Source organism: Gavia stellata, chromosome 23 (assembly GCF_030936135.1).
Source record: "Gavia stellata isolate bGavSte3 chromosome 23, bGavSte3.hap2, whole genome shotgun sequence".
Classification (NCBI taxonomy): Eukaryota; Metazoa; Chordata; class Aves; order Gaviiformes; family Gaviidae; genus Gavia; species Gavia stellata.
In genome coordinates this window covers 11,815,662-12,057,679 of record NC_082616.1, presented here as the reverse complement: position 1 = coordinate 12,057,679, position 242,018 = coordinate 11,815,662, and the positions used below count along the sequence as shown (strand labels likewise).

Below are 242,018 nucleotides of genomic sequence, written 5' to 3'. Positions count from 1 at the left end.
ATCTCCTCTGTAAGTATAGGTACTCTGTAAGTATAAATTGCTCTGGTCCGACTCATCCGCGACATACTCACTACTGCACTGTTTACATATTTTTTTTTTCTTTTCTAATCTTTGTTCTGCAATTAGTCAGTGGCTGCTGAGAAAACACCTGCCTCCACTACGTTACGTTATGTCTGGGCAAGAACTGAAACTACTTACAGGCAATTTAAATAATTGGGCATTCGTTTGTGTTTCCTTCATCTCTGCTACAATGCCTTATGTCTTTCCCCAGAGCACTGTACTTGGAGCGTGGCTGGTTCCCTATTTGTTCTGGGCAGGCCAGGCACTTAATTTTTCATAAAACAGGTGGAGTTACTCCAATAAAAGCAGCCAGAGGTTGAATGCTTACTACTAGAAAAGCAGCCAGAGCCAAGCTGTTGGACTCTGCTTATTCTGAAGTTTCAAATTTGATCTTACTCTGTGGGACTTGTGCTGATCTTGGTCCCCTTTTTTTCCAAACGCTCAAGCAGGGGAGCCAAAGGATTTTAGGGAGGGGACAAATGGACAAAGGAAGAGAAGAGTGATTACGAAGAAAGCAGAAAATTTACAAACCTTCTAAATGTTTTTAAAATGAATGTGTTTAATGTGTATTAACCAAAGTTTTCAGTCACCTAAGATGTGCTGAAGCAAGGACCTGAGCTCCAGCCATGTGGGGCCCATGACAAATCCCAACATAGGAAAGTCAGGGTCCTGTTTCAGGGGAGGTTAAGTCTTTAACCAACATGATGGACAAAGAGCTCAAAGACAGCTGCTTTGGAGCTGTAGCTCGGATACCAGCCCCCCGAGCTATCGTGTTTGTGGGTTGCTCGGCTCCCTGCATTGGCCAGGGGAAGTGATCGGATGGGTTTTCTCTGCAGATGAGAGCCGCACGGAGTGACCTGGGGGTGACGGTCTCACGTGTCCTGCTGCTGGCTCTGGGTCAGGACAAGGGTTGCAAGAAAGGATGAGCACAACACCCTCGTGGGTGGAGCAGCGAGGGCAAGAGGAAATCAGATGTGTCCTGAGGGAAGTTCCTGCCCAGAGTGCACAGGAGCTGTCTCCGTCCCAGCGGGAAGGGTTTGCATTCGAGATTTTTTGGAAAGGAGAGGGAGGGAGCACCTTGCAGGGCCCCTCTGACAGCTGGAGCTCCAGAGGTATTGGGCTTTAGTCTTTAAAAAACCAAAACAAAAATCACCTACTCCCAAGGTGCCTTCTTTGTTATGTGAGTTAAATAAATCCATTAGCAAAGGTGTTAAATAAATCCATTAGCTCCTTCTGCCAGCGGGAACCATGAGGTCTAACCGTGGGGTCCTGGCCCGCCCTTCCCCTGGGATAGCGGTTCGTGCCGGGCTTGGGCTCGGGCTGTGCGCACCTCCTCCCTTGGTGCAGCTTGGGGAAGTTGTTTTCTTCCTTCTAAATTGGGGAAACATGAAGCATTAAACACTCACTTCCCAAAACAGATGAAACTGTGCCTTCCCTAGCTCTCCACCCCCACTTCTCGAGGATGAATATTTTTTAGCTTCCGAAAGCCCCTGCCACAAACAGCGAACGAATGGCACAGGTTTCTCTCTGTTACTTTTTTGCCCCGTGCAGAGCAGACAGCGCAAATGCTGGATGTTGAGTGAACAGCTGAGAAACCTGAACTGAGGGTGTGCTAACGCTTGTCACTCTCCTGCTGGAGAAAAGAGCTTTTCTCCACGTTCAGAGGAGTTTTGGACAACAGTCCGGCGCCTGAGGTCCGTGGTCCAGGCTCCAGCGTGAGCCTGACGCTGCCGGGTGGCTTGGCAAGCTGGGAGGTGAAGATGCATTTGACCACAAACAAAATGAAAAAGCAAAGCTGGCTTTAAGCAAGCCCCTGTGAAGAGGTGCAAAGTGCAGCTTCCCTGGGGCTGGAGGAAGCGTCTCCCTGTGCAGCCGGGGTTAGGATGCTCGCAGGTCCAGCCTGATGCCGGGAGCACAACGTGCCTGGGGCACCCCTCTATACCGCCTCGGCAGCACCCTGCCTGCCGTTGCTTCAGCCTCGGGGGTAGGAAGGAGAGCGTGTGGGTGTGCATGTGGGTGTGCGAGCCTCTCGAGCTGCATGAAGTCAAGAGCCGAGAGGCTTCCTGTTTCCTTTTTAAGGTTTAACAGAATTTGAAAGCAGCCGCCGCCGCGACCTGGACCAATGATCTGGGCAGAGCGGCGGGGGAGTTTCAGCTCGGGGTGCCTGGCGCCCGTTACGAATGCCAACCTCGCTCTCCGGGCCCCACGTGGAGCCCCCGCGCTCCCTCCGGCCCTGGGGGGCTGCCTCGGCCCGGGGTCCCCCGGCCTGCCAGGGTAAGGTGCTATTTACTGCTGCGGGCGAGGCTTTGCGAGCGGTTTAAAACGCTGGTTACTTTAGCTGCTGGCTGTGACTTCAAATCGCAAAAAAAATATATATATATATGCAATAGATCTTGCAATCCCTTACACTCCTCGCGCTGCTGTGTGTTGCTTGGGCCGGGCTCTCTGCCTTCAGCACAGGGTGAATATTTTAAATTTTGCGTGTTTAAACTGTGGGCGCTGGGTGCTGGTTGGGTTTTGGGCTTTGCCTCGTCCTGCCGCGGGTCCCCGAGCACCCGCGGAGCATGTGCTGCCCCTGGGTGGGGGGGGCCTCTGCTCGGGGAGCGCTGGCTGCGGTGGGGTGGTGGGAGGACTTCGGGGCGGTGCCCTGGGAGGTGCGGGGGGGTGAGGCAGGGCAGTCTCAGCACACAGGGCCCCCCGCTCTGCCTGGCTAAGATGGGTCCCCCCGCAGCACCCCCTCTCTAACTCTCCCGGCGGGATGCCCGGTGCTCAGCATCCCGCTGCTTCAAAGCCTCCCCAGCTCCCTTCCAGGCTCTTGCTTGCCCCCCACCGCGGGTGGGCGAGCACCCCGCGGGCAAGGGGACCCATCCAGCCCCCCAGCAAGCCCCAGCCTGGGGTGTCCTTGGGGCAGCTCCAGGATCTGCTCCATGCTCCGGTCTCTGCTCCCGAGCAGTGGCAGGTGGGAGCCAGGCTGCTCGGCCCTCGGGGGGCTTTGCAGAGGGCAGCAGCTCTGCTCAGGCACGGCACGGAGACGGGGGGAGATGGGACGTGGAGGTTCTCTGCCACCCATCAGCAGCACCCCTGGGCCTCTTCCTCCCATGCCGGGGTCCTGTGCCTGGATAACTATGGGTGGCAGCTCCCGGCGGGAGCCTGGCGCAGCCGGGGCGGAGGCCGGGCTCCACTGGCGTCATGCTTCGGTACCCAGAGTGCTTAGTCACCTTTCTGGGGTTGTATTTTTATGCCGCGCTCGCAAGCTGTTTGCATGCTCTCCCTTGGGCTTTGGGCGAGGAGAGGCAGCGGCGCGGTGTCCTCCTGCCCCCCCGGGGTCCCGTCACCCGGGACCTGCCCTTTTCCGCCGTGGGAAGCGAATACATCCATCCAAATCATCCCAACCCATGCTCGCTTGGGCCCTGCTCGTGTTGTCCTCTGGCTGCCCTGGAACCAAGTGGCCTCGCGAGGGGTTTAGCAGCCCGAGGGACGCCTGCGGAAGCCCCGGGTCCCCCCTCCTGCCCCTTCCCTCGCTCAGCTTTCGGCCTCGGGGACATCCCGTGGCAGTGCGTTCCCCCTCCAGCTCCAGGCAGAGACTGTTTACTTCCCTTGTCCTTATTTTTTTGCTTTTACTCTGGGTTGGTCGGTGCGGCCATGGGGCAGAGTGTGCCTTCTCCAAGCCCATCCCATGGACCACAACGCCGGATCAGCCACCCCGTGCATCGCCCCGGGGCTTTGCCACCGGCATTGGGAAGGAAGGTCCCCGGCGCGGCGGCCTCGTGGCTGCTGGAGCACGGTGCCTGTTCAAAACCGGGCCTGCCCCATCGCCGCCTTCCCCACCGAGTTCCCTTTTTCGGCTGGGGCGCGCAGTTTTTCGGCAACAGTGACCTCTGTCGGCGCCGCCGCCGGGGCCCGGTGCCACCAGCTTGGCCCCCGCCGTTCACCCGGCTGCGTCCCGCGCATCCACCGCCCGCCCAGTGCCTGCCGCCTCGCTCCCTCTTCCCATCTTCGGCACAAATCGGGAAATGACTTGGGTAGAGGGGGCAAATCCTGCCTTCCACCCATCACCCCCAGCCCCGGCTGCTGCGTAATCGCATGGCAAAGCCCTTGCAGCTACTGCCGGTGTTTCGGTAAGCACGCGTGCTGGGAGACAGCTGCCAGCTCTGCTCAGAACTGGAGAAAAGTTACCAAAAGGTCTCCCGAGGACAGCCCAAAAACCGAAAACCCGGCGGGGATTTAATTTAAGAGCCGCGCGGCCAACCTCCGTGACTCATGTAAATAGAGAGATTGCAACCGGTGACTAATCCCGGTAGCACTTTCTGCGAATGTTTCATCTCCATTCACGTTTCAAATGAGCATTTTTCACAATTTAAAATAATAATAATAAAAAATACGAGTGATTTTACAGGAAAAAGGGGAAGGAAGTGTTTTGGCTGCAAAGCGGTGCTGGCGAGCAGGGGCTGCCGGGGCGGTTTTGGCGTGGCGGAGGATGCTGAGCTGGTGTGACCGGTCACCGCTGCTCTGCTCTGCCCTCTGCTCCTCCGGCCGTGAGACGGCGGTTGCTGCCCGTGCCCCTGCCCGCTCAGGCAGAGGGGCTTTGCCTCCTGGAAGGTGCTGCCAGCACCCGCGTGGCAGCCTGATGTGTGCCGCGCCGTGCCGTGCCGCGCCCGTGCCGGCGGGCCAAGGGTGGCTCAGCAGTTTGGGGCCGGCTGCAGGTGGCGGCGAGTTTTGGAGGGCTGTGGGGCCGCGGCGGCGGCCGGGGGAGTGACTCAGAGGTGCTTTGGGGCTCTGTGGTTTTGCTTTCATGGTTTTGCTGTGACTTAGCGACTTGTTTTTTTGCTCTGCGGGAAGGCAGGTGCCAGCATGCCCAGCAAATGGGCCGTCCCACGGGATCCCCGCTGTCCCGCTGGATCCCGGCTGGCTGCTGGGAAGTTTTGGGGTCGTCGCTTTGGCCCGTACTGATTTCTGCAGCTGAGCCCCACGGGCGATGCAGGTGGTGGCATCGTGCAGCACTGGTCCCTTGGGACCCGCATCTCGCCGGGGCGCGGCGGCAGCAGGGACCGAGCATCCCCTGGGGCACTGCCAGGCGCTCGGTCCCGCCGGGAAAACCCGACTCAAAAGGGTTTCTCTGCAAGGCTTTGTGCTCCGAAACACACACCACCAGCGCCCCAAAAAAAGAGAGACACTCTCGCTGCTGCTTCCTCAAAGGTGCCTTCACCCCACGCTCCCCCAGCTCCCTGCTCCCTCCCAGTGGGGTTTGGCAAGAAAAACGAAGCCGGAGCGGCATTTCCACGTTTGTTTTCCTTTTTTTTTTTCCCCCCCCAAATATTCTTCTCTAGCTATTATGTTTTCACCCTGACCCATGGCGCTGCGAGGGCTGAAGCTCTGTGAATCCAGTGGTTTCTGTGAGCAGCTGGCGCTGGCTGATGCTCCCCCCCTCCCCGGCACCCCGGCTGGAACGGTTCCCACCCCTTCGGGGCTTCTTATTTTCTTTTTAAAAGGAAAATCGGATTTTTGACAGCGACAAAAATTTACCAAAAAACCCCCACAACCCCCTTTCTGCAGCAAACTCTGGCTTTCCATAAAGCTCACAGCCGCCCGCGGGAGAAGTCCGGGGCTTTCTGGTGAAGTGGATTTTGAAGCTGGGCCAGCAACCCGGCTTTTTCCAGGGAGCTGCTAATGACTGCCAGCACATTTTCCGTTTTTGTTGCAATATTTGGGGGGGAAGGAGGTGGGAGGGGAACAGGACGAGTGTTTTCCGACCGCATGCGCATGTGCCAGCCCTCCTCCTCCTCCTCCTCCTGCCCCTGGGGTGATTTCTGCCGCTGTCCCTCCAGGTAGGACCTTTCCCACCGGCTCACACTCTGCTGGGACGAGCTCCAGGGATGTCCCCAGGGAGCGCTGGATAAAGAGGACCACCCATCCCCTTGCTTTTTGGGGCAATATCCAAGCGTTCGGGGCCACGGCGCAGCGAGCGGCGTACGCTGCTGCCAGGTAGCCGGTGTCGGGCTCCGACGCCTCCAGACCGCCGCAGCTCCTGGGTTCATGTGGGGGCTTGCGATCCTCGAGGCCCCGTCAAGTTGGCCACGAAACAACACGCCGCTTCCCGGGCCGGGCTCTCGTGGCCGCATACTGAAATAATTAGGGAGGAGGGATCATGTGCCGATCCCTCGCCCCGCTTCCCTCTCTGCTCCCGCAGCGCCCGCCCCAACCCTTTGGGGCAGGGGAAAGCCAAAAGCTCCCGGTGGGAGCGGGAGCCGGCAGCATCGGTGCTTTAACGTGGATAAATTGTCCTATAAACAGCGCGAGGCTCGGTGCTGGGATGTGAAACAGCCCAAGGGGTCCGCAGGGATGGAGCGGTTCGAAACACCATGGGGCAATGCACAGAAATATATCATTAACTCTCGTGTTCTCTCTACGTATTGCAATAAGCAGCATCGCCGCAGCCGGCCTCTTCTAGGGGCTGTAGCGGCAAGGGAGCGGCTGCCAACATCTCGGTGCCGGTGACTTTTGCTTCTCGAATGAGAAATTGGTGAAAGCCGCAGGTGAGAACACGAAGGGGCTGCTGTTTTGGTGTTTTTCCCTGGCTCGCAGGTGCTCGCGCTCATCAGATAAGCCAGAGCACCGGCCACCGGCCATCCCTGCCGCAGCTCCCGCGGGCACGGCCGGCGGCGAGCGAACGGCGGGTTCGCCCCGGCGCTGCAGCTGCAGGGGTTGCCCCGAAGCTGAGGTTGGGTGATGGTGCTGGAAGGATTAAAGCGGTGGGGACGCTGGGGGCACACACTGGTGGTGTCAAGGGACCGACGTTGTAGGGATGCTCGCCGGAGGCTGCCGTGCCGGCGGGGAGGCGCGGCCACGGGGCGTTGCCAAACCCCAAAGCTGCTGCAGCCGCTCTAGCGTCACAAACGCGTTTTTGTAAATAGCGTGAATTTGCGAAAGGCTGATTAAAGCAGCCCCCGTGTCGCTCCCTCCGGGGCTGTTCGCCACCGCCTGACTCATCTGTGAACTCCAGCTGAATCAGGGAGTGCTAACCTGCCGGTAAACCATTCTCGGGTCGGTTCATTTTCTTGAAACACATAAGAACCGTACTCCTGACCATGCCAAAATCAAGCAAAACAGAAATTGAGTGTGAAGAACCAGGGGCTGGGACACAAGCAGGGCAACAGGCACTGCCCTGCAGCGGGAGAGAGGGAAAGGGTCCCTTGGCTGGAGCGGGAAAGGGCTCGGAGGGGGCCAGCATCTCAGATGGGCTCTTGCCGGAGCTGTTCCCTGGGGAGCTGGGGAACGGGGATGGTTTCCATCACCCACGTGGCAGCCAGCTGCCTTTCCCATGAGCTTTGCAGGGAGGTCACGGCTTTTTTTAGCCCATCTGATGGGGATGGGGGGGAAAAACAGAGCGCTTCCCAGCGGACAGGCTGGAGGAGCATCCAGGTGCCCGAGAGCTTGGGGATGCATCGCCTGGCTGAAAGACTGGGGGGTTGGGGGGCCACTTGGCAGAGCCTCCCGCCGCCCCCCGGGACAGTGGGTTTTGGTGTCTACATCTCACCCCCCCCCCCCCAGCCCCCCGCTGCGGCCACGGTCCCCATGGGTTTGGCTGCAAGCCCTGGGAAACGGGACCTTTCCCAGCAAAGGCCCTTTCCGATGAGAAAAAACCCCGAGCCTTTCCCGATGGGTGTAGCCGGCCGCTTCGGGGGAAGCGGGAGTGCCCGTTGGCCGTGGGAAAATATCCCGTCCCCGCATCTCGGCGGGGGGTGACGGGGCCGTATAAACCCTCCGGCACGTCCCGGGCCGGGAGCTGCGGCGAGGAGAGGCCAGGTAGGATGCCGGATGGATTTGTTATGGCCCGAGAGGCGCAGGGGATCCACGCGCGTCTTTCCGTGCTGGCGTCGGAAACTGGTGTGCGCGGGGTTTGGTGCGGGAGGATCCACGCCTGCGCCTGGGAAGCGGGGGGCTCTGTGCCGAGAGGGGATGCCGGTGCCCGGGGCCGGCAGGGTAAAGCGGAGACCCTGCTCTTGATGGGCTACAATTTGCCCTGGCCGATGGGCTTTTACCTGCCCTACGGACACGCGCTGTCCTTTACCTGGTGTGGACGGCTCTCGCAGCCCTGGGAAGGATGCTAAAGCCTGGCTGTCCTCGGTTTCTCCAACATTCCCCCCGTTATTTCCATTAATGCTTAATATTTAGGCATTAATGCCATTTAAGCAGAACCTGCGCAGATTTGGGCTGTGAGCTTTCCCAGAGGGGAAGCACAGGGATGAATCCCCGGGGCAAAGCCCCCCTGGTTGAGCATCCTGCCCCAGGTGCGTGCCGCCGGCAACCGAGGCGGCACGAAGCGGCGGCCGATTTCCAGCCTGCGGCACAAAACCGCGCCGGTGTAAACCTGGAGGCAAGGGGGCGAAACGTCCACGCGCGGGGTCCTGCGTCGGGCGTTCCCGTTGCCGCTAATGAAGGTCTCGTTCCTCCGCAGGTATTTCCCTGGCCCTTCGCTGAAACGGAAGAAGCAGAAGAGGTTTTTTTCAACCAGCATAAATGAAAAAAAAAGGCTATTTTCCCCGGGGATGTCGCTAAGCCGGGCTGGCCGGTGGTGCTCAGGCAGATGTGGCGCGGGCGCTGGAGGAGGCAGGGGCTGGTGAGTCGGCAGGAGCACGGCTGTCCCGCGGGGAGCAGAGACCGAGGGGGGCTTTGGGGTGGGTTTTTTCCCCCTCCCAGTTATTTTGATCATCGCCACTTAATGGTGGGAGATAAGTAACCTTTGTGCCCGCGCAGCCAGCACTTCTGGGGTTTTTTTTAACCCGTTCCCATGAAAACATACCCGGCTCTGACGTTTTCTCTCTCCATCGCAGGCGCTGGCTCCGGAGGATGCGGGGAAGGAGCCGCGGCTCGGGTGAGTGTCTCCGTGGGATGGGTGGCACGGCTTTGGGACGGGCGGCTTGGGGTGCCCGGCGTGCCCCCCAGGCACCGAGCTGGGGGGAAGCACGCGCCCAGGAGCTCCTTACCTTCGAAGCCCCGGGGCCGGGGAGGGCCCTCTGAGAGCATCAGCGGCTCAGCTCGTCTGCTGGAAACTTGTGTTTTTTCGAGGCTGTGCAGTTCCAGTAAATGAAAGCGGGGCTGCCGTGTCGCGGGCCACGTGACGAGGGTTTTTGGTAACTTGGCGCCTGTTTGACGAAGAAGAAGAAAGGAAAAACCCCACGGAGCGGCGGGGCGGCGGGAGGTGCTGCGCCTCGCGTGGGCTCGACGGCCAAAAATGAGTCAGCAGCAAACGCGGCTGCTGCAGGAGAGGGGAGAGCGGCGCCCCGGGATGCTCTTCCCCTTCTGCCGCCGTCCCCCCTCCTGCTGCCGGTGCCGGTGCCGGTGCTGCCGGTGCTGCATGGGGCCGTGCAGCGACGCAGCATCTCGCCTGGGCGTCAGCTTTCGCCACTGCCCCGCTCTCCTCTGGTCCTCCTGCGGAGAAGCAGCCCGGGGCTGGAGGCACCCATCAGGGGTGCCCATCCCCGTGGCCTTTGGGCAGCCCCGGTTTTCTCTCGCCGGGAAGCGCCCGGGTGTCCCCGTGCCTGCGTGGCAGAGGAAGAAAAATTATTTTTGAACCCAGGTGCGTTAATCACGGCATCCTTAAACCAACCACAAAACCCACTTTCAAACCGGAGCGCGCGGTTGTGTTGTGCTGACAAAAAGGGTTAATGGCACCCGTGGCACTATGGCGCCGTGTCCGGCTTTGGCTTCCCCGTCCCTCGGCTCCGGCGTGGCCGGGGGTGGCATGGGGGTACGGCTCCGGCCGGGCCTCCATCACCTGAGTCACGCTGAGCCCCGGGGCTGGGCGCGGGTTGGGGATGCTGGGTTTCCAAACCCAACATTTCTGGGAATTTCCGCTCCCAGGGAAGTGACAAACAAAAGAAAAGCTCTGAATTAGAGCAGAGCCTGAGTATTTTCTAAATCCCCGGCTTTCTCGTGGGGCTGTAGCGGAGGCGCCCGGCGATGAGCTGCAGAAAAAAGCGTGGTCATGGCTGAGGCGGAGAAACAGGAACTGTTCCTTCGTGAGAACTTACAGGGAAAATGGTTTAAGGAACTGAGACGAACCGGAGGATTAAACCCAGGCAGGATATCGAGTCTTGAGACGAAGACACAGGCAGCCCCGGCTGTGGCTGCCTCCCTGCCTGCTCCAAGCAGAGCCGGGGCTCGGGGCCGTAGCCAGCCCCGGCTGGGATACCTCCAGGGATGCCAAGCCCACATCCTGTACGGCTGGGTTGATACCGCCTCTCCCAGCGCCGGGCGATGGCTCACCCCGCTCCCCTCTCGCCTGGCTTTGTAACCGCGAGTAAAGGCATGGCTTTGGCTCGCCGTGCCGGAGAGCGTCGCCGGGAGCCGGGCAGGGATGCGGGGAGCTGACTCCGGCTGGAAACTGCCTGCCCGCGCTGCCGTGCATCCCCGGGACGTGCCGCCGTCCATCCCCGGTGTGTGCCACCATCCATCCCCGGCGTGTGCCGCCGTGCACCCCCGGGCTGGCAGCCGCCTGCCCGTCCCCTCCCCTGCCGCCCCGCGGCACGGCGGCGGAGGGAAGAGCTCGCACCACGCCGTTTGCCTCGCCTCGAAACCGAAACCGACGCTCGCCGTAGGTGGGGATTTCTCTCCGAGCGTCAAAGCGGCGCTCCAGCCGGGCCCCCACCAACGCGCTGCCTGCGCCCCTGCCCACAAGCCAGCCGGCGGGCAGGAGGTGGCTGGGTGGGAAGGAGGGTGGCTGCGGCGCTGGCGCCCACCCAGCCGCTCGCCCCCGCCGGGCCGGGAAGGGCTGCGGTGTGCACCTTTCCAGCAGTTTGGGCCTTCCAGATTTTAGGGGGTTATTTTTTTTAAAAAAAATATTTGCCGCTTGGGATCAGATCCCGGCATGAAGGCGCCCGTCCCCGTGCTTGCTGGGCTCTTCCGCCGCGCACCCAGCATTGAAATAAGGCAAGTCTGGTCCCTGGCTGTCGCACTGCTTTGAGCAATTGCTAAATATATTTTTTTCTACCCATGTAGAAAATCTGCCATATTTTCATAAGGTTATTTCATGCCGTATTTTCAAAACTCACGTTGATTAACCAGGTATGCAGCAGTTTGGTGGTCTGGTACGTAGGGTCATCAGTAATTTCATTCCTACTGAGAGGATTAGGTTTTACATATAATAAAATCCACTTTTGCAGCAACGACAGCCGCTGTGGCCGGCGGCGGGCAGCTGACATCCCCTCTTGCGTGCACCAGAAATGTAGTTGCTGGAAAAACCGGGACATGCGAGTCGCACCGGCTCGTTTGAGACGCGTGTGGGTCCCAGCGAAGCTGATCCGCTTAAACACACCTCGTCTTCGGCAACGGGTGGAATTGCTGTTCGCGAGCAGGGCTGCGGGGTTCGGCGATTCCTGGTAAAGCCAAGCACCAAATACGCGGGTTTTTTGCGCCGGGTGCTGCTCGCAGGTTTAGGCAGGGGCACGACGTGCGCTTTCCCATGCCGGCTGTGCCGCACCGCTCCCCCTCCGCTCCCCCGCCTGGGAAGGAATTCCCAAAGCATCGCAGCGGGGCAGTGGCAGAGCTCTGCAAAACCTCCAAAGCACTTTTCTTACTTTCATTATCACTCATAAAATCAACTCAGGCGCACCATGTGCATGATTCAGCAAAGCCCGTCCAGCTCCGGCTGCTCGTCCTCCCGCCAGCCGGAGACGGGTCCTGCGCCCTCCGCGCTCCATAATCCCCAAAGGGGGAAAGATGGAGGGACTGAGAGCGTCAAATCCGGCTTTTCCTGCGGGAGTTTTCTTGCTCTTTTATGGATTTACGCAGGCTGCGAAACCTGTTTGAAACGGTGCACTGGGCTGGATTATTCCCTTCATTTTCTGATATATATATATGTATATATATATATATATAAAAAAATAAAAGAAATATATCTCATATGTATCATATATATCATACATACATATATGTTCCGATGCACGTATTTTCTGCTGCACCTATTTTCCAACATCGGTATTTTTGAACGGTGGGGGAATGCGGCGCACCTCCTTCAGACGCATTTTCCCGGCTCCCCCCGCACCAGACCGTCAGATTTTCATTTTTCCTCTTTTCCCCATTAATTTTGACCGCACACGGTTACCCCAACTGTGTTCTCCCGACGGCAGCCTTGCAGCGGGGGGCTTTGGGCGGCGTGTTGGGGTGCTCGGGAAAACCGTGCCGCGGCAGCTTAGCCGTGCGGAGGTTTCAATTATTCCTGGTCAAGGCCGGGCTTCATTAGTCCCGGCTCCGTTAGTCCCGGCTCGTGTCGCGCCCGCTGCGCCAGATGCCGGCATTAGTTGTTAATTGTGGCAGGTGAAGCAGTGCGGAGTGTTCCCGATACGCCCGCGGCCCCAGCGTCGGAGGTGTTCTCAGGGTTGGCGCTGTTTTCAGCATTTAAAATAGCTTTTAGTATTGTCAGGATTCCCAACATTTGAAATAGTTTTAATATTGACAATATTTCTGACATTTAAAATATTTTTTTAGTATTGTCAGTATTTCCAACATTTGAAATGTTTTTAATATGGTCAATAGTTCCAACATTTAAAATATTTTTTAGTATTTTCAATATTTCCACCATTTGACATATTTTTTAGCATTTTCAATATTTCCAACATTTAAAATGTTTTTAACATTGTCAATATTTCCAACATTTAAAATATTTTTTAGTATTTATTTTCAATATTCCCAACGTCTAAAATGCTTTTAATATTGTCAATATTTTCAACATTTAAACTATTTTTTAGTATTTTCAGTATTTCCAACATTTTAAATGTTTTTAGTATTGCCAATGTTTTCCACCTTTAAAATATTCTTTAGTATTTTCAATATTTCCAACATTTAATATGTTTTTAATATTGTCAATATTTCCAATGATCAAAATATTTTTTAGTATTTTCAATATTTCCAACAGTTAAAATGTTTGAAATATTGTCAATATTTCTGACATTTAAAATATTTTTTAGTATTTTCAATATTTCCAACAGTTAACATGTTTTAAATATTGTCAATATTTTCAACATCTAAAATATTTTTTAGTATCTATCTTCAGTATTTTCGACATTTAAAGTGTTTTTAATATTGTCAATATTTCCAACATTTAAAATGTTTTAAATATTGTCACTATTTCCAACACTTTTTTTTAAATTTAATATTGTCGATATTTCCAACATTTAAAAGATTTGTTAGTATTGTCAATATTTCCACCGTTTAAAATATTCTTTCGTTTTTCCAACATTTTCAACGTATCCCTAATAGCGTCCGTGTTTTCCCTATTTGTCTCCCCTCTCCTCCGGCTGCAGCAGCGGGAAGGAGCCGCCCGCTCCCCGGCGCTGCCGCTGCGATGCCGCCGCGCCGCCAGGCCCAGCGGGCAGCCGGGACGGGGCGGCAGACCTCGCCCGGGCCGGCACGACGCCCCGGCTGGCGCCAGGCCGCCCTGCCCCGCCCCGTCACCCAAAAGAGGAGTAAAACGGGGAAAGGGAGGGCCGGCCGTGCCCGGGAGAGCATGCGGCAGCCGTCGTGCGTCGCCCGCCCCGCCGCGGTCCCGCTCCTCCCCTCGGGAGCTCTTCACCGACTTCGCCGCGCGCCCACGGTGCCGACAGCAGCGCTCCTCCGGGGTTGGGTGGCCGCGGGGCGCGGGCGGCGCGGCGGGGCGAGGCTGTGAGAGGGAGGGAGGCGGACGGGGTGGCACCGTCCTGCCTGGCACCCGGTGCGGCGCAGCGGGCGCTGCCGAGGCGGCTGTTCTTACGACGTGTCAGTATCTCCCACGCTCCAGCTTTTTTACTCGCGGGGTCGAGCGGATGGCTCAGGACTCCTCGTGTCCAAAATTCCCAGCTGGTATCCCAAAATCTCTGCCTCTCTCTTGCCCCCGCATCCTTCCGGGGCTGCCTGGGCGGTCGCTCTCCCTCGGCGCCCCGATAAAAGCCCGTTATTAGACGTGGGTGCCGGAGGACCGCCGGCACCGCTGGGTTTGGCAGAGATGGGAGCTGTGGAAATGGAAACGTGGGCTGTTGGCTCGGCTGCCCCAGGGTGCCGAAGCGATGCTCCGCTGGGAAAGGCGGTGTTGGCCGGCTCCTGGGTGAGAGCAGGAGGCTGAAGGCTCGAGGCTCGGGCCGGGCTGCCAGGGCTCTCCGCTGGCAGCGACGTCCCCCTGCCATAGTAGCACGTGGCGGGGGAAGCGGCCGGTGAGCCCCGTTCCCGGCGGACAGCCGTGATTCGTAGCGTCCAGCAGCCAAGCTGGCGCAGCAGAAGTGCTGAGCAAGCGCTTTTTCGCAGGAGGGCTCCAGAGCGGCACCGGGGGCTTTGGGGAGGGTGACCTTGCCGGCCCCCCGCCGGCTCTCCCCGGGGGGAAGGCAGCCCCCCGCCCTGGCTACCGCCCCGCTCCCCCTCGGGCTGCCGGGCGGGGAAGGCGGTGGTTTTTGGGGAGCGGGGCGGAGTGGGGCGCAGGGCCTCCCGGTGATGCTCTGTCTCGGGCTGTGGTTTGACCCCAGGTGGGAGGGTTCAGCCTGATACCGCCGGGTATTTGCATAGCCGTGTCTGAAATGAGTGTTTCAGGCCAGTTTCCCCGGGCTCAGCATCCCGAACGCCCACCCGCGCCCGCTCACCGCCGGGGCGCTTCAGACGGAGCCGCAGGGAGGCGGCTGCTGCGCCCCTTATCGCCCCCCACATCGCCACGGCAGAGGCGTCGGCGGGGCTGGGGGCACCGGGGTACCCCCGCCCCAAAGCTCCCCCGAAGGGCCTGAGCCCGGTGGCTCCTGGGCACATCCTCACCCGCTTCCCAAAAGCTCCCGCTGAGGCAGGCTGCGAGCCCGTTGGGATGGGGGGCACATCCTGGTGCTGGGGTGGGTGGGTGTGGGAGGGGTGCTGGGGGTGCAGGAGGGATGCTGGGGGTGCGGGAGGGATGCTGGGGGTACAGGAGCGTTGCCAGGGGTGTGGGAGCGATGCTGGGGGTACAGGAGGGATGCTGAGGGTACAGGAGTGATGCTGAGTGTACAGGAGGGATGTCAGGGGTACAGGAGGAATGCCGGGGGTACAGGAGGGATGGCATGGGTGCAGGAGGGATGCTGGTGGTGCAGGAGGGATGTCAGGGGTACAGGAGGGATGCTGAGGGTACAGGAGCGATGCCAGTGGTGCAGGAGGGATGCTGAGGGTGCAGGAGGGATGCTGAGGGTACAGGAGTGATGCTGGGTGTACAGGAGGGATGTCAGGGGTGCAGGAGGGATGCTGAGGATACAGGAGCAATGCCAGGGGTGCAGGAGGGATGCTGGGGGTGCAGAGGGATGCTGCTGAGCACAAAGCTGTGGCTGCACATCTCCAGGGTTTGGGCACTTCAGGACCTGGGAGGTGCCGCTCGACGAGAGGGTTTCAAAGCCAATTTTTGTATTTCCTTGAGCTCGGTGCTGTTCGTGAGGGCTCGCCGGCGCTGCCGCCGTACAGCAGACGTTTGCCGGGACATGGGGAGACCCGAGCGCCTGCTTGGCGGGGACCCCGTGCCGGCGGACGGCAAGGGGAGCCCGGCGCGTGCCACTCCGCGGACCAACTCTGCCGGCGTCGATTTGTGCTCTAAAAGCGTATTTTCGCCGCCTGTGTGCTAGAGATGTCGAGTGATCTCAGAATGACTCAGAAAAGAGGGAATAGGCTTGCCGACAGAAACCGCCGGGCTGTACAGCCCGGGCAGGGAGCTCGCCCACGGCTCCCCACACTTGGAGGGCCAGCTGGCAGCGGGCACGGCACGGGCAGCGGGCACGGCACGGGCAGCGGCCCCGGCCGGCGGCTCCCTCCGCTTGCCTCGCCGGGATCCGGCAACACCTTCTCACCCTCTTTGGTTTTTTGGAAAGCAAAGAATTTGGTGCTTGCAAGCAAATACATGCATTGCAAACAAATAGAAGCCTTGGAAATAAACGCAAGGTTTGCAACAAATACCAGCCTTGCAAACAAATACAAGCATTGCAAACAAATACCAGCATTGCAAATAAATACAAGTATTGCAAACAAATACCAGCATTGCAAATAAATACAAGTATTGCAAACAAATGCAAGCATTGCAAACAAATACCAGCATTGCAAATAAATACAAGTATCGCAAACGAATACCAGCATTGCAAATAAATACAAGTATCGCAAACAAATACCAGCATTGCAAACAAATAAAATATTGCAAATAAATACAAACCTTGCAGACAAAGGCAAGCCTTGGAAATAAATAGAAGCAGGCTTGTATTTGATGTGTACCGCTGCGGTGCCATCGCGGTGCCGAGCAAACAGGCGAAGCACCATGGCCGGCAGCGGGGGAGCAGCCAAAACCGCAGCTTTGGGTTGGTTTTGGGGGGTTAATTTTTCTTCGGCTGTGCCTGGCTTTTTGGGCTGGAACGGAGGGAAATGGATGCGGCTCCCTTGTCCCTTACCCCTTTTGCGTGCCCGGGAGTTAATTCCGCGCCGCTCCTGCTGGCCCCTGTTTGTCCCGCCCGGTGAGGGGGCCATGGGGAGATAGCCGGAATCCTTTCTCCGTTGAAGCCAGGCCTGAGGAGCGGCTGTGGCAGTGGCTCCGTGCGGGGCTCGGCGTGGGTAACACGTGAGGCCGCCACGCTCGGCGAGCCTCGCTTAAATGTCAGGGACCTCACAAACACCGCGAGCGCCTTCTCTCACCGTCCCCAAAGGTTTTTTAAAATATATATTTTCATGTAAATACATTCTTGTCAAACCACAAGCTGTTTCTCAGTTTTGTTTTCAGCGAGCTTTGATGAAAAGATTGGCATCTCCCGGCTCGGGCGGCGGCGAGAGGCTGAGCCGGGCGCTGTGCCGGGGATGCCGGGAGCGCCCAGGCGGGATGCAGCCCCAAAGGGAGCCGATGCTCCCGGTCATCCTGCCGGAGCAGGGCCGGGATGGCCCTCGGGAGCCCTCCTTGCTGGGGGCCAGGGCACAGAAAACCCCCATTTGCTGCTCTCCAGGCGTGGGTTTCACCCAGCACGCGGCAGCGACCAGCCCCAAAAATTCCTCCTGGTGCTTGTTCATCAATTTTTTGTTTTTCAGATTAATTCTTAGAGAGGCAAATTGCCAATCCTGCCCGAAAAGTCCCCATGTGATTTTCCAGGTGGGTTTCCGTCTCAAGCCAGCTGTTACAATTTCACCGGCTTCGGGTAAACCCCATCGCTCGCCAAGGCAGGAGGCGATCCCCCGCCCCGAACAGACCGAGCATCACTCGAAAAATTACGGTGGAGCAAAATCAGATCAACCACGAATTCATTTTCCCCCCATCTTCTTTCGTCCGGCTGCCCCGAAGGTGCTCAAACGGTGGCAAAACCGCCCGTGTTTGCCGAGGGGAAGCCTGCAGCCCACGGCTGCCCAGAAACGCTGTCGAATTAGTGGCTGACATTGTCCAATATTCCGTTGCCTTCACGTGCGGCAGACGGTGTAGCACAAGCCCGGTGCGTAGCCCAATTTCAGGGCACTCTCTGTGTTTCACTCTTTCCACATGAGTCAAACTAAAATGATTTTTGTCTCAATATCACAAGTGGGGTTAATGCTCCCCTTCGCCGAGCGGCAAATATTACTGCGACTGATGGGGTGGTTAATCACGCCGCAGAGAAATGGATGAGTCAAAATATGCATTTATCGAACCCTGCCTATTTTAGCTGCTTTTTGACTCCAATTTTAAAATGACGACGTTGGGGGGGGGGAGCGACTGACTTGAGCGGCAGCGGGACGAAAATAGCGAAGTGGAAATTCACCTTCAGCCTGACATCCAGCCCTCCCCGGGCGCGCTGTTACATCAAACCTCTTGAGAAGTGATTCTTTGCCCGGCTGATGCGATTTCAGCCGAGCGTGCCCGGCTCCGTCCCCTGCCCGGGGGCGAAGGCGTGGGGTGGGAAGGGGGCCGCGGGGGATGAGTGGGGTGCAGGGTGGGTTTTTTTGGGGTGCTTTTGGTCATCGTTTCTCAGCGCTAAATAGAGGAAGAATAAGTTTCAAACGAAGCGTGTTTTGTTTTGTCACAGGAAGTGGAGAGAGCATTGGGAGAGCCCTGAGAGATTGACTTTAAAAAAATATAGATATATTCTGGCCGAAACAATACGATGTGTTTGTGTCCGGCGCAAAGAGGGGGTGAATCTGGGTGTGGGGAGCGGGGTGGCGGGACCCCCCTCCCCAAGCCCCCGGCGGGGAGAGGCTCGGGGCCGCGGGGGTCCGGCGGAGGAAGGCAGCCCTTCCCGGGGGGGCAGCCGGCAGCCGTGCCCCGCGCCGGGGAGGCCGAAATTGTGGCCGGCTCCTGGCGAGGGGCGAGTGCCCCTTCGGCGCCTCCGCTTTGGGAAACCGTTTGAGCTTTTTTTCGGGCAGGGCTTGGGCTCCGGCGCTGACGGCAGCGGCAGCCTCAGGAAAAGGAGCTGGGTTTCACAATGTCTCATTCCTCCCCCAGCCGGGCTGCCCTGCCGGGTCTGCTAATTCTGTGAAAAACCCCAAAATTGGTTATTTCAAAGCCGGGGGTTCGCCGGGGATGCAGCGCATCACTTCCCTCTCCGGCAGCCCGGAGAGCATCGCGCTGCCCCGGCCGTACGCCCTGTGAGCTGGGGCGGGGGACGGCTGCGAGCCTTTCCTTTCAGTTTAGCATCCCCCCAAAAATGCCCAATGTCAGCCCCCCCCGCCCCACGAGCGCTGGCAGCGGCCAAAACCAGCTCCCGCCCTTGGGCTTTGCTCTCTGCCACTTGGATGGCTTTCGTTTTATTTTTTGAAAAAATGCCTTCATCCTGCGGTATTAATTTGCTTTTTTGGTTTCGCTATTAATATCGAATAGGTGCTAGATCGGCAGCGTTTGTTTTCGGTGGTAAATAACAGCTCAACTGATTTAATCCACGCCGTGCCTAGAAAAGGAGGGCTTGGCCGGGATGGCTGGGATGGCTTCGCGCCGATGGCTGGGAAAATACGGCGGAAGACGCTGTTGGGGACTGGGAAAAATCCAGCGGGTTACCTCGGGATGGCTTTGGCTTCCCCTGGGCTGGGGAAATACAAATAATTGGAATTAAAGCGAGGATGCTCGGGCAGGGCAGGGTGCTGGGCTGGGGCTGGCTCGGCGCTGCCCACCGCTGCCCTGGGGCTCGTCCCTGCCTTTGGGACAAAAATTTAGCCAAACGATCATTTTGGGGTTAAATCTGCCCTTTTTCTCGTTGTGCTGTGGCTTTTCTCTGCCTGTATTTGAGGCTGTACCGTCACTGAAAGGTTGCAAACAGTTTTGGGAACAAGATGTCTGCCTAAAGCATGACAGAATTGGCCACAAATTGCAGATGAGACTGATAACAAAAGCCAACAACATAAAATATGTAGAAAAACAACACGTTAAAGGCTACAAGACCACTGAAGGGCTTTTTTGTGTGTTTTTTTAACCAGTTCTCTCGCGATGGAAGTGAAAACACATGAAAAGAGAAATGCCTCTTTTTTTCCCCTCTCTATCACTTAAATCAGACGCTCCCTCACCAAACGGTGGCCGAAGCCGGTGGCCGAAGCCGGTGGCACCTCCCGGGTGCCGGCTGCCCCGGCCCCCCCCAGCCCGGTGACTTTTCAACCTTCGTTTTTGCAGCCAACGGGGGCAGTTGAATGGGGTTTTTGGTTTGTTTTATTTAAGCTTCAATATAGCTCACATGCAGCACGGCGGTAACTCAGGTCGGTTCTCAGAGCAAAGGGGAAAACAGCCTGCAGCTACCTGCTGGGGGGGAATTCTTGGTTTGAATAAATCGGGCTTAGCTCAGAAATTAGGATGAGGTTTTTGTTTTTGTTCTACTTATTTAATCTTTGTTTTTATAAATAAATACAAATAACTCAAACTGAAACTCGATGGCTTTGGTGATAATAAAAGAGCAGCCCTGGGGAAATTTTCTTCATTAACATGTTCTTTCACAGCCCACACTCGGGGTTTCGGTAGGAAAACTGCTTAACCTTTTCAGCAGCAGAAGCAAACGCTTTTTGAAGTCCAGGCACGCTACAACACGGGGTTCACAGCGCGAAGCTGGCCGCACATTACCAGCCTTTGCCTTTATTTTAGGGCCAGGAGTAGGGAAGAAGTGTTCTCATCCCCAGCAGCACAGGGTCCTCCTGCCCTTTCGCCCCTCGAGTCTCCTCTTTTCCCCATGCCAGGAGGGAAAACATAAAAAACCCCACGAAAATATTAAAAAAAAAAAGACTGCTGCTTTTTTTTTGTTGTTTTTTTGGTTTTGCGGGGCAGCTCTGTGCTCTACCAGCTCTCTTACAACATACTAGTTTTTAGTATTTGCAGCTCACTTCCTGTATGAGGTTAGTTTGTTTATCATAAAAATCCTATTTTTAAACCCATTTCTGCCAATAAGTAATTTGAATGTTAATGTCAGGCACTCGTGCCTCTTCCCCCCCGTCCCAGCTGACGGGAGGGCTCTGCCGCTGCTGCCGGCCCCGGGAGGGATGGGCGCTGGGATGCTCTGCCACCAGCACACCGCGGGGTCTGGGGGCCCCAGCACCCCCGTGTCCCCTGCCCCAGCCCTCCTCCTCCGATGCTCAGGGGGTTTATTTGTGTGTTTCAGAAAAAAACCCAAAAAACAGGATTTCAGAAAAATCCTATCTCTTTTTTTAACACGGGGCCATGCGCAGCCATCCCACGGTGTCAGCGATGGCGCGGGGACAAGCCGGGATGCGGTGAGGTGGAGATGCAGCTCTCATTGCCTTTTCCCTTTGCTCTTGCTCCTATGCTCTTCACATCCTTCCTCGCGTGCCATCCTCCAGCCTGCGCCATTACAGACGCCAATTAGAGCCAACTAGCGCCGGAGCTGCGTGCCGGCACGGGCAGCGGAGGGGATGCTCAGGGAAGCCGTGGTTTGCTGCCATGTGCATTCCCCCTTAGGGAATGGCTATCGTGCCGTCTTCCAACTTTATTTCCCCTAATTAATATCCAGGATAGTTATGTCTTTGTCAAAAAATCTTTCGCTTGGTGCATGACGTCCACAATCGCACCAAGACAAAGCATGTTTTAATTAGCGGCAGCCCACCAGGCTGGGAAGCAAAGGCTCCCCGCGTGCCCTCTCGGGAAAGTTAACATATGAGCCCGTCAAAAGGCCAGCGAGGAGAAATTCATCACATCGGGGAAGAAAAGGCCCCGCATCCCCATGAGGGTCCCTGCCCTCGCCCAGCCCCAACAAGCAATGCGGCACCGAGCAAGCCATTGCTGCAACTACTTGACACAGGACCAGGCTTTGTAGGTACAGCGGTGTCGCCAGCAGAAATAACCCCGCAATCTCGCTTTTATAGGGTAGCTTAAGCATTGCAGGTCTTAATTTTAAGACTCGCCAGAAAAGACCCAGAATAGGTTTGGGATGCTGGGGAAGGGCAGCAGAGGGTGGGTAAGTGGCTTGCAGGCACCTTGCAGAGCCCTTGCTGTGGGCAGCGGGAAGGTCCCCTCGGTCCCACCATCCTTGGGCTTGTCTTGCACCATATAAATATATGCCCAGCCCCATTATAGCGTATATAATGCCCCCTTATTGCTTCTAGGGACCTCCCTGGCCGTGTGCCGGGGCAGCCTGAGCAACCCTGCCTGCAGCCAGCAGTCTCCCATCCCTGTCTATGTTGAGTTTGACCAGAGGAGAGGTCGACCGTCCGAAAACCTGCCAGAAAGACGAGAAAAACCACTGGAAACAGTGAGCTTTGTTGCAATATGAAAATCAAATGCAAAGCTTGGTGGGTATTTTTAGCTGTTTTAGGCTGAACAGGTGTTTGAAAGGTCAAATGCGAGTCATTGGAAAAAAAATAAAAAATATACATATATTGAAAGCCTGGCAGCATGGCGTTGTCGCTCCAGTGGCACTGGATGGCCGCGGCATGGCAGCCGTCGGCTGTTCGGCTCTGCCGAAGCTGCGGTGTTCAGCCCACGTCTGATGGGTGCTTTGGCTTGTGTGCCCCCCAAGGCCCCCGGCGAGTGTCACATGCAATGTTAGCACCCAACCGGGACTCCCATCATCATTGGCTTGGGTTGCTCGTCATTCCCGAGGCCGGCAGGGGTTGAGGGATGTGGGAATGTCCTGGGTTGGTTTGGAGCTGGTGTGGCCAGGCTGAGGTCTTGTGTGTCCTCAACAGTGTGTGCCCAAGGCAGTCATGAGCGTCTGGGGAGGGGGTGAGTGTAGAAAGGCTTCCTTCCAATGGACGCAGGGCTCTGTGGTGGTGAGGCTTTCCGATGGCTTCTTCCATGAGCAAATTTTTTTTTTTTCCCTTTTCAAGAAATAAAGGAAGTTTGTCATCCTTAAAACAAAATTGCACATGGTTTTAATTAGTTACTAAAGCAAAAATTTAAGACCACAGAAAGAAAGGGCCTGTCTCTTGGAGAGGACCCAGATGATGTGTCTTTGGTGGACCTGGGCCATGACCACCTTGGACTTGGCTATGGCCAACCTGGACCATGACCAACCTGGGCCATGACCACCTTCAACTTGGCCATGACCAACCTGGGCCATGACCACCTTGGATCTTGGCCATGGCCAACCTAGACCTGGCGTGGCCAAACTCGTGCCCGAAGGTGAGATTCCACAGGTGCTCTGCACCGCTGCATGTTTCCGGCGGGGCAGCATTTCTCTTCCCTGTTGACTCGCCAAGGTCACCGGGTTCAGGCAGGCAATGAGCTCCTTCCAACATGAGTCACAGCAAAGATAAATGGAGAGCACGAGGTGTGACAACTTGCCTGCATGGGCTAGTGGGCTCCCAAATGCCAACGAGACCAAAGGGCCATGGGCAGAGGGGGGCCGGCAGCTGCCAGAGCCTTGGCTGGGCAATAAAGCCTTTTTTTTTTTTGAGTTAAAGAAGCCCCCAAAATAGCACCTGAAACCAATAAACTTCCCTTTCAGGAACTTCTGTAATTTGAAACACACACAAGAACAAAAAAAAAAAAAAAAAAAAAATCCAGAATTTTTTTTTAAGTTGTTTGTCAAGTAGGACTTTTGGGTTTGTTTTTAAATACATTTCAGCTGGTGGGTGCTGGGGTGCAGGATTGCTCGGCCCAGCGGCACCCAACACGGGCTGCGGCTTCCTGGGGACTTCTCAAGCTGCTTTTCCCCCAATTTCTTCCTGCCTTTCAGCCTTCCCAGCTGACGCACGGTCCCACCGTGTTGCGTCACGCAACCCAAACCCCAACTGCCCAGCTGATATTTCGGAAGAAAGCGGCTAAAAATACCCCTTCCCCTGCACCCGGCGCAGGCCAGCAGCTTGTCGCCTTTGAGCAAAAGAAAAAAAATCAAGCACTGAGCCCACAACCACGCTTAACGGTGTGGTTTGTGCCTGTGGCATTGCCGTAGGCCTTTAAAATGGGAATGAAAGGGGATGCCAGGCAAGAAGGGGGAAAAGCAGCATCGGCCCAGGGATGCGGGCGCGCAGGCGTGATCTCGTAAAGCATCGGACGTTTCTGCAGGTCCCACCTTCCCCTGCCACCCCGTTTTTGGTGTACAATGCTCTCCCTCCCTCTGTGGCAACCATATCGATCGTCTTACTTTACTTATTAGCCTTTAAAACGGTTTATTAGCGTCTTCCAAAAGAAGCAGGCACACCCTGGCCCGAGGGGAGCAACCCAAGGGAGCCCCGCACGCCTCGGCTGGCCCGTCCCCGTCCCACGCTCGTTCCTGCCACCCCTCCGCTTAATGTAGGGACCTCTGCCACCACCTCTTATCTGCTCCTTCTATGCCAAAAGCCGTATTGGAGCGATCTCACCAGAACATTGTTCCAAACCGCGGCTGATGTTATCAGTTATCTGCCATCTGTTGTCTGCAGTGCAATAAACGCAAGAGGGTAAGTGGGGGACAGGCAGGGCTGGGAGCACCCCTCCCTCCTCCCCAGGGCACCCGGCCGTCAGGCAGGGGTGCAGAAAGGGGACGGAGGGCCAAGGCAGGAGGAAAGTGGGATGGTAATTTTTAGGAGCAGATTTAGGTTCAACTTTGAAATAATAATATGAAATAACGAAGTAAAAATAATAAAAAAATAATAAAAATTAATAAACCAATACACATAATAAAATAAAGCCTCATGCTTCCCCAAACTTCTTCCATACCTATGAAAACCAACTGGGGACAGGGAGTGCCCCAAGGGCACAGGAAGGTGCCCAGCGGTTGGGTTTGAGCCCATCGATGCAGCCCAGGTCTGCAGAGCCCCATAAATGTGGGGAAAAGAAAAAAAAACCCTCCAAAAGGCAAAGCCCTCCCAGCTGGGGCAGCAGGGGTGCTGCTTGTGGGTTTGGGAACGCTCCAGGCAACATCTTACAAACCAGCTACATTGAACAGGCGCATTTTAGTGTCCCGGGAACTTCAGGGCACCCCGGAGCAGAAGGAAAGGCCAGGTACGCGCCTGCATCCTGGATCTGGGGGAGAAGGGGTGATAAACAGGGAGAACCGGTGACAAAGCAGCAAATATCCCCTCCCCAGCCCTCCCTCAGGTGATCCCCGAGCCCCCAAAGAAAACAGCACTCATGACAAATAGTTGAAAGTTTTTATTCATATAAAACTCATATTAAGAACATAAAAGATTGCATCTTAAAAAAAAAAAGATCTGCAATTATTTACAGCAGTATTGCACAAGTAAAGTGGCAATTACCCTGTCCAAAATTCATCAGTGCAAAACACAAGTAAGCCAGGGAAATTGCAGTAAAAATGCTACATATGCTGGGTGCTGTGAAATGAGTTAGTGATTCATCAGCACATCCCTGTATCTGATCTTAAAGCTGGTCCAGGGAAAGTGGCAGAGATGGAGGAAAACATGGCTTTAAAAGGAGGGTGCCAAAAATCACGGGGACGTAGAAGCCAAATTCCCACTGAATTTCACTAATGCTGAAGTCTTTGACGTGCCTAAATCACTACTGGAAAGTGGGACTTAGGCACTTTGAGAAAAAGATAGTAATAAGCCTCATTATCCCAACCATGTTGGCTGCACTGCCAGGAGAAGACAGCGCTTTGGAAGGTGATCCGTCGCTTATTGAAGGGGCAGGGAGGAGACAGGGGAAACAAAATCTTTACAGGAACTTAAATAAGCAGAAAATAAATATACAACCTTTCTACAAGTTACAGCATTATGGAACAGTAGAGTGCATTAATTACACAGGGGAGAAAAAAAAAAAGAATCTACAGTATTTACCAGTTCAACTCTAAAGTTTAGGAAAAGAAGTCTTTTTTTCTTTTTTTTTTTTTTACTTATTTAAAAGCTGTACAAAACTTACATGAGAGAAAGGAAAGGAAATACATTGCACACAGATATTTGGCTCAGATGATGAAAATAATATGGTGCCCTACTCTAATAAATATTCAGGTATTTACAGTTACAGAAGAGAAGAGAAGCATTAACGCATCATATCAGATCACCCAGGAATAAATCCGGTTTCCCCGCAACCAAGGAAAACTCCACATCATTTTGGCAGAATGGAGACTACAGGTTACCCTTAAAATGACCCAGAGCAGGCAGCCAAAGTGGCTAAAATGAGCATAATCACTATTTAAAAAAATCATTCTTCTGTTTAGAGGCTTTTTTTGGGTTCCACCCCCCCCCCTTAAACCTCACAACTCTACAGAAGTGAAACCTGCTTTTTGGGGGCTCATTTTCCTATGCCTACGTTTTGGCTGGGAACACCTCCTGCGGAGAAGTCCCAGGCAGGGAGTGCCAATACCTTGGTTTTTTTCCCTTAAAATTAACAGAATTTCTGTCTCCATCGTTGGCTGGGGCAGCCCGGCGGGGAGGACGGGGTAAAGTGCTCGGCGTTTCTTTGGTGTACTCCAAGGGACACATTCTGGGTGGTGCGGTGCCGGGATGCTCTAAGGCTGCGAGACCTGAAAGCACCATTTCATCCACCGACGACGGATGAAACTTAACTGGGAAAAAAAGCTCGTTTGGTTTCCCCCTCCGCTGCCAACTTTTTTTTGTTTTTTAACAACAGCCATGCAATTCCACGTAGGTTCCCATGGGAAACCTGCGGCGGCAGCCTCCCTGTTGGGGTTTTCTATATAAACCCTACAGAAAAAAAGTGATGGCTCGAGCACAGCTGGGGCAGCACAGCTACGGTGAGCCGAGCCAAGCCCAAGGGGACGAGGAGCAGGAACCTGCCCTGGCCAAGCTCACCAGATATTTTAACCGCTCGCTCTCCACCAGTGCAAAGGTTCCCCCCACACCCTCTCCAAAATACCTTTTCCTAAACATCCCCTGCTCCTGCAGCTGAGGCCAACTCCTGCAACCGATGCTCATCTTGCAGGTCCAAAAAAAGATAGTAAGACATTAAAATAAAAATTAAAAATCGCTCCGTAATCCTCCAGAGGAGTGCAATTGGAGGCACGCAGCCCCGCACCGACACCAGGCACAGGCAGCCAGTGCATAGAGGTCAGATTGTACAGTTTGTCCATCATTAAAAACACGAATAATCATACATGGCACACGGAACAGCTTCTCCCTGCACACATACTGCAGGAAAAACCGCTATGGTGGGGTTGGGCTTGCTTTTTTCCTTTTTTTTTTTCCTATGGTGCTGGTGAAACCAGAAATAAAATTGCGGCGTTTGGAAGTGGGTTTGAGGACCACCTGCAGAGGAAAGGGGCAGCTCCGGAGGCAGAGAGGGGTACGTTTGTGCATAGATACGGGGGTGGCCGGAGCAGCCACCCCCCCAAAAAGCGCCCGGCGTGCAGCAGCCGCTTGCCCGCAAGATGAAGCGGAGACAACGGGGGGCCTGAGGAGACAGACCTGCTTCTTCTGACGAGCCCTCGGGGCTCCTCCAGCAAGGCTGCGGGGTCTCCAGGTGGAAGGAGAGATGCCCTGGGACGGCATCAAGCGCCTGGTCAGGTCTTCCCGGGGCAAGGAAGGCAGTTTGGGAGGAGACGTGGCAGTCAGAGGGGAGCAGACCCCACACCGCAAGTCCCTGGGTGGATCCGTACCAGGTCAGCATCCTTCGGCGCCTCTTCCAACTGCATCCCTGCACACCAGCGTCCGGGGCCTTCATGGTGCCGGTCCTCTCCCGTTCATCGCCCTGCTCCGGGCTGACCCGTCCAAGCACAGAGAGGGTCCCAGGGAAAAAAAAAAAAAAAATCCAGCGCCTTAAAAACCCTCCTGGGTTCAACAGCAAAGTACAAGCCACAACTTAAAACAGTTCCTGAAGTTATGCAGCAGGAGCTGCCATCTCCGGGTGCAAAGCTGCGGTGTGCTGGGAACTGTTCTACCTGCCTCCGAGAACATTTTATTGCTGAGTTATTCAGTCACCAACACTATATATTATATAATACCTAAGCATTTTCACACATTTTATAGAAAGAATTTTTTAAGAAAGGCAATCTGGTGGATTGTTTTTTGTTTGTTTGTTTGTGGTATTTTGGACCCTGGGAGTCTGCCAGCTAAGTCTTGAAATTCAAAGTGAAAAAAAATAGAAAAAAAAAATCAGTCAGCAGGAAATAGGCTATTTGCATGATGCAAACGAATGGGATTTGGGGTAGCATTAGGTATTTACAGGTACAAGATGTGCCGATTTAAATCCCTCTGCCCTTCTTCCATCATTGCCACCCTTTTTTGTGGGCAAACGCCCAGGAGGCAAAGGGAGAGGCGAGGGCTCCGTGAGTCTCTGCGATAAGGTCTGCAAGGCAAACTACAGTGGCTCTGCCCATCAGCTGGCTCAGGTTTTCCTTTTCCCCGCTGCAGGGTTCATCCCAGGCGAGCCCACAGGTTTTCAGAAACAGTGACAAAAAAATTATTCCATCGCTGCTGAATACCTTCTCTGAGACCCTTTTGGAAAAATAAAAAATAATAAAAAAATATAAAAAGAGTTGAGAGAAACGCAGTAAACACCACTCCCGGACAAAATCCTGCACCAGAGAGTCCCAGCAGGTCGGTGTGGGATCTCCACCCTCATCCAACGGCCCCCGACGCATGTCCTGGGGGAGAGGCAGGGTGGGAGTCGGGCGGCGCGGGGAGCCCTGTGTCCGTCTGTCTGTCCTCCTTGGGCTTTCCCAACAAGTAAACAAGTCCTGGTGCCTCAGGATGCGCCCGGTGCTCACTGCATCCTCCAGATGAGGCGGATGATGTAACGCAGGAGGCGCAAAATGACAATCTGGGGGTTTCCCGCCTGATTATCCAAGAAACCCTAAAACAAATGAGGAGGAAAAAAAAAAGAAAACCAAACAAGACAGTGACTTTAATTTCCAGCACAAAGCCCCTGTGCTACAAACACCTCGTGCAGTGCCACGCAGATACTTCAGAGGTGCAAAATCAAGCATTTCACGAAGAATGAAAGTAAACCCCGAGACCTTTCATGTTTTCCCTCAATATAAAGCTTTATAATACTCAAAGGGTCAAAGCTGCCCCCTCCCAGCCACGTTTGCCTTAAAGGCAGCCGCCACGGCACCGCTCAACGGGGATGTCACATTGGTCACAATGTCAACATTGCACAGGCAGGTCCCCCGCCTGTGGCGACGATGCACGGATTTCAGTTCGGATCGCTCCAGGCGTAACCACCACCTCATTCACAAAACACGGCGAGCCGGACATGGCAGCAAAATGCTCCTCCCTGGAGCGAGGGATCTTTGTATCACAACCACATACAACGAAAAGAAAAAGGAGCAATCACCAATCGAGCGTTTAGTTTTAAGCCTTTCTTTTAGGGCAAAAGAACAGCCCAAACATCCCCTTCTCCCTCTCTAAACCGTCCCAAAGCAATCCGATTCGGGCTATATTTAGTGGAGTAAAATCATGCCTGTGCATGCCCCGGAGAGAGAAATTGCGCTGTTTGCACCAATATGCAAACTGCCCTCCCCGCTCCGAGGGCGTTACGGCAGGCGGTCCTGCAGCAGGGTGCTGGTGCCACGGAGAGATGATGCTCGAGCATCCCCTGGCCGGGTACCCGGGCCGAGCACGCCTCCCACCCCGGGGCATCCCTGCACCCCAGGGCATCGGGTCCCCACAGGAGCGAGATTTACCCACCGGGGGGGCTGTCCCCCCACCAAGAAGAGGCGAAGCCCACCGTACTACCTGACACGGCGGAGAGCGGGGGAAAAAAAAACAAACAAGAAAAACTCCAACAGGCTTAGAGAAGGATGCAAGAGAAATGCCAACATTAGGTTTTCTGTGACGAAGACGTTTAAAAAAAATTAGGGAGTTGAAACAAGACATTTTCCACCTCCACAGGCAGCTCGGGTGCGGGCAGCAAAGCTTGGGGCACGCAACGGCGGCCAAGCGATGCACCCTCTGCCAGCAAAAGCCGCAGCATGGAGCTGTTCTCTGTGGCCAGAGGGTCGCATGGCCATCTCTGCTCACTGGACCCGCAAGCTTTGTCAGGGCAAAGAAGGGCTGGATGGTGAGTTGTCTGACTCCCCGCTGTCCTGCCCAAGAAACGGTCCCCGGGGGGTGACGCACGGGCACACCGATGGGGAACGTGATGGAGAACACACGGCTCCGACCCGTCCGACAGCTCCGACCTGCCCGACAAGTGGCATGTTGGCAGGGCTCTTAGTTCCCCATTTCTAACCTCACACTTAAAGGGCAAACCCCAGCGCGTGGCAGAGCCCGGCATGCCGGTAAGGCGCCCTGCCTACCCCTCCTGCCGAAGGGCTCCAGCTCTGCAGAGACCACCCTTTCTCCAGAGCAGCTGGACCGTGTGCGGAAGAGACCTTTCCACGAAGCAACAACCAAGCGCGTCGGGGATGGTAATTCTACAGCAAGTGCTTAAATGCTCTGAAACCTCCTTGTTTCTGGGTGCAACAACCGAGAATTTGTCAGATGCTAATTAAGCCAGGTACAAAGTGTTTTTAGGGCCACGCATGACAGCCTCTGCTCTTGTCATCTAGCAAGCAGGACGTGGTCCTCTGTGTTTCAGTTCTCTCCCCGGGGCAGCAGGTTGGAAGCTTGGCCGCAGTGCTGGGAACTTTGCAAACCTGCACGATGCTCTGCGACCGGGAACCCGCGCCCCATCCTGCTGCCGGCTTCACACCCGCCCTCTCGGACCTGCGGCGAAAGCCTTTTCCCATCCCTCCTCAGCCCCCCATTAAATTCACACCCTCTTATACACCAGGTAGCATGGATCCTGGTTTTGTACAGGGCGTCGCGACGTGCCTGGTGCAGATTTCCGGCGGGCCAGGTCCCACGCAGGGCAGTGCTGAGGAAGCCGGTCCCCGTAAGATAATGCGGGGAGGACATTCCTGCTCATCCCAAACCTGTTCCCAGAAGGCACTCAAAGGGCTTGCCTGCACTTCAAATTTAAGGCACCGCTCCAGGACCCAGCGAGGAGAAGGGACGGCACGGCACTCCGCATTGCTGCCAGCCCTTCTGGGACAGCTTGCCACTACCAGGTGCCTTCAGCTTTCTGAATGCCGGTAGGATTGGCTTAGTCCCTACCTTTCATCGAAAAGATGTCCTTTAAACAAAAAGAGCAGGTATTTTGCATCATGAGGGATCAGCCTGGATGGGGGAGGTTGGAAGGACGCGTGTTCTGGATTTGGGATAAAACGCAGCTTAATTCCAGTTTGTTGCAGGTCAGGAAAGCCAGAGCATTCCGGAAGAAAACAGAGCCGATGGAAAAGTCTCCAGCAAGGCAATGCAGAGAGGCCGTGGGGAAGGAGCCGGACGATGGCAGCCTGGCACCCGTTTTGGGGGAGAGCCCCTGCCTACAGGCATCCGCCGAACAGACCCTGGGAGCGGTGAGGAAACATGCTGCAGGAGTGACTCACGAGCCAGGAAGGACGGATAAAGATCCGGGCAGTCAGCATTTCGTCACCGATGCTGCTTCTGACTCCTCTTCCCACAGACGAGCACAAGGGCGAGTTGATGGATCAGAAACCACATGCATGAACATGCAGCCGTCAATAACGTTCGGCAGGCAAGTTACTGGCTAACATCGCTCTTCTGAAAACTACTGTTACTTCATCTTTCTGGGTTGGTTTGTTTGGGGGTTTGCTGGGGTTTTTTTTGCATTAGTGCCACCTATTTTTGTTGCAACACTCAAAGGTGAGAGAGTTTACAGTCTTATAAATACACATGTTTCAAAACAGCTCTGGCATGATCCTTTGTAAGAAAAATAAGTTATCAGACCAAGTCTATTCCTGTTCCTTATTTGCAACTACACTTCCATGCACGCGATCTTCGGCAGCAGGAATTTGGGAGCCTGGCACAGAAACCTGCTACACTCACTCCCTACCCGTTTCCCTAAAAAAGCCGGAGTGGACCCAACCGCTCCCCAGCTCCCCCCCAGGCACCGCTTCCAGAGGGGCTCTTCCCAACGCCACCCCAAAAATACCCCAACACACCCAAACTTTCTCTGCCTCTTAACTTTTAGAAGTTTCTTCCTCATTATCGTCAGGTCCAGTCCCAACCCAGCAGCGTGCTTCATGAGCCCCGGGTGCTGCGGAAGATACTGCGAACGTCGTACCCGAAAGCCTCAAGTCCCAGTTTAAAGGTTATTTTTAATTGATTTAATGACGCTGCAGCAGCAGACGACTCGCCGGCGCAGGCAGCACACCCCTGCATCCAGGCGAACACAACCACCCGCGCATCCTTCTCTACATTTGAGTGAACGAAACATTCACCGCAGAACTAGTTTCCAGAGATGATTAAGCTTTTCCCTTTTAGAGACCGTGCGTAAAGAAATGGAAAGTAAAAAGACGAAAGTTACCCTTCTCGGACAGTAAGAGGCATTGAACTCGTCTCCGATGCGCCTCAGCTCCTGTGCAATCCAAATTTCGGGCTGTATGTCTTCTGCTAGCGAGGGAGACTGCCGCCAGGAAGCTGCACGGAACAAAACCGGAGCAGTTGAAACAGAAGAACAACAACAAAAAATAAATACTCTGTTAAACTTGGCAAGAGTCAATGGACTACTACTATTTTGTTGTTATTATTACTACTTTTTAAATACAGTTCCTAGGTGTTGTGCAGGTGCCAAGCTGCTAGGGCCTGTACATGGTATGCAGCGCAAATGGGACTCGTTGCATAAGATGTGCACCCCAGGAGAGGCTTTTATCCCTTATTATTTTTATGATATTATTATTAGGCTTTCATTCATTCATTTTTTTATTATAGGCTTCCCTTAGGAGCATCTCCTCTGGCACATCCAAGCGTTGGTCCCCTCTTAAACAGGGAGGAAAGCCGAGATGCCACTCTCCAATTTCTTTCCCTCGCAAAACCTTCTCTTCCCCCTCTTTCTAAATCATTTTCTTTTCTCACAGGCACAGCAGCAACTTCTTCTCTAACCTTAAAAACCCTCTGTCCCGACAGTTTAATCGAATTCTCACATTTCTTCCCCAAACAGCTCCAAAGTGCCCAAGGAGAAAAGGAAAACGATTGGTTTTGTCGCACTGAGAAGAAAGCCACAATTGGATTTGTACGCTGAGAAACCGCGCGTCCAGCAAACCGAAGGAGTTTCCATCTGCAGGAGGGAACTGGGGCACTCCCTCTCCAACAGCATTTTAGCAGAAAACAAACCCGACGCAAGAAAGCAGTGCTGGCTTATAAAAGAAAGAAAGAGAGCTAATGCCTCAATTATACTGTACTATGCATAGCTATTTTAGTCTGCATTTTAAGACATGTTAGACATGTGATAAAGCCACTGCATAATCCCCCAAATAGCTGGGGGAGAAAGGAGCAGCCTGTGACCCAGGTACCCTGTACGGTACCTGCGCTGCCTCTTTCCCCTCCCGCAAACCCAAGGGCGGGATCCGAGCAAGAATCACAGCCTTAAGGAAAAAAAAACCACCAACCAAAAAAACCCCAACCCCACTCAACCCAGAAAAAAACACCGCACAAAACAAAATAGAGCGTTTTGGCACGACAGCTTAGAGGGAATCACAAGGGAACAGAAATAGCTTCCAATCTCAAAATATTCAAAGGATTAGTGGGGCAGTAAAAAAAAAAAAAAGATTTCAATAAAAGCCTGGCTCCAACCTGACTGGAAAATGTATTTCCGAGCCAAACTAGCACTGCTTGGCTCAAGGATCTGTTTTGTTTTCACGCTGTAGTAGCGCAGGAGTAGTACCCGCCGCCTGCCCGGGGACGGCCCTGGCGTATTTATTTTCCTCGCTGGTGAATGAAACGCGGCACAGCCCTCGCGATACTCCACCCCAGCGCTCCGGGAATGCAAACAGGATTTCAGCTGGGGCGGGGCGACCATCCAAAATCCCACCGTCATCACCAGAGCTGGCCATGGGCTGCCTTTCCCAGCAAGGGCTAAGCGGGGGGGGGGGGGCATGGAGTTGGGGCAAAAAGATGCAAAGAGACCCAGGGATGCAGAGAACACTGCGAGGGGGAGAGGTACCGCTCCCTCTCCGTCCTTTCCCCCTTCTCCATCCTTTCCCCCCACCCCAGCATCGCACCCAAGAGCTCATCCGCTCAAGAGGTGAAGGCTGGGGGTTGGTGGCTGAGAGCGAAATCGGGCTGAGGTTTTCAGAAAGGACTTTCTGTGGCGCTGCCGAACAGCAGCGTCAAAAGGGTCCAGTCATAACTGGTCCCAAAACCCGTCAGAGGCACTTTCGGGGGGCCCCCAGTCATACCGCGAGCTGGCACCCGCCACCGCTGGCGAGACGGCTGCCGTGGGGACGGGGACAAACCAAGAGGCCACCAGCACCCCCGGGACGCCTACATCTGGCTCTAGCCCATGGGATGCTCCAGCTGGGGACCAGCACAGCAGTGCTGTCGTACCAGCTTAGAAGCAAAGAAAAAAAAAGAAAAAACCACCAAACGCAATCCCAAATTGCACCTCCACCTCCCAGGCTTGGTCAGCCAAACCCTCCCCAAGAAAACGTCCTTGGAGAACGGCTTCAGATGAACTGCACACAAAACTCAGGGAGAAAACAGCAGCGGCTCCCGAAATGAGAGCAAAAGGAATGACACCACCAGCGTCTCGGCTCGAGGTTTTCCCCTTAAATTCACCTATTACACCCGGCAGATCTCCTTCACAGGCAAGGAGAAGTTCACAGTGCTTCTCTCCCCTCTTCCACAGCGCAGGAGAACACACCGGGATCAAAACAGCACCGGGAAAACCCATTTACAGAGCACTTGCATGCGCCTACTCCAAATACATCCCAAAAACCTGCAGGCAAACCCTTCGCTCCTGTGCCTTTAGACAGAGCTGCTCTTTGAACAAAAAACCCAACCAAACGAAACACTCGGCTCCCGTTAAGAGCCAAAGACTTGAAATATTAGCCTAAGACTCACACAGCCCCACCAAAGGGTGGGATTCTCATCTCGGGTGACTTTACGGCGAGCGTTCCCACAGGCACGCCATCCCCACGCACGACGCACACATCCCTGCTCCTCTCCTACTCATCCCCAAAAGCATCTTCCCAGATACACTGAGCCAGCTCTTCCCACCTCCCATCCCACAACATCTCCTCGCTGCTTTTGTCTCATTTCCCAAAAAAAAAAAAAAGAAATGGCTTTGGAGGCTGCCGCAGAGAAGCGAGACACCCCGAAGCATCGCTGCCCACCACCTCCCATGCCAGGAACAGCTCCTCCTCCAGCAATCAGCGCTCGCTCACGCACCCGCACACAACCGCAGGCATCCCGTAATTCCCCAGGGCTGCCTCCACCTTTTTTGTCCGGCATGGGCACCTTCAGCGCTTAATTATTATTTGGGTCGTCATCACTGAAAACTTCGGGGAAGGTTCTGCGATATTTAGAAGCGGCAGCTTCAGGGCTGAGCACGAGCTCGCTTTGCTCGACCAGCCTTGGGAACAGCCCACGGGAGGGGCTGAGAGCACCTATCGCACACAAACTGCTCTTGCTTACAGGAAACGCCTGTTTATTGTTGTTATTATTATTAAAGGCCACTTGCTTACGCTTCCTAGAGAAACTCTCCATCTCTCAGCCCACACTCAGTGCCTTACAACAGATAAAAATCAGCACGTAAAAACACAACGAAAAAAAATTATACCCTTCGCTTCCTTGCAGAGGGACTGACCCGTTTCCGTGCGGAAAACTTAACGGCACGCATCCGGCGGGACACCACCAAGGCAAGGGGACCAAGAAGAGGTGCCCAGGGCAAACCCACGGCCCTTTCTTGAGCCGAGCTGCACGGTAAGTCACAGCCTGGGAGTTGCAGTCCCTGAGCAGGGATAAAACGGCTCCGCAGATCCACACTCCCAGCTTAATGGTGTCTGAGAGCAGCCAAGGGTCCCATTTAAATAGCTCGAGTATTCTCCGTTTGCTTATAGTTGTTTAGGATGATGCCCCTAGCAACACTAACAGAACAAAGGCTCCAGTAAAACCAGCATTTCAACAGCTTTGCTACAGCGATGAAAAAGCAGGAGCTCAGAAAAATCAGGGAAAACTTTCATTTCGTCCTGGAGCACCAAAAATAAAGAAAAGTCACTCGCTGCTACAACGTCGGCTGTGGCTCTCCCTGCCGAGGAACTCCAGCATCCTTGCCTGGCTGTGCCACGTGTGTTTGCGCTACACGAGGTTGTGAAACTTGCATTAAGCTGTAATTACTGCAATAATGTCAGAAAATCTTTCCTAAGGGCATATTACAGTAAGCCCTCTGCAGCTGTAACCACAGCCATTAACCGGGGAGGGAAAAAAAACACAACAACAACAAAAAAGAAGATGTTTTGATCATGTAAAGCTTGGAGTTGGCCTTTGTTATCCCCCGAGGAGCGCTACCGAAGCGGTACCTGCCTCTCTCCCACCTTCCCCCGGCGGAAGTGAAGAGGTTTCCTCCAATTAAAGGGAATTAATCACGAGAGGGGAAAGGCATTGCTGGATGGCTGGAGCGGCTCCGGCAGGCACGCTTCCTCCGCCACTAGAGGCTTCAAGCCCAGCCTTACCTGGTGAGCCACGCGTAAACACCCACCCGCCTGCCCGCCACCGCACCGCTTTCGAGCGCCAATTTCGGGTTTCGCCAAAAGAAGCGGGAGTTCTCTGACCCTAGCGCCTCTGACGCCACGCGGCTCGCCGAGAGAGAAACGGGCGCAAAAAAACCCGGCGAGAAGTCGCTCACCTTGCGGCAGCGCAGAGACCCTGGCGAAGAGCAGCGCGTAAAGCCTTGCGAGGAGCCAGCCCTGGCTGGGAAGCTGGATTGAACAACTCTGTCCCCTCCTCCTCCCCAGGCCGGGACTGACCCATCCCGGAAAAGAATAAAAATGATAATAACGGTTGAAAAAACGCGCTGGATGAGCGGGTGTTCCCCGGCAGCGCATTTGCTCGGCGGGCCCGGCCAGCTTGCCGAAATCCCACACCCCCAGCTGCCCGGGCGAGCGTCCAGCCCGCCGCCGGCCCCGAATCGGCCGGCGTGCCCCCCGCCTCGCCCTGGCACCGGCTCAGGGCCCCGGCGGGGCCTTTCGCAACCGTCCCGCCGGTACGGCGGGCGCTCGGGCAGGGCAGGGCGCCGCTGCGGCACGGCAGCGGGGTGCTCGACCACCGCCAGCATCCCGAAAAGGAGACGGTGGGATGCGGGAGGCGTCGCCGCAGGTGCGCGGCATGGCCACCGACGGCTGCGCTTGGCACCTTCTGAGGGGAAAACGGAGCGGGCGAGGAGCGGCGGGCGCTGCTGCCGGGCAGGGGAGGGAGCGGCCGGTGACGGGAGCCGGCGGGCCGGCCTGGCACCCCGCGCTGGGCGCAGCCCCCCGTCCCGCGCCCCACGGCTTACCCATGGCGCTGAGGCAGTGGCTGAGGGCCTGGGAGGGCGGGCTGGGGGTCTGCGTGGCCTTGTCGCAGCTGAGGGGCGCGGGGCTGCGCTCGGCGTCGAAGGAGAAGTACCCGCTGGAGGAGCGCGACAGCAGCGGCGACCTCCGCACGAAGATGAAGAAGGGCGAGCGGGTGGCGAAGGGGCCGGGGCTGGCGGGCGGGCCCCGCGGCGGAGGCCCCGCCGTGGCGGCGGCGGCGGCGGAGCCGGGCAGGGCGGCGGGAGCGCCGGGGCGCAGCTGCGCGGCCGGGCCCGGCCCCTCCGCCGCCGGCAGCCGCCCGCCCTCGCCGTCGCGTTGCGCCTTCACCTCGGGGGGCTGCTTGGCCATCGGGGCTGCCTGCGGGCGGAGCGGGACGGCGTCAGGCGAGCGGCGGCGTGCGGCGAGGAGGAGCGGAGCCGCCGCCGCCGCCGGCCCCGTCCCGGCCCCTCCCGCCCCCCCGCCCGGCCCCATTGTTCTGCCGAAAGTGCTGAGGCGGCAGCTCCGCGCCGCGCCGCCCCCCGCCGCCGTCCCGCCGCCCCCCCCCTCGCCTCGCCCGCCCCTCCTCGCCCCCGGCCCCCGCTCACGGTGCTCCCCGCTGGCGGCGGAGCGGGCGCCCGGCCGCGGGCTGGCGGCGGTGTGCGCGGCGGCCCTGCCCCTGCGCCTGCCCCGGGCCCTGCGCCGCCTCCGCCGCCGCCGCCCCGCCCCGTGTTTACAGCGCCGCCGCGCCCCGCCCCGGCCCGGCCCGGACCGCCGACGGCCGCCCGCCCGCGCCGCGCTGCCCTCCGCCGGCGCCGCGCCGCCACCGCCCCACCCCGCGCGGCCCCGCCTGCGGCCCGGCCGTGCCCGCACGCACCCCCCGCACGGCCCGGCCGTACCTCCCTGTACCGCCCCGCACTGCCGTCCGTACCTCCACATACCGCCCCGCACTGCCGGCCGTACCTCCCTGTACCGCCCCGCACTGCCCGTCCATACCTCCGTGTACCGCCCCGCACTGCCGTCCGTACCTCCACATACCGCCCCGCACTGCCCATCCATACCTCCCCATACCACCCCACACTGCCCATCCATACCTCCCCGTACCGCCCCACACTGCCTGTCCATACCTCCCCATACCACCCCACACTGCCCATCCATACCTCCCCATACCACCCCACACTGCCCATCCATACCTCCCCGTACCACCCCGCACTGCCCATACGTACCTCCACACACCCCTGCGCTGCGCACTCACACCCTTACACTCACCGCGCACCACGTGCACACCCCTTACACGCGCACACACCTTACACACCCCTCCGCACACCTTGTTGCACACCCACCGCGCTGTGCACACCGGTACGCATGCCACGCACTGTGCGCGCACCCCTTATGTCTGTGTGCTCGCTCTGCACACGCATCACACGCACCTGCACGCAGCCCCTCGCACCTCCCATGCGCCCTGCACACCCCCCGTCCACCCTTTAAGGAGCACCTCCCTGCACCCCGCAAGCACCCCACCCCTGCACCGCCTTGGGCGCAGCCCAGCACCACAGACCCCCTCCCACTGCGCCTCTTGCACCCCCCGCCACCCCCTGCTCCCCACCTCCGCGAGGCTGTGGGTGCACGGGGCAGGAGGGAGGCCAGTGGCCCCGGCAATCAGTGTTGCCCGGCAGCGTCCAATTTTGCTGTGGAAGGAAAAAAAATAATAGCAGGAAAAAAAACCACCCCCCCAAGCCCCGCCAGCCGCTTTACGATATGTTTTGCATGAACAATCACAATATTATTTTGTGGTGACTAACTCAAACCTGCGCCCTGGCAGCCGGGAGATGCCGACCACAGCTTCCTCCGGCCCCGTCGCCCGCGCCGGGGAGCGTGGCTGGGCGTCCCGCCGGCAGCCGGGGAGACCCACGGCCCCACCGCCCTCCGTGCCGGCCTGGGGGCTGCAGCCTCCTGCCCCCAACCCACAGCCACGGCGGGAAGCCTGGGCGAAGCTGGGAGCCGCTTGTGGCTCCGCGGCCGGGGCTGGAGCATGGGGGACACGGCCGGGGCTGGGTTTATGGCTGGGGTGGTGCTGGGAGGTGACCAGGGCTGCACGGCTCCACCGCTTGCCTCTCCTCCCGCGGGTCCATCACGCTGGCGGATGGCACGGCACCGGGGATGGAGAGGGGGACGGTGCGGGGGGAGCACCCCGGGACACCCCAGCATGGTGCGGGGACGGGAGCTGGTGCATCCTTCGAGCAGCGGCAGCATCGCCAGCCGGAGGATAAACACCCACTGTGGCGCAGAGGGGAAGGACCCGGCACAGCCGCCGTGGGGGCTGAGCTTCGCTGGTGGAGCGGGCGCTGGGGCGGCACACGGGCCCCCCGTCCCACCCAGCGGCCCCCCACCCCAGCCACAGGCAGGCCCGCCAGCAGGCAGCGGCACCCACCAGCCCAAAACCAGGGGGGCTCGCTCTTCTCTCCGGCCAACACCTCGCCTTTCAACACCTCGCCCCAGCTACTGTGCAAATGTTGACTCGTGCGTGAAGCCCGAGCACGGCGCTGGCGTCTGCTTCCACGTCCAGCCGGTGCCTGAGTCAATAAACACCCTTACAAAAACACAGATGTCCGACGCTTTTGCTCGCTCCAGGGGTGGCTGGTGCCGTTCGCCTTCCGCCACTGCAAGGGAGGGAATTTTGTCGGGGAAATGAAAATAAGCCCCGGCAAAACCCCGAGGAGCCCTGGCGAAGCAGCCCGGCTTGCGGCGGGCGAGCTGTGCCGGCCGAGATCTCGTCGAGCAGCCCGCGGCGCTTGGGGACATCTTGTCCCCCAGCTGCCACCGCGAGGGTGTGCCTTTATCAGCCGAGGCCGGGGCTCCCCTGCCCTGCCGCCGCCACCGAGGCCACGGGCGCCGAGACGGGCTGCAGGGGATGGCCCCGCTGCAAACCTTCGGGGAACCGGCTCCGGTCCCCAGCGGCCTCGGTGGGGCTCGTTAGCCCAAGCGTCTCCCCCTCGCCGCTGATGGGGTCGCGCGCCGCCCAGGCGCCTGGATGATAGATGTGCTGCCGGCTGCCGGGGTGACCCTGCCCTCCGTGATGAATGCCGCTCCGTCCGCTGGCGCTGGCACCTCTCTGCCACGGGTGAGAGCTGGGGAGAGCGCTGTAATTTCTCTAGACGGATCACGAAAGTGGTTCGGAGAGAGGCGGGAAGTGGCCCTGGCTCCCAAAAGCTTGCACTGGGCTCGTAAACCATCCCTCGCAGGAGGTCCCGGGGCTGAAATCCCCTTCTCCAGCCCCAAAAGCAGCCCCGCACGTGCCTGATGTGCAAGGGCCAGGGTGGTCCCGCACCCTGATCTTGGCGGATGCCAGCGCATCCCTGGCCGCCCTCCCAGCAGCCGCCCCAGCTCCGGTGGCTCTGTTCCCATCCCCTTCACACCGCTCCAACGGGATGGGAAGGAAAAGGACCTGCGGGTGTTTGCGTGGGAAAAAATAATTTGGAAAATTCATTAGGGAAAAATTCGAAGGCAGGAACCAGCAGCGGAAGGGAAAGGCTCGAGGGTCGCTCCTGCCGGCTTGGCAGCACCGTCACCTTTCCAGAGCGGGGTCCCGCCGGCGAGGCAGAAGCAGGGCTGAAAATCAGGCTTGTGCCTCCTTTCCCGGCCCTCCGGCAGCGGTACCCGCGGCACAGAGCCGGCGCGGCTCTGCGAGGGACCACCCGCCTCCCGAGCGCTCCCTCTCGGGTCCCGGAGCCACCCGAGGCTCTGCCCCTCCGTCGGGGAGCGCGGAGCGTCCCGGGGGGCCCACGGTGCTGTGGCAGAGCGAGGGGGGACGCTTGCAGAGGCACGAGGGCTGCCGGGGACCACGGGGCCGGCAGGCAGATGCTGCGTCTATTTTCTCCTCCTCGCTCATTTTGGTTTCTGTGTGGGTGGCTCATGTGAACAGAAAGGTGATGGGGAAAGCGTCGTGCGAGAACAGCCTGTCCTTACAAACACCTCAATTTAAGCTGGCGATCTCGGCGCGTTTGCAGGGCTCACGCGTACCCACGATTTTTCGGAGAGCCGTGAGAGCTGCCGGCTTCACCCCCTCTTTCTCCGAGCGCGTTTTTCCCCCGTGAATCACAGCACCAGCCTCCTGGAACAAATCTGTTTCGACTTTGTCCTCGTTCCTATTGTTGTGAACCATCTAAGAGGTATTTGCGCCGAAGCCGCATCCCAAAGGTCATCTAATTTTCGGCAGTCCGGCACAGCACCCGTCAGCGGACATGGATGGGGAGAGATGGAGTTTGCAAACCCTCCTCTCGCCGCCGCCTCAGTCCCCGCAGCATCCATCCCTCGGCGCCTCGGGGACGCTGGGTCAGGGATGCCACATCTCAGCCCTCGTCCTGTGGCACCGGCACGCGCTAACGGCCAATTAGCAAAGCTCCCCTCGGACCCCCCGGCACCCGTGTCGCAGAGATGCCGCCAGCCGTAGGGCACTTTCTTGTCTCCCAGAGGGAAATTAGAAGGGAGAAATTAGAGGGGAGGTGGAGAGGGATGAATAACGAGGGTGGCGGGGATCCCGTGCCGCTGCGGCGTCCAGGCCCCCCAGCAACGGCCGGCGCTGGCCGGCTGCGTCTCCCACCCAGCCCTCCCTCTGCGCTACCCCAGCAGACCCTCACTGCCACCGGGAAGCGTGCGGGGAGGAGGGATGGAGGAAAGGAGACGGTGCCCGGCTGGGGAGGAAGGACCCCTGACACTGCCGGCACAGCCCCAGCGAGCTGAAAAACCCTCGGTATTGCCAAGAAAAACAACCCCCAAAACACACCCCCGACGAGCAGCTGCTCACCAAACCCATTTTTAATTACACAACACACCAACGGAAAAAAATGACGACTTCTTCTTCTTCTCCAACCCATTGTGATAAATGTTATTTCACTCGGCGCTGGCAGATAAAATCAAGTTTAAGCCACATGCCTTAAATACGAGGCTTTATCTGAGCCGGCTTTGGAGCCTGACCTTTACCGCAGCGCAGTGCCGCGCTCGCTGCCGAGCGTCGCTGGCTTTCAGCGCCGGGAGCGCGGGAGCAGACGCAGCACCCGAGACGCCTCCAAGGTGGCACGGGGGCCAGGGAGGGAGAGAGAGGAGGAAGAGGAGGAGGTTTTCCTGGCCGGGGACCGGAGGGAGGGCTGGAGGGGCTCGGGGACGGGTGGGCTGCCCGGCGGCGCGGGACGAGCAGGCAGCACACGTGGGTTACGGCAGCCTGCGCCGGGGCAGGCAGCTGGGCACAGATGTGGTGAGAGCAGCCGTGGGACGTGCACCGAGCTGCCACCGGGCTCAGGCACCTGTGGGTGACGTCACCAGCGCCGCAAAGCCCCAAACCCTGCCCACCCCGACCCCTCTCCCGCCCAAAGGGTGACTGTTGGAGCGGTCAGGCATCGCCTTCCCCGTGCCTTGGGTTGGGTCCGCATCCCCCGTGCCGGGCAGGGACCAAACCGGCTCCTCCACGCCCCAGGTGAGCAATGACCCACCGAGTTTAAAACAAAGCAAACCAAAACAGAGCCATCATTCCTCTGTCAGCTTGCTCCGTGTCCCTAATGGCTACTTTGAACACACAAAGGTTATATATATATATATGAATAGGTGGGTTTTTATATATGTGTGTACATACACGTTAGTTAAAGAAACATCCAAACCATCTCTGCGCAGGATGTCATTATTCCTCAGCCATCCACAGTGGTGATGGACGGCCGAGGGACGGTCCCTCAGCAGCAGCCGCCTCTCCTGGAGGCAGCAGTGGCTGAGAACAGTCCTGTCGTGACACGAGTGGTCCCTGGGCCGGAGCTGGGGCATCCCTCGGGGGCTGTCGCTTTGATTCACTGCTGGCCCCAGTCAATTCGTTACCTGGTTAATGGGTATTTCCAGCTGGGTGAAGCAATTTGTTGTCCCTAATGGGGCTGAGTGACATCGCCTTGGGTGACATTAATGCCTCACCTGTACGGGAACCAGGACCGCTGCTTCGTTAGCATGCGTCTAACTAATTAGTGAGGTGCCTGCAGCTTTTAACAGCCTCAACCTTTTTTTAAAATGCCTTAAAACCTGCAATTAAGAAATCGGGCCTCTGCTGAGCAATGGTCGGGAGGTGTTGCCCGCAGCGAGGGCTCGGCCGGGGTCCTGGGCGATGGGCTCCCACCCGCCAGCGATGGAGGAGCTGGGAGGGAGCAAGCCCCAGACCCCGGCCGGGGGCCCTGGCTCACCACCGAGGTGCGGCACGATGGCAACGGGTGAAAAGTGAGTAAACTTGGGTTTTCTGCAGAAGAAAAAGCGAGCCACCCACGCTCCAGGAAATCTCTCCTCTCCGTGTGGGTGGTGGAGGCCCCAAGATGAGTTATCTCTAAAGGGCGACTCTGGGGATACCTAGAGATCTTCATCAGCGTGGATTCAGCGCGCGCCAAGGAGGAAATATCAGCGTCGCCAGCTGGGGCTTTGGGTTTTTGTGTTGTTGTTTTTTTCAAAGCTCTTCTTTAGCAGCTCATTTTAAAATCGGTTAGAAAATAGGAGCCTCCACCCCCCCCCAGGTCGTCTCTCCGTAGACCCGTTCCCACGGCCGTCGTGCCGCTCGGCCCCTCCTGGGACGGCTTTACCCTTTATCCCTCCTGCTTCTCCATGGGACGCTCATGCGAGGGGGTGGCAGGAGCAGGTGCCCGGCGCGGGGGCTTCTCTTTAAGGTTATTTAATGGAAAATAACAGGGCACGGGCCGCCTGAACCCAACCCTGCCCCGGCGTGGGCAGGCAGCGTCCCTTTAGCCATCCCCACCAGCTACCCCATCTCAGACCTCCGCTCCTCGCCAGGGCTCAGCTATAATCATTCATAGCCAAACTAAGAGCCCAGAGTGATAAAAATCAAGGCGATTGCAAGCAAAAATCCCACCCCGTGCATCCCTGCAGGCATCCTCGGAGCTCACACCCATGCCTGGCTTCCCCGGGATGCTCTTAGCCGCCGGGCAGGAGCCGCGCTTGCAGGCAGAGGGGATGCTTGCCAAGGGAGGAGGGATGCGCGGCGAGTTATAGCTAACACCTATCTACCATATATAACGATGTGAAACTCCTACACCCACACGAGCTCCTTCTCCACTTGGGGGGGGGGGGGGCTGACATTTAAGCTGTAGAAGCTCCCGCCCGGCTGGTGGCACAGCTGGCGGGGACACATCTGTACCGCAGCCGCTGCCAAAAAAAAAATCGCTACCCCGAGGTGGGGCAGGAAGAAATTAGCCTTAATTAGGGGCAAATACAGGGGTAAAAAACTCCATCGTGCTCATAACGCAGCGGCATACGCCGCTCCGAAAAGTGCTCCGCACTTTTCGGAGCGGCGTATGCCGCTGCGTTATGAGATGAGAAACTAAATATATATATTATTTACTGTATACATAAAAACTTGAGGCCAGCAGAGGTTTTTGCTGGACAGAGAACAGCTGTCTCCAGCTCAGCTCTTAAGAAAATTAAACAAAGGAGAAAGGGGGATAAAAAAGCAACCCCAGCATTGAACATTTGTATTTCCACCAGCTACAGGGAGGTTTCTCCAGCTGATCTGCCTCACGGTGCAACCTGCTACAGCTGTCTTGTTAACCAGCTGCTTCGTATCAAACCCAAAAGCTTTTCCACATGCCACAGAAAGCCTAATGCACGTCAAAGCAGGCTGCGTGAAAGGCTAATCCACGAGTTATTTGCCATAAAGGCAGGCAGAGGAGCCCCAGGGGAGGGAGATGCTCCCTGTTGCTGGAAGGAAACGTCCAGCGTTGCGGTGGGACATGGAAAAGGTTTTCCCAAAGCAAGGAAGGAGCAGTGCTGCCCGTCTCCCGAAACCGCAGGCGGGTGGACGGGCGGCTGCGGAGCCCCGGCACGCAGCACCGCATCCTATGGGGAGGCATCGGTGCGGGGCCGGTTCGCTGCAGGGAGAAGAGCAAGAGCCGGATGCGAGGTGCGGGAGGAGCAGATAAAAACCGGTGCAACAGTGAATTACCCAAAATGACACAGTCGCTGGGGTCAACACCCCTCGTGCCGATACGGGCTTTTCCACCGCGCAGTTGGATTTATGAAAACAGCGGAACAAGCGTTTCCACTACCTCTGCAGGCAGAGCAGCCTGCGATCCCAGCTCCTGCGCCGCTGCCTTCCCCAGGAAAAGCAAACCCCAGGAAAAGCAACCCAGCCACCCCTGCCCTCCCTCGGCACCCAGGGCCGAACCGGCCTGGGCTGAGCTGGCTGCCCAGCCGCCGGACGGTTTGCAAGCTGAACAGCTTAAGCAGAGGAAAAATACCCCTGAAACACAGTGAGAGGCAGAGAGATTTATGAAAGTCTGTTGTTTGTCTCCCTCCTGTGGATAGATGCACAAATAAAATTAATGCCCTCACCTCCCCCCAGGGCTCTGCTGATAAAACATCCTTTTTGCTATCCCTTTCCCAGGATGATAAACTAGGGCACTGCACGAACGCGACCGAGAGCAGCATCAGGACAACCGCATCCCGCAGGCTGCGGTGACCTCCTCCGGAGCCCCGCTGAAGCGTGCGGCTGCCGGAGTGCTCCCCAGCTTCTCAGCAGGTTAAGCCCAGGCATCACGCGCATGCAGTTTGAGCGAGGAGGATTTGAGGGCAGCAAAGCCAGGCTGACAAAGTCCAAATGCCGAATTTTTGCGTGCCGCACACACGTCGAGCGCTCATTTCCCCGTGCAGCACTACTGGCTCTCCTCTCCCAAATAGGTTATCTTCTTCCCAAATCACCGCAGGTCCCCTAACTCCTGGTTACGGCTCCCCATTTTATCCACAGGCAGGAAGAAGGTCCTCAGTGAGAGAAGCATCTCAGTGCTGGGATCATCCCGCAATCCCAGCTTCTTGGCAGCGCAGCGCGCTGCCGGCCATCCGTGATTCACCCTTTGTAAGGCATCAACGCAGAGCGCCGCCAGCCCGCGAGGAGCAAATCCCCGTACGTATTTATTCCCCGAGATCGATCGGCAGCCACGGAGGCTCAAAGGCAGCAATAAGCTGCGGTGCAACTTCTGCATGGCCGGTGCAGCCCTTCCCCATGGGCAGCCGGGGTTTTGCCACCACACGGGAATCCTGGAAGAGGAGAGGGACGGCAGGCCAGGTCCAGCTAGGAAGCCCTCTGAAGTGATGGCAGTTGTGGCTCCAGAGAAAGGTCACGGAGACTAGTTTTAGCAGCAAGTCTCAGCTTTGCAATGCTGAAGGATGTGGAGAAACAAGGCGAGGGGAGCTCGAGAGCTGCCATCCGTCCTTTGCAGTGCCTGTCAGCCACGTCCAGCTATTCCTGACATCCTTTTAAATGTTCGGCTGCAAGAATGAATACCAGGAACACGTTTTGCTTTGAAGCAAGGCAAGCAAAGAAAACCTCCACCTGGGACGTTTGCTTGGTGCGAGTCAACGCAGATGTTGCTCCGAAGCAGCAATGTCCGTTCTCACCCGAGAGAGCACAGCCTTTGCTCCCAAGCCAAGGAAGACAGCCCAGCGTGGATGCCGCTGTGGCGCTGGTGTGTCCAAGGTGCCCGCTAGGTTTCTTCGGAGTTTGTGTAATTCAGGTAATTCAAGTTATTTTGACATTTAACATTTGACAAAATAGCTACAAAGTCAAGCCAACTTCACGCGAACTCGAGTGAGCAACTTGCGTAGGCAGCAACGATTCAGCGCGTTGGTGTATGGCCACTGTAATTAAGAAACACATAAAGACAGATAAAAAGGAGTAGGGGTCACTTTTAAAGGAATGCTTTCCTGGCATTTTCCCAGAGTATTTCCACAACATTCTGCCACAGTAAGGGAAAACAAAACCTCATAACGAACAGAAAACAACCCTTTCAATTCCAGTAAGGAGAGATATTTGCCTCTTGATTTTCCCCATCTCTAATAACTGTGTTGTGGCTGGTCAGAAGTGAATTTAACAAATGGGGCAAGTGTGATTTCAGTCCTATCTAACCTACATCTAATCTGCAAACCTCAGTTTCTTTCAACCTAAGAGCTCCTGAGAGAAAGGGTAGAGCAGGAGGGCCGTGAATGTAGGAGCCCCAAACCCCAAAGAACTGCAGTACCAGTACTCGAAGCGCTGTTGCTCATCTGCGCGTTTGTCTCATCACCAACTCAAAACAGCATTTCCTCCTATTCGTTATCTGCAGTGGCTTCTTTGGGAGAAGAGACCTACAGAAAACCTGTCCTCCTTACACCTACCGAGCATGGGTGTTTTCCTGATCAGGTGTAGAAAGCTACACGAGTTCAGGCTCCCATAGCCCTGGTTACATACTAGTTCACTTCCAAGTGCTTGTTGTCTTCTCTTAGAAGAGATGCTGGAGTCTTCCACGATGGCAGGGTCTCAGTCTGGAATTACATTCCCGTTTCCAACGACTCACTCCTCCCCAAAGGCTCTGTTCAACATTTTACATGTTGGGAAAATGAATCCTCAACACCTCACGTACACTTTACGTTTCAAAGATCAGCCTGTCCTTCACCTGGCTGGACTGCGTTTATCACCCGTACGCTTCCTAGCTGCTATACGAGAGCTAAGGGTCGCCAGCTCTGAACTCAGCATTGACCGTACCTTCCTGTCAGAGCAGCCGACTTCCCAAGGTCCCTTCAACACAAATGACTCGAAGGGCTTTTTAAAAAATCCCAGGGGAGGTTAAAAGCAATTACTTCATCTGTACAATACTTTTTACCAGCTTTTTTTCCCCTTAGAAATACACAATATTATGACAACTATCTACAGTCTCCAGCATGCCCATGCCTCCCAAACTGGATGAGTTAAATTAACAAGTAATTTTACTGTAATTTTTTTTCCACAAAAGCATAGAAAAATGCAAGTTATCATTCCTGAAGTTAACCCCAAGAGCTTTTATTTTCCAAACAAGTTGTTACAAAAAGATTTCACATCAATAAAATGCCAGTCCTCAGTAACTGTGCAAACGAAATGCTTATTTTCGTGACCGTTTGTGTTCTATGAGCAACACAACAAGTCTGTTCCGAAGGAACTTTATTTCCTTTGCGTACGACTTGCAAAATAAGTCCTTCAGCCTTTTGCGCAAAACTCCTAGAGAAGGCAGGCTGTGGCAATTGGGGATGTTTAGCATGCTCTCGAAGAACTCTTTCCACAGGTCAGCATTAGCAAGCCTGCAAAGGAATAAAAACGCATCAAAAAAATTCTAAATTCAAGCTGTTAAAATACTATTTCCCATATTTACCCGCTCCCTCCCCAGTTACAGGCTGGAGCAACTGCAGACATCGCTGTAACATAACACAGTTTCCGTTGCGGCAGCTGCTTAATGAACCAGTGGGATTTTTCCTCGTCAGTTGTTGTTTCCTCCCGCCAGGCAGCAAGTAGCCCAGGACGCCCTGCAATTCGCCACATCCACTGCTGAAACACTTCCTGCGCTTCAGTCAGTGGATTTTACGAAGCAGTTCCCATGCACCGAACACCCACGGTTTTTAGGGCATCGAGAAGCGCACACAAGCAACACTGAAAGCTGTGACAGAAACTAACCTCAAGCAAACCTGGTACTAATGACGCATCTTTCTAGACAAGGGAAGGCTTTGAAAAGACTTTTGACACCAACCTTCTGAAGGCTCCCTCAGGCTTCCAGGTGCCGTTTTCATTTTTCACTTGCATGTAGGTACCAAAGAGCATGCAGTAGACCGTTGCTGCAATGCCAAAGTAATCCGTCTAAACAAAGTACACACAAGTTTCATATTAAAAACGTGTCAAGACCACTAAAAATTAGCTGAAAAAACACTCTGTGGAGCCAACAGGGCAAGCTCTGTAAGACGAGAGTTCAGGATTGCATTTTTAAAGCAACAAGCTGAATCTAATATTTCTATACTCCATTTATTCATGCCAGATGCATGCAGGAAGCTCCAAACATTCAGGCTGTCTATGCAATTTCATACCTGGTAGTTCCACGGTTTCTGTGTCAGCATTTCAATACACTGAAATCCAGATGTTTCACACTTTGCAGTAAATGCTGTTCCTTCAGGAAAGAGTTTCATGTCTATACTCTGGCCCAAGTCAATGAGCGTCAAGCCGTGAGAGAGACCATCTATGTCACATGTATCATTGTCCAGAAACCTTCAACCATGACGACAAGAAGGGATCATGTAAGTATCAAGGCTACGATACCATGCTATGCTGGCATCTCAGGTAGCAAAGGGAAATACTTGCCTTTCTCCAAGTATGAAATTGTCAGGTTTAATGTCACCATGAATGATTTTGCAGCTGTGGAGCTCCTCCACCATATAAAGAATTTTTACAGCAAAATAGATTACAAGTGCTTGAGGCATCACCTTTTCAGGAAGCTTTTTGTAAATGTTTATGGCATTCTGTAAACAAAAAGATAGCAAAGAACCATCAGCTACACAGAAACAACTCGATATGGATTACAGGTCCGTGCTGATAAACACAGAATATGTCCACAATGAAGGTCCGTAAAGTGGAGAGTGGAGGAGACATCTGAATACTGTAACATAATAGCGCTCCAAAAAGAATATAGATGTTCAGAGCGCAAGCTGATCACACTTACCAGCAATGTTCCATAGTTGTAGAGCTCACCAACCAAAATGCTTCCATTTTGAAAGAAATGAGCAGAATAAAAGTGGATGTAGAGATGGCGTATACTTGGATTGAGCCTTTCTACCAGTTGTGTTGCTATATAGAACTCCCAAGGGTTGGCTGGCTTTTGGACCTGCAACCAAAAAGTTGATTTACTAGGGAAATCTATTAGCATTAAAGCAGTTCTCCTCAGGTTGGGTTTTTGTTCTTGTTTTTTAATGGCAGACTAGGCGTTTTTCCTCTTCACCAAATAAAATACTTCTATCTACAGTAATTAACCTCAGGTCAATATACTCAATGATTAATCCTCTTGAATCAAGACTTCAGTCCTCTTGAATCAAGACTTCAATTACACACCACAATTCCATTCTGGCTTATACGCCCTTTTGTGTTATTTAAAATGTCAGTCTTTCTGCAACATTGACGTTTCTGCTGGCAACAGGCATTTTGTGTAAGAGAGAAGGCTTATAAGTTCAAAATGGGAAAACCCTTCTGATTCCTTCCCCTATATTAAATACCTGATGCTCAAAAAAACCCCCTTAAGTCACCTTTACATAGTAAAAAGCTCTCAGTTAAGGTGTTGCACTAAAAAGATCTTTGCTGAAAGATTAAACGTTGCAGAAGAGATACACAAAAAGTTTCCAAAGGTAGATGTGATGCGAAGAGGCTAAGGGGGTCTGTGGTGTGTCAGCTCAATCACATAACCACGTTTCAGCCAGACTAGTAACCGAACACGTGCCCTCTCAGCCGGCAGCAGATGCAGGGTTGCATGACCTAGTCCAACCCTCTTGGGCTACGCTGACCTCGCAGTTGCACAGACTTTCCTTCTGGCAGCGGTTCTGATGTAAACACATGCTATCATCTGTTGCTCATTCCTGCACTGAAGCAGCCTGGAAGAAGACAGGGCAGAGCACAGAGGGAACTGCTCAATCTGCAATCGCCTTCAAGACAAGCGTGTTGATTAATAAAACCGTACCAGAGAGGTATCACCCAGCAAAGTCTATGTAACAGCCAGTTGCCACCAAACAGCCTGGCCACACAAAGTGCAAAAATGCTTGTGGAAAGCTAGCGGGCATGTACCTGGAACAAAGAGTGGCCCCAATTTTATCATCAATCCACGTACATTTTCGTTTGCTGTGGACTAAGAGCACTTGCACAAGTAGCTGCCTTTGTTCAGCTGAGAAAGATAGCCTAGCTGTAATTCTGTAATTCTTACTCCTTAGGATACTTATGACTACTTGATAAAGAAAAGTTGAAGAGGCAAGCCGACTCAAGAGGATAAATAACTTCCCACGTAGAATGAATCAGACATCATAGCACTCAATCTGAACAGGGCTTTGAGGATAGACCAATATGCTTTACTTCATACTTATAAATAAGAAAAAACTCAGCAGAATCCACCTAAGGTAGGTGCCATTACTATAAGACTCTAGAATTTTCCAGCAGAGCTATTCCGGATCAACACTACTTACCTTGAATATTACTTTCTGATTGTTTCTAGGATTACTTGCATCCAGAATGGAAGCCTGATAGACTTGAGCAAAAGCTCCCTCTCCAACCAAGCAGTCCACATGGAATGAGCTGGAACCTTTCAGAGATTAACAACATTAAGTCCTGCTTGCAAACTTCACAGACGAGACATTGCTACTCAGGAAAAAAAGTGAAAAAAGAAAAAGCACCAGCCTATATAAGTTATTGCCTTAACCCTAGTGCTAGTCTTTCTCTACAAGTCTCTTCTTGCCAGCCAGCCTTTCCATAGAAGAGAGCCTGTACTCACTCTTGAGAACAAGAGTGCTGTGAAGTGCCGCACACTAAAAATCAGTGTTTCTATTTTAGTCTGACTCCCTGGAAGTAATCAAATTCCAAAGTGCATTCCTTAACAAGTAAACACTAATGTTGAAGTCATACAAGTATGTTGCAATTGCTGTCATACAGATTTTGTTGACACAGGACTGCTGCTGTTCTATACTAAGTTTGGGAGTTGTGTCACAGATTACTAGGAAAGGAAAACCAGGAAAATTTCCTACTCGGAATGCCTAATCAAAAATGCTTATGCTACAAAAGAGAAAGAAAAAAACAGGTCTAATTTCAAATCTGAGGTTTAGATAACCTGGAAGCTATCTGGATATACGCACAAGTAAGCTGAATTAGAAAAATACTTCAGAGGTTCCCGGAGAAACTTCAAGAAATGCTTTAAAGTGAAATGTTTGAAGTAGCTCTTACCCAGTGGGAGTTCAGCCTTCAGTCTGATGGATGGAACAGTAGATTTCCATTCAAAATAGTTGGCATAGGTGTGGAGTGGTTTAGGAAGCTCTGATAAGAATTTGCAAATCAATTCCTTATCCCAAGGGTTCTCAACAAGGACTTCGCAGAAAGAAGAAAAAGATGACACCGCTCCGGTCTCAGACTTGACAGAAGAAAACGGTAGGCACTGCTCTGTACCTGCAGCTCTAACACTCCAGGCTGTCCTGTCCTGCCCAGCTCCAGACAGCTTTTCATGGGAAATTTTGTCCACCCCAACAGAGAAGGAATATTCAGTTCTGCTCGTGGCAGTCTGCTCATGTAATCTTTGAGAAGCAGCTGTAGCAGTTCCTTGAATTCCATTTCCTTGTTTCAAGACATTTCCTTGAATCTGTCCTTGTTCTGCAATGTGTTCAAGAGCAGGGCTACATATTTAAAACAAAATATTATTATTTGACAGTACTGACATGGTATTTTTGCATCTTCAGTAAGCAAAAATGTGTTAATTGTCTGCTCTTGCAACTTTGGCCATAAAATGGATATTTCTTAAGAAAATAAGATCTGGTCATATGATGCTACCTGTAGTCTAATAGCTTTCAAGTTCATCGGCTAAGAAGTTCAGCCAATACCGAAAAGAAAGCAGTAGTTTTACATTCACAGCCATTAAAACTTTCTGGATGGTTAACTTTTAATGTAAACATGTCAGAAACCTCAAGTCACAGGAGCATTTTCAGGGGCATTATCACCATACCCAGGTTCATTTAACTCCACAAAGTGCTGAGATGTATGCTAAGCAGAGTCAGTCTGACACAAATACGTCAGCTCTAGATTCCTTGGAAAACTTGCGTGGAGAGCAGCACAGCAGACCTGCCTGCTCTGGCATAGATCTGCCCAGCACTCTCAAGCCTTGAAAATCTCAGCAAGTCATGACATACCTTAGCTTCTTAGTTTTTGTCTGCTTGTGCAGTTCTTCAGAAAACTCCAAATCCATTTGTGGCAAGTCATCCCCACAGGCTGAACGAAGGGAGTAACAACGACAGCAAATGTTTATTTTCCCCAAAGGCAAGCGCATTTACAGTATTCTTACCAAGACAAGAAGGTTAGGTCACAGTGCAGCTGTGAAAGCTGCTAAGGTATCACAAAAGCTAGAACTGAATAAGCCTATTTTAAAATATATGAGGAAAGCCAAGAGCTTGATTTCTTTAGGGAGTGTATTCCAGGACTAAAGAGGGGCAGACCAGCATAAAGGTGCCCCCATAAGAAGGTGGTGCTGGGTCTTCAGTCAGTTTTTTGACTATTTACAACCCCTTGGAACAGTTCAGAACAGCAGTTTGACAGCACAGTCAAAGCCTCTCTTGCTCCTCACCACCTTCTCTTATTCCCCCAATTAAAAATTCTTGGGAAGCTTATGTGCTGGGTCAGCCCGTGCTCCCAGCAGCTGTTCCGCAAGGAGTTTGTATTCAGAAGTGGCAGCAGTGGGAGCCATACCTATGCGGTATTTGGCAAGGCCTGCACAGCAACCGGGGCACAGAAATGGAGTTCTGCGGTACTGAATTAGATGCTCTCAACCTGAAGTATTCATTATTTTACCTTTGTCCTCCAAAGCTTGTCGCGAATGTGCCGACAGGTAATTAAATGGTGTTGATACAAGCTGGGCAGCTCGTGCAAAGTCTCTTGTGTTGTTTGGACTGGGAGCTAACGTTTTATTGCTGCTCGGTACATTCCACACCGTATAATCATCCCTCAAGAACTCCGGTGTCCCTGTTTCTTCCTAGACAGGAAAAAAATACATGAGGATTTAAAACTAAGCCATCAAAACTATCCTGCCAGAGCTGCACTGTGACCTACCAGCAGCCTCTGCAGTCAGTTTCAATAATGTTGAGCCTGCCTGTGTCAACTTACAGTATTAGAAAAATAAAGGAATGGCAATATAACCTAAATCACAGGTTTACATAGTTTTGTATCAGACCTGAATGTTGGCAATAATCAGTATCATAGCAAAATGCTAGACAACAAAAATTTGCCTATCTCGTTACTTAGTGATCGCTTGCATCCAAGCAGATGGAAGTTTTATGCATCTCCTTGGCTATGAAAACTGTTAGGTGGTTATTAGAACATGAAGTGCCTTTTGCTCCCTCTCCTTCCTCCCCCAAACAGATGCCAAATCTACACATCAACTGCAGTCGGATTTCTTCTAGAGATAGAAGTCTCCACTCTTAAGGTCTTAGAAGTTTTGCTAAAATTAACAACTGAAAAAGTGCATCCCATTGGCAGGAAATGGGAAAGGGTATCTAGACTTCAGCTAGGTATCATTCATAAGAATGTTGCAGGACTGGGATACAACAGAAGGTAAATACAACCACCTCCAATATCCCCTATAACTACGTAGCCCATTTTCAAGGCTAATTCTTGCAACAGGACCAAACACTCACTTCTGTACCCGCTGTACACTCAGTCAAGGGTCGTTCTCCAACAGTTCTGGGCTCTTCTGGCTTGTTTTTATGCTGGGGGATCCTGACAAAACAGGTAGTTTAGAACAGCTTTTCCCCAGAAACTTTCCCAGGCAGACTGATCATAACAAAGACTTGTTGTTTTTAATAGTTTTTTTTTTTTTTTTTTTTTTTAAAGAACCCCATTTGCAGATACTTAGGGAAGTTGCTCAAAGAAACAAGCTATCCGGTTATCCAGAAAATTAAGCATCTCAAGCACATCGTCCAAACAGGAAAGTTGCGCAATTCCACAGAGAAGCAACTACAGCTTTCTCATGCCACTTCCACACAGCTGCTAGCGACTGTATCCAAGCCAATCCTGATACTGCAAATACAGTCACAGCAAAATTATATGGAATAGAATCAATCCTATATGTAATTTCTTAATGAACTCAACTCAGCCGTTAGTTTTTTCCTCCTTACCCGCTATTCTCTTTTTCATTCTCATCTTCAAAGATAGAAAATGCAGGCATGACAGGGGCAACAACATTAGCTTTCAGACTTCCATCAGGCTCTTAAAAATAAAAGATAACCAGTATTATCTTCACCCAGCGAAGATTATATAAACAGTCACATTTTCACCCCTAACCAGGCAGCTGATGGTCATTGGCTGCATCCAGCTGGACCAGGAGCATCCTCGGAATCGCCACTCAATTTAACTCCCCTATAAGCTCTTGGAAATGGGGAAGATTTTTCCATCCCAAGATCAAGACTGGCCAGGAGTACAGAAGCCTTCTTGGCTGCATCTGACCAGTTGTGAAACATCTCTGTGCTCACTCTTGTAAGCCACCACTACTGCCTGGTTTTCAGACAATTTTAACTGTTACGATAAGATGGCAATTCAGATACTAACACCCAGCCTGCAAAATGTTTTAGAAAAAGCTTTACTCATATGAATTAGCAGCTGTGCCCTTTTCAAAGTTAGGGGTTAAATACCAGAGAAGTCTCTACAGAGAAGCAACGTGTTTAATACACACATTAATAGGCTTGCTAACAGTAAAGTGCTTCCGCTGTTCTCAGACTGTGCATCAAAATTTAGAACCTGTCAGTAAATTAAATTATCAGCAAAGAAGTGGCTTCTTCACTCCACACCTAATCAAACAACTACTTATCTCAAAATTATGAGGACTGGTTGGAGGGGTAAACACAAAAAAAGGATTGAAATATCAGGGACTGAAAAAATAAGTAGTACATACGGCTTTTTCTGCAAAAGACTTCAAATTGCTCCTCACTTTCTTCAAGAGGAGACGGTTCAGGCAAGATGGGTGTTTGGAACATATCCATTAGAAAACCTAAAATAAAAAAAAAAAAAAAGAAGTAGTAAAAGCCACAAGAATATCACCCCCAGTAAAAGTAAAGACATTTTCAGAGGTTCTTCCACGGTGTAGTAGTCAAATCAAATGCCAATTAATTATAATATTCTTATCATTTATCAAATGCCAATAACCAATTTTTCCTTCATATTGCATTTAAACACTCCAGACAACTGAACAAACACAGGAAGATCCGACTGGGCCAACACATACTTGTTGGCACCGTTGCCTTTTCTTTTTTTTTTTCCCCCCCTCTCCAAGATGAGATTTCAAGTTCTCCTGAAGGAGAAAAATTCTCGTTTATCTTCTTAGATATTTGGAAAAACTAATGAATACCACAAGCTTTTTGTTTTTTTCTTTTTACAGTTATATATTCAGCTGCAGCAGTTTGCTACATGTTAGTGGTTAACAGGCTTACTACCAAAACAGAAGAACATGGCAGAAGAGTACAAAAGGGATAAAACAGCATCAGGATATATTATTACTCCACATCTGACATCAGAAATACAATTGCAATTTCCCTTTTAGCATTTTGAAAAAGCCATGTTTAGAATTGACAATGTTGTTAAACAATCAAAGCCCTTTGGCGTAAGTCCCCCTTATTTCAGCTCCAGGGGAAGCTCAACACCAACCAGAGTTGACTTATTAACTTCCTATCGTTCTTCCACATTAGTCTGTTGTAGGTCTTCATCTCAGAAACAGGAGTCCCTGGCAGCACCGACAAAAGCAGCTCAGAGAACATGCTGCCCAAAGAAGCCTGGCAGGTGTATCGCCAGTGACTTATCCAGGAGTTGGCAGGATGTGGCTGCTGGGATGTTATTAAAGCATCTATTTCTGGTCAGAAGCTTTGGGTCATCCAGACAATCGCAAAAGAAGAGTATCAATTTAATTTTATTTTCCTCTTTGACTGAATGGTGCACATGCCCATCGCTAGATAGCCTCCTTGTATATTTGGCTCCACTAAAATTACCAGGCAAGATCCCATTAACTCCAGTGAAACTAGCATGTTATTCCAGATGCTTACCCAACGCTTCCTTCGTATGAACTGTAGGTGAAGGTTGCACTTTGAATGGTGTTGCCTGCATTGCTCCTCCCAGCGAAGTGTTTGGGGTAGCTTGAGAAGCATTGCCAGAAGCAAAGGAAGAATTTCCAACTCTAGATGCTAGAAACGAGAACAGTGAGATAATTTCTGAAGTAGCCTGGGACTGTTTATTAACATTTCAGTAGCTAGCAAAATGTTAGTAGGAGAAGTAAACAAGATGAGGAGCAGAATGACAACCCAGAATTTTGGAAGAGCAGATTTTGGCTTGTTCAGAGATCTGCGTGGCAGGTTCCCAAGGCAGACTGCCCTGAAGGGCAAGAGGGACCTTGGAGAGCTGGGTGGCCTCTGAGGACTGCTTCTTCAATTCAGAGGAACAATCCATTCTGACACAGAAAGTCAAGCAGGCAGGAAGCCAGCAAAGACAAACAGGGACTGGCTCCATGGAAGGGATATCGAGACATTGCCCAAACATGCAGGGATGGAGTTAGGAAAGCCCAAAAGCTTAGCTAGTAGCTAAGTAGTAGCCACAGGCTATTGATCCCCAGCCAGTAACAGTCATACCAATAGCATCAGTCTTCATCAAAACTTGGCTTATTACCTTCTTTCATGTCCGCAGAAGTAGTTAGTCCGCTGGATCTCTTGTCAGGGTGCCTTCAAGGGAAAGATTAAGAACATGAGGTTGAAATAAAAGCTATTGTTTAAATTCCAGCTTCAGTTCAGGACTTAGCAGTACTGCACTCCGAGCAGTTAAAGAGGCCTTTCCCAGTCTAGAACAAAGGAAACATCCCAGACAGACAGCAACTAGCGATCCTATTTTTTCCCCCATGAACGTCTCTTTTAGAGTTACACAAATGAAGCAAGTGAGAGATCCTTTAGAATATTATTAGAGACTACCCCCAAAAAGTTTCCCATACAGTTGCCAATAGGTACAAAACCTGAAAGGGAGCAGAGTCCTTTAGAATGGTTAAAATGCTGGCATTAAATACTCTTCTTGGATACAGTTTGCCTCCAAGTAACTCCATAATATGAGTGAACGACAACTAGTTCCATTTCCTCTTGTTGGCCAAGCCTATGCAGCCATGCTTGCTTTGCGAACCTAGGTTTCTTCCTCTGCCCCACAATTTTGTTTCTTGTATTAGCCAAGTCACACAAGCAAGAGTGCAGAAAATAAATACAAGTACTTTTTTTTGTTCTCTGGAGACCTTTGTCGCCAAGATGTAATGTATGGGATCTGCGTGAACTAAGCACATCCTGTTGTTTATTTCAGGCATGCCAGGGACAGCAATGCTGAATAACGACTTCAGTTACACACTCAATTTCCTCTTAAGTCATTACAATTAAAACACAGGGTTAAAGGAATTAAAAACTGAAATGAAGACTGTAAGTTACATAAGTTTGATCCATGTCTAAATATTGGTTTCCACAGGCTACTTCAGAATTTTTTTCAGAAGAGAAAGAAAGAGACTTTTTTTTTTTTTTTAGTTAATTCTCAGCTGAAGCGTAGATGCTGGAGACTGTGCACTTTGCAAAGCAAGAATTAGCCTGTTTATACGTACTGTTCTTCAGTGCTCCGATTAAGAGCTGAGTCAAGATGTGCCTGTTCCCGAGCCAAAACATTACTGAATGGAGGGTATAACAAATTGTTCTGGAGCTCTCCATGCTCTAGCTGAGTTTTGACTGCATCCTTCTTGTATGTTGCGTCCCGCAGGGAGGTTGATGTCATCCAGTGGCCAGAGGGTTTCACTGACTGCAGTGTAAGAGCAGTGGATGATACAGTACTTGATCGAGGCTGGTCTGGCACCAGCCCTCGGGCGTTTTGCAGATCTGAACTTTGACAAGATGCCATCCAGTTCTGCTGTAGAGCTTCACTGGCTGTCACATGTGGATGCACCTTTAGAGACGAGAAATGTTCTTTTACGCTCAAAAACCCCCACACAACTATAGCCATTGCCATTTTCCCTTTTATTTCTGCATAACTAGAACAGTTTTTCATGCATAACAGAACTTTCATGTGCAACTAAAACTAAATCCTCGAGAAGCAAAAATGAACTTTTGGGTTTAACAATTAAAATATATATTATTAAGTATTTAAAGTTATGCCAGGTATCTGTACTAGTCAGGTATTACAGCCTGCACTTCCAGATTTAGTTAACAATCTCCTGTCTAAAGCATGGTTAAATTTTGTGAGATAGAATCTTAGAATCATGGAATCGTTTAGGTTGGAAAAAGACCTGTAAGATCGAGTCCAACCGTTAACCCAACACTGCCAAGTCCACCACTAAACCATGTCTCTAAGCACCACATCTACAAGTCTTTTAAACACCTCCAGGGATGGTGACTCAACCACTTCCCTGGGCAGCCTATTCCAGTGTCTGACAACCCTTTCTGTGAAGAAATTTTTCCTAATATCCAGTCTAACCCTCCCCTGGTGCAACCTGAGGCCATTTCCTCTTGTCCTGTCACTAGTCACTTGGGAGAAGAGAGCGACACCCACCTCACCACAACCCCCTTTCAGGGAGTTATAGAGAGCGATGAGGTCTCCCCTCAGCCTCCTCTTCTCCAGACTGAACAACCCCAGTTCTCCCAGCCTCTCCTCATCAGACTTGTGTTCCAGACCCCTCACCAGCTTCGTCACCCTTCTGTGGACACGCTCCAGCACCTCAATGTCCTTCTTGGAGTGAGGGGCCCAAAACTGAACACAGCATTCGAGGTGCGGCCTCACCAGTGCCAAGTACAGGGGCACGATCACCTCCCTACTCCCGCTGGCCGCACCATTTCTGATACAGGCCAGGATGCCGTTGGCCTTCTTGGCCACCTGGGCACACTGCTGGCTCATCTTCAGGCGGCTGTCAACCAACACCCCCAGGTCCTTTTCTGCGGGGGAGCTTTCCAGCCACTCGTCCCCAAGCCTGTAGTGTTGCATGGGGTTGTTGTGACCCAAGCGCAGGACCCAGCACTTCGCCTTGTTGAACCTCATACAACCACTATTGATCATAGTCCATACTTACCACCGTCTTATTTGGTTCAGCTGATGTTGTAGATGCTGGTTCCAGCCTAGTTTCCTCCAAGCTTTTGGTGAGCTGGGTGAGCTGTTCCAGCTTCTGCTGCAGGGCTTGGAGTTCAAGGACTGCTGACTCTTTTTTCCTTATGGAATCTCTCTCTTCTTCTTCTAGGGATTAAACAATGATATTAAGTGAAACAATTAATCAGTATCCAAATGAGTTTCTCAACACAGACATTACAAGCTGCTTGAATTTAAAATTTAGATATATATAGTCTATATACAAAGTTTGGGAGAAGCAGGTATTTCCCACAGGACTCGGTGTCTAACCTCTCAGTCCTGATCCCTCAAGGGAGGGCTACACAACACTATCGCAGCACCGCCCTGGCAACCAGCGGCAGCCCTAATGCTTTTTAGCAGAGTTCACGGGCTAGCCTAACTCTCACCTGGTGTGTACTTGTGGTGCCAGACTCAACCACTTGTTTTAAAAATGCATTAGCATCTTCACTCCCACTGAATCTCTCCCTTTTCCGCTGACCACAATTTATCCATTTCTTCCTTTACCAAATGAGATAACTACTTCTTTTGTCCAGCAACATCCGCCAGCATTTTTCCCCCCTCCTATAAATGCTCAGATACACAACTAACTCACTTCTGAGCAGCTGCTCTTTATTTGCGTTCAGTTTTGGTTTTGCTTCTCTAAGACTTAATTTGTCTATTTGAAAGCCCACCTACTTTTTCTCCAAAATGTCATCATTCAGCAAACAAAGGTATTACCTCTAATTACAAACTTTGCCTTGAGACCACCCCAGCTACAAGCATGCCATTGCTGACTACACAAGGGGCATCCCACAGATACATTTGCCAAGAAGTGAAGACAGAGTGCTGCTCTCTTTGCTGCAGCGTGCCTTTAATTGACTCTGGGAAATTGTGGCATCATATGTAACCGTACAACAGTTTAAAGCATACTCTGAGCTCTTTCTGATTACAGTCTACTGATAGGAACCAAGACACCCTTGAATTACAGGTGGCAGAGAGCCGCAGCTAGAGCTCACATCAGGGTAACTAATACAGCTAGGAGCTCCTCACACTCTCCTCTCGTTTCCTCAGAAGGAGCACCACTCTTTATGACAACCTAGGTTTCAAAAGACAAACCCAAGGATGAGCTTAAACAGTAAATATCGATGTCAGTCGTCTGGCACGTTAGCTGCTGCTTCCAAGCTCACTCCACCCCATTTCCGTACGGGGATGCTAACTTGGGCTTTGAGAAAGTTTTCAGGCTTCAATGGAGAGGTTGAAAAGAAACAAATGCAGCCAAGTACCAGTTTTCCAAGAATATGAGAATGTTTCTGAAACAGCTAGATGGAAAGAGAAGAATACCCCATTCTTGCTGTCTTCTGAGGCGCTCGTATTTCTTGAAGTATCTCTTGGCTCTTAGCTCCTCAAATGAAAGCTCAGAGCCTTCACATATGAGCAGGTTTTTATGATACATTGCAACCTGCTCACATTCAACAACAGTAGATGACGACTTAGGAAGAACTTCAGATTTGGAGATGTACGTAACATACTTTCTGTGAGGAAAAATAAGAAAAAGCTCTATTCAAGTTCACTGGATTTATTCTGGGAGTGTGTTAATTTTCCCACAGTGTGACTTTAAAAAAAAAAACCAAACACTTACACTTCTTCTCTTCCACCAGAAGAACAGGACTGAGTACCAGCAGAATCAGGACCCTAAAGCAGGGCAGGGGAAATTAAAAAAAAAAAAAAAAAAAAAGAGAAAGAATTCCAATATTATAGTTAACCATCCATTTTGACAAGACCAGCAACAATGAAGCCCCTAATATTAAATTCTGATTGAAGAGATGACAATTCAGACCGTGGGTATGGCAAGAACAGATCAGAAAGAGAGCTCTACCAGTCATCAGAGCCTGAGGAAGTCCATCCTGAAGAATCAGCCACATAACAGTTTGCTGTAATCTCTGAGAGCTTTTGGAAGACAAACAAGATCCCAGAGAACTAAGAGAGACAGATGCAGTTCTGGAAACTGCAGTCCAGAAGGACACCAAACCAGTTGAACAGGTTGTTTCTACTCCAAAAACCAGGACAGTTATAGATCACTTGGGTTTGTTAAGAACAGGCTGGGTAGCCTCATCCAATTTCTTTCTTTGACAAACTATCCAACCTCAGGGCTAAGGAAAAGGCAGCAGACATAGTAAGTTTTAAGCTCTATTCCATCATCCAAGATATCTTGCAGTATTTGCAGGCAATACCAAACTGAAAGAGCCACGAGCACTTTAGAAAACAGGACCAAATTGAGAAAGTTTACACCAGCTTCCTACCTGCAGTCTTTCAGTCTTAAATTTCACCACCGTTCACCTTTCATCTGACTGTCCCAGAAAAACTGTGAAGAATTGTAACTGGCTGTGCCAAACCTCAGCAGAACAAGCATGCTGCTTTCTGGTACGTAGCTGAGTTACAAGTTCCTTTTTTTGTTGTGTTACTGTGGGGAAGGGTGTGAAAGAAGATGACCACAGGGTGACAGGATTTAGACTGTAAAGTTAACTCAAGATCTCCACAAAGTATGAATAGATCCTCAGCTGGAACTTGTTAGAGGCTGACCTGGCAAGCTACAGAGGGGCTCGTGAGCTGTGATAAAGTCATCTCCTAGTCATTTCCCAGCTCAGCAGACTGACTTCTACAAGAAGCCACTATCTCACTGAGGACCAGCCCAGAATCTTCTCTTCCTCTAACATGACATTTAAATACTCTTTTTAAGAATAAATAAAAGAAGTAACTTGGATTTCATGAAAATTCAGTGTAGGCCATTTCCGAGAAGCACAACTGGGACAGAATCTATCGATAATATTATTCCTCCAAAGAATGCCAACCAGCTGGATGGATCACTCTTTGTCTGTGGTTCTGGAAATGTGTCAAGTGACTAAAAAGTGTCCCAATGCTTCCCAATTGAAATATTTCTATGAAGATGTGATGCTTACAGCATAAAAACATCAGTAACATTTTTGAGATACACCAGACATAGTACATTTTATCTTTCTTACTCAGTCAAGCTCATCAATCCAAACTCCAAGCAAGGGCTCCACATTTTTCCCACAATGTCTAAGTCACTTATTAATAGCCATTTACCTGATTTTTGCAAGTGTACACTGGGTCATTAAGACTTGAAACACCTTTCTGAGGAGCCATTTGATTTGCAGCATGCGAAGTTTGAAGTGGTTTTATAACAGCAGCACCTGGGACAGATAATACAAGTTTGCATTAATGAGTAGAAATAATTTCCTCGTTTATGAATTTCTATTAGCTTTAAGCATTGGAAAACTAATACCTCATTTTGAATACATTCCTCTTAAGAATCTTAAATATGGCCAGGAAAACAGGAATGATAAATTCAGTTTCTACCAGAAACTTATTTTCTTCAGTGACATAACTCACTGATTGAGGTAAAAACTTTATCTAATGGAGCTACAGCTCACGGGCAGATATCTTTAGCCTCACCTTGCAAAGGGGGATTCCGAGGATCATAATTCTGCAGCCAGCTAAATTGCAAGAAATGTCAGTTATTATCATTAAGTCACCTGTCCCTCATTCCTCCCCACCTCCCAGGAACCTTTGACTTTCTTATACGGTCATCATGCCTTGAAATGTAACACTAAAATACTCAGGTTAGTTACAGGACACTTATTACTGCATATGAACATATCCCGTTAGCTTCTCATTCTCAAAAATAAAAAAGCCTGCAAGAGGCAGCAGTATGTGGAAATCGGGTTCTTGTTTTATCACCAGAGGGAACACGTATCATCACCATCATCATGCGAAGCACCAACCCTAGCGCTTCCAACAGGCACCCACTCTCAGCTAAGTACTGTGCGATAAGGACAAGAAACTGGATATATGTATTATTGTCAATATATCCCCAAGGTGGACTGAAAAATCCAGCTCAGATCAGGAATTTGACATCTGGTCTCACTGCAGTTCCAGCTATGGCCACAAACCGAAATCAAAGAGGGTCCCAGTCAAGCAGCAGCTGAAGTATACATCCACCTGGCAGTGTCAAGAGAAGCACAGGCAGCTACAGGGTGAGACAGCCAATTCGTACACTCTGGAAAGCATACAGACGTTCCTAACTTGAAGAGCCGGGTGTCGTTAGCATGGCCAACTTGCTTGAGCTTCCAAGTAATGAAGCTCACACACAGTGTTTCCAAGGTAGGCTGCCTGAAGCAGGCCAGGCTACGGATCTTTATAGTTTGGATCTACTTAACAGAGACTACACAGGAAATAAATCAACTAATTAAGGGATTTTCTTTCTGGGCCCCACTTCACTGAAGACACTCTGGTACAGTTTTTCTCAATACACCCTCCAAAATATCCAACAAATATTGAACAGCAAAGAAGTATTGTTAAGCTTGTATCTACCTTTCACAAAAATAATCATTGGTCTACCTCTGCTACAGCACAGGGCCCATGCACACAAGAAAGAGAAGAAAGTTAACTGTGCGCTATCTGAATAGCTTGACAAGTAAAAGACACGTCAGAGTTACCAATACAGCTGTTGCAAGTTCTCTCGTGGCTGTGCCTGGTTGTGAAGCCCTTTTTGAAGGACAGCTCCTGCACACTGCACATTGCCTTCATTTACAAGCTGCTGAGCCCAAGCAACATAGAAGTTAGATGCCTTTGCACCAATTCCCTGTCCATACAGGTAGTCAAAGTACTGGCAAGGAGAAGTGATGAACTCTGCCTGTGTAAGATAAAGACGCATACGCCATCAGCACTTTCAAAAACATCCAAGGAAGTTGCAGGCAAAAAACCCAATTACAATGCTTAGTTGCCATCACAGGAAAGCATTATTTTCTAAAGATAAAACCCGTCAGTAGATAAGATACCTCTCACAAGCTAAACAGCTTAATAACACAGTGTTAAAAACATATGCAAGACTGAAAAGTTCTCAGAGCTGCTGCAGAGCACCACACTTGAATTCCATGCCACATCCCCGAGGGCTCCTTTTCCTCCCACAGCTCTTTGCAGTCACAGAACTACAGAATAGTGGGGCAACTTTAACTTTTAAGGACAGCTTAATTCTCCCAAAAGCATATACCTACCAGCTTAATGCAGTAGTTAACAAATCTTGGGTCTTGGTGGTACCTCTTGTCACTTGAGAACATCTTCACAAGCTGCTCCAGGAGACCGGGCAAGCGGTTTTCTTTTTCTTGAAGGGGAAGACATCCTTCCACCCACTGCGCGTACCTGAATCACGCCCAAGCAAGTTATAAGCCCGCCGCGCACCGGCAGCGGTGCCAACACCCGAGCCACGGCCGCACTGACCTGTCCCACGGGTCCAGCGGGTCAGTCCCCCGGTAGTCCCGGATCCGAGCCTCGAAGCTCCTGCAAGGCAAAGGGCCGGTCAGGCCGGGCGCCGCGGCCCTGCCCGGGGGGGGGGGGGGGGAGCGCCCCGGCAGCGCTCAGACTAACCGCTGCCCCGCCACCGCCCCCCGCGGCGTCAGCCCCCCCCAGCCCCGGCGGGCAAACGCCCCGGGGCGAAGGCCGCGGCCTGCACCCCCCCTCTCCCCCGCATCCCCGGCCCCGCGACAGCGCCTGCCGCTCTGCCCTAACGCGCTCCCCGCACAGGGCCGGGCGGCCCCGGCCCCCCCCGCACGCAGCGGCCCCCGGAGCTCCCCCGTCCCGGGGCGGGGGGTCCCCCTCACCGCACGGCCGCCTCCATCCCCAACCGCCGCCGGTTCAAACCCGCCGCGCAGGCGCACTGCGACGCTGCGCCGCCTTCCCATTGGCCGCCCCGCTCCGCCAATCCCACCCGCTGGCCACGCCTCTTTTCTCGTCCCATTGGGTGGGCGCCGCCCCGCCCCTGTGGCCGGCGCGAGCTGCTGCCGGCGCCATGGCGGCCGCCCTCAGAGGCCGGGCCCGGCTTGGGGCAGGGGGAGGCGGGGGTCGCGGAGCGCCCGGGGGGGCCTTGCCAGGCCAGGGGAAAAAACAATCCGTATAAGAGAATAAATTCCGATTTAGCAAAGCTAAAGGTTGCCCGGGGCAGGTCTGGACAGTACTACTGACTGCAGCTTGCTCTCGGGGAGCAGTAGGCCTCGGCTTTGCTCAGGTTAGTGCCTCTGCGCGTACAAATAACCGTGGAGTTTAGGAGGAGGCCCCAAAACGTGCCTGTTAACAGCCCACGAGGGTGAGAATAGGGTGCAGCACACCCACCCCCCTCCCAGCACTGACTCTGGGATCACCGGTCATTTTTTCAGACTGCTGAGTTTAATGTACGAAAGAGCTGTTTAGTTCAGCTTACACTGCTCCATATATGCATATAAAAGTGCTGCGATACAAGATTCCAGTTATAAAAAGTAGGTATTTTGTAACATACTGAGTACGGCACCGTTACTTGACTGGCACAGTCAGCCACACCCCCTCTCCCTCAGCTTTCCCGTGAGAGTATTTCCAGTTTCAACATTTATACGAGACTTTACATGAGATAAAGCTCTTTTACGTGACAAAGCCATCTCCGGCATCAGCTGCCCCTTCTGCTGTGTAGTCTGGCCCTCCCGTGCGTGAGCGCGGTGGCTGAAGGCAGCCAGCCAGGGAACACGCTGGAGACCCGGGCAGCTGAGAATTGGCTCCTCCTCGTCGACCGCCGTGGATGGCCCCCATTACGCGGCACTCTGCGAAGGCAGATTACTGGGTACAGCAGGGGTAGGGGACAAGTTTAAGATCTCTTCAAATGAAGGGCCTTCGTCCTCAAGGGGGATCTCTGCCTCAAACATACGCTGGAGCAGAGCGTCAACTGTCCTGTACCCTGCAGGTGGCCAAAAAAAAAAGTCAAAGTAAGCATACATTCCCGTTCCTCAGCAGAAGTTAGGCAGTGGCTGCCTTATGGCAGCTCTTACCCAAAGGCTGCTCCTCATGTTTTACACTAAACAGGCAAGGAAACAAATGCCCCAAATGATGTTCCCTGGCATTTTACCCCATATACTTTTAAGCACTGTGAGCACTTGTAAAGGATAAACCCACTATTTTAAGATTTTAAGCACTTCTATTCCCATGTGTCCTTCAATAGATTTGTGATCCCAATCAGCTGTCATGCTGAGAAGCACAAGACTGGGGAACTGCTAAGGTACAGCAAGAAAGCCAGAAGAAAAAGTAAGCATTAAGCTAGAGGAAAGGAGCATATAGTCACCCGTGACCCAAGCCAGGAGGAAAACAGAGCACATACAGGAAGGAGAAAAAGCAGAAAACAGGTTTCTTGTCAACAGGAGGACCTCAGCCACCAAGGCAGTGTCTTTGCAGACTGGCTACTGAAGACAAGCGTGCACAGGAGGGTCTGGGTAGGAAAGAGGAAAAGGCGTTGCTACAAAAATAGAAAGACAGCAAACAGTTCTCAAAATCTCCAGCTGGTTTTTAGCTGCTTTTACAGCCCAAAGGAAGCAGAAGTGCATGGGAGCTTCCCCAGAGACAGGGCTACGATCAGGGACGGTTCAGAGCCTTGGCCTCTTAAACCAAAGACTGGGCACACCGTAGGGCTGCACTTACTTTTGGAGGCAATTTTAAACAACAGCCCTTTGGACTGTGGCTTTGTTCCACCTTCCCCCTCGAGGTCGTGCTCAGCACCCTCCATGTTATCAAGGAGCTGTTCATCCTGGAGCTCATCCCTAGGCAAGAAGGACCAGAAGTTACCCTGGAGGGGGGCACATCTTACCCCAAGGGCCCACATGTACCCAGCAGCAATGGATTCTCTGCGGCAGGGCAAGAACCAGTCATGCTGATAGTCTCCAGCATCTCCCCTGTCCTCTGGGCAACAGCCCTGGGCTGGAAGAGCTCAGCGAGGCAGACAAGGCCAACGCGAGTAGCCTTCTGCTAACATCTAGACCAAGCCTACATAGTCACGAGAGATTAGCGGGAACTTTGCGACAAGGAAGAAGAGTCTCAGCTCACACCTCGGGACAGAGGGAGGCATTTTCCTGCAGCCCCACAGCCCTCATCAGATATGCCAAGCCAGCCACACCCAGCACGACCCTTTTCGGTGGCTTACTCTTGAACTCCCATTCCCAGCTCCTGGATTTTCTGTTCAATGGCTGTTTCTACTTCACTCTTCTCTAGGGAGTACTCCACAAAGAAAGCTTCCAGAATGAACGACACAAAGATACTGAAAGAAATGATGAGCAGAATTACATAGCAGCGTTTCCTTGCTGGCATCCCCCCTGCTTTTGGGCATCAACCACTGTCTCAGTATTCCCAGGCTCATTCCCCAGCCCTCCACCCCCTCCCCTGCTGCAGATGGGGAGCTCCAAGTCAGAGCAGCACTCAGTGGACATAAGAACAGATGCAGCAGGTTCCTCTGTAACTCATCCTGCATGTCACCATATGTGACCCTGGGACCATCAGCGGTGTCTTGGGAGGGGGCAGAGCCCCTCTTCCCTCCAAAATGGAGGGGAGCAATCTAAAACTTACTTGACAATAATTATCACCATCACAATGTGGAAGGCAATGAAATACAGCTTCGCAGGCTGATCCGTCACCTTGGCAAATCCATTGGCAAAGAGTATAATGGGAGTTAAGGGCAAGAGTGCTAAAGGAGGAGAACATCTTGTTTAGATTAGTGCTAGGGGAGGAACCAGATAATACTGCCCAGCAATGACCACCTGAATGAAGCCCTCTGCAGGGACCCTTTCCCTGTTGTCTGGTACTACGTGCATGGGTGCGTGCAATACAAGGGGAAGAGCAGAGTCAGGGAAGAGCATGGATCACCATACTCTAGTCTGGACCTTCCTCCACAAAGGATATCATGCCACTGGTTGACTACAGTGAGCTCCATCAGGACAATAAAGGACGATGCGAAGTTGTTGAAGTTGTTCTTGCAGTATTTCCCACGGGCAAACAGAGAATCCTTGAGAGCTGGGTTTCCGCATTCCAGGGCATAAGGAGCATTTGAATTTGCAGGGAAGAACTGGATTTTCCCATGGAATAACTCCATGCCAATGATAGCAAATACACAGTACACAACCTGGGAAGAAAAACCCCATTGCCTGCTTCTCCAGTGAGCAGCAAGCTCCATGGCAAGTTTAGAGGTCCAGCAGGTTTCCCAGTTTTCACAGGCATGGCAAGCTGCTGAGGGGCAGCATAGAGTCTAAGAGACTCAACCCACTCAAGGACAACTACCAGGCAGGAATAAAAAGCCAAGAACTACAGCTCAAATACATGGAAATGAAATATTCTCAAATCATAAGAGGAGAACTTATTTTTAGGAAATTATTTGAGAAGGAGGTTTCTCATTCAGCTTCTTGCCCAAATCATTGAGTTCTTACAGTGTGAAGCCCAGACTGCACAGAACATCCTCACTTCCCCGTAGAGCAAAGAAGAATGTCCTGACCTGGGAACTAGCAGGAATCCAACCCCCTTGCACACATTTACATGTGCAATGACTAAGAATCAAATGAACACTTACAGTTCCAAATGCCAGCCATCCAGAGATTTGCATTTATCCTCTTGAAAACAGCATGAGCGTGAGACTTAAGACACACTTCTGTAAAACTGGAGTGCTTTGAGCTAAGATACCAGGATTTCTTACCAGAGTCAGCCCACCAAATGTCAACATTGTCGGTACGATGTTTATCAGTGTGTTCATGATGACCCGGAACCTACAGCAAATGATTCATGACAACACCTGCTGTGGGAAGGCTGTTTTAAAGCCCACGCTTGCTTATTGTCATGGGCCATCCAGCACACGCTCCCCACATGCCCTTATTTATAAGTGAGTCTCCAGAGAGGCTGCAGCAACTGGGCTCATCCCAGGCACGCTGGGACAAGGCCTTGGAATGCTCTGTTGGGTGGCCACGCTCAGTCCAAAGCGCCATGCAGAGCAACTCAAGGCACTGTCTCAGCCAGCCTCTGACACAGCCTGCCCCAAAACCCACACCTCTCTCCCATTCTTTTCATTACCTTTGAATGCTGTCAACAATCCTTATTAGCCTGAGGACCCTTAAGATGAAGACAATGTCCAGGATCTGTTGGCTGTTGTACTTCGTGGCTGAGAAAGAAAAAAGTAGTATTTTTTGTTATGAAAAATAAGCAGGGATGTGTAAAGATAAAGCATGTTCTTACATTTGTTAAGATTATGTCCTTGTTAAACACTGTTTATAACAGGTACTTATTAAAAGAAAAAAGGACTGGGTTAGTTCTTAGAAACCCTATAGGAAATTCCTTGTCCTGTCAAAAAGCCTCCCAAGCCCAAGGTGATGGCAAAAGACGACTCAAGACCACCGAGTTTCCCAGATGCATGCAGACTGCTTAAGCTGCACTTACTCGATTTCAGGGTGGTATTGAGTATCGTTGCAGTCAGGGCAGCAAAGATGATGAGGGTATCAAACCTAGCACGAGGGAAGGCAGTGCTGTTAGATTTGTGGCAAGAGAATGGGCACTTAAGCTGCCACATGACACATGAAGGTAGTAACCCCTCTTCCTCACATCTGTGCCAGGCAGCCCTGCATCATCTCAAACTATCTGCAGGGTGGGAAGATGGGAAAGCTTTTTTTAGCAGAACATTTTCCCCTGCCCAGCCACTGTCTTCACAGGCTGCAGAGTCACCTTTGACTGAGCTAGCAGAGTAAGGCAGAGAACAGTAGTCTCTGTCAGAGCCAGGTTAGAGCCAGGAAAGAGCACACTGTTCTCTGATGCATACAATCATTTGAATTACACCCTGGCACATGAGTTAAACAGCCCTTCTCTCCAAGAGACTTTCAGTTCTTGAGGGGCTGAACAGAAAGATCTCATCACATGTCACACCACTTTTAACACAAATGTTCATCCCACTCACCAGTTCCAGAACTGATTTTTGCCAAAGAATGCCCTCGGTTCATAAGTGTACACTTTCAGGAGTATCTCAATTATATACAAAGCAAGGAAGACCCACTCTGCGTAAGAAATATAGGGGGTTTCCTCATCCAGAGCAATGAAGATAGCATTTATTAGAATGACCACATCGTAAGTCCAAACAAATCCCCTGCAAGAAGAAAAAGAGAAGTCAGTTTGCCACTCCCAAGAAGGTAGAAGTTACAGTTATTTCAGGAGTTCTTTGCCTCCCCTCAAACATTGCCATTTAGGTAAAGTACCTTTACCCATCAGTTCTCCCCAAACCTGAGAGTTTAGGAAAGTTACTACAGGGTTTAGCTTTGTCCTTGAAGTCCAACAAAGCAGAGCACAAGCCTTCAAGGTACACCACTGCCAATGGTCTCAGTGTTAAACAAACTCTGAGACTGACTGTAATTGTGTTTCTAACAAGTCAAACAGCATTTCTCAAGCAGAAAGACGGGATGAGTAAAACAGAAGACTATACAAAATTGGGAGGGGCGGCTGCTACACCAGATGGGTGTGCTGGCATCAGCGGGACCTGGACAAGCTGGGAAAGTGGGCAGAGAGGAATCGTGTCATGTTCAAAGGGAAATGCAAAGTCTTGCTCCTAGGGAGGAATAACCTCAGGGACCAGTGCAGGCTGGGGGTCAACCACCTGAAAAAGCAGCTCTGCAGAGGACATGGGGCTGGGGCAGGGGGGGGTCTTGGCTGTCAAGTTGAACATGAGCCAGCAATGCACCCTGGTGGCAAAGGCGGCCAACAGCATCCCGGGCTGTGTGAGGAAGAGTGCTGTGAACAGATCAGGGAACTAATTTTCCCCCCTGCATCTACTCAGTACTAGTGAGGCCACATTTGGAGTGCTGTGTCCACAACTGGGCCCCCCAGTCCAAAAGAGACACGAACACACTAGGGCGAGTGCAGCAAAGGGTCACAAAAACGATTAAAGGATAGGATAGTCCAACACGTTACATGTTGAGAGAGATGGGTCTGTTCAGCCTGAAGGGGAGAAGGGTCAGGGGGATCTCAATATGTATGTATAAATACCTGATGGGAAGGTGTAGAGAAGATGGAGCCAGACTCTTCTCAGTGGTATCCAGTGAAAGCACAAGAGGCAAGGGGCACAAGTTGAAATATTGGATTTTCCATTTAAACAAAAAAGCCTTTTTTTTTAAAACCAAGGGTGGTCAAACACTGGAACAGGTTGCAGAGAGGTTATGGAGTCTCCATCCTTGGAGATACTCAAAACCCAACTGGACATAGCCCCGAGTACCCTACTCTAGCTGATCTTGCTTTGAGCAGGGGGGTTGCACTAGGCCATCTCGAGATGTTCCTTCCAACCTCAGTGATTTTGCAATTCTGGGAAGACTCAGATGTGAAACAGAGCACTAGTAGCTCATAGCACCAACTTGGTAAGAGCTGATGAAGCAGCACAGTGCAGCTTTGCAGCAGAGACTGCTGACATAAGATCATCTTTCAGTGAAGCATTTAGTCTGGTCCTTCAAGGCAGGTCATAAAGCACTTCTTGCTCTCAGTAAGAAGTATTTACACTCAGCACCTACAGAAAAAATCTGAACAAGTGGGACTGGAAGAAGTATGGACTCACCATCAGCCAAATCTAGTTTCTCCGCACCACTGAAGGTAGGCTAAGAGCAGAGCTGGTCCACAGAACACTTAAAAACAGAACCCGCAATGTTTGCCTAAATGCAGTTCGCACTTTTTAGCATGACACCCAGATGAGCATTTGCTTGCAACACCACTGCTTTGAATTTTAAAAGCTGCTTGCTCCACCAGTGGAGGCTTACCTGTGCCTAACCATGCTGCGCAGGAACTGACTCACTGCTGACTTGTATACACGAGGCATCCATTGCCCCAGCGGATGGCTGCGTATTTTCAGGGTAATCACCTGGATGTTGAGGAGATCTGCCAGCTGTACAAAGGACTTCTTGTCTGCAGTAGGGGAAAGCACTACACATTAGTCCGCTGTCATTAAAAAGTGACAGTGTCTGGCAAATGCAAACCTATAGGCCCACAAGTTGCAGAAATCTGGACTCTGTATCTCTTCACCGCAGCAGGCAATGCACACACCCAAAGCGGTATCCAACACAAAACAGGCTGAACTCAGTGCTCAAGCAGCTCCTCTGCCCCATTTCTGGGGGACTGGCTCAAGCCACAGGCCAACAGCTGACACACAAACCTTTAACAATCAGGATGGGCATGATCTAGCATGGGCATGATCTAGCATGAGGAGACTGACCCATCTCTCCTGATATCCTGTCTCCAGCAGGAGCAGAGCGAGAGGCTCCAGAGGAATGTGTGGGAAACCTCATTGCTTGGAGGAATCTGATAACAAGGGAGGCTTTCCTTGTCCTATGCTGAGAACAGGAGGTCCCATTCTCCGTGGCGAGCTTGGCCTGATGTCAAATGGCCATGAAGAGCCACCCACAGCTACATGAGACAGGCTACAGCACAAGCAGAAAGAACAGCCTTTCAGGACTTAAGCAATCTGGAGGGAAGCAGGAAGAGGGGTCTGGAGTCCCTCCAGGTCCATTACAGACCACAAGTCCCAATGCCAAGACCCTTGAAGCATCAGGCTCCTGACCCCGGACTCCTCCCCAATCCCTTGAGCATAGCAATGCCCCACTGCTCACCTATGAACCCCTTCTGCTCATCATCTGAGATGCGTAGAAGCAGCTCTCGGTGGGAGTTGCTGATATCAGGAGCCACCAGCTTGACAAGCTGCTTCCACCGGGCTTCTCTAACCACAAACTGTGCTCCCTCCTCTTCCTTCAGGAGGTTGAAGGCCTCTATCATCTTGCGGTGCTTCATGTAAGCAAGCTTACGGATCTCATTCTAGAGAGAGTATCAGGATTCAGGCAGCTTCAGTTACCCTTCCCCCTCCTTTGTTTTTTTTAAATCTTATTTTCATGGCACAGAGATGCAAGAAGAGACTCAGAGGAACACATCTGGAGTGATATTAGACATGAAGTACAGTACAGGCAATGGGGTGATGAGAAATGCTATTTAACAGGCAACCATGGGTCCTCTGCACAGCACTCTGGAAGGATCACTAGATTGCTTGCTGCTGGGAGATGCATTGAAAAACCGGAAGAAGAGACAAAGGATAGTATCTAACAGGAAGAAGATGGGGGGATATCTTTCAAAGATCACAGGATCTGCAGGCCCACAGGTCACAGAAGCAAAGAGGATGTGTCCACACATGCTTCCCATCCATAAGTGAAAACTGCTGATATCAGGGGCGGAGATCCTCTTCTGCACATAATTACAAGCAGGCTAAAGAACTTATACGCTTGGGAGACTGCAGCCTCTGGAAAGACCTAGCAGACTGCTTATGAGAAAGAGCCAATCCCCTCAAGGGAGCACCAAGCAATTTCCAGCTCTCACCCTTTGATGACAAGTACCAAACTGCACCTATTCAGTTTGGGTGGAAGAAGCAAGAGTTCCAATTTACTTAGACCTCCTTTTGCATTTCCTTTGCTTTGCTGCCACTTCATGTGCTCTTAAAAGTGGGCTGTGTTTTTAGTTGGCTATAAATACAGTCTCCTGCATAGAGGCAGTGTTTTTGAGCTAGGACTAAGACTAACAGTGATAATGCAGAGACATGTGCTTCCTATTTGTTGCAACTTCTTGAGTCCACAGCAGCATATAATATTTCATTGTTAAATGCTAAAAGCAGGACTCACAACAATCCCCATGATATGAAAGGTGGACCTGTGCTTGTTACTTGCAGAGCATCAGCAGAGGCCAGAAGCTGTACCCCCTTCTCCACATTTTCCAGAAGCAGAAGCTTTCCAAGGGAAGGCCAGATATTTCCTTACAAGGTTACATAGAACAGCAGGCAGTCACTGATCACAATTCACCCCTCCAAACATTACCTTCAGGTGTTTTTTGTAGTTGTTGTACACAACCGCCAGGAAGAGAGACATGAAGATGTAAGTGTTGACGATGACAAAGGCAATGAAGAACAGGGCATACCATGAGCTGAAATCAAATGCCGGCATCCTAGAGAAGGGGATAGAGATTGCTACTTGCTGAGCAGACAAGTAGAGAAAAATAAGAGAAACCACAAGAAAACAGTCTTCCAGGTGGATTTCAAAGTACTGCTTTGGATAGCCAGATAATACCCAAGCTAGGCAAAAAAGCCAAAACTCTGCATTAGTTCAGTTACAGAACAGTTTTCTTCCACTAGATTTTCATCCTAGTTTATCAGGCCCTGACTGAAGGGATGCAGGAGAGAAAGCACAGAGATTAAGCTTCTGTCAGTGTGGCTAAGTTTAAGTGCAGAGTCTTGAGGTGAGGTCTCAGTCATAAGCTGGTGGGTTGTTGGCTTCACAGACCCTCACTGCACTCTGACCTCCCCTTCCATTCGCTCTAGGAGGACTAGCTGCATTTCTCAGTCTAAATGCCCAGCGTCCCTGTAACGTCCCAGTTCTGTTCAGTACATCTCCAGCATGCAGATGAGTGTGCCATCCCTCCCTTCCCCCCTCTTTGATAGCACCTTCACAGTACAAACTGAAATGGGAACCCAGTTAGAATAAATAAGGATGGAAACCCCAATCCTCACATAAGTTTAACACAGCTGTGCAAATTAAAGAAGCCTGCATAGAAATCCCTGCAAATATTATGAGAGAAAAAGACATCTGATCACTAGAGCACACCCTTCCTTTTCAGGAAGGGGTTTTAATCGAGGAGTGTGTGTGTTTGTCCCTCAGGTTTAAGCCTTCATCAGCTACTGGGTTATTTGGAAAGCGGTATTTTTAATGCAACTTTTCTAAAAGTCTTCCTAACCTCAGATTCTGGTTCAGAGCCATTTAAAAAAAAAAACCAAACAGATGGCTGACAATTCATGAAGCCCCTGCAGGCTGGAAAAGTAAAAGCCCTCTTGCTGCTCTGAAATACCTTGTTGTGCAAACCACAGTACTGTTCTAACCAGAGATCCTGCCACTAGGAGCAGGACACCAGCATTCACAATAGAAAGACTGCAAGCTCAGCATACATACATAACATCCGGGCTGTTTGCTGTCGTCACCAGCACATAGAGGTCAAACACAATTTCTAGGTAGTTTTTGAAATATGGCAAGCCTTCCGCTGTCTGGAGATTCCTAAGAGGAAAGAGACAATCTGAAGTTAAGCACAGAGATCACAGGTCCCACCACAGCAACTGCACGTATCAGTAGTGCTTGTATTCACTAGTAACGTGAATACAAGCCAGATTCCCTCCTGCCCGGAAGCATCACACCTGCTCTTCCCACCCAGCTCTGAGCAAAAGAAGTATTCACACCTCTCACCAAACAGCTTCAAGGCCATGAGGGAGAACATGAGCAGGCTAAACATGAAGAGCAAGAAGACATAGGTGATCTCTGGCAGTGTGTTGCGGATACTGCGGAAGGCTCTCCGAATCTGCCAGGGAGAAGGGAAGTGTTTAGAGGCAAGGCGATACCTGTTTTTCCCCTCACCATCCCATCTGGATCAAACACCTACACAGGGACAGGCAAGCAAAGTGGGGGACAGGTACTCTTCTGTCATCTGGCAGGAGTGATTCTGATCCAGATGTGCCAGCTCTGTTCTGCTAAAACCTGTGCAAGAGTACCAGACCTTTCCTCCTCATTCCCCAGAGAAGAAGGAGAGACCTTATCTACATACCATCGTGAACTCAGCTAGCCAAGGGACAGAGGGCCCTGGGGCACCAGAGATGCTCTTGCTGCAGGGGACTGGTCAGGGACAGAAGCCCATCACTCCAGGCTACAAAACCCATGCTCTGAGCCTGAAAGTTCAACTGCTCCCTCTCCCAGGCTTCCACACCACAGCAGTTTATTCACTTGTAAGTCAGGACCAGAACGGTCTCAGGCAGCAGGGCAAAGATCTCCCCGTGACAAGAGGAATCAGAGTCCAAATTGGGACTACAAGTTAAGTTTCTGAGAACAGTGTGACACTTCTGCTTGTTTGCCTAGGAGACTTCCAGAAATAAGTAACCTGGCCCCTGACCCAGGAAGAAACAGTTTTCTTATCTGCGGTACTGCTCACATTCACACCTCCTGAGGACAGCATCTAACTCTGCTTGCAAATAGACGCTGCTCCTCCACACAGGCTGGACTAAGCACAGCCCATGGGCTGACCTTACAAGAAATATTCTTCCTTCTCCATGCAGTCTTACACTTTGCTAAGTGTGATCTTCCCTAAATCATCACAGCATTGTGTTTGGTGAGAAGCTCTGGTTCCAGCCCCAAGCACGCCCAGGGCTCTGGACAGCGATAACCCTGCCCATAGGTGCAGGGAGAGGCCTTTTGGTACTTTGCACAGAGCCCAAGCAGCACCAGCGCTAACGCACCCTTTTCTCCCTCTCCAATTCTTGCTTCAGGCCACCTCTGAGAGAAACCTTCACTCACAGGAACCTACATTCTGCCATTTCTGCACAAAAACTTTTCTACTAAATCCCCTGGTTTTCAGAAAGCAGCAGGCTGTCCAAAATTAGGACCTTGCACCAGGGGTACATCCCACCAGACCTCTTCCTTACCTGGCGACTCTCTGCAAAGTTGATCAGGAAGATGGGCCTCACAATTCTTGACCATCGAATGCTCCTCACGTTGTATATCCTGAGGACGCCATATATGGCCAAGTCGGTTAGAGATAACTGTAGAAGAAACAGAAGGAAAATTCCCAGAAGATATATTGCCAATGTGTCTAGGTGAAGACCATCTAGGGTTAGCTGATACGAGACATATGCAGACATGACAGGTTTGTGAGAACAGGCCAAGCTGCTGGTTGATTTGGCTGTGGCTCTTGTAGAGCCCCTGTGCATCAGGCTAGGAATGCAACTGGAGGCAAAAGCCACCTCCACATTGGCCACTTCAACCTTGGAGGCTCCCCTAGGTCTAACTCACCAGGATTGCAACCATGATGCAGATGTTCTTGGTATCCTTCCAAAATACATTGCGAGGGGTGACTTTTGCAAAATGCGTCAGTCGGCCAAAGAACACCAGAAGGCACAACACCTCGACCAGAGAAGTTACCTGCAGAGAGAGAAGGAGGACAGAGAAGTCAGGCCAACAGAATGCAGCACTAGCCCTCTTTGCACAGATGAGGGTGTTCAGGCTGGGGTACAGGCAAAGGAAAAACAGGCAGAGTCACTATAAAAGTTTTTCCAGTGGGTTTTGCTGTTGGCTGTTTTACAGGCTCACCTATCTGGCACTGAGCAATAGCTTCAGGCTTCCTTCTGTGAAATTTCCTGCCATGGGCAGGTTAAAGCCAGTAAATTTGTATTTGCTTAGGGTTCAAGGAGCACACCTCTCATGGACACACTAGTGCAGAACAAATAAAGGCTACAGAAAAGTCAGTCCTAAGGGCAACTCCACTTCTGCTTTCAGACATGAGGACTGGACTTGGGCCATATAGAATGCTGGAATTTTTCTCCGAGATGCAGAAGAGCAACATGACTTTGTCCATGCTCACATCAGCAATTACGGATGACCACGATGGCTCCCATATTCCCTATTTTGTTCCTATGCCCATTTTTTTGTCCCCATTTCAGTAGATGAAAGGTACCAAAAGAAAGACCAGCAGCAATTATCTCGTGACACTTAGACGACTTGTTTCAAGTGAGAAACCCTCACTTGCTCTACTGAGCAACGCAATAGTAGTTGCATTGCTGTCTCTGCACTGCCTGGAAACTTACCAGGAAGGGGAGCGGATACACAGCAGGTTCTTCAAACATGGCAAGGGACAGGTTGACAAAGATGAAAAGGTAGGTGGCTGTTCGCATGATCCAGTGGTTATAGAGATAATAAAGCCTGTAGAAAGAAGGCAGCAGCACTATAAATGAAGGCTTCCACATACACCTGGGCTCACTAAATGTGTCTTAGAAGAACAGCACATACTGTCCCAAATACTCATGGAGGAAGAAGGGTAACAGCACAATTTTTGCCAGCCAGGGATTTGGCAATTTGTTTCCTGGTCCTTCCTTATAATCTCATAGCTAATGGACATTACACTCCCTTTCAGGGAGCAAAAAACCCAGGAAGGTGGAACACAGGTGTTCTTCAGTTCAATTTAAGACTGCAACATACAGATTTGGTAAAGCTGCTTCCTTTTTGTAATTACCTTGTTCCTTAATTTGAGTGCAAACTTCTGCTAAGCTCAGGTATCCACACGACACACAAGCTAAGTCTGATTAGTTATCCAACATTCTTTCTTTGCAGGTTAAAAAGCAAAGAGATAAGAAAAGCCACCAGAGAGAACTATGGAATTGCACAGTAAACTGTTTTGGGTGTGGGTGGTGGGGTTTTTGGTTGGTTTTTTTGGTTTTTTTTTTTATACACAGCTCAAGCAGCATTCTATTCCCTACAGCAGCAAAACCTCCAGTGAATGCTAGCAATAACCATGAACACATCCAGCTCTAAGCCTCCCACAGGAGGTTTCACACAATGGCATGCAACAGTGGCTCCTCTGGAGAGATGCAGAGTAGATCTATAGAACATATAGTTTCTCTGCCAATAAAAAAAGCTACCAACATTGCCAGTTATCTCATCTGCCAAATAAACACCTGCATAAAGGCTACAGAGCAGGTGATTATACAGGTGGCATAATATTATGCCCTTAATAACACCATCAAGACACAGCCACATAAAACCCAATCATTTCTATTACTTGTATTAAGAATACTTGGGCAAGGCAAATCTATATGCACACGCTCTGTTTTTGCGAAGCAGAGAGACATTACAGCTACATAACAGCACACACCTGCTCAAATCCTTTGTAACAAACATACTTAACCATACTTGTGTCTCCAAGATACCCAAAAAACTTTATTAGCCAAGACATGAGAACTAGGAAAAAGGAAAGGGTTTTGTGGGGAGGGCTACAGGAGTCATTAATGCTCACACGCTGCTTTGCTGGCAGTCTGTTGTATCACCTTTCCCTTCTGTACTAGCCACCTTCTCTCAAGTTCTACACATGGAAATACCCTGAAGGAAAAGTCACCTCTCTGACTGAAGCTGCTCAGCCTCTTATTAGCAGGGAAAAGAGTCACCATTGCAGGCAAAACATTCTTGATGTGGGGAATTCTACTTAACTTATTGCCAATTAACATAAGCTTTTAATTACTGCTGCCCCTAGCAGCTACTGCCCTTTCTGAAGTACCCCTGAGCAGAGGTGCCATACACTCCTTTGATAAGCTAAAGCTTTGGTGCGCAGCAGGTTGGTGTCACTTGCTGCCACGCCAGCTAGTGATGGCTGTGACCGCCTGGCACAGGGCTCTTCTCCCACGCAGGCCAACCGTGCAGTCCCCTGCTACCAAAACCATGCCGCTTACACCCAGCATGGGAGCATCCCCTTCCACACGGGCGAGAGCTGACCAAGCTTCCCAAACTCTTCATCCCCACAGACTGCTACAGCTTCAATCTTGAAAGATTTTAAATTTTTTTGCTCCAGTAAGAACGAAGTTTTTATTTCCTTTCCCATCCTCAACATACAGATGTGCTGAGCAACATTCAGCATATGCATTTCAGCTTAAATCCACTTCTCGGCATCCCACCCACCCAACCTCCAGAGCACCCAGCTGGTGAACCCGAGGCCCCCAGCCTTTGCTGGCTGTTGTTCTTTGGAGGCAGTTGTGGTTAGCTCTCCCCATCCCACCTTAGGTGCCCCACAGCACCGCACGCTGCCTGCGAGCCCAGCGCAGAGCCCCGCTCCAGTGTGATGGAGCGGGTGTTTGCGGGGACGCGGACCTCCTTACCTGACTGCCTCCGGGGAGGTCTTAAAAGGAATATTTCTGTTGTATTGCGCATCGGAGATAAACGCTGCTGCCAGCAGGAGATCCTGTGGAAAGGGGAAAAACAGGGAGCTGGTCAGTATGTGTTGGAGCTTGAAATAAACTCAAGGCAGATACTCAAAGGAGGTCCCTTTCACCGCAGGGCACGCTACAGAGGCGAAAAGCGGTTCGAGGGATGCCGCAGCTTCGCACACCCGCGCCCCTCTTCTGCTAGAGGAGACCCACCACCGGGCCGGGCCGGGCCGGGCCGGGCCGGGCCGGGCCGGGCCGGGCCGGGCCGCGGGACCCTCATCCTCCCCGGCGGGACCCCACCGGACCGCTCCGCTACCTGCGAGGCCACCTCCACCATGGCGCGGGCAGACGCTGCGCCTCCCCGGCCCCGCCGCCTTTAACGGGGCCCGCCCCCGCCCCGGCGGAAGCGGGAGGCGGCGCCGACCCCGACCCCGGGCCCGAGCGGAGCTGGAGCGGCCGGGATGGGGCCGGAGGCGCTGCGGCCGCGGGCCGTGCGCTGGGCGCTGCTGGCCGCCTTCGCGGCCGGGGTGCTGGTGGGCTGGCAGGCGGGCCGTGCCCGCCGCCGCTTCCTCCGCTGGCGCCAGCGCCGCCTCCAGCGCCGCCTCGCCGCCGCCCAGGAGCAGCTGGAGGCGGCCTGAGCCGAGGAGAGCCCTCGGTGAGTCTCCGGTGCGTCCCCGCGCTGCCGGGAGCCGGCCTCCCTCCCTCCCTGCCCGGGCAGCGGGCTGGGGAGGTCGGCGCGACCCTCCGGTTGTCTCCTCCAGCAGCCTCGCCTCGGCGGACGCTGCGTGAGCAGAGGCGGCTTCGCCCCGCGCCGCTGTCGGAGCCGGTGTGAAAAGGGCCGGTGAAAACCGCGTCGAAGCGCTGCTGGAAAAGGACGGCATCCATGGGATACCCGGGCCTATCTTCCGTCCTTCAGAAGACAAGATCCCAAACTGCGTCAGACCGACCTGAGAAAATACCGAAGATACAGGAACGACGACACCAAACGCGTGTCCGTATTTCGAAGGGTTGTCTGTATTTGTCTTGCTTTAAGTCTGCTACTGAGGTACGCTGCTCTGCCCTCGCCCAGGAGCACTGCCGATACATTAAACTAGCAAAAATCATGACATGACATTCCTAGATGTGTTTAGTTCTCTGATAAGTGACAACATACCTTACGGGCACTCGTAAGGAATCTCATTGTGAAAGTACGCATGTGAAAAAAAACCTGTGGGGACGATTAAGTGGTGAAATAGCTGCATGCGTTGGTAGGATGAATGAGCAAACTAAATGAAGGATATTTGTGCTTTGGACTCTGCAATTCTTGTGCCATGGACAAGGAATTGTGGAGATAGCTGTAGCGTGTTCCTTCTTGCCCTGCCGTTGCTAGTGAGTTTACTTCCTTGAGTCTGAGAGGAGGGGGTGCTCCTGCTTTGCACTGGAGGATTTACTGCACGTTGTGCAGGCTGCTGGTCTTCAACTATATTACCGAACTGTGAAAGTCTTAAAAGTTTTTTGGGAAAAAAAAAATACTGCCCAGCGCCCCTTAAGATCATGAAATGCTGGTTTGTAGCCAAGTAAGTAGTCCTGTGGCTTTTTGGTAGAAATAAGGTTTCAGACCTTTGGCAGTTCCTTCAATGCAAACGCCGGGGTGTGTGGTACCACACAGGATCGAGTGCCCGCGTTCAGCAGAGCTGCCGTTCCTGGGAGCACATAGTTCAAACCACATCTGCTCAGTCCAAGCTGTACCTGCTTTACCAGTGAAGCGTTGTACCTTTTCACGGTGCGCTTTTTGGTGTTTTTAACTTGGAGAGCGGTAGACCGTTAGAAACGGGTTTCTGTGCAGCCGCCAATGTCAGGTCGTGGCCTCGTCTGCGTCCAGGTGCCGTTTTGTCAGGGCGAGGGGAGTGATTGCCAGTAAGTGTGAAGCGTGTGCTCGTGCACATCTTTCAGCACAAGCTAGAAGCTGACGTACCGCAGTCCTGCGGGTTGCCCTGGGGAGGGCAGGAGCAGGATTCACCCGCGGGCTGGCTGCAGGCCGGCTGGCTGCTGGGCCCCGGGCCGGGCCTGCCTGCCCGGCGGTGACCCCCTGCCTGGCGGGCCACGGCTGGCTGAGGCCCGTATGGCTCCGCCCCGCAGCCCACAGCGGGGTCCAGCGGGTGCCCCTCGCGGCGGGGCAGCCCCGAAGCGGCCAGGCCGTGCCCAGCCCGGGCCTGGCGATCCCCGGGGGCGGAGGCCGCGCAGTCCCCGGGGCTCCCTCAGGCGGGCGGCCCGCGGAGCCTACGACTCCCGGCGTGCCGCGCGCCCCGGAAGTGACGGCATCTCGCAGCGCCGCGGCGCCCGTTGCCTAGCGACCATGTCGGGGCGGCGGGCGCGGGGCCCGCTGCAGCGGGTGCAGCGGCGGAGCCGGGAGCTGCAGGCGCAGGTAGCGGGGCGGACGGCCCGGCTCGGCCCAGGGCGCGGCGCGGCTCCGCCGGCGGCTGACGGCTCCTCTTCTGTGTTGCAGGTGGAGGCGCTGCGGGCGGAGAGCGCGGCCCCGGCCCCCGGGCAGCAGAAGGCCCTTTCGCAGAGGTGAGGCGCTGCCCGAGGGGTCCCCGGCCTCGCTCCCACCGCCCGCCCCCGTCCCTCCCTGGGGATGGAGGCTGTGCCCTGCCCTCAGCCTTTACCCCCTCTGAACTTCAGTAGCGCTCCGAGGCCAGGAGTTGCACAGCTTAACTGTGTGCTGTGGGTAGAACCATCTCCTGGTTGCTGTGAGCAAAGCCCCTGGCAGATTCACTCCGTTCCCCGTCACCTTTGCATCAGAAGAAGGAGCAGACGGTTCCCTGTACACCTTTCCATTTTTCTCCTAATTGTACAGATCTCTTCCCTTCCTGTTCTCCCTCGTCGGTTTTCCAGGCAGAAGCAGCAGGGTAGCTGCTTCCCAGTCCTCAGGGGCTGAGGTAGTATTAAGTGGGAACTCGCACATCACAGGTAATAATCAGCTAAGCTGCCGTTTGGGCTCGTATTGGTATTTGTCAAGCTGCATGCACACAGAGCTGGGTGAAGGTCTGAGTATCTAAATCTACAACTTTCAGTAAGCGTGCATGATTTGGGTCACCCATCTATCAGAATTTTAAGAAAAGGCTATCTATCTGTCTTGCTTTCAATGCAGATGTATGCAGCTGAAGAAATTGGTGGATGAGAATACAAATGCTCTTCATAATTTGAAGAAAGTAAGTATGGGGACAAATTTGTTAACGGTTTTCTCCAAAACGTGTCACAGTGAGTGTTTAAAGAACACCAGCCTCCTTTGACTTCAGATGCCTCAGGGCAAGAGCAATGCCTGCACTGCACAAACCCTGACTGGGATCTCTGAGATGCATTTATATTATTTAAAAGCACATTTTTAATGCTTTATTGTGTACAAGTTCTGTGCTTAAAATCTTTATCAACCCAATACATTATAAAATGTTTATCAACCCAATGCATTCTATTGCAAGTGGAGAATGCAGACTTTCAATTCAACATGAAATTTCATCTTGGCAGAGTAAAAGGGCAAGAAAGATGTCACTAAACAGGAAGTGGTCGCAGCCCAGGAAGGTGAAAGCTTGTAAGACATGTCTGGAAAACTAACTTTATAGGGGAACTTTAGCTTTTGCAATTTGTTGTGTTCTTCTTTCTCAGGCTGATGAGCCTGCGCCCGTGGGGAATTATAATCAGAGGAAAGAAGAAGAAGAAAAGCTGTTGCTAAAACTCTCTCGGCAGCTGCAGAAACTTATTCTTGTCTTGGATCAGGATAATGTGGCTATGAATTATGCAGTGTAAGTAGCTTAAACAAATAAATACAATCTGTACTTTAATAGAATTGTACATGTACGGTTGGAAAGGACCCTGAAAAATTGTTAGCTCATCCCCTTTATTATCTTAACATACAGTTAAAAAAGAAGTACTGAAGAGCCAGCTCTTAAGGGGCTTGTTTTCTTGATACAGTCATGAACGACTCACTGGAATTTTCTGAGGGTGTTGGTTAATGGCTGAAATATAATGTGGCTGTTGAGAGGATGCAATGTGGTCTGTATGCTTAGGGAGGAAACACCGCTGGAATTTTGGAGTTTTTTCAGATCAGGACAAAGAGTAAAACACAGGAATGAAAATTCTGTATCTGGATAACGTCCTTGCAGAGAAGCCCATATTGCAAGGCTTTACAGCAATTTCAAGAAGTTTTGTTAAAATAATAATAAAAAGAGTTTGATTTATTTTGGGTAGGGATGAGGAGCATCAGAAAGATCCTCAAATAGAAGACAAAAATAGAGAAGAGGATGAGAGTGAAGATGAAGAAGGTAGTGAGGAGGAAGACAGTGAAGAAACAGATGATGAAGACGAGGATAAATTGTTGGATGATCCAAATGTTAAAGAATGTATCGCAGTTGGAAACTTCGATGCACAGCAGGAAGGGGATCTCACTTTTACGGTAAATACGTCTCTGTAAAAGTTTTTTGACATGTCAGTACTGCAGATCATTCTGTATTAAGCAGTAACTATAATTAATCCTGTGCTTCTGGGATTCAGCCAGTTTCTTGTGGGGTTCAGGGAGAAATGGCTTCTCCTGGTGTAGGTTTGGCTTGGTGGAGTCCTGTGTCTTTTTGCCACCTTCTGTAGTGGCAGGGTCTGTCGCAGTAGTCTCTGATCTCTGTGGTGGGAAAAATTAAGTTTTTGTGGGTTTTTTTAATTGTGCCTGGAGCCCTTTTGAAATATTTGGTTGTCTTTTGTCTCTGTCTCTCCTTCTAATGGCAAAGAAAGGTGAAGTCCTCCTTATACATGACAAGAAGGCAGATGGCTGGTGGGTAGCCGAGAACTCGAAAGGGGAGAGAGGCCTTGTTCCTAGAACCTATCTTGCGGTTAGTCTGCTGCAACCTTCTTCTCTTCTAGTCTCACCTCTGTTATTTTATATATATTAATGATAATATGGCTGCATAAAATTGATCATAATGCTTACAGGGGGACACACAGCAGTGTTTTGCCAGTAATTTGGAAATAAGACCATGTTTGTATACATGTGTATGGGGATAGCTAGTGAAAGCAGTATTTTTGTGCCTTGTGAAGATGTGACGTATAAGTGCAGAGAAGTTTCTTGAATATGAAAGTAATAATCTTTGTCACTAAAGGTCAACTCTGAAGACTCCAAGCTGCGGTGGACTAATTTGGGCTTTTCATAATTTATATGAAATGTGAGTCCATGTAAATGTTGGAGTATTTTGTAATTTGACACAGAAGAACCTTTTCAAAAATAGATTTTAAAGTTTTGTAACTTTTGAATTTTCATTTTTAGAGTGGCTTACACATCTTAGTTTATGTACTTACGCACATATATCTAGTGTGCAATTGCGGTGAACATTTAAATGTGGGTACACAGTTTGGACTGAGTGATCAGATGGAACAGAGCTTTTCACAATGGAACTAAAGAGCATGTTGAGTAGCTTGCTTTATACTTCATGTTGCTGATATATTTCTCTTTTTAAAGAATCCGCTTTGCAAATGCATTCTTTTGCTTACTTGTAGGAATACCCGGTCCCTTGCTGTAACTGCAGAACTAAGGGCAGTGTTCTGCAGTTACAGTGCTCTGGAGCAATACATGACAGACAGAAAATCTCCTCTTCTAAACTATTAACATGTGCTATGGTTGGAGAAAGCATTTTTAAGAACAGAACTGTGAAGAAATCAAGCACTTTGCCATTTTGAATCTGAATTACAGGTCCGTAATGAAGATGTCGACAGCCAAGAGCAAAGTGAAGAACACATAGAAGTGGTGGATGAAACAGCAGATGGAACTGAAATTATGAAAAGGTAAATGGATGATGTGAAAGCAAGTAAGTATAAAATTATTCTTCCTCCTCCTTAAATCTGGCAGTACATTTCTTACAGTGTAAATACCTCACAAGGGTATCTGGTTCTTTGTGACTGCATTTTTCTTTTCACTACAGCAGACACTTGCTTTTTTTTGAACTTGCAAACACACTTTTACTTGAGTGGGTTTGTTCGGGAGTTTTGCTTTGGTTTGCCTTTTTTCCCCCCCCTCATAAAATCAAAGAATGACTGGGTCATGTATCGAATTATGTTCCAGCTCATGAGACAGTCTAGCAATTAGTCCTAGTAGCTGGAAATATATCATTATTAGTATCTCAGATAGATGTGGTTATTAAGCTGCTGATGTTTGAGGACAAACCTGTAGTTAGTGTTTAAAGTTTTGTCCACATGAGGATGATATATTATAAAAAATGCATTATTTTTCTTCCAGAACAGATTCTCACTGGAGTGCTGTAAGAAGAGCTATCACAGAGGTAGGTGTATCTCTTACATAGCAGCTTCATCTACCATAATGTTTCTTATTTTGTAGACGAGGTTTGCCTTTTACTAAACGCTGTTTCTCATAGTACAGGCCAATGTTTCTGACTAACATCTCTATCTTGTTTTTTGTAGCAAGAAATTCTAAGGTTCTCTGATGCTTTAGAAATAGGCTGCAGCCCAGTCCAGGTGTCTGAATGAAGATGCGAATGAGACATCTTTCGTTGTTTTGCCATAGTAGTACTACACCATTCCTTTCAAGGGTGTGATTTTGTTCTGTAACTGGCTGCTCTGCTGTTGCTTTGAAGTGGAAGGGGGATTTAACAAAATGGGAGCCTGGATGGGTTGATACATGAAACAGAGTAAAAGTAGTTCCTGGAGATGGGCCAAACTAGCTTCAGATGAGGTGACCGATGCCCCAGGTCTCTGATATTGGTTGTGTGAGAGTTCTAAATTAGGATAGGAATAGATGTTAAATAGCAGGAATACTAATATCTGTTTGTGTGTTTTTTAACAGAATGACGCAGTAGAGGTACTGGCAACCATAGGAGCAGTTCCTGCAGGATTCCGCCTATCCACACTTTTCCAGCTCTTAGAAGAAGGTAAGGCTTTCTCATAGTAACTGCAGTGCAGGATTCTCAAGTGTCTGTGGTGAGTTTCTTATCCTGGTTACTAGCCTATTGGACTAAAATCAGTATTGCCTAGTTATAATTGGTGATCTGTACAGGCTATATTTGACCCATCAAATAATTTATAAAAGGCTTTTTTTTCTTCTTCAATTAAGTTTTAATTTATCTGTGTGAAATTCTGGCCACACGAAGGCAATGACAAATTTCCCAACAATGTCAAAGATTTTCCTTTTTGGAAGATACTTCCTGTTGATGTTGCAGAAAATGATGATTTTTTTAATCTTCCTTTTTTCTCAGAGATCTGTTGGGAGTCTCTTCACCGAATATATTAGACATCTCATATTTTCTTTGTCTTTCTGTTTAAAACTGTTTCAAGTCAATAGCTCTTTTTGTTAATTAAATTACTGTGCTTCTGGAATGAAATACTGCAGAACACCTTTATGAATAGTAAAAGTACCCTTTTAAAAGGGTGCTTGTAGAAGATACCTCTGTAGTTTTGTTTGCACCAGTCAAATATTCAAATGGACTTTAGCCACATCTGAATTTTGGGTGTTGTTCATTTTGTGGCAATAAAGATCACTAAAATTTTAAGAATTTTTAAAATTACTCTTGTTGTAGGCAATCAGTTTCGAGCAAGTTACTTTTTGCAGCCTGAACTTACTCCATCACAGTTGGCTTTCAAAGACTTGGTGTGGAACTCTGAAAAGAATACTGTGAGTATTACTGGTAAGAAAGCTATGATGCTCTTGCTTTGAGAGAAATGATGGGATCTGTAGATGTGACTTGCTAGCAGTCTAAAAAAATACGTTGTATTGGTGGGTAAATATTGCTGTGAAATAGATGCTAGATTTCGATGTCCATCCAGACTCCTTAGGCAGTAGATGTTATCACATCCTACTCTCTAATAGGAAAAAAATCAGCACAAGTTGTCATGTTGGGTATCTTTTAAGAGTCATGTTTCATCTTAAGTTTGTGGTTTCCTTCCCTGTCTGGGGTGAAGCAGATCTGCATGGGTGACTAGTCTGAATTTTTAAACCATGAACTTCTGCTAGGCACTGTGAAATTAGCAATTTAATTTGTCTTCTTTCATTTTGGCTAATGATTATGTCTTGATTTGCACCATTTTTAGAAAATTTCTTTCTTAAACTTTGATGGGACCTTCTATCTGTCACAGTAAAATATTTGTAGCAATCTCCTTAGAAGAGAGCTAAAGGCTTTTGAAGAAATTTTGTTGCTGCTGCTAATACTAAACAAGCTTTGTGGTTAGAAGAATCCAGTCTAGTGAACACTACACTCTGTTGTCTCAGTAAATAAAAATAAACTGGTACCACATTCGGGAGGAGCCTGTAGATTTAATCCTTATTCTGTTGTTTGTGTTTCAGATCTATCCTAGACCAACTCGAATATCCCTGATTGTAACTTTAAGTAGCTGTAAAATGATTCCTCTCCCAGGAGTCAGTTTACAGGTTCTCAGTAGACATGTTCGACTCTGTCTGTTCGACGGCAATCGGGTAAGTTGTTTGGCTATCAAAAAAAGTCTTGAGGTGTGGATCTTTCAGGATCTTTCACGCTCTGGTCCCTCCGGTAGCCAGCTCCTCCAGTTGTCTCACTCAGAGAGAGAGATACACACACACACACACACACACACACACACACACACACTCTGCATCCCAAGACGCTTAACTTACTCTCCAATTAGTCTGGCTTGAAACTTATCTGCAACCACACACTGACATAGGTACTCTCACTCTTTCCAGCTGCAGTCACCACAGACACATAGGCCCCCAGCAATCTGTGGTCTGGCTAGTTGCTGGCACGTAGACATCCACACAATTCAGAGTAGAGAGCCCATTCACCCAGAAAAATAGTTATAAATGGAGTTTAATGAAAAAACAGGATAGACTGCACTGATCAGGCATCGGACATGGCCAGACATGCATACTTATCCCTCTATTTTCCCACCCTTGTTACTCCACAAAGCACCTCAATCCCTCCCTTTTTCTGCCTTTGGTCCCTCCCCTGAACATCCCATAGTAAGTCATGTGCAGTCCCAAAATGCGCTTCCCCTGCTCGCCAGCGTCTCATACCCCTAAGCAGTAACCCCTTTCAGTCTGTGAGGCGATCCAGCCAGCCGCTCCTGTTGACTCATCATGATGGGAGTCGCACCCGGCCCCCGGGGCTGATGGCTGTCCTGGGCCGCCCTGGGAGGGGCTGGGGCGGGAGCTCCATTTCTCTGAGCCTGTAATTTCGGTTCTCCCACCTGCCATTGTGCTTCTTTGCTCCTTTATGTGGTGGACATGAGCCTTTTCTGGGCTGATCTCTCTCCTGTGATGGGCCTGGGAATAGCCGGGTCAGGGTCATATTGAGGTTGCCCCACCTGCCGTTGATCCTCTGCGCTCCTTTGTGCGCGTGTGTAGAGCAGCTTTTTATAACAGACTCTAATGCTGATGATCTGTCTGTTTTCTTCTGGCTGCGCTGAACGCTCTTGGGGCAACAGGGCTATTACTGGTGTATATGAAGCAAGGATGGTTGGAAAGTGCTCTGTGGCTTCAGAGAAAACTTCCTCTGTAGTCCTTTAAACTGAAACCATCTGATAAAGTTGAAGAGCAAGTGTAATTGTATCTTTGTTGTGTGCAGAGTGTTGGATTAATCTGGAATAATACTGCATTTTCTTAAAGCTGCATAGCTTTCCAGAAAAACTTGTCTTACCTTTTTTCACCACTTATAACATTTTAGGTGCTGAGTAACATTCACACAGTGAGAGCTACGTGGCAACCTAAAAATCCTCAAACGTGGACCTTTTCTCCACGGGTGGGTATCTCGCTCAGGGAGTGACATAGCCAGTAACTATCTATTTACAGCATCTATTACTTCTGTTATTTGTGTTGAAATAAAATGTATTGCAACCAAAATGAACATGCAGAAGAGAAATGACTTGCTGAAGTGCATGAATTCAAACTAAACCATGTGTTTTAGCAAAAACACTTTGGAGGAAAGAGTTGGGGGGAAGGACTGGGTCTGAGATCTTATGTGAATGAGTGATGTGTTTGATGGCCTTTAAAAATCAGAGGTTTTTTTAGTAGGTACATTCACTTTTTTTTTTCCTGCCCTCTCTGTATTAGGTAACAGGAATTTTACCCAGCTTGCTGGATGGTGACTGTTTTGTCAGATCCAACTCTCTGTCTTCAGACATTGGTATATTATTTGAACTTGGCATCACCTATATTCGCAATGTAAGTGTGTAAAGTTGCAGTATAAATCGTTCCAAGCACAGGTTTATAAAGTGCACCAGCTGTTCCATATGTGATGTTAAGCTGCAGTATCCCAGCAGTGAACTGTGAGACCCAAATGGAAATTTAGCTGAACTTTTTGTAGCTTATAGCTTATAAGATTTTCTTCCTTTTGGCATTTAGGAGGGAGGGGAGAGATGTTGGGTTTTGGAACTGTTAGTTCTAGTCCATATTTAGAGAGTAAAAGACTTTCTGACTAATGGACATGAATGTACCTTTACTTACACTGAAACAATTTTTGTTAGTCTGCCAAAGATCATGCATTATGTGATTGCAGAGGACCAATTCTCCTTCACTCCTGCATTGTTTTTTTTATCTTTGTAATTTGTTTCAGGCTACTGTGCTATATACAAAAATTTTAACTGTTTAAATAGTATGGATACTGGTTTCTAGCTGCGTTTGATACAGATATATCCTATCCATGTAGGATACGCTTCTGAAAAGTACACTGGCTAGTGATGCAATAGATGGTACAGGCCATAAGAACTACCGTAATAGAAGGTGGATGCATGCAGGAGTGTAAGAAACACTAACATTTGGAGGATGCAGTGGCTTTTCAGAACAGCCGTTTTGTCTACAAGACTGACTCGAGTCTTGCTGCCTCTTTCTGAACACTTACATTTTCATTATGGTCGCAGTCTTCCTTGGGTGAATCTTGGCAATCAAGCAGATCGTGGGTGAAAGATGAAAAGTGGGGTAACCACAATGGTTAGCAAGCAGGGTATTAAATGGTGGGCAACAGAATTCTGAAAAGATGGATAGAGAAGTCGCAAAGGGGAGTACTGCTGTTATTTTCTCTTTCACTAATGCCTGTATGAACTTAGGGTGCAAGAGTGCAGCGCCTGTAGAGATGTGGAGGAGAGACATGCTGATAGCGTAGTGGGGATGCAGAACTGTTGTGCAGGGAGATAAGTAGAGTGGACATCTGTAGGGAACTGGACTATCTAAGTCCTCTGGTGATGAATAGCATGTTGGTAAGCGATGGCCCAAGAGACCCAATGGGGCATAACAGCCCTCCTCATGCTAATTGGAGTAGCCAAGATCATGCAAAGTTGTCTGCTTCTGTTTTCAGAGTAAGTTTAAATGAAAGCTGGAGTGTTTACAAGTTCCTACCTGTTACTAGTGCTTTTGGGGTCTGGAAATGGATGGGCTGGCATGCAGGATCAGCTCCCTTTCCCAGGCACTGTCTCTGGTACTATGAATAAAGCCTTCTGATGCACCGGGTCACTGGCTTGGAAACAGTTGACTCTGGAATCAGATGGGTAAATCCTCTGGGTATATTATTTTCCCTCCTTTCTGTCCTGCATTCTTTAGAGCATCAGTGCAGGTTTGGGGGTTTTTACCTTTGTATCTGTGCATTTCTTCTTTTCCAGGAGCTTGATATACTTAGGTTTCCCTTAAATGTGTATTTGTTGGCTTTATAAATCCTCATCTCTTAAACCTGTTCACGGACAATCAACTTCAGCATAACTGTCTGTGCTGTGTGGTAAACATCTTCAAACACCTGTGAATGTGACATAGTCAATGTTTGCTTACCACAAATTGGGGGCTTTTGCCATTTTACCATTTTTATGTGATTATTTTAAATAATAGTTTGTGGTTCAGTTACTCATTCTGGTTTAGCTGCTTGAGTTATATAAATATATCTTTTTTTTTTTTCTAGTCAACAGGTGAAAGAGGAGAGCTAAGCTGTGGCTGGGCATTTCTGAAGCTTTTTACTTCTAACGGAATGCCTGTTCCTTCCAAGTAAGTTTATTATGTTTTCCTTCTCTGTATCTCTCTCTCTGCATTTACATATGTACATATATATGTCTGGTTTAGGCTAGGAGTAAAGTTCCTATTTCATACTTACACACTGATAGGGGCAGGTGTAATCCAGACTAATGTGCGGGTTGTACTGGGTCTTTCAGTGAGAATGCTGGTCCTGCTTCCACACCCAGTGTATGTTCTACCAAGTTTGTGTGGAAAAGGTGCTCCCTGGACCCAACATACAGGTTTGAAATGTTGCAAGTTAGTGTGTGTTCAAAAATATTCTTCAGTGGAATTTTAAAACTATGGAAATGTCTGAGTTAATAGGGAGTTATTTAGAGTTTTGTGTCTATAAAATAGAAGCATTACCTAAATTGAAGGTGACAGTGTCCTTTTTAATTTTGGCCTCTTCTTTATGTGCACTTTGCTGTATATCCCTTTCCCATTTTAAAATTACTAGATTGGTTTCTGAGACTGGGAAGCAGGTAAGAGTTGTTATGAAAGAATCTCTTACCATTCACTTGGAGAGTGTGAATAAGCTTATGTTTTGCAGCTGATTTATGATTAGTTCACAGATCCAACAACCTTAAAGAACAATAAAATATACATATTTCTATTTCATTAAATGTAGGAAAGCTTTCTGTTAATTCATAGAAATGATTAATTGTAAATCAGACTTGCAATACTTGGGTTTTACCCTAGATAGATAGATCGATACGTGTATTCTGAATATATTTGGATTACAGGGCAAAAAAAAAAAAAATACCCACAGGGGACCCCTACTGTTCTATAAGTCTCTAACTCTCTTTTAAATCTGATCTCTAACATTGTTTTTCTATTTCACTAAGTTAAACCTAGTATCTGCAGAGTGAAATTGCATGCTTGCTTCAACAGTGACTTACTCTTGACAGAACGGGGATTACATTATTCTTCAACATTTTAAATTTTCTATATCTAAAATTTGCTACATAAGCAATGACGCCTCAAAAACATTTTAGTGAAACAATTGCTAAATTTCATATAAGAAAAATATCAGAATCAGGTGGAAAAGTAGGAATGTTACTAATTTCTTTTAAAATAATTAACTAGTTTCCCAATGTAATACAAGTTTCAAATTTATCATTTGAGGTTTGGTTACTTAATTAGGTGTAGTCATTTCATACAAAATACTAGTCATAACATCAAGCACCGTGTCAGGTTTTTATTTGAGATAGCAGGTTTCTTTCTTTCTCAGAAAGCGGTTGTGCTGTTCTCACATATCCTTACATCCCTTTATGTTAACTACACTGCTCTTCTTTCACAGGATGTATGAGCTGCTATTAAATGGTGGTACTCCCTATGAGAGAGGCGTTGAGGTTGACCCATCAATATCAAGAAGAGGTGTGGTTTCTCCTAAACTTTATATAAATGAAACGATACAACAAATGCTATACATATTTTACAACACGCAGTGCTCAGCCGGGGCTCTCATTAGCATGGTCACCACAGCTCGGTTGTGTGTTGCGTGTTTTCATTTTGCATAAGAGAGGGTTTATTGTCAGGGCTGGTGGGATTCAGAACTATCTTGTCAGTGCTAATGTTTCCGTAATTTTCAGTGTCTGCAGGTTGAGGATTATTTCTGATAAATGTACGCAATTATTTCTTTAACTGCACTTAACACTTCTTGGCTATGGGGTGAGGGTGCAAGGCTCAGCAATAGCACCTGTCTAAACAGTTCCAAAGCCAGGCTGCTCAAGTCCCATGTCGTCAAGCCCGTATCACTTATGCACAAGTTCCACACGTGCATAAATGTGCTACAGAACACCTGTCCTGGTTCTTCCCTGCGGGGCTGGATAAACCTTCACTAAGAGTTGGTTCAGATGATAGACCGCTTACTTGTGGTTTAAATAAAGGCAGCCATGGCTTTCCTCTGGAAGCTGTAGTAACATCCATTTGCCAGTAACAAGCTGCAAGCTATAGAAGGCCTTTACCTTTTGGGTTTGGACACTGACCTCCGCATTACTCCATGCATATTGTGAATCCACCATCCTAGAGAGAGGCAATAGCTTATGTTAGACCAAATGTTGATACAGCCGGTATGCGGATGCATTTTCAGATGTTCAATTCTTTCTGGTTTTTAGACCATCCTTAAACCATTACAGTTTTAGCAAAACAGCTCTTGCCAAATTTAAATGTCTGTTCTTGTAATATAATTCTTAATGTTCTTTCAAAATGACAGATTTCATATCAGGTATTTATTTCTTAAGCAGGCAGTGGTGTTTTTCATCAGTTTATAACTCTAAAGAAACAGCCTGTGCTTGCAGTGAAACTGAGGTCATTAAGTGCGCAGTCAAAAGACATCCTGAAGTAAGTATGTACGTGTGCTGCCATAAAATGAAACAGTATTTCAGATAGCCTGGAATGGTCCCAGAGATCTGAAGTGTTCCCCTTCCCTAAAACAGTGGCTATGGAAAAATCTGAAGGGTCCTGTCACTTGCGTATTGTACTTGATCTCTGTTTGACTCTTAGAGCTATTTTGTTGAAAATAACTAAAAAGTCTTTAAGTTCAGATAACATTGAAAACAGCAACAGCAGGAGTCTGGCTGTTAAAGCTTTATCAAAGTACACCTTCAAAAGTTGTGATGGATTCATGGAGATGCCAATGCGAGCTAATAATAATCTCCATGAAGCTGTCATTATTCTCAAGTTTTGGTGAACAATGCTTTGTAGGAGCAGTTTTGAATAAAAATCTCAACTGCATGTTGTTTATTTTCCCCATAGTTTGTTACCAGAAACGTTAATTGGCAGCATGTGCTACATCCATCTCTTGATATTTTATCGACAAATACTTGGTGATGCACTCCTGAAAGACAGAATAAGCAAGCAAAGCACAGGTAAGAACTGCTGCTGTGGAGAACTCCTCAGTAATGGAGAGCATGTTGGAGAAAGATCAGGTTCCCAAAGAGAATTACTCTCTCCAGTCTCCTGTTTGTAAGAGAAAGCAAGGGTCTGCAGGAGCAACTCACTGATACAGGGTACTCGTAGGGTTTTGTTCTCTGGTATTTCTGGCACTGACTGACCATCTCACAAGGTTAGGAAGTCATACTCCCTGCGTAGAGGATTTCAGTGTTTTAACTTTCAGTCTGCAGGTGTTGTGGGGACAAGCAGAAGGCTGTTGTCCCTTTCATTAAAAGGGAACAACCTCTTGCTGTGAATACCATCGCTTGGTGTGTCTGCATTTCAAACCAGTAATACTTCAACTCGCATCTACTGTATTGCCTTGTTTGACATCAATTGCAGAATGCAAAAACCACAGGAAGAGTTTTGTCTTCTGTGAAGTATGAATGAAGTGTTCTCAGTCAAATCCTCATTAAAAAAAAAGAGCCTATGTGGATAGGTAAAGGGTTATTGCTAAACAAATAAATAAAAAGCAAATAAAGGTAAAGGTTTATTTAGAAGAGAAATGTTTCTTTTTCATCACCCATGCAATGAGAGATTAGACATGCACACAGGTTTACTCATACATTTCTAGTGTATGCTTGTTCCCTGAGTTATAGAAGAGATTAGGCAGATGTTTTTGTCATTGAGGCTAAGTCATCCTCTTTTTTTTTTTTTTTTTAAATTACTGTTTACTTATTGACTAATGCAGCAGGGAGACAGAACTGGAAGAGTTCTGGTTTTATAACTCAGTATCTTGCTCTGATTTTGCAACTCTGTATCTTATTCCTTCCCCACCTTTCCTTCAGTAGAACTGTAATAGTTATAGTTCTCTCCACTTTAAAATCAATTTGAAATATGGAAAAATTACATTTCTTAACTGTACTACAGGTGAATTTATATTGGTACTGCAAAGTGGTTTTTCTTGTGTTTTCCCCCCTCTCTTCTCCAGACTGAATTATGTATCATCTGTTCCTATGGCAAATAGATTTGCTTGTACACTTACTAATATTTTTAACTTACAGTCTCTAGCCATACTTAGGCATCTGAATCACAGGTTCATCTTTCAAAGGTGCTCAGAACTTAACTCCCTGATTTTCTGACTATACGAATTTTGGTATCTGAAAGTCAGACCCTTTCATAAACTGCCGCTTTATTTAATAAACTTACCACAGAAAAACTGAAAATGGTTGTTTTTAAAGGCCAGTTGAGAACTGCTATACTTACTTGATTTGATCTTTATAACTTATATCTATAACAATAGATCAGGCTGATGACCTCTCCTGGAGTTAAATTGCATCCATTTGGATTCTGACTTCATTTGAAATGATTTAAAGGCTTTATCCCAGCATTTCAGAAGTTGTTCTGGTAGCCATTTTCTACTTTCTTCTGGTGTAACAAAGGAAGATTTCTCTTATTTCAAAACCAACTATCACTTTAGAAATAGGCAACTTAAAATGCCTGTTATATTTCACAAAAGCAATCAGTTCTGGCTTGCTTCCCTGAAATGTTTTGTTATTAGTAAATGGTTAGTGTTTACTAAACTTTCCATCAACTTCAACATGAAGAAACAACTGTGTACATTAAATATTTGAAATCACAAGAGAAAGAAAACACTTCAACCAAAACTCCTCTGTATGTCACTTGTAGCACTCTTGTGGTCTTATCCACAATTTCATTAACTAAAATAATGACAGGACATAACGACAGGACCGCTGTGCCACTGGGGTTGAAGATCTGCTGTGCTTTGTAACAGAGAGCTTTGATGCCTGCCGGTCACGGGGAGAGCTCTGCCCTGCCTGATTCCGATAGAGCCGGCCTGTTCATCTCAAACAGGAGACCCAGCTATTACCCGGTAGATAACCTGAAAGGCACACAGGAGACCTCTGCAGTTTGATGTGCCCCATTTGGTAAATTTACTATGCCACTTGTTACCTGGTTATCTTCAAATTGCACACAACACAAGCCAGCTTAAGGTAGAATGAAGGTGTGTTTATTCATAACATCCAAATCAGGCAGCACAATTTCAGATGTTTATAAGAGACACAGGTGCAGAAATGAGGAAAACCACCTCAGTCTACCCCTAGGTTAAATCAGTAAGGTCTCTTGCTTGCTGGCTTCTCCTAATAAACCAGCAATCATTTTTTTGTGCGTCTCTCCTCTCTCAGGTTAACTGTCTCAGCCACTAAGAATGCAGTTGCTAGCTCTTCTACCTTCCCTGCTGCTCTGGAGTACTATTACAGCGAATTTTCCCTTTGAAATATTCTGAGGGGAGGGGATGGGCTGAATACCTTGATGTGTTGGTACCTTGAAAACCATCCTGTTTCTTCCTTAGCCTTGAATATGTTTGTTTTCTGTTTCAGATTTAATCTGTAATCCTATTTTAGCAACTTTCCCTCAACTCATGGATCAACCAGACCTGATGGATGCACTTCGGGTATGTTATCTACATAGCATTCAATTACATCTGATGTGTCAGGATTTCCAGATAGTTTGCAAAATTTGAGCATCTTTTATCCCATGAAAAGATAAACGGAAAAGCCAAACAGCAGAAAAGTTATAATCGTTTCAAGTACGTGCAGATCTTTTGTGTCTCAGTGCCTTCAAAACTGCAGGAGAATGCTTGAGTACATGCAGAAGGGATGCAAAGACATAAATGGGCTAGTTCGAGCACTGCTAGCCGTGTAGCCACAGCAAGAGAGTGCTCAGGTGGATTAGCTGTCTGAATGTTTGTCTGGCTTCTAGGACAGCGCTGCTTTCCTGACCTAGCTTCTGACCAGCAGGACAGTGCTCACCGTATTTACACTGCATTCCCTCGCAGGTGTGCTAGTACCAGACAACAACGGCAGAGTTATTTCTGCTTGAAGGACATCACTGTTGGAAGTTGTCAGCCTTTGGGGTTAGGCTGTATTTCTCCATGCTTGTAGGGTGGGGAAAAAAAAAAAAAAAAAAAAAAAAAATCAACCTCAGTTGTGACGATTGATTTTTTTTTTGAGAAGTGGATGCCCTTGATTTCATTTATATGGCTCTGATAGTTTCAAATCTCCAAATCCTCGCTTCTGTAAAATTTGGTGGAACGGCTGTTTGCTTAAATCAACTAAACTGGCACAAGGGAGGAAAGGGAAGTGTGAGGAAAGTGGGGCTGCAACAGGAGCTTAAACGACTGTGGGATTGCAGCGAGAGACATTTTTGCAGCTAAAAATGGAATTGCTTTAGATCTCCCCAGTCTCAGTCTGATTTTGTATTTCATTTCATTTTAGAGCGCTTGGGCAGATAAAGAAAGAACGTTGAAGAGATCTGAGAAGGTAATAAATTACAGGGTTTTCTTTGACATACATTCAATCTAATTCAAACTGGAACCCTTCTGTCAGTGTTATTGGTAGTTAACTTTCCTTTCACCATACATTTATTTAGAAAACGTAGATATGCTAAATGCAGTTCTTAACATTTCTTACCCGTATTTATAACAGTAAACTAGGAGAAGAAGGAGTATGAAATTAACTTGTAACTTTTTGTCTCAGTGTTTGTATATGGTTGTTAGTGGGGAAGCTATTGTAGGTTCATACCCAAAGCGTGGCTCCCTTTCGTGATGTGCTTCCAGTAGCTGACTGGTAAAAGCTTTCCACTGGTACAAAAGGGGCTGTTTATGTCCACAAAACAGTCCTTTCTCCTCCAACCTCTGAGCTCCAGTCCTCCCATAGTCTGCCTGGGAAAAGGCCTCCAAATTCTGCAAATCTCCCTACTTCAGATGGCTGTAATCTCCCATTTTCCTGTGTAGACAGCTGGGGAAGAACTGAACTGGCCATGTCACCAGGCTTACCTGTACCTCTGGACAAAGAGAAGCCGTAGGTAACAATGAGAAAGGCATCGGCTCCTGATCCAAGACACTTCACTGGGGAGCAGCAGCAGGGTATTTCATTCACTCTGCATGCTATTGAATAGATGTACAAGGAGATCTCCCCGTTTATGCAAACAAAACAAAATGTTGAGTCAGAATCGCTTTTTCAAGGCCATTCATCCAAAATGAAAGATGATCTACTCGAAGAATTAGTAACTTGTCGGTATCCCAGAACCATCCAGTTTTACCTGATTTGTCATGTGCCACTCCCGTGGTAGGATTGCTGCCTGGTGAATTCTTACTCCTCCTTGCACGGTTATATGACGCTTAGCTGCTAAATCTCCTGCTGAGACCTGAACTGTTCAATGCCAGTCATAGTGCTCATGCTTCTGGAACGTTTCTGGAAGAGCCTCGGTGGTCAATGAGTTTTCCAGGAGGCAGCGCTCCGTGTGTGTCCTTGCACGAAGGGGTTTTCTAGCGTGTGTGTGGAAAATGAGGCACACAAGTCTAGTTAAAGTGGTCGGGATCTTTCAGTGTTTGATAGTCGACCAGGCTGATTCTTAGTCTCTGGGGTTTGCAAACTGGTCTTTACAGGGGAGGGCATAATTCTCGCCACACACAGAACATCCTGTCAAAGTGTGAAATAACAGTACTTACGGTACGGCCTTACCTCCTGCTAAGAGCCACGCGCTGCGAGGAGCGTGGGATTGTTGCAACTCTCCGCCTAGGGCAGCAGAGAAACGAGCGGAGTTTGGGCTTCCAAGGCGGGGAGGATGTGGCGCTTCCCCGGCGGCCATGGCAGTCTCAGCCCGTACCTGCAGAGGCTGCGGGGAACAGTTGTCACACTCTGGTGTTTTTAGGAAGAAATATAAATACCCCATGAGCAAAGGGGTCACTGCACAGACTGCCGTTTTGCGGTAACCCTGGCAGGGTTTGGCTGCATATCGCTGCTCTTTGTCTTTTGGAAAAGTAGGTGGGGCAGGGAGCAGGTTTGTTGATCTATAGTTTACATAGTGTAGTTCTTGGCGGTGAGTTTGAGGCTCATCTGAGCTAACTGATGTTTCTTTAGGAAGGTCAGATCTCTTCCCTTTGTCATCCTGGGAACTGGGGGTTAGTTGAATGTTTTCTCATCTGTTTTTTTCCTGCGTACGATACTTCTGTAGAAGTACTTGGCAACACTGCGTATTTGCACTGAAGTATTTCAAAATACTCTTCTCTGCAGAGAGATCGAGAATTTCTGAAGTCTCTGTTTGTCCTGGTGTACCACGACTCTGTCTTCCCCCTCCTCCAGTCCACTTTCCTCCCTGACTACAAGTGGGCTGAGGAAGAGTCGGAAGCATTGCGCTGGAAGGTGATTGCTGACTTTCTGAAAAAGAGCCAAGAGAACGATAGTGCACTTCAGTATCTGCTGTCGTCAGAAAACACTCACAAAGCCTTTGATATCTCAGAGCTGGCTTACGATTTCTTAGGGGAAGCGAGGAAAAACAATCCTGAAATATGAATGGATTACAGAAGAACAATTGAGGCTATAGAAGAATGGGGTACCAATATAAATAAATTTCTACCAAACTGTGTAATATCTGAATTGTAATGCATATTTTAACACATCTAACATTTTGAGAGAGACTAGTTAAACGGATAAAATAATTTTAATGGAAATTATATTTCAAATTTTTGACTTTGCAGTGTTAGACAAGGCTGTGGTGGTCTGTTGCTACATGTACCTGTTGTAGCCACATCAAGTGTCGTATTTTGCCTAAGCTGAGCAAATGCTGAGGCAGCACTTTTCTCCTCTCATGCAGCTTCCGATTAATTTCCAGTTTTGTTCTAATCAGGGTGAACAAAAGACTCTTTGTCACAGTACCCCAGTAGACTGGTAACAGGCAAGGAAAATAGCAATGGTCTTTAAGAATGCTGCTGAGCAAGGTCAGCCAGGTTAGGAAGAAAATCATCTCTTGTCCAATCAGTGGACAGCAGGTTGCTCTGTATTTAGACTGTTTTACTGTTTTTCTTTCCCACTCAGGAAAAGGTTGGGTTATTCATAGGAATGTGCTTGACCCACCTAATACAAATAACAGCTGGTGAGAATTCAGGGCATGCTGCGTTTCCCCTGCCATGGGTAGCTCCCTCTGTGCTGACTTTCCAGGGCAGGCTAATGGGCCATGGGGTACTCCTCAGGTGGGCCGGGATGTTAAAGGCTTCTTTCCCCTGAGCACTTTGTAACCACAGCCCGTATGTGCTGCCCGCTCCCAGCAGGAAGCTGTTAATCCGATTTCTCTTTTGCGCTGGAGTCTCTGGCTGCTTTCTGCATGGGGATGGGTATGTTGCCACGATGTCCGACAAAGTAGGCGGGCACCATGTCACATGTGGATTTAAGTCCGAGCCAGGCACTAGTTTTGGCTGGTGTGAAATGTTTTAAAACAAGATCTTTCAAAGACCACAGCACACTGCATAGAGCCCGAAGCCCGCTCCCACTGACAGCATTTGTAAACCGGAGCCTTCAGAAATGCCACAAAGCACTTCCCCCCAGCCTAGGAGGGGCTCGGACAATGAAAAACATTATGGATTTGATCTTTGCTCTGTATTGCACAAGAGCTTGGCATAGACGCCAAATTCCTAGGGCATCACTTGGCTCTCGTAAGAGAGAGATGAATTCTTACTACGATACCGTCCTCCCCCCCCTGCAGAGTATTGCCCGAGTTAGAGAGGACAGAATGACTTCACTAGGCCGTGAGGCAGAGATGGCACCTTCAGCCTTTCATCCAGCAGTTACCGGTCAGTTACGGGGTGAGGCAGAGTCCTCTGGAAAAAAGAGCGTGTGCTCGTTGAATCCAAAGCGCATCTGCCAGGAGGCAGAAATCAAAGCTGTCCCGGTAGCTGTCCTTCAGACCTTTCTGCTCCTGTCTTTCTTTTACCAGTGTGTTGAGTTGTCTGTAAAAAAATGTTTGGCTGCAAAGCTTTCAAAGGCTGGACATGCCCGGTGGGTGTGGGGGAGTCTGACGTGAACACGGAGCAGAAACCTGAACAGAAAGGGGAAGAGGCAACAACAGTGGAAGCGAAAATATTTCAGGCCTGCAAGTATGCCAAGGACAAAAACTGATTGCAGGAAACGTTTCTGCCCCAGCATGGTGTAGGATTTTTTTTTCTTTCATCTCTTGTTAAAGACCTTGAATTGATTGTGTGCCAGTGGCGGGGCTGGGGTCCCGTTGCTCTCCCGTCCCGGTGTTGGCGGCAGGGCGTGTGAAGCCAGCTGCAATAACCGGAGGGCTGCTGAGGGCTCCTGCAGCTGGAGCAAGCGGCGTGGTGCCAGCCTGGGCTGGTTTCTGTGATTACGTCCCTGCGGGTGTGTCAGTTAAAACCCTGCACGGGAGCAGTGCGGCGCAGGCAAATGTGAGCGGAGCCAAGCCGAGCCGGAGCGGTCGCAGCTGAGAAGAGATGGCCTCGGTGTGTCCCCCTGCGGCCTCCACGCAGCCCACCTTGCCCTCCGGACCCGCTGTCTTCAAAACGGTCCCCTACGCATTCATGCTACCAGAGATAGTAAGTATGCCGAGCTTTGCTGTGTTTCAGCAGCCCACTAATGGCTCTAGCGAATCTAAAATTCAGGGAGGAGCCCCCAAAATGATCCTGAAGACAGCATTAATGGGAAATAACATCTTTTCTTTTAGCTTATACTGAATGCACAAAGGTGGTCTTCGTGATGTGTTTTTTTTGGAACAGCTTGAGGACAATATATGCTCCAGCTCCATCCCAGAGCCTGCATGAGGGTCACCAGCTGCCGTGGGGCTGGGAGGGGCTGAAGAGCTGCTGGTGCCCCTGGGGCAGGAGCAGCTCTAGTTATCTCATAGAAATTTCTTGAAAAAAATTAAGGAAATTTCATTCTCTGTATTAAGTCTTTCCACGGGCTTGAAGGCAACTGGGTGTCTTGTAGCGTGTGACATTCCATGAATCTTTCAATTGCTTGTGGGTCCAGAGGGCATCCGGTGGGACTGGCTGAGATAACCACTGCTGTACTTTGACACATGACACAGCGCTGGCGACCCACACCACCCATGCTCCACGGGCGCAATCGCTGTGGCTGGGCTTTCTTTGCTCCTCGCTGCAAATCTGGGGGAGTTTCAGCCACTGGAGCTGGAGCGGCACAGGGCTGCGTGAGCTTATCCAGATAACCCTGTGTGCTATTTGTGCACAGTAAATACTTTAGGTGGACGCAGAGCGAGCGACTCACTCTGGGCTGGTGCGTAGAGTCAGGTGGAGACTTCCTCATGTGCGATTTCAAGCCCAGGAAATTAACAAGCAGGCAGGGCTGGGCCGACGCGGCCCTTCACCTTTCCCAGATAAAAGCACATTTTCTGGCTTCTCCACCAAAGCCCTCGGGGTGAGATATTTCCTTGCATCAAACACAGCAGCAAACCTTTCCCTTTTGTAAGAAACTCTTTGAAGTATTTCCCAAGAGCGTTCAGGGAAACTGGTGCCAGCCTGTGGAGCTGCTGTCGTGCCAGGATGCTCTCTGGGAGGCTGGTCCACGCTGCCCGAAGACGCAGGGCTTCCCACGGCTGCTAGGGCTGGCTCAGGAGGGAGGTGAGGAGGGACTCAGGGAGGAGAAGGGGCTTTCCCCAATCCACGCTCATCAGAGGTGCCTGTGTTTGTTCCCGGCAGCTCTGCGGGACCTGGGTGTGGATCCTCGTCGCTGCTACCTCCGTCTCCTTGCCGCTGCTGCAGGGATGGGTGATGTACGTGTCCCTCAGCAGCTGCCTCATCTCCCTGCTGCTCCTCTTAAGCTACCTCTTCGGCTTTCACAAAAACAGCGAGAACTGGAAAGTGCTGGTAAGGAGGGGCTGGGACACTGGCAGATGTTGGCAGCAGCAGTGTGGGCACAAGACCCCCACGGCGGGTGAGGCGTTAGCCAGCCAGCCGCTGGTTCTTCTGCAAACAACTGGCCCTTTCCTCCTTTTGCCTTGATTGGAAATGCCGAGGGAAGCTGTGCTACGCCACGGGTGCTGCGTGGGCACAGGGGAGGGCTTGGCATGGTACGAGGGTTTGGTCCCAGCCCCTGCCTGGGCGTGTGTCCTGTTTGAGCACTCGCATGTGCAGAGGATGGCCCTCGCCCTCAGGAGGAATCAGAGGACAGTCCATGCAGGCTTTGATCCTCGCCGTTCCCTTGTTTTGCAGGACAGTTTGTACCACGGTGCCACAGCCATTCTGTACATGAGTGCTGCTGTCTTGCAAGCCAATGCGACCATCCGCTCCGAGTTCAGCCTCAACTCACCGCTTTACTACCAGCTCAATAGCGCCGCATCGGTGAGTCTGTCCAGAAAACCCCAGGCAGGCGAGAGCACCCGCAATTCCCCTTGGGGAGATGCAAGAGCAAATATTAAAGCCACAGCAGAGCTATCCCATGCCCAGCAGTGCCACACTGGTCAGAGCTTCAGCTCCTCGTCTCTGTTGCGTTGTGCAGCCAGTGTGGGCTTCCCGGGGTCCAGCAGCTCATGGACAGCCTTGTGTGACTGCCTCCCGGGAAATGCGGGGGGCTTTGCCTCCTCTTTGAGGCTGGACAAAGGTCTAAGCTGGGAGGTTTTCCCAGGTCGCGAGCACCGAGAAGAGGTGGGGTTAGACTCTCCCAGCTGACCCCAGCTTTTGCTCTTCTCCCTCTCTTGCAGTTCTTCGCATTCATCACGACCTTCCTGTACATCCTCCACGCCTTCAGCATCTACTACCAGTGAGCCCGGCAGTGCTGGCTTCGCCTCAGCAGGATGAGGGCTTTCCCAGCGTGAGGGATGCAGCTGTCTTCCACCAAGGTGTTCCTGCCCCGGCCCTGTCACCCACCCCGTGGGGATGGCGGTTGCTTTTTCACTTCATGGAAGGAGGGATTTTTGCATGGTGGTGTCGTATTGGTGTGCTTGTGGGGACATTTCGTGCCTTGCCCATGGACTATGCAAGGGGAGGGACAGGGTGCAGGCTCCGAGCCAACCTCCCACTCCAATGTTCCACCAAATATAGACGACCAAGGAAAGCAAAAAAAAAAAAAAAAAAGAGAAAATCACTGTTCCTTCAGCAAACAATTTCCTTTCTTATATTATTTTTGAATCTCTGGTTCAGCTAGATCACTCCCAACACATAAATTCATAACAATAATACAATACTGTGTTCCTTGACATTCAGATAATTTAATTTGGTATATGCAGTACTTAGAATAAAGCATCTACTACCAGTGTCTGACCACTATATAAGCTATGTTCATTGAACAAGCTAATTTTACTCAATAAGAGTTAAAAATTTCCTTTCAAAAACCAGAATATGTTCACAGACTTTTTAAACAAGTAAATCATAGAGCTTCTAATAAACTTCTAGATATAGTGTAAAACTACAGCATGAAAAGACTTATTACTACAGTTATTTACAGTAGTTCTTCTCCAGTGTCTGCTAATTGCCATTACAAAATCTGCAGCTGCAGAGTTCAGTCTCTGGCAGAGCCATCACCTAACACGGGCGTTACCGGCGTCCCTCCTCTCTGCATCTTCAGCGCTGGAGTGACTGGTAGAGGGAGCTCCCTCCTCTCTCTGCCCCAGATAATCCTCCGCTTCTGGGATAGCATTGATTCGCAGTACATCTAAGTAGAGAAGGTAGTCCTGGAGGCAAGCTGGCAATGGCAATTCCCGGATAAACTGGTCTGATCGCAGGCGTTCACTTGTTAAAATGGACCGGATCTCAAGACGACAAAGGTGAGACAGGGAAGGAATGAAGGCTGGAAAATTAAAAAACAAATCAAACACTGAACAGGACGCCATGGGATCACATCGCGTGCCTACGGTTAACTGGTTTAGCTGGATCGCATCTGAACCCCCCAGTCCCTGGCAGATAATGAGGCAGAGTTCTCTACAGTGAAGGGCTGTTGCCTGCTAGAATCAGCATTTTTGGGATTTCCTACAGGAGCTAGAAAAGTTACCTTAAATTTCTAGAAACAAAGTGTCAAAGAATCATTTTAACCTTCATCAGAAAGTTTCATCTAACCAGCCCAGAACAGCTACTTGCTGGGGAAGAGAGAGGCTCATGCCACCTTACAGGAAATGAAAAAATTAAGCCTAGAAGTAAATCCAGCAACAAAGTTAACACACGGTAAGATGCTTTTAGGAGAAGTATTCAATGATAGCATGACTCAGTTAGCATATGATGCCAAATGTTCTAACGTGTTGCTAACTAACTTGACTTAGGACAACCACTGTGCCAAAAGATACACAAACATGTCTGTAAATGTGCATTCGCTCAAACACAAACTTTCACATTATAGATCGACTTATCCCGATACCGAACTCTAGTGGCTCCAAACTCTCCTAGAGTGGCTTCTCCATTTATTTGATTCACAAGGAATTTGTAATATTAACTGCGATCATCTCTGTATTTCAGTACAGAAGGGTAAGTACGGCAGGTGTGTAACTCCACGGGACCGTACATTTTGCAAGCCTTCAGCCGGAGGTGCGAACACCAGTTCTTGAACTTTTCCGCACGAATCCTTCATTTTTCACTTCCTACGCTCGCTCACATGGCCAGCTTATCTCTCTCTGTTCAAGTGCTTGGCATTTCTCAAGCGGGGAAGCCTGCCTCTCGGCGCAGCAGCTGGCCTGCTTGCCCTGACTGCTCTTCGCTGAAAGAATGAAAAAGTGAAACCTTTCAAACTCCCCGCCCTGCTTTTTCCTCTCTGCTTTCTCTCTTCGGCTTTAGTTACTGGATGCTATTACAACACAAATACATTTACTAATAGCAAAGGAAACAAAGAAAGAACCTCATCTAAATTTCCCCAAATAAAACCTTTTTTTCTTTTTTTTTTTTTTATTACTCCAAAAAGATACCCTAATTAGCTTCAAATATTTCAAAAGAAGTATTATTTAGCATTATCACTTAGACATTTTAAAAATTATCACAGACCCTTTTAAAGAAGAATTTGCTTTGAAATGAGTCACTAAAAAAGACATCTGAGCGCAATTTTTCAGTCACGTAATGCATAGGTCACCGTGCATGACCTGTATGTTGAAGCTGCTTTTCTGAAGGGTGAATGCAGTGAGCACTAATGTTTTCCTGGACAATCAATTATTGAATCTTTTTGGCTAACCACATTTTGATTACAGGAGTGACAATGAACAGTTAGGTTTGGAGGTATTTAACATGATGATGTATATGGCTTGTATTTTAATTACTGTCAAATTCTTACAGAACAGGATAGACACTTGATTGGAAATACAAATCAAATAAAAAAAATAAAATCAGCGGGATATTGTCCAGAAAACATAACCAAGTAATATTGATCAACTTCCCTTAAACCTTCCAAGAAGCTGAACAAATCATTTCAGGAAGGCACGGTACTAATTTACAGTCACTGCCCGTATCTTATAGCACACACATTACTTTGAAGTGGACGAAATAGCCTAAACTGAGAATACCTACATGCTAACTATGAACTGAACAACGTAGTGAGTAAAATTCATTCAAATAAGTTTTGCTCGTTTGTTTGTTTAGGGTAACGGCTATTTCTGCCTCCCAGTTTCTGGACAAGCAACGTCTATCAACTCTTGCACCTTCTTCGCCATTGTGCCATAGCATGCTGAGCCGCTTCCTACTCGCAGCCTGGAAGCTGACATACACAGAGACTTTATTTTTCCCCCCTAACTGCGTTGCTTACCAAAATGGCTCTTGGGAGTCCAAGCAAACTTCTCTTTGTAGTCTGAAAGGTCTTGCTCTACAGCTGGAGGAAGTCTCTTCCAGTTTGTGAACTCCAGGATGAAATTAAGGGCATTCTCGCTCACAGAGAAAATCCTGCATAACAAAAACTCCCGTAAAATATCATTGTACACAATAGCATAAATATAATAACGGAAACAGTGCGTAGAAAGCTTTACTATTTTCTAACAAATCCTTAACAACCTACATCCTAAGCCCAGAAACAGAAAACCATGAAAGAGAAATCCAAAGTAATTTTGACAGCACAAGCCTTTACTAATGTAATTTTATCTTCCTCCATTTCTTTTTAAAAGTAAGTCAGACTGTAAGAGAAAAATACCTGCTCTGAAATTTAAATGCCTCAGTAATAGCCAGCATTCTCCTCCGCACTAATTTCTTATTCCATTTCCACCTAAATTTTAATAAGGGGTCAAGCCACCAGAGCATTGTAAGCATTACCGTCACTTTTGGGGAAAAAATGCACGTATATTCAGCTACTTCTTTATCAAAACAAAACAAAAACACACCCCTCAAAATTTGCAAGTGTTTCAAACTCTCCTTCTACCAGAGATTGCATTTATATGTATTCAGAAATCAGAATGATTCACATTTCAATTCTTTAGCATGTGCGAAGAACTTTTAACAATAGCTTAACTGAATACAGTGTATAAGGAGGTTTAAGTAACAGCAGGTAAACCGTCTGGTTTAGTATTACACGTGATGAAGAGCCATGCAATTTCACAGAACAGCTTCTCGGCTACATGTGCACAATCCTGAATTTTCATCTGAATGGAAATCTAAATGCTCTAAACACACAAAAATACCGGACTCAAAATTTGTAACACACTTGCTTTTTACAAGAGATTCAAGTCAAAATTATTTTATGTCCTTTCTAGTTTTTATTATCTCATTTTTCATATTTCACTGAACTTTCATACATTCACCAAAAATCATACAGGAGAGAGATCTGATTGCCTAGCTTTCTTTAAGAGAATGATGATTTTACTTTTCCCACTGCTAATTAAAATTGTCAGTGCTCTACACTGACCAGTTTATGATTGATTATACAGTTGTTTTGCACAAGGAGCCAGAGACAGTTAATGAACCATACGCATAAATGTCATTCGCCGTCTACTATCGTCCTGTTATATTCCAGGACAGAATAGTTAATACTGAAGTTAAGCTTACAGAAATATTAGTTTTGTAGATTACGATGTGATAAGCGTTACTTTAAAAAGTGGATATTTAAAAAAAGGAAATAATTGGTATTAAAGTATTTGTGGATTATGCAACAAAATATCCAAAAGCATCATATACGATACACACGGACAGCGAGATTTGTTCACTCACTGAATTGCAATCTTGTAGTGTGTTACTTTCTCAATCATTTAGTCTTCTACAAATACTTATGATCTACAGAAGCACAGATATACCATGCTTTCTATATGCTCCTCTAATTACTGTTCAGAAAGCCATGGATGCTAATGATTAATAGAATCTCACTAAGTCATGAATGAATGTATTTAAAACCACCAATGATATCTTAACCACGGTATCTTAGCAGTATCTGAAATATAAATCAGTATTTAAGTAAACCTTAAAACCCTACTCCTTTCATACAGTTAAGTAATGCATGTAATAAGTTTATACATCTCACATTATGTTGCTAACAGCTGAAACATACGGTAGTAAAGCCTAAGCATCACCTTCATGGACAAGAAAAAAACCCAGAAGAATACACAAATACTTCATAATTTTAAATATAAGTTTAATTCTGTATGCCTAATTAAATATAAAACATCACCAAGCAGTTATTTGTATGTGGAAGTTAAAAAAAAAAAAAAAAAAAAAAAAAAAGACTGGAATTTTTGCCACATTGTTTTGCTGAACACAATCTCTAACTGCATCCGTTTCCTCTCCTCCTAGCCTTGGCCCAGCTTCACTTTATATTTGTTTCCCATCCCTCCTGACCACTTTCCTCAGTATTTGAAATTCTTCTTACCATTGCCGTATTATACACACACACGCAATCTGCAACTAACTTTGGGGGCTAATAGAGATATTCGATAAAAATATTGTGAAATTATACCTTTCTCCAGGGTAGTGATAAAGCAAACTCCCTTCTGGCTTTCTTCCTTAAAGAAATTTGTTTTACTAAATCCAGCTATCACCCGTCAATCTTATTTCAGACTTTGCGTAACCCTCACCGTTCTTCATCATGGCGACTGATTATCAAGTACTATCCTCTGAAAGCACGTGTTAAATAACATTGGCAACACCTTTGCAGATTAGCATACAATATTTAAGTAAACAAGATAACATTATCTGCTTACCAGAATCTGCGCATTAAATTCACTGGATTAAAACCAGCCAAGAGCAGATAAGGCAGCCATTCCTTGTACTCCTCGTGCGCTTTAATTGTGTATCTTATGAATTCCGATAATTGGTCCCCAGAAGGCAGTGAACAGCCCAGCTTCAAGAAGCGTTGAAACAAAGTAAACTTCTCATGGAACAGGCAATATCCCAAATTAATCCCAAGTAAGGTGATCCCGTATTTCAGGAAAATATCAATGAAATAAAAAAACCTACGAACAGCACACAAGGAACAGGACATCCTGTTAGTTTTTCCCCAGAAAGCATCTACCATTTCACTTCTTACCTCCGAGAAAGCAAACTTCTTCTACCAAAAATCCTGCCAAACCAAAGAAGAACCCAGCATGCCAGTCTGACTGCAGTTCTTTCTGGAAAAACTGCACCAGTTTGAAACGTAGAACTAGTTCAGGAGGCCCCAGTCCCTGCATTTAACACATTTGCTCTTTTTGTCCTGAAAAACCTGTGGTTCCAACCAGCTTCCAGCCCGTCAAAGCAAGCCTTTTGATCACAAACAGAAACTGCCCAAAGTCATCAATTACTGGTATCTGCAACCCAGAGGTATCACCACACTGCTGATCCGCCTCGTGCTTGCCAGGAGCAGAAAGCACCATGCCCACTTGATTAGGTTTCGCCTTAAAAATAGGCCATACGCAATAGACAGACAAGTACCTGAAGATATCAAATGACTGCACCCCAGAAGTTGGGGACCAGCCTAATGTTCAAGCTTGTTATGGGTTTCATTTACACCCAGCTGCATTTGCAAGAAGCTCTGCAACGCACTGAGCTGTTGTAAACATTTTAAAATGTTTTTACTAAAATCATTTGATCATGATCAATTATAATATGGTAGTATGATAACGCATGAGATTATGACTGATAATTAGTGTGTTGCTTTTTAGTTAGTAATTAGATTGCACATTACTTCACAGAAGTGGTTTTGAAGTGGTGAGATGTTACCTGCCTCATTTACAGCACATTTTAGTAGTTACGCGGTCTGCATCCCTTCCTGAATTATTTATTATATACTAAGAATAGGACAGAAGGGGAAAAACTATGGCCAAAAGGTTTTGAAGACACTTTCTAGGAGTCTGTGCACTGCTTCCCTGCACACCCTGTATGTCGTGTATGGAGATACAGAAAAGCACATTCTGCCTCGTACCCCACTGCATGATTTCACGTGCGCCGTTTTGGATCTGGGTGAGTTCCTGCCTCAAGCAATTCAAAATTCCCTGCAGATGATCAGAGACCCAAGAAGCTGTAACAGGCACAGTCACTGGGATATACTTTGACTATTACAAAAAAAAAATTCTGTCCCTATTTTCCCTCTTTGAAATAAGCCCTTTTAGGTCAAGTGGAATAAACTCAATCAAAATATTACTGTAGTATTTTCACTTCAGGACCATTATGAAACTGACAAGTTATTTATTACAACTACAGCGTTGTAGATTGATGGCATATATTTGGTAAAGTTTTCAAAAATTTTCCTAAGCCAACTGTAAGAATGTGCGATCCTATTAATTAATAGCATGCAACTAGTACACACTTTACCAACACATACATTCAAACATATTCAACAAAGAATATCCCAAAGTTAATTCTTTCAACAGCTTTATCCAGGGGAAAAGAAGTGCATCTCATCGAGACCGTACTTATTGATTAGAACAGGCTTTCTCATAAAAAATAATTTCTCAAATAGCCTCTACACATCTGTGTATGAGCCTCAACTGTTTATAGGATTCAGGGCACCAAGACACATCCTCTAAATGTCAGTATTTTGGCTAAAAAGTTTTGCAGGTGATGAACTTCTGGAATCTAAGAACTGTTAAAATATTGTGTATTTTGATTTTTCTTCCTTACATAAGGAAATCAGAGCAGGTCGCATGTGGAAGACAAGAAGCAAGAATGAGAAACTGAAATCATGATTCCCCAATGTAAGCCAGCCCCAAGAGCTATGATTCTGCGTCTACTGGATAAACTGCTTTTTACTGGGGGTGACCGAAATTCACTACTAGCAAAACCTCATAAATTTAAATTAATTTAGATTAATTCTGCTTGTCTTATGCACGAGACTGGCATGCAGAAAAGAAAAACAGTATTTTCCAATAAGTCATCCTTACTGAAAAGGATCTGGCTACTTAAGAGTCCTTTTGATCCAATTACAGCATCGAGTCACATTCCCAGAAGACAGAGACGTGTTGATAAGGCCTTCTGAAAGCACGAAAACCGCAATTATGTTCTACAAAACTCTTCTTCAAAGAGCTGAGCTTTCCCTTGGAGATTTCAGTGAGGTTCTTCAGCTCCTGCACGCCATCCAAACCCCACGCACCATTTGGATACTTACAGTTTAACTCCAGAAGCTCAAGAACTGAGGAAGGATGGCAGGAAAACGGCACATTTAAAAAAAGTTAAATAAAGGCCAACATAATTGTCAAGAGTGTCAAAATATGAGAGGTATACTTACTCTTTTTGGAAGACCATACACATGGGTGACCTGCAGTCGAAGTTAAGGCACTCTTGAGCATCTGGACTGTAGCCTTCTTTAAGTAACATCTCCAAACATTCTTTATTACCACCATATACTGCTGAATACACAGGGCTCACTTTGCCTTTGCCTTTGTCACAAATCCTATCAGTGATTGGTATTAGCAACTCTAATATCCTGCAAATATTTAAAAACACTATTTATTTTGTGATCTTATGCAATAATTAATTTTAAATGTACGGCCATTTTTCATATGGTCATTACAACTTAAGAGGAAAATCCTACCTGTTTTTTCATTACTGAGTTTGCGTAAAAGAACAACCTTTATCATTTCATACATAGACCCAGAACAAACATTGTGCTTTGGCATGGATTTAGGCGAGCAATAAATATTTTAATCCAAACTAGAGACAGATATTCCTATTATCCAACAATCCTTTTTACAGCAATAGAGTACCTCTGCACAGTAAATCCAGACTTCCATGAAGTCTGGAAGCAAACTGAAAATGTGAGTTGCAAATAAAATTAATATTTACGTCTGTTCAACAACACTCACTGAGAAACTGAAACAGAAAAACCATTCCGTTTCATAGCTCACACCTCTACATCCATTCCAGCTAACAAGGATTAGTGACAAACACCAATTCCTTTGCTACTGGAACTTACTGGTGCCGCTCAGAGGTCACCAGTTACATATTGTTGCAAAAGGCAGCTTTTGATTTAAAGATATTTCTAGTACTGACAACTTTGCTAACCCATTTTCTGTTTCTGAGAAAATGAACAAAACCCAGCTTCCTCAGTATTACTACAGTCTGCCTTCCTCATCAGTTTGAGGAGAGGCATCAATGTGATGCACAAACTTTAATGACAACTCAGCTCATGACCTCCTTTTGCTAGGGGTTAAGATCAAGCACCTACTAATAATTTTGCAGTTAGTATCATCATTAATCTATGTGATTTTAAGCACTGCATACATGTTCAAATCATGGGGTTCCTGAGAGATGCTTCACTGCAATGACCTGCTACTCTGGGACTTCCTTCCACTCTTGGTTTTCTGCTGTGAAAGCTACTTGCATCACTGGGATTGGGGAAAGCTACAAATGCGTTTCTAGAAGGATTAAAGGAACTGTTTTGTGGCTTTGATTTTCTGGCTGGTTCAGCTAACCCATTATTTGCCTACGATTACTTCTGCTACTTAACGGTCAGGACTATCATTCTACTGAAGAGCTGTTCAAGTCACGTATAAAGCATATGCTATTGTTATTTCTATTTTAAAATGTAAAAGTAATATGGCTATTGAGTGAACTGGTATCTGATTCAGCCCTGTGGAAAACCCTCTAAAGTCATTAGGATATGGATCAGACCCCAGTCAGATGCCGAATTCAAAACGGTTGTTCACTTTACTGGGGCTACTAATGGACATTTCAAATATGAAAAGAATTAGAAATTCTAAACTACAAATCAGCCTGAGAACGCATTTTTCTTCCTTATAGAGCTGAACTTCCTCTTTGCCGATTAGGTTTTTATTACCAGAATCTTCTGCCTGAATGTCTTTTTTAATCACCTACTTTTTATGGCCCATTTCAGCCGCTGCGTGAATAGGTAACTGCCAGTTATCCTCGTTGCAGTAGAGATTTGGATCTGCCCCTTTTGATAACAGCAGTTCCACGCATTCGGCGTGGCCCTCCTGCGCAGCAATCAGCAAGGGAGTGGCTCTGTCCTTGGCTTGACAGTTTACGTCCGCACCTAACAAAAAAAGCCAATACTTCACATCACCACTACAGGACACAAAATGAGCAATAAATTAATATTAATCAGCAATTGGTTTTCACAGAGTGACTTCACAACACAACAGGTGTTCCACAGCAATAAGGAAACATTAGCTGTCTTGTTGCTAACTTTTTAAACAGTCAGTGTTTAACATTAACTCTGTCAAAGATCAGCACAACACGAGATAAACATGCTGGAGAAAGGCAATGAGCTAGGCAATCTTTTGTTTGCAATTATTTTTTTTTAAGATTCTCCCGCTGTTTGGTAGATCAGTTAATACAATTTCTCTGGTTGGGTCATGGCACCCTCAGGCTTAATAGTTATGGCAATTAATTTTGGTTGTAAGGACACATGTGCTTAGACATACAAAAGTTTATGCAAATGAAACTGTTGCTGTCACTTTATGACCAGAGAGAGATATCTTCTCTTAGCCTGAACGATGTTATTACAATAAGAGCAATGTCATCAAAATCAGACCACTCATGTAGTACTATTGAAGGCTTCTAGAAGACCCTGATGATTCTTAACCTTCTCAGTTTTGATTCATTATTTCCTACTATCACTTGCTGAAAACTACATTAAATTACTGAAACAAGATTTAAGCAATTAAGACGGTTTTGTGCACCCATCTGCAACTAAAATTACATTAAAAAATACTAGAATTTGAAGTTATGAAGTGCAAGAGTTGAACTAAAGTTGTATCTGGTGACAGGCTGATGCAAGCTTAAAAACAACGAAGCTAAATGAATGATCAGTATTACCATGGGACACAAGCAGTCTTAAACTCTCCAGCTTTCCATACTGAGCAGCAACAAACAAAGGTGTAATTCCAAAGTCATCCTTACATTCCTTGCTTGCCCCTTCCTCCAGGAGTATTTTCATTATCTCAGTGCGTCCCTGAAATAAATATTTTTATTCTTAACCAACAAAAAAGTGGGGAATTGACATGATCTATTTTCCCCCACATTCGAAACAGAAATAAGAAAACACGCAATATAGTCAATATTCTAAAGATGTACCAAAAAATTAATGGCAGAAAAAATTAGATAAGTTTAACTTAGTTTTTCATATTTGCTCATTTACACAATACATACAAACGGAAATTAAATTCGTTTATTAGAACCATTTCTGTTCTGGAAATAGGTCATACATCTCACTAATGATGAGATTCTAAACAGAACTCTTTCTCAAAAAACCTTGCAAGATGTTCACTTCCCAAATACAACACATGAGCTTGTGCGTACACGCAATACTTATAATACCTAAATAATTATTGCTTTCCAACATCAACATCTCATGTAGTTTCAGATACGCTCTTCAGTGCATTGCAAACCCTTCAGCATTTAGACAACTTTGTGACTGCTAGGGTAGGTTAGGAAAAATTACCTGATAAAAAGGCAAAGAAATAGATAGATTATCACTCAGAATACACCGTTTACATGGAAAGTATAGGATACACTTACAGGTTACCTGAAAAGAAGCTTGGTGCAAAGAATTCCATCCAGACCAAGAATGAGGTCCTTTAACATTTGCTCCGTGCTGGAGCAGAATCTTTACAATGTCTGCATGTCCATTTTCAACAGCTTCAAATAGAACAGTAAAAACAAGAAGAAAAAAAATTCTTAGTAACTGGATTTAAAGAACTCATTGAAAAACTGAAACGGTCTCACCGCTAACTTCCTGACACAATGATCATAATTCTTTTAAACTTGCCTTATATACGCTTACTTGCCTTTTACATTTACACCCCTAAAACAGAGCTGAAGAATGGAAATTTATCCACAAAAATTTTAGTTAGACTTGTTAAAATTCCACCTACGCTGTGCTAACACAGATAACAAAAGTAAGTTTCTCTCCTCCCTCATTCCCGTGGGACACGGAGACAAAACTGCAGCAGACACCTCACTGCACGAGAGTCGCAACGTCCTCCTGAACTTGTGAAGCCCAGTGGCTATCTTACAACAAATTCCCCCAAAACTTCAGCTTTTTTTAAAAAAAAAATATGCATCCATTGACAAAGCCTCCTTTAGCATCTTGATTCATCCTCAAGTTTTTGCCAACAACAATTCTACCAAGGCACATTTCCTGTGGAACCGTAAAAGCTTGATACGGTGATAAATGACCTGCGAATAGTTGCTACTGACTGACTAACTTCTACAGCATTGGCGCACGAGCTCGCCAAAGGAGCGCCTCTGGCTTGTAGTACTCAACGTCCGACACAGAGCTGTGCCATAACCCCATTACATAGTCTGGGCTAACCTGACCGCAAACTTTTGCCTTTTTAAAAATCTCTTGGATACACAACCCCAGGACCGTTCCTTGGCCCTGTCTAATCCACGTAAGCACTTATACATAGTGTTAATGACCATTATCCAGTGTGCTTTTAATGAGGATTTCCCCACAAGTACTACCTGTTACCGTTTTAAGCAAATAAGGTATTTAGTCATTTAAAAATAAAACGCGAATAGACTTGTAAGCAAAGGTAACGTGGCAGCCATGATGTTTGCCTGGATACGGAGGTGGCTAAAACAATAATAAGCATATTTAATCAGACAATTTAGACTCTGAGGATTCCTATAGCAAAAGTTTGAACCATTTAATTATGTCAAACCTAAATCATAGAAAAAACCCTAAAATAACGGACCTTAATTGCTAAACTAGGAATTGCAAAAAGAATAAGAGATCTTTTCACATAAGAAGTAGCGAGGAATTAAAAAAAAAAAACCGCTTGAAACACCCTCATAGAGATGTAATCCTGTACCTCCCAGACATTTTCTGTGCTAGAAAGAAACAAAAGGCGATGCAAAAAGCCAATTTGTTTTTACAATTTTGTTTTAAAGCACAGTCTGAAGCAGGTTTATCCATAAATAAAAAGTAACCTCTAGATCCCTCCATCTCCGAGTCTAAAGCCTAGTATTTAGGCTACAAAAATACGAAACATGGTAGGCAGTGAATGAACTCTGGTGAGTTTAAACTTAGCGAATAAGCTTTTCCCCACCCGATGGTTGTTCTGAGATTTCAATAAAGCTCGTGTCACCTAAGAACAGTGCGGTGGTTGCTTCAGTGGTAACTTCATTGGGGTCAGCCCCAGCCTCCAGAAGAACACGAACACTTTCTAAAGACCCATGGCGTGCCGAAAGGTGCAGCGCACACATCCCTTCAAACGTCTTTGAATTTATGTAGTCATCAGATGGAGCTACGAATGAGAATAATGGAGGGGAAAAAAGTGTATTTAGCAATGAATTATAAAACACAGTTATTTTCTTAAAATAACTGAGTTATTTGAGATGCATGGCCTACAGCGTATCCATGAACGTGCTGTTATCAATGCTTTCGAACAGCAGTGTCGGCTATTGCCGGCCCTATGCAGATACCCGCCTTGGACAGAGAAGGTCAAGCACAATCAACTGTCGTTCTCAGGCTACAGCGTGCCAGTTTCTCTTTACCACAGCTAGTCAGTACGTATGAAACCACAGAGGAATTTACAAAACAAGGAAGAGTATGATAGGAGCAATTATTTAATTTATATTTCATATCGCAGGAGAATTTAGCAGAAAAATCGCACTGTTTCACATGGAATTTTCCTTACCCGCACGAACTAGCAGCCTCAGACATTCACTCGAATTGTGAGCTGCAGCTTCGTGGATCGGCACCCACCCCCTGTTATCCGGAACATCGATGCTGTATCCCTGCTTTATTAGTTTCCTCAGCATTTTCGCGTTTCCTTCCCGGGCTGCAAGCCCCACGGCAGAGCATCGATCGGAATAGGCCTCTGTGAAATCCATCCTCGGGTACGGCAGGCTCTGTGGGAGGAAGGGGAGAGGAAAAAAAAGGAGACAGATGCCTGTTAGTACAGAATCTGTACGGGGGGCTGTTTGTTTTGCAGAGGTTTTTGGGTCGGGTTTTTCGGGGGGAGGCTGTGGGGGGGGTTTGGGGGGCTAGCCGCGCCCCAGCTGCTACCCAGCAGCTCCCCGGGAGGCGCAGTTACCGAGGCGGGCCAGCGGCTTCCCCCGGGCCGCCCGGCGCACCCGTGAGGGCAACCCTCTGCGCGCCGCCCGGCCGCGCACCGACACCGCGCAGCACCGCGGCTCCGGCAGCAGCCCCCCCCCCCCCCCCCCCCCCCCGCAAAGCCCGGCGGCACGGCAGGGGCCGGCCCCGCCGCCGAGAGGGAGGCCCGCTGCCCCCCCCCCGCCGGCCGCGGGGCCGCCCCGCCGGCAGTGCGCAGGCCCGCGGCGGGCGGTCGGCCCGGCAGTCGGGCGGTCGGTCAGCCATGTGGGTGTTCGGCTACGGCTCCCTTATCTGGAAGGTGGATTTCCCCTACGAGGAGAAGATGGTGGGGCGCATCCTGGGCTACAGCCGCCGCTTCTGGCAGGGCAGCACCGACCACCGCGGCGTGCCGGGCAAGGTGAGGCGGGGCGGGCAGGCGGCGGCGCGACGCGGGCGGCCGCGGGCCTGGCGGAGGGGGAGGCGGGCGGGCGCGGCCCCTCACGGCGGCGGCGGGGCGGGCGGGCCTCGGCCTCCGGGCACGGGGCCCTCACCCCCGCTGCCCTCGCGGCTCCGCGGCGGGGAGCGGGCCAGGCCCCCGCCCCGCGGCCGGAGCGAACGGGGCGCCGAGGGCGGTCCGCAGAGCGGGGGCTCCGCGGAGGGTGCCGGCGGTGGCCCTGCACGGACGCTGCCCGACCGGGCCGGGCCCTGGCTGTCAGCCGGCCTCCCCGCGTCCCCCGACCGCCGGGGACCTGCACCGCGCTCCCGCGCCTGTCTTAGAAGTACATGGTGGCAGCAGCCGTGCTGGCAGGGGCCGCTTAGTCCAGTCGTCTTTGCGAAGTACTCAGGTTAGGGATTGGCGCTTTGACTTCTAATTCACTTCGTTGTGGCGAAAAGTAGTGCCTGAAGTTCAGGAATTCATTTTCTTCTCTGCTATCAGTGAAGAAGAACCCAGACCAACCATAATGAACGTCAAAGAGGCGAAGAACGGTCACAAAAATAACCATCAGTCCATTTTAATACCTCAAAAGTAACTGCGTTGCTTACTATAGACACTAATCTAAATAACTAAGGGAAAATAGCTCAGTGTGGGTGTCAGGCTTTGAAAAGAAAGGCTAATTAGTAAGTAAAGGCCAGAGCGTTGACCTGAGTAACCACCTCACTGTTTTTCAGCTTTTTTACTTTCAAATGAAAACTCCCAGAGGCAGAAATATTTACTGTTTGGAAAATGAAAAAAACCCCAAAAAACCAACCCACACCAAGAAAAAGAAACTAAAATTCCAGAAGCGAGCATTCCCCATTTCACGCAAACATATGTATTTTTAAGCCACAGGAGTGAGAATAATAGAGTCTTACTCTGCTTTGAAAGTCTATACCACCCTCCCCATAGAAGGGCTATCACCCTTATATAATTCTAAATAGCGCAACAAATGTTAAAGAAACAATAGGTTACAGAAGCACCCAGCAAGTTAGATGAATGACTTTGATGTGGCAGGGCTGTTATTTACGGCTGCAGATGCTGCTCACGATTTAGTCATCAGAAATGCAAACGGATCATAAACATATAGACACTGATACTCACAACTCTCTAACAACTTACCTACCTTGAATGCTGGCTTTGTCTCAACGAACGTGTGTTTTCCTAAAGCAGTCGTCTAACCTGCACCCTGGTAATTCCACTCTAAGACTGGAATACAGCTTTAAAAGAGCTCCTCCAGAAAAGGCATAAGGATTCTTTTTAAAAAGAAAACACAGCATGCTACATGGAACATGGAAGAAATTTTCATCTAGTTCTAAATAGCACTAGTTAGAAGCTCAAACACCATAAAAGAACTTGCACAGTACTTAAAGATAATACAACCCCCCCTTGCATTCAGTTTCCTGCAGTGCAAATCACCATGCTTCACGTACTAGCACGAGTTGGGTATCTAGTATTTAAAAAAAGTTTACTGCAAAGAAACAAATTATGTGCAAGCGGACTCAGCAGGCATGTTTTTCAGGTTGGAGCAGTGCTGTGCAAATGCAGCTGTCCCGGTTCTGAACTCGAGCCCCAAAATGCTTTGCCACATTGCTTTTAAGATCGAGTCGAAAACCTCGCTTAGTCGCCCGGCTTACATGCTGTCATACACACAATTCCTGTCTCCAAACCTGCCCTGCTCTCAGCCGCTGCCTCGCCTGGCTGGAGAGATGCAGCCTGCTTTGCAGCTGGCTCAGTTAGGTCTGCTGACTGGAGAGCTTTCTCAGTGGGAACGCTAATTTCTCATCTACCACTCATCCCTTTTCAAAGATTAGGTTTGTAGGAGCATTGGGAAATTTCTGTTCTTCTCTTGAATTTGGATTAAATGAAAAGCATGTGCAAAAGTCGTTAGGGTGGGGTGTACAAGACTGTGATCCCATCAGCCTCCCCTACTTAGGGAACCAGGCTTAAAAGATTATAAAAACCTAATCAGTCAACAGAGAAAGTCTTACTCTTGGGGCTTCAGAAAGGAATAAAACCCGCCCCAGCCAGTTTTTCTTCCTTTTGCAAGTGTCCTGGGTGACCTCATTGTGTTATCTTCTGCTGGGCTAGCTGAAATTCAGGGGAATACTCAGAGGGACTCTTTGTGCAGATACTGGAAATCTTGCAAAATGGCTACGCCGGGTTACTACCCACTAGCATATACTTGGTTCCAAGAAGCGTAGACATTTGTATTTCTGCCCCAGTCAAGACCGTACCCAGAACCATCATCTGCAGGCATGCAGAGCCTTAAAACAACAAAAAAACCCCACACGTAAGCCCATGCTTTGTTCTATTTCTATTTAGATGCTTGTTTGGACAGACTGTAATTTATGTAAACTGGTTAATGCATTTTATTTTATGTTTTATATAAACCACTTTGCATTAACAAAATACTCTTTTTCTCAGCATCAACAAGTTAATACCTTTTTGTATTCCTGCAGTCCGTGAGCTGTTACTCCTACTTGTAAGGCAAAAAGGCTCCCTCAGTGTACGCTGAGAAAACACACAGCTGGGACCTCCCATTTCACCAGGCCATACACTCTCTGCTATAAAATCTTTACAATCCTTCACATCAGAGAGGAATTACATCTCTTGCGGCGAGCTACAAGTGAAACTGATCCTTCAGTACTAACGCATTTTAAAGAACAACACTAAAATAGTAGCCAACAAGTTAAAAAAACCTCTCCTGAAAACACTCGTTGCTCCAACATTCCACGGTCAGCACAACAAAAACATGCAGAGCACTTTTACGTACAATGGGTGCAAGCTTTTAGTACAAAACTCGGTTGACCTTGTAATCATACTTTGAACTGCTCAACTCATACTGTAATAAGACGGTTAACTAGTTATAAAGTGATGTTTAATCATGGGGCCATATTTGATAGTTTACAGGATGTTAAATTGGGAAAAGTTTTGTTAGAACAGATTAATAATGCAACAAAAAGGTATCAACATTTCTTGAAAAATATATGGTAACTTACACATTAGCTGTATTTAAAAATAAGATTTTCAGAGGATTATTCCAAATAGTACATTAAAGCAGTTTGAATTTTACCAGGCAGTTTTCCCTGAAAAAAGAGCTACTGGCTTAGAAAGACCTGAATAAGTAACAAAAATGTTTTCATAAATGGCGAATTCAAATTTCTTAGGACAAGGTTCAAAAAAATGGCATCAGAAATGCAAACCTGCACGATTCACAAACCTTCTCAAACATTAAAGTCTGGGGGTTTGGTTTTGCACAGAACAGCATGGAAGTGTAAACACATTCAAGGTTTGAAGCCATTATTACCGCAACATGGTTTGAACCAAACTAATAGCTTGCTGCTGCCAAAACAAGTGAAGTTCGGCTTTCTCTCCTTAAAATCCTCCTCCCTCCCAGCTTCAGACCGCTTCCTTTAGCCGCTGTCCTTGATCTGGCGCTGGCACTCACCTGACCGCGCAGCACACCCTCAGGCCTGGCATTTGGGGAATCTCAGCTCTGGCTCTCCCAGAGACTGTCGTTGCTCCTAGCCCTCCAATGTGCTTAGGAAAAAAAACAGGGAAACTCGATGACATGATTGATCTAGCTCCAGCTGTCTGCCTCCACTGTCCAAACAGTGTCCGAACAGAAAACTCTTGAGTTTCTGCATGCACAGAATGACTGGGTCAGCTTAAGGTTAAATAATTTTAAGATAATGAAGGGCTTTTAGTTTGTTAACTGGAGAAAAAAGGAGGTTGGACTAACGGATGTCCAGAGCTGCCTTCCCACGTCCCCTATTCCTGGATTGCTGCCAGCGAGGTGACTATAGGGGAGAGGACAGATAGATAGGCTCCTGTTACGCCATAATGAGCCACAGGAAAAGGAAGTAGAAAAAACTACACTTTATTTAAATAAACTTGTTCTTTTAAGGAAACCGTTGTAAATTATTACATTCCTACTTATTAGCAAACTTGCATCTCCCTTTCTGAAAAAATTTAAGAGGTAATCAAGCTAAAATTATTTCTAAGGCCATGTTTCCTTTTAGTCCATCTTACTTTCATATCTGGACACAAAAATTAATGGATTCCTCTGTCAGTAAATATTTAGTAAGCTATTAGCTGAGCAGTTTATGGTACCACTGAAAACAGTCTAACAGTGGAAGATCTTATTTCAGTTTACCCCACTATTTCATAGCACACATCAGCTAGACCTCAGGACTATCCCATGCCAAGAGAACGTCATAGACTCTAGCACAGACTCTGCACCACGCTAAAACTATTTTTCTTATCTCCCGCCACATGTGGCCTAAGACAGGAGTACGTTTGGGAACTCTAGTGTACAGTACAGTTGAGGGCTTGAAGTGAAATACAATGCTAAGAGCTGAAACAAGGTGTACTTAATTCTCTGCAATGGCTTCCCTTCTGATTCAGAGGGGTGATGGCTCTTAGCACTACAGATGCCTTAGAAAATGCCCGTGCGGCCGCAAACCACACTGCTGCTCCAGCGTGATCCAGTGGAAGCTTGCCTTTGTCAGCCTTCCTGACACAACTGACACAAATCCTCAAAGACATCTTGTTTAGGAGATCATTCAGGTACTTGGGCACAACAAAAATGGTTTTGGTTTATATTATATAGCCGGTCATTTACAGATGCATTATTTTCTTTACTTACCTACCAGAGGTAATACCTATGGTTCCGTAACAGTTTGTTTTGGGTAGTTCCATGCAAGACAAGGACTCTGCACACCAATACAATAAATATCCTGTCCTTCCCTAGACAAACAGATCATTCTTTAATCATACAACCAATCTGAAGAGTAAGTACTCTTCAGTACTTTACTTTCATTTAGTATTTAGGCTTCAGATACAGACATTCCTGGTAATAAAGAGAAAGTTGTTTCCCACCACAGAACGTCTCTTTAATCTGTAATTTACAACATTTTAGTGACCAGCATTGAGTACACAAGTCAGGGAAGTATTAATGGCTAAGGAAAAAACTTCCCAAAAGGAACACCTAAGTTACCTTGATTAATCATGGTAACAGACCTGTTTCCTCTAAGTACCCAAATAGTAATCATTTAGTATTCATTTAGTTTTGTTGCCTTATTTTATCAATCAGATCGGGAATAGATGGCTGATGCTGGGAGAGAACTAGCATAAAAATGAAAAAACGCAGCACCGCAGAGCCTATAAATAGCCATTAAGATCATAAAAGATCTGACACTAAATAAATAATATCTACACTTGACGGTATCTATGAAGCGCTCTGCAAAACCCAGATTTCCTGTTTGGCTTGTTACCAAAAGAATGCGTGGCTCGCCAATGACTCGATGTAGGAGAAAAGCCTACACTGTTACTGTGCGAGAGAGACAAACACGGGTACAGACTCAAACAGAAAAGCATGGACATGTCGATGAAACTGTTAGTGATAAGTCATAAAAAGACGGAAATGTAGTAGCCCGAGACTGAAAGTTAGCTAAGACTAAATGAAAGGCATGCATCCAAGTACATCAACGTCAGCTTATCTTTAACTTCTAAGAGAATGAATTTCTATCTCACGCTAAAATTGAATGAATGGTAGTACCTCTGCTTTCTCTTACCTCCAATCAAAGGCACTTGTACACTAATTTGACGATAAAATTAGCCATTTTAAACTACAGATGTAGTTCTCCATAGGGTTTTATGTTTTAAAATTTTATTTTCCAGGTTATACAACAAATTTAAACAATTTTCTTTCCAGTGTTTACAAACTGGCTTCTTACTCTTCCTGCAAGAAGTAACTCTTTGGAAACATAAGCTATTGCCAAGGTATCCTCCCTCTGCCCAGTAAGGGAGAATGAGCTGGGAGGGGGAAAAGAAGGGGAAAATAGTCTTTTGCACAGTAAACTTTTTTTCAACTTTGAATAATGTGGTGCTAACATGGTGCTTACTGAAAATTACTGGCAGATTTCTTTGCTGTTGGTTTTCAAAAACATGTAATTAACTAGGAGCTTTGAAACCTAGGAGTTGCCATGTGTCAGTGCATAATTAACATTTTCTAAAACCCAGTTAGTGCAAACCAAGCCAGAAGTGGTTGCGTAGTTCTACGCAAGCTAGATTGCTGTTACGTTATTTTCCATGCCTTCATATAAACTTTTTGAATACAAGTGAGAAGGTTCACCTCATTGTCACTCTGGAGATTAAAAAATCGTGTAGTAGTGTGGAGAAGCAACATGACTGAGGAAGGTGCACTCCTCAAGGATAGTTTTACATTAATGAATTATTGTCACCATTTTAAACAGGAATAGAATTGAGTCTGGACAGCACATACAAAGCAAGGACATTCAAAACCTCCCCATTAATGACTGCCCTTAATGTAACTTCTATGTTGCAGACACCTTCCACTCAGAATTTAACATTTGGTTTTATCACAGTTTATCTAATACAGATCAAAAGCTATTACCAGAAAATATTTATACTGGATCTCAAAGAAATAGACCTTACTGAGATTGTCCTGATTAGTTCTCTGACTCTTTCATTACTTTTCATTGGGGTTTTGGTTTGGTTTTTTTTTTCCACTTATGATTTCAGGTAAAAGCCTCTAACTGAATATTTTTTTTTTTTTATTTTAGCCTGGAAGAGTTGTGACTCTGGTTGAAGATCCTGAGGTATAGTACTCCTGTTCTGTCTCTGTAGTGTACAGAATGTCCTGTTGCATTCCCACCCTGTGTAGTAAGTCTCTACTAATTTTTGCTTCTTAACAAGCAAATAATTGAGTTATCTTTAGTGCAAGGAAAAGTTCTCTCAAAATTTCTTGGAGTTACACTAACGACTTTGATTGTTTCAAATAAATCCATCAATCTAAACTAAGAAACTGGAAGTAGTTTGGGTCTGTTACTACCAAAGGTATATTTTAAAGTATTTTCCAGAATAGTGACTTCAGTTATAAGATGCAGAATTCTACTTTCAGCATATGTATGGTGCTGAAGATACGCCAACAGTAGACCCCAGATGTTGTATCAGAACTGTAATCTTGCCCTCCCAAAATAAAAACTGAAACAAATCAAGATCACATTGCAGTGATAAAAAAGGAGATAGATAGCCTTGCTTTAATATTGCTACACAGATAAAATGCTTAAGGGATTAAATGCCACAACTGTGCTTTTGTTTTCTGCGTAATATTCTGAAATTAGCTCCTGTTTGGACAAAACAGTCACTGGGCCCAAGTGTACCATTCTTGCTCCTCTTTCGACCTTTTCCCTAGGTCTCACTTAGACAGTGCAAGGGAAGTGTTTGCCAGGAGAGTGCCTGGGCTGGGGAGGGAGGGGAGACGAAACAAGGCCTAGGCTTACAGTCACAGAATCACAGAATCAGTACGGTTGGAAAAGACCTGTAAGATCATCGAGTCCAACCTGAAAAAAAAAAAAAAAAAAAAACCACCACAAAAAAACACACCAAAAAAAAACCCACAAAAAAAAAAAAACCAAAACCCACAAAACCCACGCCACACAACAACAACAACAAGCCACAACCCACCCAACACCACACAGCACCATGTCCATCAAGCTACATCCCACAATGCCACATCCACACGCTCCTTGAATACCTCCAGGGAGGGTGACTCTACCACCTCCCTGGGCAGCCTATTCCAATGTTTCACCAGTCATGCAAGCTGTAGGAGAATCAAGATTTTTCTGCTTATAGAAGTACTTAGACTTACATTTTACCTATTTCTAATTCTGTTCGAGAGTAAAGAAGCTATCTTTACCATTACCCACAATATTTTTAGGGATCTTACCTGCCAGAGAGCTCTGGGCTGGACTGCTCACCAGCCAGGACAAAAGCATTGAGCTAGGCTGGGGAAGCCCAGGGGCGGCTCTTGCAGGACGCACCTTGGATGCAATTGCTTTCCCACTCCCCACTGATCCTCTGGGCCCCCCACATCCAGCAGTACGCTCTATTCTGGCACCATGCTGGGGATGGCTGTGATGGTCATGTCCATCTAGCTTCACAGCACGCCAGGAGAGGGAATCCCTGCAGGTACTAGTGCCTCTGGAGGGGCGGGAGGGAAGGATGGCATGGAAGCAGAAAGAGAGCAAGCCACACACGACACCAGGCCACAAGATGCAGAGGATGGGTCTTTTGGTAGTAGTTAGTTCTTATTTACAGTTGCTTATCTATACAATGATGATATTGCTGTCTTACCAATCTATTTCTCTGAAATAGCAGCCACAAAGAGAGGTAAGTTTAGCAGTAATTGAAAACTTCAACTGTTTTTTGCAGTTAGCAAAACCAGCAAAATGCAATGCGCTGTCTCCCATTGTGATTTTCTGTACCTTTCTAGTACGGGTTTTTTTTCGCGTTACTGTACTGCTGGGTACCATTATGTTACACAGACGCCTATATAGACAAAGAATGCTTATGTTTGTTGTCACTCAGTTTTGTATTGTTAAGCAAACTTACTCGTTACCATAGAAGCTTTTTTCCCCTTAGCAAACCAGTTTTGTTTGGTTGGGTGTTTTTCCCTTTTCTCCAGAATCTGGTGCGGCTGGATAATCACACTTTACACATAAACATCAAATGATATGACAAGTCATTTGCTTTAATTTCAGTTACTCATTCTGCAGTTTAGAAAGGTAGCCTTGTTTTGAAGATATCCTAGCAGACTACAGCAATTATTCCCCTGCACGCAGACACCAGATACTGTGGTGACAACAGCAGCGGTACTTCTACTGGCAATGGCAGCTCTCAGCTCTGTGCTAGCCTGTGTGTCCTCTTCCACTAGTGAAACACATATTGCAGCTTGGAGACATCTAGTTGAGAGAGTTATTTTAACTTGCTCCATCTGAATTTCTTTGCCAGTTAAGAGGAAGCCACACAGAAAAAGAACATCATACTCCTTGTCAGATTTCTGGATTATAGTTTTCCATCATCTGAAATAGAAATCCTCTATACTGAAAACTAAACGAATTAACTAGCAGGAACACTTAAAGTGTCTGCTTTAAATCCCTATCTCCAGCACACCCACATATATTTTCCTGTCAACACCAGAGTAGGTCTGAATGGCAGATTTAACTCAGGAGAGTAACGTGCGCAAAGAGGCTGTTTTTAAAACTGACATGTTTCCTGCAGACAGCTGGAGTGAACCCGCATCCCAAATGCAGAAAGGGAAAGCAAGGAACCCATTTTTATACTCATTAGTGTTGTTCCTGGCCACAGCACATCAAGTGCTGTAACCACCTACAAAGGATGCAATAGAAAATGACTCCTGATTTTTTTAATAAAATGCCTTTGATCAGCATATAGTCTGACTGCAAAATTCAACACTCATGAATTAACACCACCACCCCAGCATCGTCTGATATCATGACTAAATACTAAGATCCAGTTTTAGGGAGGAAAACAAAACAAAACTTAGTTGCTTTATCATCATTACTGTAGCACTGATACATATACCAACTGAACTGCAGGAAGAATCCACATTGGATGTTGCCAGCAGACAAAACAGACTACCATTTATTTTGAAACAGCGCTCGTAAGAAAGGCTTTGTAGCCTTTAGTGGATAACAGACCATCATCGTTTTTCTATGCTCCTTCAAGACAAAACACAAAACCTGTGCAAATCTATCCCTACACAGATCTCACCGACTTGTTTAGATAAAACTTGGTAAGGGAGTATAACTAATTCACACCACAGTTAAATACTTTTTCAGAGATGTTATCTGTGAAGAGGATGAAGAAACATTCAGGTTCTCAAAGATGGTAATGACATTTATCCCAGCAGTGTTTGCTGAGGTGCTGGATATGCCATGTTTATTTGTGCAAATTGAAGGTTCATCTCTCAGCTTTTTCTTCTCGGGTTCAGTTTCAGTGCGGTAACATTACCACGCTCATCCCTCCAAGTACCCACAACAGATGTGACACCCAGGTCCTTAGAAATGAAGCTGCAACTAAACAGAAGGACCTGATCAAAATTATTTTGAATTTGGCACTATTTTAATTTTCAGATACAAATTTTGTGAGGTCAGGAAGGTATTTTGTATCCTTTTTGCCAGCTCTTTAGTAGCCCATGTCAAGGCTATTAACTACTTCAAACTTAATTGCAACAAGAAATTGTTTTGTAAGAAAGGCTTCAGCCTTAGCAAGAAAGTGGACGATCAATCTGCATAACTACCATTTTGACTGAAGATTTCCTAAAGAAAACAACCCTTTTAATTGGGGACTCCTACAAACAGTGCGAGAAATAGCTATAAAAAGACTGAAAGTTGAGGAATTTTTTTTTAAGATAGTTTTGCCTAAATACAATAGAAATACATTAATTTGTGAGTGTCTTTATGAACACTGCTTGGATTTTCTTTTCTTATGTCCTTCAACAGGGGTGTGTATGGGGTGTTGCTTACAGATTGCCAGCTGGACAAGAATGTGAAGTAAAGGCATACCTGGACTTCAGAGAGAAAGGAGGCTACAGGACTACAACTGTCATTTTCTATCCAAAAGACTCATCAGTAAAACCGTTTGATGTATTGTTATACATTGGAACTTGTGACAACCCTAACTACCTTGGTCCAGCACCTCTAGAAGAAATTGCTGAACAGATTTTTAATGCAGTTGGTCCTAGTGGAAGAAACACAGAATACCTGTTTGAACTTGCTAATTCTATCAGAAATCTCGTACCAGAAGATGTAGATGAGCATCTCTTCTCCTTAGAGAAACTAGTAAAGGAACTCTTGGAAAAGCATCAAAACCTAAATTGTCTATAAAATAACTTCTTGCTTTTAACGATCTTGCTTCATCTTCAGAGGAATGGTTTCGTTGCACAATGGGTATATGACTTGGAGGCATGTTTCTCTGTACTATGCTATCTTATTTATTTTAATATCGCATTCAAAATAGTAGTTGGTCATTAAAACATACTGTTAGAAAAATCATTCTTCCAGGAGTCTATAGAAAAGGGAGCAGGGGAAGTGTTTTAGGTTTGAATTTGGTATATTGGGGTTTTATCCAAAGACTACTACTTTATGAAAATCTCAAGAGAACCACTTAAGCTTCTCTTTGTTTGAAGATGTATTTTTTTTATTATTTCAGGTTTAAAATAAATCTTTAGGCTATTTTTATGATCTAAATCTGCATTCAGATACAACTCCCATTGATTTAAGTGATAGTTCTTTCTGATTCAAGACCACAGGCATGGAGCTCAGTGCAGCTAAAGAGATAAATATTAAGTAGTTGTTGTAAATTCCATAGTAAATGCATAGTAGAACATTTATATCATCAATGTTCAACTTCACTGAAAGTTACTCCACTGAGTTAGACATCTTACCCTTTATATATTAGTTTGTCCTTAAACACAGAGGATAAACTCTGTCATTGTCAAGGAATTAAATCTTTCCCTTGGCTCATTATGTCAAGCCCCTGAAAACCAAAGCACAGGGTACTTTGACACAAACAAGCCATAACATATCAGTGCCTCATTTTATTTTTTAAGATTAATATAAAGATTAAAGCCAAAATGTTAAAATTAACTAAGAGTATGACTTGCAGTCACAATGCAGCAAGAATGTTCAGAAACTCTCATCTTTGTTATTTGCCTTTAGATGCTGTTGTAACCCCATCTCTTAAAAAATTCACCAATCTCTGAGGATAGATTTTAAGCCAGTAACTTTCAACCACTATTTCAGGGATTCACAGACAAAGGGTAATTAAGAAAGGAACCCTCTTTGTCTGTACAACACTTACGTGTGTTGTACAGACAGCCAAACAAAGAGGGTTGGAAAGCCACCAGTTTAAGGCTAGTAGGCTTACTTTATGCAAAACATAAGCAAATGGAGTTTCCGTCCCAACAAGGACTTGTCTTGCTTCTCAAAAATTTGTTATTTTTGTTAACTTTTAACAAAGTATATTTTTGTATGTTAATATAGGAAAGGTCCCATTTCAAACACCATGTAATGTCACATTTTCTCATACAGAGAATGAGTAAGTGTTTAGTAGTAGCTTGGAAGCCTATATTTTGCATCAGTAATTGCAAAACCCGTATGTTTCTACTATACAGGTTGTCCCTTTCTCTTCTTTACATTTTCCTGTTTTATATTTGTAATTGCTTGAAAATATCAGGGTTATCAAAATAACAAGCTGCTATTATTTTCCTTGGCCACCTACAAAAGCCAACAAGAACATAAATTCATGTTAATAGGAAACATTTGAGAAAGGCAGCTACATGAGTAGAAAATGGAGTATTACAATTCAAACCTAAATTTGAGATAATTAAACCACTTAAAATATTTAACCAAGCAACCTGTATTTTTTTTTTACACACCAGATTATAATTTTAGTGTGCCTCTGGCATCTCTCAAGCATTGATTCATTGAGGAAAAAAAAAAGTGTATTAGTTTTTAGAAGCTACTGTTTACTATTAGTAGCTGAATGCCACTAATACCCCATACGATGGGGTATCACTTGATGGACTACTCTGAACTGCAGAAGCAAATCCTCTGATCATATTAGCAAAATAATCATATGTATTGAGGCCCCCATTTTTGCATTAGTACACGGGTTACTTGCAAACTGATGGGCTATCCTTCAAAGGTCTTGATTCTCCACTGCACTGTGCTGGTTTAAGGTTGACATAACTGAGCGGAAAAGCACCCCCAACTAATTCATGTGTACAGCGGGAGAGGAGTGTGATCAGAACTTCCAGGTGTCTGTACGTAATGACAGCTGTTAAGAAGCCCAAAGCTGGAGCTGAGTGACTTCACACACCAAAGATGGACAGTGATAACCATCACCCAAATCAACGTTAATGAACATGGCTCCATTACGCATGCATTTATTCACCTTGACTTAAAAGAGTAACTCTTAAGTGTTACTGGATACTTAACTGTTACAAAAAGTGTTATATATGATTTATTTCAAGAGTATTTAAGTGTTGTAAAGAATAATACCCTCAAGAAAACCCAACCAACAACAGCACTTCCTTTCTTGTGCTTACCTCAGATTTAAGCACGCTGTAGTAAAGTTAAAACGTGTACAATGGCATGTCCACTCTATGCATTTTTTACAATTCTTTCCTCAAGGACTTATCCTTGTTCCTTAAAACACGGCAGGGGATGCTTACACTCACTAATGATCCAAAGCCATCAGTGATGATTCCCTCTTTAAAACTGTAATTATTTAAGCACTGTGTTGGGGCATTGTGATTATGTATGGCTCTACATTTTGTATCTTTTATTATATTGAGGACATCGTTGGTTCATTTACTTTCCAGATTCATAAAACTTACAATAATATCTGTAACAATACATTCCAGTTTGTGCATACAACTTCAGTACAATAAAAATGCATCACATTTACTAATGGTGTTGGAGAGAGAAATTGCCAGAAGTGTTACGTTTTTTTGAAGTGTATCCATATTGGGATGGACATCAACGTGTGTCTTAACTGCATCTTGTTACAAAATGCTGTTAGATCTAATGATGAAAAACAATAGCTAGCTACTATTATACAGTCTTAAACTGTGTTGACAGTAGGAATTAATTAAAGGACCTGAAATAGACATTTGTTCTTGCTGTATGGGATTTGAGCCACAACTCTGCCTACAGCTTCAATCAGCAACAAAAGCCCAGTATGCTTTCAGATCTTTTACTCGCCACAAAAAAATTCAGCATACGCTTTTTATATGCCATATATGCTTAATTTTTTTTTTCCCTGCTGGTTAGATGTAAATCTAAATTTGTGACTAATTATAGAGATTTTAGATATGGTTTCATTATTCAACCACACACACGAAGCTACCTCTAAACTTGTTTCCAAACAGTGTTTGAGGAAACAATAGTCATATCCGTGTTGTCAGATTTACTCCCTGGGATCCACAGACTCGCATCACCGAGCAGTCAGCATGCATCTGTGTCCTTGCACGCATGAAGGAAGCGGTACTTAGTAGTATGCAACGATGGTCTTCCCTGGTGTGACTGCACAGTAAAATTTCTAAGGCCATTTGTAGGAAAAGGAACTTGCCCAGCAGTTGGTCAAGGTACACTCTCCCTGTGATGCTGAAAGGGATTACCATTGAGCAGTACATAAACTGATACATCTGTAAATGATTTTGGAATCTCCCAAATGAAAGTCCTGTATTAATTTAAGGAAAAAAAAATGTAAGGTTTGTACAAAGACTGCGATAAGACAGTTTGACTTGATTGTACCATAATGTGAATTAAAATAAAAAAGCAGATACTAAAGAGTAACTTATGTAATATCTGATATTCCTTAGTGTGATCAATTAACCATTTGATAGCAACAGTCATTAAAGATGCAGTTGTCTTCTATGAATATATGAATCTATAACCTGAATATGCAACATTTTACTTTTTTTTTTTTTGTCTGGCTTTTGATAATAAGCACACTTCATACCCATTTTGACTGCCACGGACAAAATGAATGTGTCATCTGACTTAATCATAAAACTTCTGGAAACGGATTTGCATTTCTTAACACAAGAAAACTTGTGGACAAGGGAAATCAAAACATTAAGTAATTACCAGATGCTTTGTAGGATCCCCAATAATAATTTGTCTTCCCTTCTTCAACCATCTCTCTGCTCCGTATTTCCCATAGATGAGCAACAACAAAGATCAGATGGGACTGGCCTAACCTGCTCTGATTTGGAAACTGCTGGACCATTCAGCTATTCAGGTATATGTGAGACACAGAGAACCCTTGAGTTCTTTTTTTATACACATAAACCTCCATTTGCTTTTATCCATTGGTTATGTTTAACAGCTTTATGCATAAACTACTGAAGTTTGGAGGGTCACAGACCTTTCAAAACAAAATGAAGCTGTCATGCCCTTGCTACATGAAGAGAAGAACTGTTAATGATTTCCTTACTTTTGTATCACTACACTTTTCTCCCCACTTTCATGCTCTCAAATTTCTTTTTTCACAAGGGTACGTGAAGACCAGACTCTTTTTAGAGTAGACTGCTTTCCAGAAACTAAACTGTGATGAAAATCCTTCACAAAGATAACTAAAAGTGCAGTTTAGTCATGCAGAAGAATGCAGTGTTTGCTAATTCTTAAAATCATTTTAACACATTCAGTAAAACAATTTTCACTACAAACGCAAGAATAACACTGTGTCATACTGCAGTTCTTTAACAACTGACAAAAAGAGGAAAACACAGTCTTAGCAGAAGCTCTACAAGTCTGAACGTTTCAGGCAATTTTGTTAAGAGACATAAGAAAAAATGTATTTGTTTGCTCAAAATATCATGGGTAACTTCCCCCTTACAAGCAGAAAAAACACCCCAACCATCTTGAACACCACTTGCCCTTAAAAGCTGAAGCAACACAGGTACAAAATTGATTGCAGCATCCCCCATCACTATTATATCACTATTTTAGATCATTATTTCCAGAAGTTCGTCGTCTTTAACTCTGATTCGTATCCCTGCCCACCCCTTCTTTCTGGTGTGCAGCTGCATACAGGCTTTACTCAAACTAAGGAGCTGAGAATGTTGAAAAAACGGAATACTCCAGCTCCCCCTTCCGACCTATTTCCGTACATCTGTTCTGTGCAACAAAAAAAGTTCTTACGAGGAGATCTTCCACTCCGTTCAGCCAAGCTACTGACTGGCAGAGGGGATGCAAACAGGCATCAGGACAGCAAGCCCCCAGCAGGGCCCTGTATCTTGAGTTTCTACTGTGCAAGTATATAATTGTCACAAGGTTAGAAAGCGACTATTTTTCAATTAATTAGGCTTCTCTAACAGTCTTCTGCAAAAGATGGATATTGACTGTACACCCACTTTGATTACCAACTACAGTACACCCCTGATTATTCCATCTTCACACTCCCTCACTATTCTTACATTAAAGTAATTTCCTTGCTCCTCCACCTTTTTATTCAAGTAGCTTCCCTTTAATGGCTGCCCTCCATTGTCTCAAACAAATGTCTTGCCTGCATATTTCTGGCCTTTTGCAACTTTGGTCTCTTCTCTGCAGGTATTCTAGCACTTTCCTCTCATTGTGCACGTGCTTGAACTGGAAGAAGAATTCTTCTCCCAGTACAGCTATATCTGCTTTGGCACCAGTTGCTTGAACTGAAAGAAGAATTCTTCTCCCAGTACAGCTATATCTGCTTTAGCACCAGTTTAACAGGAAGAAAATAATTATGCCCTTAAACAAGAAAATTACAGCAGCAAAGCTCGAAAGTATTGCCTAGACCTGATGCAGCCATTTAGTGAAGTTTTAAGCCATCTCGCCTATATTATCCCCATCTGGAAATTGTTCTTCTGATCAGGGCAAAAGTCAACCAAGGGATTACAAACCATTTACTTAAACAGCTGAGACTCAGCCGGTTTTGCCCAATGCAAATGCGAAAGTGCGCACACACAGCACTCTCCTGGCCCGACAGTGACGAAGAACGGCCTGAAACACATCTTAAACCAAACCATCCAGAGTCATCTTTCTCCACCACCACTGGGATTTTCCCTGGTATCATCTGCTTCCTTCGCCTTCATATACTTCTCTCGCTAAACATTTCCGTGCCCACCGTGCTCATTAGGGTTTATTAAGAATCGCTATACACTGCCCAGACGTTACCATTATCCCCATACGCCAGCCCGTCACCGACTGCCAAGCAGACAGTAAATTGCCCCATTTTCTCCTTCCTCCAGACCCTGCACTTCATTCCAGCTGTGTCCATTTCATTCCAGCTGTGCCCATTTCATTCCAGCTGTGCCTCACCTTAAGTTCCATCGTAACTAGAGACAGAAGTGCTTCATTCTATTTACTGCAATATTAAATGGTGTTCCTCACTTTTTTGTGTCTTCCAGACTTACCGCAGTAGCTGGCACTACTCTACCAGCAAAAGCTTGTGGGAAAGAAGAGAAAGCCCCACACGGCGTACCACCGCGGCACATCAGCCCTCCCGCTGCGCGCTCCCCCCGCGGGACCACCCGCCCGCCCGCGCCGCACCCCGGGGCGGCGTCCCGCCGCGCTCGCTGCCGCGCCGGGGCTGCCCGGCCCTCCCGGGGCGTTTCTGCGGTACGAAACGGCAGCGGCCCTCCCGCAGAGCGGGCGCTGGCTTTGCCGCCAGGACGCATCAGGGCCGGGGCTCTTTTTTGGGATGAATTCCACCAGCTTAGGTCCAGAGGAGCTGCGGCAGAAGGGCCGACTACCGAGGGGCTCCTCCTCGGCGCCTGACAGACGGCGTCCAGGGAAGGCGCGTTAAAACGGGTGAGGTCCCCGGTTCTCTGGACAACCCACCCCTCAGCGTTTCTCCATCCCTCACAGAACCGGCGCGGCCGCCGCCCTCACCCTCCGAGAGGCTTCTCCTCCTCCTCCTCCTCCTCCTCCTCAGCCAGCCGCGACGCCTGCAGGGCGGCGGGGGCTCCCGTGAAGCGCTCCCCGGCTCCGCCGCAGCCGTTAGCGAGCCCGGCGCCGCCGCCACCCCCTCACCGGGCGGGGCAGAGCGGGGGTTTCCACACAGAAACGGCGACGCCTCGCGCCCCGCCGCTCGCTCGCGCACTCACTCGCCTCCCGCCAACGGCGCAGGCGGCGCGCGGCGCCTGCCCCGGATGTTGATGCGCGGCGGCCCGCCCCGCCCCGCCGGAAGCAGACGTGGCGGCGGCGCTGCCTGCCGCTGCCCGCCCGCCCGCCCTCCCCCGAGCCGCCGGCCGGCATGAGGGGGTGCCGGCACCGGGCGCCCACCCCGGCCGCGCCGCGGGCGCTGCTCTGCGGCCTCCTGGCGGCGGCAGCGGCGGCGGTGGCAGCGGGCGGCCGCGCGCTCCCTCAGCTCAGCGACGACATCCCCTTCAGGGTGAACTGGCCCGGCACCGAGTTCAGCCTGGTCGGTACCGGGGCGGGGTGTGGGGCGGGGGGGTCTCTCTCCTCACTCCTTCCCTGGAGCCTCCCTCGCTCGCTGGCGGAGCTGGACGGCCGTGGCTGTTGAAGGGTAACGCAGGCGGCGGGAGCCGGGGCCGAGGGCCGGAGCCCCCTCAGCTTGGCGGCTGTTTTTGAAGCCCCCTCGCCACAAAAAGGGTATTTCGGTTTGGGGGGGCCCCAAGCGTCACCCTCTGTTCTGGCTCCTGGTGCCAAGCACGTCCGGAGGCGCCGGGCCGGGGGGCGAGGGTTAGGCCGTGGCCTGGGTCTGGCAGCTGGGAAAATCCCAGGGGAATCCGTCCTGAAAGTCAACACGGGAATGGCTGTTGCAAAACGTAACGGCTGGGGAGGTGTTCCTGAAGGTCTTCCGTGAGAATGGGAAATAAGTAAGCAGGAGCAAGATGAGTGTGGAGGAGAGCAGGAATGTGGCTGGAGGTAGAAGGATGGAAGCAAAGGAGAAGGCAAGGAAGTGCTGGCAAGCCGCTTCAAGCTTAAATGCCAAAGCCCGTGATACAGTTAAGACCCAGGATACACTCCGGACCACTTGCCCTATGAATTAGCTGTGCCACTCCTCAATTCAGGAATATTTCTAACAAGCAGCATTAAAAAAAACACCTGACTAATCCATACGTTGGTTGTTTTCTTAGCCTACAACTGGTGTCCTGTACAAAGAGGATAACTACATTATAATGACCACTGCGGACAAAGAAAAATACAAATGTATACTTCCGCTGATAGCAAGTGGCAATGAGGTAAGTTCAGCCAAGTCTTTTTTGTAATGATAAACTGTAGACGAGTCTTTACAGCATTTTTTCAGTTACTTTTTTTTCTTCAAAATAAAAACTTTTTTTTCCTGTAAAAGGAAAGTCATCTGTAGAATGCTTCACAGTTTTACAGTTTATGTTAGATGCCTTCACTTTGCATTACACACTAGCTCTATACTAAGTGGGGCCAGTCTGAACAATCTTGAAGCCCTCATTTGGCAACAAACAATTGCTGTAACTTTCTGTTTATTGCTAGGTCTATTACTGATTGGGAAATTCTTGTAATTTAAGTAATATTGTCAAATTCTAGGCTAGTAAACGACTATAAAGGTTGTTAACACTGCTGTCGTAACTGCTGCATCTGAAAATAGTATCCCAGTAGTGCTTCTACAACCAGTAATGTAAGCTTTATTCTCTGTCACCTGTTCCTTAATTGGAAATCTGAATGCGCAATGTGGGGTTTCAATTAAAAAAAAAGAAGTATATAAATACATTTGTTTGTACAAGAGAAGGTAGATTGAGGAGGCCTTTGCCGAGGTTTATCATTTGTCATTTGTTCCTCCAATGGTTCATTTTTTCACACCGTGAGAGCTCGCACAGACAAGCTGTACTCCTATGTTGGAGACCTCCATTTTGACATAGCCCTCATCCTTTAAGTGATTGACAGTACGGAGTGCTTCAGTGTAGGTGAGAAATCTTTAGTACTGAACAACTCTGTGTGGAAATCTCCTCAATAGCATGTACGTTTATAGAGCAAAAATTACGCAGAAATAAACTTCTGCAGTATTACATGTGCTTTTTCGATCCGTTTTTAAAAATTATGTAGAAGCTGGGTGATGTTCCAATTATACTGTATCGGTACAGCATTCAGCATTGACTAACAAATTAAAAGATTGTTGGTGCTGTTTTTCTGTTCACACTCCAAGCTGCCACTCTGGACATGAGCGAGTTGAGAGCTCCTACTGTTTTGCCATGTGTGTATTTTTTAAACCACAAAACTCTTCTGTTTCAACTACTTTATTTGTGACTTTTATTTGCCCCTTCTTACTAAACTAAATTATCTTTTTCTTCTAATCACCACACAGTTCCTTCAGGGCAGGAATTAGTGAGGTTTTGTATCTTTTAATTTTCAATAAGTTTTCTTTAACTACTGCAAATGAATATTAACTAACCAAACTAGTTTTTATTTTAATGTAATGAAGTATCTTTCTATTCTAGGAAGAAGAAAAGGACTATAAAGGTCCTACTCCAGGAGAATTGCTGGAACCTCTTTTTAAGCAAAGCAGCTGTTCGTATAGAGTATGTTACTTCCGTGTTGATAATTTAAATGCTAATCAAAAGTTCACAGTGCAGTCCGTTTTACGGTTTAGTGTAGTAAACTGGATAAATATGTCTCAGCCTTCAGGTTCTAGTTCAATCCAAAATAAGTTCTCTACAACTTTATGACTATATCTTAATATTGCTGATAAAATTCTATATAATTGAACATCTCGGGTTCCAAATAAATTGGGTTGCTGTAGTAGCAATTAAAAAACGTGGATTTAAATACTTCCAGGAGTCAAGCCATGATGTGTGACAGTCTAATGGAAAGCATTTCTCAGAAAGTGTTAGAAGACCAAAACGAACATACTTCTAGATATTCTGAAAGTTTTCCAATTTTTCAGCTGTCATCCCAATTCAAAGACTCACGTCTTATATTACAAGAACAAGCCTAGTACCAAACAAGTATTATATGTGTGCAACATCCCACACAAGTCATTGAGGAAGGACGAGTGGATCAAGCACGATTGGTGCTTGATACAAGCACGTATCTATGGCAGTTGCCAAAAACAGTCTGTGCTGAGCTACTACAGCTTAGCCCCAGTGATTTTGGGGCAAGTTTAGTCTTTACACCTTCTTTAATGTTTTTTCCTTTGTTTTATCTGTGTGAAATTTAAGGCAGCTTTGCCTGTTGTGTTTATTTGGGACGTCATCAAAATGCTTGGGGAACACTGAGACCATTCACTGTGCTGCTGTTCTTGAGGCTGCCCAAGCCCACCTCCTTGGGCTGCGCTTCATTGCTGCAAAAGCCAAAATTTTGGGGGAATTTTTTTTTTTTGGGGGGGGGGGGGGGGGGAGGATGTGTGTGATGTATCTAAACAGAAATATTTTTTTAAATTTTTTTTTAATTTTTTTTTTTAAGATTGAATCTTACTGGACTTACGAGGTCTGCCATGGAAAACACATCCGTCAATATCACGAGGAGAAGGAAACGGGACAGGTAGGCTTCTTACAATTTAGTAGTCTCAACCCCCTTTTCCACTGGCACGTTCATGCTTAACTCCTCCAGAAGACTTGAATTCCTGCACACTTGAAAAAGCGTGGAAAATGGTAACTGAAATTTGTTTTAACCTCTTTTGATTGTAGAAAATTAACATCCAAGAATACTATCTGGGGAATATGATGATAAAGAACCCATTATCAGAACCAGGTTTGTCTTAGATTATTTTATTTTGCTGATGCTAATTAATTGTTTGGTTTTTAATTATTACTGTCTGAGAAATATGCTGTAGGAAACTGATTCCCAGTGCAATAGAATAAACTTCGTAGATTACTCATTTTTTACAAAATGTATTGTTTTTAATTAATTCCATTTAGCACCTCACATTGCATCCATCCTGTCAGTTTTGCCATGCTGTCTAATTGATGAAATTAACTAATCTGCAATAATTAGTGTAAGGGAAAGAAAATACGTAATAGCAGAAATGGAACCAATATGTGACAGACGAGATGAGGCAGTGTAGCCTGTTGCCACTCTTTTTGGGTGGGCAGAAGTGTCTTTCGCACTGTGAGCAGAGGGCAGAGTGCGTAGCACATCTTGGGCTCTGCTGTTCTGTAATAAAACATAGTCTGCAAACCCAAACACTTACAGCCTTTGCAGGTAGATTTAATCCTTGGTACTGTTTGAGAGTCTTTTTTTTAGGGATCCTGGTGCAGACCTTCAGAAATACTGAAGTGTCTAAAGCAGAGCTTTGGTGGAAATTAGGTAGCTGAGCCCAAACTCAAACTACAATTTAGAATAACTAGTTTTCTGAGCACTTCAATTTTTTGCCCACAAGTTATTGTAGATGCTGGAAATTCTGTGATTGTACCTGCCAAAATCTCCTTCCCTGGGTGAGTGCTTTGGCAGTATATTAGTCCAAAGAACTCCAAAAATCCACAGACTAAGTGTTCATTCATCAGAGTTGATAGAAACTATAGAAAAAACATAATCTAGTTGGGTTTTGTGTTTTTTGTTTTTTTTTTTTTTTTTAATTCTAGGCTAGTATGCAAAAAGGTGGGCACCACCACTTTTCTCTTCCTAAAAGTGATTAACTTGAACGCCTCAGTCTTGGAGGGGATTAAACGCTATTAATCCCATTCCTTTGAATTCCTACCTGCAGCCTTCAGATGAGTACCTTAGTCCTGAAAAGAAACATGGCTTCAGAAACTGGCATTTCTTTATTAGTGAGTTACAGTGGTGTTTGTGCTATCATTAATCCTGTGCAAAGGTGCCTAATTCTCCCTAGATGCTGCTGTACAGAAAACAAAATGTTTAATTTGAGTTACCAATTCTTTTGTGGGGTTAGATGCTGAAGTTACGGGCGGTGATACTTCAAGTCATCATATCGGAGTCTTTTAGGATGTTGACGCTCTGTCCTTTCCACTTAGGTGGCAGACTGTATTCTTTCTATGCTTCCTATACAGCAATTCACACCACTTCTCGTAAAAAAATAACATAGATGGTTTCTCAAACCACCATGAGCTGAATCCACAAGTGTGATACAGTAAATTTGGAACAGCTGAATGGCTGACAGCAAAGCACGGTGGCCTTTTGCTCACCTAATTCTGAATGGAGTCCAGACTGTCTCCTGAAGCAGTTCGGGAGGCTCAGGATAGCTCTCACTGTGACAACTTGCAACCCCTGCCCTGTAACGATGTTTACTCTCATGATCATTAGTATGGCATGCAGTCTGGCCTCACTTCCTGCTACCTGTGTACCCTCTGAGGCTGGCTAGTGGGTGAGCTGAAGTACTTGCCTGTTTACTGTCCCAGCCTGTAATTCGCTCACTTTGAAAAGAGTAGTCAGCTACCCCGCACAGAACAGCAGTAGTGACGTGTTCTCCTGCCCTGCCTGGCCTTCCTGTGGTGCTAGGGCCGGATTTGGCCTGTCCTGCAAACTCAAAATTGTTTTAAGACGATTGTTTCTGTTTGCTCTGGACCCTGGATCACCGTTTATTTCCTTGCTTTCCTCTTTTGCACCTGCAAGTTCATGAAATTGACTCTTGGCAGTGTATACCCAAAGTCGTAGCAACTACACAAAAGATACAAATTTCTCTGTATATAACTTCATTTTATTTCACGTTCACAACTTTATTCTTACCTCATTCTTAATTATTCCCTAGATCAAGAAGAGAAGGAAAATCCAAAAGAGAGTGCAAAAGAGGCAAGTGAAAAACATCTATTTTAACTTTTGCCATCAACAGTGGAGGCAATTTATATATGATGAGATTATGTAATTAGTTCCCTACCAAAATGAGCATCAAAAAATGAAACTCTGTTCCTGAGCTGCACTCTTTTCGCTTTTGATTATGAGTCCCAAATCAGAAAGCTTATTTAGTCTAGCTAGTCAAATTTCTTGCTCTTTGACTTATTTGCCTTAAAGCTACGCTAATCTTAAACTTAAATGAGATGAATTATATATATACTCTTCTATGAAGACAATGCACATAACCACAAAGTCACATTATGTTCTAGCGACAGTTATTTTTCCAGCTACATCAGAGATCCCAATTCCCTTAATGACACTTGCGTTCATTTTGGGTAGGGAGAAATGCTTAACAAAATCCTAGAGCACAAAATCCATCGAAGATTTCTCAGCTGACTTGATGACCCGTCCCGTAAAACTCTGTGCTTCCCTTTTCCATTAGAGAGCTTTTCCATTTGTTTAGGCCCCAAAACTCAGTTCTGAGTTACTGACTTTATAACAAAACAGTGGAAGTATATGAAGCATGTTGGAGTTTGGGTTTAGCAATGGCAGATCTGGCCTGTGGACAGACGCATGCCTACCTTATTTCCAGTTATCCTTCTTTTTAATTCTGAAGCGAAATTTTTGTCTACGTGTTCTTTGTAATGCCTATTTACATAGCATAGAGCAGTGGTTCTTCTGCAGTGGATCTCAGAAAATATACACGCCTGATAAGCATTTTGGAGGTAGTTGGGGGAGCAGACCCAAGTCATAATGTGGCCCATTCTAATGGCAGTGGCAGTTATGCCTCTTGGAAATGAAAGAAAACGAGTTTTCTTTCTTTGTAGCGTAACTTTTTTTTTTTAATTATTTCAGAGGAAGTTAAGTCTTTTACTGACTTTTTTTACAGTATTTATGGTGTATATACACTGTCTTGGTTTCAGTCCATAAAGGATTTAGACTTGCAATTTGCGTGGAATCTCTAGTCATGAAAGGGAAAGGACACAACACAGCTGGGTGGTGCTTAAAGTAACCAAAACCTGCTGCGACTAGGGATGTATTTTAAGTCCTACTGGGTACCTTTCAGTTGTGTGCAGACAACAGCTATCTCCATGTAGATTTCTTGAATAGTTACCTTCAATGAAATGCATAGGCATAATTTTTTCAATTTTTAAGGAAAAATGAGTTGTTCCATTCAGAAAGATAGAAAGGGAAGGCACTGGTACCCTTTTTGTCAGCTCTTTTGTACACAACCAGAATATATCTTCATTTCCTACCTTTGACTGATTATTGAAGTATAGAGTGGATAAGTGACTGGAAGCCAAGGAGCGCCTGTGCAATTAAGCTGCCGGCGTGTTCATTCTTTAACCTCTTGAATGTCTCATCGCTTCATTCATGACAGAACAGTTTTCAGGAGGAGAGAGTCAGTGGCTTGTGACAGGGTAACTTGGTTTGAAAACTAAAGTAGGTGAGATGAAGAAGGGTCTCGGGTCCCTGGGTTAGTGTCCTGACCACAGAAGGCACCACCTTTTAGCACAGAGCCTGGTCTGTTGTGCACTGAAACCTTTACTAGCTCAAGCAGCACAGGTAGAAAAAGGTCTAGTTTGTGGGTTCCAGCATGGCTTTTGCACAAACGGAACTTTTGGTACCCAGGAGCCTTAGCTGCTTCCAAGACAGGAGCCAGGAGAGGGGCTTTTACCAGTTTAGGGAATTAATTTCTTAAAGTGGAAGCTGAGTGAAACATATGAAGGAACAAGTCTGAAGAGAGCTTACTTGAAGTGTGTACAAAAGTGGGATTTACCTTGTTTATGTCATTAACTTCCTGTTAGCCATGACGACAGATGGCTTGGGATACTCTGGATAAGGAGCAACCCAGGCTGGGTGTGCTGGGAGGTGTGGTGCAGGTATCGGGATGGCTTTGCAGGGGGTGTTTTTAGATTCTTCTTGGCCTGGCACTGAAGGTAATGATGTGCCAGACCTGCTGAGTCTGGCAGAGCTACTCATATCTCCTGGTCTCCTAGACTACAGGGTGAACACAGCTGGCTTGGTGCTTTTCCAAAACATTGCACCCAGCTGGCAAGCTTTCTTAGAATGAAACATCTGGCAACCTGTGCAGAGAAACCAGCTTTTGCAGTCAGAGCTCGTGTGGCTCGGTGCGTTTGTGCAGTGCTGTGCTGGAGGTAATAAACCAGAACGTGTTTGGATGTTGCAGAAACACCAAGTAACTACACAGGGGCTGGTTTCAGTCCAGTAATGCTGGCTCTGCACAGTGTAATAGCGCTTTTCATTTCAGAAGAGTCGAAGGAGCTTTACTGTGATTCTTAACTTTTACTTGCTTTCACCTAGATACCTACAAAAAACATAGAAGGGCAGATGACCCCATACTATCCAGTAGAAATGGGAAACGGCACACCTTGTAGCTTGAGACAGAACCTGCCCAGATCAAGTACAGTGATGTACATCTGTCATCCAGAAGCTAAGCATGAGATTCTTTCAGTGGCAGAAGTTACAACCTGTGAATATGAAGTGGTTATATTGACACCTCTGTTATGCAACCATCCTAAATATAGGTACGGTACTCAAATTTTGGCTAACATCGCTTCAAATTTTCATCCATTTCCATGCATGTATGCATTTATATAAGGCATATATCCAGCTGTGGTTTCTGGTACAGAGCTGTGACACTTGTATGTACTTACTTTGGCAAGTGCAGTTTTGCCAAGTCTGAAGTTTTCATGTTAAGTTGCACAGTATTTGCATTTTGTAAGTCTCTAGCGATTGATCCCATACGAGAAGCAAATTGGAAGTATAACTTTATTTTCAACAGGTAAGTTTCTAGCCCTGTCACGCTGGAGAAACACAAACGAGGGCATTAAGGCTGCAGGCAGATTAAGAACACCCTGTCTCCTCTTAGTTTATGATTTCAGGGTCTTGGGGGATCATCTTCATGGTGTTCAAAGACTGCAGACTGCATAATATGCATTATATGTGTGCACAGAGTTCTCTAATTTCAGAAAACAAAAGTATGGTCTTCAGCCATAGCCTTAACCTTTATTTTAGCAGTACTCCCAACTTAAGGAGCTCCCATCTGTTCTGTCCTGCTTTATTGCTTTACCTTCAGCTGTGTAAGTCATTTATATGTGAAGAATTCACAATTTCAGTGATATTTTCCAAAAATAAAGTTTAGGATTTTTTTTTTTTTTCCCCCTGAATGGTACCGTGCATGTAAGAGATATCCTTAGTCTCGATAGTACGGATTTGTGACTTTTCAAGGGGTGTAAACACAATTGCAAAGTGCATGACATACATACAGATTAAAGGGGAAATAATGGACAGGAGTTCTGAATTTCCGACAGACACCAGAACAAGTGAGTATTTGAGTATTTAATAGCTGTTCTGAAATACGCAACAAAGTCTGAAGGACAAAATCCTCAATTGTGCATTTTATAACACTTGCCAGTTGGAGTAAATAAGTTATGCTATTGTTAAATATTTTAGTATCAGTTATGAATTTTCTCATGTAGATGGGTTTGGTAATACTGTGTTATCTGTTGCACTTACCTGTTGCACTATTACCTGTTTACTGTATAAGTCTTTTAAGCCTCTTTATCAGCAGAAGACTAGAAAGTGCACAGGCAAATGGTTCTATCATTTGATAAGAATAAAATCTTGAGCTGCTACCCCAAAGGGAAGGCATGGAAGGCTTCCTGGCCACTAGCAGGAAATGCTTAAAATAAATATACAAGATCTTTATTCTCCCACTTATGTCACTTCAGTAAACAAAGATGGGTGGAGGTTGCAGGCTGGAAACGCTGCTCAGTGTCAGCAGAGGTAACAACAAACCAACCTCATTTTACGTTAAGTGCACTTTTCCTGTCATGTGTTCCTGAAAGAGCACTGAGCAGTGCTTCAGCCGCCAGCGCTTTTCCTCGACGCCCATTATATTATCCAATAATGCACTTGCATTAACTTAGCAGAAGTATATCCATTAGTTCTAGTTGTCGTTCTTATTTGGTACAATTTGACTTTTTTTAAATCGGTGGGAATTGAGGACAGGGAGGAAGGCAGTCAAAAGTAATATTTGCCTACTGTAACTATTAGTCTTAATGTTGTTTAAATAAAATTCAGCTAAAACTAGGCTTCTTTGGTACGAGGCTTATTTAATCTGGAGTGCAATTACTATTTAGGAAACGTTTTCAGATTCTTTTAACTACAGTGGTGATTGTCATATAGCTACTGCTGTGCATTACAGACTCTTCCTGGGAGAATGTCACAAAGAACCACCTTGCCTCTGAAGCATATTTGTTTTGTAAATAAGCCTTCTCTAAAGAGGACCTTTTCAAAGAGATGAGCAATGAAAACTGAACAAGTGCTTCAGTTGTCAGTATGATTTTCACTTTGTTGTTCCCTTCAATATTTCTGTTAAGGCTTATTTGGTGGTTTAATGAGGCCGTCATTTGTGTAAACTAAGGAGAAAGCTATGGTAACTCTGCTTCATCTTTTTGCTTTTTCTTTCCTGAAATAAGCTGCTTTTTGCAGGCGTGGCTTGTGAAGAGAGTGATAAAGGAATAATGGTATATATGCAGTATGAAAAGCCGTACATGTCAGATAATGTAAGAAGGTATTATTTTAATTACATAGGAACTGCATCTATCAAGTTTAATCTTTCCCATTTCCTAGCTTCTGAGAGGGTTTCGTGGAGCCTTGACGCTACTTTCACACTACACGTACAATGCAGTTTGCCTTTTAACAGGCAGCTTTCTCCTTTTGACAAGGAGGGGTTAGATTGTCTTGCCAGTTGTGCGGCAGCCTTAGGAGGGAGACGGTGCTGGGCAAAAAGCCTATTTACGTCAGTTGTAAGAACAGCGCAGCTTTGGCTGAGACGGTGCAAGTACAAGGAAAAAAAATACACACCTCAGCCCAGCTCAGTCAGAAACTCAGAGCAATAAGAAAGTCTGTCTTTACTTTAAGGCGTAATAAGTGATGCGTTGCTAACTTGTTTGGACAGGTTCAGGGCTTCCCCTGTGAATGACATCTTTTGCCAGTCTCTGCCAGGATCCCCACTTAAGCCCCATAATCTGGAACAGCTGGAGAAACAGCAAGAAATGATGAAGATGCCTTTTAGAAGGGTTAAGGAGGTATGATTTCTTTAATTTTAAATAGCAAAAATATTTATTTTCCATTTTGTAACACATACAACTTTCAGTTCCGTGGAATAAGTTCTCTTACCCAACTTTTTAAGACCATGTCAGTCTTTGAAACAGCCTTTAAGCTTGTTGAAATCATCTGTAGCTTACCTTATTTGGAAGGAAAACAAAGCAAGGAAGTTTGGACTACTAATTTAAAACTTGTGTAGCCTTCGTAGCCTACAGTTTACAAATGTATTAAGTTTTTGACTTTCAATCTTCTTTTTTCAGCTATGCCAAAGACAGTGAAAACAGTGACAAAATGCTTTCCTGCTGTTTCCCACAGCCTCCTTCACTTAGCATTAAGTGACTTCATACAGTTCATAAGACTTTGCAAGGGACTTACAAAACCTAAATGGGTGTGTTTGTGTATACTTGATTTCAGGAAGAAATGCATTCAACAAAAGAAGAGAAATTTTCTTCCATTCATAAGCCAGTTGCTGTTGGAAGCCATCAACTATTAACTGTGGGAACAACCCACATCTCCAAACTGACCGATGACCAACTTATAAAGGAATTTCTTAGTGGTTCCTACTGCTTCCATGGGGTGAGAAGTAAAGCTGTGTATAATAAAACAGCTACTCCTTATTTGCACATACTGGTTTATGTATTGGTTTAGTTTTTCCATGAACTCCGATAGTTGCATTCTTACACACGTAATAATTGCCTGTCCTTGCATTGATACAGGGAAGGCTTCTATACCAAAGTCTATGCTAAAAAGGTATCTTTAACCTTGTTGAAATTCAATTTATTTGAGCAGACAGTGAAATGAAAGTAGCTCATGAGAGTTGTTCAGGGTAATTTTGTTAATGAGGAAAAAAAAATCTGATAAAACTTACGGAGAGAACAGCCAGCAGAGAAAAGGCAACTGAAATTTCCCCATCTTTGAAAGAAGAAAGTATTTCTTTAGAAGTTGAATAGGGGGTGTACAAATAGTTTAAGGAATTTAGTCCTATGTGGCTCTTCCAAGAGTCTTTGCTTAAACTCATTTATTTCATCCCTTGCCTCTGTTTGTCAATTAGTCTAACAAGAGATTCTCTCTCAGCACAAACCTTGAATCAACATATCTAATTAACAAGTATGGAGTTTAACAGCTAAAATAGCCAGTGGTTTAGGGTCTGGAGGGAAATGGATGTGGTTGTTCTGGGGTGTTCCGTTTGGGGGTTTTGATTTGTTTTAACGCTGAGATTATACCTCTCCCTAGGGTGTTGGTTGGTGGAAGTATGAATTCTGCTACGGCAAATATGTGCACCAGTATCATGAGGTGTGTTTAAACAGCTTTATGTTGTGCCACCAGATGGCTGTGGGTGTGGGGGGAAAAGGGTTAAAGAATCTGTCTACAATTTTTTTTTTTTTTTTAAAAAAAGCATCCTTTTCTTGGCTGATCACATCTTGGGTTTAAGGAGTTGGATTTCAGAAAAGAAATCCTCTGTGTGCTGCCTAAGTTTATGCAGGGGGATGTGGGTACCACATCGGGGAGAGCACAGTGATAATCAAAGCTGAAAAAATGTGGGCATGTTTGCAGGAATGCTCTTCCGGTCATTGAAACTCTCTTCCCAGCTCACACAGCCTGGGTGGCTGTTCTGAGGAGACCATCAACTTGACTCTTGACCCTAATACAAGATCGGTCATAGTTTGTCCCAAATGCTGTCAACAGAACATGTTCTTGCAGCAGACTTGCTCTAGAAATGACATTCTACACGTCATTAAAATGTCCTCGCTGTTCATCGTATAAGACAAGGTGTAATTATCAGCTTTTCCTTTTTTAGGATAAGGAGAGTGGCAAGACTTCCGTGGTTGTGGGTACCTGGAGCAAAGAGGAACACATCGAATGGTCCAGGAAGAACGCTGCTAGAACCTACTATCTTAAAGAAGACGGCACACAGACGGTTAGGTACGGTCACTGCAACTGCTGCTCTGGCTATCTGGTCCTGCCTTGGTCTCAGACTTGCGATAGAGAAGAATAAATGTAGGGTGTGGATATTTGGTTTACTAATAGACACCATACACTGTCAAGAGCAGTGTGTATAGATTCCACCCCCTCCCCAGTCAACATGCAGGATCAGAAAAGGTATTTCAACACTTAGGATATGACACAGAGAAGATTTTCGAATAGCAAACAACTATTTGCTTCTGCAGTAACTGAAATACAGCGTGTTACTACTTTGGTTTGTACGTTGGAGTGAAATAGTTGAAGAATGGTGAGATACTGTATCACACAAGTTAGCTGTGTGCTTAAGAATTGTGTTTAACATTTCCAAACTTTTTCATCCAATCTCTTGTGGCAGGATGGTGTCTCATTTCTATGGAAATGGAGATGTTTGTGACTTAACAGACAAGCCAAGGCAGGTGACTGTGAAATTGAAGTAAGTTAACTTCTTTAGCAAGCTGATGTTTTGTGTCTCTGCTTCCCTTGTCAGAGGGGAAAGCCTCTGTCATCTTCATAAAGCTCAGAAAGCAGTGACTGTAGTAAAAATGCTATAGACACTAGGGAAATAGATGTTTTAGTTTTGTGGTTATTACATGCTAAACACTGCAAAATTTCCCTTCCCTTTTCAGATGTAAAGAATCCGATTCCCCTCATGCTGTGACCATATACATGTTAGAGCCTCATTCTTGCCAATACATCCTTGGGGTATGTAAGACATCCTTGAATCCCCTAAGATCAGGTGCCACCTAGTAGAGGACGTCTCTGGGCACATGTTTAAAACGCTTCACAAAAGATTCCTGTGTGCTCTAGCCCAAATACGTGGCTGCTCACCAAGTACGGCTTTTTGTTCCATTGCACTTGCTTAGAGGAAGGATGGTCGTTAATTAATTACAGCAGTTATGCTGTTAATGTACTATAGAGGCCATACCCGAAAGAAAAAGCACTTACTAAATTTTACAAAGTGATGCTCGAGTACTTTGCCTCTTGCAGTCTGCTGTCATTAATCTCACGATCCCTGTTGCAATCCCTTGTACAACTTTGTCAGTGATGTCACAGTCTTTAACCTTTTGATCTCTTGTGTTCAAGGTGGAGTCTCCAGTCATCTGTAAAATTCTGGATACAGCAGATGAATACGGGCTCCTTTCAGTGCCCAGCTAGAGCCCGCGAAGCAAGCCATACCTGTCACCAACCCCGCTGGCGTTTTCCACGTTAACATCCCGCCTGCGGGATGCCAAAGGCAGAGAGCAGCTTTCAGCCAACCAACCTCACCAGCAGAATTCTCTAAGATGAGGGACTCGTGAACCACTCTGTGTATAACTATGTGTATATAAGAGGTTATTGATAAACTTTTAATGATTAAAATCTTGTCTTGCACTTCCTGTTTGACTTGTGTATGACACATTCTACAATCATCGTCACCGTTGTTAAGGTATGCATTACCAACTTCAAAAAGGCGAAATAAACAAGGTCCAGCTTCAGCTGAGGAGTTGAACTGCCAACAGAACAAAAAAGTGAAACCAACACTTCTTGCTCGGGATCCTTCAGCAGCTGCTGCACCACTAATAATTGTTCTACTGCTGTAACTTTGTCCAAACACCAATGTTACCTCAGTGTGATCGCTCGGAGCGGTATTACTGCCCCAATCCTACCTCACCTTACCCCCTTCAACTGTTATTTCTTCCCTCAGCCTGGGCTGCTTTCCAGGACTTTTTTTTTTTTTACATTAACGCTGTAGGGTTCATCGTAATATATTTATTTTGCTGAACATTCTTACTGACATCAGTCAGCTTTGCTGTTAGGGCACTAAGGTATGATACTAGTGCCGTACAAAGAGCATTCTTTGGGGCAGAGTTGTCAGTATTAACTAGACCTCGGGACTCCCCTGCGTCTGTATTCAGCCGTCTGTGGGTGCCTGTGTGGTTTCCTTTTCGCTGACAAAGACTCGCTACATCCACCTGCCTCTTCACGGACAATACCAGGATGGAAGTCTGTTTCCTGGGAGCATGCCTACCCTGCAAAGAAGATTTTTTTTTGGTGCAGGCACATGAAGCTTTAGTCTGCTGGCAACAGAGATTCCTAGAAAGTAATTGAAATATTACTTAACAGCGGTATGTTAAGTAGATTTCCATTATACTTTTTAAATAGTAGTTTTTAAATAGGTAAAAAAAGAAGTTTGTAAATCACTGGCTTGTAGCCAACACCCCTGACACCCTCAAGAATTTCCTTCCCTCAGGAGAACACGGCAGGGCTGGCAGAAAGCTGCTTCAGCGCTTTTACCAGGTGTGACGGTGGTGCATGAGTTACTCCAAATCAGAAAGATGACGCCTGTGTCCTTCAGTCCTGGTGCCAGCACGCGCCCTGGGCCGAGCGTGCGTTGGAAGAAGTCCAGAAATTGCGAGTTGACAGCTGAGAAAACGAAGAGAGAGCATTCAGTAAGGTAAGTTCCAGCACAGGGCGCTGGAGAGCGCTGCGTAAGGGCTGTGAGGATGCCTGCGCTGGAGGAGCAATGGCTGGGCAGCATTTCGGGCTGCGGCAATGGTCTACGTTCCGTGTCTTGATCACATACGTAAGCCCACTACATTTCCTCTTTTCTAAAGCTGCTGTGCAAGGTACAGGAATTTCATAACTGATGTCAGACGGAAATCCGCCAACTGTTTGGCGTATGACTAGTGGAACGCTACCCTAAATACCAAGTTAAACTGCTGGACTGTTGCAATAGAACCCAGTTTATTGTCTCATAGAGTAGAAAACCAAAACAGCAGCAGCAGGATGATAACAGCATTTAAATTCAAAGTCATTGTCCCTGATCATACCCTTATTTCTGATGGCTTCGCAATGTGACAGAGGAAACTGAAAAAGGGGAAGACTCTTCTACCCAGACTTTTTTCCCCTGGAAGAGAGTCTTCTACCCAGATTTCTCCCCCCCAATCTTTTGTGAAGCATGAGATAAACAAGCAAAAAGTTACTTAAGTTTTAATCCTGTATTTAGCCAGTAGCTTTTAGAAAAGAGAAGATGTTAAAAGCAGTGTTCTCCTGACTTTAGATCTTTAACTTAGTTTCCCTAAAGTTCTTTTACTTGACTGAACAGTCAACTGGACCCATCTTCTCATCAAGTGCCTGGTATGACTCTGGGCCCTATGCTGACCAAAGGTGGTTTTTGGCCACACACAAGCACGTTGTTGCCCACTCCGCAAAGCTTTAGGAAGGGCTCCCCACCTCGCTACCTCCCCTGCTTCGGAGGAGCATTTCGGCAGCAACTCCAGCTGCAGTTACCCCTGAGCTGCCTTAATGCCAGTTCGGGACTGCCACAGGTGTCACTCGCTCAGGTCCACAGCAGCAAAGACGCATCCCAAGTCAACAAACAGTAAGAAAAAATAAACACGTGTTTAGCCTTAGCGTCACTAAGCTCTCTTTGCAAGGGACTGGATGAACCTTCTCATTAAGGCTCCGGCAGTTGGTGGAAGCGGTGGATTTGTGCAATCCCTCATGATAGTTTTATTTTGAATCGAGGCTGCCCCGTATCTGCTTGGCTGCTCTTAGGAGAGGCAGCACAGACAGTCTTAGTGCTGGGCCGAGCGCCCAAGCCCCAGGTTTGATGTGGGTGTACGTACCACAGTGCCCCGCTGCAGAACGTGGATACGCGGCGTGGGTTGGGACGGTGTCAGACCTCCTCGGCATCCGTCTGGCTAGGTCATACTAAAGGGAAGAGAAACCACAACACACTAAACTTTCCTGCCTTCACGCCCCTCAGTTGTGGTAATTAGATCAGAGGAAAAGATAAGAATAGTTATTTTGCGGAATGTAAAGAATTCCACTTCCTCACACAGGATGGAAGTCCCCAGCGCGATGGGGAAGCACAAACTCTTTGACTAAGCAGCCACAGCACCTCGGTGCACCGCTAATGCCAACTTTTGCCATTTCATAAGCAAACCACGCTGTTGCCAAGCCCACGAAAGCTGTAGCCAGTTCTCCATATTCCTCAGCCTCTACTTCCCCTTGTGCAGGAAGCAACACGCTCACAGATGGGCCCGCCCTGCGCAAATCCACCAAGATGAAGAACATGCTTTTCTTTTCCACCCTCTCCCACCTCTCCCCGATCGACAGCTGATCTGGGAGAGAACCACCAAGGCAGGGCTGAGGGGAGCAGGGAAGATGCACGCAAAAAAACCCAAAGGGCACGACAGACCGTGAGTTGGTACTGCTAGAAATAATGACTTTCAATGTAATTTTATGTTCTAACACACCTGAATCTAAGAGAAATGTGCAACTGAAAGTAACTTGCTGCTTCAACCCTCTCCCAGACAAGCCCTGAGGTGCAGGAACCTGTCAGTACCAAAAACGGGGAAAAACAAGCCCCTTCTGGTATGCGGAAAGCACAAAGCAGAACTGGAGGGCTGCAGGTTTCGGTGCTGGTCTGCTTAGATTTATGCCCGAGATATTATGCAGGTTTGCTTCTCAGCCTGAGAGGTACACTTGTTTCCATGCTCATTTAAGAATCAGCAACATGGAAAATAATGTGAATGGCAGACAGCAAACGTACAGCAGTGGTACTGATATGATCTGCAATTAGTCAAAGGGAATTATATCAAAGGAAAGTACATCTGGGAAAGTGAAACATGCCACTTCTACGAGAAGAGTTCAAAGAATGAGCTGGTTTAGGTCCCAGGGCACACAGAAAGAACAAACATCAGTACAAGCACTTAACAAACTCCCCAACTTACCTGCACAGGAACGCTTCGAAGTCACTTGTGGGCTCCTCCTACACAACCCAAACCCGTCTAAGAACGGCAGCGCTCGCTTCTTGCCAAGACCTCTATCAGAAAACGAAATCAGGATATTCTGTAGAAGATAAGAGTCATGTCTTTATTGCTACGTCTTTATTTGCATTTTTACTCAAAGACACTGCTCAAATATTGCAGCCGTTAGACTTCAGACAATAGGGATTCATTCTAGAGCTCATTTTTAATTGTCATTTAAACTCACAAATTATTAATTAGCTGCAAGACTGGGTCAAAAAGTAGAGAGAATATTTATGTACGACATCTGCACAGCTGACAGACACGGCTGAGAGGAGGCAGTGGCTCAATGTGCAGGTGAGACAGTCCCTGGGAAGTTTCACTCAGCTGAAGGGGTGAAATAAGACGATCAGTCTTGGAAAGATTTTCTCATGTGGTAAAGAAATGCGGGGTATTACTCCCTCTCCCTGCGCGGAGGCAGACAAGTGCATTTCCCGGTCATAAATATCTTACTTGTCTAGCTCTAGAGACGTGACCTACAGTTTTCGTCCAGCACCCAGATCTAAGCCCACCTTAATACGAGAGGCTCCTTTGAGGTCTGGTTTCCTGAAGGCTGGCGCTCACCCTCGCTGGATTTGAGCAGGTCTTGCACAGGTTCAGCTCTCCTCCCTTAAATTTTACTTCCAGCACAGTAAAACATCCCCTGCAGAGAGACAGTGAACAAGTGGAAGATGACCTATTTCAGGAATGAAATCCCTTTACTGAGTCCTTGCAGGGACCCTGCCTTGGTCCTGCTCTCAGCCGCGTTGTGAGTACTTTCCCTACTCACTCACACAGAGCTTTCTCGTGTGCTGCTCTTCCTCCACAATCCCCACAATAAGAGGTTGCCTTCAAAAAAAAAAAGGAGAATAAATGAATGCACAGAACGCGTGCTGGATGAAACAGATGTTAGGATAATGCCAGCACAGCGTGTTGGTGGAATAACCACTCTTTACCAAAAGATTTTTTTTTTCACTTTGTCACTTCCAACTGTGGTTTACTCTCACGGCCGGCTGAAGAGAGGTGGTTTGACGGGCCCTGTGCTAGAATACAGCTGCTCCACCTTCCCAAAGAGGGAACTGCAGGCTGAGTTTCCAGAGCAGCAGAGCTGTATTTAGATGAAGGAAGGAAGACGCGTCGGGGAGAAATGGCTGTTGACAGGGGGTCACCCCAAGTTGAAAGCAGGAGCAAGAATCTCTCCTGACATGTCCAAAATGCTCTTGATTTCCTGTCTCTTCTACTAAAGCAAGTTAGGATCTGTCTGAAGAATGGATGACTTCAGGGCAATTCCCAGAACCTGCTGGGGCAGGAAAGTGCCCAGTCAGACTAGAAATAGAGCACAAACAACCTTGGGGTTTTCCAGCCCCCCAGGACTGGACAGGGGAGCCTCTGGGCTGCCGCAAGAGTTTCCAGTCACTGGCAGTTACAAAAGAGTGGAAAAAAAAAAAGAGTCAAGAGCAGAAAAAGTAGAGCAGATGACAGAGCCCTACACCTTGTGCAATCTGTTGACTCCCCTTCTGTTGGCATCACGATTCAAACAAGCTGCAAACGAAGAGCTCATCTTTCACGGGAGCACTACAAACACTAAGAAAATCCCGTTACTTTTTTATCCCTAGTTGAAGTGCGCAAAAGGTACGATTGCTGACTTTGCAGGAGCACTTCTTGCACATAAGACCTTGCGTTCATGCATAAGAGAGCCCAGTACAAAAACCTCCCCGTCTTAGGAAGCACACCCCACAACACATCACATTATGGGAGTAAATCAGTTTTATAACCCTGTGGTCACGCGTGGTGCTTCCAGCCCTTCCCCATGACGCTCAGGAAGGAGCGAAGCCAGCGGATCCCTGGGGACCACACCACTCACACCGCCTAGGCGTTACAACAAGCAACTTCCACCTTCGATTTTCCCCTCGGCACCAGGCTGAGCAGCCGCTGGTACCGGCACGATGGGGAAAACTTTACGGATTTCGCCGGGGAGAAGCATCTCTGGCGCAAGCCCCCTCTGCCAGCCTCGCAAAGGCGAGCGGGGCTGCAGAAGCTGCTCCTCCCGGCGGTTCCCGGGGGCGTCCCGCCCCGCCCCGCCCTTCTCCCCACGCTACAAAAGGCGGTGGCGGCAGCGGCAGGTCCCGGCGGAGGAACGGCGCCGAGGAGAGCAGGTGAAGGTGAGGTAAGAGGGACGGGGAGGGTCGCTGAAGTACGAGCGAGCTGTTGGCTGTCTTCCAGCCTTCAGCCTGCCATGCTTTTCACGCCCCAGGCGCTCGCTTACCCCTGCGGTGCAGCGGCTGCAGGTTGTCCCCGCTTGATGCGACGAGCGAGGGATGCAGGGTGGTCCGGCGGTGGGGTCCTGCTGGCAGTGGGGGGTCCGGGGACAGAGCTGGGAAGGTCCTTGGGGTCCCTTCTCTTCAGTTAAACGTGATGGTCCAAGTCTGGTGGGCAGCAAAGGGCACTATGGTAACACCAGGTTGCTCACCTGAAGGTCTGCACCGGCGTTTTTAGGTAATAAATACAGGACGTGGACCAGAGGTGTCAGGAAACCAGTGACAGACAGAGCCAGGGCAGGAGAGGAGCTGGCAAGTGATGCCACCAGGCAATGGGAAGTCTCCAAAGATGAACGATGCACGGGCAGTGACCTCTCCTGGTGTGGGCTGCCTCGTACGAGCCTCTGAAACTGCGCTTCAAAGCAAACTTACTCTTTCCCTTACTCTGACACGTAAGGCTGAATAAGTGGTCACCGGTAAATTCTTGGCAGAGAGCAAACCACCAAGGGGACGGGATCACAAGAAGATATGTGGTCACACAGTTACATGGAGCTCCCTGCCACGTTATTCTTGAACACGCTATTTAAGTGGCCAAAGAGGTTTCAGACGAGTCAGACTCACCCGGTTGTTGCGTTCCAGGACGAGAGATGTAAAACCCGAGTCCCAAGCAGCGGTTACGAAAATGCATTTCAGATTATGCAACGGAAAGATGCTCTTGCAAAGGCTGCTCGCTACCTGCTGGGGGGGGTGGGGTGAGGTGGGATAAAAGAAGGAAAAAAAAAATAATTCAGACTTTATCTCCAATGATCTGAAATGAATAGCGCTCTCCTTCAAATTGTTCTTCTCCACCATCTTTTAGCATCGCCTCTGGAAAATAATAACAAAGCAAAATGTATTTTTTATGTAGATAAAAAGGGATTCACAGGTACAACTAATGAAACAACTTCTGTGCTTGCAAGTAAACTAGGATATTATTTTTTAAGGGTACTCATTAACGTAGAGCCTATTATAATGATGGATTTTACATTTCTTTTCTCCAGGATGATGATCCTTATTGGAAGCCTTCATTTCTACTTCATTTCTTCCTTACTCAGTAGAGCAAATGGATTCCTAACCCTGAGAACACCTACGGCCCATGTCTTCCCGTTTTATAACTACTCCTATTTAAACCTCTCTTCTCTAGCAGAAGCACAAGCTCCAAAAACGGCAAGAGCTCTCAATTTCTCACATAACGTAATTGAAAAAATAACCAAGAAAGACTTGGAAGGTTTCGATGCGCTGGAAGTTTTAGACCTTTCCTACAATCGGATTAAGGACATTGAACCTGGTGCGTTTGAGAGGCTGCTCAGCCTTGTTTCTGTGAATTTATCGTTTAATGATAAGACACTTCTTGTACCAGGTTTTCCACCCCACCTGAAGCTCTTACCCACTAGCGAAGCCTCAGGGTCTTTGCAGCTTTCTAAGTATTTTGACAAATCACCAGAGGCTGCTCCGGAGCCTTCCGCATCCGCCGAGGAGCTGCCACACCCGGGAGGTCCCTCTGCCCTGCAAAATGTTAATTTGCAGCTGAGACAAAGTACAGAGAATCTTCTTCGAAGAGCAGAGAAAAACATAATGGTGTCTCCAACAGCCACATTAAAGTCAGATTTCTGCAGAGCACCAATAAATGGGACACTCGATCTGTCAAACAGCAAACTCTCCGAGGAAGAGCTGATGTTAAAACTGGATCCGGATCTGTGCCAAGCTCAGCTGGACAGTATTTTGGAGCTTGACATTAGTCACAGCGACCTGGAAATGGATCTTCTGTCACTGTTTGTCCTGTTTTTGCCAATGAAAAACCTGCAGTCCATTGATGCCAGTTACAACAAATTAACAATTAACATTCTAGACGTTGAGGGGTTCTGTAACTTCTCATTCAGCAAGCTTTTGTTTTTAAATATTAGCAACAATCCCATAAACAGCTTGGATACGCTGTGTCTCCCTTCAACCATCAAGGTAATTGATTTGTCCTTCACAAACATAAGTCAAATACCCCACAACTTTGCTAAAAAAATGTTTAACTTAGAAAACATGTATGTTCAAGGAAATCACTTCATATACACTGTACGTCCCGAAGTCACTAATGCTGTTCCAAAATTTCCCCCTGGAACTGTACATATTAATGCCATTTCATTTGTCAGAAACCAGGCTGGTACACCCATCGAAAGCCTTCCGAAGAAAGTGAAACACCTGAAAATGTCCAACTGCTCCATCGTAGAACTGCCAGAGTGGTTTGCTGGCACAATGGAAGAATTACTATTTTTGGACCTCAGCAGCAACCGGATTTCTGTGCTTCCTGACTTACCTACCTCCCTGCAGCATCTCGACTTAAGCAACAGCGATATTAAAATAGTACCCCCTAGTTTTAAATCTGTCTCCAATTTAACAGTATTTAATATTCAAAACAATAAAATTACAGATATGCATCCCGAGTATTTCCCATTGATTTTAACAAAATGTGATATTAGTAAAAACAAGTTGAACATGTTGTCATTAACTGACGCCCTGGAGAAACTCGAATACCTTAATGTTTCTGGAAACCTAATCACCAGGCTGGAACCCGGCAGCCGCCTTTCTGCGCTCGCTAATCTGGACAGTAGTCACAACCTAATTTCAGAACTCCCTGATGACTTGGGGAAATCTCTTCCAATGCTGAAATATTTTAATTTATCAGGGAATAAGATCTCCTTTCTACAGCGTGGCTCTCTCCCAGCTTCTCTGATTGAGTTAGACATCAGCGACAACGCCATTACTACCATCGTGGAGGACACTTTTGGCCAGTTAACGAGTTTGAGCGTTTTGACTGTTCAAGGTAAACATTTTTTTTGTAACTGTGACTTGTACTGGTTTGTGAATGTCTATATCCACCACCCCCATTTGCAGATAAATGGCAAAGGAAACCTCAGGTGCAGCTTTCCACCAGACAGAAGGGGCTCGCTGGTGGAGAGCAGCAACCTCACGCTCCTGCACTGCTCCCTGGGCATCCAGATGGCTATTACAGCTTGCGTCGCCATCCTGGTTGTTTTGGTGCTCACAGGCTTATGCTGGCGGTTCGATGGGCTGTGGTACGTGCGAATGGGTTGGTACTGGTGCATGGCGAAGCGGAAGCAGTACGAGAAGAGGCCAGAAAACAAGCCCTTTGATGCCTTCGTTTCATACAGTGAGCAAGACGCAAACTGGACGAAAGAGAATCTACTGGAAAAACTGGAAACTGACGGATTCAGGATATGTTACCACGAGAGGGATTTCAAACCCGGGCATCCTGTGCTTGGTAACATTTTCTACTGCATAGAGAACAGCCATAAAGTCCTTTTTGTTCTCTCTCCCAGTTTTGTGAACAGCTGCTGGTGTCAGTATGAGCTGTATTTTGCTGAACACCGGGTCCTGAATGAAAATCAGGATTCCCTCATCATGATTGTGCTGGAAGACCTCCCGCCCAACAGCGTGCCGCAGAAGTTCAGCAAACTCAGGAAACTCCTGAAAAGAAAAACCTACTTAAAGTGGAGCCCTGAGGAACACAAACAGAAGATGTTCTGGCATCAGCTAGCAGCTGTCTTAAAAACAACCAACGAACCGCTTGTGAGAGCAGAAAAAGGATCTGCTGAGGATATGTACGAGATGGAATGAGATACAAGAATGCGGAAAGATTGTGCCTGGAAAGTCTGCGGTCAAATAAAAGCGTTTCTGTGTTTACCTTCTACAAAGGCTGCTGTGTTGCAATGGGGGTTTGTCTTGGATCAGTCCCAGGAGAGGTTACTAACGGGTTTGTAGCGTGTGTTATTCCATCTGATAAAAGAATCCGTTATCCGAAGTGCTGAGATCCGAGCACTGATAAACAGCCTTTTCTTCCTGTGTGCTTGATTTTCTTCAGCTATTTCCAGCATTTCTTAAAATGCTGTGGATGTCACCTGAAAGGAAGAACAGCTTGAGTCACACTGCATGTCCCAACTGTCTGTTTAAGATTACCGCAGTGAAAGGTGATGTCATTCAAAGGTAAGGTTGTAGTTCAGATTCTCAGTTCTAGTACAGCTTAAGAAGGGAATGCACACTGTGTACACGTAAGAAAAAACACAAACCATGACAATACACAGGTAACAGTTTCTTTGTGTGGTTTAGCGAGAAAAGATAAAAGATACACTTAATGTAGCCATCTGAGAGATGCAATTGCAAATCCATGCTGCTACATCATTTGGTTTAAGTAACTGGTGGAAGAGATCAGACTTTAAAATCTTTTGTAATTACAGGTTAACATATACAACCAGACAATCAGAAAAGAGCCAGCTGAGCATGTCAGTCTCTACTATTAAATAATCGGTGTGAGAATTAAATGCTGTTATCATAAATCCCTGAAGAATAAGCAAGAAAGTTCTGTATATTACTATTTAGACTTGGAAAGTTTCACATGACACAATCACCCTGACCCATTTCAAATGAACCTAAATCATACGTACCATAAAACACCACAAAATTATTAGGCACTGATCTTTCTTGACTATTGCCTCTCCAATTTTTGCGTCTTGCCCTCCTCAGCTTGCTAAAGCCTTACTGCTAAGGCAGACTGGCTCTGTGACTTAGAAAAAAAATCGTATACCGCCTTACAGAAATCTCTCTAATCTCTAGTCTAAAAAGTTCTGAGGTGCTGCCCCACTGTTGAACATTCTTTAGCAATGTTCTGAGGTTGTGTAGATATCGTTTAAAATGATTTGACATTACCAGCTTTTTAGGTTTTATACGTAAAGGATAAAAAATACAATACTGCAGGCCACCAGCTGAAAAAGTCAACTCTTATCACCGTAAAGCAAGATTCATGATTTAAAAAGACTGACTTATAAAATCTTTCAACTATTTTTGTTCGTATAAACAACCAGAAGTCACTTGTTAGTGAGATCAGCCCCAAGTAATCCAACAGCTGTTTTTCTAATAAGCTTCTTTACGCTTTCTTTGAGGCTGCTCCTTATTTCATGAGATCCCCTGGTCAAACCGTTAGTGGCACACCTGACACGGCAGACGCAGATTTTCAATAATAAAGCAGAAACAGTCCTCGGGCCAAATATTGGGATAGTGGCCAACACCAGCAACTTCAAAAGAAGCTGAAAAGCACACTGAAAACCTATGTTGGATAGCATGTGCCACCACGATGGGTTCATCCCAACCCCGGAAATGAAAGATTGCTTTCATTCCTGGAGCATGAAATTTTACATATATTCCAAAACGTGTCGGCATTAACTGTCAGGCTCCTGATACTCGTATCACCCACGTGAAGTACCCACTATTAAACCTTACTAGTTTTTTCTGAACAGTTCTGCAGCAATGAGGTCCACAGCGTATGTACAGGCAGTGAGGGAAGCAAAGCACTTCACGAGTCTTGGGATTTGTCACCCTTCATAGTCATGAGATGCTTTCCTGTTCTTGTGTTATGAACTGCACTACAGACCTACTTTTTCTAAACCATTCGGTATTCACGTACTTCTACTGCTTACTCTCTTACCCGTCTCCTCTCCTCACAGACATTTTCCATCTCCTTCGTCTAGCACTCTTGCTTCCCCTCTGAATTAGATTGCTGCTTTTTTAACCTCGCAGTCACGCTTTTCTGGTTCTGTGCTCAGCAGAAAAGGGTTCTGATACAAAAAGGAGGCTAAAGGAGAAAAGAAAAATTATAAAATAATTGGTTTAGACTCTTCTGGAGTATCAGATGATAACTGGTTACTGCAGTTTCCGATTCACTTCAAAGAAATTGTACCTACACATTTTCAAAATCCAATCTCGATTTACCACATCCATAAACCTCCCCCAAAACAGTTATTTAGTACAACTGACAACTTAAATCACATTTTGCTCCTACTGCATATTAAAAGGTGCTTTCCTATCTGACACTATAAACATTATTAACACATTGGCTGTATTTAGAATACAACCGGCACCAGGAATTAAGAGAAGAGCAGTATTACGAAGTGCTTTGAAGGGACTTCAGTTCTTTTGTCTTATTAACACACCACATAAAGGCAATAAAACCTCCTTCTGTCCTGAAGCTGCACCCTTCTTGCTTCACTCCCACACGAGTACTCAGTGCAAATTACTTGTATGAATAAGGTGCGAGGGATTTAATCTTCTGTTGTGATGAAGTTCGTGTGATGCAAACCAAAAGCACAGCAGGAGTCGTACATACATGCAGCAAACCCCAAAACTGCTTAAATGTGAAAAACAGTCTCAATGCGTATCTTCAACTCCCTTAAAGCACACAGAGCACCCCATCTTCCAACCACTTGTGGGGGCCTGCCCTATACTCCTTACGATCTGAAACTGTAATTGCTGCTAAGAACGTATAGCTTGAGACAAAATGACAGGATCCCACATACTTTTTCCCTCCAAAAGAATACGCTTTGTACTAAAGAGAAATGCAAAGTCAGAAAAACTAAACAAGACAGTTCTTTTAGTTCTCTTTTATAATTACTTTAGAAAGAACCATGTTATTCGTTTATAGAGAAAAATATCTAGGCACAGAGAAAAAAGACTTATGGAAAGAATTACGATTTTCCATTTGTATTAGAAAGTTGTTCACATCCATTTTATTGCAAGAAAGCTGTCTTGAATTATTCAAAATTAATTAAAATTCAGAGTGTTAAACAACAAACAGTGTTCATAATGTAATAGTCTTCCAGGAAAATCTTGAAAATAGTTTAGTTAACAAATAGCCTAAACCAACGACAACTCACACACGGCAATGATGTGAATGTTTTTTGTTTCTAAAATAACAAATCATCTTTCCATCACAGTAATTTTGCTAAAGATGTGGCATTTTCCTATAACGAGGCACCAAAAGTCTGTGGCACGATTATTTCGGAGATACTAAGGCTCTGCTGAAGTCCACAGAAGGAGAAAGGTGATTGCTTGTTTTGAAAAGATCTGGCCACTTAAAGCAATAATTGTCAGGACTTTAAACGCCTCCAAGTCATTCCATTTCATAAGGAATTCCCACAACACGAGACACAACACAAATGGTCGGATTTATAAAAAAATATTTAACTTCTGTTATTTGCTCACTGCGTAGACCAACAGAAAAGGTTTATAAGTAGACAGATTATTAATCTTTAAATAAAACTGATGTTAGACTTCTTAAGAAAACCTCAAAAACTTGTAGTCGTCTTGTTACGTGGTCATTCTGTTTTTAAAAACATTAATAGCTGTCAGTTCTGTCATGAATACCACAGCCGAATCCCCCCAGTTCCCACTTTTATACAAAGTCGTAGACAAAAAAGCAACCAGCAACACTACCCTTTGCATAAGAGTTGGTGAATTTGAAAATTCCAGAGGTGACTGCATTACTAATAGCGTATCAGTAGTATAATATTGCAATATACATCTTTATCCTCAAGTAAAACCTATAATTAGGTATTGCACAGTTATTTCTGTCAGATGTAAAATACTTCTCCAAATATATTATTTTGGGATATATTAACGCCACCAATCCTTAAAACAAATGTACACCGGAAATTAATATATATATCTCTACTTCAGCGGTTTATTACAGTGCCACAACGCTTCTCAAGAGTCTTTCCCCAGTGGCAATAAAACGCTGTTTGTAAAATGCTTTGTCCTGCTTGAGGAAGCCGAGACTGAAACCCTAAACTTCAGTTGAAGTTCATGGAAATTTTGCCATTTACATCAACGGAACCGGGATTTCACCCTGCGAATAGAAAGGACTTACACCACCGGTTCTTTCAACCTCCTGCAGCGGGAAGAGTTTAAACTTAAGGATCGCAATACCAAGTATCCTCCCAATTCCTCCTTCTTGAAAATAAGGCAAGTATGCAATTTGACAGGTAATACTTCTGGCACAGCCTCACGTTGTTCTCCGAGATACTCTGCCTCGTGATGTAATGCATCACAAAGTTATAGCGCTTACTTTTTTTTCACTTGTCCAGCAGTAAAGTTTAGTAACAAAAATGCCCTCATGTAACAATTCCAAACACAGATCTAAAATACTGCCCTTTTTGACTTGCCGCAGAAATTCAAGGAAGCGTCACGGAATATCCCAGCATTCACTTCAAATGCGAACAGCTGGATATAAATACTAGCGGCACTTCTCGTAATTGGCAGGAGCACTGTATCATTCAATTCAGAATAACCATTAACAAAAGTAAAGAAGGGGACCCACGGGATCGGCTAGATCAGAACCCTTTCCTAAGGCTACACCGAGGGCACTGGTATCTGCTTAGTCGAAGCACTGTCACAGTCTCGCACCAAGTCGTTGGTGGTGTGGTAATGCATGGCAATGTAGGATTTGGCAAACCCGAAAGTTGAGTTCACTGGCTGTAAGCTATTTGGGGTGCTCACTTCCTGGGAAGGGCTGCTGTTATAGATACTGTAATAGGGCTCGATTCGGGTGTTCATGGGGGTTGAGCTGCTCTGTGCATAGTGCTGATGCCCGACAGAAGCCTTGGGACTCAGCACGCTTTCCTTGGAGTGACTAGGACCACAGGCTTGGTCCACGAACTTTTTCTGAGGTTTTGGAGACAACATGTACGCTGAATTGGTCTCGTGGTGGGATGACTTGTTCCTGTTGACTTCCAGGCTGCCTTTGCCCATGGCCCGAAGTCTTGTCTTCTGCTTGCAGCAGAAAAAGACAAGGGTGACGTACTGCAGGCACCAGAGGACTCGTCTCCGAAGTCCGGCACTGTTGCGGGAATATATAAAAGGATTTAATCCGGATTTGAAAAAAATGAGGGTAAATCCACACAGCTCAAACTGGTAGAGAACAAAGCCACCACTGCCGGACAGCATGTCCTGCACCAAAGAGATGCCCAGGGGCAGGCAGCAAACCAAGACGGAGAGCACGATGACAACGCACGTCACCACCGCCCTGGAGTCTTTGGCCGTGGCCAGGTTGACCGCCGACACCAGCTGGAGCCGGCCGGCAGCCGTGGCGGGTGGCTGGCCGAGGTGCTTGGCGTAGCCGTGCGTCTGGACGTGCTGCGGCTTGCCGTAGCTCTGGTTCCTGTACAAGGCGGGCACGGCGCTCTGCACGCCCTCCCTGGCCCCGGCGGCCGGGGGCCCCACGAAGGGCTGCGGTCTGGAGGCGTCCACGGCCACCACGGGTGGGCACTTCCTCACCTGGGCATTCCTCCGCAGGGCCTGGGCGATCATGACGTAGGAGACGGACACCACGGCCACGCAGCAGATGAAGTCGGTGACGTAGAGGTAGAGGATGACCTTCCCCTCGCCGCTGGCGAAGCTGGACATGGGCAGGCAGAGGCGGGAGCCGCGGGTTTTCAGGGTGGCCAGGGTGGCCAGGGTGAAGCTGGTGGCCCACAGGAGCAGGGTGAGGAGGAGGGTGCAGGGGAAGGAGGCGGCGCGGTGCGGCTGCTTCCCCAGCACCATGCGCAGCCGGTGCAGGGCGATGACCGCCACCGTCTTCAGCGACATGATGATGAAGCCGGAGCTGGTGAGGTGGAAGGTGAAGCAGAAGGCGCCCGGGACGCCTCGGGCCGAGTCAAAGAAGAGGACGAAGGCGAACATGGGGGCGGCCACCCCGCAGATGAAGAGGTCGCAGAAGGAGAGGTTGAGGATCATGAAGTCGAAGTTGGTCCTGAATTTCCGGAGGGCCGGGTCGAAGAAGGAGAGGAGGACGATGAGGTTGCCGTAGGAGCCCAGGCAGAAGACCAGGGCCAGCAGGGAGGCGCAGGCCGCCAGGGTGGCGGCGTGGGTCCCCTCCCGCAGCTCCCCGGGGCTGCCGCCCGCGCTGCCGTTCCCGCCCAGCGGCAGCAGCGGCGCCAGCGAGGCGCCGGGGGGCTCCTCCTCGCCCCCCGCCGGCAGCCGCCCCGAGGCGTTCATCTCCGCCCGCCGCCCGGCCGCGCCTGCGGCCGAGGCGGGCCCGCCGCCCCGCAGCACGCAGGCGGCCGCGCCGCCGCTCCCTCAGGGCTGCCCCCGCCACGGCGCCGCCCGCCCCGCCATGGCGCCCGCCCGCCGCCGCCCCGCGGGAGCCGCTCGCCCGCCCGCCCGCCGCAGCGGCCGCCGCGCCCCGGCCCGGCCCCTTCCCCGCTCGGCGCGGGCGCCGGAGCCCCGCAGGCGCCTCCCGCCCCGCTACCTCAGCCGCGGCGCTGGCGGGCGGCGGGAGTCAGGCCGAGGGGTGGCCGCCGGGACAGGGCCCGCCGCGCACAGGGCGCGGCCCGCGCGGGAGGGCCGGGGCAGGCTCCAGGCAGGAGAAGGCGGGTGCTGGGGCAGGCAGGGGGGTGCTGGGGCCGCACCGCAGGCGGCGGGCACCCCCCGGGCCTCCCGACTGGCCTCCCAGGCTGCAGCTGCGTTTCCAGCTCGGCAAGCAGCGGCGGCACAAGCCCCGACTTCCAGTTGCACGCACTGGCACAGAGCGGGGTTCTGATCCGTCCCTTCCTACGGTTTGCACCCAGTCTCTCTCCCGTAACTCCCGTCAGCCGTCGAGGTGCCCCAGGCCCTGCGCAGCCTCATAGAGAAGCACCATCAGGAGCCCTTGCTCCTCCACGGGGCACCCACAGCACCCGCCCAGGGACTGGGGTGGGCGAGGCGGCTGCATGGCCAGGGACAGGGCGGAGGCTGAGCGCTGGAGCTCCCATGAAGCAGAGAAGTCAGGTAAGATAAAGGCAGCTGGAGGTTTGGCTACAAGTCACATCCCAGCCATGCCCTGACCAGGAGCCCCAGCCAACAGCTGGGCACTCAAGGCTTTGAGGTCCCTCCCTGTTGACTCAACACCAACAAAAAGACCTGCCCCAAACCAAAACCTGACCATCATCAAAAGTTCAGGCAACTTTTGCACACTGCATCTTCCCCTGCCTGCACTTTTGCATTGCTTTCCCGTGCAAACTCAGCGGGGTAGGGAAGCCCTTTTTGTTTGCTTGTCTGCACCCAGAGGCACAGGACCTAAGGCAAAGGATCTTCTGTAAAAATCAGTATTTCTTTATCTGGTTACTGCCAACTACTACTATCACAAATACAGTAGTTGCCGTTTAAAGTGATGGAGAGTGTTGGATGTCTGAGCACTTAAAGGCATCTTTTTGAAATACTTACATGGGCTTGACAATCAGGAAACAGTGCACATTCTCCGAGGCGATACAGGCCATCACACGCAGACACAACCAAGGGACCTCAATGTCAGGCACTGGAAATGCAGTTGGAAGAGATGAGAAGTCCAGTCAGGCAAGGCACGTGAAAATACAGCAGACCCAGCACTTCTGACTTACGCATGGGCACTTGTCTTAGGTTGTATATCTCTACATATACTCATTATATGTATACACACATTAATCTGTATAGCATCTTAATAACCTACCCCTACTCCCAGCAATCATGTGGAAGCACAGCGGTGCTTTGTAGAAGCATCAAGACAGCGCCAAGAGCGCTAGCTTGACATCTGAAAGCTTGTCAGTGCTACTTGCTCGTTTATTTTTCAACACGTTTCCTTCTGAAACTAAGAGCAATTTTTTTAGTAAACCTATGACTCACAACAGCAGCCCGGCGGCCTATGAGCCTTGCATGCTAAACACACTTCCAGCTGGCAATCAGTCCAGACTCATTGTCGGGGTCTGTGGCAGGGAAATGCCAGCAGCCATCAGAGCAGGCTGCCAACAGTGCCTTGCAACCCGGGCCCCTAGGTCAAGTGCGCTTGGCCTCGTTTCTGTTCTTAAACTAGTTGCACAGAGGAGGGAGAAGGTCCAAAAACCACAACATGATGTCCATGCTTTCCTGTGGCTTCAAGCTATGTTCTCTCTCAGCTTTGCAATCACTTTTATTTCCACTCTCGCTTATATTTTTGTTCTCCAAATCATGGTTAATTTGAATTCTGTGGGTGAATCCTGGCCCTACTGAGTATGAGCTGTTTTTTCTTTGACAAGCTGGGATCTCCCTCCTCAGATTTTCTTATTTATAAACATCAGAGCACACTGAACTGCGTGATTAAACAAGACTGACAAAATATCAGCCTAATGCAAGACTGAATTACTTCAAAGTGATTAGCACTGAGGAAACAGCGATGATTGTTCTCTTCACGTGAAACTAATGTGCACACAATATCCACATCCTTTCGGAGCAGGTAACACAGCGCACTTCAGTTGTAAGCAAGACGCTGCATAAAAACTGACCTTAGTTTCACACTATGACTGCTCCCCGAGTCCACATTACGCTATGACAATTTCTGTGGTGTCACCTACCAAAAACACAGGAGTAGTGCAAAATCAGAGTCTTTTAAAAGTTGGGAAGATCTATGTAATTCCAGGTGTTACTTGGCCAAATGCTCAGCCTTGGATGACCACAGTTAAGGCTTCTTAATTTCCCATAGTTACTAGATTAGCAGGTGGGAGCACACAAAGAAATAAGGCTGCATGTGCTTAACGGGATTGTTTTTAGCAAGCCCATGGGGTTTAAGAGAGTTAGCAAGACTGAGCCTCTGATCTCATATGTGCTTTTGAAACCCACGCCTGAGATGTTGAGAAATGGATTTAGGAGTCAAATCTGGAAGACTTGGGCCTTACAGGGAGTTAGGTATTTTAGAACTAATTATGTGCAAAATAGCAAAAGAGAACTCTGCATTTTCTAATAGTAATAGGTTTAGATTGTCACTCATTTCATGAATGCAGTTTAAGAGGCCCATGAAGAGCAAGGGTGGTTTTTTGGTTTTGTTTAAGACGCTTTACCACTCTACAGTTCTGAACTGTAGTTTGAAATGAAGGAAAAGGCGTTCCTCGTTAACAGCCTGCGAGCCTCAAACATTTCCGCAGAAAAGCACAAGCTGGATAGTGTTTTGGTGATGCAGGCTGAGAAACGCTGCGGATGGCCGCAGGCGTTCAGCAGAGAGCTCATGAACGCGGCAGGAGGCAGCGAGCGCAAGAGAAGGTCATTGGAACACAGGGCAAGGGGATGATCTGAGGCAAAAAGGATCTCCATGGGAACACGAAACACTGCGCAGTCCCTTTGGTACAGCAAAGTGTCTCACGGGCCTACCCCTTTTTAGAAGAACTGCCAAAGTTTCAGGCGGGGGAGAAGAGCAGTGGAAGAAAACCGTCTCAAGTTTTGCAGCTGCAACAACTTGTGCAGCACCTTGCACAAGGTCCTAGGATATTAACTTTTTCTTTGCAGCACTCTTAAGCCTTTCCTTAAACTAATTCATTAAAAAACCCATTGCTCTCTCGTGCTATCAAGCTTCTCAAATTTTATTCAGTCTTGGAGCTCCTGTTGCATAAGGAGAAATTGTCTTCCCAAGACATTTTTTACAACAGTGTCAAGCTTTGCAGATACTCACCACAAGAAAGGGGAAATTACTTTTAATTGCAGAAACCTGCCCCGATCTCAGCCTAAGAGTACCTTATGATTTTAACAAGAGAGTTGTAGGGGAAAGAAGCTGGAATAATAAAAGGGGAAATTAACCCGAAAAAATAGAAATAGAAGCCAGGAGAGAATAAATAAAAGCTTTTAACTGATACTCTTCACAGAACCCTTTCTTCTGGGTGAACTCCCCCAGACTTCTACCTAGAATTATTGCTAATCTGTCTATACTTATCGTTAAAACAGATTTATTTGGTTTACTGCTGTTTTTCCTAAGTATGCCAATCAGAAATGATTGTACCTCGTATTTCCCAGTACCCCTCACTGTTCCCCAAGGGAGGCGGGTGTCCAGCTCCATCTCTAGCAGCAAAATGTGCTCAGGTAATTTCTACAAAATACCTGCAGCAGTGAGGGTGCTAAGAACAGAGAAAGTAGGTTGAACTTCCACAAGCCTTTTGTGGAAAAAGTCACTTAATCTAAAATTACAGAAGGATAATGGCCAGCAAGATTCCCTCTCCCTTTTGGCCTTTGAAAAAGTCTGCCTTGTTAGGATGCAGCTAATTCCTCTAAGCGCTGTGCTCTAATCCATCAGAAATAAAAGATAATTTTGCTGATAATCTTTGTAGGCAACAGTCTAAGCTTTTATCTGCACTGAGAGAACTCTTGATTCAAGACTGCTTTACCAAGAGTGACTCTCCTTCCCAGGGGGAGAATACCAACCTTTTTTTCCTCTCACCTCATGGACTTTCCTTTCTAAATATCTCTTAATAGCTCCGAGAAGCACCTGTTGACCAAGAGAAAGAAAAAACCCTCAGTGCAAACCAATTACAGTTTGCTTGTAATTTGTGTGCATTGCCTTAAACAGCTTAGCAATAGTCCTCATCTTCCACATAGTTCAATTTTGTTCCGTAATCAAACTTCTAATGCCTTGCACTACACTGTGAAATTACTGCTGCCGTAATGCCCCAGCTCCCTCGTTGGATTACCCACCACAAACCCCCCTCTCCCTGGAGCATGTTTACCTCTAGCCTGCAGCCAACCTGGAAGTCTAGGTCAGGTTCAGGTGAAATTCCCCCCCTCTTATTGGAAATGCCATTCTCCAGACCCTGTGCAGCAACGTGACTATGTAGAGAGGGTATTTTGCGATGGGGAAATACACAGAAGTTGCCTTCCAGTTACTGCACAATGCCAGTGAGAATGTAAACCAAATTAGCTGGTAATTCATAACAGGGTTAAAGTTAAGCTCTTGCAAGGACAATGGCCAGCAAAACTTTCAACTGGTAAATTAGGTTTTTTCCCCTTTTACATCTTACCAGATTATTGTGTTCTCCACAGCACAGGGGGAAAAGGAAGCTGGAGTCTCTGCTGCAGGATTCCAGGAAGACTGAAGCTGTGGAAGAAAGCGCGAGTCTCAATGGCGTGTGGGATGCTGGGGATGCCTAACTGTGAAAAACTGACAGGAGACAGGAGGCATCATCCGTGTGTACCAAGCACAGGACTCTCAGCAGCCTGGTAAAGAAGTGAAAAGGATGAGAGGGCAGATACCTGGACATAAAAAGGAATACTGTCATAATATACCATACCAGAAATAATGACCTTCATAGCTTTTCCTCTTTCATTTTTAAAAAAAAATCCATATACAGATTAGCTCAACTTGTTAATAACACAAGCCACCAATGTTGAGTCTGTAGTGCCACGCAAAAGCACAAGTTAGAGTCTTATTCACCTCCTTGATAATTTCCTTACACATTTTTATCAAAATGAGCATCGTCTCTCTGCTGTGATTTCAGCAGGTTTTCACATGCACAAATAAGCCCACTTGATTACGGAAATATGGGAGATCACTCCACTTAACAGTCTAGCAAGAGAGTCACTCAACAGTAAGTCACTGCAACTTGAGCAAAAAAAACCAATCCCAACAAATGAAATCTGCCTTACATCGTTGCCATTCCTTGGTGCTCCAAACAGCAGTGGTCACTGAGATTATTTGTGCAGACTGAAACGTGGTCACTAAGGCTATCCAGGCTACCAGACCATCTCCAGGGTATTTTTCCATCTCCCTTACTGTTCAAGGGGAAAAATTCTCTCTTCTCACGCTAGAAGGGTCTCCCTCTCCAGACTGAGGTATTGCAGTTGTTTCATATCTCTAAGGCTTTAGGGAAGAGACAGCATAAGACATCAAAGTGATGGAAAGCTTGGAACTCATGACATCCGTATATTGCTTGCGGAAAGTTAGGGAATAAAAGTAGCAATGGAGTTGCAGTATTTGGTGAACTCAGAATTGTTCCTGCATCCTCAGAATAGGAGACTAACAATCTTTCACCCACAAAAAGTCAATTAGTACAAGTTTGTTCACACTCCCATGGGTATAATTTTACCCTATAGAACTGTACTTTGAATAGGTACTCTATTTTCTGGGCAATCTGTTTGGATCAAGTAATTTATTGCTAATTTATGAACAGCTATTGTGAACTAATACCACCTACTTACTTGCCATCATAGCTCTGACTACAGAATGATTCTCTACAGAGCACGGGATCCTCAACATCACAACCTATTCCAGGTACACTTTTGACTATAGATATCTAAGAAAAGAAACTCCCAACTATAGTAAAAAGCAGCAGAGCTTGATGCTATAGTTAGCTGCCCTTAGCGTAGGCAAAACGGCATACATAGTATCTGCTCCATCAGTTAATCAGCCAACACATACTTTAAAGATGATCCTCTGCAGCAAATACTTTCCATTAAAGTTTTTTCTTTTTAATTCTATCAGCAAAACCCCCTCCACTTCAAACTAGTTTCTCCAGTTTTAAGTGTACTTCTCAGAAGTTAGTAAGTTTTTTGGCAAGCCTCACCAGGTACAAGACATTTTTACGTAAATATAAAAGCTAATTTCCCAACCATTAGAACTAGGTCTTTAATGAATCCTTAATGTTGCCTTAACTCACTGTAAACACAATAAACACATGCCTCATACAAAAAGCTCAAAAGCACAGTGAACAACCCTAAGTTAGAGTCTCAAGAAGTTTGCACTTTAGAAATAAAAAAAAAAAAGCAGATGTTACAAACAGTCCATTTATTGGGTCTTAAACTACATACACAACTGAAATAATAATTTTGGCACTACGCTATACAGTGGTTACATCTGTGTGCTGACACTCATTAAATACTGCACCAGGAACACTGCTGTGCTTTGAAGTTTGGAATGAGTCACACGCTCGGCAGGTAGGTCACTCGAAATGTATCAGTGCTCCTGTAGGGTTGCATGGAAGTTGAAACACACACCAGTTTATGACTTACTTCAATGTACCTCACATTCTATGAACTTGTCACACGAAAATATGTGATGTCAGCATTTAGAGATGGCCACAGGTGTTGCATTAAAATCTGAGTAAGACATAGTAATAACGAGATACAGAAAACCAAACCAAAACCTCTGCCTTTCAGACATGAAGAGACACTCTGTTAAAGAAAATAATTTAAAAAACTAATAATGGCATTTGATTTGATACAAAAGCCAGAACTACTACCGTATTAACATCTAAGTATGAATCTTTACAAATTAATCTCACAATGGTGTTATGTAAAAGGTTGCAAACTGTACAATGTTTTGTCAATGCAATGCCTCTACAATTTATACAGTCTTTTACAACTATGTAACACATATTAAACATGTTGTTAAATAGCCAATAGATACCAGTCTCTGAACAAAGCTGCAGGCAAAAAAATACAGAGCTTCCACAATCTTCAAACAAGATATGCTTGCTCAAACAGTGACAATCTTTATGAGAATATGCTGTTAAAAATAGTCAGCCATTCAGTGCTTTTCCACACTGTGCATACATTTCATTCTGTGAATTCAGCCATAGTCCATAATTTAATATCTGTGGGCTCTAATTTATGTGGAAACACCCATAGTCTTTCACCCTTAAAAATATGCAGATAATCATAGATATTTATTCCACGCATGGTCAAGCTATCTATGAAGACCTGGCCAGGCAGTAAGAGCTTTCACTCCCCACGTTTTGTCCTGCCATCATCTATACTGCACAGAGAAGATCAGCTATTTACATTTTGACAAGGAAGATATAAAAAGGCAATCCTGCCCTGAGGTGGACTGAACAATACAGAGCCCGTCACCCGATGGGCGCTCAAATCCACGTAGTGAAAAATAAACTCTGAGAAAGATAGGTTCCTGGTATTGTATGGTGATTAGGAAAGAAGTTGCATCAACAGAATTGGAGAGCTTCACTGACAATATTCTGTTTTGCAGCACTCTCTGGTTCTGCATATCTTTGATGCTGGAAACAGCTGGGAAGGGTCACAAAAAGAGGATAAGAAGTGTGCAGCGTAAGTCACTGTGTGCAAGAAAGCAGAAACAAGACTGATGTGTAATGCAGGCCAATGACAGGGGTCTTGCAATAAACTCATGATCAGGCTCTGCAAGCGTAGTTAGAAGGAGACTGTGGGGCTCCCACAGCTGCTCCCTGGGGAGGTGAAATTCTTTTTGAATAGAACCAGGTCTTTATGTTTGTATTTAAAAGCGGTTTTGATTAGGCATCAGGATTTCCAACACAAAGTTTTCTACATGATAAATTTCTTTGCATTTCCTTTATTTCACAGAAAATCCTCATTTTTCCAGGAGAAACCTGAAAAGAAAGAAGAAAGAATTCAGAACAAGAATTCAAAACAAGACTACTGCCTCATGCTATTACCACAGAACAAAATGAAAATATAAATTAAAACTTCTCTTGGAATATGGTCACAAGACATCACAATACAATAGAGATCAGAATCTTGCAGCGTAACAAAGAGAAACTCCAGGAACGGGTTCACTCTTTGGGGACATGCCTGTGTGAAGACACCTGGTAGCAAAGCCATAAATGTGGAAGAGAAAACAGTTTGGTAGCAGTCATTCCTCATCGAGAGATGCAGATGAGATACTGGACTGGGTGGTAGGCTAAAGTCCTCAGAGGCACCAGAAGTACAAAGCAGCAAGTACCTTGCCTTTAGTCAAACTGCCAGGCATTTAAAAGGCAGCTAACTGGCAGAAAATGGAGAAAAGGAACATCAATATTCAAGAAAACAAGTGTGAGCATCTTAGCAAAACACTAGTGTAATACAGGGAGACACAAAAAGATGGACAGTATTTATCCAAAATAAATCTGATCCTGAACAGACCACAGCAGGTGCAAGGGACTTAATTCTCCTTGGGGTTTAGGGATGCCTCCCTACTCCATTCTAGACTGGAGAGCTAGAGTAGATTTCGTAAGACTGATGTTTCCGTCAATTTGTGTCAAAACAAATAATCTTACCTATCTATGCATAATAGCACGGTGAAACCAAGAGGTCAGTAAGCACTAGTAGCTGGTCGTCTGTGAACTGCTGTTTATGCTCCTGCCAGTTGTCATGATGGGTCCTCCGGAAATTTGACAGGGTTTTTTTCACAGTCATCTGCATAGGAGACAATCAATATTGATCTGTATCAGTTAAGGATTTAAGCTCCACAACAAAACAAACATTGAATACAACAAAAATAACCGCTGAATAGAGCAAAGTGTTTGAGCAATTACAAAAGTTAGAAGGGCTCTGGGGAATTCAGCCCAGTTCCCCAGTATTTTAAATTTTTACAGTTCTGGTTAGTATTTTGACCAGTGTCATGACTCCAACATTCTTATAAAAAGGATTCTTTGACCTACAATTTTGAAAAAATTAGTATTCTTATAGACTATAAGTGAAATGCTTTTCCCCTCCTCTTTTCCTCAGCTATTTCAAACCAATGGTTTGGGTCTCCAAACATGAGAAATTGGTGAATCACACAAGGTGCAAAGAAGAAACAAATCAGAGGAAAACTATCTTCTGTTATTAATTAAGATTATTATTAAACTAACAAATGAAAAGTCCAATCAGTTCAGTTTCTTGATTCAGTCAAGCACACCATTACAAAGTTTGGTAAATCTAAGGAATTCTTCAGCCATAAGCTCACTACTCTGGTTAAAACAGCAAAGGTCAACAAAACCAAATAGACAGGGCAAAAAATAGAGTTAAAGGTAACTATTTCATTAAAAACTTGTTTCTAGGGCTGCTTATAAAACCTTGTTTTAAAAATTTCAGAATGATTTTTTTGTTCAGGTTGATATTTTCTAGAATGGCATGCACAAAAGTGACATTTTTAATTAAAAACCACTATTTCCTCATTATAGATATAGTTCTTGCAGCTTTCAGTTTATGCTCTAAATTTGAAAGCAATAATGGTAGTTCTTACCACAAAAAATACTTAAAAGCAGTCCATGGCTTAAAATGTATTTGGAACCATTCAATAAAAAGCAGCAGAAACTAAGTTTCTTAACAGGTTCCTATTTTTATTTCTAGGAAAGAGGAACTCAGAATGAGCCAAGCGTATTTTAGATGTGTTATATTGAATAGAAAAATTATATAAGTATTTTTACCTCAATAGGCTGAGGATCATTAAGATGGGCACTGAGATCCATCAAGAGCTGTGGCATCCAGGTGGGTACATCATACGGACTTGACAAAATACACGCGCTAAGTCCTAGTACACCAGCATGGCGTTTAACCAAGTCTGCAATTGCAGGATATTAATTTACATTGAGCAAGGTGCAACTAGCTTGTCTAAGACATTCCTCAATGACACAGAAAAACTTAGAACTGGTTATCAGTGAAAATAAGGCTATTTTTAACTGATGAGAATGACTGACAAGAGCCTATATATTACACAGAGGTGATCTAATTAGAATAACACACTGATACTAATATTGAGTGAGTTTTGACCCTGAACTAGAAAAAACACCGAACAAAAACCAACCAACCCACCCTGCCACAGTAGAGAGATCTCTAGCTTCTACAGAAAACCAGATAGCTCTACAGACCATATAGTCAAATAAATCCACACAAGCATATGGGTCTCCAAATAGCTTCTGCTTTCTTACACAGAATCATAGATTCATTCTATGATTTGATCTTTAATTTCTAATGGAAGAAAGTCTAAAAAAAAATCTGCAATTGCTATATACTTTATAAACATTTCAAAAAAGCTTCCTTCTCTCAAAGAATCTTTCTCTCTACTCAGTAAATAGCTCATGAACTACGGTTCCCTATTTCTGTGTTCAGAATGTTTTCTCAAATACCAGAACTATCTGACAATATGGAAACCCGGTCCCGGGTCAAATGAATGTGACTCAGATGCACTAAATCTTTGGTCAGAAGCCAACGCTCCTAACTAAGGTTAACTAAGGGGGTTTTTGTTCTGTGTGTTTTGGGGTTTTTGGTGTTTGGGTTGTTTTTTGGGTTTTTTTAGAATAAAAACCCCACACTCCTAACAAATAGAAGGTAAGGTAGGTAAGGCGTGAAATTATGTTGTGGCAGTTTATTTACTGAGGAAAAAGCTATCCCTCATCATCTGCATTCTTAACTATGTGAACTGTGCACATAGGAAATGGAGAAATCTCTTTAGTGTTAATTCTGGAAAAGTAATAAATTAGTTTAACGTAGGAATACATCATAAAAAACATTACTTGCTTTTTTCATATTAGTGTGTTCTTATTCATCATTTATGCTGCAAATCAAATTCTCGAAGCACTTAAAGATTAGGATCTGCACTACATACACAGAAAGACAATAAGGTACATAACAAGTGATCTGCCATTATGGTTTATGAACACTTAGCAAGGAAAAATATTTACATGACCAACAGGCCTTATGTTTCTCTGGGTACATGTTAATTTTCTAAATACTGCTTAACCACAGGACAAATCCTATTCCACCTGGAGTGCTTGCCGAGTAAGCATTTAAGTGTAGCACAAAATATTTGTTCTTCCCTAACCTGCTATCGACATGCATGGTTTTACTCTCTGAAGCAATTTTCTTACCACCGGAAGGAATTGTATCCACCACTGAACCCAGGTCTCGCTTTCGTTTTTTCGGTAACCTCATCTTGCACAGCTGTTCAAAATGGGTCTGCATGGGACCATCCATAGTGAGAAAATTGCACTGTAGCAGACCACTTAGTGTGGTAGCAGCCATTTCTCTCACCTATGAGCAGAGATAGTACATACCACAATTACTAAGCACACATGCACAGCAAGAAGCAGGTATTTATGCTATTATCATCCTTTTAAGCACATCCAGCTAGGTCAAGTTACCAAACTCTGCCCAAGAGAAGTCTTTAAAATATTATCCCGTTATAGATCATAAACTACTAGCAGTTTACTGTATGGCTCTTTACAAATTAATAAACATAGTTCTATTGTAATACAGAACATTCACGTAATTTGTCACGAAGCGACCTACTACTCAAACAAACAATGTAATTAAACTCCGTTGTCAAGACATACATATCACAGATTAGATTAGCTTTAGAAAGTTTAAAAACAGACTTTGAATGAGAACAAGATGCCCCACCCCAAATAATCAACCTGCTTTACAAAATTTGTAACAGTCTCTGTGTTAATCTTAGTTTTACCAAGCAAAAAAAAAAGTATACTTTATTCAAAAGCATTTCGTTTTCCCCCTCAAATGTACATGGAGACATTAGAATTGACAAAGGCAGAAGAGCCTTTCCAAGGGAAGGTAGAAGGTGTGTTTATGAGACAAAGCTGAGTCTGTTCTACCTGTAGGCACAAGAATTCTTTGAGACATACAACAGACACTGGATTAATAAGCAATGACAACTAACTTCAGCGGTTTATGGTCAACAATTCAGTTCTGTAACGCTTCAGCATTATTTACTTTGTTGTCCTGAGTACCAGTTCTTTTCACTACATGAAGAAAAACCCAAATTCCAGGTTGGAAAAATAGTCTTCTCTTTGGTAACACAGAAACCCAAAAGAACAAGACTGAACTAAATTTTCATCTAATTGCCAAACCATTCAAAATACAGATCTCCTTTTCCATTCCTTTTAAAACAGCTACAATGCATTGTTAGTAAATTACAAGTAGAGACAACTCAATCACTTGCTTTTAAAAGCAAGTATAACCAATCAGTTCTACTAATTTCTCTCAGCTACTCAAATCTTCCCAAACCATAAAGTTATAGAACTAATAAGACCATATTTAAATTGGTGTTCCTCCGAAACTCACTTCCACTTTCAATAATTGCAGGCTGACAAAGACCTCCCAACATTTACAAACTTGAAAACCAAATCAACTTGTTGAAACACTGACAGCAGTTGCCAGGTTTCTGCTAAGTACATACTGTTACACGTAACTGTACACAGAACATTTGTCTGTCTGGAGTACAAACACCTACCAACGCTCTGAATCCAATGCAGCAGATTATAATAAATTACATCCTTGAACATAATGTTCTGAACCTCCACAAAGCAATAAGTATAGCTGCAAGTGCTGCAGTAATTAAACATAGTAAGTTAATAATACGCTCTTGAGACTTCTCTTCATTCCATTTGAATTTCTACAACATATTACTCAAACGTGATCTACTTTGTTAACAGCATAAAGAAGTACCAAGTGAAAGTCTGCCCGTATTGTTTATCACCAATTTGTGAGTCTCTTAAGAACGAAGCTATTAAATGAAACATGATGTGCTAATGAAAGACCCAGAATAGAAAGAAGCTTGGCTGTAAAGTGAGCAAGCTCCCAAGCGAACTGTACTCATTTACATCACTATTTGCTGTATTAAAACCACTTTCATTTCTAAATTAATAATCTAACTAAAATGAACGCTTTGCTGCAAGGAGCACCTAGAAGCAAAGCCTTTAAAATCATACCTTAGCAAACTAATTGTTCATCACAACATCTGGCCTAAATAATTTACAGATCATCATACTCACATGATGACTTATAGAATATAAACACTGCAGACAAGTAGCAGAGGAATACTCTTCCAATTAAGTATTTTTTGGTCAGAACTGACTGACCAAGGTCTACAGAAGTGTGACAATATCAGAACAGAAACACCCAACAGCACAAGGAAAACTTAAGTGCAGTACTCGCAAGGGGCCACTTACACAAAAAGAAAATATTCCCATTACTGTAACACTGCAGTATAATTTGAAAAATGTTTATCGAGACATGAGTGCTATGTATTCAGTACAATGATTTATAAAAATATAAACACATGAAGCATCTACCCAGATAGCTTCCTAGATCAAACTATGGCTGAGAAAACTGTAAGAAAGATGCTTTCAATTAACTAGGCTATCACTTTAACCATAACTTCAAGTTGAATACAGTCATTTTCACTTTTCCTCTACTTCTGACTGAGTAAATAGAATTATTTAGTGCAAAACACGCTTTCCCAAACTCAAATCATTCCTGCAGCTCTCTCCCACTGCCTATATGACATAAAAATCAGACGTGATAGTCAATGGTGGTGATACTGCTGTACACGGAGACAATATTTTTCAGGACTGTATACTTTTTCCCTTTATCAGATGCAGGGTCACATCAGCTCTTACATTCGTAGTACTCCATCAGCTCCACAGCTCCTCTGACTTTCAAATGGTATTTTGTGGGAAATTCTCCTTCTGAGTACAGCATTCTTCAATCCTTGAGACCTATGCTTAAAGTTGGATGCCTGAAATTTGCATTCAATAGAAGACAGACTGTCCTATGACCCACGTTCACTTTGTATTGCAGTCCCATTGCTACTTGACATTGAGTGGTCATCTGACATGGTCATTTGCCAAGGTTTGTTGCAATGATTTTATGAAAAAATATGAAATCACCAGGAAGTTCGAGAATTCTAGCAGTATTAGAAGTATAAACTGTATATTAAAGCAAAGAACAAGATGAACAGGATCATTTGGTCTGGCACCCTTGTATCAAAGTAAGCCAAAAAAAAAAAAAGTATCTTTAAATCCAAGATCCAAGATGTCAGTTCCACAGGGTAAAGACATGTTTTTATCTTTATACTAGTTAAAGCTAGGGATTCTATTGAAAGCACACTCATCTTAAAAATCCAGCATTAAAAAAATACATACGAATTACTCTGCAAGATACTGCATCTTTGCCAATTATTATCAAGAAAGAACAAGATTACTTTTCAAAGAAAAGTGAAAGCTTCCATGGCAACAACATGATCATAAGTGGTTATGAACATAGATAAGCTTTTGATTTGCATCTCTGTAGTGCAGAAGAATAATTTTTGAACATTTAAAATAACTAGATAAACTGTATTGAACTAGATAAACTGTATTGAAGCGAATAAAAGGTACTTTCAAAATTACATGAGATGATGAGGTAACTGTTCTGACTGGTGTGGAAAACAATTTATCTTGGATTGCCAGCTTTTGCTTTCCAGCTCGCTATAGCAAATAGTGACATAAAAGACATGAGAGTTCATCTGAAGACTGAAATTGGCATGGTTAGGTGAGTAGTCCAAGTGCTGTTCTTCAAGTATTACGTGCACTTATAGAGATTGTAATGTCAAACCTTTTAAACCAGAGATTTTAATTTGTGCATTCAAATTATTTTCAATTTGGTGTTCACAAAAGCAAGCTTCACATCTCGGATATAACTACTGCTTTAAATGTAGCTTCAGGAAGACCTAAACCAGGATCTTTGTTTTGGCAGAAGGGTATCACACTTCGGAATCTTCTCTTTCTTACAGAAAGAAAAGCAGCACCCAGCCACCCAAAAGAAGAATTTCACTGGTATTTGCCAACGGCACAAAAACCAGTGAAAATGATGGCGCAGGGTAAATGGAACAGACCAGAGGTTAACACTAAAGATTCTTCACTGTGCTTGAACATCAAACATACTTAAATTCACATCATTTAATACAAGCCTTCAGTTCTGTCAATTAGTGATACAGAATAAAATACTTCTGTGATTTTCCCCCAGCCTTTGGAAGCCTGACAGACAAGACTCAATGACTCACATCAGGTACCTTTTTTTTTTTTTTGAGAACAAGCTTATGATCCTGAGAGCACTTCTAAGAGCATACTGTGTATTCATACACGGATCTTCAACAGCATGTATGTACCACAGCCAAGTGTTTGGATGTGATCTCCTCCCACTTGTATATACTGAAGTATCACGAGCTCAAGAGACGTACGAAAACTTGTCAGACTGACAAGTAAGCTTACAAACTATTACCTTTTTGAATCATGTAACACCATCAGTAACAGCACCTGCTAGACAAATTCTGCCCTATAATGCATGCATCTTCCACAAAACTAAGGAAAATCTACTTATAACTTAAGAAATACTTCCTTAGTGAGCTGGATGTATTAAAAAAAAGTACTTTTGTCATTAATAAGCTGATATGATTAAATGGGAAACAGATCTATAGGGTAATAAATAGTGGTTTTATACAGTTTTCACATAGGAAGTCATTTTACCTTGTTGGAAGTTGAATTTTCTACCAACATCCATGCTAATATTTATAGTAAAATGGTAATATCCCTACTTCAGCTGTACTTAAGCCAAGAATGAAACAAAGCAATGTTCCATTCTGTTGAAAAAGTAGGAACAATGGAACTTCAGAAAATACTTCATTAGTGATTTTTAAAACAGCTGTTTTCCTGGAATGGAATATTAAAAGAAAAAATGGAATATGAAAGAAATAAATCCTATAAAGCTAGTTATAGTTAAAAAAAAAAAAGAATGCTAAGCTAGAAATACTTGCTATATTAATTTACAACCAGTAGCTTTCTCATAAAACTTGACAAGGGCAAGAAACCAGTCATATGAAACAAAGAATTTCAGAAAAGGTATGACTTGCCTCAAGCTGTTCATCTTCTAGGAGTTTTATAACCAACCATCTAATGTCATTGACTGCTTCTTCATTGTTGAGAAAGATAAAGAGATTGTAGAACACCATGGTCTGGAGGTAGGTTAATATGGTATACCTAGCATGCCAAGAATTGCTTCTTGCTGTCTACAGTAAAAATAAATAATAAGTATGAGAAAGGAAGAATGCGAAGGAAAGCAGCTACCCGACGTAGAGCTAACAATATTTAAGAAAAAGCTTTTGGGGCCAGTTGCAAATAACTCCCCTTTTTCAGATATTTTTGTTTCACACACTCTTCAATTTCCAAAGCACACAATTATTATTTAAATAATAATTTATTACAAGCCTAACTTCCAAAGCATACTGTTATTTAACAGATACCTTATAATTTAACAGATACCTAATACTGTAAAAGACAAAGTAGGCAAGTTTCTCCCTTTGACTAACTTCCAACATCAGTCATAAGGCAGATATAAATAAACCAGAAATTCCGTTCTGCTTGAGTATATATCTATTCTATACAGTGGATTTGGAAAGCAAATTTTTTTCAAGTTCCTTTCCTTTCATCTCCATATGCTTATGGAAGTGCAAATTATTGAAAGCATCAGGCATGGGTGCAGCCTTCAGGCATGGGTGCAGCCTTCAGGCATGGGTGCAGCCTGGCTTGCAACACTGCAGTTACTATTTTGGCTGCGTGTACAGCTTACACCAACATTTTGCAATAGGTCATCTTACTACTGTAGATCAGTCTTGAATGACTACAGAAAAAAAATGCATTTCTTGCATGACAAACGGTTTACAGAATGAACCATTCAATTCAAGAGTGCATTTTCATTTATGTTGTTTTTCAGAAAGCCGTAGCAGTTGATAAATACACTGTAAAACTACAAAAAGGCAGACATTCAAGGGCAGTTCTTTATATGACAACTCACTTCGAAACTGGATTTTGAATTGTTATGCTCATGAGGAGACATGTTTGGCTTAAACTAATGTACTACTGAACTGAATTTTAATTTATTAAAATAGCATTCAATTTCTTATCAAGGTACAAGTTGTTTAAATGTTTGGGAGTAGGAAACAAAACAAAACCAAAACACATTTACTGTTTCTAAGAAAGTTTTAAAACACTTCTAATAAACTGTTTACTTTCACCTCTAAGAAAATCAGTATTGGATTCACTTCAAATCACAACTATTGTATAACCTTTAACAAAAAAAAAAAAAGCAGAGAGCGCATCAGATAACAAGCAGCTTTGAGTTATTTAGACCATACTCACTTGTTTTAGCACCTGAAGTACCAAAGGCACTTGCTGAGGATACAGCAAACCCTGAGACATTAACGACAAACACATCTTAGCATCTCTTTTGAGCTCATCATAGCTATTGTCATTTTCTACCGGTGCAATCTACAGAACAAGATCGGGGGGGGGGGGGGGGGGCAAAAAAAAAGGCTAGTGTGAGTAAATAAGCACTGCTAACAGCAAAATCCTGAAACTTTCTTGTTATAGCTCATGAAAGAAAAGTTATCTAGGAAAAACACAATCAATATAATGCTGAAAGATTAAGTTATCTAGGAAAAACAATCAATATAATGCTAAAATATTCTCAGCAACAGCTGTGGAAAAAAGTGAGTAGAATCATGAGATCCTTGTTCCTTGCACCATATATTACTTATCTAAACAGCATGGCTAGTCTGAAGCTCTTAAGGAGGATTAAATGGGTGCTGTTAAGACTTTGGTTCCCCATTGCCATTCTTTTGGTATCAAATCCAATTAATTTAATATTTTAGATATAGATCCAAAACTGAGAGAAAGCTTTATCAGTATTTCAAGTTCACTTTCACGTAAATAAACCTTTATTTTGTGGTCCCATACATTATTGTTGGATAATTGACTGGTGTTTATATAAAGTAAAACATATGCTTTGGAGCATGCAAATACGTATTATTTCAGATATATAGCACTGAATGACCCAGCTTAATGAAAGAATACAAGGATTAGAGATGCCAGGAAAAACAGGAGAAGTACCACCGTTTAGAAAGAATTGTATAATCATGGAACAAAAGAAAACAGCTAAAGATAAGTATCAGAACAGAAACAACATACACTCATGAATTAAACACTTTTTTCCCCCCAAATTACACATGTACAGGGCATTCACCTACAAATCATTATGGTCAGGAAACCATTTAACAGGCTAGATTACCAGCTGTAAATATACATAAGCATAAAAACCCAACCCCGTTTGGGCCTCCTCGGCATGCATGTTTATTACTACCATTATTGGTTTTATTTAAGAAGTCCCTTATAACTTTGCTTTATACATAGAAGCCTTTTTTAATCAAACATGACTAATAAAGCAGCAATTAAAGCACATACCTTGAAAAATAAGGGTAAAAGCTGGAGTTGCTCTGTGACAGCTGTAGAGAAGGACCGTCCTGCACTTGCCATCAACCACTTCAGGACTGTTTTTATAAAGAGAAATGATTACTGATTAAGCAGATAAAAAGTAGTAATAATCCCAAACCAAATTATTGCAAGACACTCCCCTGGAGATTTTCACACATTAGAGTGGACCTATACTGGTAGTTTGACCCTGTAAAGGTGACTCTATAAACCTCAACCCTGAAACAACAAATACCTTGTTGCAGCACAGATCTGAGAGGTGAAATTGTGTACTGCAACTGTGTAGTTTGCAGACCTCAATCATCGTGTCATAAAATACCCCCCCATTTCTTTATCTCATTAACTCACTAGTTTTCAAGAGTTTAATGCCCTGAGTTCGCTCATCTTGTTCACCAACTCCATTCTCTTCCATAACATGATTCTGAATTTCTTCATCTGCTTCCATGAGGGGTTTAAGATGTTCAAGTATCCGGGTAGTAAATTCATGGACACGAGGAGATTTAGTTGCAGCAGTATTTGGCAAGGAAACATCTATCATGAATATGTAGGTCAACACACTAAAAAAGCAAACAACGAAAGCAAGAACATACAGTTAGCATGACTACCGTCTAGAGAACATAGCTAAAAGCGATCTGAGATCAATTTGTTGAACTTAGAAGTTTAATACTTCTAGAAAATTTCCTCTTATCTTCAAAGTTATTTAAAACCAAGTGTTTTTCAAATACTCTTTGTAGATATTTGAATCAAGCAGGATTAGACAATCATTAAGCTACAAACCCCCTCTCCTCCGAACAGACCTGCAACTAGTTTTTCAGTCACTAAAATGCTCTCTAAAGGATTCCCTGGCTTATTAGGGCCTAGACAGAGTAAATTTGGCTTGTGGTGGTGTGGTTTTGGTTGGGTTTTTTTCTGTGAGTTTGTTGTTTTTTTTTTTTTTTTCCCCAGGGGGTGTTTGTTGGGGGTTTTTTTAAGAGCTTTAGAAATATCATACATAAACATAACAGGCCATATACAATGAAAGACAAAAACAGGGAAGTCATCTGAAGTTTCTGAAGCAAGTCTGTTAATGATAATTTATCTAATTTCTAGTACCAATATTAACGCACAGAGATAAGCAGTCACCACTTCAGTGTAATTATTTAGATACTCAATTACCCAAAGAAAATGAAGAGAAAAAAAAATCCAGGAACTGCAGAAGAGAACACTGACCTTCCTATTCTCTCTCGGACGTTTTTGTAAACCTGCGTGAGTTTAGGTTCCAAGTACTTCAGCAGCCTATGCAACAGTTCCGGTACTCTCCATTCTTGCTGTGCAAGGCCACCTTGCAGTACGTAAAGTCGGCTAGGAATCAGAACAGCTTATCTTTAGTCATACAAAATTGTTCCTCCCTTCCCCGGTCCCCTCCAAGCCTTGTTTTGGAATGTTTTGTGTGTGACAATGCATGAAAATGTCTTTGTGTGAATTGCATGCAAAGATGGATAAAAATTACAGAATGAAACAAAGTACTGCTGCTATGCCAGTTCCAAACCTTCACATTCTTTTAACTAGATTTAATTACATAAAAAAATAATAATGAAGAAACTGCCATTGTGTGGGGAAAGCTAATTGGAAAGAAGTGCTTTTGTTCCCTGCTTCTATAAGCCAGCTGGCACAATATGCTCTCAATACATTTTATCCATTGCTTTATTTCCTTCTTTATTCAGCCACAATAAATCAGTTAAAATTAATTTTACCATGCATCTACAAATGATCCTCCTTCACCACTCAATGGAGATTCCAACAGCAATTCAAATAACCAGTGGAGTTTCCTAGGATCTCTGCTCTCCTGAAAATAAACGGGTATCAGAGATATAAGCAAATCGGGGATTTTTTTAAATGTAAATAATGTATAAACAAGCAAAGTTTTGACAGAGATTTTCTCTGCATCCCTTGGGTTTATTCTATTAAGCAAGTGCAAAGTTAAATATCCTTACACAATGAACCTCAATAGGAGGAAAACCCAATGAAACTACACGCAGTTTTAATTATTTGGTAATTACAATTATAAGACTAGAAGGAATTTTAGCTTCATTTTTGACATATATGAATAATCATGCCTGAATTTTGCTAATAAATTGCCAGGGTTATGGCTGACACACTATGCTGAATTTGTCCACCAGTGTATAGAAATCTTACTGTCTGTTAGAAGACAACTTGAGATGTAGTTTTCACAGCATAAGGCTAAGCTTCACACTTTTAAAGCAAGAATGTGTAATTTGAGTTCAAAAACTCCCACAAAAGTTGAACACATAGCAAGCATACTCATTAACATCACCCACTATCCTTATACAGCTCTGCTAAAATATTTAAAGAAAACTAAGGCTTTATTTCCTTTCTAAAATGCTGTATTTGTCTGCAAAGGGCAGAAGAGAATAAAACATCCAAAAAAGCTATGAGATTTTTAAATGGATGTTATTTTTATACTGTATTTTCAGTTCTCTGTTTTAGCTGATAAAATACACCCAAACACCTCTGTTCATAAAGCTCTTATTTACATATTACCTGTAAAACTTGACCATCTGGATACAGCTTTACAAGACTACAAAGGGGGTACTTACACAGGAGGTTGCTATGCATGTGCCCCAATCATTATACGTTTCCACTGTAATGTTGGATAAAGCTGTTCGAAGCAATGGACAGAGAAGCTTCCAAAGTTTTTCCACCTGAACAGCAAAAAGGCAGAAAAAAAGATTTGTCTATTTAAGGACAAAATGGTCATCTAACCTCTGTGAACCCAAATCCTTCCGTTTTTCCAAATAATGGAAAAACAATACTGATTCTGGAAGCAGCTGTCGTATGATATTTATAAAAGGAAATAAATACTATCAGAATTAAGATTTCAGGAATCATTTTAATTTTGTTTACAAGGTGTTTAGAAATACTGTGGACTACATGTGCACCATTTTCACGGTGATTTCAGTACAATTGTATCAGAGACTGCATACACTTTGCTTTTGGTAGGACAGCAGTCTTGTATACGCCAAGGACTTCCCCCCCAGATTTTTAAATTTCTTTTTTATTTTTTATTAAGGAACTGACTCTCCCAGAATTATTTTTCAGCACAGAAATTAATTTAAAGATAATCTAGACAGCTAGGTCTAGACTAAATAAAGATGTAATAGTCTGAAGTGGACATAAGCACTTATTCCAACTGGAAACTACAAACCATGTCAGTTTTGCTATCCCCTGACCAGCAAACTGTTCCTAGTTTTAATCTTGAAGCATTTTATGACACCTAGTATTATACAGGCACTAAACCAAGCTATGAATTGTGCTCAAAGTTTGGCGATGAAGCACTAAGTGTTGCAGCATTTTCTAGTCCTTTCTTGGACATAAGTGACACATTAAAAGCCCTCAACTTCATAGGTTTAAATTTGTTTAATAATTCAGACTTATTCCTTAACTTCCAAGAATCACTCAAAAACACCACTTCAGTACCTTCTCAAATGTCCAGTGTTTAGAACCTCTTATTAAGCCAGCTATAATTTCAGCTACACATCTCTGGGTGCTTTCATGGGAGTCTGCCACTAGCTGTTCTAAATGGGGCTGAAGAACTGGCAAGAAGGCATCATCAAAGTTTCTGAAAAGGCCCTGTAAAACAAGATGTGAAAGTGTCTTCAGTAATTATCCGTCTAAACCATTGTCTTCATAAGAAGAACGTAAGACAGTGAAGCGCTTGAGATTTCAATATGCGGAAAGTGAAATTACTTTGCTTTTGTAACAGAATTATATACAAGTGTCCTACGTACTTCTGTGTTATTCTAAATGTTTCCTTAAGTAGTTAATTGGAAGAGAGGATTAATAGGATTAATCATTGCAGCATACCTTTAAAAAGCAACATTTTGCAAGAGTGGGTTATAAGCCAAGTAGTGTGTGGCTTTTCCACGCTTTGATAATTATCTACAAAATGAAGGCAATTTAGTTATTGAACTCCAGTTACCTTGAAGAGGCAAAACCTGCGAGGATTAAATTTGTCTTTTCCTTTTCTGTCTTCTAAAGACAAAAATTTTATTAACTGCTCAACAAACTTGGGATCAGAAAAGTGATCGTATATAATTTGTTCTGCCTGTAACAGGAAAAAAAAAAAGAATTAGCTATGAGGTGCTTGACTGTCACAGTGATATCCCAATCTTTCCAAGTCCCATTTTTCATTTTAATTCTATTTTTGGCAAAAATCATGCCTCAATTAACCATTTCCCCCCTTCATTTTATAGGGAATATTGGCTAATGTTTTGCAAGACTCTTGATTTTTATTTGCATTAATGACTTTGGATTGTCTTTCCTTTCACTAGCACAACTCCTATAAGTAGTCATTCCCACTGTCATTAATTACCTTGTTCTAAACTGATGAAGATTTGAAAGGGAACAAGAAAGTGCTCATTAATACAATTATTCCATGATCACTGACAGAGAAGCTGCAATACATTAAAATAATAGTTTCTTCTTGTATGCTAACACAGTAAGTATGAAAATGAAGTAGAAAAATACGATTAAAAATGTCTTGTGGGGATCTAGGTTTCAGAATAGTTATCACTTATTGATTGTTAAAAACATGGTTATGTCCATACAGCCATGAAACTGCATAGTTGAGTTCAATCTCCATCTTGGTTTGCAATCAAGCAAAACAAATCTGTTTCCACACGTTTTGTGTAAGCACTCTCTAAATGGCAAGCAATACTTAGGTTAAAAGAGAGCAGGGAATTTGATCCCCACAGTAATCTGTGGACAATAATAAAAGAAGAAAGGAGGAGAAGCAGTTTTAAAAAAAACCCACAGAACTGAAACACACTGAAACCCTTACCTCTGTCAGCTCATCTCTCCTTCGTCCAAGTTTTGGTTGATGCTCAACTGGAGCATAAACTGTCATAGTTCTGAATATTAAAAAAATATATAGTAACACATTTCAAAGTAAAATAAAGCTTATGATTATTTTCTGTGTTCTCTATGTTAAATAGGATTTATCATCAACTCCAAAAGAGCAAAACTTAAAAGAAAATTTAAACAAAAAAATTAAGTCTGTTATCATAAAGGTTTTGCTACAGCAAGCAATCCAGAATTGTTAATGATAGAATACTCTGCATATTATGTAATATTCAAACAGGCATACTTCATTTTAAAACTAGCAGTTAAATAGCCATATGAAGTATGTGCCTATAGTACCCATAAAACCCAAAGAGAAACAGGTAGGAAATAAATAATTTTTAAAAAGCAACAAAAAAAAACCCCACAAAACCCACCCAGAAGTGGTAAACCAAGCAAGGAGCACAGAGGACAAAATAAATTGTATTTTTTGTTTCAATTAAAAAAATTAAACCTAACAAACACTATTTAACTTCCCACAGGTTTTTGCCTGCTGACTCTCACAATTTTGTTTTAATGCTTAATGATACTCACTGAGGCCAGGTATAATATCCCCAGTGTGTTTTCTCCACAAAACAGCACGACTCCCAGGCTTCCTTAGTCTTTGGTAAACTCTGACTGTCATAGTGCAGCCACTGGTTATCTGGTCTGTCACCAGCCTGAATGCTGGAAGGCTTGGGGTTTCCACCTGGTTAAAGAGGAATTTATACTCTATCAAACTTGTTCATTAACAGTCCCAGCAAATGTTATGACATACTTTTACTAAAAGATTCTGAAGAGCTTTTATGTCTCCCTCACCCCAATCAAATCCGTACAGAGATTTGCCCTAGGAGTTTAAAAGAAACAGTAACAGCAACAGAAGACATTCCTTTAGTAATTATATAATGTGCCATTTGAAATGATTAAAAAAAGAATAAAAAAGAGATATACAAATAATTCTCATAAATTATAAGGCTTTCTGAAAGGAGAATGACCATATCTCTGAAGTTTTAACTCACTTCAAATACGTGAATAGCTTAATACACACTTGCAAGGATAACACTGTAAAAAAAAAAAACACAACACAAAAAAACCTGAAAAATGACCGATTGTATTACCTATTTTGTTTGCTTAGGACATTAACAACCAGAGAGAAATGAAAAGCTTGTGATTCTATGGTTAAGTTAACCAGAAAAATAGGCTTTTAAAAAAATTTTAGGATAAATGTTAGTACTACATTCCTTATATTAAATAAAACCTACTTATTTCATAAGGGCAGATGGGCACTTTCTTGTGTGTTCTCTTAAGCTGCTTAAGAATACCAGCCACAGCCGAGATGGCCACCTAAAAGAGAGAAACAGGCATTAATGTATCTATTCCATACACTTACTCCCAGAAGGATGTGTCTAATCATCTCGTCACAGGCACATTTTAAGCCAGCTACGCAGCGCCCTAAAAAGCCAGTGAACATCACAGTGAACTTTGTCACCCCAGTGGCTGATACTTCCCATAAAGAAGTAAATCTCAGTCATTTCAGGGGATACAGGACATGGCTTAAGGGTGGCCTTTATAGACCAGAAAAACCTCCCAAGTAATCATTTTCAGGGAAAAAAAAAAAAAAAAAGGACCTGGCCATCGGTTTCAAGCCTCACTGAGGTGACAAGCAGAATGAAGGGTACAAATAAAACACATAGATAGCTCCCTTCAAGTAATAAGCTGCAGATGGAAAAAACAGACATCTGCAAAAGAATTCTGAAATAAATAAGAATGAATTGGTACATTCCACATTTTCACAGTTTACAGACTTTACACCGTATGTCATGGCTACAGCACTGCCAAGACTGTCATCTTGGATTAGGAACTTTTGTAAACGTTCACAGCTGGAAGAGTGAGGAGGGACCTACACCCCAATTTTTGCGCTTTATCGCAGCAAGACACCACAAAACATCTGATCTAAACCCCAATGAGCTGCAAAACAAAAAGATACAATTATGTTCTTTTTACCTTACGAACTACAATTGCATCATGGTTGAGACACTGCACAAAGAATTTTATGGCACGGACAGGCAGTATCCTATCATCCCTCAGCAGCAGAGACAGAAACCCAATACTTATGTGCTCGAACTTCCAGGGACTAAAAAAAAAATAAAAATATTCAAAACAGACGATAAATAGCAGAGTTGCATGTACTACTTTTGCATAGAAATGATTATACGGATTAAGATTATGTAAATATGTTTGGACTAATTTAATGTTCTATGCCACTGCTATAGTCAATGAGCTTAACTGTCATTTAGAGAAACCTCCAGTGTTCTGCGAACACACCAGTACAATCAAAAACACTCAGTTAATGGTGTCTTTTTGATCTTGGCATTTCAATGCAAAATACAGACCTACAGGGGTATTCTTTTAAAGTTTTTAAACACAAATATTATGCTACCAATTAAAATCTATTCGGATGTCAGTATTATGCAGACAGAACCAGAGCTTTTTTCTCCCAACAAACAAATAATAAAAAAAATAACGGGTCAATCTAATTGACGACAAAGCTAAATTCCAAGATGTGATGACACCTTATATTAACAAACCAAGCTCCCAATGAAAATGAATTCAAGACTTATTCACGTCTTTACCTAGGAGACAGTAATGCAAGATTCCCCTATACCAGCCTTTATTTTCCTGTCTGAGCAAGCAGAATCCACATGCAAATGCACGAGGACCTCCAGAAATTCTGCATATACCTTTGCAAAAGCTCTCCAAGAAGCTAGCCACAATCCATTTTATGCAAGACTGCTACTGATATACTGCTTTTGGACAATTGCTTCGAGGGTGAGAAAAAATATTACTCAATTCTGGTCATGCTAACTGCACTTCTTGATGCAATTGATATTTATTCCTGTAGTCACCTCCAATCCAAGACAAAAAAATTCTCATGCACAGAAAGGGAGACTTACAGATTTCTTTGTTCCACACAGTCCAGCAGCATGTTGACCAAATTTTCATAGTTTCTGAGGGAAAAAGAAGGAATTGTCAACCAGATGCTACTGAGAACCATTTAAAAACAGAACAAAAGTTCCTCAACGAAAAGTGGGTGAAGGCAATGCAGTAAATGCAGCACAAACTGGGAGGACAGAGAAGAGGAGGAGGAAGGAAGGAAGGAGATATGAGCACAGAAGAAAGAGGCTGCCAAGTCAGGAGAGAAGACACACCACAACAATCATTGGACATTCTGAGTTTGTCAAGCCTAAGTTTTAGTTTAGAAATTTTGAATTATTGCATTTAACATACAGTAAATATCAGACAGTGCAAGCTAGCATTAAGGGAAGTTTAACTTACCGCAGAGCCTCAGCATTCTTTTCTTTCTGTCGCTGAATTCCTAACTGAATTTCTTCTGAACAAAGACCTGTGAAGTTTGAACTTGGATGTTCTGATTTTTGCAGCATAACAGCTATCTCAACACATTTCTCTGGAACCTATTGACAGAGAATGCAAAGATTTATGACTGAGCAGCAACTTACAAGTTTTTACATTTGTTTGTTTCTGTTTTTAAGTAAGGAGAGTTCAGAATCATATGAAGAATGCAGAATTTCCTGCGCACATAGACAAGTCCGTGAAGAAGCAGGGAAGACAGCTTTTGTGTTCACACAGTAGAACTATTTCTCCAAGTAAATGTTTTATTCTATTTTAAGATAAAGATAAACTTTAATACTTCATTAAAGCGTAAAAATTGCCTATAAAAGATTTTTATTAATTGGCATTCATTCTTTAAAATAAGTACCGTGCCATTTATCCCACTATTAGGCAAGAGGCAGTTGTGTAATGAGTGCTGTGTGTTAGCACAGAGGGACAACACTACTAATACTGGCAATGTTTATTTGATGACACTGTCCTACCAACACACATCTTCACACCTGATCAGCATGACCCATACTAATTAACACTGAAAGGCGACTTAAACTTCCTTTCTGTAACAGGCTTCCTTAGCGGTTAACAGAAAGTTACAAATTCCAATAGTATTACAGGAAGCTCTGTTACTTCAGTCTCAAAAATACAGGTCTACATTCCTCTGTAACAGAAATCAGAACACGATCAACATCAGAAAACTAACTCAAATAATATAAATGAGTCTCAAGCATTTATGGAACTACATTCTCTCAGAATCCACGACATTAACACCGAGCAATCTGTCACTTACTGCAAAATCCAATCCAATTGTTTCATACTGCCTGTGGATTTTTTCTGCTAGGTCATCGAAGAGTCTAACTATGGATGGTTTTTCCAAGGACATAGCTTTGCTAAGCCCAGAAGAAACAATCGCTGGCCACGTCTGTGCAATACAATCCCAATCGTGAAGATTTGCCAAACATACTCCACTGTGATTTCCAAGAAGACAATATAAGGCACCCTGCAAAATGAAAGATGACATTTAAAAAAGTTAAAGCATTGTTCATATATAAGTGGTATCTATCTACATAAGCATGCACCCACACAGAATAAACATTAATCTTCATGTTACCAAATCATTAAAATGTACCACAAACATTCAGCTACACGGCCTCATTGTTAAAATACTGAAGATTTTTCACAGAATCCTCTTCATGCTGAAGAACTATTTTAATGAGATTGGAAGCCCTGCAAATTAATTTATCCACAGAATAGCTGACTGATTTCTGAATTACATTATAAAGGAGATTATTCAGTGATCAAGTACCACACCTGGCCTTTCTGTGAACTTATTCACGTTTGGGCTGCAGGCAAATCACGATGCTGTTAACTAGGCACCCGAACTGATGCCGACTGAACAGCATGTGGGTAACCACTGGACACGACACAATGAACTGGTGAACATGACAGGTGATGGTGTGAGAAGCTGACAAGAGTTACACACAGTAAAACAACGGGTGGCTGGATTTCACAGGCAATGATGTGGGAGTTGTGTGAGAAACGGCCAAATTTCACAGCCAACTGGAAGGAAATCTTGGGGACCTTTTGGAGAGCAGAGTCTTACAAGAACAGCAGCACCTAGGTAACCACATCAGTAATAACATATAGGCTAAGACTGCCTGGTAGCAGTATCAGAAATACCAAATTCAGGTATGGTAGCTAATGCTGTAAGCGTAGCAAAACTGGGACCAATCAGGAAAAAGTAACTAGGCGTGGGTTTCTTATCTGGGAGGAGACAGCGATGGAGAAAGGGGGGGTACAAGGATGGCGGAAAAAAAAATATCATCAAGACACAAGAAAAGGGATAATAAGATATGCAAACAATATAATCCCATGCTGTCTGATAGTACCTATCAGGCAGCTAAAGCAGAACAATAAGCCATAGCTGCTGTTCCAACTGTATGACAAGGGTCCACCTTGCCTCTGTGGGGCCAGGAGGACTGAGGGGGCTGCAGAAGAAGGAGGGGAGCATGATGCTTTCGAACACCTGGACAGATAGATCGCATCCTGGCATCACTGCGTCAACACCGTTTCCAGGCCTCACAGCATCAGCAATTACCCACCACTTCACAACAAACCCCACCTGATTTAGTATAACTTTTTTGGGTGATCAACTTTTGGTCCAGTTCACACTATTTTCTTATACTGCTACAGCTGATGGAATTGCTTAATGAGTTTTACCACCTTGCACTACAGCTTCTCAATTTCCACTTCATAATTTTAAAACAGGGGTTAACATACACTTTTGTAATACCTGAACACACAATGAAATGAGGAACATATATAAACACAAAATTTCTCTTGACACCTGATCTAATCCGAATAATTCCTTACACTAGTCATGTGTAAGCTATATGCCATGAAAATATCAGAGTCATGCTGATAAACAAGCAAATCCCACTTTCACCACTAAAAACTCTCCTATAAAAACACTTTCAAAAGACAGACATGAAACAACGTTAATGGGACAGTACTTTAAATTGCTTTTGAGTGACATCTTGCCGGTCTGGACGCAAGAACTCCAAAACCAAGGGAATGATATCTCTGCAACAAAAATTGTACGTTCCCAGAGCTGTGAAGAATGCTTGCTGAGCTTTGCTTCTGACCTGTGGCAAGAGAGGCATTACTAGAAAGTCTTCTGAACCAAAAATATATATGAATACAAAAATAACATCCTTGTCCATTTCAGTTACTTATGCACAAATACATCTGTGCATAGAAACAAAATTATTTGTAGAAGGTTGTAAATAGCATGCTTCCTCTCACCCTTGCTCACAGTTGTTTATAAAAACTTACTTCTTGTTTCTAGCATTTACTTGAGAACAAACACAAAGTTAAAGAATTTTCTTTATGTTGCCAAAAACAGTCACCGTGTTTTTAAGATCGCTTGAAAAACAAACAGCTAGAAAAACAGATGCAGTTAGCAGAACTCTAAAGAGCCAGTAGACATTGTGGATGGATCTGAATTTACATATACACACAGAGCTCCAACCCAGCAAAGAGTTCAGAATCCAACTATCAGTGCACCTGTTTGTGTATTTTTAAGAACTAGGATACCACCACAGCTACTTCCTAAAAGTAGACTTAGTGTTCCAAATAGTGTCATGCATCATATCTTCACATCTAAAATCCCAACCTGGTATATTTTTATTAAAAAAAATTATTGAATTATTGGTTTTAGAAGCCCAGAGTTAAGTCCCTCAAAAAATTTAAAATTTGTAACCTAAGTTGTCAGTCTCTCTACCCAGTTAAGTTCTTTATTTGACAAAGAAGGGGCTTAAAGCAAAAACTATGCCCAAACCGGCAAGTAATGCAAATGAAATAACTAAATATTTCATGTTGCCATGGAGATAAATTGAAAAGCCAATATCCTGATAACATTAACTTGAAGAGTTCAACAACGTACCACTCCATGTATTTCAGTTTAAAAGGGGTTGTTCCTTACCTGACCATATGAACTTGTGGACAAACACAAAAGATCTCTGATCATCTCCTGGTGAGAAGTTTTATATTCACAGCCTTCCATCGTTAGTGTTCTCAGCTACATTGCACAGAAAACACAAATAAAGGACAGATTGTTTTTACATTTCACACATATAAGAGAAACACTAGTGCTGGATTATTGCATCTTTTGCTAAATGACAATGTAGCAAACCATCTATTCAAGTAAAGTAGTTAGTGAAGATTTAAGCGAAAGTATTACCTCATGCTGCAACATAACTCTGTCTATCAGCAACGCTCTGATATGCTGTTTCTTTCCTTGAAGCTGTAAACAAATATATAATTGGGTTTAGATTTCAGTATCCATATTAGCAATTTTCACTGACTGAATTCCCCATGTACTCTTTTTCTTCTAGAAACAGGCAAATTTCATGTAGAAATTCTTGGCAGACAACCTAGATTTTTTTGCCCAGGTAAAGTTTTTTATTTGCCTATTACTGTGTAAGCAAAAGGAAGCTCTGGTCACAGAAATTTCTCAGCTAACAAGGACCAGAATGGAGCATCATGCCAAATTTCAGACTTTGGTCTATGGATATATGCAAACCGAATATTACAATTCAGAAATGCTAAATAAAGCACTGCAAAACAATATTCTTATCAAGGAATTAGATTTCAGAATTATGAAAACTGATGAGGACAGTAATGAAAATATGAGAAAAGTCTTTCTGAACATTAGGTACTATTTCCATCCCTCACCTAAGCTTTACAAAGAAAAACCACTGACCCTGTTCTCCATTGATTTTTTCACTAGATTAAAGCTTTTCCATCGTGAATCAAACTCATGCTTGTGAGACCCTTGGAACTGCAAAACATCACTAATAATCTGTAGAAAGAAAAAGATGACAAAGAGTGATTATTCTGCAAAACAAGTAATCTTGCCTGACGTATTACAAATTCTAAGTATACCTTTATTATTAGAAACAAAGACTTGGTATCATCTTCTGAATTATCAAGTATATAGCCTGCAATTAGAAAAAAAATCATTTATTATCAGACAGGAAAAGAGCTTTAAAAATTAACAATAATTTTATTTCTACAAAGCTTAAATTAAGACTTGCAGGCAAAGTAAACAAAACAAGTTTCTCACCTATAAAATTATACTTAAAAGCACAACACAGTACTCTTTAGATAAAGGAGTGGTTAAACTTACGCAGCAATTTCCTTGTAACTTTTGCAATTGTTTCTCGATAATTCTCTCTTGATAAATCTACAAAAAAATTAAACATATTCTCTTTATTATACAATAGCATAAAAAGCAATTTATAGATAAGTAAACCAGTGGAAAACCAGAGCAGACTATTCAGAAATGGCAGTGTGGACTATTATAAAAATAACCATCTTGTTATAGCTAAGGACAACACTCTCATAGGGCCTTCTTTTGTTTATCAAGTCAACATTATGTTTTTTTATAGGTACACAGCCTTCTTTATCTGCTTTGACAGTTGGCGTCATTTCTAACCACAGACTGAGGCAGATTATTTAGCGTATGGAAATTGAGTAACACGCTAAGCAGGGTAAAAAAGGAAGTCAACAGCATACAGATTTTACGTATCAGGTGATCAAGCCAGTAAAAGACTGGGGACTTATTCCCCTTCAATACATGGAGGTGAACAGACATTCCCAATCTAAACAACAAAAAAGCAGAAAAAAGAAGGACCAATGATACAAGCAGTCTCCTTGGAAAGTTTTAAACCAGAAAAAACTTAATTGCTGCAGAAGACCACTAAATAAATGCCCATTCTCTAATACAAGTATATGGCTACAAACTCACCACTTGTAAACTAATGGACCAGATTTTAGAACAAGTATTAAAGCACCTAAAACCATTTAATAGTCCGATAAGCAGCTACCCTGTGCCTCAGTTCCGTATTCAAATAGCCCATCTTCACTTGGAAGATGGGGAAGAATACACACAAAGCCTGAAAAATGCGGTTTTCTTCTAATGGAGCCGTCACAGCCTTTAGCGAGTTATGCCTTGACTCCTTCGGTCTCTCAAGCGCAGTCCTGAGGTGATGGGTGTTGCTTCCTGCACCTCTCATCCATGTGGAAGTAGGCCCAGCCATTCTGACCTGGGGGTTGGACCTGAGCTCCCGTTCCCAGCCATATTACTGCAGTAGATTTGTATCTTGTATACCATTGCTGAAGATGCAACGGTGTGTACACAAGAACTGCTGTGTGGGCCAAAAAAGCCCATTTAATATAAAGAGAAGAATCAAAATTATGGTCTCAAAAAGAACCTACTGTTTTTACAGCAGGAAAAAAATAAAGAATGAAAGCAACACTTACAACCTGTCTGAACAGAATTAGGATCTACTTACCGTATTCAACACCAGTGTACAGTTTTGTCTCTTCTAAAGACACCAGACTTGGGACCCTGCATGAAAACAAACTGAGTATTACTACACATTATGGAAGGCATTGACATTTAATTCATTTTAACAAGTTAAATTTCATGCCAGTAGCACCAAAGATGTTTGAATTTACTAATAGTATGCCTCAGTTCTAATGTTTAAAAATCAACCATACCTATGGGTCAGACTGTTTGAGAGAGACAAGTACACTGTAAGGACACCACTGTGAACCCAGAATCTTGATTTCTCATTTAACAGAACCTCATCAGTTCTGTTAAATAGCCAGAAATTTGGTCTCATTGTTAAACCTATGAACACACTCATGAAAACAAGCATGGCTCCCAGTCGTCTTAGTCTAAGAAGGACGGGTGAATTTGACTGCTGAGGCAGAATCCCTCCTGACAAGTTAAGCTGATGAAGCTTTTCTGATTTTGGCCCTTCCTATATTAAGTAAAGAAATGTACCCATTATCAACAGGAGTCCTACTTACTGCTATATAAAGTTTACTATCAATAACCACACAAAAAATAAAACCATGCTTCTCTTCCAGGATTTGGGTCAAACTTATCTATACAAAATATTTTTTTTCAAGTTAACTCTTAGTCTTTGTGGATTTGCTTTTATGTAACCATGCAAAAAAACCCCAAACAGACTCAGGTATCACATGCCAATGAATTTAAAAGACCTAAGAACATATCCTACATACACTTAGGATTTTTTCTGTGGGTTTTTTGTTTTGGTTTGGTTGTAGATAAATTCAAGCTTTCACGGATAAAATACACCAGTGTATATTATATTGAACAAATAATATCAGCATGTAATTCCTATAAAAATAATCTTCACATAAAATTGCATTGACAGTATAATCAGAACAAAGCTAGGTGAAGCAGTGCGAATCTACTCCTATTACAAATGCTAAATAACACATCAGAAAACACTATAAATCCTATATCCGAGCATGCGCTACAAGATACTAAAATAAACTTCCAGGTTTCAGGCAATGGCAAACGTCTATCTGTCAGAACCAGAAATAAGGGTCATGTTTCTCCTGTAGAAATGAACACATTAAAATGTGAGCGCTACAATTATTGTGCTGATTAGATGAAGGAAAAAAAACTTGCAACCAAAAATTAGGTAAACTGACTTCACAACCCTTGTAACAGTCACATCTGCACCAACGAAAGTCAAACTGAAATGCCTTTTTCTTAATCGATTTAAACATCAAGAAGTGAAGTCTTAATTTCATTTTCCTCATCGTATTTCTGGTAGTGCTAGGTTAACTTGAAAATAAGCCATTCCAAAAGTCTTCCCACATTTCCCCCCCAAAAAAACCTCAGCACTAGCATAGGTGCTTAAGGTACAACTTGGCCACTAATACAATTTCCAAAATACCCAACATCAATCCTGTACTTTGGTCCTGAAGAAATAAAGTTTTTATGGTCTCACACACTTCTTTTAGAATCATCTATATGATTGACTTTGAAAGTGTTTGCTATGTTTTTCACCAAGATCAGATCTTTCCAGCTGGGAAGATACAGAGAGGGGTTATTTCTGCAACTAGCATCTGGGAAAAAAGTGAACCTTCCCACCTCAAATACTATTCTTAAAAAAAGAGGATAGCAGATAAATCCAACAATCTCGGGCAGCTAGACATTAAGCAATTACGGTTTTTTTTGGCACAGTATGCTGGATGCGTTGATAGGTAAATGAGCTCATAGCAGTAACTTTTTCTACAGTATTTTAATGTATTTTTGCCCTTAAACAGTTTCCCCTGATAAAAATACACAGATTAAGTTCACATAAGTGCAATTCCCCAGTTTTCCCTCAGGTAGTCTACAGAAAGATTGCAAATCTTCATGCTTCTTTCCCACTCCCAGCAAAACACATTCAACTGCTCTTTGCCAGCTAGCCAAGTTCCGAACCAAATCTCTAATATTTAAAACAAAGGAAAAACAACACTCCAAGCTCTCTCTACACTTCAGGTTCCTGAGCAAACCACAAGTAACAACTCAACACACAGCATCCAGTTATCAAGAACGAGCCTGGTATAGTCCTTAGACTCACCATGACATTACTCCACAGGCAGAACCATTTATTTCAACAAGGCTGCTAACAGGATGAAAATATTATGTTCAAAATACAACAAAGTTTTGTCGCTGGCCCACAAACTTAGACCCATGCTAGTAATATTCAGCATTATAAGTGTCAGCCACTGAGCCAGAGAAAACTGCAAGTGTTTTACTTTGGGCACACAGAAGGAAGAGGGTTGAGATGTTTTTCTTCACTTCAGTCAATACCGACAGCAACAGTCTCACGACAATGCTTCATGCAATGTATAAATAATACCGAGCTTCATTCTGTATCAACAGTTTTCAACACAAATTGCCAAGAAAACTTATGAACAGAGAGTATCCAAAAATCATAGCTTAAACAGAAATCCCAATTAAACAGAACTTTGAAGAATCCATTCCGTCATTTGCCACAGTACAAAAACTAAAGCATCTGTATTTGAGAAAAATTGATGCACTACGTTTTTCAACTTCCAGACATTTTACAGAGCACTTTATTCAAGTCTCTGTGTACATATTCCTCAGTATTTAAGTACAGTTCAGCAATCAGATACAGCTTTTCAGAAACAAATAACTTTTAGCATCGCTCCACTTAACCAACTGCAGAGGAAATTTTTCTAATTGCAAAAAAACCCCGTGCCACGTTAAGGACTAGATCAAGGGCTGCATCAACCTATTTTGACATAAGAGATTAAGTGACAACAGTCGGAAGGTGAACAAGGAGAAAACAGGGTTACTCACCGTGGAGGAGTAACTGTTTCCTTTTCTGTGTGCAGCTCCCCCAGCAGAGCTGGGAAGTTTCCTGGAGATGCCAAGAGAGGTTAGCTAGCCCTGCCCCTCAGCATACGATATCACATCCTTACACATTTAAAAGAAGTGGTCTTAGCCTTGACCTGTAGTCTGAACACCTTCAGTGAAAGGACATTAAGAAAGCTCCTACCAATGTCTGTAGCAAGAGTAGAGCAACACTGCATCCTAACTAACCAAGCTGTATTTAAGAAGGAGACAAAAAATTGATGTTCTCTGAGTAACCCTGTTTTTGCTTCCCTAAATAAGCTGCTTTGTGTTGCCTTGTTAATAAGTAGGCTGCAAGGAAGGGAAGCAAAGTGACAGGGAACTCAACTGGACATCAGTGAAAGATTTCTCAACCTTAGAGAGCTTTATACTGTCTGCATTTGAAATAATCTTTATTTGCACACCATTAGAGTCATAATAACAAAAGGACATTGATATCAATTACAATTACAGTGGCCCCTTAAGAAAAAGGGTAGACTGTGTGCACAGAAGCATTATGTATGTATACCTGTACACATCTCATGTGGCAGAGCAACCATTATATTGTATTTCTGCAGGCGCAGAAAAAAAACGTGTATTCATTTTTCCCCGACTATGTCAGGGTAATTCACCACAGCTCTGACTCTATGGCTTTCAACACCTTAATTCAGCCACAAGAAAACTACTGCTGTCATAAAGGATTGCTCCTTACAACCTCTGGCAACCTCAACTCCTTTTTTCCCTTCCCCTTGTAACTATCCATTTTGCATTAAAACAGCGATTCACAGAACAGACCTGAAATCAATGGCATCTCTACTAAAGATGAAGAACACGAGTGAAATAATAATATAAATATACACTACTGAGTCATGAAATAGTTTTCTATTAATTTATTATGCATGGCACTTCAGAAGAGAATTCATTCATCCTCCAAAAGAGATGAAGTTTAAACTCCTTGCTACTTACAGGATAAAAAAAATAAAGTCAACACCAAGTGAAATGTATTAAAGTTCTATTTCCTACTGAAATTTAACTATTCTTTTCAATTCTGACAAGTCTCAACTATGCAGTTTATTTGTGCATGGATTGTGCACAAAATTCTTTTCTACTGAATTGCCTAACATCTCCCTAAACAGCTGCTCATGTATGAAACACTCACAGTAACACTAAGCATTTAAAACAGCATGAGCTATGATGGGATTTTCAGAAGGATATAAATTATTTAGGTCATTCATGTAAAACACACATGGGAATTTTTCTCCCAAAATTGGGAAAAAAAAAGTAAAATAAAATCGCAAGCTACACATATGAACCGCTTGGTCTCAGAAAAAGTTGGAGCATTATGAAACCTAAACCTTTTGTGCTCAAGTTCACCAAACAAGGAAATCACTCTTCAAGCACTTCACAACAGCTATGAGATGCGTATACCGACTGTGCGTATGTATACACACAGAGTGTACACTTTTGGGTACACCGCACATACCCAAGTCAAGTGTTGGTCAATTTAACAATGTGTTTTCTGTACTAAATATATCACTTTTCAGTTCAGAGACTACCAGTCATCAAAAGATAAAAACAGGAATAAGAGAAACTAATGAATCAACATGAAAACATTAACCTAGATTGACAGGAGACTCAGGAAGGCTCATGCCAATGTACACACTTGATATAAACAGAGGTTTCAAAACCTTTACTCTAACCAGTATTTGTTAAGCCATGAAAATAAGGGCACGATTTGATTCTGTCTAACAAGGAGAACATATCAGAACAATGCTGGGGAATTCTATTCAGTTTCAACTTTATCAAACAATAAATAAAAATAAGAAGAAACCAACAGAAAAACTTTGTATATTAACAAATTGAGAAGCAAATCTATTTTCAATAGCTAATAAAATAAACACAAACTGCTGAGACACAAAACAGACTATTCTTAACAAGGAGAAATGAAGACATTTTGAAATTATTGGGTACTCTCAGGTGTTTGATGCTGAGGAACTGAAAACCTGTAAAAGTCCATAGAAATGGACCAAGTGACTTCTCACAAAACTTTAAGGTGGAAAGTTTCTGTAAGTGACTTCCATAAAACAATGTTGATGAGTTGTAATACACCATCTATACTCAAACAAAACAGAATCCTGGGTTAAAAGTACTACTACAGTAAAATGTAGTAGTCTCCACGCTAGTGGACAGTCTTTATATTTGCAACAGCTTTATTTTCCTACTGTCGAAGCAACTTCAAAACAATTATAGCAACAACAAAACACCAAGCAGCAAAGAGTTACCATGTTAGCGGAAAGCAGTCTCATGCATTCATCTCTGCAATTTATTTTAAGTCAGAAATGTTTACAACTTGAATCCAAATTCACTCATTTTATTCTCCCAAAACACTGCTCATAACTTTTGTAATATTCTCATCCCTCTAGAAGACTACCACATTTATGTAATTCTGTGATTTCAAATTCACCCACCCAAAAAATCCCAAACCTCGCATCTAATGCATGGGAGTTTTATGCAACAACACAGTTCAGTTATGACAATGAATAATGAAATAAGCATTTGGCCAGCTTGTGACATACAGTCAATATATAATTTTCATAATTAGTTTTCCCTATTACTTAAGCAAAATCACCTACTTCCTCACTCAGTCAAGTCATCTTGCTTTGTACTAAGTCACTGTTATGACTGAGTCACTTAATGATCAAATCGGGTACAGCGGTCTCATGCCGTTACAGCCTGCTCCTGATGAAGAAAGCAGCCTTTCCCCTTTATTGCTGCCACCGCCTTCCCCTGCCTGCCACCCAAGCAAGATTGCAAACAGACCCCAAACACAAGGTCTGCAAGTATTTGGGTAGCTTTCGGTTGTCACACAGAAAAATAAGCCCCATACATGGGGAAAAAAGCACCTTGGGGCAGGAGCAGCCTGCAGGCAGAGTTCACAGTACTAACCTAACCATCATACCTAGTTCATCATTCCACTACGTACAAAGTTTTGAAGTTCATTCTACCCACGTATTTCTTTTGCTGAGGTTCAAATTACATAGCTCCAAGCTTTCCCCCATCTATGCGACTTTTCCTTTCATTCAGTGAGCAGGCTAGAGGATTATAAAGGAGCAAATACTCATCATCTGTCTGTCTTGGCAAGAATCTTCAGGTATCCTTAACCATCAAGATGAAGGAAAATCTAGCAGCTACACCTACTCAGTTCTACTTTACAGCCAGCACAAATAACAGCGCTGTACTACATGGTGTGTCATCAGCAGTGCGGTTCATTGGAGTTAAGTGGCATAGGAGGTACCTGACAAGAAATCTGTGCCAGTTTGTTTTAGAAGTATACATGTAGAAATTTATCATCTTAAATGTATCAAGCCATTTACCAATACCTGCATTCAAAAATACTCCTCTACTGCCACGTTAGGACAGTGAGTATCATCGCCACTAGTGGCGAGTACTGACTGTGAATACACAGTTCTTAAAGCAAGGGCGTTCTGGGTAACTGCCCGAGGCACTTTCAATAAAAGCCCTGCAGTTTCAAAGCTGAGTGCTTTCTGTGCATTCCCACCACGTATAACGGGAACAGGCTTGGGAATGTCAATTGGTATCTTAAAAAAAACCAAAAATCCCAGGAACTCATGACACAATAACAGTTAAAATAAAACTTTTTTTTCTGTTTTAATAGCAAGTTCATCAAAAGACACCTCCTACATTCAAACTGGATATAACTTTATGGACATATGGGATAGAAAACAGTATTCACAGGAACCTGTTTAATACTGCTTTTAAAAATCAAAATGTATTTCCCTCATTACAAATATTCCAGTTATTTCTTGGGGAAGGAAGAGGAGGGAATAAGGCAGCGGAGAGGACATCTTCCTTCTTGGCACAATTCCCTTCTGTGACTGTTGCTTACATACAGTAACCCATTATGACAGAATATACATTTCATAAGAAGCATCACTAGAATGAACACCATCTGTCCTGGATGGATCAACTCAGCCTCATCTCTCAAGACGTTAAATAGATACTGACCTTTGTAACTGTTCTTGCTAAGTAACTTCAATAAACTGACAGGGATCTAATATCTAATTGATATTAAGTGACACAGGATCTCCTTAAGTATTTAGTCCACCGTGCTAGGCCAAAGTACAATCTACTGTGCACAAACCCACTCTTACTTCCCTCAGATTGTCTCCTTCATTAAAAATCCATGTTCCATTTATGATAATTCAAATCATAGAAAGAATGAAAACTAAAGCTTACTTAAACATTCAAATTCCAGAGCCCTGTGTAAAGTCACTAAAAAGATAAGTTGCCTTAACTATGGTTTTAAAAAGCCTTAATGTAAACATAAAAGTTTGGATGTAAGACCTGCTTACAGTGGGCACAAGATGTTTCATCAATATGCGTAAAGTCTGTCCCAAACCAGGTAACGGTGGATTCTGAAGCTCTGCAGACATTTAGTAGAATGAACTATTGAGTTCCAAAATTCAGATTATGTGAGAAAACTCTGATTTTGATTTCTTTAGTTACACATTGATTTCAGCATGCTCTCATGTAAATTGTCTATCTTTAATAAGGCAGCACAGATAACTAACAGAATGAAGCAAATCTTTCATGAAGTATACAAGTCATTCAGAAGTTGATTACAGGCCAATGTCCTAATCTGTACATTAAGAATGCACAGACCTTGCCCAACAATATACAGACCTTGCCCAACAATATAAAAAGATGATTCTAAACACCCCACACCAAAACAAAACCAGAGACAGTCTACATGAACACATTCTAATGACAGCTGCAATTCAATCTTCTCCAGAGGTGGTGAGGTTCTTTCTTCTACCAGAAGAAGCTTCCATTATTAACCATCAGATAGCCTAGACAAGGGTGCAAAACCACTTACTCTTACACAGGTGTTTCTTCCTTGATTAATAAATTATTATAGCTATAACAGATTTCTTTTTTTGTGGTGTTAAAGACTTCTTGGGCCAAGATAGTCTTGTATTTTGAAGTCCAAAGCATCCAAGAACAAAAAATCCTTTTCCTTTGAAGGACCAACACCAGAAGCTCTGTCCTTGAATCAGCGAGCCACATGAACTGCAAGTGTCTAGTGCTTGCTGCCTAACAGATGCCAGGGCAGGATTCAGACTGAATCAAGAAGCAAGGCTAACACAGTCCCACATTTTCCCAATATGGACCAGCAGCACATTGCTGGTACAGGAACAGTCAATGCCTCCTGGAAGGTGTTGGGAGTCCGTATTTTAGAAGATAGTCATAATCAGCCTGAATGCCCTGCACTGCCTCTTTAACTAAAAGGTTACTTCCCCGAATTTCTTACATAGTCAATAGTGAAAGATGGCCTCTACAAAGCTCTCCAGGTTAACAAAAGTTCTAACATACACTCAAGAGAAGCCTCTCCCACTCTACAAGGAGCTCACAGAAGCTAGGCACCTCAAGTACTGTGTTTGAGACTGTATCAATGCTCCCTGGCACTTCTAGTAGCTGGCACCTGGGCAAAAAAAGTCTCAGCAACAACTTTATAGTCACCAAATACGGACTGCGGCCATAAGCTTAACTGAAACCTTCCATATGTTAGACATGATATATAACAACAGGAATAGTGAGATCAAACTTGTAATTGCCTCTTACATTAATATTTCAACATACTTTCTCAAAGAAGTCAAAGCCAAAGCAGCTATCCCATCTATTCAAAAATAGTCTGTTTTAAAGCCTGAACTACTGTAATGCAACAGAAGGTTCCTGTTACTTCCAAAATGAAAGTTTACTCAAGCATTTTTGCTAGAGTTCTACTGTATGCTGGCACCAGTAGCTAGGTTCTGCTGTGACAGTATTTACAGGGGTTTGAGCACTCAGACAGGACTTATTTCCTATTTTAAGATGAGAAGACAGCCAGCAAGAAGTTAAGTTCAGAATGTTTATGACTTCATTTGTTCGGGGTGACAGGAACATTAGTAAGATGGCAGCGCACTATGGTTTGGATGGCTTCTTTTGGAGGAGGGGAAACACGTGGGTAAATACTTAGCTTCCATTTCCCTTATATAAAGTAGCATCAGCAATGCAGTGCTGTCACCTACCTTTTTAAACATTTTCAGAGCCTTGCACGAAAAGCAGCACTTAATTCTTTCATGTTTTAAGTACTCAAGTGTTTCTGTAAGTCACTATTTCAAACTTCTGTATCTTTATACTAGTATGAGAGTTCCTTAAAAATGGCCACTAGAAGCAGTTGTGTGACAATAGCAATAAGCACTAAAAAACAGTATTAATATAATGCTAAGAATGTTTGTGATATAAAAAATAAATTTTACTTACAGATGAGCCACCCTTTCTCCTTTTAGAGGAGGCAGAACATTCCCAGAACCAATCAAGCAGTTATGCACTATAGCAAGGCACTGCTGCACATCATCTCTTAAACAAAGAAGAAAACCTGATTACTTATCTGTTAAATGCTTGAAAATATACAAATGATAAACAATATTTTCTGGTGAAGTTTTATAAAAGCCCTTTTCTTTAGCTATATCACTTCTAAACACAAGAGGGAGCACTACAGAAAGCAATAATTTTTTGACCCAACCCCATTCTATTACAGACCTCCAACATTTAACTTTGTTTTCCGAAAAACTTGTTTTGGAGATTTTTGGAGATTTTACATTCTGAAACAGTGAAGGAAGTGTCAGTATAATGAGATAAACTAATCTCAAAACAGACAGCTTTACCCCAAAAAACTGTTTTGAAGAATTTTATCTAAATCTCAGATAAACCCCATGAAATAACTCTGAACCCCAAGGCCAAGAAAAGTCCTTCTCACCATGAGTAGGATGAGGGAATACTTTCTTGACGGGTGAATATTTTACAGTCTGGGTTAAATTATAATGGGACAATGTGAACAACTTTTTTCTGTGTTATTTTAGAGAAATAAGGAATTCTTTTTAACGCTGTCTCATCTGAAAGTAGTAGCATTTAGTATATAGTCACAAATTTTGCCCTTTGTTCTCATCTTTGTGGTAAGCAGCTCTGATTTGTAAAGTATCTCCTTTCAGCCCCCTTAAGAGGTTCCCTAACTGAAGAGCTCTTAGTACTTATGCATTCCTTATCAACTCTCTAAATACATGCGTTCAATAAAGGCTGTTGGAATTTTTCGGTTTATCTTTTGCAATACAAAAATCTTACTTTGAAGCTCCTAAATACATAAAAAAAATCTTTGATTTCCAATTATTACTTCGTGGAATACTGGAAAAAGAAGAAATTTGACAAGAATTCAAGCTCCAGAAATACTGCAATTCAAAGCAATAGCAGGCTCACCTAGTATCCCATTTATTCATACCTCTTACTCTCTCAGGAACTAATGGTATTCTCTACTCTGGCAGCTTTGCTATCTTGCCTTCCAATTTGATTTGCAATTCATGCACTTGGCTATATTGTCCCAAATCACCACCATTTATTTCTATTAAGTAGCACAGTGAAGCCTTGACCAAATCAAAGTCCAATTCTGTTATAAATTAACAGCTTTACATAAAAAGTGTCAAACAGAAAAGAAAAAAACAAAAGTAGTAAACATACAAGTAAACTGAAGAAATGTAACTTACAAAGAAACAACTTACAAAGACTTAAACAGGAAGCATATCCTTTCTTCTTTTAGTTAAGTATACTTTCTGATTGCTGTTTGGTGGCATTGATTTGTCAAGCATATATTGTCTTTTTCAGATTAAAAAATGTGGGAGCTTGGTCAGACAGAAAAATATTTGCCCTGTTTCATGTAGGGCAGTACTTTACAGCACGAGGTATAACATCACATGCTATGAACATCAATTGAAGTGTATATATAGCTTCAAGGACGTGAAGGTTTAACATGAGAAATAAAGAATGTTCGAGATTTAATGCTTGTAAACAGCTTTAGCTATTTGATACTTGTAAATGCTTTAGCACGTACTAACTCATGATTATCTTGTGCTTAGAAAACTATCCTTATGAAGCCACTGTTTCATGCTAACAGAGTTTAACAAGATTGGGCAACAGTATTACGTAACAGGCTGCTCAGGGAGGCAGCTGAGTCACCATCCCTGGAGGTATTTAAAAGACGCATGGATGAGGCGCTTAGGGACATGGTTTAGTGGTGGACTTAGCAGGGTTAGGTTTACGGTTGGACTTGATGATCTTAAAGGTCTTTTCCAACCTAAATGATTCTATGATTTATGATATTCTTGCCTCCATTCCTATTTGTTATGCCACTGACTCTGCATTACCTCCTCAGTTTCAACACCGTCATTTTTGCAGGGACACACTACGTACTGAATCCATTTACTCGGAAGAGAGTGGAGGGAGGCAGATTTCCAAGCCAAATCAGTTCTGTGTTCCACTTCATCATAGCTTAGGAACACAAATGGTTGTGACAAAGTAACAAGGTAAGAGTCTAGAGGAAGAGCTTTTTTATTGCTGACTACAGTTAAATGGAAACAAAATTCGTGTTATGTATTTAAAAAAATTCTGGGACAGAAAAGTCTTTATACCAACACAAAGTGTCTTACAATTATTTGGTTTTTTAAAGAGTGTTTCTGTCCAAAATCATGTGTTATCCACTTTATGAAATTCCAGGCTACATGTACTCTTAAGATTTAAAAATCTTGGAAATCTTGGAATAATGTCGAAGACAGTGTAACATTATAGTGCTTTACTCCTTAATTTTTCTAGTGCCAATATGACTGGCAATAACTACTTAAAACAGACATGAGTGGATAAATGCACCTTCTCCATATTACATATCACCACCAACCTGGACATTTCTAGTTTTCCAATTGCATAGTGCTCTAGTCTGGTGAGCTCAGGCTGAAGAAAAGTATCCAGCAAATAAAAAGCAAAGTTTATTTCCTCAGACGAAGGAACATGCCACTGGATGTCCAAGTTCCACAGGTCACCTGGTTTACCCCAGTCCTACAGTAAATAAAGATATTTCATATTAATCAAACTATGAAGCAAATTTTCTTTTAAAAAAATAAGCATTTAATATTACTAAAAAACCCAAAACACATGAACTAGCTACTGCTGTGAAACAGTCATCCTGACAATTCCAAGAAAAAACCCAAGAACACAATAAAGCTAAATAGAAATCCCAAACCTACTATAACATCTACATGTACCTGGAAAATAACACATACCTGAAAGGACTAAAAGGCAAAGGACTGCACTGGTCTAATTCAAATTTAACTTTGTTATTCCTTTGGCTGGATACAAATTCAGAAATATTCTTAAGTACAACTCAGACTTTTGATACTCCTCTAGAGAACATAAGGAAGCTAGCCCATTTAATAATACTCCTTTTCAGTTTTGAACCACAGTCAGAAAACTTTGTACTTTCATTTTAAAAATAAAAAAGAAAGCTAAATTTTAAGTTGGACTTTCCATACAATGCTAGGTCATCCCATAAAAAAGACAACTTTTTATATTTTGGCTTACAAAGAGGTCAGACTTGCTATAGAATTAACACCACTTGAGTATTTGGAAGAGAAAAGACAATATTTATTACTAGTTCCGATTCAAACATGAAGTCCGTGCTTAGGACTATATTAATTGATAGGCCTTTGCAGTTTTTGCTTTCCATTTCCTGTCTTTGTCCAATTTTACATGGCAATTTAATATTTCAAAACTTCACCATCTGTTTTTAAAAAGCCTGACTGATCTGACCGGACAAAAAGTACAAAGAACTACAGTAATACACTTACTCAATGTAGCCTGCTATTACTTCTCTTCCTTGGAAGAGCAGGTTAGTCCTCCATGAGTATTACTTGAGAAAGTGACAGAACTGCAGTTTTACACGGGGGCAGGGTAGGAAGCATGTAAGTAACAAACTCAAGCTGTTAATGGCAATTAAGAGTTGATATAATATACACTTCCTAAAGTAGCCATTGATGGATGGAACAGCAAAGTAATTGTGAATATTTTCAATTTCAGAGAAGGAGTTTTTAAAAAATATTCTATTTTTGTGTTGGGGCATTTAGTTAAGATTTTTTTGTTTGTTTTTAAATGAGTATCTGGCCCAACTGGATGTTCCCATCAGTTTATAAAACCGTACTAGCTTTCAGTAACAAGCATTAGATTATCTGCAGTTGTAAAGTTGTGTAAAAGAACACTCTTCAGCAAAATGCAGTTTTATATTCAAATAGGCCAGCTGAAAACTTCTGCACTGTTCATCTGTAATACTCATAAATTGACCTCAAAGTCTTAACAGCAGACTAGCATATTACTTTTGACAGTTTCGGTAATTTTTAATATTGCCATTTCTACTTTCATTTTATCTCAAGCTCGGTGTAGAATCATTGTTCATTTGTTATTGTGCCTACCTGTAAAGTACCACATGTCCTTTCTTGCAGCTGTTTTGCACTGATGCATTCATTTTTCCATGCACTCACCACTACTTGTTATATCTGACAACCACATTTACATGAAGAGGAACAAGAAAAGGCTGCAGCTCTCATCCACAAAAGCAGATGAAAGACTAAGTTTGTCCCGGGGCAACAATGCTTCCTATGACTGGACATTTACATTAAAGTGAACAACAAAATTCTCCTGCTAAACTCCAAACTTAACTGTTTATACCACTGTACTTCATAATAGCTCTGTCTCAAATGCATCATATATTACAAGACTAAGAAACATAAACAGGCACTCTTGCTTTGTATTATCTTCTTGTAGTCATGCAATTAATTGTAAAACACATGTCATAAAACACTAGTATGTCATGCTATAAATAAGTAACTTGTAATTTGCTGTATGTTTCAAAGCCCAAAGCATCTTTGAATTACACTTTCCATTGCTGCTACCTAGGTTAAAAAATCTCAAAATAAAACCAAGTAATATAGCGTATGACTGTTTTTTAAAAAAGAAAGTCAAATCCTCTAATCCTAAATAAATGAAAATCCTTGCCTTGATAGGAAAGTATTCAGAAAGAGGCTTGTCAAAGCCACCTGGCACACTGCAGTACTCTGTGGGGTAGATAAGTGTAGCAGAACGAAGAAGATGGTGCAGTAGGTTACAAGACAGAATGTAACCCTGCTTACAGGTTAAATGTAGGGTTCGCTGCAGTATCTTCCCAAGCTGCTCCCTGTATGGTAGCAACTTCTTTCCATCCACTCGAGTGATCTAATAGGAAAGACAAACATTTCAAAGGTAAACATAACTGATTTTGTTTTAGAGGACTAAAGAGAGGATTACACTGCTCAACCGATCCTGTACCAGGTTTCATTCTGTATGCCACACTGAGTTCAAATTAAAGAGTGAACTTGCACATGAACTACCACTTCTACTGCTGTAGGAAAAGTTTAAGTAACACATGAGAACTGTGATATACATTGCCTTTTGATCCCTTTCAAAATTTTCTAGCGATACTCGTATAAGTTTTGAAATTCATTTTAAAAGATATATCTTTACCAAAAGCATCTTATGTTTTTCCCTGCATTGATCCCTCTTCTTTCTCTAACCCTCAATAATTGTCTTAAATGCTTTAATTTTATTCCACATACCCACTGTATGTTTACTTTCTTCAAACAGCAGCCACTTATGTCCCATTTAAAGTTAGATAAGCAAAAGAAGTTATGCAGTGTCATTCATACAACATTTACTTCATTTTACTAGCAGAAGTTTTTCTTCTCCTTCTTTCAGGGGCATTAAACAGGATTCAATGATATACATGCATGGCAAGAAATACCTCTGACAAAAGCTGAAGATTCCAAAGTAGCTCCTTATCTAGTTCTTCATCATGTAATACATCATCATCTAGAAGAACAAGTGATAAGCACTGCTGTAATGACACTGCAGTCAAATTTTCCAAACAAGCTAAATCATAAACCAGATGCTTGCATCCCAAAAGTTTACTCCCAACCTTTCTACTGACACCTTCCAATTCATACTGCACCCATGTCCCACTGGAAGTTACTTTAGCCAGTTTAACATCTTGAATGCTCTTTGAGAGATTGATGAATGTCTGGAGACATTTTAAACTGCCACATTTTTAGACGAAATAATGGACAGAATTAATTTGCCATCATTGAAATGAAGTTGTGGAAAACACACAGAAGTTTTAAATATTATTTCCATGTTTAACAGAAGTCAACCCAAAACAAAGCAGGTAACACTAGAAATCTTATAAACTTACTGACTGTGAGGTGAGTTATAACATTGCAGCAATGCGGTACAAACATCTTCAAGGATTCCTCAGGGCGGCACTGGAAACAGCATGATAAATGGCCCATTTTAAAAAAAGACACCTTATGGAACTCTGTGCACACATTGATAAAAATCTTCTAACAATATTATTGAAAAAGAGAGAAGAATAGATTGTATCTCAACTCCAATTCAATCTAAAGTCAGCCTAACTTCACGATTTTTAAACACTCAAAAAAACCTAAATTTAACATAAAAGCAAGAAAAATACTTTGTGAATTAACCTCTTGAAATATGCAATCATCCAACTGTAGAAGACATAATATTAAGAACCACCTGTATTTACATGACAAATTAAAAATCTTGCATAAGAAAAAGTAGTACTGGTGGTTTGTTTTTTTTTTAAAACTAAAGATCAAGTGAAGTCAGAGCTTTTTCTCTCACTTTTACTGCAGCTCGGCACATATCGGCAACCATTCGACCAGCAACTCTCGTCTCAAATATATTTGAAACAGCGAAGTTAAAAACCTTCTCCAAGGCAACCTAAAAACGAATACAAAAAGATGGAGGTTACTTTTTTAAAAAAAAGAAAACTAGGTATCATAAAATGTTTGCTGTTACCCAGAAGGCAGCACCTGTACATAATATTGTATTCTTTTAAAACAGAAGACTGCAACCATGATTCACATTAAAAAAAAAAAAAAATCAGAATAGAGACAGAGAAAGCAGTTCTGTAGAATGCCTAAAGCTGAGTAGAATGTAACTACCATCACAACTAAAGCTGACAATACTATAGAATAGAAAGATTAAAAACTTATGTGAAGAGTAACTGTTCAGGAAAAAAATCCTAAACGTTATTCGTACACGTGACTTGCACTCTATGAAACACCTATGTCTATCTGTACAACTACTGCCTTGAGCAGAAGAAAAAAGGCTGCTACAGAAGTAGCAATAACAAAGGTTTAATAAAAGAGTCTCAGTTTGCAGATTTTCACTTATTTTTCTTCTTATTTATTGCAACACTCAGTTACAGTAACGCACTGTAACCGGAAAATACATGACAGTGTCCACTATCATTAAAATAATTCAATTACAGGAAGGTCTATATTCCTCCACCCCCAAAAGTTTATAAACAAAACACACTGAGTGCTTTAATGAGTGACATAATGGGACACTGCCTTCAGCTGGAAATTGGAGACAGTTCTCAAATGTTCATTTTGGAAAGAAAAGAGGTCAGATAAACCTTGTTGACTAATGTAAGATTGGGGTGCTTCTGAGAAACTACACAGAGAAACAGTTTTCACTGAGTAAGTCACAGTCCACTGAAAGGAAAACAATGCTATTTCACATGTGAAAGTGAAGTAACACCAAGACATCCCTTAGTTAACAAATAAATAGGGAATTAACTATCAACTATTTAAGTGGCCAGCATGTTTTAAAGCAGCTTATTACCATCCAATGCCTTGCAAGGCAAGCTGAACTATATACAGTGTAGATCGCATATGATTACTTTAACAATGAACAATCAGGTAAAATACAATGTAAATAATTTACGACAATGAAGAATTAACTTAAGACTTACATTAAACAAAAGATTCCAGACAAAATCATACCGAAGTGTCCAGTGCAATGGTTCAATATGTACAAAACCTAGCATCTCCAAATATATACATAATGTAATGTAAACAGATTAAAATGCGTTAACCCAACCTGCAAGGAAAGAATCTGTCTGTGTAACAACATGGATTCTCCACCCCCCTCCCTCAGAGTTACTTTAATCCGGGTAATTTTTCTGATCCCATTAGCCACATGGCTCCTTGAACAGCTTCTTTTGCCCAGCTGAAGAAGTGGGAGGGAGTAAGAGCAAAGCAGGGGATTGGGTAGGTTGGCATTACCATCAAAAGACATAAAAAAAAAAAAAAAAAAAAAAAAAAATCACAGCCCAAAATGGTAAAGTGTTAAAATAAGCTGTTAGAATGATTTCTCCCAACGTTTATCATCAGTTGGCAAGAGAGCATCAAGAACCCAAGAGCTCTGTACTGATGTATCTAAAGATCACAAAATAAAATGACATGAAGTCCTAAACTGTCCCCCCCAACCCTTTCCTTGGTCCTGTTGTAAACTTTCACATTTAACAATGAAGGAAGGAAGGATCTGAATGCACCAGCCATTCACAATAGAAAATTATGCCTCTTAAAGTTAGATGGAAAGCCCATGTTCTACATACCTTAAAGATATCCTTTGAACACTGAGTAAGGATTGTACTGAAAGTAGAAGAGAGACCTAATTCCACTAGACTCTCTAGATGAGTCATTTTCTCAGTTTCAGTCTCCTCTCTGGTTTGTTCCAGTGTGCTGCTCTCTATAAGTCCAAAACATCTACACAAATACAGTAAGTACAATGTTAGTAAGCGGAACTTAAACTTTCAAGTTCTTCATGCTAAGCTTTCAGCTATCCTTAGCTTACTTACCTATCCATAAACTGCAGTACAAAATCCTCAAATTCAGCAGTTGCAGAGCACAATTCTCTTTCCACCTACAGTTTCCGACACAAAAGCAGCACAAAAGGTTGGCTTTTCTTAAGGCAACATAATATAAAGTTTAATTCCTGTATTAACTACTTCAAAAACACTTCAAGTTTTTAAATGATATAGATTACAGCGCATTTCCCATTAAAGTTTGTAGAGTCTCTAGTAGACTACATGAAACAACTATTATATTTTCTTTACACTGTCCTGTCCAGTTTCCTGGCCTTGACGTCTAGCCAAATAACCTCTCAGGGTGAAATCGGGTCTGCCTCCATGGATACAACCTTTGGCCTTACTACTGATCCTCCTTTCCGTCAGGAGGTCAGCGAGTGCCTGCTGTGGTGGCAGACTTGGCTCTGCTGATGTATTTACGTTAAACATTCAGCGTGCAAGATCCTCTTAATTTTTGAGTGCTGCAGCTCTGGGACGATGAAATTAACCTTCTTCCAGTAGCTAAGCGTTCAGAATCTGTGCAATCTTTAGCTACTAGCTGTTCTCTGAGCTACAAGAAGAGTCTTCTAGCAGTGGACGAGACATTTTACACAGTGGTTGCAACTACCATAGTAGACACTGGTGCTGCCTCATTCGTAGTATGCCAGATATAGCTTCACTATCTGTGCGTGAACTGCTGTATCAAAAGCATAATCAAAAGCATAGTGATAAGTAGAGAAACAAAAACTATTTCCCATTCTCTCCTGTATTTTTTGCTATGTGAAAAAAGGACAAAGTATTAGAACAGTGCTGGAGAAATGGAGTGCAAGGAGCTCTAAAACTAGAGATGTATAGGAACAGCACTCCAAAGCAGCAAACGGGGGGGTGACCGTGTCTAATAATAAAGGGGCAGCAAAGGATAAAACACAGAAGAGGGAGATGACGCTCACTGTCTAATGGTGTTACTATCTCTTGATTGGAAGAGATTAACAAGCACCTGAAGAGAAAGCAATAGAATCTTAATCAGAAAAGAGAAGCATGACTACAGGTACACTTTAAAGAGGAGTGAGTGTATTTCCCATAGGAGGAATACGGCCCTGAAAAGTTAAAGTGCATTAGTTTTTTGAAAAATAAATACAAACAGGTTTTTTTGGGTAAGGGTTTTTTTGGGGGGGTTTCGGGTTTTTTTTAAACACATACGAAGTTTTCAACAACAGGAGACCAAATTCCATCCAGAGTCTCCCAGGCAGTCAGCAAGTTACCTTCTACCTCGCTCTAAGCTGGACTAGTTTTAAACTAGAAATCATGTATATACATCTTACACTGTACAACAACACTGTAGTTATCTGCTTTTTTTTGTTATTGTTACCTTAATGTTTTATGGTGACAAGAAGTTTCAAAAATTTAACGGTAACAAAGCTGCTATTTTATTACACTCAAAAATTTAGATGGCAAGGGACCTCTGGAGACCACGTAGCCCAACCTCCTACTCAAAGCAGGGCAAGCTCAGAGTTAAATTACACTACACAGGGCCTTGCGCAGCTAAGTTTTGACATAAAAATACTAAACTGTTTGAATTTAACATTATCACTACAACAACCAATCACTAAGCAGCGATGCTAAGAGTACATGACCAATTTGCACGCTGACGTCAGCTCTACCACACTGACCAGAAGCAAACGTGATCCACATCTTTGGTTTTTTTGTTGCATTTTTGTTTAACGTAGTTTTACATATACAAAAAGAGAGTAGCAAACCTGTTACAGTTCTGAAAAGATTATTACATTGCTAGAAATTAAATGGAAAGCTAGGTTACAGTTTTGTTTTTATAACTGCACAGCACTCTTACCTCTGAAAGATCATCTCTTTCTTGCAATACAGATGAACAGTCTACTAAAGGCACCAAAGTAGAAAATGTTGCAATGAACTGGAATGTAATCTGTTGAGAGTTGCAAACAGCTCTTTAGTAAGTGTTACTGTATTCTACACGTTAAAAAACTTTTGCAATTAAGGTATGGGAGCTAAAGGAAATCATTACATTAAAAAAATTCCAGACTGTAATTCTTCCACCCCAAAACTTCAATAGTTATTTCTCATGTCATTTATAAAACTTACCAGTCAGCACTGTGCAAAACCCGCTCAATTTTCTGAGTAAAGTAACACTTCTTTTGTGTGGAACTTTAAAGTTACCAAAACCCTACAAGGTTGACATTGTTTGACGAGTCAATTAGTATGAATTCCTGATGATGTGAGCCTTTAGGACCTAATTTAATGAAAACCTAGTGATAAAGGTCTTCCTATTGATCTTAAAAGACTAGGAATATTTGCTAGGTTTGGACTATCTATTTTATCTAGTTTTTTAGAGCTATCCGAAAAGTCAGTACAACGCTTACCACAATGTCATGTTAAAGATGCACTTGGCACTGTCCAACAAGCCCAAAGCATTACCATAAGTTAGAGGCTTGTAATACTAACTTTTTACAAGTAAAATTGTGCAGGAACAAAATCAGGCTAAGAATTTCTGGAAACATGAGTTTCTTGCTTTCATCCACTCACCATACATTTGCTGAAGTCATTTGGATCCACCCCAGGCAATGCTCTCATCAGTAGAGGTAGCATGTGTGTTGGACCTTCAGGAAACCACTTCCCCCCAGACACCAGACTACGAGCTACTCCAATTACACAGCTTAAAGTAGCTGTGAGCTGATGAGGTTCTGTCAACGTCTCAAGTGCAGGATATGTTCTATGAAGTTTAAGAGCAGTCATATTAGGAACAATAATGTTTCTAAAGTCTTCAAAGAAAATAAAAGTAGATTGCACACGTTGTTTTCTACAGAAAGGATACAAAATTTCTGCAAGAAAAATTCAAGCTAATCAATGGTTCAAAAATTTTTTCCTAATCTTTTTCCAATGGACTTAACATTGCTCTATTTGAAAATGTTCCTTTCATTTCATCAGTCCTAGTCACAACAAATTCAGGATTAAATCATTTGTTAGCTGTTGCAGCATAGGAATTAATAACTGCATGGGCTCCTAAGATTCAAAGCTATGATGATTTTAGTGTTTGAACTTTAACCTAATGCAAGCTGTGTACTTAGAAGTGTAAGGTTCTTGTAGCAGGCATGAAAACTTGCCTTGACTGCCTCTAAATAGATAAGGGATGTATTTCTTAATGTTACATTAAAGTCCGTATCTTTTTTATAAAAACCTGTTATGTGATTTTTAAACCTTTTTTTACACGAAGTACTTTTTAGCAAACTGCGTAACACTTCCTACTGTTATCAACAACCTACAGTTCAAACAAGAGTCATAGTGCTACCCCTGCCCTACATCATTCAAAGCACAAAGGACCTACGTGTACTCGACAAAATGAATTTGGAACTGCAGCCAAGGCAAACGTACCAGTGATAGTTTGAACTACTGAGCAGACGTTCAGCCTGCTCTCGAAACAGAAAAAGTAGTCATACCCAATACGGACGTCCATTGCTGTCCTTCTTACAACTGTTATGCTTGAAATGTTTTCATATAAGAGCAGACTTATCAAGTTTTTACAAACAGTTGAGTCAGGAAGGTATGGAACTCAGGAAGGGCTCTTCAAGACAAACTCATTTCTCCATTGTTTTTACTATATGAGTTGTTGAAGTATAAAAGACTGCATAGGAGGGGGAACACGAACAGGGACTAGGAAGAAAGCTTTTCATTGCGGCAGGAAAGAGTTACATTTTTCTTTGGGAATTTCAGACACTAAGGTATTAGTAATAGAACAAACTATTTTACATGGGCACGTACTTTAGGGATTTGCTTATGAACAGAAGCAATGTCAGTAATTTTAAACTATCTGTAACTGTAACATACTCTGACACAAAACATAAATATAAAACTTATGCTTATCACTACACAACAACACAATACCATCATTTATATTTGGCCCAACCGAAAGCTAGTGAGAAGGCATAAGGTGGCTCATGAATAAAGAGTACAAAGTTGCTTTTTCAACTCATCCACCCACTAACTTGCTAACAGAAATGCAAACCACCTGAGGACTACCCTATGTTGCACAAGCTATGAACAGCTCCCAGAACTACTCCATTTGCCAGCTGTTTAAAACAAAACAAAACAAATAAAATAAAAAACAAAGGCCTCCCTCACTCCCTGTCCTGACTCAGGTGATTGCTTGGTGGTGTATATTAGCAGCTCCTCTCACTGCAAGCATTCATTGGCAGCAAGGAAATTGCTTATTATTTAATATGACTGCTTTATGTATTTATTTGTTGGGAAGGGAACACGGAAGTTGTAATGTTACTGCAGAACTTACTTCTCAAGTACAGGTGGAATTACTAATTCAGGACGCATCAGTGCAAGGTTCTGCAGGGCTTGGGCAGCCTCCAGGCTTCCAGTTTTACTAAACATAGCCAGAAGAACAGGTTGAATAATGCATTCTACAAAGTCTGTAACATCCTGATCAGTAAGTTTATGACTATCAGGCACAGGAGTTAACCAAGTCATTTTCTTGTAGCGCTCACGATGCAGCCTTCTGACAACACCACTGGGTAACCTCTGAAGTAGTTTCATCAGTTTGTTCTGTTGAATATACAAGAAATGCTATTCAATTACTTGGTAGTAGCAGAATCTGAGCTGCTAAGTAGTACAACAGATAATTAATAAGCCAATATCTTGAAACTACACAACTGCAATAAAAGAAAACTCAGAAGAGCTCTGAAATACAATATTCACAATTTGTCATTAAACTTCAGTTCCCAAAATGCTAACAACTATGCTGCCAGCAATATGCCTTATGATTTTAAAAAATCATGAAAAATACATACAAAGGATAGAGTCAAGAATCAAAATTACTTACCAGTAATTAGGACATCTTTCAGAGCATTCTCTGCACATTCACATGTAAGCAAATATCCTATTCCAGAACAAGTCAGCTCCTTTGGCACTGCTTTGACTGGCCTTGCTATTTTACTGTACTTTCTACCAGCTATCACAGGGAGATTCTCACATTCTCTAGCAGAAGACTCCACTAGCTACACCATCAAAAAGTTGTGCTTCATCAAGCTAGATACGCATTAAAAATCTTTTTTGCTTTGGTTAATCAAAACTAGATTTTGCTAACTTGGAGACAGTAGGTCAGTAACATGAAAGCTGTGTCACACAAGTAATAGTGATGCTGTATATCACCCTCCTTTAAAGCACTGACTTCTTTTTCCTAGCTATTTATGAATTAGATGTCTAGCTTTGGGTTAGATGTTTGAAGAATACTCCCATTAGCTGTGGTCCTGACATCAGAATAAAAGTATGACTTGAATGACAGTTCAATCGCGTATCTTGAAAATTAAAGCCTCCAAGTATCATACAACCAACAGACAATCTGGCTGTTGGAGGACATAGTGCATCTATCACAGCAAGTTTGACCATCGAAATTGCAGCCAAAGTTATTGTCTCCACAAGCAAAATACTCACCAGCCAGCGCCCATTATTTGAAGGATGGTAAAAAGAGGCAATGCTATTGAACAATCCAGACAAGTGCTTCTGCACTAGTTTACTTGGTCCACCCTGTAAAAAATAAAACACAGAATCTTATTACACGGAGTAAGTTAAAATGAACAGGTAACAGCAGTACGCGGTACAAGTGAGCACTCTCACTTACCACAGTAACACCTCCATGTTCAAATCACATCTGCATATTCCCTCCCTTCCCCACCCTCAGCTCAGCACTACGTAGCAAGTGCTCTCCGTCTGATCTGAGGAGGTTCACCCTAAAAGAGTCATGCAATTGTTCAGCAGGCCCCAAGTGTGTATCCCCAGAGGCTGGCTGTCCATTTCCATAATGCCACAGACAGCGGCTGTGAAAGAAACCTTTCCATTCACATTCCAAACTGACGGTGAAACAATGTACTTTAAAACAAACCCTGGGCAAAAGATAGCCTAAAAACAGGCTTCTGCTGGGAGCTAAACAGAACAAACATTAATTTTCAATACATACTTGCTTGAAGCTTCGCATTAGTTTTTGTCTCACTTTATGAAAAAGTTACTAACCATCATGGCTGTGATCCACATTACCGCATGTCCTACATCATAAGCATTTGTTAAGAATCTTGGAACAACAACTTGATTGCTTCCCACCGGAAGATTTAAACTCCTCAAAATTCTGGTAAAAATCTGAAGAAAGAAAAAAAAATTGGCATAAATTAATTTATGACATAAAACTGACATAAATTAATTTTCTAATCAAAAGGTGTTTGGTCATTTTTTTAAACAATATAACTGCTACAAACATCTTTAAAAAACCCATAAACTGAAAGATTCAAAGGTCATATATACTGTTTATCAGAAGAAAATCATTAAGGGCCATTTCCACAAGAACATGGGATTAGTTATACAATCAGACAGTACTTGTATAGTAAGGTATGTTGTTGCTTTGGCTTAGTTTTGAGTCAGGTGATAACAGTAACAACTTCCAATGCTGTCTGGTACAAAAGGATGGCTCAAATTTTCAAAGTTAAACTTAGGTCTTCAGATGAATGCACCTAATTCGAAAAATTGGGCCACTGCAGTATAAGACCCATACAAGGAATATGAATTAGCATAGTAAGACTGAAGACTTATCTCAAAGTAAACAAAATAACTTCATAAAATGAGAGATATTACCTTTGGTACATATGGATCCCAGTCTATGTACCCAATGTTGTCAGTGGCCAAGCGAGCAAAAAGATTTACTAGATGCTGAAAACAACCATAAAAGAAGGAAATATTCATTAGAATATATTTATAATAAAAGATGCACAAACCCCTCAATCTATTTTACAGATGCAAGATAAAAGCTACCCGTGGCACTAAAGCACTCTATCAGAAGCCACCAATACCATATTTCATACTGCATCTGAACTCCTACCTTCAGGAGTCCAACTCGTTACTCATCTGCGCACTTACAAAGCAGGTAATCGTGACTTAAGTTCTGGGAGAGGCAGCCTGTCAGAATATACATCCCTATCTCCTCGAATTTTTTTATAAAATGTAAAGACATACTAATAGTACTTTTAGAAGGTATACGCACACTCTCCCTTTCCCCACACTCTGTGAATTAACATGAAAGGCAGAACGCATTCACTACCATTTTAATTCTCAACCATTTATTGTTGGAACAACTCTGAAGTTAAACTTATACTTGAGCTATATGATGTCAAAGACTTCAGCTTTTTCTAAGAAATACCTTTTCCCCTTTTGAGCAGCTTTGAGGTTTTCCCCCTTTTTGAACAGCTGCCACAGAGCAGAAGACTCCTGGTAGTAGCTTACAGAAAGACACCTGTACTAAGCTTCAGAGTCCTTCAAACGCTACCACCATTTTATTAACTGAGCGTAGCAGACTATTCATCTTTGCAGTGAAGGTTTGGAACAAACTGCAGGTGACAGTTAGAAGAGAGATCTCCCAGCAAAACCACAACACACCTTAAGCAAAGCAAAAATACCGTATCAGGCTGTAGCTTGGCAATTTCATTGAGTTCTCCAACAGAAACCTGCTACCTACTTTCATAGCCTTTGCACAGATGACTATTTGGATTGGTTACTGGAAAATGTCCTAAGGAACATTCTAAAGAATGCGACCCTACCAACACACACATCAGGAATCCTCTTCTATGCAAGAATTAGAAAGACAGGCTCTGCAGAAGATAGGAGGTTTGGGAAGAAAATAAACAGGTATCCAAAGACAAACCACTTTCTGGGAAGGGAAAGGGCCCTGTGCTATTCACTGTGGCTGCCAATGCATCGTCCTGGTTCTTGATAACTTTGATCAGAAAGAGATATGCCATGCACACATCCCACGGGAACTCTGAGCTGCAGCAGTTTAACAAGTACTTATGATTGTCAGTTCATCTCATGGTGCTGCCTCACCAGTAAAGTTATCTCACGTGAGCTGAATGTGGATACTGGCCTAAGACAGCATCTATATATAGACAATGAAGAAAATTCAACCAACACATCTTGAAGGACTATTCACCTTCTGCAGGAGCCATCCTACTTTAAATGCACTTGTGTGTGCTGATGGCTGTCACATTTGTAAGATTTGGTTTATACGCACCTGTGGCTTGTAAAGGTCACACGCATTAGCTATCAAGATAGGATGGCAGTATGTGACTAACTATGAAGAATTAGATACTCCATTGCCAGAAGACAGTCTCATAAGTCCAAAAGGGAACTGAAAGATGTCCTCAGGCAAGAGAGTTATCAGGACTAAACAAGAAAGGAGATGAAGTCTCACTCTCATATCCTGATCACGAGGAAGCACATAATCCACCAACATTCCTTATATGAGCTTGTCCAAGTAGGGAAACACCTATCAGGTCTCCAAGAACCTTGATGCTTCTACCAGTATCTTGAAGCTATGTCAAAGCCAAAAGGAAGGGCCTTAAATAATCCTGCCTAATGCAGACACAGATAGTGACAGAAGAACAGTTCACCTCTCAGTCTGAAGGACATGATAGCTTTGGAAAACCCACAAATTCCGTTCCGGACAGTCACCTCTGACACGGTCTAAAGACAAGCATTACATTTTCTTAAATGATCTACCTTTTTTTATTTGATACTAGGCAACACCCACTGAAAAAAACCCTTACCATGCACAAAAGCAATTGATTCTATAGCTCCCCTTCAAACAGCAAGTCTAACTTGCCAAAGCAAGCTGAGAAAAAGCTTGTAGCATACAGAGGCTTAAATTGGATTGCCTAGTCAGAACCCATAGGTCTAATTATCTGCATCCAAGCTTGATGAAATGAACAAGCCTACCCTTAAGAAGTGGACAAGACAGCAAAGGAAACAAGAAGTGAAAGCTTTGGGGAAAAAAAATAAAATTGTTTGGGCCTTCCAACCAAACTGTCAGAATACAGTGGAAGAAGGAAAAAATATCAGAGATAACTTATGAAAGAGTGTTGATGATTATTTGTTAGACTCTGACAGAAACAAACCAAATCACAATATTAAAGTGCAGGCTGTCATCTTTCTGTCAGAAAGAGTAGACAGAACTGTGATTTTTTGGATAGCCATCAGAAAGATGCAAAAGTGTCTACAATCTCAAATAAAACTTTGTCAATCACCCCTGTTCAAATCTGGACAATTGTCAACTGCTGGAACAAAGACTGCCTTCCTTTATTTGTGATGAAACGTAACTCAAATCAGAAAGACCTACACACAAGTCTTTTCAAAGAAATTGCCAGAAACAGAATGTGCTACAAAGGTAACATTCAACGATGTTTTGGAAATCAGCTTTCTCCAAAGACACAGAGAAGTCCTCCTTGTGTATAAAGGCAGGAGATTAGTAAAAGGAGCCAGACGGTCAGTCAGCTTATGTTCATATTGAGTATGGAAAAACTCTGGTAATATGCCAAGTTTCACTGCACTAAAGCCAAGGTACAGGTCAGCGGGCAACAACAGCACCTAAGATGCTGGTGGTGGTGTCTTCAAGAATGAGATTATTTCCCAAGTTTGTATCTACTCATATGAGACAAAAAAGGCAGGCAGGTACATAGACTGTTTTCCTTGAAAGATATAGCCAAATGGTGTTTTTGGCCAAGGGGAGTAGAGGTTCTTTACTGTATCTAAAATAAAGATGACAACAACTCATTGCAGTCAAGGCAAAGCATCACTACTCAAAATCAGGGTTCTTGAAAGATGTGTTGAGATATAAAAGATGGGACTTTACAGAATTATAATTTATAGAAATCGCAAAAGCACTTTGCATCATTGTAAGCATTAGCAGGCAGTCTGAAAAATGCCAGCATTCCCAAGGCTAAGAAGAAAAGCTGCCTGAGCCAGCCATTAAACAATGTTCACCAAGCACAAGTGAAGTCTCATTTATTCAGCCAGTAATTGCTTGCGAACACTCATGAAATTATTGTCTCAGTTTTCTTGTACTAGTTAAAGCAGAAGGAAAAAAAAAAATCTATTATATCACTATTTGACTTCAATGCCTTGCAAGCACATTGTAGGAATATTTAAATGGGTTTTTTCTAGTGTAGGTGAAACATAAATACTTACCCCTTCCCATTGGGGAAGATTTTGAACTGACACCCAAAGGCCTATAAATTCATCAAACCAAAGCCTGCAAGAGAAAAGCATCAAAATAATTTTAATGGTGTGAAAGCAGCTCCCTCACTTGATGTTTATCCCTCACTTTGCCAGGGGGTCACAGGAACTCACCTGCCCTTCAACTCATTCAACAAGAACAGGGATCAACATAGACATGCTTGTATCACTTTGTCTCCCACAGCATCCTCCCTACCCTCAAACTGATTTTGAGTTTCAGTCCTTGCTTCTTTTACCTCTCCTCTTCTTTATTTTTTCTGATTCCTCCTTTTCACAAAAGTGTTTCACCAGGAGTTTCCTTATCTACTTCAGCTTCGCCATTTCATTACATATTGCCACCGCAACACAGGTAAACCAGATGGAAATAAAATCACACTCCATTTCCCTCTACCTTAAAATCTAAAATTTGTCCCTATTGACCAACGATTGCAAGCGTCATTAGCTTCTATTCTGAATTCATCTGACGCCAAGGATGCAAACTCTCCGTATCAGTCCCTTACTTAAATTCACCTTTATAAACTATATTCACTTCCTTTCTTGAAGTTTTCACTAACCCTGCATCACAAATCTACTTTTAACCTAACCAGCCTAAGTAATCTCTACATGCGCTAAACACCACTGGCTTATCTTTTCAAGTTCAATAGTTCTACCTTAAAGATGATCCAGATACTGCCCTGTCCTGCAAACACTTCTCCTCTTAATTCTCAAACTCATTTCCTATAGCAGTCTTCCGACCATCTCACATTTCCACATCTTGACAGTGAATTGAAGACCTCTACCTCACAATCCCCAATTTGCAGGAACAGCTGTACTTGGACCTACATGAAGGACTCATCAGAAGCTACCCGAAATTAAACAGAAGGCGGGACTTAAAGCTGTGCTATGGTTAACCATTTTAATTTGTGGGACTATTCCTTCAGAATTGAAGTGCGTCTAGTTCAAGTTAGTTTGCTTTGTTGCATATTGTGTGCTTTACTCTAGAGTAGGGAAAACTCATTGGAGAATAGGTGCTAAGATTTCCCCAGGTTACTTTCACAAAAGAAGAATGCTGACAGAAGTTCCGTCTTGAATTCCTGCCAAAAATGCTATTAAAAAACACCATTAGTTTTGCTGGTTGACTTCAAGTCATTCTGTAAAAGATAATCGCTTGCATTTGCAACAGAATACTACACCAACAGACATTCAATTACACTTACTTGAAACCCTTCTGGTGAAGTTCAGGAGGAAGGGTAGTAGGTAGAAATAGTTCAAAGTAGGTAATAGCCTTTTGCATGGTAACATCAAATGGACACATTAAAGGCCTCCATTCATCTAGCATCTCCGCAGTGGCATCTTCTGGGAAATATCTGAAAACAAGGAAACCATTGAACATATACAGGCTTGGCTTTAAAGTTTGGGTCATTTTTAAACATATGTAAAACTATCTACTAATTTTTCGTAAAATCTTAGTTTTATAGTAAGACCGTGCACCCAGGGGCAACAGACAGGCAGTCCTCAACTCCACTTAACCTTCACAAAACACAAAGCTAAGACCAAGGACATCGTGGTTCATCATTTTAAGACCATAAATGTAACAAGATTCTTGTCTTGCTGAACCAGAAAAGATTCTGTACAATACAAAAACATTTCAATGTGAAGGCTGGTCAAAACCAAACAACTACTATTCACATTTGATGCAATACAACAAAAGATGACTTAAGGCATGCGGAACATTTATCTGAATGTTATAAGAATACTGAATTGGTTATGTAATTTCTTTTAAAAGAAACTAAATATCCATGCAATGCAGTATTTAAAATGCATAGCAGATACAACTGTTTATACAGTATAATTATTGCAGTTGATATGGGGCCAATTGGAAGTAACATTATCAGTCTCCCAACCCTGTCAGAATTTTTGAGAAACAAATACCACATTTTCATTTTGAAAACACTCTGCTTCGGTGACTTTCGTATTTGTAACAGATACCAGAAAAATCAACATTGAAAACTAAGGGGTTTTATTTAGCTACAAAATCACATCTATTTGGGAAAAGTGTAAGGTTGCTTTATCCTTACGTTCCTCATACTAACAGCATGTGATTAGAACAGCATCTCTATAGGAACGCTCAATGGAGTAACATCAGTATGTGACACAACTACTCCCATGAAAGCAGATGATAACTACAAATGGCCATATGAACGGTCAATAAAAGAGAACAAGTCTCTTCTCTGCATCTTTGCAGTATCTTAAACTGCTAACAAAGTCAATTAGTGCAGCGAGCAAGACCGGTTCAGGCACACACATTCCCAGTGAACATTTCCATTTTAAGCAGCCTATAAGCCTGAGCTATTGATCATTCATACTGCAGTAAAACAGAAAAGTCTCTACCCTCCACCCCAAGCTTCTTAGAAGAGTTGGGACAACATCAGCCAAGGAATGACTAGTAGTGTGGGTTGTTTTGGGGTGGGTTTTTTGTGGAGTGTTTTTGTGTTTGTTTTTTAAACACTTTTCTTCCCCTCTTAAAATAGTATTAAAGATACAGGCTTTAAAAACAAACCAATACAAACACTTACGGTCTGCAGCTCTTCACAAGTGTTTTCAGAACACTTTCTACAGAACTGAAACAAGAAAGGAAACATAAGGGGTAGTATATCACCAAATTTCAATGACAGTATAAAATAAACAACCATTTGCTGATCTTTCCCTCAAGAGCTTAAGGTAATGTTGATGCAATTAGATGTCTTCTGTGAACATGCAGTAGCTAGTTGCCTTCTACACAGACCTAATCATAACAATTAAAATTGCTCTGCTAAACTCCTGATTCTACTTTTCATATACCACTCTAGTATTTACCGCGTTTAAGTGAAGAGTGAAGAACTATCATGAGTAATATCCTGCATTTTATCCATGAATAACAAGCAGAGCAAGTAACTTCCTAGGGGAAGTTGAAAACACAAACAGAAAAAAAAATGGATTTATGGACTTCATAAATATGTGTAAGATAAATAAAGGCAACAGACTTCAGAAAGTTGTTATTATTAGACTCCAGATACCATATCTGTCCTTTTCAATCTGGTTTTGGTTTTTGTCCAGTAGTTCTAAGAAAAAGAAGTGAACTATCTGCAAATCAATGGTTATTTCATTAGCTTCCCTCACAATTAACACCTGATTTTAAAAGTGTTTTCATCCATAGCAAGAACTTATTTGAGAAATCATTTTAACATGAATTGTCACAGGATGCCATCAAAGAACTTAAAATGACTAAACCTCAGAATAAACTCAAAGAATAAAAGGGAGGGGGAGGAGAGAGACTGATCAACCAAGGGAACCATAAAGGTAGTAAACTGTCATGTTCTTCAAATCTTCTGTTTATTACAAGACGAGCTCAAGACTAAATTGCACTTTTACCAAAAAACATTCCCTTCTGGCAGAACTTCCTACATTTTTTACATGTACTTTCTGTACTCTTAATAGAAAAATGGCATCCTTTAGTTCATCATTAAAAACTGACATACAGAAATGCTATTTTGATCAGAAAAAGATGATGAAGATTTATCATCTTCAGAGTTTTACCAAAGATCAGTTTAGGTCAATTAATTTTGAGACACACAAATACTGAGCATGCACACACTCACTCTCTAGTCCTACACAAAATAAACTGATCCCATACAAGCCAGGAGAAATATAAAATGGATAAGCCGCTATTTCCCTTCAACACCTCAACATTCACTGCAAACCAGCAAAAGCCCACCCAGCCCTCTTACCACTACTTCAGTTCAAGCAGCGCTCTAAAAGATGCATAATTCCGTACATTTTATGCAACGGTGGCAAAGTAAATCCATGACCTCTCTCAGCATGAAAATTTTGAGCTGACTGACAGCTTCTAAAATTCAAAGAGGAATGGCCAACCATTTGTTAAGCAAAAATAAGATCAAACTCCACAAGAAGCTCATAAAGATTCTGGGTTAAAGTGAATAGTGTTCTTGAAAGAGTTAGGAAAGAGATAACAGTTGTTCGAAGAGTAGATAAATAAAGCATGAACCAGCAACATTCCTTAGGAGCATTAAAGATTAACATGAAAAATGTTTGTGTGACAAAACAAACGGAAAAGCTAACCCCATACTATCAAACTCCACTGAAGTAAACTATTACTAAGGAGAACCTGAAGGACAGAAAAGCTTTAAGACACACTGATGCCAGAGATCAACAAGTCTTTCAAACTCACAAGTTTTCAGTCAGATCTCGGCATTTATTAGAGGAAGAGAGCACAGGGGAAAGATTGGAAGGGATGTCCCCTCCTGTCTTCTGATCGCAAATTTAGAATGGAAGTTAGGAAAAAAACCAAACCACAACAGCGAACAATTTTGTACATAAGGAAACTTCCATCTAAGACACAGTTAAACTACAGACCAACTACATAAGACATATTGTACAATTCCCATTTGATGACTACTAGTTAGACAAGGACAGGACAGTATAGCTGGGGAGAACAAGAGACTGCTGGTTACTGTTTTCATTATCACTTTGAACAAACTCTCAAACTTTTTAGCAGTGGCTTCTGTTCCACTTTTGGTTAGATTTTCTGTGTACCCATTACTGCAGAATTGCTAAAAAATATCTACAGTTATTGCACTCACAAATTCCTGTATGCTACTCTACCGCTAAACCTAGTCATGGATTAATAGAGCACAACAGCAAACAACTATACATATAAACCACAGCGGATCAGATTAGCCTACTGTAGTTTGTACTCCTGTCCTTGCTCAGGTATTTAATGCTGACCATTTGGATAAGTTATCAAAACCTTTGCAATCAAGAGATAATGAAGCCACTTACACTGGAAGGTATCTCCTATTAATTACTCAAACAACAGCGTATTTAATGAGGTAAAGGAAAATTTCTCATCCCATTCAGTTTTCTTTGCTTTTAGTTCCTCCTTATTACCTATTATTAGCTTATTATTATCATGTCTTGCCACATGGATATATTCAAAAACACCCAGTACTATTAACCCCTATCACTAGTCATCATTTTAGCACTACGTGATTATTTTCTTCTTTTGGAAAGGAAATTATCATATTAATTTGTAAATCTGTTGGGTTCTTCTCCCCTGCATTTTCAAAGAGAAACATGTTTCAGTTAAAACAATTAACATACAAATTGACACTCTTGACTCTTACATTATCAAAAAGCAGTAAAAGCACAATTTTCTATTTTTCAGGACAGATTCAGGCCTCAAGTGAAATTCTAGCCCTGCAGTGGACATTCCGTTACAAGAGCTTAAATTAAGACAATGAAAAGAGCAACCAGCTATAGTTTCACAAATTATTTTAGTGAATTTGTAACGACGGTGAGCCAAATATCAATCTCTCATTGGATTAGTACAACTAAAAATTTCTTCCTAAAAAACCCCAAGCAAAGCAAAAAAACACTGCAATTCCACTTCCACTTATACCAGTTTTCTGCATGTATATATACACCAAAACTCCCGATACGGTTTTCATGGCAAAAATTCACAGTAAACTCTTCTGATACAGAAACTTCGTTTCACACTTCACAGCTGCAAGGTTGTTGCTGGGTGTATTTTCCAGAACCTATTACCTCACTGCTAAAGCACTTTCCATGATTTCATCGTTTTTAATAGGAAGGTACACTCACTCGGTAACATGCACTCCTACACCAATACTGATTTTGTCCATATTCGGACACAGCAATTATTCAAATGTAAAATTTACCTTTCATTTGACCCTTGAAATATCTATGGTTAAATTAGTTAGCATCTAGCCACTTTATCAGCCACTTCACACACACTATCTTGTTCCCCAATTAGAAAGGTTTACATACAGTGCGACATTCTCATAAACAGTGGTGTAATGTTAACATTGGTTTTCCACTACAATTATTTACGCAGAAAATTACACCTGTGTGACAAGTGTTACAATCTAACAGAACATGCAGAAGATTACACATCGGCCAGAGCTGAACAAAATAAAAAGTCATTCTTACCACCTATGTAATACATTAAGCACAAATGTTTTAGGTGAAGACAAGCCTGGTCGATATGAACTGAATGTAAAAAAAAAAATAAAATTAAAACAGTAGTTAAATTAGCAGCTATAAATCAAATCAATCAGCTTTTAAAAGTATTTCTTGACTTCCACCAAAAAGAGACCCCTCAGAATTGACATTAAAAAAGAAAAAAAACACCGTATGAGAACAAATCGCACTGCATATTAAGATGGAGTGTCTGATATCTAATACAGTCAACAAAAGCTAAAAGTTTCAGACAGACCATCACAACAGATATCCCCCTCCCAGCTTAACCTTCTGTTCCCTCTTGGAAAAGTCTCCTCCCCACTATGCTAGTTTCTCACTCAGTAAACGAAAAGCGACTAGTCAACATCCCCACCGAGCAAAGTACGCAGTTTCTGTAGTTGCTGGCATATGCATAAAATAAACCAACTAAAAAAGGCTCTGCTCTTCTGGATTTTCACTGACAAGTAATAGATACAGCTAGCAAAATAATGCAATTTTATCTTTCCAGCTACGTAGCCATAAGAGAAATTCAGCATGAAATGCTCCAAAACAAGTTACAAGGCTACATATCTTCTGTTCATGTCACTTATCAGCAATAGGATCTTCCACTCAGTAAAAGGAATCAGTGGTGGTACTTCAACATCCCTGGACAGAAAAGTACTTTTTTTTAAAAGCCAATAAGTATTTTTACCTGTATTTCTTTACAAGACATTTCAATTCAAACCAACATAATGAGTTATCCATGTAATATCTTTTATAATCTGTAATTTATAGAGCAGGACCTTCTCTAACTGGAATTATTAGGAAAATTGTAACTTTGGAAATTTGACAGATGGGGAGGGATTGGCAGCGCAAAGAAAGTAAGTTCTTATTTTTAAAATCAGTAGAATATTTCTAAAATCCTTAACTGAGAAAAAAATAATTGTCCATATCATATAATCACTTTGAATATATATAAGTATTTCCTAAAGAAGGCACTTACTTTTCTTTCTATGCATACTGATTTGTACAGGTATTAGGAATGCTTACAGTATGTATATTTAAGAACAGTACCATTTTTATTTTCCCAAACCCTTACTGTTTTTATAACACTCAACAGCAGACATTTAACCTGAATATCGTTAAAAATTTAACACTAAATCTGTTAAACTGTGGGTTATCATTCTGAAGTTGATGAAGACCCCTGTTCCAGCATATTTAGAAGTGAACTTAGTCGCCTTCATAAAGAGAAACATCACAATGAACACTACTCATTGTCAGAACAAGATATATGATTTAGCACAGTCTTGCATGCAATTACTGAAATACACTTCATGAAAATATAAGCAAAATATTTACTGCGTATCGAATTCCAGATATTAGAGGCAAATTTCAAAGTACTTTCAAGAATTACAGGCACTTACAGCCTATCAAATGTTTTAAAATACAAACTTACTTGGGAAACCAATTTAATCCAAGATGTTCTGTTTTGGAGTACAATATCCTTTCCAACATTTCATAAAGTGGTCTCCATGGTAACTCTAAATCATCCCTGGAAAGCAATTCTTTTTTCCTAATAGGAAAAAAAAAAAAAAGAGCACTTTAGGATTAAACATTTACATCGACACACTGCACATCAGAATACGCCAGATCGCTGCTCTGAATTATGCTTATCTTCAGCATTTGGCAGGAACTGCAGGAAGGTCAGGCAAGAAGAAAGCTAGCCACTTGCAGCATTTCTGCACGAACACAAGCTGTCAAGATCCTCAGGGAAAGTCTGACTAAGTGAAATAAACATTATCAAGTTGTGAGACAGTCTTCATCTTCTCCCTATTTGAGATTCAACCTTAACACTTGGCTCTCTGAGATGTTTTCTTTTCCCAGTAAGGGGGAAAAACCTGACATTCTTTCACTTTCAATACCACTCCTAAAGCTTTGAAAGGGGCAAGGTGTTCGCATAATGTGAACTCTTTTTAACCAACATCACCTGTACAGGGGAGATTAAGTGAAGTAACCTGTAACAGAACATACTATTGCATTACAGTATGTAACAACATTAAGCAAGCGAAGGGATCAACTGCTTAGAGACGGAAGTTTCAGTAGTCTGCAGAAATCTGTACTTACTTTAACAGGTTTATCAACAGGCGTGCAAATCCTTGCATCATGCTGATCTCTAGTTTTGGAACTGTTACCAACTCATACAACAACTTGATAAAAAGCACATGATCTTCTCTGCTAAATTTTCTCCCATATAATCGGATATATCTACGAACAAAAGACAAGGTGAATCAGCAATATTTTTAAACATTTCCGTTTTATCCAAGGCCTGAGCCAGACTCCATCTGACTTGTTGCTTAATGAAACAAAACTAAAACCTGGTTCATAAGTCCAGCAAATAAGAGCTTGAAGATATATAGCAAAGAAAGATTGACAACTGAAACTAACTAAAGAAAAAGAATGACCGAATAAAGTTTACAGTCTAAGATTCTACAAATACCGTCACTTAATGCTCACACCAGACACCACAAAAACATGCATCATATTCTTTCCCCTCCGCTCAAGATGTACTAGCCATTAAATTTAGTATTTCTATATCCCCATGTATCTAATTCTCTTAAAAAACCCAAAAACCACAACAATTGTCACAAGCAGTCTTACCATACTCTATCATGTTCAGCTGGGGCACTTTAAGGAGACAGGACACAACCCAGAAGCTAATAAAAAAAAATTTCAAGTAAAGTCCAAATCTGAGAGCTTCCGGTAAGGCTGAACGATTGATTTAGACACTGAGCTTTGCTGGTGGTGTGTCCCACTGCTATCCCTTATATTTACTGTCTTAAGAAAGTGTAGATCCATTAAGACTAACTCTGGAAGAAGTACTTGCTGCTTTCAAGTTGGGATTGAAAAAAGAAATATGTTTAAAGTCTTAAAAGATATTCCGTACCAGCAAAACCTATATAAGGTTTTAGTGCAGCATTTTAAGTGTCACACAACTATAAATTACTACTCACCTGGGAAGCACACTTTCCTTTTTATTACTGCTCCAACTATTCTTAAAGATTCATAAGAAACCTTACTAATATGCTGCCCTCCAAGTAGCAGTTCAACAAAGCATACAAGCTATGAACCCCTATAAAACAATTTTTTGAGAAGCCCATTCATTGTTTTTGTTCAAGATTTAGTAGAGGTCGGATTGATTTGTTGCTAAATATACACCAGCGGAGCATCAAGGCTTGTTCTGGTAATGTGAAGAATGCCAGATCTCACACTGCTTATTTGGTAGGCAGGGCAGCACACACACATTGCAGAATCCTACACTGGAACCACCACGTGAAAAGATTAGGAAGGAAACATCTCTGAAGGACTCCTACTTGACAGTAATAGAGGCTAGGTAATTTTAAAGGGGCAAACGTTAGCAGTTACTGATGTCACAGTGAAAACAAACTGCCTTGATGCCTGAATCTGGTCTGAAATTGACTCCTGCGACATTGAAGAGTTTAGTTTAATATTATATCTGTTTTACTTTCACATGCTTCATGCTCCTCTGTAACCTTTTATTCCTCATAGACCTGCCAGGGGGAGAACTGACTACTTGAGAACTAAAATTCAGATCCCTCAATAAAACAGACTTACATGAGGCACACCACACAGTGACACAAGAGCACACAGGATGTGGACTCAACTGCTTGAGTCCCCCTTTTTTTTTTTTCCTACTTCCCCACATCCCTGTTCCTCAATTTAAAACAAAATTATCTCTGAACTTTCAGGATGACCCACAGCTAGTCATCTTACCAAAAGGAGTTAGTTTCCTTAAAGATACATATACCACGTGCCCTTGCTCTTTCCTTGCAAGAGGTTTGGGTTTTTTTCCCAACCTTCTTCCTCCAGTTTCCCTTGAAGACACAGTGGAACAGCTACAGGGCTCTGGCAAACGGATAATCACCAGTTTTCAGAAAAAAAGAAAAAAAAAATCACCAACTCTGCAGCACTTCTTTCCACTTCCCTTTTCCTTTTCCCATCGATTTCAAGGGGGGATTTTTACATCTCATAGGCAGTATTTCCACTAATGCTCATTTCAATGTGTTTTACTTATTTCAAGTATAGACAGAAACAAACAAATAAACAAACATAAAATGGACATGCAAAAATAATCCTCAGGAAAAAAAAATGGGTGACACTTGATTTTGTGAGGGCTAACAGAGGTATATAACTTAATCATACTTATTTTAATTGCGATATTTTACCTTCTAAAAATCATACGCTGCTCATACACTGTATGGGAAGAGTCCAATGCGACTAAGATAAATGGAGTAATAAACTGGACAACACACAAATTTCATAAGCAGAGAGAAGAGCTATTCCCAGACTCTCAAAGGAAAAGCACAAGCCTTGAAAACAGTCTGCTAGACTTAACTGGCAAATCAGAGGCATTTTACGTGTCCGTGAGAGAGATGACCAGCCACACAGTGCTATCACTCCCACTTCGTCATTTCCCTCGGTCTCCACTTACTAGTTAATAAAAGACAGTGTTTGATGCAATGACCAAACTTTAAAGGAGTTTGCCTACAAGAGTGTTTGTGCTTTTCATGACAGTACACATCTGGGAAGGAAAACACCAGCTACGCAGCAACACCAAGGGCTCATTTCACTGTGGAACAGATGGTTCTGACATAAAGTTTAACCTTTAATAACCTTCATTTCATTATCCTTCAGTTATATGAACTTGCATGTACTTCTCCACTCTCCTAATACTAGGTATAAAGTAACAAAGAATACTGGTTTCATTCCTTCATGTACGATTAAAAAAAAGAAACTGCAGAAGCCTGAAAACTAAGTTTTAACTACAAAGAAACACTACACAAGAGATTCAATTAATCTGTCAGCATTGCTATACGTAACAAAAAAGAAAATGTTTGGCTGGTTACCATTCTTGACATTTGCTAACAGCAGTTCTATTATACAAAATGCTGTTTAATTAAGAAACAGAAGAAGGAGTAAAGTACACAGAAACATACTGAACACAAAGATGTCACTATGCCCGAGAAGCAGAACTAGATGCCAAATTGCTCCCACATCTACAGCTTATTTATGTAGGGGGAAGGCAGATTTTAAAACCAGCAATTATTTGCCTTAATCCAGCTGTACATTAAGACAATGACAGAAAATAATTACTTCCAGAAAGGGGCTATTCACCTTTTGCTAAAGATTAAATGAGCATCAAAACGTAACGGAATGGAACTGCAATATTTTCAGAATATCCCCTCACAAATGTTGAAATATCGCCATTACTAAATACAAGAATATAGGCAGAACTTCACAAATCCTGAAGAATGCCTAGGGGCTAATCACATATATGCTTGTTCATCGTATAAATGGTGGCTCTTCAGAATTAAAAAAATTAATTGGGTTATTGGGGAAAAAAATGAATTCTAGAACTAAACTGCTGCAAAACAAAAAAAAAAACTTATTATATGAAGCAATACTACATTGAGGTGATTCTTGAAATCTTAATTCCACTGCTCTCTTCATTCCTCCTTTAAGAAAACCATCAAAGATTTTATGAGCTCTCTACCCTTCAACTGCAAAAAGGATAAATAAGTTGTCCTTCATTGCGCTGGTCCACTGGGTTCTGATTTGGAGTTCTGCTACACGGAGAGAAGAAAAAAAAACCAAACCCCATCCACACAACCTAAAAAATGTGATTAGGAAGTGAAAATTCTGTTTGCAGCTCCATCCTTTCTGCACAGAGTACAGCGTGTCTGGAGATGGAAAAAAAAAAAATATAAAAAATTAGAACCAAGAAGCCAATTCCCTAGTCTAAAAGTATTAGGTATCCAATCTCTCACTCCACAATTACAATAGACCTATTTTTAGGAAATGTACTATTGTATCAAGTGGACATCCTACACTGCCCTAGAAAGTTGGCTGCTCTGCTACAGTTAAAAATTGCCTTCACTACGAAGCTGAACAAAGCACTCTCCTAAATTCCCAGCTATCTGTTTTCATTTTCTAACACACAGGACAGGATTATGATTGGTCTAAAACTCAGTTTTTGACAAATGATACGAAAAACAATGAATCATGCTCAACAGCACTATTTAAATCACATGTACATAGTTTACTAATGCATCCCTTATGCGTCCAAAAGGAAAGTTTGTATTTTTCTGATAAACATGAGAGGGAAATAGATGTAAAACAAGATTTATGTGCAGTAGTGATTAAAATACTTCAGCAAAGTCCCATTGAGATGTCTTCATCTTCACCGTAACTTTTTGTCCTGTCATTCTAATTCAAAACAGTTGAGCTGCGTTTTTTTCCACACCTTACAGCAAGACAGTTAAATGTCATTTTGTAATAAGCCTATACCTGACAAGCACATAAAATAACACTGTCAGGAACAGAAACCGTGTCCCTCAGCTCCAAAAACTCTACTCTTGCCTACTGAAGTAGAAACACAGAAAGACATTTGTGTGGTCTCCAGAATAGAGAGTCAACTACATGTACAGTAACTATTAAATGTTCACATTATACTAATATGCTCATTTACAGGCTATGTTCTAAAAAATGTTAGGAAAAAAAAAAATCTATGCACAAAGATTCTATGTAAAACATGAAAGAGGGAAAAATTGAAACAGCAGCCCTTTTTTGACCTAGAGACCATAAAAGAGTATGACGCAAGTCCATTTAAGCAAACAATTTTGATGCAACCTGCTTTTTCCACACACACACACTGTAGCAAGTTATACAACTGAGATTCAGTCTTCTGCTTTCACAACTGGATTAGCGTTTTATAAGATACATATTTTATTAGCCAAAGTTGGAGGAATCTTGGGATAACGATTACAGATTTACATGCCAATCTTTGAGGCAAGCAGTTTTACTTGCATAAGAAGTCCCACTAAGTCGTAAGTTACTTAAGTAACTGCACTATTCCTGTCTTCACAGGAGAGAAAGTTCTCTCACCACACCCCGCACATGCATCTCAACGAAAGAACCACTTCGCATCACTGAAAATTATGCATAAAGGAATGATGCAAATCAGCTTATAGACTTAGATCTGATAACTCCAATTTTGCTTTTTTCTCCCCTACTCAGTTCGTGACATCAGACAGCTGAAACAGCTGCTCTACGATAACTACATGCAAGTCGTATTTTCAGCTGTTGGGAGTAAAAGAAAGACAAGATCTCAGGTTCAGCTGTCATCATGAAATAGTAACTGATACTCAAATTTTTAATTCAAAAAAAAAAATTTGAGTTTCACTTTCATTCTACATACTCCACAGGGTTTATGCAGGTTGAACAAAATTGTGAATACCTGAGGAGGTGTAGCTATACAAGTATATAATCTGCATGCGATTTTTTTCTTTACTAATTTATACATACGTACATATAACAAAGCTTGTATTAACACTTGTATCTGTACAAGAAATAGGTTGAAGACATGTCAGCCACGGTTCAGAATTATAAATTATTTCTCAGAATATTGTGAGAATACTGGCTTTTATAATTAGACATTTGCAACAAAGCTAAGCAGAAATCATACCATTATGAAGATTCTGGGCATTTTTTTTTGCATCAAACAAATATGCTATTATAGCTGGCTGGGAAAAAGGTAGTAAATTGATTCTGAGTTGAATTACCTGCTACCAATAGACTGCAAAGCTTTGATTTTGTTGTCATTACCCTATTATGACAGATTCATATCATCCTACATATATATATTATATATAGGATATATATAAAAAATCTATGTTTTTGTTTTTATATATTTATATATATTTTATATATATATAAAATCCTATAATGACAGACATCAGAACACTATATGGTTTGGAAGTATTTCATCTAGGCCTAAACTTCTATTAACGTATTTCATCCCACGGAAGTACTTTGTCAAGTTAAACTAAGCAGCAAAACATCTCTCACGTTAAGTACACCAGCTTATTTTTAAACCAAGCCCACTGCTTCTTTCCCTGCCTACATCCACACACATTCAGAGTCTTACAGCATATAATATGCCACAAAGAAATCTTGGGACTAACAGGCATCAGACAAGTTGCAAACACACACAATAAATTCAAACTTCAAAGAGTAGGTGGAAAACCACAAATTAGAGCCTCCTGACCTTTCTGTGATTCATAAAGCAGCATAGCAGCAGTTCTCAATAGGCTAAATTCACTGCCCTGAAGCCTAAACTGATAACAGTAATTGCAACGTACAGAGTGAGTAACAGAGCGATTCTAATACAAGCCTGAACATTTTCAAAGGACTTATGTGCCACATTTAGCCTATTTAGCTAATGCCCATCCTCCTTGTAGTAAGAACTGCTACAGTTTGTTTCAACTTGATTAGCATATGTAGTTCTACCACAGGTACAAAGGCAACAGGTACCGCTGAAACCAGTATGAGCTAGCAGATGGCTGGGGGGGGGGGGGCGGGGGGGGGGGGGGAGGGAAACAGTATTGAACTGGTTCCAAGCAGGTTCAAACTGTCACATAACGCAAACATGTGAGTCATTTTGCAACCATCAATGTAATTCTATCTAAGAATGCCTCCTGGCAAATATAAAGACGCTTACATTTCAATACATACGCATCAAACAGATTTCACTGCCAAATATATATTAGAATCCCAATTAATATAAAAACAAATTACTTATATAAGGAGGAAAATTGTAAGTGAAGATCTCGGAATTGTGCATTTTGTACAAATAGGAAACACCATTTATGAAGGCAGCAAAAAACCATGATAAACATCCACAGAAATACAGTTTACTGGTTGAAGCTACGGAAGTCACTGTCATATGATGCCATTTTCAGTGTCAGAGTGTCCAAAATAGTGGCTATTAAGAAAAAAGGCTTAAGTATGCTTTGTAAAATTCATTAAGAGAAACCTATGTTCTACTCAGTGCTATCTATGAAACCACCATGGTTTTATCTGTATTAAAAACACCTTGCCAGCACACACAGCAGAGCCAACATCAGCACAAACTACACCGTGCCACAGTACAGGCAAGATATCAAGGGCACCAACGATGTTTACACAGCATTAAGCCAGAATTTAATCCTGCTAGTACTGAACTAACAAATGGCTTGTCCTGAGAAAGGCTTCGCGTTCCTACAGCAGAAATTACATGGAGATGGCATTTCGCGCAACTTACTTAAAAAGGCAAGAGGTGAAACAGGTGGTCAAGTGTGCATTTAAAAAAAGAACGAACCGAACCAAGCCCAGGAAAGCGTGAGTCGTAAAATTCAGCGAGTTTCAGAGACGAAAGGCGAGCCCTTGGACACGAAGCCACCTTTGTCCCCGTTCCCTACGCCGAAGTGCTGGCGGGCCTTGTGTAAGACACGGGCTGACGCCCAGTTACGGACGGGGAGGCGCGGGCAGCCGGCCGGGCCGGCCCGCCCCGCCGAGAGCTCGGCGGAGCCGCCCGGGCTCCGCCGGCGGAGGTCGGCCCCCGGCGCCGGCCCGCAGCGCTGCTGTGGCGGCGCCGCCCGATCCTCAGCCGAGCCGGCGGGCGGGCACGGGGCAGCCGGTGCCTGCTCGGCTCTGACGAAGCGGCGCAGGGAGGAACCGTTAGGAAGCCCGCCCGCCTTCCGCCGCGCTCCCCAACAGCCCCGCCGGCCCCGGGGCGGCCCCGCGGGCAAGGGACGAGCCCGGCGCCCCGGCTCCGCACCCGCTTAGCCCGCAGGCCCCGCTACGAGGCGCCTGGACCCCGGGCGCGACACCGCCGCCCCGTCCCGCCCCGGCGGGGACGGAGCCCCAACGGCCGCGGGGAGAAGGGGGAGGACCGTTTCGGGCACTCACGTCGAGAGCTTCCTGGTCCAGAAGAGCCCCCCGGGCCACAGCTCCTGCAGCTGCACGGCCCGGGCCAGGTTGCCTTTGATCTGCGCGAGGAAGCGGGCGGCCTCGGCCTCCAGGCGCTCCCCGTAGGGCAGCAGCTTGTTGTAGACGATCTCCTTCTGCGGCGCCGGCGGCGCCATGGCCGGCGCTGCGCTCCTTCGCGCCCCGCCGCCGCCGCCGCCCCAGCTGCGCTCCCGGCCCGGCCCCCGGCGGTCACCCAGCGGCGCACCGTGACGACACACCGGGGAACGGCCGGCGAGCGAGCGCGCGCCCGCCCCGCCCCACTCACTTCCGGCGCGGCGGCGGAAGGCGGGGGCTGAGGGCAGCGCGCATGGCGGCCC

General features: G+C 44.5%; 13 protein-coding genes across 18 annotated transcripts; 7 read left to right on the top strand and 6 right to left on the bottom strand.

The window, feature by feature from the left end:
* The first annotated feature begins 21,560 nt into the window (after window positions 1-21,560).
* LOC132319045 (uncharacterized) lies at window positions 21,561-32,911 on the top strand. 2 transcript variants are annotated; one of them, XM_059828541.1, is made up of 3 exons: window positions 21,561-21,741; window positions 30,525-30,868; window positions 32,294-32,911. In XM_059828541.1, the coding sequence occupies exons 1-3, from the start codon at window positions 21,730-21,732 to the stop codon at window positions 32,541-32,543; spliced, it is 606 nt and encodes a 201-aa protein (XP_059684524.1). In that variant the 5' UTR covers window positions 21,561-21,729; the 3' UTR covers window positions 32,544-32,911. The 2 variants fall into 2 exon arrangements, with proteins under 2 accessions (XP_059684524.1, XP_059684523.1); XM_059828540.1 differs by lacking the exon at window positions 21,561-21,741 and having other exon boundaries at window positions 30,238-30,868.
* BCL2L11 (BCL2 like 11) lies at window positions 28,015-36,998 on the bottom strand. Of its 2 annotated transcripts, none has more exons than XM_059828544.1 (3): window positions 36,626-36,998; window positions 31,661-31,773; window positions 28,015-28,141 (listed from the first exon to the last, which is right to left on the bottom strand). In XM_059828544.1, exons 1-3 carry the CDS (start codon window positions 36,987-36,989, stop codon window positions 28,052-28,054), a joined length of 567 nt encoding a protein of 188 aa, XP_059684527.1. In that variant the 5' UTR covers window positions 36,990-36,998; the 3' UTR covers window positions 28,015-28,051. The 2 variants fall into 2 exon arrangements, with proteins under 2 accessions (XP_059684527.1, XP_059684525.1); XM_059828542.1 differs by lacking the exon at window positions 28,015-28,141 and adding an exon at window positions 36,065-36,072 and having other exon boundaries at window positions 31,284-31,759; window positions 36,626-36,989.
* A 10,541-nt stretch (window positions 36,999-47,539) lies between these two features.
* On the bottom strand, window positions 47,540-65,925 carry BUB1 (BUB1 mitotic checkpoint serine/threonine kinase). The gene is made up of 25 exons (XM_059828451.1): window positions 65,765-65,925; window positions 64,591-64,689; window positions 64,368-64,512; window positions 63,810-64,006; window positions 62,767-62,807; window positions 62,398-62,504; window positions 60,932-60,984; window positions 60,634-60,824; window positions 59,261-59,421; window positions 57,809-58,143; window positions 56,851-56,903; window positions 56,235-56,372; window positions 55,094-55,189; window positions 54,321-54,411; window positions 53,841-53,922; window positions 52,999-53,179; window positions 52,344-52,422; window positions 51,610-51,833; window positions 51,391-51,531; window positions 50,640-50,755; window positions 49,139-49,300; window positions 48,781-48,938; window positions 48,510-48,687; window positions 48,179-48,285; window positions 47,540-47,735 (listed from the first exon to the last, which is right to left on the bottom strand). Exons 1-25 carry the CDS (start codon window positions 65,923-65,925, stop codon window positions 47,540-47,542), a joined length of 3,492 nt encoding a protein of 1,163 aa, XP_059684434.1.
* Window positions 65,647-80,252, bottom strand: LOC104253002 (two pore channel protein 2). The gene is made up of 19 exons (XM_059828514.1): window positions 80,232-80,252; window positions 79,868-79,950; window positions 77,810-77,924; window positions 77,019-77,147; window positions 76,652-76,768; window positions 75,419-75,537; window positions 75,138-75,239; window positions 74,013-74,139; window positions 72,768-72,969; window positions 71,922-72,066; window positions 70,085-70,270; window positions 69,574-69,638; window positions 69,211-69,298; window positions 68,840-68,909; window positions 68,056-68,275; window positions 67,723-67,813; window positions 67,304-67,417; window positions 66,805-66,923; window positions 65,647-66,070 (listed from the first exon to the last, which is right to left on the bottom strand). Exons 1-19 carry the CDS (start codon window positions 80,250-80,252, stop codon window positions 65,925-65,927), a joined length of 2,259 nt encoding a protein of 752 aa, XP_059684497.1. The 3' UTR covers window positions 65,647-65,924.
* Window positions 80,253-80,376: 124 nt separating this feature from the next.
* MTLN (mitoregulin) lies at window positions 80,377-80,553 on the top strand. The gene has a single exon (XM_059828450.1). The coding sequence runs from the start codon at window positions 80,377-80,379 to the stop codon at window positions 80,551-80,553; it is 177 nt and encodes a 58-aa protein (XP_059684433.1).
* A 1,697-nt stretch (window positions 80,554-82,250) lies between these two features.
* Window positions 82,251-100,162, top strand: NPHP1 (nephrocystin 1). Of its 2 annotated transcripts, none has more exons than XM_059828534.1 (20): window positions 82,251-82,319; window positions 82,401-82,465; window positions 83,046-83,106; window positions 83,558-83,677; window positions 84,147-84,344; window positions 84,670-84,771; window positions 85,626-85,717; window positions 86,169-86,211; window positions 86,733-86,817; window positions 87,463-87,557; window positions 88,227-88,355; window positions 89,581-89,655; window positions 89,967-90,077; window positions 91,798-91,880; window positions 93,187-93,263; window positions 94,130-94,229; window positions 94,644-94,756; window positions 97,163-97,236; window positions 98,060-98,104; window positions 99,860-100,162. In XM_059828534.1, the coding sequence occupies exons 1-20, from the start codon at window positions 82,251-82,253 to the stop codon at window positions 100,136-100,138; spliced, it is 2,016 nt and encodes a 671-aa protein (XP_059684517.1). In that variant the 3' UTR covers window positions 100,139-100,162. The 2 variants fall into 2 exon arrangements, with proteins under 2 accessions (XP_059684517.1, XP_059684516.1); XM_059828533.1 differs by having other exon boundaries at window positions 83,558-83,694; window positions 84,140-84,344.
* A 1,822-nt stretch (window positions 100,163-101,984) lies between these two features.
* On the top strand, window positions 101,985-104,357 carry MALL (mal, T cell differentiation protein like). Its single transcript, XM_009813371.2, has 4 exons — window positions 101,985-102,174; window positions 103,294-103,461; window positions 103,807-103,935; window positions 104,295-104,357. The coding sequence occupies exons 1-4, from the start codon at window positions 102,073-102,075 to the stop codon at window positions 104,355-104,357; spliced, it is 462 nt and encodes a 153-aa protein (XP_009811673.1). The 5' UTR covers window positions 101,985-102,072.
* A 390-nt stretch (window positions 104,358-104,747) lies between these two features.
* On the bottom strand, window positions 104,748-117,765 carry ASB3 (ankyrin repeat and SOCS box containing 3). Of its 2 annotated transcripts, XM_059828558.1 has the most exons (10): window positions 117,561-117,765; window positions 117,009-117,167; window positions 115,442-115,554; window positions 114,733-114,868; window positions 113,770-113,947; window positions 112,181-112,378; window positions 111,246-111,251; window positions 109,680-109,931; window positions 107,309-107,442; window positions 104,748-105,379 (listed from the first exon to the last, which is right to left on the bottom strand). In XM_059828558.1, the coding sequence occupies exons 1-10, from the start codon at window positions 117,754-117,756 to the stop codon at window positions 105,111-105,113; spliced, it is 1,641 nt and encodes a 546-aa protein (XP_059684541.1). In that variant the 5' UTR covers window positions 117,757-117,765; the 3' UTR covers window positions 104,748-105,110. The 2 variants fall into 2 exon arrangements, with proteins under 2 accessions (XP_059684541.1, XP_009811675.2); XM_009813373.2 differs by lacking the exon at window positions 111,246-111,251.
* Window positions 117,766-118,236: 471 nt separating this feature from the next.
* On the top strand, window positions 118,237-130,243 carry CHAC2 (ChaC glutathione specific gamma-glutamylcyclotransferase 2). The gene is made up of 3 exons (XM_059828526.1): window positions 118,237-118,376; window positions 125,024-125,059; window positions 128,768-130,243. Exons 1-3 carry the CDS (start codon window positions 118,242-118,244, stop codon window positions 129,149-129,151), a joined length of 555 nt encoding a protein of 184 aa, XP_059684509.1. The 5' UTR covers window positions 118,237-118,241; the 3' UTR covers window positions 129,152-130,243.
* A 5,815-nt stretch (window positions 130,244-136,058) lies between these two features.
* Window positions 136,059-150,012, top strand: ERLEC1 (endoplasmic reticulum lectin 1). The gene is made up of 14 exons (XM_059828520.1): window positions 136,059-136,235; window positions 136,915-137,019; window positions 138,250-138,330; window positions 139,214-139,291; window positions 139,438-139,501; window positions 141,456-141,496; window positions 143,864-144,087; window positions 146,526-146,655; window positions 147,089-147,250; window positions 147,908-147,967; window positions 148,473-148,597; window positions 148,992-149,069; window positions 149,263-149,338; window positions 149,720-150,012. Exons 1-14 carry the CDS (start codon window positions 136,068-136,070, stop codon window positions 149,789-149,791), a joined length of 1,464 nt encoding a protein of 487 aa, XP_059684503.1. The 5' UTR covers window positions 136,059-136,067; the 3' UTR covers window positions 149,792-150,012.
* A 6,695-nt stretch (window positions 150,013-156,707) lies between these two features.
* LOC104264553 (toll-like receptor 2) lies at window positions 156,708-159,351 on the top strand. The gene has a single exon (XM_009821678.2). It carries the CDS (start codon window positions 156,708-156,710, stop codon window positions 159,330-159,332), a length of 2,625 nt encoding a protein of 874 aa, XP_009819980.2. The 3' UTR covers window positions 159,333-159,351.
* A 4,541-nt stretch (window positions 159,352-163,892) lies between these two features.
* On the bottom strand, window positions 163,893-165,536 carry GPR75 (G protein-coupled receptor 75). The gene has a single exon (XM_009821680.2). The coding sequence runs from the start codon at window positions 165,534-165,536 to the stop codon at window positions 163,893-163,895; it is 1,644 nt and encodes a 547-aa protein (XP_009819982.2).
* A 6,523-nt stretch (window positions 165,537-172,059) lies between these two features.
* On the bottom strand, window positions 172,060-241,817 carry PSME4 (proteasome activator subunit 4). Of its 2 annotated transcripts, XM_059828430.1 has the most exons (48): window positions 241,642-241,817; window positions 233,959-234,099; window positions 233,291-233,407; window positions 231,826-231,885; window positions 228,393-228,437; window positions 227,034-227,183; window positions 225,790-225,853; window positions 222,409-222,483; window positions 221,797-221,919; window positions 221,221-221,313; window positions 220,067-220,332; window positions 218,308-218,494; window positions 217,601-217,690; window positions 215,764-215,828; window positions 215,521-215,671; window positions 213,738-213,836; window positions 213,286-213,355; window positions 212,839-212,906; window positions 212,058-212,273; window positions 209,911-210,068; window positions 207,453-207,548; window positions 198,253-198,308; window positions 197,085-197,141; window positions 196,841-196,896; window positions 196,659-196,757; window positions 196,137-196,199; window positions 195,879-195,974; window positions 194,908-195,039; window positions 193,185-193,394; window positions 192,326-192,462; window positions 191,944-191,997; window positions 190,994-191,123; window positions 190,252-190,333; window positions 189,545-189,698; window positions 188,952-189,021; window positions 188,091-188,216; window positions 187,589-187,741; window positions 186,709-186,813; window positions 185,845-185,936; window positions 185,321-185,452; window positions 184,460-184,668; window positions 184,085-184,170; window positions 182,984-183,112; window positions 181,699-181,854; window positions 176,882-177,044; window positions 175,442-175,575; window positions 174,308-174,446; window positions 172,060-173,641 (listed from the first exon to the last, which is right to left on the bottom strand). In XM_059828430.1, the coding sequence occupies exons 1-47, from the start codon at window positions 241,815-241,817 to the stop codon at window positions 174,312-174,314; spliced, it is 5,526 nt and encodes a 1,841-aa protein (XP_059684413.1). In that variant the 3' UTR covers window positions 172,060-173,641; window positions 174,308-174,311. The 2 variants fall into 2 exon arrangements, with proteins under 2 accessions (XP_059684413.1, XP_059684414.1); XM_059828431.1 differs by lacking the exon at window positions 231,826-231,885.
* Between the last annotated feature and the right edge of the window lie 201 nt (window positions 241,818-242,018).

What these genes read in the sequence shown, in the direction of transcription:
- LOC132319045 (XM_059828540.1), top strand. Translation starts at nt 30,402, where the DNA reads ATGTCCTTTAAACAAAAAGAGCAGGTATTTTGCATCATGAGGGATCAG. An exon ending in CCGTCAATAACGTTCGGCAG is followed by an intron (nt 30,869 to 32,293) that starts GCAAGTTACTGG and finishes TTCCCCAAACAG; the next exon opens with CTCCAAAGTGCCCAAGGAGA.
- BCL2L11 (XM_059828544.1), bottom strand. Translation starts at nt 36,989, where the DNA reads ATGGCCAAGCAGCCCCCCGAGGTGAAGGCGCAACGCGACGGCGAGGGC. An exon ending in CCACTGCCTCAGCGCCATGG is followed by an intron (nt 31,774 to 36,625) that starts GTAAGCCGTGGG and finishes TGTTCCGTGCAG; the next exon opens with CTTCCTGGCGGCAGTCTCCC. An exon ending in CCTCTTACTGTCCGAGAAGG is followed by an intron (nt 28,142 to 31,660) that starts GTAACTTTCGTC and finishes CATTTGTTTTAG; the next exon opens with GGTTTCTTGGATAATCAGGC.
- BUB1 (XM_059828451.1), bottom strand. Translation starts at nt 65,925, where the DNA reads ATGGGGGCCATCCACGGCGGTCGACGAGGAGGAGCCAATTCTCAGCTG. An exon ending in CTGAACCAAATAAGACGGTG is followed by an intron (nt 58,144 to 59,260) that starts GTAAGTATGGAC and finishes TCGTCTCTAAAG; the next exon opens with GTGCATCCACATGTGACAGC. An exon ending in ATCAGAAAGTAATATTCAAG is followed by an intron (nt 49,301 to 50,639) that starts GTAAGTAGTGTT and finishes TTTTGGTTGCAG; the next exon opens with GTCCAAAAGCCAGCCAACCC.
- LOC104253002 (XM_059828514.1), bottom strand. Translation starts at nt 80,252, where the DNA reads ATGGTGGAGGTGGCCTCGCAG. An exon ending in ACTACAAAAAACACCTGAAG is followed by an intron (nt 72,970 to 74,012) that starts GTAATGTTTGGA and finishes TACTCTCTCTAG; the next exon opens with AATGAGATCCGTAAGCTTGC. An exon ending in CGCAGCATGGTTAGGCACAG is followed by an intron (nt 70,271 to 71,921) that starts GTAAGCCTCCAC and finishes TTCTTCTTGCAG; the next exon opens with GGGATTTGTTTGGACTTACG.
- MTLN (XM_059828450.1), top strand. Translation starts at nt 80,377, where the DNA reads ATGGGGCCGGAGGCGCTGCGGCCGCGGGCCGTGCGCTGGGCGCTGCTG.
- NPHP1 (XM_059828533.1), top strand. Translation starts at nt 82,251, where the DNA reads ATGTCGGGGCGGCGGGCGCGGGGCCCGCTGCAGCGGGTGCAGCGGCGG. An exon ending in CAGAAGGCCCTTTCGCAGAG is followed by an intron (nt 82,466 to 83,045) that starts GTGAGGCGCTGC and finishes CTTTCAATGCAG; the next exon opens with ATGTATGCAGCTGAAGAAAT. An exon ending in GTCTGTTCGACGGCAATCGG is followed by an intron (nt 88,356 to 89,580) that starts GTAAGTTGTTTG and finishes ATAACATTTTAG; the next exon opens with GTGCTGAGTAACATTCACAC.
- MALL (XM_009813371.2), top strand. Translation starts at nt 102,073, where the DNA reads ATGGCCTCGGTGTGTCCCCCTGCGGCCTCCACGCAGCCCACCTTGCCC. An exon ending in CATTCATGCTACCAGAGATA is followed by an intron (nt 102,175 to 103,293) that starts GTAAGTATGCCG and finishes TGTTCCCGGCAG; the next exon opens with CTCTGCGGGACCTGGGTGTG. An exon ending in AGCTCAATAGCGCCGCATCG is followed by an intron (nt 103,936 to 104,294) that starts GTGAGTCTGTCC and finishes CCTCTCTTGCAG; the next exon opens with TTCTTCGCATTCATCACGAC.
- ASB3 (XM_059828558.1), bottom strand. Translation starts at nt 117,756, where the DNA reads ATGGATTTCACAGAGGCCTATTCCGATCGATGCTCTGCCGTGGGGCTT. An exon ending in TGCACCAAGCTTCTTTTCAG is followed by an intron (nt 114,869 to 115,441) that starts GTAACCTGTAAG and finishes TATTTATTTCAG; the next exon opens with GGACGCACTGAGATAATGAA. An exon ending in AATTTAATGCGCAGATTCTG is followed by an intron (nt 107,443 to 109,679) that starts GTAAGCAGATAA and finishes TTTGTTATGCAG; the next exon opens with GATTTTCTCTGTGAGCGAGA.
- CHAC2 (XM_059828526.1), top strand. Translation starts at nt 118,242, where the DNA reads ATGTGGGTGTTCGGCTACGGCTCCCTTATCTGGAAGGTGGATTTCCCC. An exon ending in ACCGCGGCGTGCCGGGCAAG is followed by an intron (nt 118,377 to 125,023) that starts GTGAGGCGGGGC and finishes TTTTTATTTTAG; the next exon opens with CCTGGAAGAGTTGTGACTCT. An exon ending in CTCTGGTTGAAGATCCTGAG is followed by an intron (nt 125,060 to 128,767) that starts GTATAGTACTCC and finishes GTCCTTCAACAG; the next exon opens with GGGTGTGTATGGGGTGTTGC.
- ERLEC1 (XM_059828520.1), top strand. Translation starts at nt 136,068, where the DNA reads ATGAGGGGGTGCCGGCACCGGGCGCCCACCCCGGCCGCGCCGCGGGCG. An exon ending in AGGAGAAGGAAACGGGACAG is followed by an intron (nt 139,292 to 139,437) that starts GTAGGCTTCTTA and finishes TTTTGATTGTAG; the next exon opens with AAAATTAACATCCAAGAATA. An exon ending in ATGTGCACCAGTATCATGAG is followed by an intron (nt 147,968 to 148,472) that starts GTGTGTTTAAAC and finishes TTCCTTTTTTAG; the next exon opens with GATAAGGAGAGTGGCAAGAC.
- LOC104264553 (XM_009821678.2), top strand. Translation starts at nt 156,708, where the DNA reads ATGATGATCCTTATTGGAAGCCTTCATTTCTACTTCATTTCTTCCTTA.
- GPR75 (XM_009821680.2), bottom strand. Translation starts at nt 165,536, where the DNA reads ATGAACGCCTCGGGGCGGCTGCCGGCGGGGGGCGAGGAGGAGCCCCCC.
- PSME4 (XM_059828430.1), bottom strand. Translation starts at nt 241,817, where the DNA reads ATGGCGCCGCCGGCGCCGCAGAAGGAGATCGTCTACAACAAGCTGCTG. An exon ending in TGGACCAGGAAGCTCTCGAC is followed by an intron (nt 234,100 to 241,641) that starts GTGAGTGCCCGA and finishes TTTTGTTCGTAG; the next exon opens with ATATATCCGATTATATGGGA. An exon ending in TGTGGATCACAGCCATGATG is followed by an intron (nt 221,314 to 221,796) that starts GTTAGTAACTTT and finishes TATTTTTTACAG; the next exon opens with GGTGGACCAAGTAAACTAGT.